This window comes from Lepus europaeus, chromosome 3, assembly GCF_033115175.1.
Source record: "Lepus europaeus isolate LE1 chromosome 3, mLepTim1.pri, whole genome shotgun sequence".
NCBI classification, from domain to species: Eukaryota; Metazoa; Chordata; class Mammalia; order Lagomorpha; family Leporidae; genus Lepus; species Lepus europaeus.
Window position 1 is genome coordinate 50108073 of NC_084829.1, and position 288358 is coordinate 50396430.

At 37.5% G+C, this 288358-nt stretch overlaps 2 pseudogenes; both read right to left on the reverse strand.

Annotated features, from left to right (window-relative positions):
• Positions 1–4277: 4277 nt before the first annotated feature.
• On the reverse strand, positions 4278–164583 carry LOC133756545 (actin-related protein 2/3 complex subunit 3-like; annotated as a pseudogene).
• Positions 164584–164614: 31 nt separating this feature from the next.
• Positions 164615–175726, reverse strand: LOC133756546 (thioredoxin reductase-like selenoprotein T; annotated as a pseudogene).
• Positions 175727–288358: the final 112632 nt, after the last annotated feature.

Below are 288358 nucleotides of genomic sequence, written 5' to 3' on the forward strand. Positions count from 1 at the left end.
TTCTGAGGAATCTCAACAAAACATGTAGAAATCCATTGTAACTTTTCTATATGTTTTTTAAAATATCTTTAAAATATTAGTTCCATGGCAGGCATTTGGCATATGGTTAAGACACTGCTTGGGATGCCCACATCTCCTATCACAGCACTTGGGTTTGAGTTCTGATTCCAATCTTGGTTCTAGCTCCCTGCTAATGAATACCCTAGGAGGCGGCAGGTAAAGGCTCAAGTTCTTGGGTCCTTTCAACCTGTGTGGAAGACCTGGGTTGAGTTACTAAATGTTGCAGGCATAGGGGAAGTGAACTAGTAGATGGGAGATCTCTCTGTCTCTCTGTCTTTCAAATGGATTAGATAAACAAAAAAATGTTTAAAATAATTAAGTAGTCCCTATGTACCTATTACATAAAGCTAGATTTTTCATATGTTGGCTTTCTTTACAAAATATTTGGTACATATCTCTTAAGTGTCAAGAGTCATGCACAAAAATGTTTTGAATTTGGAGTAAGATCTAGGATTGTCTAAACAGTTGGGTCTTCATTTCCAGACACCAGACGTTGTCCAAAGCTCTGAGGAAATTAACTTCCACCAGTGAATGTGAGTCCTCGAAGAAAGTCTATGGGACAACCATCCTTTGTATCAGATGTTGTCTAGGTCTAAATCCCAATGGTAGAACAGAGGTTGCAGTCTTTACTATGTGACTCCATATACCATAAAACACCCACAGTATGTCTGCTGTTCAGAATTTCAAAGGATAATTGCAAAATATGAATTGGAGATAAAATCTGACTAGAATGCCACTAACTCGATGCAAATTCTTTCCTTTCCACTTATCTCTTGTTCACTTTATCTGGAGTTCAGACTAAATCCCACCATTTCATGTATTAGCTTTTATGCTGTTTTAATCCATCAATTTGTCCCCTCTTTCTTCAAAATCAAACTAAGTTAAAAATCAAACTAGAATTAATAAAGATTAGAAAATGCCAATGCTATCAAATGCAGAAAGAGAGGGGAAGTTGATGAAACTTGACAATATTTATAAATAGAAAGAAGTGGCAAAGTAGCAGAGAAATGATAAAGGCAGATAAATTATAACTGTCTTGTCACATCCATTTCTCTTCCATATGTTGTATATCACCTCTAGCAATTTACCACATTCCAGCCCCAAGACAGTGGAAAGCAGAGGATTTCCTCAGAGACTGCCACACTACACTGTTTCTCGCCTCTCTTTCTCAGGCCCATATTTTAAAAAACAGAAACACTCAACAGCAACCACAGGCCTACATTGGACTGCTTGTTTCTCCTCCAGGCCTGATTTCTAGGCATATTTTTTTCCTAGCCTATGGAAATGTTTTTGCATTAATTTGATCATGGTTTCTTTCACACTCCCTTAATTAAAGTCCTAAAAAAAGGGATTTCACAGAAATTCATGGAGTGTCATCAGTGACATTTTCACAAGTGTTAAAAGAAATGAATATGATAATATATCACAGAATAAGTTCTTTGACTTACTTAGTTTACTGGGTTGTGGAGAATAATCATGGTCCAAGGATGTCAACTAAAAAAATTCTAAATCTTAACATGTAGGTGCTAAACTCAAACCATTACATTAATAACTACACCACATTTCTTTTTTTTTTTTTTTTTTGACAGGCAGAGTAGACAGTGAGAGAGAGACAGAGAAAGGTCTTCCTTTTTTCCGTTGGTTCACCCCCCAATGGCGTGCTGCAGCCGGCGCACCGCGCTGATCCGAAGCCAGGAGCCAGGTACTTCTCCTGGTCTCCCACGTGGGTGCAGGGCCCAAGGACTTGGGCCATCCTCCACTGCACTCCCTGGCCACAGCAGAGAGCTGGGCTGGAAGAGGAGCAACCAACCGGGACAGAATCCGGTGCCTCGACTGGAACTAGAACCCGGGTGCCAGCGCCTCAGGCGGAGGATTAGCCTAGTGAGCCCCGGCACCGGCCTCCACCACATTTCTCTCATATACAACATTATCCCCAAACCCAGCCCTCAAAACCTACTTAATTGTGGCTCCTTAAGTTGTTTGTATGCTTTCCATTTAATGTCTTAGAATATCATTTTTATTAATTATAATAGCATAAGTGTTCTTACCAGGATAGAAGGGGGTACTTGAAAAAGCATGTGAGGAAGTGGAATTAAAAAGTTTATTTTGAGCAAAACATTTTTAAGCCTTTTTGCTTAGTTTCATTCCTGGAAGCAAGATGGGTCATTCAGTAGCTCTCTTGGAGTAACCTGGGAAAATTCCACCAGGGTTCCCATTCTTGCCACTCTGCTCAGACTGGCACAGTCTGATTCAGGCATATGGTATCAACATGTGCTGCTAGTATTTTCATCAGTATGCAATGATATCAGCTTCCTTAATTTGGACTAAGTGATTTTCCTTGAATGGATTCTCTAAGACATGAACACTATGGGAAATCATGCTAGCTCTTTATACATAAAATAAAGAACTTCCATTTAAAAAAAATAAATCTATTTATACAAGTAGTCATGAAAAAGTTATGGAAAATGTGTATTATGAAAAATTATGCATAGATTTTTAAATTTGGGCCACCAAAATCAATATATTAATTTTTAAAATGATTTATTTATTTTGAAAGGCAGAGTTACAGAAAGAGAGACAGAGAATCTTCCATCGGCTGGTTCACTCCTCAAATGGCTGTAATAACTGGGGCTGGGCCAAGTGGAAGCAAGGAGCAAGGAGCCTCTTCTGTGTCTTCCACATGGGTGCAAGGGCCCAAAAACTTGAGCCACCTTACACTGCTTTCCAAGGTGTATTAGCTGGGAGCTGGATCAGAAGTGAAGCAGCCAGGACCTTGAACTGGCACCTATAATGTATGCTGGCATCACAGGCATCTGCTTTACACACTATTCCACAGTGTCAGTCCCAACAAATATCTCTTAATTCCATTTTTCCTTTTTATCACAAATTTTGTTTGCAAAAATTGAAATATTCATTTAAGTCCTGCACAGTTAGATCAAGTTGTTTGGTCTGACTTGTACCGCCTCCAAAAATCTATGTTCTCATTTCTGGAGAGTATGTGTGAGTGCAAATCTATCATATAATTGGTGACCCCTGGTGGTCTTCTGAGGGACTCATTCTCAGAAGGACATTTTGAATGATAAACATTGAAATTATACAAAAACACAATGAAGGGCTTAAATGTAATCAGCATTTAAAAAAATTATGATAAATTAATTCATTCAGATGGGGTTTATTTAGAAATTTGTTACTTATTCCTACTAACTACCAGCTTGATACTGCAGCAAATTGTAAATGATCCTTTTTTATTATTATTATTTTTATTATTTTTAATGTTTTTTAAACTTTTATTTAATGAATATAAATTTCCAAAGTATAGCTTATGGATTACAATGGCTTCCCCTCCCCCATAACTTCCCTCCCACCCGCAAACTTCCCCTTTCCCGCTCCCTCTCCCCTTCCATTCACATCAAGATTCATTTTCAATTCTCTTTATATACAGAAGATATATATTAGGTAAAGATTTCAACAGTTTGCCCCCACATAGCAACACAAAGTGAAAAAATACTGTTGGAGTACTAGTTATAGCATTAAATAACAGTGTACAGCACATTAAAGACAGAGATCCTACATGATATTTTTTAAAAAATTGATTAATTTTGTATGCAATTTCCAATTTAACACCAGGTTTTGTTTTTTTTTCATTTTCAATTATCTTTATATACAGAAGATCGATTCAGTATATGCTAAGTAAAGATTTCATCAGTTTGCACCCACACATAAACACAAAGTGTAAAAATACTGTTTCAGTACTAGTTATAGCATCACTTCACATTGGACAACACATTAAGGACAGATCCCACATGAGACATAAGTACAGTGACTCCTGTTATTGATTTAACAATTTGACACTCTTGTTTATGGTGTCAGTAATCACCCTAGGCTCTAGTCATGAGTTGCCGAGGCTATGGAAGCCTTTAGGGTTCGCTGACTTTGATCTTATTCCGATAGGGTCATAGTCAAAGTGGAAGTTCTCTCCTCCGTTCAGAGAAAACGGGGCCATCAAAGAAGGAGGTACTTTTCTCTGAAGGGAGCAAATGATCCTTTAACAACCTACTCTCCCCACCCCCACCCAAACTCTTGATCAAGAGCTTTTCAAGTAAAGTAAAGCTTTTTTTCTCTTCTGAGTACCTTTTGTGAAATAAAGCCAAGGGACTCTATATCTTGCTGTAAAATGCAATTCACAGCTCTGGAGATGGTGGCTGCCCAGGATTCTTTCACTGCTCAGGAACTGAAAGACTGCTGTTCATGAACTGTCTCTTCACAAAGCAAATCCATCATCTGAAGGACTTATCATTCTGAGGGTCAAAAATTTTCTCTTAAAGTCTCAGTCTAGTCTCCTACCTTAGCTAGTGCAAGTAGGCTTGAATCACTTTATCTGCCTACGTGTTTGCAAATTTGGCATAAATTTACTAAGTGGAAACCCTGGTCCTCCAGGAATGGGAAAATTCATGATTCTTTATCATCTTGACTTTTGGAATTGTACTTTTCCTTAGACACTCAGAAATGTAATGAGTTGTATATATATATCAGGGTCTTATCAGCTTCATTCTTAATTTCATAGTTTTTGAAGAAGACACTGACCTTGATGTAATAGATGACTTCATCCATGATACCTGTATATTTTGTCTCTTCAAGGGAAGGTCTTTGAACTGACGTTTGATAGGTAACAATGCCATGTTTCCAATGAGTTTGGTGGCAGGTCCATGAAAGAAGAATGGTAAGTTGAGATCTTGGCAGCATGGGGATTTCAAAATGGAGGAACAAGCTTGGGTTAGATCTTCCAGTCTGGGACTACGGCATTGCAGGCCAGGGTAAGTTCAATAATCAGTTCATGGTACCATAGCAAAATATCATAAACATGATGACTTAAGCCAGAGAAATCTTTTTTTTGGGGGGTAGGCTTTTGGCTACCAGCACTTAGGATGCCTACATCCCATATTGGAGTGCATGGGTTTCAGTCCCGGTTCTACTCCTGAATCCAGCTTCTTGCCAATGGACACCTGGGTGGCACCAGTATTTGCTAAAGTTGTTGGATCCCTGCCACTTGTGTGGGTGATGAGGATTGAGTTCCCTTTCCTGGCTTTAGACTGGCCTAGCCCCAACTATTGCAGGCATTTGGAGGAGTCAACCAGCATATATGAATGCTCTCTGTCTCTCCCTCTCTCTTCCTTTCTCCCCATCTTTCTGTCTCTCAAATACAATAAGAAAAAAATGTAAAATATTATTTACTCATAGCTCCAGGAGCTGAAATCCAAGATCACAGTGACAGCATGGTTGAAATCCGGTGAAGGTTTTCTATTATTCTTGCAGATAACCACATTTTCTCAGCATCTTCACATGGCAGAGAGAGAGGGGACAGAGAGAACTCACAAGATGTCTTGCAGCTCTTTGTGCCTCTTTTTATAAAGACACTAATCCTATGATGAGGTCCCCACCATCTCAGGACTGTTTTAAACTAATTATCTCTCAAATATCTCATCTCCAAAGGTGATCACAATGGGGTTTAGGACTTCAATATGTGAATTATGTGGGTGATACAATTCAGTTCAAGGCAACTAGATAGAATCAACTATGTGTTAGCAGTCATTATATAGTTTCCTGGTTTTGAACTAAAAGGAACCTTAAAGCCCTAGGTCTTTTCATAAATCGTTGCCTCTGAGCCTCTCCCACCTGACTTATTTGGACAGTTGGTATAGTATGAATAGTTTAGACCACTATAATAATGAACATCAAATTTTATCTTTCTGAATCAGATCCTTTAGTTCAGAATTTTCACAGCTTTGGTTAGGGTAAAGATTTCCATTTTTGTATAACTTTCACATTTAATAAACTTGCTTTTCCTATGTATATTTGAGTCAAAAATCAAGCAGTGGGGCTAGCGCCATGGCACAGTAGGTTAATTATCCGCCTGTGGTGCCGGCATCCCATATAAGCGCCAGTTCTAGCCCCGACTGCTCCTCTTTCAATCCAGCTCTCTGCTATGGCATGGGAAAGCAATAGAAGATGGCCCAAGTTCTTGGGCCGCTGCACCCATGTGTGAGACCTGGAAGAATCTCCTGGCTCCTGGCCTCAGATCGGCGCAGCTCCAGCTGTTGCAGCCATTTGGGGAGTGAACCAACGGAAGGAAGACCTTTCTCTCTGTCTCTCCCTCTCATTGTCTGTAACTCTACCTTTCAAATGAATAAATAAAATCTTTAAAAAAAATCAAGTGGCAAATAAACACAGGGAGGGGGAAAAATCCTAATGCAAATCTGTGGAAATTTCTCTATGTTATATAACCAGCTATCAATATCCTTTGGACTTCCTTATTTAATGTCATAAATCCAAAAAGTAACAACTACATGCATTTTAAGTTTTATCTTGTCCACCAGAAAATTATCAGTTATCTCATAAAATGCATTCAAAATTCCAAATATCCAATGCCTACTTTTTTTTTGACATCTCCAGTAGCCCCAAGAGAAATGTGCAATGAGATAGACTGAGACACTTTCCACATGATAAATCAATGCTGGTGTTTATAAGTATTTTTATTTCAAATTCTGTGAGTGTTTCCTAAGCAAATTGTAGTCCAAAATGGTATTGACTTTACCTTGAATTTCTACAGCATTTGGGCTCTAGTGAATGTTTCTTTTATGGAAATGTTGCTCATATTTTCTTTTTCTGGACCTATATTTAATTCATTTAACTTATTTCCAACACATGATTTTGTAGATACTATATGCATTACTTTTAACTGGACTGGGAACATGAGCAGCTCTTTATAAGTGTTTAAAAAAAGAATGAGAAAACAGCACTCCCTTATGTAGTCACTGTGCTTTCATAATAATTATGGAAGAAGCAAATTGGAGATGGGGTTTCTCGTAAGAGTTTCAGGTATTCCAAGATGCAGAGTAGAGTGAGAATGAGGGACACAGTATACAGAAACTGAAGAGTGTGTAGGGAAAAATAGGAGGGAAATTCCAAAGATAATCAGGGAAGACAGACTGTTAGTCCATGAGTATGAAAGCCTGAGTGAGAAGCACTGAAGACAAGAGACACAGATTAAATGGGTTAAAACAAGTGATCAAATAGATACTATTTTCATTTCAGAGAATGCTGGCAATTCTATGCATTTGGGGAGTGATCCGTATAGTGTTTCTCTCCCTCTCTCCTGTCCTGTGTCTCAAATAAACAAAAGGTTTTTTTTTTTTTAAGTAATATCAGAGAATAAAAAAACAAGATTCTAAAATTTAGAAGTAAAATAACTATGAACAAGACATATGTATTTCGAAGAAATCATAAATATAAGTGAAACTATTTTTGTCTGGGCTTTATCAAATGTGACTATTATAAATGCCATAAAATGCATTCATTACAGGATACACTTGTAAGAATGTGTCTGATATGTAAGATACTAGCTTTCCTTAGTGTTACTTCAAATCTGGACATTCTCTCCACTGGACCTAACTTTCCATTTAAATTGTCAGTAAGAAGGCTCACATAAAATTCATTCATTTCTTCAGTGTTGCAGGGTTTGGGCTGCTTATGTCTTTTTCTACTTCCCTTTTGGTCCTTTTTGCTGTGTCAGCTAAGTGTTTAGTTTCACTGTATGCTATTCCTCTTCTCCATTAGTTCAAATCACATGCAGCACTCTCCAGGGTGCTTTCATTTCCCCAAAGTATGTCTAACACAAAGCTAGGGATCTCTGGATCTTGTCTTACGATTTCTGGCAACAAAATATGATCATTACACTATGAAATACAACACAATCTTAAATATTGGCTGTTAGGCATCATTCTCTTGCATTCTACTAGGCATTTCTTACCATGAGTAATTTCTTACTGATCTTGACCTACTTTGAACACAACTTTCTTTTTTTTTTTATTTTTGACAGACAGAGTGGACAGTGAGAGAGAGACAGAGAGAAAGGTCTTCCTTTTGCCGTTGGTTCACCCTCCAATGGCCGCCGCAGTAGCGCACTGCGGCCGGCGTACCGCGCTGATCCGATGGCAGGAGCCAGGTGCTTCTCCTGGTCTCCCATGGGGTGCAGGACCCAAACACCTGGGCCATCCTCCACTGCACTCCCTGGCCACAGCAGAGAGCTGGCCTGGAAGAGGGGCAACCGGGACAGGATCGGTGCCCCGACCGGGACCAGAACCCGGTGTGCCGGCGCCGCAAGGCGGAGGATTAGCCTGTTGAGCCACGGCGCCGGCCTGAACACAACTTTCTATGGTCTCCTACCTATTTCAGAAAGGCTCTAACTCACTGTTATGGATAAATTCTTCGGCAGAGCAGTTCAACTCTCCATCACCTACCACAAATAATGACTAGATTCATTTTTACATACTCACAAGTTCATGAAAACCGTTTGTTGAAGAAAGGATTGTAAACTTTGAATTTCCCCCAATTAATATCAAGGCACTTAAAGATTTTTTAATTGGTTTTCATATTCTAAGAAACTCTCCCTTCTGTTGTCTCTAATAAGGCCTTATATGACCTGAGTTTTATTTTGTTTCCCATAAAACAATTTTGAATAACCAGAAATGAGCAAAACAGCCTGATATCATTGATCCCCAATCATCAAAAATCATTTTTACTAATTCAATTAATTGTTTAGTTCTAATATCAATCGGATGAAAATGTACTTAGCATTGATTTAAAATGCAACTCATATCACATTATACAAGTCACTTCCAGTCACTCTGCTGAGGTAGTGACTTATAGAACCCAGAGTTGAGCAAGAAGCAGAAGGAAAGTAGAAGAATTCATTAGCTTATGGTCAAAAGAGAAACATGGCTATCTCCTCTCTTTGTGGGCCTATGTTGTCACTTGGACTTATACTGACAATATTTCCTGGATTTCTAGAATTATCCCCAAGTCTGGAGTTGCACATTCAACCATTTACATTTCTTTAAAAGACTTTTTAGCTCTGTAGCTCTAACAACTGCTTTTGAGCAAAGGGAAATTAGGTAACTTTGAAGATCAAAGAATTGCATTTTGCGTTTCTTCATTACCATTGCTATACTATGTGTAGCTGACACAGCCTGAAGATACAGCATGGCACAACATATGCGTTTAAGGGTAGGTAACAAAATCAACCTCAAGGAACTGACAGTCATCTTCAATATTCTAATTTGTGTACAACTGTTGATTTTCTTTCTCTTTTTCTTCAAGAGCCAGAAGGTGGCATCTGACTACTTACTTGCAATGTATGAGTTAATTTTATTAAAATATATTATGCTTATAATGGGAGCATAAACTTCTTTTGATTATTAAGTATAGGGTTAAATATAAATTATCTCTCTTGCTAAAAATTATCCAAAGCAAAAAACATTAAAGGTCAAGAAAACTAATCATCTGCAGATACACAGAGTAGATTAGAACTCCCTTCAAATTACTATGATCTAAACATTTTTATTCAGATTTCTTCAATGACTTTGAACTGCATAAGTAGTAGTAAAACTATTATTATGGGAAAGTAAGGAAAACACACATTATCTCTCAAATTTCTCTGGCATGAGCTTAAATTACACAGATAACACTGGGTCTTAAATCTGGAATTAGATAGAGATGCAATGAAATGACCCCTCAAATTAGACTTCATTGTTTTCTTTCTAGTCAGTCCATGATTTCTCACATCATCATAACATTAGTAAAAATAATATTAGTGAAATTGAGGAACAACAAATAGCAATACGTAAATGAAAGGTATAGAGATGAAGTAAGTGTCACTTTGTTTTTTTTTTTTTAAAGATCTATTTATTTATTTGAAAGAGTTACACAGAGAGAGGAGAGTAGAGAGAGAGAGAGGTCTTCCATCCGATGATTCACTCCCCAACTGGCCACAACAGCCAGAGCTACTCCAATAAAAAGCCAGGAGCCAGGAGCTTCTTCCAGGTCTCCTACGTGGGTGCAGGGGCCCAAGGACTTGGGCCATCTTCTACTTCTTTTCCGGGCCATAGCAGAGAGCTGGATTGGTGCCACTTTAATTTCATTGTGGCTCTATGAGAGTAACCTTTAAAAGTTCTTGGAAAATATAATTAAAAAGATAAATTCATTTTAGTGCAAAAAATTTTGAAATGATGCACAGTTTTTTTCACATACAATTCCGATGGACTTTTTTTTTTTTATTTTTTGACAGGCAGAGTGGACAGTGAGAGAGACAGAGAGAAAGGTCTTCCTTTTTTCCGTTGGTTCACCCCCCAGTGGCATGCTGCACTGGCGCACCGCGCTGATCCGAAGCCAGGAGCCAGGTGCTTCTCCTGGTCTCCCATGCAGGTGCAGGTCCCAAGCACTTGGGCCATCCTCCACTGCACTCCCGGGCCACAGCAGAGAGCTGGGCTGGAAGAGGAGCAACCGGGACAGAATCCGGTGCCCCAACCAGGACTAGAACCTGGGGTGCTGGCACTGCAGGCAGAGGATTAGCCTATTGAGCTGTGGTGCCGGCCCCGATGGACTTTTTAAAGACTCCTTAAAGGCCCAGATTAAAAATATTATCCCCAAATATACTTATTTTCATTTTCTACGAGCTTTTAAAATGTCCTTGGATATATTCAATTATTCATTGAAAAAAAAAACGTTTTATAACTACTGTGCATCAACTCTCTGGAATAAACACATTGAATATAAACAAGAACAAGCTATGGTCCTTGTCACAACATCACTTAGGAGGCTGTCACCAAAAAAAGATAATTAAAATGCAATGCAGTAATGCTAATGCCAGACATATTCAAAAGTATTACTAACCCCTAGAGCAAAGCATCTTCTTAGATACAAAGATAGAACAAGCATGGTGGCTGGTGCTGTGGCATAGCGGGTAAAGCCACCGCCTGTAGTGCTGGCATCCCATATGGGCACTGGTTTGAGTCCCAGCTGCTCCACTTCATATCCAGCTCTCTGCTATGGCATGGGAAAGCAGTAGAAGGTGGCCCAAGTCCTTGGGCCCCTGCACCCATGTGGGAGACCTGAAAGAATCTCCTGGCTCCTGGCTTCGGATCAGTGCAGCTCTGGCTGTTGTGGCCAAATGGGGAGTGAACCAGTGGATGGAAGACACCTCTCTCTCTCTGCCTCTCTCTTTCTCTCTCTTCCTCTCCTTCTCTCTCTTTGTAACTCTGACTTTCAAGTAAAAGAAATAAATCCTTAAAAAAAAAAGAACAAGCATGAAAATTAAGAAGAGCTTCCTAAAGTATATGTCCTGAACTTAATTTCATAACATTAGCAGAAATTTAGCAAAGTGGAATGGATTAAGATGGTAGAAGTGATGTGCTAGGTAACAGATAATAATAGAAAGCATATGGAGCTGATAGAAGCTATAGACTTAATATATTGAGGAACTAGAAATTTAAGGGTCAGGAGACCCTTTATAAGCTGTATACCAGTCAGTAGCATGGTCAAATTTAAGTTTTAGAAAGATCATTCTTTGGCAAGGTTGAGAATGAATCAAGGCAGGATGAGACTGGAAGTATATACACAAGTCTGAAGCACATTGAATGAGATAAGGATTAAACCAAAGAAGTGTTATAGACAAGGAAGCAGACTCCAGAGATATTTAAGTTGCAAAATTGACAAGATTTCATAACACATATGGTATGATGTGGAAGGAAGGTGAGGTCTGCAGTGACTATCTAATTTTTGTATGGTTGCTATATGAAAGTTATTTCATCAAATAAGATAGAGAATACAGTAGAAAAGGTAGACTAGAGAACAAATGTGCTCACCTTTAGAAACTTTGGGACTGAAGTGACTGTTGGTCACCAGAGTAGAAATAATAGTTGAAAGATGAATATAAGATGTAAAGATTGGAATCAGGCCTAGAGACATTGATTTAGAAGTCTTCAGTAATGTTTAGAGGCATGAAAATGGCTAAGATCTTTCACCAAGAACATGAGCAGATAACTAAGAGCTCAAAAATAATCCACGGTGAAGTCCATTTTTAATAAACAGTCAGGGGGCCAGCGTGTGGCTTACTTGGTTAATCCTCCACCTGTGGTGCCAGCATCCCATATGGGTGCCGGTTTCTAGTCCCGGTTGCTCCTCTTCCAGTCCAGCTCTCTGCTGTAGCCCAGGAAGGCAGTGGAGGATGGCCCAAGTGCTTGGGCCCCTGCACCTGCATGGGAGACCAGGAGGAAGCACCTGGCTCTTGGCTTCGGATTGGCACCACACCAGCCATAGTGGCCGTTTTGAGGGGTGAACCAATGGAAGGAAGACCTTTCTCTGTCTCTCTCACTAACTCCATCTTTCAAATTAAAAAAAAAAAAAAAAAAAAAAAAAAAAAAAAAAAAAACAAACAAACAAAAAAAAACGGTCAGAGGAAGTTCCCAGGATGGAAATTGAAAAGCACACTTCTATTTAAAAAACACCATTGAGCAGTGTAAAGTTGGAATTACTATCTAAACTTTCCAAATGGTATTTGGCAAGCCTTTGCCTTAGGCCATTTGAGAGGGTTGGTCTTAGACCACCCCAGCTTACCTCTATCTTTGTGATGGTTCTGTGATGGCTGAGCTATAGCTGGAAGCAGTATGAACAATACCCTTTCTCACCAGTACCTTCCTTTGATCATAGCTAATGTTCTCATAGTAAAATTTTCATATTTTTACATCAGTTCAACTAATTTAACATGATAGGAACATGGCTAGGAAAACTTCCAATGATAGATTTTTGTATTTAATTTTATTGTGGTCAATAAATATTATTGAACTTGGTTGTTAAAAAGTGTTATGGGAGCTGGCACTACAGCGTAGTAGGTTAGGCAGGCCTCTGCCTGAGGTGCTGGCATCTCATATAGGTGCTGGTTTGAGTCCTGATTGTTCCACTTCCAATCCAGCTCCCTGCTAATGGCTTGGGAAAGCAGTGGAGGACAGCCCAAATACTTAGGCCCCTGACACATGTGGGAGAACTGGAAGAAACTCCTGGTTCCTGGCTTCGGAATGGCCTATCTCCAGCCATTGCGGCTACTGGGGAGTGAACCAGTGGATGGAAGACCTCACTCTCTGTCTCTCCCTCTCTAAAACTTTGCTTCTCAAATAAATAAATAAATCTTAAAAAAAAATCAGTTGTATAGACTAAAGTGCTTAAGGTGTAAACCTCAAATATTAGAACTCTCTTCTACCTGTAAATGCTTTACTGCCTAAATTTCTGTAAGTTCTAAGGAAAAACATTAATATTCTTCTTACAAATATGTTCTCTTTAAAAAATTTACACAATTTTCTGATTTGAAATACTAAAAAAAAATTTCTTGAACAGTGGCAGTGAAGAATTAGAAGATTTGAAAGAACTTTTGGCTGAAATGAAGCAAAATACAACAGGTTTATTACCAGATGTACAAAATAATGTTCAGATTGTTCTATGCTTTATTAGTCAGGAATTAGTTATATATAAGAGACCATATTGCAAAATTCTACACACAAGGTAAAAACGTTTTCCTTTTGAAAAAATCAGTTATATATTTTTAATGCTTATAATTTTTCCACAGTTAAATATCTGCTCCTATCCTTGTCATTTCACATCTGGTACTCTAATACTCATTACTCGCCACCTGTCTTAGCCTCCACTTCAATCTGTCCAGAATTTTATAGCTTAATCATTTTTAAAATCTGCATAACCATATTATTTTCCTTAATATTATTTTTCAGTGGAATCATTATTTATTAAATTAACATGTTCTGTGAGACCATGGAGACATTTTAATAATATTTTCTTAGTCTCAAATGAAATCATTGAACCAAATAAATACATTTTAAAACTTATAAGAATCATTTATTGTACTTTGCACAATTAAAATTGTAACACCTTTATGTGTATAGTTATCAAAAATTTTCAAAGACCTTTCATTTTATTACTTGCTGTCATTTATTACATATTATTCTTACTTTACGATGGAAGAAATTGAGACCCTGAGTGAGGATCTTATATAAATGCATTCTAAGTCAAAATGAATACCAGAACTCAGTTTTCTCAACTATCCATGACACTAAAGTATCCTGGTGTGCTGAACACATCTTAGTCCTCATATTCTTGCCAGAAAGAAAGTGAGCCAGTACAACTGTACACCTATACAATGGCTAGTACTAATTAAATACATTTGACACATAATTTCCCCAACCTTCTCCACAATTCATTAGCTATCTTTTTTTAAAAGATTTATTTATTTATTTGAAAGTCAGAGTTACACAGACAGAAGGAGAGGAAGAGAGAGAGATGTTCCATCTGCTGATTCACTCCCCAAATGGCCGCAACAGCCAGAGCTGCACAGGTCCAAAGCCAGGTGCTTCTTCCATGTCTTCCACGCAGGTGCAGGGCTATATCTATATCTATATCTATATCTATATCTATATCTATATCTATATCTCTCTATATCCGAGAAGGGGTAATAGTTTTTGCCAAGGTTGAACAGAAATAAAAATGCTCCCAGCAATGATCTTGAGATGCTCCTTGCTCCCAGCCCTGGAAGGAATACCCACAAATAAAACTGAAAAAATTACGGATTTTTGTTTTGGTAACAATAGGGGAGGAGTTAGAAATGGAAACACTATTTTTTAAAAAAGAATATAAAATAAAACAAACTATAATAAATGGTGATTCTTCACTAACAAATTCTCAAGGCAATCATCTCCAAATCTTATTTTGTTTTACCCTAGGATATTTCATTCTTACCATGGATAGTTTGTGTCTCTCAAGGAGATTAAAGACAAATCTTAATTCACACAAGAATTGATGGATATGAGAGGAAGACAAACCACAAAACTAAATAAATGGTGAGATATTACTTATAGCTGTCAGCAAGAATTATTCTTCAAGAAATGAACTTCAGTGTATTTGATGCTGACTATGAATATAGTCATTGATAAGGTAACTTGCACCTTATTTTATGCTTGCTTAGAAAATGCCCCTTGATTATGTCATTGAGAAGGAGACATTTCTGCACTCAGATGTGAACACTGAAATGCTTTTTTCTCAAAGAAACTTTTTATTTAAAGAATACATACTTCAGACATTTCATAATTATAACTTTAAGAACAAAGTGACTCTTTCCACCGTACATGCCCTCCCACCCCTCTTCCTTCTCCCTCTCCTATTTCCAGTCTTATTTTTTACTAAGATTTATTTTCAAGCAGAAAGCAAATTTATGTTTGTCCTAAACATCTACCAGCCATTACTTAATTGGAGTAATGAGATTATAAAACTCAAATATAATTTTCTACTGATATTGACCTTCCTGCCACTACATTATTTCTATCATTGTAAGGGACAAGAATTAGTTATCATAGTGCCCTTATTAAACTCAGTTATCAATAAACATTTTTGTTTTTGTTTGTTGTAATTTCCATGTGTTTATTAAAAGGCAGAGTTAGAGACAGACAGAAAGATAGAGATTCCATATGCTGGTTCACTTTTCAAAATGGCTGAAATAACCAGGAGCCAGGAGCTTCACCCATTTCTCCCACCTGGATGGCAGGGGTCCAAGCACTTGGGCCATCTATTGCTGGTTTCCCAGATGCATTAGCAGAAGGCTGGATTAGAAGTAAAGCCACCAGGACACAAACCGGGAGCCATAGGGAATGCCAGCATTGTGGGTGGCAGCTTAAACCACTGCACCACAGCACAGACCTCTCAATAAACATTTTTAAAGACCTCCCCGGAGTCAGGCATGTGATGGAACATTCCATCACAAATGAATAAAATTTAGGAACAACTGACATCACTGATTACAGAAACTATGTCCTATTTATTATGTTATTTTAATACACCTTAAATAGAGTCACATGTGTAGCAATTTCAGCTACCAATCATAAATTTAAGGAGTTTCATTCTTGGTTAAATTCAAAAATCCATTTGAAACATATGGGTTCATTATTTCAATCCAAATTCATCTTTTTTAAGTTTAAATTTAAATTTCAAATTTAAATGAATTAGTGTTGAAACATGAATTTAGAAAGACAAAAAGACTAATCAAAGAGACTCCTAAAGAGCCTCTCTCTCGCTCACTCTCATTCTCAAATAAAAATATATAAATAAACCCCTTTTTAAAAAAGTAGAAGCCAATGAGCTTGTTAGCTTTCTGATATGTGACATTACAGTGAGAAGACATTAGTCTGTGAAGGAAATGGGCCCTCATCAGACAACAAATCACTGGCATCTTGTTCTTGACTTTCCAACATTAGAAACTGTGAGAAGTAAATTTCTGTTGTTTTGAAGAGGCCCAATCTGTGATATTCAGTTAGAGTATCCTAAACAGACTCACAGAAATGATGATGGACAATGGACAGTGGGTTATACCACTTTCCACAGGCACAGCTAGAAAGGAATTTCTGCTGCTCTTGGCATCATTTGATTTTGATTTAACTTCCACGATGAATAGTGTGGTGATGAACCAAGATCACAAAAAAATACTACACTCACAAATGGAAGAAGACTCAACTGCCGGAAGAAATTCTTAAAGATACAGAGCAAGAAGGTGAGGTCAGACTGCACAGGACTGTACCAGTGTTGATACAGCTAGAGGAAAAGCCTAGTGGACTGCACCATTTTTTAGTCTGGGCAGGATCCCTCAGGGCAGTGGGGCAACTGTTCACCTAGAGTGTGGCAGGCAGAAGGTGGCACATCTGTCTCTCCCCTTCTCCCCCATACAACAGTGACCTACAGTCAGCTGTGAGAGGGCTGGAGCCATTTTTGGACACAAGCAGGTATCAGCAGCTCCAGCTCTTATGCACATACCCAGCAACTATTGGGGACACTCTCCACCCAGTCAGCAGGGACAGCCACATCAGTTCAAGAGCAACTGTGGAGACATTCTCCACCTCTCCAGCTGCACCCACACGGCAACAGGTGGAGAGTGGGAGCTAACCCTATGGAAAGGAAGTGCCACCTGCAGGACTCTTGTAAGCACCCAGTACAATTGTGAAGCGAGTAGGGCTGCATCCAGTAGGTATTGTGTGTGCTGGTGATCCAGAGATTTTTACTAGAGAGAAAATCCTGCATTCCCCACTGACTTTGAGTCTGGCAGGGAGGATCAGGCTAGATCCAGTGTTGTGGAACATACATGAGCAGCAGCTCTGGGAACACCTCAGTCAACCTGTGGACTGGACAAGCTAGTGGGGCAGAGTGTCTTTCTTGCACTCCTTCACCATGAGAGCTCTGGGTGCTGAGACTGACAAAACACTGTGCATGAGAGAAGGCAGGGTGCGGCTAGATTTCTGGGGAATCACTGAGTGTTGCTGCATACACTCAGAACTCCTTGGTAGCACTGAACAGCTCATAGCAAAGGGAACCATGCTCACAGGGAGAACTTCACAGATCAAATGTGTGGTTCATATGGCAGTGCAAATGAGTGTTGAACACACCGGGGGCTAACACCTGGGCATTCCTCAGCTTGGAAGAGAGGAGGTGAGGGGATGGTTGTACCAACAGAGGTTACCACACACCTCTTGGTACTCACTGAAAGTGCAGACATTCCATTAACCCTCAGAGGCCTAGCTCAAAGATAAAAGCTATCAGGTGGAAAAAACAACAATTCTACAAATGCCTAAAAATAAAAGCAGAAAATCAAGAAACAAGAATAAGGAAGATACCATGACCCCTCCTGAGGAACACAACATTTCAATATTAGAATGTGAAGATGAAGAGAAGGAGGAATTCAGGGAACAGAATTAAAAAATTTAATCATAGGATTACTCAAAAGCAATCAGAAGCAAAAAAAAATCATACATATCATTAATTTTTCTAATGAAATTGAGATTTTAAAGAGAAATCAAAATGAAATACTAGAAATGAAGAATTCAATAGATCAAATAAAAAATGCAGTGGAAAGCCTTAATGACAGACTTGGTGAGGCAGAAGAAAGAATATCTGAACTAGAAGACAAATCTACACACAGAATGAAAATGGAAGAATAGAAAAAGATATTCCATGCTAACAGAAAACAATAAAGGGCCGGTGTAGCCATCCTAATATCAGAGAAAATAGACTTTAACACAAAAACTACTCAAGAGACAGAGAAGGGCATTATTTAATGATTTTAATAAGTAAGGCATGAATCCAACAGTAAGATGTTACCATATAAATGAATATGCACCCAATTGCAAGACACCTGGCTATTTAAAAGAACTGTACATGGATCTTAAGAGATACATGGAATCTAATACAATAGTAATGGGGAACTTCAACATCCCACTTTCATCAATAGACAGATCAACCAGACAGAAAATCAACAAAGGAACAACAGAGCTAATCAATACTGTGGAAAAAATGGGCCTAACTGATATCTACAGAATTTTTGCATCCCACAATTGCAGAATACACATTCTTCTCTGCAGTGCACAGAACCTTCTCTAGGATAAACCATTGGCTATGCCAACTCAGGAATCCCTAGAGCATATGCAAACACATGAAAACTAAACAACATGCTCCTGAATGAACAGCTGGGTCATAGAAGAAATCAAAAGAGAAATAAAAAATTTTCTGGAAGCAAATGAAGATAACAACACAACATATCAAAACTGATGGAATACAGCAAAAGCAGTGTTAAGAGGCAAGTTTAAAGGAACTGGTGACTACGTCAAGAAACTGGAAAGTCACCAAATAAATGAGCTGTCAATGCATCTCAAGGACATAGAAGAAAAACAACAAACCAAACCCCAAATTAATAGGAGGAAAGAAATAATTAAAATTAAAGACAAAATAAACAAAATTAAAACAAAAAAATAAAAGATCAATGAAATGAAGAGGTGTTTAAAAAAAAAATAAGCCAAATTGACACACTATTGGCCCAACCAAAAAGAGGGAGAAGATCCATATCAATAAAATCAGATGAATAAGGAAATGTAACAAAAGATACCACAGAAATAAAAAAGAATCATGAAGAATTCCTATAAAGAGTTGTATGCCAACAAACCAGGAAACCTAGATGAATTGGATAGATTCCTGGACACATACAATTTACCAAAATTGAGTTGAAGACATAGAAAACCTAGACCAATAACCAGGAAGGAGATTGATTCCGTAATAAAGACCCTCCCAACAAAGAAAACCCAGGACCGGACAGCTTCACTGCTGAATTCAAGCAGACATTTAAAGAACTAATGCTAATTTTTCTCAAGCTATTCAAAACAAATCGGAAAGGAAGAAGTCAATCCATATTTGCTAATGACATGATTTTATATTTAGGGGACCCAAAAGACTTCATGAAGAGACTATTGGAACTCATAAAAGAGTTTGGTAAAGTAGCAGAATATAAAATCAACATACAAAAATCAATAGCCTTTGTGTACATAGACAATGAATAGCTGAAAAAGAATTTTTTTTTTTTTGGACAAGCAGAGTTAGACAGTGAGAGAGAGAAAGAGAGACAGAGAGAAAGGTCTTCCTTCCATTGGTTCACCCCCCAAATGGCCACCACAGCCGGTGTGCTGTGCTGATCCAAAGCCAGGAGCCAGGTGATTCCTCCTGGTCTCCCATGAGGGTGCAGGGCCCAAGCACCTTGGGCCATCCTCCACTGCAGTCCTGGGCGACAGCAGAGAGCTGGACTGGAAGAGGAACAACCGGGACAGAATCCGGCGCCCCAACCGGGACTAGAACCAGGGGTGCCAGCGCCGCAGGTGGAGGATTAGCCAAGTGAGCCACGGCGCTGGCCAGGAAGTGATTTTAAAGGCTATAGGTTACATGTATGGATTTATGAAATAAAATAGGAGTGGAATAATTGAGAAAACAATAGATTTACATCGCATTATCAGTACATTTCTGAGCCAAAAATGTTGAGAGCAAATGGCTTAAGCTCTAAATGATGTTAACTATTATCTTTTAACCACACAGGGAATATTTAGATGTTACACTGTCATTGGTTCTATTTCATTGAAAGAAATTATGAATTTACCAAAAAGCTGTGTATGTGTGAAATGGTCATTTTTTCCCATTCAATTATTGTTTATACATTTTTGTATATTCCCACTATACTAGGGTCTTTTTGCTTTTTACTTATTAAACTTTTTGTTTGGTGATGTATTAAGACTTTTATGGTAAAGTAAATTTAAAGTATGTTATCTCAAAAACTAAAAGAAAAAAAGGAATAAGAAGGAGAATGTGATGGAGGGACAGAGGAAGAGAGGAAGGGAATATCATTATGTTTTTAGTTTTAAATGTTTACATCATATTAAATCTGTTAAAAATTAATTAAAATTTTAAAAAGAATGAGAGGGAAAGAAATTAGATATTTTATCATAATACCAAACATTAAAATATCTTGCTCTATATCTTTTTTAAGGAATACAAACTTCATGCATTTAATATATACAAATTTGGGAACATGGCAATTCTTCTCCCCACCTCCTTCCCACCCACATTCCCACCCTTCTTCCTCCTCTGTCTCCTTTTCCCATTCTTCTTTTTTACAAAGATCTATTTTCAGTTAATTTTATACTCATAAGATTAACCCTACACTAAGTAGAGTGTCAGCTTACTTCACTAATAATAATGGTTTTCACTTGTATCCATTTTGTTACAAAGGACAGGATTTCATGTGTTTGGGATCATATTGAATCTATAAATTGCTTTTGGCAATATGGAAATTTTGATATTTATTCTTCCAATCCATGAACATAGGATATTTTTCCACTTTCATGTCTTCTTCTGTTTCTTTCTTTAATGTTTTGTAATTTTCATCATATAAATCTTTAACATCCTTGATTAAATTTATTCCAAGTTATTTACGTTTTTTGTAGCTACTGTGATTGGGATTGATCTTAAAAGTTATTTTTTTGCTGGTGCCGTGGCTCACTAGGCTAATCCTCCACCTGCGGCACCAGCACTGCGGGTTCTAGTCCCGGTTGCTCCTCTTCCAGTCCAGCTCTCTGCTGTAGCCCGGGAAGGAAGTGGAGGATGGCCCAAGTACTTGGGCCCTGCACCCGCATGTGAGACCAGGAAGAAGCACCTGGCTCCTCTCCTGGCTTCGGACTGGCACAGCATGCTGGCCAAAAAAAAAAAAAAAAAAAAAAAAAAAAATCACTTCCTTATCTCTTAGGAGTTGAACATATCTGTGTTGGATAGGGTCAAATTCATTTGTACTGAACATAAAGCCTTAAGAACAGAACTGTTTTAAACAATATCCGAAGTTTTTCTGTATTTCACAAAAGTGCCCTAGAAATAGACTGCCCAAATTGGTACAATAGCTCCACATTCATGATGAGATCAAGATTCTATCTAGCATCAAGGATACCTTGTAACCCAGGATGACTGCCACATCTGCAACTGTCACCTCTGGGTTTTAGGCAGCAAAGTGAAATTGTGGAAGAGCCACAATTTTATTTGTCTCTTCTCTTTTTAAAGCACTTTCCTAGGATTCACATACAAAAATTCTTCTTATAGTTTGTTGACTATAATTTAGTAACTTGGTTTTATTTAACTTATAGAGAATTAGAAAGTATATCTTTAACTGCAACAACAGTGGTCCAGGCTAATCACTGATATTCTGATGCTAACAAAGATGGTATCAGTGGCTAATGAGCAAAAGGGGGATATAAACCTCATTGTCTAAGTCATTTTTTTATGATTATGTCTATAATCACATGTGTAATTTTGTCTCATAAACAGAATTGATGAAAATAGATGTGTTATCTCTTTGCACACAATTCATTAAAAGTAACATTCTTTATTGCATAGTCACCATTTTTCTGCCCTCCATATGCAGAACTTAGATTGTTTTAAGGTATTTTTCTTTCATCATTTGAGTTATGGTTTGCTATGCTCTACCTTCAATCCCCACAGTTCAGTATAGTCCAACACTATAGTTATAATACTTGGATCAGTAATTGGTATCTTATTGGGAAAATTTTTATTCAGAACACCACAAGAAATTTTTTCAGAGAGGTTTCTGGGGGAAAAGTCATAAAGATAATTAATAATTATTGTATATGTATAAAGTACTATGTGTTGTTGTAGGCATGTACAGTATAGTGAAATATTGCTTCAAGTGCATACAACATCAATGATTATAGAAAATTTAAGCAGAATTGTATTTACAATTTGCTTACAAAATCATTGGAGGTGCAATAGGAGCCACAGCAAATCTCAGCCTTTAGAAATGATTCCCAAAATACCACAAAAGAACTTTTGAATAAGACAGCTGATTTCTCTACTAACTGAAAGCTGAGCAATTAGGTAGGTACTGATCCAACTGCTAGCTCTAGGGTAACAGTATTTCTTCCATTATGTGGACATCAAGAAGCTGACTCTGGTCCCCAAGATCACATTGCATCACTTACATTTCAAACCCCGTGTCCTGCTACTTGACACTCATGGATCAGATTTTGAATACTGGAAACTCTAATACCAGTAACGCAGAAAAATAAAAAAAATAAAAAAAAAAAACAAAAATCTCCAAAACTGCTCATCTGCTGAAATAACAGAAGCCACAAAGGGAGACAAACTCTTAAATCAATGGTTTTATTGGCAGACATTGCTCACCTATAAAAAAGTATAGAAATCACCTTAAATCTTAGCATCAAAACTAAAATAAAGCATATTACACAGGAATTAGTAATTTGTATTATCTATCACAAGCAATCAACAGGATAGATGCAATCCCTGTCTTCAGTGATGTCTGAATAAATGAAGAATATGATTATTCCTAAAATGTCTGCTCTCTTCCTATTGAGCAATTGAACAGATTTGCAGTATAGGACTTCTATTGCATGGTGTGGTGAGTATAGACAAGTCACTAACTTCTAGTAACCATTTAACTCCTTGAAAGAAGACAGCCTAAAGGTAAAGCTAACTAATGAAGAAAAGTCAGGAATTTGTAGAGAAATGTATAATGGGTACTCTAATATGATTATGAATCTCTAGTTGAAGCAATACTTGAATCTAATCTTCCTTGAATTTCTTTGTTATCACAACCAATAAGGTCTTTGGTTAAGCCATTTTGATTTGGATATTCCATATTTACAATCAAATCATTCTTGTTCATATAAAATTTAACATCAGAGTCAGAGTATTGAAAGAGATAGAACCTAATATATGGAATTGGTTGAGTTAAAGTATGGAGACACTAATGAGGACTCTGTTATCTCAAGCTTGGAAACTGGTAACCTTTATTATATGGCATAAAAATGCTTTGTTAAACTGATAACAGTTTTATATTTAGGCTCTGACCAAAGCCAAAGCAATTAGTAGCAAATTTTCAATACATTAGTGAGCTGAAAAACTCTTACCACTTTTGTTGCATCATTTCTTAACTATTTGTCACCAGGCATTACTATGTTTTTGTATTAGCACTTTTAAGACTCATAACTGATGACATAGATGTAACTGTCTCCATTTCACAGAAGAAAATGAGACACTCTTCTGTAAGAGTCCATACAAAAAGGAAGACAGGAAGGCAATAAGACAGGAAGGAAGGAAGGGAAAAAAAAGAACAGTCTATGCCAAAATTAACTTGCTTGAAATAAGAAAATTTTCACTTTTATGAGGGTGATACTTTTGGTTTGTACCAAGCAGTCAAAATGACTTTACATGAGACTTTACATAATCAAAATGAGATTACATGAGACCTTAGTAAAGAGAGGACTAAATTCTCAGCAACTAAAATTAGTTGCAGTAAAATGATCAAGAGATATTAGCAAGCTATAAAGTTTGGGCCTGAGAGAATTTTTATTCTCTAAGCACCTCCCAAGTCAATTTTTGTGCATTTACTAAGTGATAAATTAGATCATTCCTTCCATTTCAAATGTGCAAACATATGGACATCTATGTCCATCCCATAAATCTAATGTCTTGAATTGTTTCCAAGAAAAGATCATTAGGCTGAGCCTATGAAAGCAACATTTATTTCTGGGAAACAAAATTTTCAGGCCAGGTTAAAGACAAAAATCTATAATACAATAATATCCCTTTTATTGCCTACTATCCATTAATACTGCACAAAAGGAAATAAAGCAAAAGTAAAAGTGTTAAGAGAATAATTTGAGGGCAAAGCTCTCAATTGAGAGCAATCAGTAAAGAAATACAGATGCGGGAGCCAAGATGGCGGATAGTGAGGACGTGTGCCTTAGTTTGGGAAAATAAACTTTCATAAAAGTGGAATTACTGTAGCCTCAGGAAAAGACTCAAGAAAAAAACTGCAGAGGAAACGCTTCCGGATCTCGTGGATGAGACACAGAGGACTTACAGGGAACCCACCGCGTGGAAAACCAACCAAGAGGAGCCGAGTGGCAGTGGCGAGAGAGGAGCCAGAGCCTCAGAATCTCGCCAGCGCGGGAACGGAGGAGGAGGGTAAGACAAAGACCTGAGAAGTCCGAGACATTGGGGGGAGGGGGAACAGAGGCCTCTCCCTTCACTCACCAAGCAAAACAAAGAACACTGCGAATTTACATATGTAAAGCTCAGCCAAACTCAGTATCTTTAGCGAAACTGGAGAACACATTGAGGGCTGCATAATCTCTGTGGATGGTCCCAGGGGTAGATCAAACGAATACTCACAAAGGCCAGATTTCAACTACACTCAACCCCACTCCCAACTGAGTCAAAAAAAAAAAAAAAAAGAGAGAGAGAGAGAGCGAGCCAGCAAGGAGCAAGTGAGTGAGAAATCTGGGAGAGTTGCTCTTTACACAGCCTTAAACCTGAAGAAACAAGCATAGCTCTCTGGCCACACCCATCACAGCCCCTAAGGCTCCAACAAAGCAGACAGCTCACTTAGAGGCATAGTATAACGAGAGAAAAAAACAAAAACAAAAACACCACAAATTATCTCTAACATGCCAAGCAAGAAACATAGAAGCGGAGGTACCAAGGACAGGGAAGGCACTATGACGCCCCCAAGTGAACAAGACACGCCAATGCAAGATTATGAAGATTATGAGATAGAAGAAATGAAAGATACAGATTTCAAAAAATTTATGATAAGAACATTAAGAAGTTCTCAAAAACAAATTCTTGAACTACAGAAATCCTTAATGGACAAGATAGAAAATCTCTCCCGTGAAAATGAAATATTAAGGAGGAATCAAAATGAAATGAAAAAACTAATGGAGCAGGAATTCGCGATACTGACAAAAAACCACAATGAAATGAAGAACACAATAGATCAAATGGCAAACACATTAGAGAGCCTTAAAAACAGAATGGGTGAAGCAGAAGAGAGAATATCGGAATTAGAAGACAGAGAACAGGAAAGGAAACAGTCAAATCAAAGAAAAGAAGAAGAAATCAGAAATCTAAAAAATACTGTCAGGAACCTACAGGATACTATTAAAAAACCTAACATTCGGGTTCTAGGAGTTCCTGAAGGCATGGAAAGGGAGAAAGGATTAGAAGGCCTTTTTAGTGAGATACTAGCAGAAAATTTCCCAAGTTTGGAGAAGGACAGAGACATCCTAGTACAGGAAGCTCAGAGAACCCCTAATAAACATGATCAAAAGAGATCCTCACCACGACACGTCGTAATCAAACTCACCACAGTGAAACACAAAGAAAAGATCCTAAAATGTGCAAGAGAGAAACGCCAGATTACTCTCAGAGGATCTCCAATTAGACTTACAGCTGATTTCTCATCAGAAACCCTACAAGCCAGGAGAGAATGGCGAGATATAGCCCAGGTACTAAGAGAGAAAAACTGCCAGCCCAGAATATTATATCCTGCAAAGCTCTCATTTGTGAATGAAGGTGAAATTAAGACCTTTCACAGCAAACAGAAATTGAAAGAATTTGTCGCCACTCGTCCAGCCCTGCAAAAGATGCTTAAAGATGTGTTACATACAGAAACACAGAAACACGGTCACCAATATGAAAGAAGTTAAAGGAAGGAAACCTCACAGCAAAAGATCACAGGAATCTCAAACCAGATATTAGAAAATATCTTTGGCAAATGGCAGGGCAAAGTTACTCCTTCTCAATAGTCACATTGAATGTTAATGGCTTGAACTGTCCAGTTAAAAGACACCGATTGGCTGACTGGGTTAAGGAACAAAACCCATCCTTTTGCTGCTTACAAGAAACCCATCTATCCAACAATGATCCATACAAGCTGAGAGTGAAAGGCTGGAAAAAGATATACCACGCCAACAGAAATGAAAAGAGAGCGGGCGTAGCCATCTTAATATCGGACAACATAAACTTTACCACAAAAACTGTTAGGAGAGACAAAGAGGGGCACTATATAATGATTAAGGGATCCATTCAACAGGAAGATATAACGATTATCAACATATATGCACCTAATCATAGGGCACCAGCTTATTTAAAAGACTTGTTAAGGGACTTAAAGGGAGACTTAGACCCCAATACAATAGTACTGGGGGACTTCAATACTCCACTCTCAGAGATAGACAGATCAACAGGACAGAAGATCAACAAGGAGACAGTAGATTTAAATGACACTATAGCCCAAATGGATCTAACAGATATCTACAGAACATTTCATCCTACATCTAAGGACTTTACATTCTTCTCAGCAGTACATGGAACCCTCTCTAGGATTGACCACATACTAGGCCATAAAGCAAGTCTCAGCAAATTCAAAAGAATTAGAATCATACCATGCAGCTTCTCAGACCACAAAGGAATGAAATTGGAAATTGGCAACTCAGGAATCCCTAGAGCACGTGCAAACACATGGAGATTGAACAACATGCTCCTGAATGAACAATGGGTCATAGAAGAAATTAAAAGAGAAATCAAAAATTTTCTGGAAGTAAATGAGGATAACAGCACAACATACCAAAACCTATGGGATACAACAAAAGCAGTGTTAAGAGGAAAGTTTATATCAATAGGTGCCTACATCAAGAAATTGGAAAGGCACCAAATAGATGAGCTTTCAAGTCATCTCAAGGATCTAGAAAATCTGCAGCAAGCCAAACCCAAACCCAGTAGGAGAAGAGAAATAATTAAAATCAGAGAAGAAATCAACAGGATTGAATCCAAAAAAACATTACAAAAAATCAGCCAAACGAGGAGCTGGTTTTTTGAAAAAATAAACAAAATTGACACCCCATTGGCCCAACTAACTAAAAAAAGAAGAGAAAAGACCCAAATCAATAGGATCAGAGATGAAATGGGAAACGTAACAACAGACGCCACAGAAATAAAAAGAATCATCAGAAATTACTACAAGGACTTGTATGCCAGCAAACAGGGAAATCTATCAGAAATGGACAGATTCTTGGACACATACAACCTCCCTAAATTGAGCCAGGAAGACATAGAAAACCTAAACAGACCAATAACTGACACAGAAATTGAAACAGTAATAAAGGCCCTCCCAACAAAGAAAAGCCCAGGGCCAGATGGATTCACTGCTGAGTTCTACCAGGCATTTAGAGAAGAACTAACTCCAATTCTTCTCAAACTATTCAGAGCAATCGAAAAAGAGGGAATCCTCCCAAATTCTTTCTATGAAGCCACCATCACCTTAATTCCTAAGCCAGAAAGAGACGCAACATTGAAAGAGAATTACAGACCAATATCCCTGATGAACATAGATGCAAAAATACTCAATAAAATTCTGGCCAATAGAATGCAACAACACATCAGAAAGATCATCCACCCAGACCAAGTGGGATTCATCCCCGGTATGCAGGGATGGTTCAACATTCGCAAAACAATCAACGTAATACACTACATTAACAGACTGCAGAAGAAAAACCATATGATTCTCTCAATAGACGCAGAGAAAGCATTTGATAAAATACAACACCCTTTCATGATGAAAACTCTAAGCAAACTGGGTATGGAAGGAACATTCCTCAATACAATCAAAGCAATATATGAAAAACCCACGGCCAACATCCTATTGAATGGGGAAAAGTTGGAAGCATTTCCACTGAAATCTGGTACCAGACAGGGATGCCCTCTCTCACCACTGCTATTCAATATAGTTCTGGAAGTTTTGGCCAGAGCTATTAGGCAAGAAAAAGAAATTAAAGGGATACAAATCGGGAAGGACGAACTCAAACTATCCCTCTTTGCAGATGATATGATTCTTTATTTAGGGGACCCAAAGAACTCTACTAAGAGACTGCTGGAACTCATCGAAGAGTTTGGCAAAGTAGCAGGATATAAAATCAATCCACAAAAATCAACAGCCTTTGTATACACAGGCAATGCCACGGCTGAGGAAGAACTTCTAAAATCAATCCCATTCACAATAGCTACAAAAACAATCAAATATCTTGGAATAAACTTAACCAAAGACGTTAAAGATCTCTACGATGAAAACTACAAAACCTTAAAGAAAGAAATAGAAGAGGATACCAAAAAATGGAGAAATCTTCCATGCTCATGGATTGGAAGAATCAATATCATCAAAATGTCTATTCTCCCAAAAGCAATTTATACATTCAATGCAATACCCATTAAGATCCCGAAGACCTTCTTCTCAGACCTAGAAAAAACGATGCTGAAATTCATATGGAGACACAGAAGACCTCGAATAGCCAAAGCAATCCTGTACAACAAAAACAAAGCCGGAGGCATCACAATACCTGATTTCAGGACATACTACAGGGCAGTTGTTATCAAAACAGCATGGTACTGGTACAGAAACAGATGGATAGACCAATGGAACAGAATAGAAACACCAGAAATCAATCCAAACATCTACAGCCAACTTATATTTGACCAAAGATCCAAATCTAATCCCTGGAATAAGGACAGTCTATTCAATAAATGGTGCTGGGAAAATTGGATTTCCACGTGCAGAAGCTTGAAGCAAGACCCATACCTATCACCTTACACAAAAATCCACTCAACATGGATTAAAGACTTAAATCTACGACCCGAAACCATCAAATTATTAGAGAGCATTGGAGAAACCCTGCAAGATATAGGCACAGGCAAAGACTTCCTGGAAAATACTCCAACAGCACAGGCAGTCAAAACCAAAATTAACATTTGGGATTGCATCAAATTGAGAAGTTTCTGTACTTCAAAAGAAACAGTCAGGAAAGTGAAGAGGCAACCAACAGAATGGGAAAAAATATTCGCAAACTATACTACAGATAAAGGATTGATAACCAGAATCTACAAAGAAATCAAGAAAATCCACAACAACAAAACAAACAACCCACTAAAGAGATGGGCCAAGGACCTCAATAGACATTTTTCGAAAGAGGAAATCCAAATGGCCAACAGACACATGAAAAAATGTTCAAGATCACTAGCAATCAGAGAAATGCAAATCAAAACCACAATGAGGTTCCACCTCACCCCGGTGAGAATGGCTCACATTCAGAAATCTACCAACAACAGATGCTGGAGAGGATGTGGGGAAAAAGGGACACTAACCCACTGTTGGTGGGAATGCAAACTGGTTAAGCCACTATGGAAGTCTGTCTGGAGATTCCTCAGAAACCTGAACATAACCCTACCATACAACCCAGCCATCCCACTCCTTGGAATTTACCCAAAGGAAATTAATTTGGCTAATAAAAAAGCCATCTGCACATTAATGTTTATTGCAGCTCAATTCACAATAGCTAAGACCTGGAACCAACCCAAATGCCCATCAACAGTAGACTGGATAAAGAAATTATGGGACATGTACTCCATAGAATACTATACAGCAGTAAGAAACAACGAAACCCAGTCATTTGCAACAAGATGGAGCAATCTGGAAAACATCATGCTGAGTGAATTAAGCCAGACCCAAAGAGAAAAATATCATTTGTTTTCCCTGATCGGTGACAACTGAGTGCCAAAGGGGAAACCTGTTAAGTGAAATGGACACTATAAGCAACAATGAACTGATCAGCTCCTGTCCTGACTTTAGATGTACAATGTAATACTTTATCCATTTTAGTATTTGTTGTTATTGTTGTTGTTCTAGTACTATTGGTTGAACTCAGTAATTAACACACAATTATTCTTAGGTGTTTAAATTTTAACTGAAAAGTGATCCCTGTTAAATCTAAGAGTGGAAAAAGAGAGGGAGGAGATGAACAATTTGGAACATGCTCAATCGGACTGGCCGCAAATGGTGGAGTTAGAAACGTGCCAGGGGATTCCAACACAATTCCATCAAGATGGCATGTACCAATGCCATCGCACTAGTCCAAGTGACCAATTTCAGCTCACAATTGATAGCTCTGATAGGTCTAAGACTCAAAGAGATCACACAAACAAGACAAGTATCTGCTAATACTAACTGATAGAATCAAAAAGGGAGAGAAAGATCCAACATGGGAAGTGGGATACACAGCAGACTCATAGGATGGCAGATGTCCTAAACAACACTCTGGCCTCAGAATCAGCCCTCAAGGCATTCAGATCTGGCTGAAGAGCCCATGAGAGTATAGCAGGCATGGAAAGCCAAGATATCATGGAAAAAAAAAAAAAAAAGACCTAAATGAATGATCTCTGTGAGTGAGATCCCAGTGGAAAGAACGGGGCCATCAAAGAAGGAGGTACCCTTCTCCGAAGGGAGGAGAGAACCTCCACTTTGACTATGACCCTATCGGAATAAGATCAAAGTCAGCGAACTCTAAAGGCTTCCATAGCCCTAGCAACTCATGACTAGAGCCTAGGGAGATTACTGACGCCATGAACAGGAGTGTCAAATTGTTAAATCAGCAACAGGAGTCACTGTGTACTTACACCCCATGTGGGATCTGTCCCTAATGTGTCGTCTAAAGCCAAGTGATGCTATGACTGGTACTGAAACGGTATTTTTATACTTTGCGTTTCTGTGTGGGCGCAGACTGATGAGGTCTTTGCTAATTATATACTGAAGTGATCTTCTGTATATAAAGAGAATTGGAAATGAAAAAAAAAAAAAACAACCTGGTGTTAAAATGGAAATGGCATAGAAAATTAATTAATTTGAAAAAAAAATTATGTAGGATCTCTGTCTTTAATGTGCTGTACATTGCTATTTAATGCTATAATTAGTAATCCAATGGTAGTTTTTTCACTTGATGTTGCTATATGGGCAAAAAGTTGAAATCTTTACCTAATATATACTAAACTGATCTTCTGTATACAAAGAGAATTGAAAATGAATCTTTACATGAATGGAATGGGAAAGGGAGCGGGAAAGGGGAGGGTAGCGGGCGGGAGGGAAGTTATGGGAGGGGGGAAGCCATTGTAACCCATAAGCTATACTTTGGAAATTTATATTCATTAAATAAAAGTTTAATTAAAAAAAAAAAAAAAAAAAAAAAAGAAATACAGATGCATATGCAAGGCAATTTTGTCTTCATATGAGGATACAAAGAGAAAAAGGAGGGCTGCATGAGGCCTCAAAGGTAGATAACACAATTCCTATCTACCATGTGTTTACAAGGGATAAGGGAGACACCTCCTAAGTTGAAGTACTAGGTTTCCCAAGAACCTACTCTGCTAACAGGGCAAGAGCCATTACTCTAATTCAAGGGAAAATTATGAATACAGGCTATTGTTTAATACCAATTTTATTTATCACCAGTATATATTCATTATGTTGGAAGTTAAACTTGGCCACATCATCATACACAAGATGCTAGAGAAAGGGTGAACAAGATAATTAGAGAAAGGGTGAACAAACAACAGCATGTGTGCCAACACATGTTCCCCCTACTTGTATTTGTCAATAAAATTATAATGCAACATTGCCACATAAATTTGTTTAGACATAGTCTAAGCCTATTTTCACACTATACCCTGAGAGCTAGCAGAGTTGAAATTGCTACAGAGACAGCATGACTCACAAAACAAAGTACTTAAGATCTGGTTTGCCATCCACAGACCCAGATAAATTAGTTTTTTATCTAGATGCAGCAATATGACTGTCTCAAAACTTGCACAATTGGGGCCGGTGCTGTGGCGTAGCGGGTAAAGCTGCCGCCTACTGTGCCGGCATCCCATATGGGCACCAGTTCAAGACCCGGCGGCTCCACTTCTGATCCAGCTCTCTGCTATGGCCTGGGAAAGAAGTAGAAAATGGCCCAAGTCCTTGGGCCTCTGCACCCGCATGGGAGACCCAGAAGAGGCTCCTGGCTCCTGGCTTCAGATCGGCGTAGCTCTGGCCGTTGTGGCCAATTGGGGAGTGAACCAGAGGATGGAAGACCTCTCTCTCTCTCTCTCTCTCTCTCTCTCTCTCTCACAAGTGTCAGAAGCAGTTATACTCAGACTAATATTTATTTATTTATTTTCATTTGTTAAACTTTTATTTAATGAATATAAATTTCCAAAGTACAGCTTATGGGTTACAATGGCTTCCCCCCTCCCATAACTTCCCTCCCGTCCGCAACCCTCCCCTTTCCCGCTCCCTCTCCCCTTCCAATCACATCAAGATTCATTTTCAATTCTCTTTATATACAGAAGATCAGTTTAGTATATATTAGGTAAAGATTTCAACAGTTTGCCCCATATAGCAACACAAAGTGAAAAAACTACTGTTGGAGTACTAGTCATAGCATTAAATAACAGTGTACAGCACATTAAAGACAGAGATCCTATATAATATTTTTTTAAAATTAATTAATTTTCTATGTCATTTCCAATTTAACACCAGGTTGTTTTTTTTCATTTCCAATTATCTTTATATACAGAAGATCAATTCAGTATATAATTAGTAAAGACCTCATCAGCTTGTACCCACACAGAAACACAAAGTATAAAAATACTGTTTCAGTACTAGTTATAGCATCACTTCACATTAGACAACACATTAAGGACAGATCCCACATGAGACGTAAGTACACAGTGACTCCTGTTGCTGATTTAACAATTTGACACTCCTGTTCATGGCGTCAGTAATCTCCCTAGGCTCTAGTCATGAGTTGTCAGGGCTATGGAAGCCTTTAGGGTTCGCTGACTTTGATCTTATTCCGATAGGGTCATAGTCAAAGTGGAAGTTCTCTCCTCCCTTCGGAGAAAGGTACCTCCTTCCTGTTAAGTGAAATGGACACTATAAGAAACAATGACCTAATCAGCTCTTGTCCTGACTCTAGATGTACAATGTAATACAGACTAATATTTATTATAACAAAATGATACAATGCAGGGCCAGCAAAGGGAAAAGATGTGTCAAGTAGAATTTAATCAGGAATATACAGTCATGAACCACATCAGCACGTTTTGATCAACAATGGATGACATATTCCATAGTGATGATTTAAGACTACAATGGAACTGAAAAGTTCCTATTGCTTAATGACATCAAAGGCATTGTTAATCAAAACACAACTTAGGGGCTGGCATTGTGGCATAGCAGTTTAAGCCACCACCTGCATCGCCAGCATCCTATGTGGGTGCCAGTTCAAATCCCGCTGTTCCACTTCTGATCCAGCTCTCTGTTGCAGCCTGGGAAAGCTATTAAAAAAAAAAAAACACAACTTATTGCTCACAGGTTTGTGTTGACACTAATATAAACTAAACTACTGCACAGCCAGTCATACAAAAGTATAACAATCAAATTACATAAAATCCATAATAAAGAATTTCTGCCTTACTGGTTTATATATTTACTATACTATATTCTTTTTTAAACTTTTATTTAATAAATATAAATTTCAAAAGTACAACTTTTGAATTATAGCAGCTTTTCCCCCCCATAACCTCCCTCCCACCTGCAACCATCCCATCTCCTACACTCTTTTCCATCCCATTTTTCATCAAGATTCATTTTTAATTTTCTTTAATTTATATACAGAAGATCAACTTAGTATATACTAAGTAAAGATTTCAACAGTTTGCACCCACACAGATACACAAAGTATAAAGTACTGTTTGAGTACTAGTTTTATCATTAATTCACATAGTCCAACACATAAAGGACAGAGATCCTACAGGGGGAGTAAGTGCACAATGACTGTTGTTGTTGTTTTAACAATTAACACTCTTATTTATGACATCAGTGTAAAGAGAATGAAAAAGTACTGTTAAAAAGTAGAAGGAAAAAGTTTGACTCAAGAAGAAGAAGTAAACAAGATAAAGAGTTAAGTCTGTACAACCTTGGGTGAACACAGAGGCTGTTTAGGGAAGAGTGCCCTCTGTTCTTCCAAACAATGTTCTAATCAAATTGTGCGGGAATATGGCGCTGGCCAGGCCAGTTCACAGACAACTTTAAAAACATTTGCCTCTGGCCAATCAGTAAACATTGCTTAGGTTAAGGTCAGGTAAGGGATTACATAAGGAAAAGATATAAAAGTAAGAAGAAACACAAATGCTGGTGATACTGATTGCTTTCTGAATGCTACATGCATTGCCCATGACGCTTTATTCCAGTGCTGTGGTTTTAAGTTTCTAACGGATGGGAGAGTTTGTAAATAAATCTTATCTCTCTATTTTCATGGGTATATGGATGTTTATTCATAAATTGAGTCTCTAGTATTGAAGTCTGTGCACAGCACTTGGACATATCACTATCTGGTCAAAACAGACAGTAATCACCCGAAGCTCTTGTCATGAGCTGCCAAGGCTATGGAAGCCTCTTGAGTTCACAAACTCCAACCTTATTTAGACAAGGCCATATTCAAAGTGGAAGTTCTCTCCTCCCTTCAGAGAAAGGTACCTCCTTCTTGGATGGCCCGTTCTTTCTGCTGGGATCTCACTCACAGAGGTCTTGATCAAATTTGTGGCAAGAGAGCAAAAATTTTTAAGGCAACTTTTGGTAAGAAGGTATCCTTCTGTTCTTTGAAAATTATTCTTTTTAAATATGCTGCCTTCTCACTCTGGTTTAATATTTAATCATGTGACCTGGAAGCTTTCTGGTCAGTTTGGCAATATTTAGGATAATTTGTATGATGTCAAAGCCTAGAAGTAGAGCAGTGAAAGATGTTTAAACAAATCTGAATCGGGATTGATGTAGCTATTAACATACATCTTCAAAGCTAAAGTACCATCATTCCTGTTGAGAAAATCAAAACTCAGAAAAGTTAAATAATTTGCCTATATTCATAATAAAGGCAACTCCATGAGTCAACAGTAGTTCTCTTTCTTGTCTAAAACATGCACATTTTTCTTCTAATTCATGCAGCCACTTGATTATAAGTTTCTCATAGAGCTGATCCTACACCCTGACTAAAATCAGCTGTGCATTTGAGGCACATTAGGCATTCAGATAATATATAGAGGTGCCTGTGGCATCAAAGGTTTTGTAGCTATTCCATCCTTACTAATTGGCAAACACAGACCCTGAAACCGAAAATGGAAAAAATTCTTTTGTTATTGTAACCTCTTCCTCCTCTTTAGCCCCCTCAGACATTTTATTTCACTTTTTTCCCCAAGAACATATACAGAATGAAACAAATATCTGTTGCGTGCTGGGAAAAACTCCATATTTCAGGTTCAAAAGTTAGAGCTGGGGGCTGGCATTGTGGTAGAGCAGATAAAGCCACAGCCTGCAGAACCACCATACCAATATGGGTGCTGGTTCATGTCTCAGCTGCTCTACTTCTGATCCAGGCCCCTGCTAAGGCCAAGGGAAAGTAGCAAAAGATGGTGCAAGTGCTACCCACATGGGAGACCTGGAAGAAACTCCTAGCTCCTGGCTCCAGCCTGGCCCATCCCTGGCCATTGTGGCCAAATAGAGATTGAACCAGTGAATGGAAAATCTTTCTCACCCTCTTTGTCTCTCCCTCTCTCTCTCTGTAACTGTTTCTCAAATAAATATTTTTTAAAAAATCAGAACTGAATAAAACCAATTAGGTGGATTTATTTTCTTGTAGATACCATGTCAAATGATCTTGTGAGGTTGGTCTATAATATATTTGTCAAATATTCACACTTATGTATCATCTCAATTAGTTTATATAGGAAAAAAAACTACTACATATATCCTGAGAAAGAAAAAGGTAAAGTATAACTGTGGGGTGAAAATCTTTTCAAATATGCTCATACTGTGAGTCTACTAAAAGTGCAAAAAGATTAAAGATGTAATATAAAGATCTGTATTTAAATGACTACAAAAACTGCTTAAATGGAGCTGCCTAGGGTACATCAGTAGCCCCTAAATGATCAAAGGTTTTTGCTGCAGGCAAGGTCCAAAACCACCAGCATATATAAAGAATTTAGATGACAGCACTGATATTATTCACGTATATTGATACTTCTTGAAAAAAAGACAGATGTAAATATAAATACACACATGCACACACACACAAAACTGACAGAAGACAAGTATATTGAGAATTAAGGTTGTAACTCAGCTACCAACTCTTCCCTTTGCCTTTTGTAGAAAGGCAAATAAATTCATAGGCTGCTTTACAAATTTCCTACCCTGTCAATGTTATCCACAGGAAGAAGAAAATTCAGGTCATATTCGAAGTTAAGAGATTATTCTTTCATTTACAATGGAAAATCCCAGGCAAAACTATGAGATAAGATTGGTACATTTTTCCCTATTCACCTAAACTCTGTAATTGAGGGAAAAATGTGTAAAAGTAGTTTAGAGTATTTTACATATTTTTTACCAACAACAGAAACACGTCATAAAATAGATTTTGCAGTCCACAATTTATATGGCTACACAGATAAACTATAATTATTATTTCAATTATATATAAATTGGATACTTATATATTATATCATATTACTATATTACATATTAATTGTATATGTTATATTTATATATAATAAATCATATATTCATTATATTATATATTAATAAAACGTATGCTTTATATGTGTTTTATATAATATATAATAATTTATATTTATTTCACATGTAATTGTGATATAGTCTATATAAAATATATATTTGAAACAAAGTTATGCAAAACAATACTTACCTGTAATTTATGTAATGCATTGACTTACTTTTTTATTGTATTCTCTTCTTTTTCATATTTGCTAAATGCAGGTCACAACTTGACTTACTAAACTAATTTCAAATCTATAATGGGTTTTAATTCACAAATTAAAAAGGAAATAATTTGCACTGTGGGATAAACATCTATTTACATCTGCAGTTTGCATGACAACAAGGATAAGGACTGACTGAAAGATGCTAGAAGTAGGGGAGGGGTGCCAATATAAAGATACAGCAACAAGATGATCTCAGTCATGTGGGGCAAAATAGATAGTTAAAAAGGGGAAAAGATACACTCCAGCGATACAGCCAAGGGGAATTCACGAAGGGAAGCATGGGAGAGCAACAGACACCAGGCAGGTCCACGCCTAAAGAGCAAATAGGAAACGAAGGCAGCAGAGACTCAGACAGGGAAATTGGTGCCAGCACAGGGGACCAGGTGAGATGGGAAATCAAGGGTTCATGGAGCTGCAAATAGTAGCAGAAGGGAGAGCTTGGCAATTGCTTTATAAGTTCCACATGGGAAGAAACAGAAGATACAGAGGAACAAATAAAGAGATCAAGTACCCCTCTGCCAAACTCTTTCCTCTCCCTTGCTCCACTCAGAACTGCAGCTGCCTGGGAGAAGCCATTTTGTTTGTTTACATTTTTTAATGTAAATAGGGGACTGCTGCCTTTGCCTCCCATGCAAAAGCCCATCAATAGTGGGGCAATCTCACCACACCTCCCATCCTAAAAACAAGGACCAAAACATTCTAGAAGAATTTTTTCACCACCATGTTAGCTGTATAACAAGAAGTCCTGAATATCAAAAACTCAGGCTCACTACATCCACCATTGTGAAGTGAGCTAGGCTCCAGTAGGTGGGGCTCCACGCTTCCACTTGCAACACACAGATGCTTCGCAGCTTATAACAGAGAGAAACCTCACCACAAGAAAATCTCCCCAGATTAGAGGTACAGTTCATTAAGCAAGGCGATATACTCCTGAACACACTAGAGATTAACATCAGGGCTTCCCACAACTGTGAGGAAAAGGGTGGGTCATGCCAACAGAATTGAATTATCTCCTCTAACCAAAAAACAAGAGGAAAACTACAGAGCTTCGTGGGGGCTTTACACTGGATACCTGCTACACCGTGGAATACTTAACAGAGCAACCAGGACACATCCAGCATGCACATCCTGGAACTCACTAAAAGTATAGACATCTCACTAAATCATAATAACACAAATTAAAGAGAGATGCAACCAGAGGAAAAAGAAAAGAAAAAAAATGCACAAATGCCAGAAAACAAATGAAAAACATTAAATAAGAATAGGCAAGGCACTATGAGTGCCCAAAGGAGCACTATAACACTTCAGTAATAGAAGGTGAAGATGAAAAGATCAAGGATATGCCAGAAAAGGAATTCATAAAATTAATCACCAGATTACTTAGGAGCAATCTGAAGCAAATTCATGATCTAATTGAAAAATTCTCCAAATAAATTGAGATATTAAAGAGAAGTCAGAATGAAATGCTAGAAATAAAGAATTCAATAGATCAAATAAAAAATCCAGTGGAAAGCCACAGAATAGGTGAAACAGAAGAAAGAATATCGGAACTAGAAGACAAATTTCTGGAAATATTAAAGTCAGATCAAAAGAAAGATAAAGAATTTAGAAAATTAAAAACACTGTTGGAGATCTACAAGATACTATCAAATAATCCAACATACAGATCCTAGGAAAGCATGGAAAGAGAGAAAGGATTAGGAGGCCTTCTTAATGAAATAATAACATAAAACTTCCACAATCAGGAGAAAGGAAGAGACATCCAAGTGCAGAAAGTACACAGAGCACCCAATAGACATGACCAGAAAATATCTTCACCATGGCACATTGTAGTGAAACTCTCCACAGTAAAACATAAAGAAAAGATCTTAAAATATGCACAAAAGAAAACGCCAAATCACATTCAGAGGAAACTCAATCAGACTCACTGCAGACTTCTCATCAGAAACCCCATAGGCAAGGAGAGAATGGCAACATATATTCCCAGCCCTAAAAGAAAAAAAAAATGTCAATTCAGAATACTGTACCCTGAAAAATCTCATTTATAAATGGAGAAATAAAGATTTTACCCAAAAAATAGAAATTGAAAGAATTCATGACTACCCACACAGCCCTACAAAAGATGCTCAAGGATGTGCTACAACAGAAACATGGCAAAAGGAACATCATATTGTAAGAAGATAAATATAGAAAGTGTCCCAACAAAAGTAAAAAGGAAACCAATAGCAAAAAATTAGGAATATTGGGCCAGCGCCATGGCTCAACAGGCTAATCCTCCACCTTGTGGCACCGGCACACCGGGTTCTAGTCCCGGTCGGGGCGCCAGACTCTGTCCCGGTTGCCCCTCTTCCAGGCCAGCTCTCTGCTATGGCCAGGGAGTGCAGTGGAGGATGGCTCAAGTGCCTGGGCCCTGTACCCCATGGGAGACCAGGATAAGTGTCTGGCTCCTGGCTTCGGATCAGCACGGTGCGCCGGCCGCAGCGCACCAGCCGCGGCAGCCATTGGAGGGTGAACCAATGGCAAAGGAAGACCTTTCTCTCTTCTCTCTCTCACTGTCCACTCTGCCTGTCAAAAATGGAAAAGAAAAGAAAAAAGAAAAGAAAAAAAAAATTAGGACTATTAACGGACATATAGCAGAGCAAAGTCAGTACTTAACAATAGTCACCCTGAATGTAAATGGACTCAACTCTCCAGGACAAAGACACAGACTGGCTGAGTGGATTAAAAAAGTGAACCCAGCCTGCACTGCGGCTCACTAAGCTAACCCTCCATATGCGGCACCAGCACCCTGGGTCCTAGTTCTGGTTGGGGCGCCAGATTCTGTCCCGGTTGCTCCTCTTCCAGTCCAGCTCTCTGCTGTGGCCCGGGAAGGCAGTGGAGGATGGCCCAAATGCTTGGGCCCTGCACCCGCATGGGAGACCAGGAGGAAGCATCTGGCTCCTGGCTTTGGATCGGCACAGCGCCGGCCACAGCAGCCATTTGGGGGGTGAACCAACAGAAAAGGAAGATCTTTCTCTCTGTCTCTCTCTCTCACTGTCTAACTCTGCCTGTCAAAAAATAAAAATAAATAAATAAATAACTAAATAAGAGAACCCATTCAATTGTTGTCTACAAGAAACACACCTTACCAACAAAGATGAATGCAAACAGAATGTGAAGGGATGGAAAAAGATAATCCATGCAAACAGAAAAACAAAAAGATCTAGTGTAGGCATCCCGATATCATACAAAATAGATTTTCACATAAAAACTGTTAAAAGAGACAAAGAAGGACAATATGTAATGATTAAGGGATCAACTCAACAGGAAGATGTCACTATTATAAATGTATATGCACCTTAATTACACGGCACCTGTCTATCTAAAAGAAATGTTAGTGGATTTAAAGGGAGATATAGACTCAGATACAATAGTAATGGGGGACTTCAATACCCTACTTTCAACAATGGACAGATCAACCAGACAGAAAATCAACAAGAGAACAACAGAGTTAATCAACACTATAGACCAAATGGACCTAACAGATATCCACAGAGCCTTCCACTCTACAGCCACAAAATACACATTTTTCTCACCATTGCAAGGAACTTTTTCTAGGACTGACCACATGATAGGCCATACAGTAAGTCTCTGCAAATTAAAAAAAAAAAAATCGAAATCATACCAAGTGTCTTCTCAGGTCAAAATGCAATGAAGCTGGAAATCAACAATTCAGGAATCTCTAGAACAAAAGCAAACATATGTAGACTGAACAACATGCTCCTGAATGAACAGTGGGTTATAAAGGAAATCAAATGAAACACTGAAAAATGTCTGGAAACAAATAAAGAAGACAATACAACATATCAAATCTATACATCACAAATTGGGAAAGAGGAATTCAGACCATCCCTATTTGTAAATGACATGATTCTATATGTAAAGGATCCAAAAGCATTGTTAAGAGGAAAGTCTATAGCAGTTGGTGCTTACATCAAGAAATTGGAAAGGCACCAAAGAAATGAGCTATCAGTGCATCTCAAGGGCCTAGAAAGAAAACAGCAAACAAAACACAAAACTAGTAGGATAAAAGTAATAGTTAAAATTAGAGAAGAAACCAACAAATTGAAACAAAAAAAAATACAAAAGATCAGCAAAACAAAGAGCTGGTTTTTGAAAAAATAAACAAATTGATACACAATTGGCCAAGCTAACCAAAAAAAGGAGAGGATCCATATCAATAAAATTCAAAATGTAAAAGGAAATGTAAAAAAAGACACCACATAAATAAAAAGAATCATCAGAAATTACTACAAAAAATTTTATGTCAACAAACTGGGAAACCTAGAAGAAATGGATAGATTCCTGGACACATCTAAATTGACCCAAAAACACACAGAAAACCTAAATGGATCCATTACCAAGCCAAACTGAATCAGTAATAAGGACCCTGCCAAAAGATAAAAGCCCAGGACCAGAAGCTTCATGGTTGAATTCTATCAGACGTTTAAAAAAGAACTAACTCCAATTATTTCAAGTTATTCAAAACAATTGAAAGGGAGAGAATCCTCCAAAATTCTTTTTATGAAGCCAGCATCACCTTAATTCCTAAACCCTGAAAAGACACAATGGAGAAAGAGCACTATAGTCCAATTTCCATGATGAACATAGACACAAAATCCTCAACAAAATTCTAGCCAATTGAATCCAACAACACAAAAAAAATCAGAAAGATCATTCACCCCAGCCCACGTAGGATTTATCCCTGGGAGGCATGGATGGTTCAACATTTGCAAATCAATCAATATGATACATCACATTAACAAACTGAAGAAAAAAAAAACCATATGATTATCTCAATAGATGCAGAGAAAGCATTTGATAAAATACAACACCATCATGATGAAATCTCTATGCAAACTGGGTATAGAAGGAACATTCCTCAACACATTAAGGCAATTTAACACACCCACAACCAGTGTCCTATTGAAAGGGGGAAAGCATCCTGACTGAGATACAGAACCAGACAAGAACCCCAATTCTCACCATTGCTATTCAATACAGTCCTGGAAGATTTAGCCAGAGCCATTTAGCAAGAAAAAGAAATTAAAGGGATTAAAATTGAGAAAGAGGAATTCAGACTATCCCTATTTGCAATTGACATGATTCTATATGAAGGGGATCCAAAAGACTCCACTAAGAGACTTATTGGAACTCAAAACAGAGTTTGTTAAAGTAGCAGGTTAATAAATCAATATACATAAAACAGCAGTGTTTGTATATAAAGAAAATACCATGGCTGACAAAAACTTCTATGATCAATCCCAGTCACAATGGCTACAAAAAAATCAAATACCTTGGAATTAATTTAACAAAGTATGTCAAAGATCTCTATGATGAGAATTACAAAACATTAAAGACTGAAACAGAAGATGATACACAAAAAGTGGAAAAATCTTCCATGTTCATGGATTGGAAGAATCAATATCATCAAAATGTCAATTCTTCAAAAAGAAATTTACAGATTTAATGATATACCAATCAAAGTACCAAAGACATTCTTCTCAGATCTAGAAAAAAATGATGCTGAAATTCTTATGGAAACACAAGAAACTTTGAATAGCTAAAACAATCTTCTACAACAAAAAAACAAGCAGGAGGCAGAACAACAGCAGATTTTAAGACATACTACAAGGCAGTTATATTCAATACAGCCTGGTACTAGTACAAAAACAGATGGATAGACCAATGGAATAGAAAAAATGCCAGAAATCAACGCATGCATATGCAATGAACTTATGTTTTACCAAGAAGATAAAACCAACTCCTGGAGTACGGACAGTTTCTTCAATAAATGGTACTGGTAAAACTGTATTTCCACATGTGGAAGGATGAAGCAGGGCCCCTACACTACACCTTACACAAAAATCCATTCAAAATGGATTAAAGACCTAAATCTAATACCTGATGCCATCAAATTATTAGAGAACATTGGGAAACCCTGCAAGACATTGGCACAGGCAACGAGTTCTTGGAAAACACTTCAGAGGCACAGGCAATCAAAGACAAAATTAACAAATGGGATTATATAAAATTGAGAAGCTTCTGTGCTACAAAATAAACATTCAAGAATTCGAAGAAGCGAATGACAGAATAGGAGAAATTGTTTGCAAGCTATGCAACTAATAAAGGATTAATAACCAGAATATACAAAGAGATCAAGAAACTCCACATCAACAAAACAAACAACACAGTTAGGAAATGGGCAAACAGATATTTTTCAAAAGAAGAAATCCAAATGGCCAACAAACACATGAAAAAACTTTCAGAATCTCTAGCTGTCAAGGAAATGCAAATCAAAATAACAATGAAGTTTCACCTCACCCTGGTTAGAATGGCTTTCATACAGAAGTCAACAAACAGCAAATGCTGGAGAGGATGTGAGGGAAAAAAGGTACCCTAATTCACTGTCAGTGGGAATGTAAACTGGTAAAACAACTACAGAAGACAGTGGAGATACCTCAGATCTGAATATAGACCTGCCAAATGACCTAGCAATCCCAGTCTTGGGAATTATTCAAGGGAAATGAAATCATCCTAAAAATGTTATCTGAACCACATGTTTATTGCAGCTCAATTCACAATAGCTAAGACATGGAATCAACCTAAATTCCCATCAGTTGAAGACTGGATAAAGAAATGATAGGATAGGTACTCTATAGAATACTACATAGAGGTAAAAAATAAAATAAAATAAAATCCAGCCATTTGCAACAAAATTAATGAATCTGGAAAACGTCATACTTAGTGAAATAAGCTTCACCCAAAGCGACGATACCATATGTTCTTCCTGATCTGTGATAACTAACAGAGCACCTAAAAGGAAATCTGTAGAAGTGAAATGGATGCTTTGAGAAGCAATGACTTGAACAGTTCTTGTCTTGACTGTTGGGGAACAGTTTTGTTTTCTTTTTTATTTTACAGGTAGAGTTATAGACAGTGAGAGACAGAGAGAAAAGTCTTCCTTCCATTGGTTTACTCCCCAAATGGCCATTACAGTTGGCGCTGCGCCAATCTGAAGCCAGGATCCAGGTGCTTCTTCCTGGTCTCCCATGTGGGTGCAGGGGCCTAAGCACTTCAGCCATCCTCCACTGCCTTCCCCACACACAGCAGAGAGCCGGACTGCAAGAGGAGCAACCAGGACTAGAAACCAGTGCCCATATGGGATGCCAGCGGCACAGGTGGAGGATTAACCAAGTGAGCCATGGCACTGGCCCATTTTTCTTCTTAATACTACTTTTTGAACTCGTCACTTAACAGAGTTATTCATATGTGTATAAGGACACTTGAAAATAGAACTCAGTAAAAAATAAGGGTGGAAATAAGAGAGGGAAGAGGACGTGTGTAACTGTAAAGCTGTATAGTACTACATACATTTCTATACTTACTTCTAAGGGTACAGTTTAAAAACTTGCCATGGTACCTCAAATTTCATTAAGCTGTGTGGTAAAAATGCCATCTTAAGTATTAAATTGATAATATTAAGTATTAAAGTGATCAATTAGATAGGATTAAGTGTTAAAGGAATCACATGAATAAGACTAAGTGTTTGGTAATAATAATAGATAGAATTAAAATACAGAGAATGTCCCAACATGGGAAGAAGTCCACACAGAAAACTCATAGAATGACAATCGCACTAAATAGCACTTTGACCTCAGAATCAGCCCTTAAGGCATTCTGGTCTGGCTGAAAAACTCAGGAGAGCATCTCAGGCATGGAAAGCCAAGACACCAAGGCAAAAAAAAAAATTGTCCTGCATGAAGGATCTCTGTGAATGAGATCCCAATGGTCATCAAAGAAGGATGTACTTTTCTCTAAATGCAGGAGAGAACCTTCACCTTGGTTATGGCCTTATCTAAATACTGATGGAGAGTGTGGATTCAAAAAGGCTTCCATAGCCTTGGCAGCTCATGTCAAGAGCCTTTGGTGATCACTGATATCAGCATCATACATAAGATTGTTAACTGTTAAATTAACAAGAGGACTCACTATGCACTTACTTCCAATGCAGGATCTCTGTCTACAATGAGTTATATTATGAGAATTAACTATAAATCTTTTTCTCAAACAGTCATGTGTGTGTGTGCAAATTGTTGAAAACTTTACTTAGTATAGTTTATAGAGTTGCTCTTCTGTATATAAAGTTAATTGAAAATGAATCTTATTGGAGAATGGAACAGAGAAAGGGAGAGGGAGGAGGTGAGATGGGAGTGGGGGCAGGAGGGCAGATATAGTCGGAAGAATCACTATATTCTTAAAGTTGTACTTATGAAATTTGTACTCATTAATTAAAGGATTCTTATGAAAAAAATTTTTAAGAAAATAAAAACAAATTTAAAAAAATTTTAAAGATGATAGATAGTAAATACAGCACATTAGTAAGGACTCAGAGAATAATTATTTGAAATATTTCCTTGAATTTGGCAGATTTTTCAACTACAGTTTTTTCATCTTACAAAGCTAACAACAAGACTATTGATTTTTTACTTCCTTGCAGTTATATGTGACCTCTATGGAAATAATGTAAGCCACTTCAAAACCTGGCTTTAAATTCCTCCATGCATAATGCCTCACCTTCTACCCTGATAACTGAGGCATAATGACATAGCAGGCTTAAAAGTTAAGCATTGACAACAGAAAATTCCATAAGATGGAACAAATCTGAATATCTTAACTACTGCTCTAAGAGTTTTGGATTTTACATTAGAGAAAGAAGCCCTCATGTGTCAAGACCCAAAGTCTTGAAGTTTTGTTTATTATAGAAGCTAGCATTAATTTCAAAAATATGTATTCTTTTTTTAAAAGATTTATTTATTTATTTGAATGTCAGAGTTACACAGAATTACACAGTTAATGGAGAAGCAGAGAGAAATAGAGAGAGAGAAGTCTTCCATCCGCTGGTTCATTCCCCAATTGGCTGCAACGGCCAGAGCTACGCCCATCTGAAGCCAGGAGCCAGGAGCTTCTTCTGGGTCTCCCACATGGGCGCAGGAGCCCAAGGACTTGGACCATCTTCTACTGCTTTCACAGGCAATAGCAGAGAGCTGGATGGGAAGAGGAGCAGCCGGGGCTAGAACTGGCACCCATATGAGATGCCGGCTCTTTAGGCCATGGCGGTAACCTGCTGTGCCACAGTGCAGGCCCCCCCAAAAAATGTATTCTATCATTTCAGAAAGTACTAATAATGCACTTCTCTAAGGAGACAATAGCAGGTCTTGCTGGTCATGGAAAAATTGCCTTATGAAGAACTGCTCACAAGGAAGAAGCAGCAACCTTACCTTGGTCAGAAATAATTCATTTCATTTCTAGATTCTTTTATGTCAACCTTCTTCATCTGATTTTCAGATTTTTTTGTTCACAGTTTCATTTTTCACAATTTTATTTTACATTCCTATATGAGTATAAACACTTCAACAGTCCATGCCCAGGCCTTTTTCCATGTTTCAAATCTTAACAAACTCCTTTTATCCTTTGGCCATAACAAACACATTAGCCATAAATGAGATGATGATACAAGTAAAAGGAGAAGGAGAAGAATGAATCCAGGATAGTCCATTTCTATCACTGTGTCTCTCCCTTTGTCTCTGTCTTTGTGATTCTCTTTCTCCAGATATAACTTTGTATACACATTAACAGATTTAACTTTGTATACACATTAAATAAGAAGAGGTAAGTTAATTGTGAGAAAATACATGCTACAGCATCATTATCAATATGAATAATTTGTCTAATGAAGAAAGATATTAATACAATCTTTTCAAAGTTTTATTTGCAGAAGTGTAATGTGACTTGGTTCAAATCTTTGCTCCAAATTATATTAATTTTAGAACACTGATAACTGAAAATTTTTGATTCTTAGTTTTTACACTGTTGAAGACAGACATTACCTAGAGTGTTTAAAATGTGTATATTTTCTAGCAAATAGTAAGACCTCAATAAATCATATTAAAGACATGAGACCACTGTCAAATAAGAAAGAATAAATATGAATAGAGCATTTAAACTTATAGAAAAGAATATATTGTTCTTCTGTAAACATGATATTGCATTTCATAGAAATTTAAATTGGTAGAACTGAATGTATTGTATGAGATAGCTGCTGATAAATATCAAATTCTGTATTTTCACAGATAATTTTACAAAAGCTTAAATCTTCAAGCTTAAATCTCACTTCTAGAGATTACCTTTTAGGTGCTCTTTAGTTACCACAGATCAGGGAAAACATATACTATTTATGTTTTGGGAACTGCATTTTCAGCAAGTAAAATGATTTCCAGTTGCATCCATTTTGTTGCAAATGACAGCTTTTCATTTTTTTACTTCTATGTAGTATTACATGGTGTACATATTCCATTATTTCTTTATCCAGTCTTAAATTGATGGACATTTGGGTTGATTCCATATCTTAGCTGTTGTGAATTCAGTTGCAATAAACATGAAGGCACAGATAACTCTGTCATATGATGATTTTATTTCATTTGGGTAAAGTCCTAGAAATGGATGGCTGGGTCATATGGTAGGACTATATTCAGACTTCTGAGGTATCGCCATATCTTCTTTGACAGTGGCTGCACCAGTTTGCATTCCCTCCAACAGTGGATTAGGGAATCTTTTTCACCACATCCTCACCAACATTTGTTGTTTGTTGATTTCTGTATGACAGTCATTCTTTCAGGGGTGATATGAAACCTCATTGTGGTTTTGAATTGCATTTTGCTGATGGCTAGTGATCCTCAGCATTTTTTCTTATGTCTATTGGCAATTGGGATTTCCTTTTTTTGAAAAATGCCAGTTCAAGTCCTTTGCCCATTTTTTAGCTGTGTTGTTTGTTTTGCTGTTGTTGAGTTTTTGAGTTCTTTATATATTCTGGATATTAATATTTATCAGTTGCATATGTTGCAAATAATTTCAGCCATTCTGCCAGTTGCCTCTTCACTTTGCTGAGTGTTTCTTTGGCAGTACAGAAGCTTCTCAATTTGATTTAATTCCATTTGTCAATTTTGGCTTTTATTGCCTATGCTTCTGGGTCTTTTCCAAGAGCTCTTTGCTTAAGCCAATGTCTTACAGGGTTCCACAATATTCTCTAATAATTTGATGGTATCAGGTCATCAATTTATGTCTTTGATTGACTTTGAGTGTATTTTTGTGCAAGGTGTAAGGTAGGGGTCTTGCTTCATATTTCTGCATGTGGAGATTCAGTTTTCCCAAAACCATTTGTTGAAGAGACTATCCTTGCACTAAGGAATGATTTTAGCTCCTTTGTCAAAGACAAATTGGTTCTAGATGCATGGATTGGTTACTGAAGATTCCATTCTGTTTCGTTAGTCTATTCATGTTTTTGTGCCAGGACCTGACTGTGGAAACTTAGAGCTTTCTGCATGCTGGGGACAGATCTTACAAGGGCTCAAAGGACACACTATGAAGTTGATCAGTATTCTTTATGTTGTGTGTTCCTGGGTGGGTGGAGTGGAACGGTACTGTGAGCTCACTCTAAGCCATGAATTTGCTTGTTCATTTTGGCACAGAGAAGGGCTGGGATTATGAACACAAAAGCTAGCTCCCACATCCTCTTCCTTTACTGATCATAGCCAGAGAAGCTAGGCAATGCCAAAGTTGGGTATCACTCTGGACTCCTGACTCACTTAAAATGATGGCCAGAGCTCCCTAGCCCATCCAGAACATACCCCTAGAACTCTAATGGAAGCCTCAGGCATAGCACCAAGGCACATTTCCATGAAAAAGATTTCAACTAAATAAAAAAAAAACAAACTCAGAGGAAATAACAGGTTATCCCCAAGATGCATAAAAACCAACATAGAAACAAAAGAAGGAAAGCAATATGGGTTCCCAAAAGGAAACCAATAGTACATTAATACTGAACTATGAAGAATGGGAGATTGATGAAATTAATGAAATGGTAATCAAATGAATTATTGTAAGGTCGGTCAAGAACACAGATAAACAGATGCATGAAAAAAAGAAATCTGTACATCACATGGGCAAGAAATTCTGCAAAGAGATGGAGATATTAATGAAAACTCAGACAGAAATATTAGAAAATAAAATATAGTGCAAAACTTTAACAACTCAGTAAGGCAAAAGAAAGAATATCTGATGTAGACAACAGGTGTTTTGAAATATCTTAATCAATTACAAAAAGAAAAGAAAAATTAGAACAACTGATAATAGTGTTTGGGATGTAGGGGTGCCATCAAGTGAACAAATATTGTCTTAAGACTTCCTGAAGGCATGGCAAAAAAAGAATGGCTAAGAAAACTCACTCAGTCAGTGAAATAACAGGGTTGTTTCTCCAATTTAGAGAAAGATATGCACATCCAAATACAGGAAGCACATAAAACCCCAAATAGGCATGATCAGAAGTGATCCACACCATGGCACATAATAATCAAACTTTCAAAAACAAAACATAAATAGAATAGCCTGAAATATGCAAGACAGAAACACCAAATCATCGTTAAAACATATAGCATCAGACTAACTGCAGATTTCTCAACAGAAACTCTACAGGCCAGGTTACTAAAGAGAAAGAGGCCAAATCCTAAAAGAAAAACTGGAAACCCAGAATAATTTACCAAGTTAAGTGTTCATTCATAAATTAATGTGATAAAGACCTTCCAAGAAAATAAAAAATTGGAAGAATTTGTCACCACCCAGCTGCCTTACAAATGATACTTAAGGATGGAATAAACCTAGAAATAGAGAGACATCCACTATCATGAAAGAATGTGAAGGCAGAAAATCTCCTAGTAAAAAAAAAAAAAAAGATAAAAAAAAATAGGAATATTCTTGGAAAATGGCAGGACCAAGTCATTACTGATATACTCTGAATGTAAATGCACTGTTCTCCAATTAAAATTTACATTGTGACACAGCAGGTAAAACCACCATCTATGATGCCAGCATCACACTTGGTGCCAGTTCGAGTCCCAGCTGCTTCACTTCTAATCCAGCTCCCTACTAATAGCCTGGGAAAACAGCAGAAGATGATGCAAGTGCTAGGGCCCCAGCTACCAACATGGGAGACCCGAAAGAATTTCCTGACTCCTGTCTTTGGCATGGCCCGGTCCTAGCTATTGCAGTCATCTAAGGAGTGAACCAGTAAGCAAAAGGCTTCTCTCTCCAATTGCATCCATTTTGTTGTGAAAGATGGAATATCATTCTTTTTTATGGCTGAGTTGTATTTTGTTGTGTACATATACCACAATTTCATTATCCAGTCATCAGTTGATGGACATCTGGATTGATTCTATTTTAGCTATTTTGAGTTGGAATGAAGCTGGACATTAACAACAAAATAAACCCTAGAAAATTTACAAACACATGGAAACTGAACAACATGCTCCTGAATGAACAGTGAGTCATAGAAGAAATCAAAAGTTCCCTGAAACGAATGAAAATTAATCCCCAACATATAAAAACTTATATTATACAGCAATATCAGTGTTAAGAGGAAAACCTAAAGCAGTTACTGTCTACATCAAAAACTGGAATGGTATCCAATAAATGATCTAGCAATGCATCTCAAGGACCTAGAAAACTCAGGACAAACCCAAAATTAGTAGAAGGAAAAATCCATAAATATTACAGAAGAAATAAATAAAATAGAAATTTTAAAATTATCTAAGTTTGGTAAAATGAAGGCTTGTCTTTTGAAAAAAAGCTACAACCAAGAAATCTTTAATGTTGTTTAATTTATGTGACAGGGAGAGTTACAGACAGTGAGAGAGAGAGAGAGACAGAGAGAAAGGTCCTTCTTGTGTTGGGTCACCCCCCAAATGGCCGCCACGGCTGGTGCTGCACTGATCCGAAGCCAGAAGCCAGGTGCTTCTTCCTGGTCTCCCATGTGGGTGCAGGGGCCCAAGCACTTGGGCCATCCTCCACTGCCCTCCCAGGCCACAGCAGAGAGCTGGACTGGAAGAGAAGCAACTGGGACCAGAACCCGGAGCCCGTATGGGATGCAGGCACCGCAGGCGGTGGATTAACCAAGTGAGCCATGGCGCCAGCCCCACAAATCTTTGACAAATGAGCTAAAATCACTCCCATAAAAACGACCAGTCTCTCTAGTAAATGGCGTTGGGAAAATTGGATCTCTGTATGTAAAAATGTGAAACAAAACCCCTACCTAACACTCTATACAAAAATCAACTTACAATGGATCAGGGATCTAAACTTAAGATTTGAAACCATCAAATTACTATGGGAAAACATAAGAGAAAAACTATAAGACACTGGCATAGGCTAAGACTTCTTTTTTTTTTTAAGACTTATTTATTTATTTGAAAGAGAGAGTTACAGAGAGGCAGAAGCAGAGACAGAGAAATAAGGATCTTCCATTGCTGGTTCACCCCCTAAATGGCCATAACAGCCAAAGCTGGGCCAATCCAAAGCTAGTAGCTGGGAATTTTTTCTGGATCTCCCATGCAGTTGCAGAGGCCCAATGGCTAGGGCCATTTTCTGCTTTCCCAGACCATAGCAGAGAGCTGGATTGGAAGTGGAGCAGCTGGTACTCAAACTGGCACCTATATGGGATTCCAGCACTGTGGTGGCATCTTTACTCACTGTGCCATAGCACAGTGCTTTCAAAAACTTATTGGATAAGACTCTAGAAGCATAGACAATAAAGACAAAAATAGACAAATGAGATCACATCAAGTTAAGAAGCTTCTACACACCAAAGGAAATGCTCAATAAAGATGCAACTGAGAGAATGGGAGAAAATATTTGCAAAACATTCTTCTGATAAAAGATTAATATCCAGAATACGTAAGGAGATCAAGAAATTCAACAACAAACAAGCAATCCAATTAAGAAACATGCAAAGAATATGAACAGGCATTTCTTAAAGGATGAAATTCAAATAGCCAATAGATACGTGGAAAAATCCTCAAGATAACTAGCCATAAGAGAAATGCAAATAAAAAACCACAATGAGGTTTCACCTCACCCTAGTTAAAATGGCTATCAAAAATAACAAATCATGAAATAACAAATCCTGGTAAAGATGTGCAGAAACAGATACCCTAATAAACTGTTGGTGGCAAATAAATTAATACAACCATTATGGAAGACAGTACAGAGATTCCTCAGAAATCTCAAAATAGATCTACCATTTGACTCAGCCATTACAATCCTGGGAATTTATCCAAATAAAATGAAATCAGCATATGAGAGAGTTATCTGTACTCCCATGTTCATTGTAGCTCAACTCAAAATAGCTAAAATAGAATCAATCCAGATGTCCATCAACTGATAACTGGATAATGAAATTGTGGTATATGTACACAACAAAATACAACTCAGCCATAAAAGAGAATGATATTCCATCTTTCACAACAAAATGGATGCAATTGGAGACCATAATTCTCAAATAAAATATTTTTTAAAAAAATAGCATATGTGCTTTCACGTATGAATACTGCAGTTCAATAAAAAATATCTTCCTCCCTAAAACAATAAAAATAAAATAAGCAAAATTGATAAACCACTGACCCAATGACAAAAAAATGAGGGGCATGACCCTAATTAGAAAAATCAGACATGAAAAAGATATGTAACAGTTAATACCACAGACATACAACTAATAATTAGCAATTATTACAAACAGCTATATGCCAACAAATCGGAAAATCTAGTAGAAATGGATATATTCCTGAGTGCATACTGTACTTACACATATAGTTTTCCAGAACTGAGGCATGAAGGCATAGAAAATCTGAATGGACCAGTAATCAAGATGTAAATTGAATAAATAATAAAGAGTTTCCCCCCCCCAAAAAAAGTTTAGGACTGAATGGATTCATTCTTCAATTCTACCAAGTATTAAGGAAGAATTAACCCCAATACTTCTTAAACCATTCAAAAAACTGAAAGAGAAGGAACTCTTCCAAACTCATTCTATGAGGCCAGCATTATCTTAATTCCAAAACTGGAGAAATACAAAACAAGAAAGAGAACTTCAGAGAAACATCTCTGATGAACACAGATGCAAAAATCCTCAACAAAATACTAGCTCTTCAAATCACAAATGTCAAATAGATTACCTGTCTAAACCAAATGGGATTTATAATAGGGATGCAAGATGGTCCACCAAATGCAAATTAAAAAATGCGACACATCACATAAACAAATGAAAGATAAAAACTCTATGATTATCTCAAATAATGCAGAGTAAGTATTCGTTATCCTGTCATAATAAAAACAAAACTTAAAAAAATTGGGTATAGAAGGAACATCCCTCAACACAATCAAGGTAATATACAGCAAACCCATGGATAGCACTATGTTGAAAGGAGAAAAGCTGGAAACATTTCCACTAAGATCTATATCCAGACAAGAATGTCCACTTTCATGATTATTATTCCATATACTTCTAGAAGCTTTAGCCACAGCCATTAGGCAAGTAAAAGAAATCAAAGCTATAAAAATTAGAATTGAGGAAGTAAAATTATGCTTGATTGCAGATGACCTGATCCTTTATATCAGGGAACCAAAACTCTCTAATGAGAAACCATTGGAACTCATCAGACAACTAAGCAATTTCAGGATACAAAATCAACCCACAAAAATCAATAGCATCTCAGACATTCTGTCTGAGAAAGAGCTTGTAAGATCAGTCTCTATCACAGCCCTGAAAAATATTTTAAATAACTTCAGATAAATTTAACAAAGGATGTGAAAGACCTCTACAATGAAAATTAAAAACATTAATGAAAGAAATAGAACACACAAAAAAGGACAAATTTTTTATGCTGTGGGTTGGAAGAATTAATATCATCAAGATGACCACACTACCCCAAGCAATTTATAAATTCAATGATATGCCAATCAAAGTAGTAAGAACATTCTTCATAGAACTGGAAAAATAATTCTAATAATTCTAATATTCATATGGAAAATAGAATTCTGATAATTCTAATATTCATATGAAAACACCAAAGATTTTGAATAGCAAAAGTAATCTTACACATTAAAAACAAAGCTAGAGGCATCACAATATAAGATTTGAAGACATACTGCAGCAGTGCTATAATTAAAACAGTCTGGTACTGGCACAATGTAGACATGTAGACCAATGGAACAGAATAGAAAGCCCACACATTAGTTCACACATCTGCAACCTACTAACATTTGATAAGTGAGCTAAAATCACTCCCTGTAGAAAGGACATTCTCTTTGACAGATGTCTTCAGGAAAACTGAATTTTCACATGCAAAAGTTTGAAACAAGACCCCTACGTTATAACCTGTACAATAATCGATTTGTAGTGGATCAAAAATATAAACCCAGGCTTGAAAGCATAAACTTACTAGAAAAACATAAGAGAAATGCTATAAGTCATGGGCCTAGGTAAATACTTTTTGGATAAGACCCCAGAAGCATAGGCAATAAAAACAAAAATGGACAAATAGGATTACATCAAGCTGAGATGCTTCTGAATACTAATGGAAACAATTAACAAAGTGAAGAAGCCACCAACAAAATGAGATAAAATAATTACAAACTATGTATCTGATACAGGATTAATATCCAGAATACACAAGGAGCTCAAGAAACTCAATAAAAACAAAACAGCCAAGTTAGAAAATGCTCAAAGGACATAAACAGGTATTTTATGAAGGAAGAAGTACACGTCTGTCTGCTCTAGCCCGGGAGGGCAGTGGAGGATGGCCCAAGTGCTTGGGCCCCTAAACCCACATGGGAGACCAGGAAGAAGCACCTGGCTTCTGGCTTCGGATCGGTGCAGCATGCAAGCCATGGCAGCCATTTGAGGGGTGAACCAACAGAAGGAAGACTTTTCTCTCTGTCTCTCTCTCTCAGTCTATAACTCTACCTGTCAAATAAAAAAAAAAAGTATCCCTAATGCACTGTTGGTGGGAATGAAAGTTTATACAAAATGGAAGATAGTAAGCAGATTTTCCAGAAAACTGTAAAGAGATCTACCATATGACCCAGCTATCCCATTCCTCCCAGGAATATATTTCCAATAAAGCCCAAGGAAATTAAAGCATCATATGAAAGTGTTACTTGCATTCTCATGTTTATAGCAGCTCAATTCACAATAGGTAAGATATGGAACCAACCTAGATGTTCATTAACTGATGACTTGATAAAGAAAATGTGACATACATGCATGAACAAATATTATCTACCTATGAAAATAAATGAAATCCTGACAGTTTCAACAAAATGAACACAACTAGAGATCATTATGCTAAGTGAAATGAGCCAGATTCAAAAAGAAAATTATCACATTTTCTCTTATTTGTGGTAATAAATATAGAGTATAAAAATTGTGTGGAAAACAGATCATTTGTTATATAATTACAAATATTGCTTCAGTGAATCATACCATGTGATGACAACATACTCTTATTTCACACAATAATAAGAATAAATGGGGAAATACTGAGGACTCTTGGAGTAGTAATAATGCTTTGTGCTTTATTTGAGTGTTGGTTATGAGTATGATCAGATGACAAAAATAATTATTCATGCCGGCCTTGTGGCACAGTGGGTAAAAGCCACTGCCTGTGGCCGGCGCCATGGCTTAACAGGCTAATCCTCTGCCTTGTGGCGCCGGCACACAGGATTCTAGTCCAAGTTGGGGCACCGGATTCTATCCCGGTTGCCCCTCTTCCAGGCCAGCTCTCTGCTATGGCCCGGGAAGGCAGTGGAGGATGGCCCAAGTCCTTGGGCCCTGCACCTGCACGGGAGACCAGGAGAAGCACCTGGCTCCTGGCTTTGGATCAGCGAGATGCGCCGGCCGTAGCGGCCATTGGAGTGTGAACCAGTGGCAAAAAGGAAGACCTTTCTCTCTGTCTCTCTCTCTCTCTCACTATCCACTCTGTTTGTCAAAAAAAAAAAGCCACTGCCTGTAATGCCAGCATCCTATATGGGCATCAGTTTGTGTCCCTGTTGCTCCATTTCTGTTGCAGCTGACTGCCAAATGCTTGGGAAAAGCAATTAAAGATGGTCCCAGTGTTTGGGATATCTGAATGAAGCCCATTGGTGACCACTGTGGCCAACTGGGCAGGACACAAACAGTTGAAAGATCTCTCTCTTTCTCTCTCTCTCTCTTTCTCTGTAACTCTGACTTTCAAGTAAATAAATCTTTAAAAAAAAAAAAAACTTTATTGTCTTTAAAAGAAAAAAAAAAAAAGAAACTGCCAAATATCACTGAGAATATTGAACAATGGAAACTCGCAATCTTCTGGTGGGAACATTAAAGAAAAAAACACTTCAAAAATGGAGAGTGGTTTATTTCAAAATAATTATAAATTCCCATAATGACTTAAAATTCTGTTCTTAACTATTTATTCAAAAGAAAGGAAAAATATTTACCAAAAGATCGCTACAAAAATGCTCCTTTTAGCTTATTTCTATTAGCAAATGTAAACAGCCAAAATATCCACCAATAAGAGAATGCATAGAAAAGCTAGGTTATAATCAAACAATAAAATATTATATTGGAAAAAAATGAGTAAACAGCTAATATGCACAATAACGTCCAAGAATCTCAAAAGTATTATGTAATGAGAGAATACAAACACAGAAGAGTTTGTGTGAGTCATGTGAAGGTCACATCAGATGAAAGTTAATCATGGTGATAGAAAGCAGAACAGCAGGCCGGCACCGTGGCTCAACAGGCTAATCCTCCGCCTTGCGGCGCCGGCACACCGGGTTCTAGTCCCGGTCGGGGCACCGATCCTGTCCCGGTTGCCCCTCTTCCAGGCCAGCTCTCTGCTGTGGCCAGGGAGTGCAGTGGAGGATGGCCCAAGTGTTTGGGCTCTGCACCCCATGGGAGACCAGGAGAAGCACCTGGCTCCTGCCATCGGAACAGCGCGGTGCGCCGGCCGCAGCGCGCTACCGCGGCGGCCATTAGAGGGTGAACCAACGGCAAAGGAAGACCTTTCTCTCTGTCTCTCTCTCTCTCTCACTGTCCACTCTGCCCGTCAAAAATAAAAAAAAAAAGTAAAAAAAAAAAGAAAGCAGAACAGCAGTTGCCTCATATGCGAGTGCAGCAGGTCGTTGGATGGAACAGGGTATTAGTGACATCACCAGAGTGATGGAAATATTCTATACCTTGACTGGAAAGTTGGTTGAATCAGCACATACATTTGACAAATACATTAAATTGTGCACTTAAAATATAGCTTGTGAAATTTTGGCTGAGTTTGGAAAAATAATAAATCTATAGGTAATCATGAACTAAGGACAGATATGTTAAATTCTTAACAAACAAAAATGTATTATTCTAAAATAGTTTTCTAGATTCCCACCTTGGCTAGAGTACCAGGCTGAAAGATCTCTGAGAGATTCAAACATCACATTAAGATTCTGTACTGATTCTTGTAACTTATAAAAAAACATTATAAAATTTTTCTTATTTTATAAATAGTAAAGAATGAACCCTAAAATACATAACTGCACCACCTTTTCATTCTTGCAAATGAAGGCCATTTTAAATAAAGTGCTTGCATTGCTAATGCTGCAGGCTTCAGCTTTGTAGATGAAAGCAAGATATTTCTGGCTGGCGCCGTGGCTTAACAGGCTAATCCTCCGCCTTGCAGCGCCGGCACCGCGGGTTCTAGTCCCGGTTGGGGCACTGGATTCTATCCCGGTTGCTCCTCTTCCAGGCCAGCTCTCTGCTATGGCCCGGGAAGGCAGTGGAGGATGGCCCAAGTCCTTGGGCCCTGCACCTGCACGGGAGACCAGGAGAAGCACCTGGCTCCTGGCTTTGGATCAGCGAGATGCGCCGGCCGTAGCGGCCATTGGAGAGTGAACCAGAGGCAAAAAGGAAGACCTTTCTCTCTGTCTCTCTCTCTCACTGTCCACTCTGCCTGTCAAAAAATAAATAAATAAAATAAAATAAAGATATTTCTCACCATCAACTATAAAAATTATGGAAGGTGAACTAAACGGCAATTCTGTTGCTGATGTGTAAGGCAGAACCAAACACAGCTTTCCATCTGTAGCTATGGAGTTTCTCTACTGCCATCAGGAAGAAGGGTGAAGGCTTTGTCCATAAATTCAGTGAATTTGACATGGATATTTAAAGCACACAGGGAGTAGAGATTTAGAGCATGCAACTACTTTTACACCAAACTACTTATTCCCAAAAAGTCAATGGCATATTTGTTGCTGGTGTTCAACTATTTCACCATCAGAAACTACTGAGGCATCTTTGAGAGCCTTTGTGAGTGCCATATACTAGAAGGAACGGTGGATACAAAAACGATCAAGATAAATATAGGAACAAGCAAGTTATTAGACTAGGCAATATGGTGTGGGCCTGAGTTTAGTCAGAGATTTAGAAAATATTTTTCCAACTTTGTCAACGATGCAAAGGAAAATTTTCTCTCTTGCTTTCATCAGATTCATTTTTTACATTATCTCTGCAAATAAATCAAAAGGAAATAGAGAATGTGAAAATAACAGGCCACACCACTCTTCTCTCCCTTAATAATAGGGTTCAGTAGTCTGTGTCCATCTCTAAGTCGGGGAAGCAAAATGAGCAGAGTAACATCATTGCCTTTTCTCCTTGGGATTAGGTTATCTCACTTATTTAGTTCCCATTACTACCTTAATTTTGGTCACTTTTAAATCTCACTTGAAAATGCTTCTTAACTTGTCTTTCTGTAACCAATTTTGTGCCTTCCATTACATGCCCTATTCAGCACTCAGGAGTACCTCAATAAGGCATTTGGGCTTCTTTTTTTTTTTTTTGACAGGCAGAGTGGACAGTGAGAGAGAGACAGAGAGAAAGGTCTTCCTTTTGCCGTTGGTTCACCCTCTAATGGCAGCCGCGGTAGCGCGCTGCGGCCGGCGCACCGCGCTGATCCGATGGCAGGAGCCAGGTGCTTATCCTGGTCTCCCATGGGGTGCAGGGCCCAAGGACTTGGGCCATCCTCCACTGCACTCCTTGGCCACAGTAGAGAGCTGGCCTGGAAGAGGGACAACCGGGACAGGATCGGTGCCCCAACCAGGACTAGAACCCGGTGTGCCGGCGCCGCAAGGCGGAGGATTAGCCTAGTGAGCCGCAGCGCCGGCCATTCCCGGCATTTGGGCTTCTAATTGCTCCAGGCTTCTTTGTTAGACCATCAGACTTTAGCAGATACTATTCAGCCTTTTGTTTTTACAAAAAACAATACTAGCATGTGGCATTGAGTTCTGAGAAATACTATCTCCCTTGAATTGGAGAATAAAGAAGGGGGAGAAAATAAGAGGAGGAGGTAGAAGTGAAGGAGAAGTAGAAAGAGGAGGAAGAAGGAAAGGAAAATAATAGGGAAGGGAATAGAAAGGAGAAGGAAAGAGGAAGAAAAAGAAAATAATCAAATAGCAAATAAAATTCTTTCCCTATTTCTATTCCTTATTTCTTATATTTGAAATACATGGTGTAACTATGTCATACATGGATAAACTTATGTTGCCATAAGGTGGAAGGAACTGCAGAAATATATTTTCACTGCTCTGACATTTTTGAGATGCTGGGGGAAAAATGCTGCATGATTCTGATTCTCCATCTCTCCATCACTTTTCATTGACTCTAGAATCATAAGACATCTTTCACTTTCATGAATATGCAAACTTCTTTCCACCTCAGAACCTTTGCCAGGCTGCAACATAAAACTGTGCAAGGCATACATTGAATGTATACACAGATTAACTCACATTTGGATTCTTTACATATTCATATATTTATGACAGTAACACTCCAGCAGTATCTTGTGGAAGAGATATCATTTTCTACATCACACAAAACAACTTTTGACTTTGTAGTTGCTGTTCCCTCTGATGGAAACACTCTGAAGTATATTCAGAGTGTATTCAACTCACCCTTATCCTTCAGCCTTTAACTGAAATAACATTTCGTCAGTAACGCAAACTGAAAACTCTATGTAAAAAGATGCTTTATTTTATCACATAACTTGCTATTAACTTTCCTAGTAATTTTTGTAAGTATTTTTGTATTGAATAGCTCCTTTCTACTCATCATTGTGACAACTATAAGCAAAAATAATTATCCATTTCTCTCAGTCATAAGTCATCAGCAACTAATCCAATGTCTGAATTGGTACTCAGTGTTTATTGAAAGCACAGATGGAAGACTAAAGTAACACAGCCAGACAGGAAAGCAAAAAATGGAGGAGAACAGAGAGAGAGAGGAAGAGGGAAAGAAAGGGGTTTGTTGATGCAAACTACATACTTTGTAATAACCAAATCCAAATTAAAATTTTCAGAGAATGAAAAGCTATAATGGTTACTATTAATATAAAATACATACATTTGCTTTTTCTGTAGCTAACAATAAGAATGTGTCTTGCAAAATATATTTGTATTTCTTTTCGGATTGTGTTGGATTATCTCTGTATACAATGGTGTCATCCACATGTGCTATTTGCTGCCTAAAACTTGAATCCTATACAAAATAAATGCATACTGCTTCTACACTTTTAAAAGTGTGTAATGGAAGAAAAGTGATTCCATATCCAAATATGGAGGACCATAGAAATTTGAGAATTTACTAACTCAATTAAATAAGATTAAAACAAAAACCATTGTGAGACATAAACTTAGAAATTCTAACTATTCAGGTTAACGAGTATTCCAGATCTAACTAGGAAAGTCTAGCCTTCAGTACATTATTGGGGAGAGGTAATTTCAGCAAGGGCTGAGAACACTGAAGAGTGAGTGGCTCAAGAGTGAGCCAGTGGAGTTGTATGTTGTTTAAATTTAACAAGAAAAGAGAAAAGAAGAACAATGGAAAATTGAAAGGGCAGCAGTTTCTCAGAGTTGCATTCACAAGATAAATAAATTGTATACAATGGTTAAATACCAACATTTAGAAGTTATTTCTTGCCCAATGGTGTTAATTGGTATCTTTATCTTTCTAACCTTTCCTGTGAACCTGAACTCATATTTTCTTCCCATCTGTCCTAATTTTGACTTTAGCATTCTTGATGTGGTTTGGCAATTCTACCAAGTGCAGTTGTCTTGACTTTGACATCTGGCAAATTTGTTTTGTGCCTTGATGGTTATGAGAAAAGATTTGATGAAATCTGTATCCCTGAGCTCTAGTTCTGGTTTGACAATCACTGAACTGTGAATGCATGATGAGCCACCTTCTTGTTTTTTTTTTTTTTTCATTTGTAAAATATATGCATGAAAATATTCTCTGTATTCATTTCTAATCTTTCTAACACTAAGTATGTCATGTTTGGTGGGCAGTAATTTTAAGCAATTAACAGATTCATTTCTCCTAATGGCATTAAAGAGCCCTTAGTGATGAATTCCAGGTCCTGATTTGTGTATGCAACCTTGGAAATGTTTTCCTTCAAAATTTTCATTTTAATTGCCTATGAAATGGGCATTATAAATCTTTACATGGACTGATTTAGTGGTGGATAGTTCTTCTTTTAAAAAATAGTTTTTTACAGCTGGCGCCACCGCTCACTAGGCTAATCCTCCGCCTGAGGCGCCGGCACCCCCGGTTCTAGTCCCGGTTGGGGCGCCGGATTCTGTCCCTGTTGCTCCTCTTCCAGTCCAGCTCTCTGCTGTGGCCCAGGAAGGCAGTGTAGGATGGCCCACGTCCTTAGGCCCTGCACCTGTATGGGAGACCAGGAGAAGCACCTGGCTCCTGGCTTCGGATCGGTGCAGTGCGCCAGCCGCAGTGTGCCACCGGAGCAGCCATTGCGGGGCGAACCAACGGAAAAGGAAGACCTTTCTCTCTGTCTCTCTCTCACTGTCCATTCTGCCTGTCAAAAAAAAATCATTTTTTAAAAGTACAGAGACGGTTCAGTGTAATACTGTCTACTCTTCATTAGTAAATTTGTTTAATAAAACTTGGTATTTTCCTCCTTTCCTCCACAACCAATCTAATAACTCATTACGTTTATTGTGTGCACAAAGTACATATTCAGTTGCCATTGTCACTAATCCCTCCTATATTGGCCATTAGCTACTGGTGGGTGCACGGCCACTGCTCCCCTACTACTTTCCCTGATCCACTCTTTGCTATAGCTCCTTTATTCTCCAAAAAGTAGAAAAGTGAAGATGCACATGATGTCATCCTGCCATGCAAAACATTTCAAAACTCCCCATAGCCTTAGAAAAGAAATAAAAGGTGTAAATGAACAAGAAGCAACCTCTTCCTGTACCTCTTCACCGATTTAGTGATCCTTGTTCAGTTCTAAGAAGGAAAGGCTTCCAGTCCTGTTTGGAAAAGCACAGGACTCACAGCTTTGTCCGAGGAAGTCATCTTTCAAAAGTGTCTGCCCTTGTTTCCAATGATCTCATTCATTTTTTCACTCTCCACCTTTATGAGAAATTTAAGATTCACTGAAGATGTTAGACCACTCACATGTGGTTTTTCTCAAAACTTCCTTTTATACAACATGCATCACTTCACTGTCTAATGTAAAACTTCCACTTTAGCATCTTATTAGTAAGCTTCCCTCTAAATCAGCTTCATCATTTGGCAAATGTGAATAATAGTGTTTCCCTGTAGGATTATCATTGGGCTTAAAAGTGTGAGTGTGTGTGTATGTGATATTATATATATATATATATATATATATATATATATATGCACACATGCACACACACACACAAGTATAGTGCCAAACATGGTAAGCACTCAATGAGAATGGATATGAACCTAAGAATATAGTAACGCCATATTGCCCTTGTTATACTTCTAAAATTACTGTCTGAGCTACAATAATTTCACAGTAATTTTATAATATTACAGTGTTTCATTGTATCAGAGGGAAAGGAAAGGGAATAGATTAAAGACGAGAAAACTGATACAGATATTTCAATTTCCTTATTTCATATGAATTAATTAATTTTGTCCTCACAAAATTTTATAATTTTATAATTATAATTATTGTTATTATTATAAATATAATTATAATTATTATAATATGATTATAATAATTTATAATTTTATAATTAAAGCAAAAGCAGAAACAAGTAAAATTTTATAAAAGCATAAGTGAATCCTGTTCTCAGGGCTTTTCTATAATAAAATAGATGCTAGCATTCATGCCATAATTAATTATAACTGTGTCTATCAATCCATTTCTTTTGGTATTTAACCTTATGTTCTATGCTTAAATATGCATCATGTAATAATCACCCTCTTAAAAGAAACAAAAATTTCATTACCATTAATAAAACATTGTTCAATTTCTGGGTAGATCATTATTAATAAAGTAAAATTTTCCAGATCGTCTACCTAGTTCGTAAAGGTCAGAATATAACACACATATATTCCTGTCTTAGAGGACGGTTCACTTTCATAGTCTTGAAAATAATATTATCTTAAATATATTTATCATTTTGAAAATTCCTTGATGACATAATGAGATATCAATTACAACTTTTATAATGTTTTCTTCCCCTACTCTGTTACTTAAATAATTCCCTTGAATTACAATATGAATAATCTCACCTTCCCTTTCTCACCTTCCACCCTTATTGTAAATCATGAAAAGACAAGGATTTTTGCCTTCAAACTTTAACATCACTCTTCACAGCTTCTTAAATTATGCCTTCAATTTAGGAGATTATAAATAATTTTATTAAATTGTAATTTATACAAGCCATCTATTTTTCTACCCAGCAACAAAGCAGTATGTTTTCATAAAATCATTCATGAAAATAATCTTGTACTCAAATAAACAGAAATATTTTTGTTAAATCTAATATCCATTTGATAATTCAAGAAAATAATATACAGTACTAGCCACTATATACAACTTTTCAGCCATCACTCATGCTCCCGTTTCTTTAAAGTGGCATCTTTGTCTACCACATACTTTTGACAAGAGATTATGGGAGACAACAGCAAGTATCCATTGTCAATACCTTAAACTCCAAAAACCACCTATTGTGTTTGACTGGCATGACATATACCTTTAACAAAAGCTGTCTTACACGAACTACAGGAAAGAGACAGGCAGATAGATTTCAGACAGCAACTTAAAATCACTGGCATTCTTTTGACAGTTTCATTTGACTTTAGCTCAAGTCAACTTATCTTCCTACCACATTGTTTTCTAATTTAAAAGTGACTAGTATCTTAGGAAAAGGAGAAAGGAAGGGAAGAGAAAGGGAAAGAGAAAAAGGAAGGCTGAACTAAAGGGAAGGGCAAAATAGTGGGGTTTAGAAAAGCAGAGTAATGGAGTTCAGTGCTTCAGATTTCTCTGAACACAATACTTGCATTTTAATTTTGCTTCTATATAAGAATAGTGGAGTGTTTCAATTCCATGAGAGACTGATTTTCTTAATTTTTCCTAAGGTTCTTCTTCTCCTTTTTATAATAGTATTTTAATTTTCCTTTGATAATGACAGTCCAGAATGAATCAGCCCAAGACTACTCATACAACACACACCCTTAGTCTGGATACAAGCACATGACTGCAATTTAGCTTATCAGTTCATTCCATTGTCTATCAGTAAGGGAGCAAACAAGATGAATAATAATTTAATAACACCTTCCAAGTGGTTTCAGTAAATCCATAATTTCATTTGTTGAGTAAGTGTCCATAATATTGAGGCTAACAAGCCTTTCCCTCATAGTCAATTGCACATACAAGAAAGCAACTGGGGGAAGAGGGGATAACAGAAGATATGTGTAGGGTGTAATGAGAAAGATAATTTTCTTACCTATATCACCTTTCATTAGGGAAGAAATCTTACCCAGAAATCTCTCAGAAAACATTGTATACATCTCAATAATTAGCAGTGGGTCACATGACTGGTCTTATTTGTAATAAGGAATAGAAAGTCAACTATCTGGCTTACTGTGTTTCTAATAATGGAGGAAAGTGAATAAATTAAAGGAATAAGAGAGGGAGGAGATATACAGTTCGGCACATGCTCAATCGGATGTACCCTAATGGTAGAGTTAGAAATATGCCAGGGGATTCCAATTCAACCCCATCAAGGTGGCATGTACCAATGCATCTCACTAGTCAAAGTGATCAGTTTCAGTTCATAATTGATCATAATGATAGGACTAAGAGTCAAAGGGATCACATAGCAAGACTAGTGTCTGCTAATACTAACTGACAGAATTAAAAAGGAGAGAACAATCCAACATGGGAAGCAGGATACACAGCAGACTCATAGAATGGCAGATGTCCTAAACAGCACTTTGGCCTCAGAATCAGCCCTTAAGGCATTTGGATCTGGCTAAAAAGCCTATGAGAGTATTTCAGGCATGGAAAGTCAAGACACTGTGGTCAAGAAAGTCAAGACATTGTGAGATCCCAATGGAAAGAACGGGCCATCAAAGAAGGAGGTACCTTTCTGTGAAGGGAGGAGAGAAATTCCACTTTAACTATGGCCCTGTCTAAATAAGATCAGAGTTGGGAACTCAAGAGGCTTCCATAGCCTTGGCAGCTCATGACAAGAGCCTCGGGTGATTACTGACATCATAAATAAGAGTGTCAACTGTTAAATCAACAACAGGAGTCACTGTGCACTTACTCCTCTGTACGATCTCTGTCTTTAATATGTTGTACTATGTGAATTAACAACATAACTAGTACTCAAATAGTACTTTAAACTTTGTGTTTCTGTGTAGGTGCAAACTGTTGAAATCTTTACTTAGTATATACTAAATTGATCTTCTGTATATAAAGATAATTGAAAATGAATCTTGATGTGAATGGGATGGGAGAGGGAGTGGGAGATGGGATGGTTGCGGGTGGGAGGGTGGTTATGTGGGGGAAAACCGCTATAATCCAAAAGTTGTACTTTGGAAATTTATATTTATTAAACAAAAGTTAAAAAATAAATAATTAAATAAATACTATTAAAATTACTACTAGGGAACAAATATTATCTACATTATATCCCTTTGGCCATGGTAATTATGTCAAATACAGATATATGTGCCAGGCTAGGCCAGTGGAATCCAGTTCAGGAATGTTTTTTGAGGCTATGGTATTAGTTAACTTTCTGATTTAATTCTTCATGCATTTTATTAAACAAATGATGGATATCTATTCCCAGTGAATATGGTTCTCAAATGTATTACATTCAAAAAATCATATTAAATATTATGAACCGTTAAGGGAAATAAAGGAATGCATACTTCATGAAAAATGGAATGCCTTGGAAGGACTACTTGAAGAATCCTATTAGATGTAAGTGAGACACTAAAAGTATGAAAAAAGAGATTATAAAAAATCTGTAACCGCCGGCGCCGCGGCTCACTAGGCTAATCCTCCGCCTTGCGGCGCCGGCACACCGGGTTCTAGTCCCGGTTGGGGCACCGATCCTGTCCCGGTTGCCCCTCTTCCAGGCCAGCTCTCTGCTGTGGCCAGGGAGTGCAGTGGAGGATGACCCAAGTCCTTGGGCCCTGCACCCCATGGGAGACCAGGAGAAGCACCTGGCTCCTGCCATCGGATCAGCGCAGTGCGCCGGCCGCAGCGCGCTACCGCGGCGGCCATTGGAGGGTGAACCAACGGCAAAAAGGAAGACCTTTCTCTCTGTCTCTCTCTCACTGTCCACTCTGCCTGTCAAAAATTAAAAAAAAATAAAAAAAAATAAAAAAAATCTGTAACCTTCTTTGATTGAGCTGCTTCATAAATTTATGATTCACTTAAATACACTTAAATTGCAATTATAGATGTTTCACTCTAAGATTTATACAAGAAAGAAAATATGGTGGCCGGCGTTGTGGCTCACTTGGTTAATCCTCCGCCTGCGGCACCAGCATCCCATATGAGTGCCAGGTTCTAGTCCCAGTTGCTCCTCTTCCAGTCCAGCTCTCTGCTCTGGCACAGGAGGGTAGTGAAGGATGTCTCAAGTCCTTGGGCCCTGGCACCCACATGGGAGACCCAGAAGAAGCATCTGGCTCCTGGCTTCAGTGCAGCACCGGCCATAGCAGCCATTTGAGGAGCGAACCAATGGAAGGAAGACCTTTCTTTCTGTCTCTCTCTCTTGCTCTCTCTCACTGTCTATAACTCTACCTGTCAAAAAAATTTTTTTAATTAAAAAAAGAAAATATGGAGCTCCTACTAGGAACTCAAAGGAAAAAAGTGTCACCAGAACCAAAATAGGCAAATAAATACTTTGTATTAGGTTGTTATTTTTCTGTAACAAATTGCCACAATTTAGTAATTTAAAACAAAGCAAATTTATTCCTTCACACTTGCAGAGATAAATCTAAAATCACGAACTACGCTCCTTTGGAGCCTTCAGGGGAGAATCTGCTTCCTTATCATTTTCAGTTTCTAAGGGTCATCTGCATTACTTGTGGCCCATTCCTCATGGAACCCAATTTCTTGCTATCATGATCACATATTCTATTTCCAATGTTCACCTTCAGTCTTCCCTCTTATAAGGACCATTGTGATTATACTGGACCCACCTTGAAAATCTGGGATAATCACTCCATATCAAAGTCATTAGCTTAATCACATTTACAAAGTCTCTTTTACCACATAAGTTTACATATTCATAGGTTCTAGGAATTATGTAATTGACATCTTTGAGGCAGCCATTATTCAAACTACAATATTATCATCTCTGTTTAAAACAGTTTGAATTAGCTCTCTATCTCTTCCTATTAAGAGATTTTTGAAGAATATAACATATGGATTTAAACAGATGAATCTGAAGGCATCTGAATAAGGATTACTGAAAATGTCATAAAAACAAGGGAAAGAAGACAAAAAGTACATAAGGAATGAATAATATGAGGTAAGGCATAATATGCTTTTAAATTATATGAGCACAGAATAAAATATAGAAGGAAAAATGCCAGTGGATATGATAACATCCCTATCAGGAAGGCAGAATACATTAAAGCAGAAAGAAACAGAAAAGAACTCCAGAAAGCATTAACAAAAAGAAACAAATGACTCTAAAAAGAAACTGACTGCATCAAAGTCGACAAAGTTATTTTTTTGTGTGTTTGGTTGCTTTGTGATTTTGGGGGAGAAGCGTAAATTTTAAAAATCCTTTTTTTCATCAATTATCAGAGTATCTTTTGTTTCTTAAATAAACAAGGTTTCTAAATTAGATTTAAGTAGATAACATACGGGATTTTGATTCATACACATCTAGAAAATACTTTTAATGTTGTTGTGTTTTATTATTATTTAAGAAGTAGAACAAAGGAGAGAGTGCTCCCATCAACAGGTTCACACCCAAAATGCCTGCAATGACCAGGGCCAAAGCTAGGATCTGGGAACTCAATCCAAGTCTTCTGTGTAGGGATTAGGGATCCAAATACTTGAGGCATCACTGCTGCCTCTCAGAGTCTGCTTTAACTGGCAGCTTGAGTCAGGAACCAGAGCCAACAATCAAACTCAGGGACTCCAGTGTGGAAAGTGGTATCTTAACCAGTGTCTTAACCGCTAAATTAAATGCCTGCCCCTAAGACCCTACTTTGAAAACTCAAAATGGATCTTTGGAATATCTTTCTAAGGTTAAATCATAATCACATGCAATCTTAGTAAAAATGGGACCTATCAAAATCAAATTGATCCTTCCATACATAAACTGCATCATTTTTTCCTTTTTTCTGTATTGAAGAAAGGGTTTTACATAACTCAAGAAATTTCAGAGGTTATGGAGGGGTCTTCAGTTGGCAAAAATATCCTCAAAAAAGAATCAAAACCTATATGAGATAGGTTCCAACTTCATTGATGTGCATAAATTATCTATATTATGAAGACGAAGTAGGGAGGAATGCTACTTTCTACCTCTCAAGAGTTCATTATAATCCTAGACATAAAGTGATATATATCCATACATAAGAGTTTCATTCCTCTGTCCCAGAGCACATAATGCATAAACATATGCCATTTGAACATAACATGTATGTTATGTTAACAAGCCTTCTTCCATACCATCAACCTCCATTGTACAGAAGTTCAGAGTTGTTTCAAGTCAAAAGGTGATGAGGGGGCATGATCTCAATATGAAGACATAATTTGACATAATCCAGTTTATTTTTTGAATTTTATTTGTTTGAAAGGCAGAGTTACAGGGTGGGTACAGGGAAGAAAAAATCATCCATCCACTGTTTCACTCTCCAAATTGCCTCAACAGCTGGTGCTGGGCCAGGCCAAAGCCAGGAGAACTGAACTCCATCTGGATCTCTCACATGGGTTCATGGGCCCCAGGATTTGGGCTATCATCCACTGCTTCCACTGGGCACATCAGCAGGGAGCTAGATTGGAAGTGGAGCAGTTGGGACTCAAATTGCCAGAATTTCAGACAGTGGTTTAATCTGCTGCACCACAACACTAGTCCCCATAAAAGGATTTTAGAGTATTAATATTCCTCATCAATTGACAATTTAAATCAGTAAGCAAAATAAACTCTAGCAATGGTTATCATGTCCTGATAAGTCAACTCAAGGTCACCTAGGCCTCACTGCAAAATCAAAAATGGTGACCTTTTAAAATCCTTTCCTGGTCAATCAGTATCGAGTTTGGACTATACCCATGAAAAAATAACAAAGCACCAAGCCTTTTTCTCCTAAGTAAATCCTATCTATATAATCCTTTGTGGGACATACAAATTTCACACAATTGGGAAGTGTGGCTTCATGATTATCTACTTAGAGTTTCTTCCTGCTGATCCTTATATCACTCAGAAATCCAAAAATAATGAATATAAAGTAAAGACCAATCTGAGGGAAGAGAGAAAATTACATTTAAATTGTCTTGTTGGTGAGATTGTTAGGATTCAAATCAATAACAAAAGCAGGACATGAGTTAATTTTTACAGACCTATAAATAAAACCTACTGTTATTCATTCAATGACACTATGTCCGAGACACTACAGTAGATGTAGGATACAATGAAACAAGAAAACTAGGCATTCTGCTCTCAGGAGCTTGTGGTCTAGTATGAGAAATAGATAACAAATGTAAAAATGACAATAACAACACACTGTTCAACACCTTGACCTCAACTTCCAGGGTAAGCATGATTGCCAGATTTACATCCATTTTCTCTATGTTTCACTTTCATATACATAGCATTGTTGATTTCGAGTGTTTGCTGAATAACTACATCTGTATATTCATGCTCTGATCATATCATAGATGCCCAAAACTAATTCAATCATTTCTCTAGGCAAACTGAGCTCTCTTTTAAGTCTGCCTATTCGTTTGTTTATAGGTATTTAACTCTATTTTAGGCTCTTTTTTCATCTGGGACTACTCTGAAGAACAATTGTTTCATTATGTACTATTTGTCTTGAGGAAGATAGATCAAGACTAAACACAAGTAGGTAATTGCAAGTCCATTCTCAGTTCTTCTTTGCACATGGTGGACAACAAATTAAATGTTACCTTTCATGTGTCTTTCCTGTTAGAACATTCCACACCACTTATTAAGCAATCATCCTTTTAAGAGAATGCTTAACACACAATCACATACACATAAACTACATTTTCCTTTAGCATTGAATATCATCTTTTTATGGTATCATATATGAAAAGTGCAATCTCATATTTTAATTTGGGAGAACTTAAATGCACAATAAATGAACATAAAATCAGGTGGCTGGTTGGTATATGTTTTGCTTATTTTTGTTGATTTTTTGTTTTGTTTTGTTCTCTTTTGGACAGGAAGGAAGAGACAGAGAGTTCCCATCTATTGTTTCTTTCCCCATATGCCCACAATGATTGGGACTGGGTCAGGGACAATACTGAAAATAGAAACTGAATCCTGGTCTCCCAGGTGGCTAGCAGGGACCTAAATAGTTAAGCCTTCACCACTGCCTTCCAGGTTCTGAACTAGGTAGAACATAGAGTCAGGAGCCAGAGCCAGGGGCCAAACCCAGATACTCCCAAGATTCAGGCTTTTTAATCATTAAGCTAAATGCTCACCCCAGCATATGTGTTTTAATCCACTTAGTTAATGCTTCTTAAAAATTTTCCAATCTATAATCTTGAGTTTAACATGAATATAGTTATCAGGCAAAGAAGGCATATCTTTTATTCTGGTTCAGATGTTAGTTTGCAATAATTTTCAGAAGTCCACAGGGGATGATTTGCAGAGAAACAGTGAGATAATCAGAAACAAACAAACAAACAAACAAAAACCTCATGTTTAGTTCCATTACAGTGTAGCAGAGACTCCTGGGGGACATGTAGAAGCCCTATAGGCTAATTCATTTTAACAGGGTTGAAAAAAGAAGAGAACAACTATCAGAGGAAATAGCACACTGGAAATTTTTGAATAAGCTCAAACATGTGTTTCCTAATTTCTGTGATCTGTTTACTTTTTGAGAATTTGTCTATTTAAGTTCTTCTTCCTCTTATCACATTTACTTTTATATTCCATGTTTACAAGTATCTAGGCATTTCTTTAATTTACTATGTGTACTAAGGTGTGGACATTAGTCTGGAAGAGAGATATTCAAAGAATGCAAGTGAAAACAGATTCAAGTTAAGTTCCTTATTTATTCCTGTTTCTTTCTAGAGATTAATGAATGAATGTATATACTAGGTCTTGCTTTTGGAACATTACAAGCCAGAAAGTTGCCATAGCAACCTTGGCCACTGATACCCTCCAGGAGAAATGAATTCCCAAGGGTGTGGAGTCCTTGGCAGTTTACACAGTATTCTCAAGTTATAATGTGCTAGTTACTTATTACAATCATGTGATTAAGCAGGGATGTTAATATTATCCTTATTTTCAGCTGATAAAATTTCAGTTTAAAGAGATTAAAAGCTTTGACCATGGTTGCGTTAACAGTTAAGTGGCAGGCTCAGAATTAAGAACCATGTCTTTTGATCATGAAATATATCTTCTACTGTCAGACTAATGATTGAAAATAACAATATTTGAGTTATATGGAAACTGCATTAGTTCACAACTTTTGTTTTGAAAATTTAAAACTATTCTGAAGTAAAAATTTAAAAACTGTATCTGAGTATTTACAGTAAATAATTTTTGAGTGTGGGACTTACACAGAGTTATCTGATTAAGTTCTATCACTATTTTAAGGCAAACCTATGGTCTATTTGTGTATTTGGAGGCACAAAGAACCATCTTGACAGCTTTAATAGAAGCTAATGGAATAGTGACCACATTAAAAGATAACCTTTAATATCTGGTGATTTAACTTACTTATACCTTCTTAAATTTGTAACCAAATCTCTGAATTGGGATTTTCAATAAAGAGAACAAAATATAGGCTTTCCATCAAAATGAAAGCATAAAAAAAGAAAATATTAAAAGTGGGATGAATATGTGAGAGCAGATAAATATTCCACATATAGGCCGGTGCCACGGCTCACTTGGCTAGTCCTCCCCCTTGTGCACCAGCACCCTGGGTTCTAGTCCCGGTTGGAGCGCTGGATACTGTTCCGGTTGCCCCTCTTCCAGTCCAGCTCTCTGCTGTGGCCCAGGAAGGCAGTGGAGGATGGCCTAAGTGCTTGGGCCCTGCACCCGCCTGGGAGACCAGGAGGAAGCACCTGGCTTCTGGCTTCGGATCGGTGCAGCACCCCGGACATTGCGGCCATTTGGGGGATGAACCAATGGAAGGAAGACCTTTCTCTCTGTCTCTCCCACTGTCTAAATCTACCTGTCAAAAAAAATGCCACATATAAATTAAGAATTATCATCCATATAGTCGCACATGAACATGTGAAAGCAGATGAATATTCCACATATGAATTAAGAATTATCATCCATACAATCAATCAAGTAAGCAATACTTATGTATCAGTGGTTCTCAGTCAATGGCTGTTCTGGATACATTTTTGGTTGTCACCACTGGGGAGGTATTACTGGCTTCAGATGGATAGAGGTTAGGGTTGCTATTAAAAATTCCAGAATATGGGCCGGCGCCGCGGCTCAGTAGGCTAATCCTCCACCTAGCGGCGCCGGCACACTGGGTTCTAGTCCCGGTCGGGGCACCGATCCTGTCCCGGTTGCCCCTCTTCCAGGCCAGCTCTCTGCTGTGGCCAGGGAGTGCAGTGGAGGATGGCCCAAGTTCTTGAGCCCTGCACCCCACGGGAGACCAGGAGAAGCACCTGGCTCCTGCCATCGGAACAGCGCGGTGCGCCGGCCGCAGCGCGCTACCGCGGCGGCCATTGGAGGGTGAACCAACGGCAAAAAGGAAGACCTTTCTCTCTGTCTCTCTCTCACTGTCCACTCTGCCTGTCAAAAATTAAAAAAAAAAAATTCCAGAATATGGGGTGAGCGTTTGCAATAGCAGTTATGATTCCAATTGAGAAGCCTGCATCCCATATCAGAGTGCCTGATTTTGAGTCATTGCTCTTCTCTCAATTCCAGCTTTATATTAATGCAAACATTAATAGGCAGTCATCAGAAAAATTGTTTGAGTAGTTGGGTCCCTGCCACCCATGTGGGAGATCCAGACTGAATGTCTTGCAGTTTGGTCCTGTCCTGAATGTTGAGTGTATTTGGAGAGTGCACCATCAGGTGGGAGTACTCTCCCTCCCTCACCTCCTTTCAAATAAACTAAATAAATAAGCATTTTAAAATAATCCCATAATACACAAGATATCCCCAGAACAAAATTAGTTGACCCAAAATATATATAGTGAACTTTCTTAAGAAATAGATTATAAATAATGCAAGCAATTTTTATTTCCATGGATTACTCATCCTATAAGAATTATTTTGAAATTGATATGTCTATAGTTCTTTATAAAGACATTCTTAAATGAACTATTAAACATTTAATGACCATCATAAAGAATTAGAATATATAAATAAACATAAAGGAAAAATGTTCCCTTAAATCTCATAACCTACTGATATACAAATTAAATTTCTGGCAGCTATTTTTTTTCCTATCCTTCATCTCACACAGATACTCACATTTGTTCTGACAATTTGAGACAAAAATGCAGTTATATATATTTTCCTATACCTTGCCAACATATCATGAATAATCTACTATCTCAGTTAATCAAGATTTACCTCATTATTTTAATGATTTACTATTATTTCACTTATGCACATAACAGATTATATCAATAAATCTCATTATTATTCATATTTACTCCAGTTTTTTCTGTTATTATGAGCAATATTGCCATGAATATCCTTATGCATATACTTTTGGTGCAAAATCTGATTATTTTTGGCATATCTTATAAATAAATTTCAGGTCAAGAGATATATGTGATTTTGACATATTTTGCTAAATTTTACAATATAAAAGTTACTCTAACTAACTTAGAAGTGTTTATTATAAGCACATTTAATAGATTTTATGTCATATTGAAAGTTTTTCCTTTTATCTGTGAAAAAAAAAAGTTTGGTGATGGTTAAATGAACTAGAGATAAATGGTCTAAATGTACAGTCTCAGGGAGGATCATAACTCCCAATTTGTGGAGATAAAAAAAGAGTTCACTAAATTGCTGGAATCCCTACTGGTGATATTTCAAGTCAATAAATAAAAAAGGGTTGACATGCAAATACAAATTAAAGCAGGGACATGAGAAATCAGAAATTGAGTAGAAGCAGAAATTGAAGAAACATAATATAATCCTCTAAAATTTCCTCAAAATATTAGGAATTGTGCTGATTTTCCTATTGCTTTTGGATGGTGTTATGAGACATTTTTTCCCACATTTTAAAAGTAAAATGTGTCCCTATAAAACTGGAAGATTTGGGAATACCCAGAACACTAACATCTGGGTTACACATATTAAAAAAAAAAAAAAAGAATTCAAGGAAAATGTCAAGGCTTGTTGTCATGTTTTGTTTTCCAAAGCCAGAGGGAATATGCCACTATAACATAAGCAAAAATATTTTGTACTTACCTCCCCATTTGATGCCTTTTTGTTGGATATTAAAAAGATACTTATGACATATAATTTAATGTATTTGCTAAACAAATAACACAAACATGGACTTTCAGCTAATTAACCTACTCTTTTAAAAGGTGGGGGGAGTAGAGAAATGCTTGTTAATGTTTAATCTATAAGATACACAAAAATTCAGGCAATATCTCATTGTGACACCCAGGAGACCCATGTGTGACACAATATAGAGTATGTGTATCTCACTCTCCACAGGAACTAATTTTGAAGCACCAGAATGCTGTGAATTGGCTGTAAAACAATGTTGAAGAAACTCAACATAGAACAGAAGGCACACTTTCCTTAGGAAGAATGCTGATAAAATTTTAATGAACTAACATGTTGTCATGGGGATTTGTTGCTATTCATTAATTCATTGTGCTGTTCCTCTATAGTTTTGCTGAAGTTGAGTGACAAATTGTCAAGTAGCTGTTCTGGTGGTTTACATTACCTCATTGATACCTTAAGTTTAGGGGGTAAATTCTTTTTGAGATTTTTACCCCACTGCATGTGGGGTAGCACATTTTCAGCACCATGTGCACTCAATTGTATTTCAAATGAAACTCCATCTCTAGGGTAGGCCTTTGACTCTGTAAAAGAGTGGAAATAATCACAGAATGATTGACAGCTCTGGTCACAGATGGGGACTACCATAGAAGCCAGGGCTGGGGAAGGCTCCACTACACAAACTAGTCAACTGGCCGCCTATGAATTAAAATAAAATTCTCAGTGGAAAAGAATAATTCAATCATAAAATCATAGCATGCCAGAGCTTGGAGGGACCTCTAAATAAGTCTAGCTCTTTCATTTTGCAAATAAGAAAACAGATGAGGCACAGAAGAATAAGAGTTATAAAGGACGTGAATGACATAGAAAATATTAGAAACTAAGTATTTTCACTTAAGCCAAATTTCTTACCATAACTACTTTCCTGGATTTCTTCTTTTGTTCTTTTCACTTACAATAGGCTTCATTTTTCTCTCCTGACATTAGCCTTAATATCAGAATAATATGAGAAACAATATCTCTGGCATACAGAAAGATAGCCAGAGGTGGCCTCTTATAAGTTCACATATAGTTTTTTTTTTAAATGCACACAAATTTTACACTATAAGTGACTGCAACTCTTTCTGCATAAGGATTGCCACAGGAAGACTTGGCAAACTTGTCTTATACTTTATATATCCCCAGGCACTGTTGCATACCCATATTATAATAAGCAGATGAGGATCATTGGGAAAAAGCAGAATCAGAGCAAGAATTCTGCTGTGAAGAATGCAGCCTTATCATGATCCTCATTGAACAACATTGCAGGGGACTCAATTCCTAATTCTGTGCTATGGTGGTGGTCAGCTGAAAGGAAAAGCACCAAGGGTTCTGTCCTGTGGTGACGATGGTACTGAGAAGCATCCAGAGTGAAAAGCTCAAAGTCATATTCCTCTCATATTTGCACAAACAGCCAGAAATCAGTAGATGAACAGATTTGTTTGCTTGTTGCCTCTGTTTTCAATCCTAACCCCTCTCACTTGCAAATTGTTTGAGGATGTTAGTTTCATATAAGTTTGTTGACATTCCATTTCTGTAGAACACTAGGAAGACTCAAATTCATAATGCAAATACCCTAAAGGCTCAAAGCAAAGTACTAAACAGAGACAGGTTTAAAAAAAAAAAAAGCAATTCACTATTAAACTCCAATATCTGCATTTTATATTCTAAATCTTTGCTATTCAAAATTGTAGTCATTGGATCATGAGTATCACCTTGAATCTGACAGAAAGGTGGAATCTCAGAACCCAGTTTAGTCTTAACAAGTCAGAATCTGCTTTTTAATAAGATCCCCAGATGATACATATGCACATTAATGTTTGAGAAGCTCTGGTCTCCATCAGATAATACTAACTAGTACCCTCACATCTATAGATAATAACACACATAACAAAACCCAAACAGAGAAAGTTACTACTACTTTACTTTTTTGTTGTTCTGAGCATGTGAGAATAATCACCTCTGTATTGCACCGGACTTTTATAAAAGGTTTCTGTTGCTATATCTAAAAGGTTGCTTAACTGTGTACATAATGAAAATAATTTCAGTTCTTGACTTACTTTCTCACAAGAAATGCAAAGCTTGTAAAATCCTAGCACATTTTTACTCACTAGTGGTATATTTGATTGATGAATAGCTCACACTCACCTGGAGCTCTGTATATGCCAAGCATAGTACTATATAGATCATGAACTTGACCTAACTGAATCTTCTCCACAGCCCAAAGATGACGAAAATACATCACCAACATCATCATTTTACAAAAAGGGAAATTAAAGCACTGAGATTCTGTAATATCTCAGAGAACGCATAGCATGAAGTAAAAGAGGTATCATAACCCACAAATTGGAACCTGACTTCCACCATATTAGTTTTGGACTAACTTGCCAGTACTGACAAACAAGGCCTAGAATGAAACACAAACATTTCTTATTCCAGGATTAGTTTCAGTTGGGATATGTTTTTTATTTTTAAAAAAATCTATGACTGGTAATTACATGCCTTCTGCAACTGTAATTGCCTAACGGGGAAAAAAGCAATTAGCTATATATTAATAAATTAAGTAAATCTCTACTGTCAAGTATTAACTTTAAATATAATTTGAAGTTTCCTAGGTGATCAAAATAATTGATACTCTTTGACCTAATAATTGACTTAAAGAATTCATCCTAAATGGAAAATCAGAAAGTTTTTAAATGAAAAAAAGTTGGGTACAAAGTGATCTATACACTATGCATACTGATAGAAATAAAGAGAGAATGTGAACATGCATCATAATATATATATTGAATAAAATATACCACAATCTAAAAGCAATTATCTGTGAATGTTAGTGTTCTATTTAAATTTTTCTATCTTCTTTATATTTTAGGATATTGCTCCAATAAATATGCATCACTATAGGAGTTAACTTTATAATTTTTCAAACCAGAAAAAAGTATTCCATATTCATTAAATGTCAACAGCCATTTTATTTACTGGAATTTCACAAGATGCATTTAAATTTCAAACTTTTTGCACTTTATAAAGAATGAGAACTTAGTCTTTTTTAACAGTTTTTTGAGTAAACCCATGCAAGTAATTTTTTTTTCATTTTACTGTAGCCAAGAAGTGCTTATTTGATGATCTTGGTTTAATTTGTTATTTATTGGCTACCATTTAATTTATACATATATAGTTGGAACACAAAGATTATGAACTAGAGCAAAATGAAAGCCTATGTAGATTTTAGCTGAGCCCTATTTGAAAGTAGCTGCAGATTTAAACACTCATTATCACTTTCTTATTTTAAGACGCATAGCATTCTCATTAAAAAGTCCCTTTTATTTCTTCCCTTAAACTGTTAATGATCAAATTTCTTTAATATAATGATTTCAAAAATATTATTTTGTCTTCTATTTGACATAATTCTATCCCTCCATATTTATGCTAATCAGCATCTACATGAACCTCCTGGTAGCTTTAAAAATTATTCCATGAGCATTAACAGTCCTACAGGTATATTTTTCCCCAACTACATAACAGTACACAGAGGCATGTGAAAAAAAGCACTAATACTCAAACTAAGTTTAGTTCATCTAGTTATTTTCAGCCCTCATTTATGTTCCATAATCCTAAGTTAGTAAAGCTTACAATCAGTCAAATCTTTGCTTTTTAAATTTAGATGCAAAAGTATGTTCCAAACAGTGCATGACATTTCATGATGTGATTCCCAATAATTAATATGTTATGAGCCCACATAAATAAAATAAATGCTGAATGAAATATAGACTTCTGTTATCGAAAGCATTCCCACCTCTCACTGCTGTCTCTCTGACTCCTGACATTATTTCTTGGTTATTGGTTGACGGTTCAATGCCTTGAGTGTTGCTCTAGCTGTAGGGTTAGCAGGATAATTGACAAACCACAGGGATCAGATCCCTAGATTAGGATGACCAGACTGTCAAAACAACCATGACAAACTCTCACATCAACTTCAACTGCAAGTCAAGACTGTGAAGGGAAAATTTACCTTGGCAGGACCAGATGGGAAGTCTTTAGTTTAAAATATTTTCCACTGCAAGTATACTTCAGCAAGGAACAGAAATAGTACAATATAGTTTTAAAATGTAATCCATTTAAAAACAGCTCACCATGGTAGCAGTTGGCCTAAGTATTTATTGAATATAGTCATCAAAGAGTCATATTTCATTTACCTATTGTGCCTTTTGAATTCTATAGTGTATTTATATTTTAAGGTTGCCATATATTTATGATAATTCTATATGAATTGATAGACTGCATTTAGGAAATATTATGTATGTACATATTGTATACACACACAGAGAAGTAATGTAAATCCAGTTTTATAAATTATGTATAATTTTATTTTAAAATGTCCTGTAAACTTAAAATCAATTTGATGCATTATGTAATTCATGTTAATATGTAGCATGCTACAAATTGTGATTACCAATTAAGGGGCTATATACATTTCCATTTTCAGGAACACAGTTAAAAATGTTTCAAAAACTAACTAAATTTGCCACTTTAAACATTGTCTCCAGACTTTCAGATTTCTATCATAGTTCTTTGAAATGACAGCTCAAGTGACATCTATTTATAATGCAGGCAAATTCTCTGTATGAAAACATAGATTGCAAACCGTTAAAGGAAAATTAAAATGCAAATACAAAAAAGAGTTATTTACTTAGTTCTGCGCCAGCTAACACATGGGATATGGACACCTAGGATTAGAAAGATCCAATTATTTTTAAAATATAAAACTTAAAGAACTTATTCATGCACCACTTGGGTCTTGGAATATGATCAAAATAGTTTTGGAATAGTTAATCAGTATTTTTCCATCAGAGTCAAATTTCTCAAAACATTAAAAAGAAAGAGCAAAAAGCATGAGTGAATATTATTTACTGATAGACACTTCAGCTTAACAAGTACTGAAATGTTCAAAAACAAGGATTGGAATAAGATGGCATTAAACTATCAATTTTTATCTTAGAAAACTGACATTTTATGAAAGTTGTATCCAAATTTGTGAAGGAGAAAAACACAAAATTTTGTTAGTCTCAACTAACACAAATTTTATTTTTCTAGTACTATGTGTCAAAATATCATTCTGGAACACACTGTCAATACTCTCCTATTTTTAATGCATGGTTTGCTCATTTTAAACAAAAGACCTTGGTCTAGAGTTGGAAGGAATAAGATAAGTAGAGCATTCCAATGGACACAGGACATTTTCAAAAGCTCGTAACTATGTGATGATAAATGAGCAACCCGTAGACTCATATTTCAGAGTAATCTTGTCTGATGTTATTTAAAAGGAAAATGACTGAATGTAAATTAATTTAATCTTAATGGTGTCACTATGAATTAGGCAGGGCAGGCAATAATGGCCACTGCAACTAGATAATGATATTAAGAGGTTAAATAATATGTCTATGTCACAGACCAAGAAATTGAACCCAATTTGATTGATATATTCAGCTTGCTTTCCTAGAAAATAATCAGAAAGTGTGCCAACGAGTAAAAGGGGAAGTAAAGTTCTTTCACACTGCCATTTTTCACATGCAGTCATGGCTTTTTTTCCATAGATAAGCCATCAGCAGGAACAGTAATTTGCAATAAATTATCCAAATTCACTCTCTTCTACTTGAAAGAGAGGCATAAAACATATTAGTTGGGCCGGCGCCGTGGCTCAACAGGCTAATCCTCCACCTAGCGGCGCTGGCACACCGGGTTCTAGTCCCGGTTGGGGCACCGGATTCTGTCCCGGTTGCCCCTCTTCCAGGCCAGCTCTCTGCTATGGCCCGGGAGTGCAGTGGAGGATGGCCCAAATGCTTGTGCCCTGCACCCCATGGGAGACCAGGAGAAGCACCTGGCTCCTGCCTTCAGATCAGTGCGGTGCGCCGGCCCCGGCGGCCATTGGAGGGTGAACCAATGGCAAAGGAAGACCTTTCTCTCTGTCTCTCTCTTTCTCACTGTCCACTCTGCCTGTCAAAAATTTAAAAAATTAAATAAATAAATAGATTAGTTGGTGGCAATAATAGTATATTTGATAAATATCCCAAAAGTTACTTAAAGACATGGACTTTGTAATGCAATAGAGTGCAATAGGAGCTTCAAACAAGTGCAAGATCATCCCAAGTTCTTTTATTCGAATAGAAAAAAAAAAATGTCTGGCTAGTGTTGTACCACAGCAGATAAGGCCACCCCTATGAGGCTGGAAGCCCCTATGAATGCCAGTTCAACTGCTGGCTGCTTCATCTCTGATCCAGTTCCCTGAGAATTCACATGGGAAAAGAGTAGACGATGGCCCAACTGCTTGGGCCCCTGTACCCATGTGGAAGACATGAAAGGAGCTCCTGGCTCCTAGCTTTGGCCTGGTTCAGCCCTGGACACTGCAGCCACTTGGGAAGGGAAGCAGCAAAAGGAATCTCTCTCTCTCTCTCTCTCTCTCTGCCTCTCTCTCTCTCTCTCTCTCTCTCTCTCTCTCTTTCTGTCTCTGTGTCTCTTTCTCTCTGTCTCATCTCTCTCTCTCTCTCCCTCTCCCCCCCAATACGCCCCCCCATTCTTTAAAATAAATGAATATATCTTTTTTAGAAATCTTCATGAGGAGTCTTCTTTCCATTAAGTCATGAAGCATTTTCTACCATTATGTTTTTATACCCCACATTACCATTATCATATTACTAAGATGGAGGTAAACAAATCATGTTACTAAGATGGAGGTAAACATATTTATTTAAGATATTGGTCCAATAGATACTCTAAATCTTGAGTGCTCTTCACCACATATCAGGGCTACACTTTAAATATTCTACAACAATTAAGCAGTTACATTCTTCAATACTGATTTATGGTTGAAGATTACATTTGTCTACTCCTACTCATTGCGGGACACACTGTAGATGTTCAACAAACATTACTCCTCCTTCTTTACTTTTCCCAACTACATGGCTAGGAAAGTTTCTACTCCATTGTGAAGATCTTAATAAGTAGGGTTCTTAGACATAAAGATCATAAGCTACCGAGAATTTAAGTCAAGTTATAACACAATGTAAAGTCTATGACATGGCTGTTTCATTCTCTGGTTATCAAATAACTGATTCCATTGGAAAGGGACTTTCAACACTTGAGAAATGAAATGATTCACTATCTTCAATGAAATAGTATTTCCGAGGAATATAAGCAAAAGAAAATATGCAAAATTTGTAATTCATATTAATACACTGTAATTTTAATGAATACATCTTCCTTACCTTTTCACATTCTGATTTAAAAAAAAAAAACAACAGTTAATCTTGGGACTAATTAGAATGTTTCTGTTCAGTGCAACAGATAAAAAATACTTGTTTGAAAATTCTCAGGGCTGGCGTTATGGTGTAATGGGTAAAGCGACTGCCTGCAGCAATGGCATCCCTATGAGGGCCAGTTCAAGTCCCAGATGCATCACTTCCAATCCAGCTCTCTGCTATAGCCTGGAAAAACATGAGAAGATGGCCGAAGTGCTTGGGACCTTGCATCTACGTGGGATACCTGAAAGAAGCTCCTGGCTTCTGGCTTCAGACTGATGTAGGTAGCTACAGCCATTGTGGCCATTTGGGGAGTGAACCAGCGGATGGAAGATTTTTCTCTCTCTGCCTCGGCCTCTCTATAATTCTGTCTTTCAAATAAATAATAAATTTAAAGGAAGGAAGAGAGGAAAAGAGAGGGGAGATGAGGGGAGGGGAGTGAAGGGGAGGGGAAGAAATTCCCAAAACCAACCTGGATGAAAGCAGCCACTGTTTGTCTAAACAGCTCCTATCACCTGGCCAGAGACCAACATGAAACTGGACCTAACCTTTGTTTCTCTTGTTTCTGACTCACCCTTTACCTTCTTTTCTCTTTTTCAAAAAAAAGATATTGCATTTTAAAGGAAGAATGACAAAGAGAGAAGGAGAGACAAAGTGGTCATCCTTCCATTGGTTCACTCCCTAAATGGCTATGACAGTCAGGGCTGGGCATCACAGGCTGCAGCTAAACCCACTGTGCCACAACACTGCCCACCACCATCACCTTCTTTCTCCTTTTAAAAGACCTCCTGATGGCCGGCGCGGTGGCTCCATAGGCTAATCCTCCACCTTGTGGCGCCAGCACACTGGGTTCTAGTCCCAGTCTGGGTGCCAGATTCTGTCCCGTTTGCCCCTCTTCCAGGCCAGCTCTCTGCTGTGGCCAGGGGGTGCAGTGGAGGATGGCCCAAGTGCTTGGGCCATGCAGTTGCATAGGAGACCAGGAGAATATTGACCCTTGGAAGCTGCTGGGATATCCCTGAAATCCCAGCTGTGGGGTCAGCAATTGGTCATTGCCTTTCTCAGGTAGCATGAAAAGACTAAATTGCTTAGAGTGTGCACTCTTTCTCCAGACTGACTTCCAGTTGATACTGTTAAAATTAGGTAAATGCCCCTTTCTGTTGGATTTCCAAGATATCTGACCTGATATAAGGGAGCAAGCTTATTTAAGAGGACAGTTATCTTGGAGGAGAACAGATAACTTCATTTTCAAAAGTGCTTCTCTCAATTTGCAAGTTAGCAGGAGCTTTTTTTTTTTTTTTTTTTTTTTTTTGACAGACAGAGTGGACAGTGAGAGAGAGAGACAGAGAGAAAGGTCTTCCTTTGCTGTTGGTTCACTCCCCAAGTGGCTGCTACGGCCAGTGTGCTGCGGCCGGCGCACCGCGCTGATCCAAAGGCAGGAGCCATGTGCTTCTCCTGGTCTCCCATGGGGTGGGAATTATTTATGTGAGTAGCTTTAATACCAAAGGTATGTCAAAATAAAATTAGAATTTGGTCCCCTGTGTTAAAGTAACAATGTTTCCTTCAAACATTGATAGTAAGCATTTGCAAGAGATTTAGATCTTTATTTTGAAATATTTGTTACCATATTCAAGCATGTTCTGAAGTGTTGCTTCATCTTTTTTAGTTTCCATTTAATTAAGGACTCTTTACCACAACTTTGTAGTTTGCTACTGTAAGCTCTTTTCTCTTCCCTGGTTATGACTCTGTTATGACTTAACACTAAAAACATTTATCTAAGAAGCCTGGGATAACAGGATAACTTGATACATTATATTTAGCTTTTCTTGATGTATTTACATTGCTCCACATAATTACACAATTCCATGTGTTTGCATTTTCCTAAGAGATGCTCTATTCATGGTTTTCTTCTTTACTTTGCTTTATAATGTAAGTACTCATAACCTTGGGTATATACTATTCCTATGTCTAATTAAATTTGAGTGCTTTTTATCAAGGTTTGGCTTCCCCGTTAGCTGAATAAGCTTCCTATAAGTAAAATTGGACATACTATAAGAGATTTTTCTTTACCTTTTAATAATTGACCAAAGAAACAAAAATTTTGTGTTGTGTCAGGACAATCTCTTGTATTCACTGGCAAATTATTGGGTTTTTGAGTGTTTGAAAACTGAGGTTTAAGAGAAGATTTTTCATATCTTTAAAAAACATATTTGAGTGTCCACTTTATAATGTTAATTAAATCTGATCCACAACTCTGGATAAATCATTCTGATTATGAGTGATTATTATTTTTCACAGTGATCAGGGAACTTATTTTGACCACTCAGTTTTAAAACATTTGACATCTTAGACTGACTTCCTCAAAATCAAAGTTTTGGATTAAGTATTTTGACTTCGAGATTTCTAGTTGAGACTTGGAGATTCTGAAGGATGTAGCTCTCATCTTGTAGAGGTAATAGCTAATTAGGCTGCTTGGAACATATATAAAATAATGCAAACTGTACCACCATACTAAACTTAAAATTCCATTTCTATAGATATACTATTGATGCAAATATTCTAGAGGTTATATAACATGATATAAAAGTCTGATAATCCTAATGTGATGCTATCAGTCATGATTATTCTTACTAGTAAAAGACCTTGGGACTTTTTAAAAGACTGCCCCTCTCATCACAGGACCAGAGGCTGAAAGGTTATGAAATCCTGCTGGGCTTTTTAAAATTCCATATACAATGAAAAGAGAGTTAAATCTCCTTGTCAGTTGCTAAGCTGCCATTCAAATTTTCATGGTAGTGATTTTGTCTTTTGTCACCCACAGATCTTTTTCTTCTCTGGAAATATTTACAATCAGAAAAAAATTTCAACAAATAGTGGAAAATATAGGTTTTAGACAAAATATCAATGCACAAATTAAAATTTTCAAAAACTTTGATAAAAAGCCAACAGATTCATGAAGCTGCTGATGGAGATCAAATAAAACAAGATATAATTACATAGGACTCAAACAACTGGTGCAAGTTAAAGGTTTCTAGGTATTTTAGTAAAAATTGTTGGTTGCACATTTAAAAATCTTCTAATCTTAAAGAAAGTTTCCTGAAATTCCTAATGTTTCAACACATTGGGAAAGTATATTATAAACAAATATAAAACCACTTTACATTTCTTTCCTATTTGAATTCCTTTATTATTTTTTTGTGATATATTTGGATCTAGTAACAAAGGTGTTTCATTAATTATTGAAATATGACAATCAATTTAAGATACTGAGTTAAAATTCTATTCTTTTATTAAAAATATGATTCTCTAGCCTGTGGTTCCAAGATGGTGGAATAGGGAGGGAGCTCACTGATAGTACAGGAAAAGATAGTTTAATAAAAGTGGAGATAGTGAAGTCTCAGGGAAGAGTTAGGGAAAAAACTGCAGAGAGAACTCTTCCAGAATTAGAGGGACACGGTGGATCTATGTGGAGGACACGGGCGCCCATGGCTAGGGAGCCCAGCTGCCGAGAATCGTCTCCTCTGCACCAGCGCTGGAAACAGAGGTGAGGTGAAACCACAGTAGCCCAAGACACTGGTGGAAAAGAGGCAGGAAAAACCTAGAGGGAATGAGGCTTGAAGCCCCGTAGGGGAAAGTACACCAACCTAAGGAGAGGAGAGGAAAAAAAAACAAAAGGGATGGTACAGACACAATTCTTTTTCCACACACCTTACAAAGGAGAATGAGACAATAGAGCAGGCACCATTTTGGACACACGTAACAGCTGTGCCAGCTCAGGGCTGTGCCTGCCCTCAACCAAACAGAAAAACTTGACTCTGGTTGGGAGTAATAACTGGAGACTAAGACCTATTGAATGTGTGGAGCTTATGAACCAGGACTGTGGAAAAAAAAAAAAACTTAGCATGTTTGGGAGAACTCACAGTGTGGCTGAGACATGAGTAATCTCAGTGGGAGACGCCACAAATTTCGGCAGCCTTGGCAACCTGGTGAGAGACATTGTACATTGTAGGGGAATCTGAGCTTACATGGAGGTCTGCACAGATCCTTTGTGTGGTCCTTGGGACAGGGCACACAAATGTTGTACCCACTGGAGCTAGCGCTCAGCACTGATTGCCATCAAGGAGAAGAGTGTAGCTGAGCAGAATTACTTCCCTTATGAGAAAAAAAAAAAAAAGGCGGGAGAAAAGATTCACCATGCAAAACCTGGGTGTGTCACCTTTGGCACACCATTAACCCTGAATAACTGAATAGAGCGATCTGATCTGGCCACACCCATCACAATCCTATAAAGATTCACCAAAAGAAGAGAGTCCACTAAATCTAGAGTCATAGTATAATGAGAAAAGCCACCACAGCAAGAAAAAAAAAGGAAAAGAAAAAGAAGAATTCTAAGAATATCTCCACAATGCCAAACAACAAACTCAAAAACAGAGGAAACAAGAACAAGACATCATGATGCTCCCAGATGAACACGACACTCCAATACAAGATTATAAAGATGATAAGATAGAAGAAATGCAAGATACAGATTTCTAAAGCTTTATGATAAAAACATTTAGAAGTTATCAAAAACAAATGCATGAACTACAGAAATCCATACAGGACAGGAAAAAAAATCTCTCTCCTGAAAATGAAATCTTAAGGAGGAAACAAAATGAAATGAGGCATTTAGTAGAACATGAAATTGAGATATTGAAGAGAAACCAAAATTAAATGAAGAATTCAATAGAACAAATGAAAAACACATTTGAGAGCCTTAAAAACAGAAGCAGTGAGGTAGAAGAGAGAATATCGGACTTAGAAGACAGAGAACAGGAAAGTATACAGTCAAACCAAAGAAAAGAAGAGGAAATTAGAAATCTAAAAAATATTGTCAGGAATCTACAGGATACTGTTAAAAATCCAATATTTGGAATCTAGGAGTTCGTGAAGGCATGGAACAAAAGAAAGGATTAGAAGTCCTTTTTAGTGAGATACTAGCAGAAAAATTCCCAGTTTTGAAGAAGGAAAGAGACATCCAAGTACAGGAAGTACATAGAACCCCCAATAAACATGACCAAAAGAGATCCTCACCATGACACATTGTAATCAAACTCACCACAGTGAAACATAAAGAAAATATTCTAAAATGTGCAAAAAAGAAATGCCAGATTACTCTCTGAGGATCTCCAATTAGACTCACAGCTGAATTCTCATCAGAAACCCTACAGGCTAGGAGGGAATGGCGAGATATGGCCCAAGTACAAAGAGAAAAAAAACTGCCAGCCCAGAATATTATATCCTGCAAATCTCTCATTTGTGAATGAAGGTGAAATAAAGACCTTTCACAGCAAACAGAATTAGAAAGAATTTGTCGCCACTTGTCCAGCCCTGCAAAAGATGCTTAAAGATGTGTTACACACAGAAACTCAGAAAGATGGCCATCTATATGAAAACAGGTGAAGGAAGAAAATCTCCCAGTAAAAGATCACAGGAAGTTCAAAGCATATATTAGAAATATCTTTGGGAAAATGGCAGGGCAAAGTTACTACTTATCAATAGTCACATTAAATATTAATGGCCTCAACTCTCCAGTTAAAAGGCACAGATTGGCTGAATGGATTAAAGAACAAAACCCATCTATTTGCTGCTTACAAGAAACACATCTTTCCAACAAACATGCATGCAGACTGAAAGTGAAAGGTTGGAAAAAGAAATTCTATGCCAACAGAAACCAAAAAAGAGCTGGTGTAGCCATCTTAATATCAGACAAAATAAACTTTAACACAAAAACTGTTAAGAGAGAGAAAGAGGGGTACTATATAATGATTAAAGGAGCAATTCCACAGGAAGATGTAACTATTATAAATATATACGCACCTAATTACAGGGCACTGGTTTATTTAAAAGATATGTTAAGGGACTTAAAGGGAGAATTGGACTAAAATACACTAATATTGGGAGACTTCATTACTCTACTTCCTTCAATAGACAGATATACCAGACAGAAGATCAACAAGAAAACAGCAGATTTAATCAACACTACTATAGTCCAAATGGATCTAACAGTTATCTACAGAACTTTTCATCCTACACATAAAAAATTTACATTCTTCTCAGCAGTACATGGAACCTACTCTAGGATCGACCACAACTAGGCCATAAAACAAGTCTCAGCAAATTTAAAAGAAGCAAAATCATTCCATGCATCTACACAGACCACAGTGGAACGAAGCTGGAAATCAGCAACTCAGCAATCCCTAGAGCATATGAAAACACATGGAGACTGAACAACATGCTCCCGAATGAACATTGTGTCATAGAAGAAATCAAAAGAGAAATCAAAAACTTTCTGGGAGTAAATTAGGACAACAACACAACATATCAAAACTTATGGGATACAGCAAAAGCAGTGTTAAGAGGAAAATTCATAGAAATAGGTGCCTACATCAAGAAATTGGAAAGGCACCAAACAAATGAGCTATCAATTCATCTCAAGTGTGTAGAAAAACTGCAGAAAACCAGACCCAAAACTAATAGTAGAAGATAAATAATTAAAATTAGAGAAGAAATCAACAGGATTGAATCCAAAAAAATTACAAAAGATTAGCAAAATGAAGAGTTGGTTCTTTGAAAAAATAAACAAAATTGACACTCCAATGGCCCAACTAACTAAAAAAAGAAGAGAAAAGACCCAAAACAATAAAATCACAGACCAAAAAGGGAATGTAACAACAGACACCACAAAAATAAAAAGAGTCATCAGAAATTACTACAAGGAGTTGTATGCCAGCAAAGAGGGAAATTTTTCAGAAATGGATAGATTCTCAGACACATACAACCGACCTAAATTGAGCCAGGAAAACATAGAAAACCCAACTAGACCTATAACTGACACAGAAATTGAATCAGTAGTAAATGCCCTCCCAACAAAGAAAAGCTCGGGATCGGATGGATTCACTGCTGAATTCTACCAGACATTTAAAGAAGAACTAACTCCAATTCTTCTCAAACTATTCAGAACAATCGAAAAAGAGGGAATCCTCCCAAATTCTTTCTATGAAGCCAGTATCACCTTAATTCCTAAACCCGAAAAAGATGCAGCATTGAAAGATAATTACAGACCAATTTCCCTGATGAACATAGACACAAAAATCCTCAATAAAATTCTGGCCAATAGAATGCAACAATACATCAGAAAGATCATTCACCCAGACCAAGTGGGATTTATCCCTGATATGGAGGTATGGTTCAACGTTCACAAATCAATCAACGTGATATACCACATTAACAGACTGCAGAAGAAAAACCATATGATTCTCTCAATAGATGCAGAGAAAGCATTTGATAAAATACAACACCCTTTCATGATGAAAACTCTAAGCAAACTGGGTATATAAGAAACATTCCTCAATACAATCAAAGCAATGTATGAAAAACCCACGGCCAGCATCCCATTGAATGGGGGAAAGCTGGAAGCATTTCCACTGAGATTTGGTACCAGACATGGATGCCCACTCTCACCACTACTCTTCAATATAGTACTGGAAGTGTTAGCCAGAGCCATTAGGCAAGAAAAAGAAATTAAAGGGATACAAATTGGGAAGGAAGAAATCAAACTATCCCTCTTTGCAGATTATAGGATTCTTTATTTAGGGGATCCAAAGAACTCTACTAAGAGACTATTGGAACTCATAGAAGAGTTTGGCAAAGTAGCAGGATATAAAATCAGTGCGCAAAAATCAACAACCTTTGTATACATGGGCAATGCCATGGTTGAGAAAAACGGCTAAGATGACTCCCATTCACAATAGCCACAAAAACCATCAAATATCTTGGAATAGACTTAACCAAAGACGTCAAAGGTCTCTACAATGAGAATTATAAAATCTTAAAGAAAGAAATAGAAGAGGATACCAAAAAATGGAAAAATCTTCCATGCTCATGGATTGGAAGAATCAATATCATCAAAATGTCCATTCTCCCAAAAGCAATTTATAGATTCAATGTGATACCAATCAAAATACCAAATTCATTCTTCTCAGATCTGGAAAAAAATGATGCTGAAATTCATATGGCGATACAGGAGACCTCGAATAGCTAAAGCAATCTTGTATAAGATTACTGACACCATGAATAAGAGTGTCAATAGTTAAATTAAATCAACAACAGGGGTCACTGTGCACTTATTCCCCATGTAGGATCTCTGTCTTTAATATGTTATACTCTGTGAATTAACGGTTTAACTAGCACTCAAACAGTACTTTATACTTTGTGTTTCTGTGTGGGTGCAAACTATTGAAATCTTTACTTAGTATATACTAAATTGATCTTCTGTATATAAAGATAGGTGAAAATGAATCTTGATGAGGAATGGGATGGGAGAGGGAGTGGGAGATGGGATGGTTGCAGGTGGGAGGGTGGTTATGTGGGGAAAAACTGCTATAATCCAAAAGTTGTACTTTGGAAATTTATATTTATTAAATAAAAGTTTTTAAAAAATGCTTCTCTTAGATTCTTAAACAATTATTTCAAAATGTTAACTAAATTATTTTAAAATGTCAATGTGATGATTTGCACAAACTAGTGAATAATCTGTTTTCTTTATAACAGAATGCAAATTTGAAATCTTGGCATATCAAAAATTATATACAGAACATCTGACTTTGAGGCCAGAGCTGTGGCACTGACAAGCTGGCACCTCATATGCTCACTATTCAAGTCCAGGCTTCTCCACTTCAGTCCCAGTTCCTTGTTAAATCACCTAGGAAAGAAGCAGATGTCCCAAGTTCTTGGGCCGCTTCACCTACACAGGAGACCCAGAAAAAGCTCCTGACTCCTGGCTTCTGGCTTCAGACTGGTCAGCTCTGGCTGTTACAGCATTTGGGGAGTGAACCAGCAGATGAAAGGTCTCTCTGTCTCTCTCTTCAACTCTGCCTTTCAAATAAATAAAATAAATTAATCTTTAAAAATCTTTAATAAAAAGAATGCCTGACTTCAAGGGTTCCCAGCCTTGCAGTAAGTAAATAAAATTTTCACTCCTTTGTAGTTTTTTAAATTTCAAAATATTAGTTACTATAGTTTTAAATCTAAGTGTGCCTTGGTCAGCTTTGCTGAATTTTAGAATTTTCCAAATATGAGATTACTATATGGAAAATCAACTTTTTCCTCTGTACTTATGGAAATATTCAATTATATTATTCCTGTTATTAGAGTGTAACTCTATTTATTGTTTTTAAGTTACAGACTTACTTTGTTGGTCTCTTGTTGGTTTTGAGCATTATGCTTATTGTCTGTCAGAATTCTACAGAAGTACAACTCCAACCAAGATAATATTGGCCTGGAAATTTGAGATAACGGCTCTCACCCACAGAAGTGATAAAATTTAACAATGGACTGTAGCCTAAGAATCTCCTTATAAAACATTTTGTTGCTCAAATATGGGTTAAAAGTGTTTATGATGCTGATTCTCAATTGCCAATGATCCTCCTACCTCCCATAATGTGGAACCAGATCAGCCCAACAGCCAAGACAAGTTCCACACAGTACAAACAGAAACTAGCGACAGGATGGCTGATCAGCAGTGTTTCTGAAAGAAAAGATGGCAAGTGAGGAATTCAAATGTTAAGATGGACTCAGCCGGCACCGCGGCTCAGTAGGCTAATCCTCTGCCTAGCAGCGCCGGCACAGGTGTGCCGGTTGGGGTGCTGGATTCTGTCCTGGTTGCCCCTCTTCCAGGCCAGCTCTCTGCTGTGGCCAGGGAGTGCAGTGGAGGATGGCCCAAGTGCTTGGGCCCTGCACCCCATGGGAGACCAGGATAAGCACCTGGCTCCTGCCATCGGATCAGCGCGGTGCGCCGGCTGCAGTGCACTGGCCGCAGTGCGCCAGCCGCGGCGGCCATTGGAGGGTGAACCATCAGCAAAAGGAAGACCTTTCTCTCTGTCTCTCTCTCGCTCACTGTTCACTCTACCTGTCAAAAAAAAAAAAAAAAAAAAGATGGACTCACTGATGTCAGCCATATAAAGAGGTTATGAAGAAAGTCTTCTTTGCCATGAGTGTCTGATAGTAACCATCATAAAAGACTTAACCAGTGCTACAACCTCCACAAAGGGCCACCATTAAAAAAAAAAAATACCAGCTTGGTATGTGTTTCATACTCACACCTGATGCTAGAATCCATTTGCAACACTTACACTGAGAGACTAAAAGAGCCCTCTAACCTCTTTGTACACAACAGTCAAGGAGGAGAACTGGAAATATTGACTCAGAATTTGGGGAAAAAATGAACTGCTAATTCACAAATTTATAAAAATTTGATTTTATCAAAGTTAGGTAATTGGAACCTTAAACTATATCCTATCAGGACAGGGTAGACAATTTCTTCTGCTTTGCTTATGTGAACACTTCAAGCACGTAGAAATGATTATTGATAAAATTAGTAGACAAGATACCAGGTTCTAACAGACTTTGGATCATCAAATCATCCTCCTCTAAGAAGTTGGAAGCTAGTTATCAAATTTATTCTCCTGGAAACCATCTGGAATCAGGTCCATCTCCAGAGGAATTTCAAAGTTGGTATTAATACTCCTGATAATTGTATCAGGATTTTACTTAGGGTTTACAGTCATTATGTTGTATACATAAAAAATTTGTAAAGCAACATATAAACTAAAGCTAAACAAATGTCTTTAATTTGTTCCCCATGAAAAAGGAAAACTAAAGATGTATTTCACCATGTCAACAGCTTTCATTTCAGAAATCCCTCACTATACCTTCATTCAGCAGGAAGTACCCAGATGGAATCTACCTCCCAATCCATAGATACACAGAATGAAAGATTAACAGTGGGGAATATATAGCCATAATAAATATATCTTCCTTTACTTTTCACATTCTGATTAACAAAAACTAAGGACTGATTTTTTAACTAATTAAAGTGACTGTTCAATTCAACAGATAAATAATTGTTGCTTAAAAATTCCAGAAACTGGCCTTGAGACAGTCAGCTAAAGTCCCACAGGTATCTGGCCTACCCCCTGGCATCATGACTAACCATTGGGTTTATGACTGCAAGATGAAAGTAATCACTGAGATACAACCAACCCCTGAATGCCTGACCAGAGGCCAACACACAGCTGGCCCTATCCTCTGTTCTCCTTATTACCCTGTTCCTGCCACCATTTTTACCTCCCTTTTCTCCTTTTAAAATAAGTCTTCCTGCTAACTCACAACTTGGAAAAAGCACTTTTGTGACAGAAGATATCTATTTTCCCCAAAGTTCATTGGCCTCTTGAATAAGCTTGTTCCCTTACATCAACTCTTGTCTCTGGTGAGTGGCTATCTAGTAGCAAGTACCCCAGGCCTAATTCTAAAAGAATCAACATCATGAATTTGGCACCAAAAAAGAAAAAAAAAAAAAGAACTCTAAATGCCTTAGAGTTATGCCTTAGATATCCAAAAACACACTGTTTCCCTGTTATTGAAATTTTGTGGGTTTTTTTTTAACCTAATACAATCTTGATCCTGATTTTTAATAGCAATTCTTATAGAGAGATGAAAGGTTGGAGGAGGGAAGAAGCCTGAAATAAAAAATGACAGAGAAGTAGTGGTAGAAATATCTCCATAAAAACTGAAAAAAAATGAAAATCATAGATTTAAACCTAGAAATGAACCTACAGTAAAGATACTATCTGATTTTAAATTTGAAGTAACAAAATTACAAAGATAGTGACTGATTTCAGAATTTGAAACCACTGAGGGGCAGGCATTTGGAGTGATAGTTAAGATGTCACTTGGAACACTTGCATCCCATACCAGAATGCCTGATTTCAAGTTCCAACTGCACTTCCAATTCCATCTTTCTGTTCATATCCACCATGGGAGGCAGCAGGTGATGGCTCAAGTACCTGGGTCCCTACCACCCACATGGGCACATGGAAAAATCTGGATTGAGTTCCAGTCACCAGCGTTAGCCTGGCCCAGCCATGGCCATTGCAGGCATTTGGGAGTGAACCTGCAAGTGAAGATATCTCTCCCCGCTCTCCTTCTTTACATATAAATCAATAATGTTTTGTTTTGCTTTTTTGTTTTCACAAAAAGACTTATAACAACTGGTATTGAACTAGTGGGATACAGGTATCTGAATTTGTTTCCCAGTGCCTCTTGGAGAAGTGTAGAAAGAAACAGTAAGGAAACACAATCTCAGCATGGTAGAAAACACAATTACTCAAGAAAGACTTGTGAAACAGGCTAACTTCATCTCCCCTCCCCTTTTCTTCTTCATTACCTCCACATGTTCCTTCCACTTCCTCCAGTGCAATGCTACAGAAGTAGAAGAAATAGAAGTGGAAGGAGAGGGGACAGGTAAGAATGGATTCTGGATACAACAGGTCACTAAGAATTACTGACTTCATGTAGTCCTTGCCAGAACATGCAAACTATACATTTATTCACATGTAGCCTTAAACATACTCACTTGTGTATATACAAATATATATGGATACACACATATTTGTACATATGCACTTACAGATAGCCCTTTTGATTAGAAGAAATACTTTATTCAAATATCACTGTCATCATGTATTACTATTATCACTTATATTTCCTTGGTTATAGAATAAATATGCAAGCAAAGCAGGTGTACACACTAAATCATTTCAAAAATTCATATAAATATAATTTTTAAAAAGTTTATTTTGGTACAAAATATTTTGAAATACATGGCTACAAGAGGTCTTTAATGAGTTCACACAAATATATTATTAAAATACTATTCATGAATTTCAAAAGTGGCTTGCTCAAAAATTAACTTACCTTTTAATTCCATTCTTCCACAGATTCTTTGATGCATCCTCCTACAACATATTAGAATTTCTCAAGTTGATTTTTTTGTATTTACTAAAGAATATGAGGCAACAATTCAAATAAGCTTTAACTTTTACAGCCTGGGAGCCAATATAGAAGCAGAAAGTTACTCTAAGATGCCTGAGGGGGCAAACAGTTGTTTAATGAGAACAAATGGAATAAAATTAAAATGCAGCCTAATAAAATAACTTTTAAATGTAATGTTAGCTCAGTCATGTGGCTCAAATAATATTTTTGCTCAAAGCTACAAAGATGTAATCTTAGCAAAATAAAAATATAAAATAAAAGAAGAAAAACAACCAAGAATCCCTAACCATACCACACAAAAATAAGGAGAGGGTAGAAAAACATAATTAGGATTATACTAATAAGATTTTTATTGCTATGGCTCCCCACCCCTCAATAAAAAATTCTATATTAAAAAAAGACTTATTTTATTGATTTGAAAAACAAAGTGACAAAAAGAAGGAGACACAGACGGAAAGATATCCCATCTTCTGGTTCACAAACCAAATGCAGCCAGGGCTGGCTCAGGTCAAAGCCAAAAGCCTTGAACTTCACCTGTGTCTCCCATATGGGTGTCAGGAGACTAAGAACTTCAGCCACCTTCTGCTGCTTTACCTGGAGCATTAGCATGGAGCTGGATCAAAAGCAGAACAGTTGAGACTTTAACCAGTGCTCTGATGTGGGAAGTCAGTGTTCCAAGTGGCAGCTTAACATGAGGTGCCACATCAGTCTCCCAATAAAGATTTCTACTGAAATGTTTATGATATAGAAGAGGTCTGGGTCTAAAATTCAGGAGAAATGCTCATGTAACTCCTTTGCTAAGAGGACTTTAGTACAGAATTTATAAAAATGCTTCATTAGCTTCAAGGCTTATTAGAATTCTAAAGACTAAGTTTCTACAATTATTATTTGACTTTAGTTAGTTAAAATATGCAGCAGAAGCAGCCATTATGTAAGACAGTATGGAGATCTTATTCCGATAGGGTCATAGTCAAAGTGGAAGTTCTCTCCTCCCTTCAGAGAAAGGTACCTCCTTCTTTGATGGCCCCGTTCTTTCCACTGGGATCTCACTTACAGAGATCTTTCACTTAGGTCTTCTTCTTTTTCTTCTTTTCCATGGTATCTTGGCTTTCCATGCCTACAATACTCTCATGGGCTCTTCAGCCAGATCCGAATGCCTTAAGGGCTGATTCTGAGGCCAGAGTGCTGTTTAGGACATCTGCCATTCTATTAGTCTGCTGTGTATCCCGCTTCCCATGTTGGATCCTTCTCTCCCTTTTTGATTCTATCAGTTAGTATTAGCAGACACTTGTCTTGTTTGTGTGATCCCTTTGACTCTTAGACCTATCAGAGCCATCAATTGTGAACTGAAATTGATCATTTGGACTAGTGAGATGGCATTGGTACATGCCACATTGATGGGATTGTATTGGAATCCCTCAGAAATCAGAAAATAGATCTAGCATATGACCCAGCAATCCCACTCCTGGGAATTTACCCAAACAAAATGAGATAAGCAGATAAGAGTTATCTGTACTTCCAAGTTTATTTCAGCTTAATTCACAATATGTAAGACATGAAATCAACCCAAATGTCCATCAACTGATGACTGGATAAAGAAAATGTGGTATATATACACTACGGAATACTACTCAGCAGTAAAGAAAAAATGAAATTCTATGGTTTGCAAGAAAACGGATATAACTGGAAACCATTAAACTTAGTGAAATAAGCCAGTTCCAAAAAGGCAGATACTATATGTTTTCCCTGACTGTAGTAACTAATAGAGTGCCTGAAATGTAATGTATTGTAGTGAAACTGACATTTTAAGATTTGATGATTGTTTACAGCCCTTGTCTTTACTAATGATAAGCAGTGCTTTTTTTCTTCATACTATTTGTTGAACACTTTACTTAGTGTAGGGTTAATCTTATGAGTATAAAGTAAAAGAAAAGAGATCTTGGCAAAAATTAGAAGTGGGAGTAGGAGAGAGAGGAAGAAGAATGGTGGCACAGTAAGCAGGAGAGAGAATAGGGTGGAAAGTACCACTGTGTTCCTAAATATATATATATATATATATATATTCCTAAATATATATAAATATATATAATATATAAATATATATATTCCTAAATATATATAAATATATATAATATATAAATATATATATTCCTAAATATATATAAATATATAATATATAAATATATATTCCTAAATATATATAAATATATATATATAAATAAAACTTTAAAAAAAAAACAGTAGAGATTCTATAAAGGGACAAAGGAAGAGATGGGCTTTAATGATACTGATTGATGGAAAACCATTTGAAGCTTCTGGCTCTTGGCTTCAGCCTGGCCTGCCAGCTTATTGAAGGTTCTCTCTCTCTCTCCCTGTCTCTCCCTCTCTCTTTGTAACTCTGCCTTTTAAATAAAGAAATAAATCTTCAAAAAAAGATATATTGGCAGAATAGACCAAAAAACATGAAACTACTTTGTGCTGTATACATTTAATACAATGATAATGGTAGGTTGAAAGTAAAAAAGATAGAAAATGTTATGAAGGAGCTTCAAAAAGTTAGTGGAAAATGGAAAAATAACAGTATTTTAAAGCAAAAAAATTAAATTCATGCATAGCTTTTTGTAATATTTATTTTCCATTTTTTGAAGTACTCAAGTATATCATACAAACAATCAAAATAAATACAAATGATTTACACACAACAGAGGATGAACAGACCTATGATTTTGATAAAAATAACACGTAGAAATCTGAGAAAACTTACGAAATTTTAACATGGACTTCACTCTGTCATTGTTAAATTCCCTGAATTTGATAATTTCCTGTGACTTCGTAAAAGAATGTCCTTCTTTCTGAGAAATACATGCAATAGCCTTTAGGAGGAAAGGACTATGTTTCAACTCACCTCACCCACAAAAGGTTTAGAAGAAACTGATACATATATATGTAGAGAGAAGAGTGGAAGATAAAGGAATGGGAAATAACAACAATGAACCTAAGAGAACACAGAATTTAAAAATTATTCTTGTAATCTGATATTATGTCAAAGTAAAAAGTTAAATGAGAAAAAATAAGAACAATTATACCAATATCAGAAAAAGAAGAATTCACCACACAGTAAATTATCATAGATAGAGAGGAGCACTGGATAATGATTAAAAAGGGTCAATTCACAAAGAAGACATAGCTATCCTAGTATGTATGCACCAAACAATAAGGTTGTGACAAATGTGAAGCAATAACAGATACAACCAAAATAAGAAACAGGAAAAATCTACAATTTTACTTAGAGATTTTAAACAATACTCTCTGAAGAGCTGCTACATCAGCCAAACAGAAAACCATCCCACATATAGGGCTCTGCAGCATCATCCACAAACAGGTTCTAATAAACATTTATGGAACAATCCACCCAACAGCAGCTGAGTACACATTCTTTTCTAATTTCTATTGATCATGTACTATAATAATCATACCCAAAAAATGAATCTCATAAAATTTTAAAGAATTAAAATCTTACAGAGCGTGCTTTCTGATCATGGAAAAAATCAAATTAAGAATCAACACAAACCACGCAACTGATAAAGGATTAACTTCTAGAATCTATAGAGCTCAAGAAACTCAACAACTATAAAACAAACAACCTAGTTAAGAAATGGGCAAAGGACCTGAACAGACATTTTTCAAGCAAAGAAATTCAAATGGCCAACAAACACATGAAAAAGTGCTCAGGATCGCTATCAGGAAAATGAAAATCAAAACCACAATGAGGCTTCACGTCACTCCCATTAGAATGGTTCTCATACAAAAATCAACAAACAACAAATGCTGGCATGCATGTGGAGAGAAGGATGTTGGTGGGAATATAAACTGTTGCAGCCATATGGAAGACAGTATGGAGATCTCTCAGCAAGGTAAATATAGACCTACCATATGACCCAGCCATCCCACTCGTGCAAATTTTTCCAAAGGAAAAGAAATCAGCATATGAAAGAGTGATCTGTACCTCCAAGTTCATTTCAGCTGAATTTACAATAGCTAAAAAATGGAATCAACTGCAATGTTCACCAACTGAAGATTGGATAAAGAAATCATGATATATATATACACTATGGAATACTATACAACAGTAAAAAATGAAGTCCTGTCATCTGCAACAAAATTAATGCAACTTGAAACCATTATACTTAATGAAATGAGCCAGTCACAAAAATAAAAATATCATATGAATTTGTACATTTGTACATATGTATACATATGTACAAATACATATGTATTCTCTGATCTGTGGTAACTAATAGAGTACCTAAAAGGTAATGTACAAGAGTGACACTGACACCTTGAGATACAATGATTTTGAACAGCTCTTGTCTTGACTGTTCAGGAACAATATTTTTCTTGCTTGTTGGTTTCCGTTCTTTTTTTTTTCTTCTTTTTTCTTCATACTATTTGGTGAACTCTCTACTTAGTGCAGAGTTAATCTTATGAGTATAAAATTAACTGAAAACTGACTTTGTAAAAATAAGAATGTGAAAGGCAGAGGGAGGAGGAAGAAGAATGGGAGCATGAGTGAGAGGAAGGTAAGGGGGGAAGATCACCATGTTCCCAAATTTTTTTTAAACTTTTATTTAATGAATATAAATTTACAAAGTACAGCTTATGGATTACAATGGCTTTTCCCCTCCCATAACTTCCCTCCCACCTGCAACCCTCCCCTTTCCCGCTCCCTCTCCCCTTCCATTCACATCAAGATTCATTTTCAATTCTCTTCATATACAGAAGATCAGTTTAAGTAAAGATTTCAATGTTCCCAAATTTGTATATATCAAATGCATGAAGTGTGTATTCCTTAAATAATTTTTTATAAAGCACTACACCATCTGGCTAATTTAACTCCTCTGAAGATCTCTAAGTACTGCTATATATACTGTCATTCTTGCAGCTGTTTATTACACATGCTAGTGTCTATAGCCAATGATTCACAAAACTTGCACTCTGAGACATTGGCTCTTTAAAAGAGTACACTTTCAGATTGGCTTCTTTTTCATTATTTTTGTTTGTTCAGCAATGTTACATTTCTGCTTAAGCTTCAGACATCCTAAAAGTGTTTTCTGCCCATCTTGGTGATGATTATTTCCTTCACTTCACCTCGGAATCTGGCCCGTGTATATTTAACTATCTTTTCAACTATGCATCCATATGAGTAAATGTACACAATCTTTGAAAACTGAAAAAAAAAAACAGCATCGACATAAGTGGCTGGCACTGTGGCATATGGGTAAAGCCGCCAAGTGCAGTGTAAGCATCCCATATGGGTGATGGCTTGAGTCCCAGCTGCTCCACTTCCAATCCAGTTCTCTGTTATGGCCTGGGAAATCAGTAGAATTTGGCTCAAGTCCTTGGTTTCCTGAACTCATGTGGACACCCAGAAGAAACTTCTGGCTCCTGGCTTTGAATCAGCCCAGCTCCAGCCATTGCAGCCATCTAGGGAGTAGACCAGAAGATGAAGACTTTTCTGTTTCTCTCTGCCTCTGCTTCTCTATAACTCTGCCTTTCAGATAAATAAATAAATCTTTTGAAAAATACAGAATCAATGTGAAAGGGCCGGTGTTGTGGCACCACTGTTTAAGCCACTGCCTGAAATACCAGCATCCCATATTTCCAATCCAGCTTCCTAATAACGCACCTCAGAAGACAGTGGAGGATGACCCAAGTGCTAGGTCCCCAGCCACCCATGTGGGAGACCATCCTGGCTTTGGCCTGGCCCAGACCTGGCTGTTGTGGCAGTTTGGAGAGTAGCTATTTGGAGGCAGAGAGAAGATCCACTCCATCTCTCTCTCTCTCTCTCTCTCTCTCTCTCTCTCTCTGTATGTGAGTGTGTGCATGTGCGTGTGTGCATGTATGTCCCCCAATAACATCATTCTGTATTTAAAATAGATAAATAAATATTCAAAACAAAAATCTCCAAGTACTGGAACACTAAATCATACAATTCTAAATACCTGTGAGTCAAAAACAAAACCTAACATTAAATCAAAAACTACAGAAAACTGAATGAAAATAAGAATATAGCATATCAGAATAAATGAGAAACAGTGCTGACAGGGAATTTTACAACACTAAATACTCATACACAAGAAGAGGAAAAAGTCTCCAATTAATAATCAAAGTGCTAATCTTAATGACCCTGAAAAGAAAAAGAAAACCTGAAAGAAACTGGATGGGAGGAAATAGTAAGAGCAGGAAAAAGAAAAAAGAAACAGAGAAAGGCAATGATGTGGACAAATTTCTTTGGAAAGGTCGGTAAAATTAGCAAATGTCAGAAGGACAAAGGAAGAAAACAGAGAGCACAAAAATTACCACTATCAGGAAGAAAACAGTTCTTGCAGACATCAAAAGAATAAGAAGAAAACAAACAAAAAACCCAACTCTACACAGATTAATTTGACAGTTTATAAAAAAGGGACCAATTCTTTAAAAAGCAGAAACCACCATCACTAATATTGTATGAATTAAAAAATTTGATAGCCTAGTAACCATTAAGAAAATTCGATTCAGAATTCTAAAACTCTCTCAATACAGATCGGTGGGCACAAATGATTTCACTGGGGATTCCTATCAATCATTCTATCAAAAATTAACCCTAATTATTGTAAACCCTATCATAGAACAGAAGAGGAGAGAACACTTCCCAATTTGACTATGAACCTAGTATTATTCTGATCTGAAAATCAATCAAAAACAAAGAAGTGAAAAAAAGAATACGAATAGAGGGAGAGGAAGAAGGGGAGAGAAGACCAGATGTAAGAGGGAGAAGAATTACAGACCAATGTTGCTCACAAACATTGAAGTAAAAATATTTAACAGAGTATTACCAAATAGAATTCAAAAATATATTTTTAAATCATACATTATGAGAAAATTCATTTTATGGGAAAGATCAAAGTCTTGCCTGTTCAACATTCAAAAATAAATCAGTGTAATCAACCATATAGACAAGAAGAAAAATCACATGATTGTATCAATCGAACCAAAAATAGTATTTTACTGGCTCACATCCAGAAATCTACCAACAACAGATGCTGGAGAGGATGTGGGGAAAAAGGGACACTACCCCACTGTTGGTGGGAATGCAAACTGGTTAAGCCACTATGGAAGTCAGTCTGGAGATTCCTCAGAAACCTGAACATAACCCTACCATTCAACCCAGCCATCCCACTCCTTGGAATTTACCCAAAGGAAATTAATTTGGCTAATAAAAAAGCCATCTGCACATTAATGTTTATTGCAGCTCAATTCACAATAGCTAAGACCTGGAACCAACCCAAATGCCCATCAACAGTAGACTGGATAAAGAAATTATGGGACATGTACTCCATAGAATACTATACAGCAGTAAGGAACAATGAAACCCAGTCATTTGCAACAAGATGGAAGGATCTGGAAAGCATCATGCTGAGTGAATTAAGCCAGTCCCAAAGAGACAAATATCATTTGTTTTCCCTGATCGGCGACAACTGAACACCAAAGGGGAAACCTGTTGAAGTGAAATGGACACTATAAGAAACAATGACCTGATCAGCTTTTGTCCTGACTCTAGATGTACAATGTAATACTTTTTCCTTTTTAGTATTTGTTGTTGTTGTTGTTGTTCTAGTACTAGCAGTTGAACTCTGTAATTAACACACAATTATTCTTAGGTGTTTAAATTTTAACTGAAAAGTGATCCCTGTTAAATTTCAGAGTGGAAAAAGAGAGGGAGGAGATGCACAATTTGGGACATGCACAATCAGTCTTGCCCCAAATGATGGAGTTAGAAATGTGCCAGGGGATTCCAATACAATCCCATCAAGGTGGCATGTACCAATGCCATCTCACTAGTCCAAGTGATCAATTTCAGTTCACATTCGATGGCCTGGATAGGTCTAAGAAACAAAGGGATCACACAAACAATACAAGTGTCTGCTAATACTAACTGATAGAATCAAAAAGGGAGAGAAAGATCCAACATGGGAAGTGGGATACACAGCAGACTCATAGAATGGCAGATGTCCTAAACAACACTCTGGCCTCAGAATCAGCCCTTAAGGCATTCGGATCTGGCTGAAGAGCCCATGAGAGTATTGTAGGCATGGAAAGCCAAGATACCATGGAAAAGAAAAAAAAGAAGAAGACCTAAATGAAAGATCTCTATGAGTGAGATCCCAGTGGAAAGAACGGGGCCATCAAAGAAGGAGGTACCTTTCTCTGAAGGGAGGAGAGAACTTCCACTTTGACTGTGACCCTATCGGAATAAGATCAAAGTCAGCGAACCCTAAAGGCTTCCATAGCCCTGGCAACTCATGACTAGAGCCTAGGGAGATTACTGACGCCATGAACAGGAGTGTCAAATTGTTAAGTCAGCAACAGCAGTCACTGTGTACTTACATCCCATGTGGGATCTGTCCTTAATGTGTTGTCTAATGTGCAGTGATGCTATAACTAGTACTGAAACAGTATTTTTACACTTTGTGTTTCTGCGTGGGTACAAACTGATGAGATCTTTACTAATTATATACTGAATCGATCTTCTGTATATAAAGATAATTGGAAATGAAAAAAGGAAAAACCTGAGGTTAAATTGGAAGTGGCATAGAAAATTAATTAATTTTTAAAAAATATTATGTAGGATCTCTGCCTTTAATGGGCTGTACACTCTTATTTAATGCTATAACTAGTATTCCAACAGTATTTTTTTTTTCACTTTGTGTTGCTATATGGGGGCAAACTGTTGAAATCGTTACCTAATATATACTAAACTGATCTTCTGTATTTAAAGAGAATTGAAAATGAATCATGATGTGATTGGAAGGGGAGAGGGAGCGGGAAAGGGGAGGGTTGTGGGTGGGAGGGAAGTTTTGGGAGGGGGAAGCCATTGTAACCCATAAGCTGTACTTTGGAAATTTATATTCATTAAATAAAAGTTTAATAAAAAAAATAGTATTTTACAAGATTCTACCCCCATTTATTATTTTCTTAAAAATTTATCAGGCTATGACCTGGGAAAACAGTAGAAGATGACTCAATTCTTTGAGCCCTTGTACTCACATGGGAGACGCAGAGGAAGCCCCTGGCTCCTGGCTTCGCCATTGTGGCCATCTAGGGAGTGAACTAGTGGATGGAAGACCTCTCTTTCTCTCTCTCTCTCTCTCTCTCTCTCGCTCTCTCGCTCTCTCTCTCTTTCTCTCTCTCTCTCTGCCTCTGCCTCTCTATAACTCTGCCTTTCAAATAAACTTCCCCATATAGTAGCAAATGAATATGTGGATATCAGACTACAAATGCAATGCTATTTAAAATCACTCAAAACTTAGTCGGTTACCACTCTAACAAAACATGTAGACTTGTATGCAAACTACAAAAATCCAATGAAACAGACAAAAAGATCTAAATACAGTGTGTTCATGTATTAAGATATTCAACAAAGTAAGCTATCAATTGTACCTAAGTTGATATAAAAATTTAACACAATTACTATTGAGCCCCCAGCAAATTTTCTGTGCCTACATACAAAATTATTCATATATATATATTATATTATAAACTATATATATAATAAATGTATTATATTATAAACTATAGGAATCTTAGTAGTTAATGAATGCTGCAAAAGAGTAAGTTGGTAGGAGTTAAACTAACTAGATTCAAGGTTTAATTTGTAATCAAGACTATGATATTAGTGAAGGAACAGATACATAGATAAGTGCAACAAAATAAAAAACACAAATTAGAACCACACAAATATACCCAACTATTGTGTGATGCAGGTGCAAAAGCAATTCAACAAAAAATAGCTTCTTCAACAATTTATGCTAGAACAGACATTCATAAGTCAATAGAAAAGGAACTTCAACTTCAACTTTCAAGTTTAGTTTAAAACTGAAATTACATGATTTAAAGTCCAGTAGAAGGGGCTGGCGCCGTGGCTCACTTGGCTAATCCTCCGCCTGAGGCGCCGGCATCCCATATGGACACTGGGTTCTATTCCCGGCTGCTCCTCTTCTAGTCCAGCTCTCTGTTGTGGCCCAGGAGGGCAGTGGAGGATGGCCCAAGTGCTTGGGCACCTACACCCGCATAGGAGACCAGGAGGAAGCACCTGGCTCCTGGCTTTGGATCAGCATAGTTCCGGCCGTAGAGGCAATTTGGGGGGTGAACCACAACAGAAGGAAGACCTTTCTCTCTGTTTCTCTCTCACTGTCTGTAACTCTACCTCTCAAATAAATAAATAAAAATCTAAAAAAAAATTTTAAAAAGTCCAATAGAAGCAAGTGTTGTTACACAGCAATAAAGTTGCCACTTGGGATGCCCATGTACCTTATTGGAGTGCATGGGTTTGAGTCCTGGTTTCACTTACAATCTAAAGCACACTATGGAGGGCAGCAGAACACGGCTAAGTGCCTGAGTCCATTCTACTCCTGTGTGAGATTTTAAACTGATTTACATGGCATACATTCATAGTTAAATGTATATGAAGTGAAAGGAGGGGATAGCATGATTTGTGTCACCATGCCTTCTTGGACTCTATTCAGTGAAAAATCTATGGTAAATGAAGTTTAAATATAATAATTCTGGAAAGCATTTCTGGTTAGAATGGTAGACAAGTGTTTAAACAGAATCACATTATGAAAGAATATGGTTAGGTAAAACAATAAGAACATAATTATTAAGTTAAGTGTGGTATATCTGTGGAAGTATTTTACTCTGCTAGCAAACCTAATCCAGGAGAACTTAGACAGCTTTTTTTTTTTTTTTGACAAGCAAAGTGGACAGTGAAAGAGACAGAGAGACAGAGAGAAAGGTCTTCCTTTGCCGTTGGTTCACCCCCAAATGGCCACAGCGGCCAGCGCGCTGCGGCCAGCACACTGCGCTGATCCGAAGCCAGGAGCCAGGTGCTTCTCCTGGTCTCCTATGCGGGTGCAGGGCCCAAGCACTTGGGTCATCCTCCACTGCACTCCCTGGCCACAGCAGAGAGCTGGACTGGAAGAGGAGCAACCGGGACAGAATCCGGCGCCCCGACCGGGACTAGAACCCAGTGTGCTGGCGCCACAGGTAGAGGATTAGCCTAGTGAGCCGCTGCGCCGGCCTAGACAGCTTTCAAAAGCAAAAGTGGAGGATGGCCCAAGTGCTTGGGCCCTGCATCTGCATGGGAGACCAGGAGGAAGCACCTGGCTCCTGGCTTCAGATCAGCACAGCGCCGGCCGTAGCAGCCATTTGGGGAGTGAACCAACGGAAGGAAGACCTTTCTCTCTGTCTCTCTCTCTCTCTCTCACTTTCTAATTCTGCCTGTCAAAAAAATATATATATATTCACATACATATAAGTCATCTTCAAGTCATCTGCCAGTAATTCATAGTACACTAGTAAATAATATACTATTGATAGTATCCATATTATTATATAATCATATATTATATATTATATTATATAGTCATATATCATATTATTATAGTATTCATAGTATACTAGCAACTAAGGAATAAATACTTGTCATCAGCAGATGTAACATGCAACATTATGAAGTACTGTATTCAGATCTTTCTCCTGCCCTCTGATTTCTCTTCCATCACAATTCTCCTTGTAGCTGGTAGAACAGACACAAAAGGACTTTTGGAATCTAGCTGAGAAAAAGTTAAGTGGGAAATAACTTTTTTAAAAATAATTTTTTACAGCACTTGGAGAATGTTTTACTGTATCAATAAAACAAATGAAAAGAAAAAAACTGAAATTATAAAAAGTTCAAAATTAATAATCAACTTAAAGGTAAACATAAAACTATAAACTTTTAGGGAAACAAACATAATCTTCATAATTTAAGAATAGGTAAATATTTCTTAAACTTTACACCAAAGTATTATCAATATAATAGAGACTGATAAATTTGACATTATCAAAATTAAAAAGCTATGTTCTGTTAAACAAACAAAAGCTTTGACAATCACATATCCAATAAAATATCAGTATATAAGTTATATAAAGATGTCTCTGTACATTAGTTACCACAAATCAGGGAAAATATATGATATTTGTCTTTTTGGTACTAGATTATTTCATTAAGCATAATGATCTCCAATTGCATCCATTTTGTTTTGAAGGACAGGAAATACATGAAATTTGTTCCCTTTATATATATAATATATATTATATATATTATATTTATATTTTATAAAAATATATTTATATTTTATTTTATAAAAAAATTTTAAAAGAAAAATCTAAGAGCCTTAACTGTGAAAAACCTGTAAATCAATAAAATATTCATGTTCATAGCATAAAATAACTACATAATATGGACAAAATATACAAATTGATTTTCGCCAAAGAAGACACAAAGCCATTTCATTTCATTAACTATTAGGGAAATGTAAATTAAAAACACAGTGGAATAACATTATACATCCATCAGAATGAATAAAACATTAAAAATATTGACACCAGCACATTCTGGTAAGGATGCAAAAAAACAAGACCATTCATAGAGTACTAATGACACAGTAACTTGTCAAAGTGTTTGACAGTTTCTTCAAAATAAAAACAAAGGGGCCAACACTGTGTCCCAACAAGTTAAGCCACTGCTTTCAATATCCTTATCAGAGTGCCTGTTGCAGTTCTGGCTCCTCAGAGTCTATCCAGGTTCCTGCTGATGCGCTTAGGAAAGCAACAGAAGGTGGTTCAGCTTCTTGAGCCTCTGCCACCTATGTTGCAGCCTCTGGCTTCAGCCTGAGCCAGACCTGGCTATTGTGGCCACTGGGGGAGTGAACCAGTAGATAAAAGATCTCTCTCTCTCTCTCCCTCCCTCTCCACTTCTGTTTTCCCCCTTTCTGTCACTCTGTCTTTAAAATAACTAATAAATCTTTAATATATAAACAAATAAAATTAAAACAAAGTTGAACTAAAATTAAAACTACCACACAGCTAATTGCATTCCTGGGCTTTTTTTACTCAAGAAAAATTAAAACTTAGGTGCACATAAAATGATATACACAATTGTTCATAGTAGCTTTATTCCTATAGCTAAAAAAATGAAAACAAAACAAGTGTCCTTCTATGTTTGGTTGAATGGTAAAAACAACCTTTAGCACATCTATACCATGGAACACCACTCTGAAATAAAAAAGAACAACCTATTGAAACATACAACAACTTTAGTGAATATCTATAGAATTAGGCTGAATGTGAAGTCAGCATCCCATATGGGTGCCAGTATGAGTCCTGGTTACTCCACTTCTGATCTAGCTCCATGCTAATGTCCCTGGAAAGATGAATTCACATGGGAGACCTAGAAGAAGCTCCTAACCTCTGGCTTTGACCTGGCCCAGCCCTGACCATTGGGACTATTTGGGGAGTGAACCAGTGGATGAAAGATCTGTCTCTTCCTGTAACTTTGCCTTTCAAATAAATAAAATAAACCTTTAAAATTATGTGGAATTAAAAAAAGTCAATCCCAAATTCTTGCATATTTATATGATTCCATTTATGATAAAATATTAAAATTATAGACAAGGAAGAGATAAATTCACAGTTGCCAGAGGTAAAGGATGAGGAAAGAGTGATTGAAAAGAAAGTAAGTGTGTTGTAAAGGGGAAAATGAGGAATGCTGTGATGATGGAAATATTCTGTATCCTGACTATATCAAAATTATTACTTTAGTTACTATACCACACTATAGTTTTGTAAAATATATGTGGAATATTTTTATGTCTTACAACTGCATGTGACTCTACAATTATCTCAAAATAGTATTTTTTAAAGATTTATTTTATTTATTTCAAAGACAGAGTTACAGAGAGAGGCAGAGACAGAAAGAGAAGTCTTCCATCCGCTGGTTCACTCCCCAAATGGTACAACAACTGGAGCTGCATTTATTCAAAGCAGGAGCCAGGAGCTGCTTCTGGGTCTCCCACATCAGTGCAGGGGCCCAAGGACTTGGGTCATCCTCTGCTGCTTTCCCAGGCAATAGCAGAGAGCTGGATCGGAAGAGGAGCAGCCAGGACTAGAACTGGCGCCCATATGGGATGCTGGCGCTTCAAGCCAGGGCTTTAACACGCTGTGCCACAGCGCTGATACCTCAAAATAGTATTAAAACATATAAAGTAAATAATGAGATAATTTGACATAATGTTTTTTCCATTTGGATCACTTTGTAATTATTTTCATAGAGATTTCATGAAATTCATAGAAATATACTTTCACTTGTGGAATACACCTTTACTTTCTTTCCAACAGTTTCTTAATTTTTTAAAGTTTTTAACAGGCTCAATATAGTTCATAAAGTTCTGAAAATATAACGATCTTCTCTTTCTCCCACCCTCCCTCCCTCCCCATCTCTCCCCTTCTCCCTCTACACTTCCCCCTTCTCTTCTTCACATTTGAGATAACATATCTGTAATTTACATTGCACTCAATGGTTTAATGCTCCAGAAATAAAAGGTTCAAAAAGTAAAAGCAGAAAGTCATTAGTTTAGCAGAAATATAGACAAGAACTCTAAACAATAATCAAATGGAAGAATGACTATTTTACTGATTTACAGTAAAATTCAAGGTAATCACATCATTAAAACTATAGTAGCATAATATTTTTAACCATTAGTTTGACAGAGGTATAAAACAAAGTTTGACAAAACTATATTTGCATCAATATTGACACACAAAGGAATTTGTTTTCTTTTTTTTGTTTTTTTGTTTCTTTCTTTTTTTAATGTTAGTTTCCACATATAAGAACAGGCGGTGTTCGTCTTTGTGTACAGCTAATTTCACTCAACATGATTTCCTCCATCTGCATACATTTTGCTGCACAGAATTTCACTGTTCTCTATAGCTGAATAATATTTGGTTTTATATATATGCCACATTTTCTTTATCCCCTCATCTGATGATTGACATCTTGGTTGACACATATTTTGGTTATTGCGAACAATGCTGCTATATGTGGTGGACAGGTATGTGTCTGATACAGTGCAATCCTATCTTTTGGATATATACCCAGAAGTGGGATTGCAGGATCATACGGCAAATTAATTTCTGGTTTTTTAAAATGTCTTTAAACTATTTTCCAGTGGCTGCAATAATTTATATTCAAAACAACAGTGTATAAGTTTTCCTCTTTATCCACACCCTTACCGGCACTGTTATCCTCTGCCTTCTCAATTTTATCCATTCTGACAGGATGCAGTGATAACTTACTGTGCTTTTAATTTGCATCAGCTTTTGATATTGATAAGTTTACTTATATTAGTTGGCTTTTTGTATCTATTCTTTTAAGAAATCTCTGTTGAGGTCCTTTGCCCATTTCTGGATTTTTTGTTGTTGTTTCTGTTGAGGTTTTGAAAATTGCTCTTATGCAGTAAAAAACAATGAAATCCGGTTATTTGCAACAAAATGGAGGGATCTGGAAAACATCATGCTGAGTGAAATAAGCCAGTCCCAAAGGGACAAATATCATATGTTCTCCCTGATTGGCGACAACTTACTGAGCACCAAAGGGGAAACCTGTTGAAGTGAAATGGACACTATGAGAAACAATGACTTGAGCAGCCCTTCTCCTGACTGTTGATGAACAACTTAATACTTTATCGCTTTTAGTATTTTTGTTCTATTTAATACTATTGGTTGAACTCTGTAATCTACACACAATTATTCTTAGGTGTTTAAATTTTACTGAAAAGTGATCTCTGTTAAATGTGAGAGTGGGAATAAGAGAGGGAGGAGATATACAATTTGGGACATGCTCAAGCTGACTTGCCCCAAATGGAAGAGTTAGAAATGTGCCAGGGGATTCCTATTCAATCCCATCAAGGTGGCATGTACCAATGCATCTCACTAGTCAAAGTGATCAATTTCAGTTCACAATTGATCACAATGATAGGTCTAAGAGTCAAAGGGATCACACAAACAAGACTAATGTCTGCTAATACTAACTAATAGAATTAAAAAGGAGAGAACGATCCAACATGGGAAGCAGGATACACAGCAGACTCATAGAATGGCAGATGTCCTAAACAGCCCTTAAGGCATTTGGATCTGGCTGAAGAGCCCATGAGAGTATCTTAGGCATGGAAAGCCAAGACACTGTGGCAAACAAACAAACAAACAAACCAAAAAACACCTAAATGAAAGATCTCTGTGAGTGAGATCCCAGTGGAAAGAATGGGGCCATCCAAGAAGGAGGTACCTTTCTCTGAAGGGAGGAGAGAACTTCCACTTCGACTATGACCTTGTCTAAATAAGATCAGAGTTGGCAAACTCAAAAGGCTTCCATGGCTTTGGCAACTCATGACAAGAGCCTAGAGTGATTACTGATGCCATAAACAAGAGTGTCAATTTGTTAAGTCAACAACAGGAGTCACTGTGCACTTACTCCTCATGTAGAATCTCTGTCCTTAATGTGTTGTCCAATGTGAATTAATGCTATAACTAGTACTCAAACAGTACTTTACACTTTGTGTTTCTGTGTGGGTACAAACTGTTGAAATATTTACTTTATATATACTAAATTGATCTTCTGTATATAAAGAGAATTGAAAATGAATCTTGATGTGAATGGAATGGGAGAGAAAGCGGGAAATGGGAGGGTTGTGGGTGGGAGGGAAGTTATGGGGGGGGGGGAGCCACTGTAATCCATAAGGTGTACTTTGGAAATTTATATTTGTTAAATGAAAGTTAAAAAAAATATTTTATCATGAAAATAAAAAAAGAAAATTGCTCTTATGTTCTGAATATAATCTCCCTTGTCAGATAGGTAGCTCATAAACATTTTCCCATTCTGTTGGATGTCTCTTCACTCTGCTGATCATTTCCTCTGCTGTATAAAAGCATCTAAGTTTGTTAATACAATTTCATTTGTTTAGTTTTGCTTTTGTTGCCTTGCTATAGGATTCTTAGCCAAGAAATCATCCCCTATATCAAGGTCTTGGAGTGTTTCTTCTACATTGTCTTCCAATAACTTGATAGTCTCAGGTCTTCAGATTAGGTATTTGATCCACCTTGAGTTGATTTTTGTATATGGTGAGAAATATGGATCTAATTTGATCGTTCTGCATCTATATATCCACTTTTGCCACTCTTCGACCATTTGTTGAAGAGATTATCCTTACTCCAGTGTATGGTCTGAGCACTTTTGTCAAGGATCAGTTTTCACCAAAGAAGTGCAAGATCTCTACAGTGAAAATTATAATTATGAAAGAAATCATCAAGGACACACACATACAAAGGAAAAATATCCCATGTTCATGGATTGGAAAAATCAGTGTAATTAAAATGTTTATATTACATAAAGCCACCTACAGATTCAATGCAATCCCTATGAAAATACCAATGAAACTATTCTCAGAATTGGAAAATACAATCCTAAAATTCATATGGAATCACAAAAGAACCAGAATTAAAGTATATTAAAGTAAATATATATATAGTAAATATATATATCAGCAAATATAGTTTAACAAATATACTTAACAAACATAGTTCCTGTCATAAAGGAGCTTGTAATAGGTTTCATGCAACACCTGTATTTTACTAAAAGATCTGGTAGGACAATCAAAAAATGTGCAAGTCTTTGCTTGGCACCCTCTAACGATGAACAATACTAAATGCGGCTAACACCATGACATAAGTGAGAAGAGAGGCTCAGTCTCTTTTTCCCTGTAAAGTTTTACAGATGGCAGAACTGGCTTGACAATTTGTTGTAGATATATATGAGGATACTCTAAAGGTTCACAAAAACCTGGAGTTAGATAATGCACATTTTCCATGACTTTTTTAGATATTTATTTGAAAGGCAGAACTTGAGAGAGAGAGAGAGAGAGAGAGAGAGAGAATGAATCTTCTATCTATCCACTAGTTGACCCCAAATCCCCAAATAGCCACAACAGCCAGGTCTAGGCCAGGCTGAAGCCAGGAGCCAGAACTCCATCCTGAGTTCCCACATGGGTGGCAGAGGACCAAGTACTTGGGACTTCATCTAGTGACTTCCCAGGCACATTAGCATTAAGCTGGATCAGAAGCAGAGTAGCCAGGACTTGAACTAGCATTCCAATATGGGATGCTAGTGTCACAATGGTGCCTTAGCGTACTATGCAACAATGCCAGCCCCATCCATGAATTTTTTAAAGTACCCCAGTAGATGCCAAATATCACAAGATGTAAATATAACTTTTTTAATCACAAATACTGTGTCCAACAGATAATTTTGGCCCATCCTTCAACTTCAACTACCCTCTTATCCCCCAATAATTCTAAAATACTTATGAACTTTTCCAAATTCCCTTCTGAGATGTAGTTATCTCCTTATTTGTTATAACCACTCAGAAATTCACAAGTATCTCAGATTTAATATGTTCAAAACTGAATTATTTTATCCTTCCTGAGAATTTTCCTCTCCAGTGGTCTCTATCTCTGAACAGCAACCACCCATGTGCTAACACCAATAAACAATAAATATCTCACATCTTGGTCTCCTCACATCTTCACATCATTATCAAGTTATGTAAACTCATTCTCAAAACAGAACTTAAATATTTTCTGTATCACTTCTACTAATACCATCCTGTTCTAATCTACTATACCAGGTGCATAATCTGGTTTCTTAATACCCATAATAGCCTCCCAATCCATTCTCTGTACTACTAAAATAACCTTTTCATAACACTACCACTCTTGTACTCAAACTGCTAAATGGATTCTCATTGACCTTGGATGGGATCTCTGTGACTTACTTTTGCCCTCAAAAGATTTTACAATCCTGCCCTACCTACCTCCTCCCTTTGTTTTGTTCCTCACTCTCATTTTGCTCAGCCATGTTGGATGTCCTCATGTCCATCAGTAGTCCAGCAGTGTTCACTTCTCAAGGACTCTTCTCCCACTCTTTACTTAATTCTTAATTAGCTACTACAACACCGTTTAAACACCCCTTTCTTCCCTGGCCCTGCATTCTAAACTAAGTTACCCATTATACTTTCTTAATACCTTAATTTTTCTCTATAACAAGTGTTCCTCATTGCACAATTAATTGTGTGATTATCTGTTTCTCCCACTAGCTTTAAATTTTATAAGAGTAGGAGCACTTTTTGCTTGTTTTAAGATTTTATTTATTTATTTATTTATTTATTTGAGAGGTAGTTACAGACACTGAGAGGGAGAGACAGAGACAAAGGTTCTCCATCTGCTGCTTCACTCCCCAAATGGCCACAACAGCCGGACCTGAGCCGATCTGAAGCCAAGAGCCAGGAGCCAGGAGCTTTTTCTGTTTCTCCCACATGGGTGCAGGGGCCCAAACTCTTAGACCATTTTCTACTGCCTTCCCAGGCCATAGCAGAGAGCTGGTTCTGAAGAGGAGCAGCCAGGACTAGAATTGGCACCCATATGGAATGCTGGCACTGCAGGTGCAAGATTAATCTACTGTGCCACAGTGCCAGCCCCAGGAGCACTGTTTTTATACACTACTTCAATTCTGGAATATGGCACGAAGAAGTTTCTCAATATATGTTTAATTAATAAATGAGTGAATAACAATAAGACAATGAAGTATTTGCTACATGAGATGGGCAATAGCAACAATTTAAAAGGATAAAGAAATAAATAGGTCATAAAATTATACTTTGCTACTGTGGAATTTGGGACACCAATACAAATACCCAGTTACTGTAAGACCTGGGTAAACACAAACAGTGATCACCTAATGAATGAATAAATGATAAATGACTCACTCAGAAGATGTTAAAAGCATAAAACTCATTCAAGTTAATAACCCATATTAACATTCTAGTGGTAAAATATATGACCCTTCTGAGTATATATTTGGTTTTGTTACAGTTTTAAAATATACATATAACAGGGACTGGTGCTGAGGCATAGTGGGTAAAGCTGCCACCTGCAGTGCCGGCATCCCATATGGGTGCCAGTTCTAGTCCCAGCTGCCTCTCTTCCGATCCAGCTCTCTGCTGTGGCCTGGAAAGGAGTAGAAGATGGCCCATCATCAAAGAAGGATGTACTTTTCTCCAAAGGGAGGAGAGAACTTCTGCTTTGCTATGGCCCTGTATAAATACTGACCAGAGTTTGTGGACTCAGAAGTCTTCCATAGCCTTGGCATCTCGTGACAATAGTCTCGGGTGATCACTGATGTCGTAAATAAGAGAGTCAATTGTTAAACCAACAACAGGAGTCACTGTGCACTTGCTCCAAGTGTTGGACTTCTGTCCTTAATGAGTTGTACTATGATAATTAATGGTAAAATTCATCTTCAAACAGTACTTAATACTTTGTGTGTTTGTGTGGGTGCAAACTGTTAAAATCTTTACTTAATATAGTTTGATCTTCTGTATATAAAGATAATTAAAAATGAATCTTAATGAAGAATGGGATGGGCTCCTATTCCTTCTGGAATAGGAGGTGGGACAGTTTGGGGGTGGGAGGGCAGGTATTGGGGGGAAGAACCGACATATTCCAAAAGTATACCTATTAAATTTATATTTGTTAAATAAAGACTTTCTTTTAAAAAAAGAAGAAGAAGAAGAAGATGGCACAAATCCTTGGGCCCCTGCACCCATGTGAGAGATCCAAAGGTCCTGGCTCCTGATTTCAGATGAGCTCAGCTCCAGCCTTAGCGACCATCTGAGGAAGAACCAGCAGATGGAAGACCTCTGTGTGTGTGTGTGTGTCTCTCTACCTCTCTCTCTAACTATCAAATAAATAAAACTAAACCTTTAAAAAATGTAACCAATAAATTTCACTTCAACCTTTTGTGTAGCCCAGATAAGGATTGCATAGAATAAAAAATGAAATCTATGCTCAAGTACACCAAAATATTTCTCCAAAGGACAACTAATTCTAATATAAATATCCTCGCATGAATTACAAGCAATACTCGATTGGAGAGAAGAGTTAAAACATTGGTGAGAATAATAAAATCTTAGTTCATCACTGTTGCTAGTACTGTTATTAAAACTGTACTAAGATAAAATAATTTTTAAATCTGAATCAGTTTAATTTAATAAGTTTTTATTTAGAGAATCCCTTCCTTAGTAAAGGAATCAACATTTCAGTGCACAAAATGATGATAATTTTGCCTTAATCCCACTATTTAGCCAATTTAAATCTCCTCTGATTAAAGATAATTCCAGCATTTTAAAGATCAAAGCTTCTGTACTGGTTGATTAGTTGCTTGGTCCTAATTTTACCTGCTTAGTCAAACCATAGAGTCTTTAAAAAATCAAAATTTAAAATAAAACAAGAACATTATCACTTCCAAAAGAGATAGATTAATAATTTTCCTTACATAAAATCATGTTTTCAGTAATTAGTAAATGCTAGTAAAATTACATATTAATTAATCCACTCCAGGCCCTATAGCTGAAACTCCCTCCTTCCTTAATTTTCCAAGAACCCACACATTGCTGTCATATTGGTCACCAAGCTGTGAAACTGCTACTGTTTCCACAAAAGATTCTGCAAACTCCAGAATATTTCTGAAATACCTCCTCTTCTCCTACCTCACGTTAATCACAGCACAGGAGGGATTCTTTCAAAACAGCCTTTGAAATTCATAATTCCACAAATGAGAAAACAGATTACTTCCTTTGAATCATACAATAACTTTTTCTTTAATCCAAACAGATACAGAAACACAATCATGATTAGTAAAACACTCAGGACCATTCCAGCCAAAATTCTTTTTGACTCTAAAATGTATATTCCTTATTTTTCTCTGTTGCCAGATACCTCCTGAAAAGTTTCTTCACCTTTCTTAGGTCTAAGGAGCCTACTGCTACTTTTCCACATGGAACTTGTACATTTTCTTTAATTGATGCAATTTCTCCTTTGCTATATCTTTTTCAACTCTCTCATAAAATTCTAAAAGTATGTAGTTAGCACCAAGATGTACATTGTCTGTTGATATAGTGGCATGTGTTCATAAAGGGCACAATCCATGTTACTAACCTTGCACAGCATCTAGAATGAGAAGTTGAAACTCACTAAACACTTTTTTGATGTGATTGACGATTCTAAGGCCTCCTAGAAGATTTAAGAAAGACTCAGCATTTGGCATTTCCACATATTCTGACATATGAGGGGAACCGCAACTTTCAAACCCATTCTGAAACTCCATGATATCAATTCAATTTCTCACAATGTGAATATTCTCAAGTTTCTTTCTTTTTTCTTTGCAGTGAAAGTTTTAGGAAGTTTATATGAATTAATAAAAATCCTGGGCTCTATGAAGCCAATCTAGCTTTGAACATGCTTTTATTGATCTTTCAGGTAAATCTACTGTGAATGTTATGAGCCAAGCCCAGATCACCAACTTCAAACAGAATTGGAGGTACCTGTAGAGAGTTACGCTGGCAGACAGGCTTTTACTAAAGCCAGCAGAGCAAAGGTGAGGATAAAAAAAAAAGTTACTTAATTAACATTTTAGATGTGTTATAGGTTGAGTGATTTAAGGCAGCTTATTAAACTCTCCCCGTTGCATCCTGAAGGGTACCATTTTTTTCTTCTTTACTATGTTGTAGATGTAATCAATTTGTTTCTAATATCTGAACAAATTAGTAAATGGAAGATTTTTAATATGCTGGAGTTGTTTTTATATTCATTCTTATGAGTCAGTTTTCTTGTTTAAAGATACCAATGTTACTATAGCCAATGAAATTCGAAAACATTTTCTTTAGTTCTCACTGTTCATAAACAGAGAGCATTTCTCAACCAGGAAAGAATTTTCTATTCTTATTTTGCATATGGATGCAGAGAACAATAACATGACTACTCACTCATTCCACCACCAAAATTCAAAATCATACCCATTTGAATAGTTGTGAGCATTTTTATATAATTCCATGTACCAAAGCAGGTTCACCTAACAAGTTGTGGGGAGCTACAGGCATAAACCTTTAACATCACTGCCACATACCTTGTTTCTTGGCCTAGGAAAATTTTGAATACATACCATCCTAAAAATTCATAGAACTACTTGTAAGTTCCATATATTAAAAAAAAAATTTGCTAATTGTTCTAGGCCAAAACATCCCAGTAAAAAAATCTCAGTTTAGTGATTATACATCTCTGGGGTTAAGCACAGGTGATTTTGATCCAAAACTTGTTTCAACCCATAGACCAGTGTCTGTTCACTTTATCTTTCCCTGCCTGAATTTCTCATCTGTTTTTTGTAAACATTACATATAGCATTTTCTGTAGCTATTATCCCAAATGGCTGGAAAGATTTTGCTTACTCATTTCAAGCTACACTTTAACGGCTTAACATAAAAGTAGACAAATTAGCAATAAAATTTATATTTTTAAAAAGAAAACTTTGCCATAACCTATATTTAAACACTGTCAACTCTTGCCAAGTTTTGTTTTATCTGCATTTTCATCCCATTCCATCTTATCGTATCCTAGATATGATTATCATTATGTCACTTTGTGGATATTTTGGCATATATATTTTAGCATCTATGATAAAGTATCTCCTTAAAAATAAAAGCCATATTTCTGCTGGAGGATAGTGGAGAAGATGGCAAAAGAGGCTCTCTAGTGATTTGAACAACTATTCATACACAAAAATGCCTTCATAAGAGATAATGAAACATAATGAAAGATTGTAGCACCTGGATATAACACAGTAATGAGAAAAACACATTGAATAGGGAAGGAGGGAAACTTTAGATTTCCCAAGTCACTTTTTCCCCAAATCTGAGGCAGCACAGCAGAGAGATGTCTTCCACTTGGGACAAAGAGACAAAAGTAAGCACAGGACTTTTCAATGGACCTCAATTCTAGGACTGCCATAGTAAAACTCAGCATCAAACTGACCTCCACAGCTAAAAGGCTATATTGCATTTATTTTTTTTTTATTTTTTTTTATTTTTTTTTATTTTTTTTATTTTTTGACAGGCAGAGTGGACAGTGAGAGAGAGAGACAGAGAGAAAGGTCTTCCTTTTGCCGTTGGTTCACCCTCCAATGGCCGCCGCGGTAGCGCGCTGCGGCCGGCGCACCACGCTGTTCCGATGGCAGGAGCCAGGTGCTTCTCCTGGTCTCCCATGGGGTGCAGAGCCCAAGCACTTGGGCCATCCTCCACTGCACTCCCTGGCCACAGCAGAGAGCTGGCCTGGAAGAGGGGCAACCGGGACAGGATCGGTGCCCCGACCGGGACTAGAACCCGGTGTGCCGGCGCCGCAAGGCGGAGGATTAGCCTGTTGAGCCACGGCGCCGGCCGCTATATAGCATTTAACCTGAAGATTGCATCTCCAGACCTGCCCCTGTGCCAGACAGGAATTCATAGCCCCCGAGAAATAAACTAATTCTTCATTTCCCATAACAACCAGTCAACTACCATGGCCTTGTTCTCTAGACAGCTGTCAGTAACAGATAAACCTCAATGGCCATGAGCTTTGAGCACCACCTCAGCACTAGGCCTGCTTCAGCAACCACAGTATTCCTGCCCAGGTCCATATGGGCCATGATAGCCTGCCCTTGTGCTGCTGTACTCATAGTCTCAGGTTTAGGGATCATGTCAGATGGCATGACCACAATCTCTAGACAAGTTTATTGCTGAAAGCAATTCCCAGATTAAGCCAATCTATGAAGACTGGAGTAGTATCTACTCCAAATGTGAGATATTAGTATGAGTGCAAGAAGCAATAATAACCAGGGAAATATGGAATCACCTCACAGGCAAAATCAAGTGCCAGTTCCTGATTCTGAAGAAATGAAGATGCATGAATTGCTTGACAAAGAATACAAAACAACTGTTTTAAGGAAGCTCAATAAACTTGAAGAAAATGCAAAAGAAAAAAATCAAAGAAATTAAAAATATAAGAGATCAGAGTGAGAAATTCACCAGAGAGAAACTAAAACAAACAAACAAACAAAAAAAACACCAGAAATCCTGCAACTGAAAAAACACAACGAATAAAACACAAAATGCTGTAGAGAGCACCAATTGCAGAATTGATCAGGAAGAGAGAATCTGTGAACTTGAAGACAGATTATTTAAAAATATACAATCAGAGAAAAAAGTAGTGAAGAAAACATACAGAATCCATAAGACAGCACCAAAAAGATTAAATTAATGAACATTGGTATCAAGAAGGTGTAAAGGGGCCAGTGCTGTGGCACAGTGGGTTAGTGCCCTGAAAGTTGACAAGTGAAACATCTGAGCATATCAAAAAAACTGTTGCCATTACATTTGCTGTTTTTTGGTTTTTTTTAGAAAACATTATTAAATATAAAATTCGAAAGTACAACTTTTGGATTATAGCGGTTTTTCCCCCCATAACCACCTTCCCACCCGCAAACCATTCCATTTCCTACTCCCTCTCCCATCGCATTTTTCATTAAGGTTCATTTTTGATTTTCTTTAGATACAGAAGATCAACTTAATATATACTAAGATTTCAACAGTTCGCACCCACACAGACACACAAAGTATAAAGTACTGTTTGAAGACTGTTTTTACCATTATTTCTCATAGTACAACACATTAAGGACAGAGATTCTACATGGCGAGTAAGTGCACAATGACTCCTGTTGTTGATTTAACAATTGACACTCTTATGACGTCATTTTCTGTTAATTGGTCCTCTTCTTTGACTGGACCATTTCCACCACTTGGTAACAATTGCTTCAGGGCTGGGTCTGCACAGCGGGTGAAAGCCCTGGTGTAAAGCGCCAGCATCCCATATGGGCACCGGTTCTAGTCCTGATTGCTCCTCTTCCGAACCAGCTCTCTGCTATGGCTGGGAAGGCAGTGGAAGATGGCACAAGTCCTTGGGCCCCTGCACCCACATGGGAGACCCGGAAGAAGTTTCTGGCTCTTTGCTTTGGGTCGGCGCAGCTCCGGCCGTTGTGGCCATCTGGGGAGTGAACCAGCGGATTAGAAGACCTCTCTGTCTCTGCCTCTCGCTGTAATTCTTTCAAATAAATAAAATAAATCTTAAAAAAAAAAAAACAATTGCTTCAATTGTGCTTTGTCTTCAGGAGTATACTGCTAAAACCATGTATCACCACTTTTATAATGTTTCAAAGAAAGCATTCAAGAGCTTATCTCACTTGTTTAAAGTTTCCATTGAAAGTTCTACTTTTGTCTGCAATTGTTCTGTGTGCAATAATTTTGGTATTCATTGAGTAGAAAGTTTGCATTCCCTTAATTTCAATCAGAATTGTGTAAACTGAAACAATTGAGATTGTTGATGGTATTGGTTTTTGTTTCTGCTGTTAATCATCAATCCTCTTCAATTACAGCACATAGCATATTAATTTTTTCTCAAAATTTTAAGTAGATTTCTGCTGCTGTCGACTTCATCTTCAAAGTAGTCTCATCCTTTCTTTTTTTTTTTTTAATTAAACTTTTATTTAATGAATATAAATTTCCAAAGTACAGCTTATGGGTTACAATGGCTTCCCCCTCCCAAAACTTCCCTCCCACCCACAACCCTCCCCTTTCCCGCTCCCTCTCCCCTTCCAATCACATCATGATTCATTTTCAATTCTCTTTATATACAGAAGATCAGTTTAGTATATATTAGGTAACGATTTCAACAGTTTGCCCCCATATAGTAACACAAAGTGAAAAAAAATACTGTTGGAGTACTAGTTATAGCATTAAATAAGAGTGTACAGTACATTAAAGACAGAGATCTTACATAATATATTTTTTTAAATTAATTAATTTTCTATGCCACTTCCAATTTAACACCAGGTTTTTCCTTTTTTCATTTCCAATTATCTTTATATACAGAAGATCGATTCAGTATATAATTAGTAAAGATCTCATCAGTTTGTACCCACGCAGAAACACAAAGTGTAAAAATACTGTTTCAGTACTAGTTATAGCATCACTGCACATTAGACAACACATTAAGGACAGATCCCACATGGGATGTAAGTACACAGTGACTTTTGTTGCTGACTTAACAATTTGACACTCCTGTTCGTGGCGTCAGTAATCTCCCTAGGCTCTAGTCATGAGTTGCCAGGGCTATGGAAGCCTTTAGGGTTCTCTGACTTTGATCTTATTCCGATAGGGTCATAGTCAAAGTGGAAGTTCTCTCCTCCCTTCAGAGAAAGGTACCTCCTTCTTTGATGGCCCTGTTCTTTCCACTGGGATCTCACTCCCAGAGATCTTTCCTTTAGGTCTTCTTCTTTTTTTCTTTTCCATGGTATCTTGGCTTTCCATGCAGTAAGTCTCATCCTTTCTTAAAATGAGTTACCCACTTGTAAGTTACTGATTTTATTTGGATAATTGTCCCCATAAATTCTTATAAAGCATCAATGATTCCACCATTCTTCAATTCAAGCTTAACCACAGATTTTATGTTTGTTCTTGTTTCAATTTTAGCAGAATTCATGCTGCTGTGATAGGGGATCTTCTCAAATGAAAATATTACCCTTCTCAGTGCTCCATGTTAGATCCTGTTCAGGCATGTTATAACTAGTTATTGTGGGTTTATATTGGTACAAAAAATTTGAAATGCATACATTGTTTTTAATATTATGCTTCCATGGAGTCTTTGAAGACTTTTGTAAAAGTTTAATATTAATCTTTCAAAATCAATTTTCAGAATCCTCCATCCTTCAGCAATGATCATTTTTTCTTTCCCTCTCCCAATGCTTATCTCTGTGTGTATACACAAATAACTGCACCATTTAAAAAGTTGTAATATTATGACACTTTAAATATTTCTGTACACATGTTCTAAAAATAAAAACCAAATTCCTGGTAACATTATCATCTAAAATTATTAATAATTATTCTATAATCATACTTAATATTTACTCCATATTCAGTTTTATTCAATTATCCCTAGCTGATCTTTTAAAACTTTTATTTTGATCAAAATCAAATCTAAGGTTGCACATTGTATTTGGTTATGTCTGTATAGTCTCTTATAGTCTAGAACAGTCTTACTTTTTGTTCATACTATTTAACTCTCTCAAGACCCTATGATTGTTGTTCTGTTGAATGTTCCACCTCTGGGATTTTTGGATTGTTTCATCATGATATTTCATTTCTTTCAAATATTGACTCTAAAAAAAATTCTCCTTCTGGGTTATTGAGGTTAGCCATATATCATCTAAAACCTTTCCTGGAGCTATATTGATTTTCTCTGTGAAGAAAGTACATCTGAATTACAGAAATATTATAGTTTACTGACATAGTATTATTTGTTTTCTTTATGAGGTGCAGAATGTTCTAAAATCCATAACCCCCAATGTATATATAATGACTTAAGGAATGTCAGGAAAAGAGAGTATATTCTACTGGACCATTTATGCAAAAGTTTAACCCTGTAAATGTCCACTTATAAAATACCCCTTATCTAGATATGATGAAGTGTCAAAGTTATTGATAGATATTAAGTAGAAGGAGGTACAAAAGAAGTTATAATGCTACCTACAAGGTCCCCGTCTAATATCAAACCATCTCTAATATTTCAACTATTTTAAATATATAGTGATTACTTTTAGTTAAATGTCCCTTCCTCTCCTCCAGACTAACAAAATGTTTTCCCTAGTTAGTTTCCTGAGCTTCCTTTCTGTCTTATGTTATGACAAAGAGAAAAAACTCCAATTTGGTATCTTCTAAGCTACACAGAACACAAGTTTGCATTTTGGGCAATATCTATTAAAACACTTTTTTTTTTCCTAACCAGTCCTATAAAAATTATCTGAGAATCTTATTAAAATCAGATTTTTAGTACCTACTCCAAGGAAGGGACTTGGGATGTGGTACTTTGAGGGACTTTCCTAGACAATGCTATTACAGTCAAGTCTGAGAAATATTGCCCTAGCATCAAGTTCATAAAGACAAAAAGTGCTCTGCTATGAAATAGCAGGATTCTAAATCACACTGCCTGGCTTCCCATTTCAGCTCTATTCCTTACCAACACAGACATCAAGTGTGAGTTGGAATTTGTGAGCTTCTGTCTCTCCTCTGTGCAGTGATAATACACACACAGTCCCTGTCTCACTGCTGAGGATCACGCAAGATACACATATTAAGTACTTGGAATAATCTCAGGAAATGTTAGCCATTAATTATGAATACGATTGCACTACAGGGCTACAGGTTTCTTTTTTTTTTTTTTTTTTTTTTTGACAGGCAGAGTGGACAGTGAGAGAGAGAGACAGAGAGAAAGGTCTTCCTTTTTCCGTTGGTTCACCCCACAATGGATGCGCTGAGGCTGGCGCACCGCGCTGATCCGAAGACAGGAGCCAGGTGCTTCCTCCTGGTCTCCCATGCAGATGCAGGGCCCAAGCACTTGGGCCATCCTCCACTGCACTCCCGGGCCACAGCAGAGAGCTGGACTGGAAGAGGAGCAATGGGGACAGAATCCGGCGCCCTGACTGGGACTAGAACCCAGTGTGCCAGCGCCACAGGCGGAGGATTAGCCTATTGAGCCGTGGCGCCAGCCAGGGCTATAGGTTTCTAAAGTTTAAAATATCAATGCATAAGCTTTCCATGTTTTCATGGTATATGTCTAAAATTTTCAGATAAAAAAATAACAACAAAAATATTTCTCCTATCTAGGATTTCAAAATAAACTATTACAGGAAAACACTCACTGAAAAATTTTGGAAGGACTTCTCTGGACTCAGTAACCAGATTTTCTTTCAATAAGAAAACCCAAATTATATTTTTGTTTTGACTTTGCATTTGAAATATGGGTTATGATTTGTCTCAAGAGCTGTTTGCTTCCTCCTAAAGGTCACATTGTTTGCTAAGGTAACTACTCCCATTTTGTAGGCATTTTATACCTCTAAAAATATACTACATTGTAGACTAATTAACTCTAAAGATATGAATATAAGTAAATCTGCCATAGAAACAATGAAGACTTTATACTAAATAAAAAGGGATGTACTCTGACAGACCACTTCTCCCGAGGTAGAGAAATTTCAAAGACAACACAAAAGTACATGATGACTAGAGTAATGTTTAACAGAACATGGTAATATCAAATCATGATTTGATTCGTAGGATCAGAGAGAAAAAAGTATGTTCTAGTTCATCCTCCCCATCTTAAATTTTAAAAGAGAATCTTTAGAAGCGAAAAATGCAGTAGAAATGGAAAACCAGCATTCATGCATTTGTAGAATGAAGTTCTAGTGTAGTTTTATATGCTATTGAGAATGACCCTGAAAAATGGAAGATATTAATTGTGCAGAAGAGAAAGCAACCTGGGTATGCCAAATTCTTAATATAGGTGAAATCAGAACAACATATGAGAAGATTTCTTATTGTAAAGAGAGAATGAAGAAATGGGATGCAGTGAGGTTTCTGGAATTCCATGGTATGAAATAACTGAGTTACTATCTACTGACTTCTTTTTGTCCCATTGAAGCATGACATGAAGTCTTCAGATAGAAGGGATGTATAATGACAAAGGTGACTAGAGAAAGGCTAAAACTATGTTCAGGGAATGGGAAGTACAACTTTCAAGATAAACAGCTAGACTACAGGAAATTATGGAATGCTTATGGATGAGATTTCTAGAAATTAATGAAGATATAATGAAAATTAACAGTACAAAGACATGATGTTCTCCAGAAATGTTCAGTTTTCTTAAGTACAGACACAAAGAATGTGAATGTCTGGTTCAATTCAGAGTGGATTCTTACAAAGGAGCACAATGAGATGGGGAAACTAAAATACTTTTCAGGGTAGTGGTTTGAGTGAGAAAATGGCAATTAAGCTAGGCAAAGAGAAAAGGGGAAATAACCAAACTGTTGATGTAATAGTGGAGGAGTCTGAGGAATTCAAGAATCTATGAAGTCAAATTATTTTAACTATACAGGGTTGTAAATCAACAGAATTAGAAGATAATGAATAGCAGAAAGTATAGTGATACTATTCGGCCAGGTGGAAAGGACAGTCTGACGTAGTTAGGGAAAAACACTCTCCCCATGGCAGGAAAAGAAGAATCTCCTGAGGGAGGACAGGTGTTAGTTAAGGTGAGGTATGAGAATATTAGTGATGGAGGTGAACTTTTTTGTATCCTAGGAGATACCAAATATTGAATATAAAAGATTATATAAAAAATTAGTAGGGAAGAGTGAAAGATTCATTCTATTTGGGAGCTCTATATGACATAGAAACCTTGGATCTTTGGCAGGTAAATTATGGTATGAGCCAAGATACACAGTTCTGATGTGTCTCAGAAGGGGATGGACTCTGCCATTATTAGGTAGTAATAGCAAAGCAGCAACCTTCCTTCTAGTGTATACCAGGGGCACAAAATATTATGGAAGTCCTTGAGAAGCAATTGCTGCAAAGGCTGCTACAAATCAAAAGTCATTTCTAGTCTGGGATACTTTCAGAGATACCAAACAGACCATATGTCAGCCTTGATGAGGTAAAATCCATTACTATGGAACTGTAGAGAATGAGGGAAGGGATTTTATAACTTGAGTGGATAGCAATGGGAAGTCATTCAAGGTTTTTGATTAGAGTAATAACATACTAAATACTGCATTTTAAAGATCCCTCTCTAGGAGAAATCGAAAGGTACCTTAATTTGTATGGTGTGTGTACATTGCCAGAGTCCAGCAGTACTGGTTCTTGGGATAGAGAAAGATCATTGAATGTAAAAACAATGACAGAAATCACAATGGAAAAGATCAATCACTGTTATTACTTAACTTTTTCAAATTTCTATATGTTAAAAAGTACAAAAAAAGTTAAATCCATTCTGGAAAACATATTACCACAAATATGAATAAGTGGTAATTTCCTGAATGTGTGAAGATCACTCATAAATTATTGTCATGGAGAAAGTGGACAAAATATGAAGTAAAATCTCATGGACAAAAATAAACCAATCCATAACTAGATGTAAAAGTTAAAGCTCAATCAATACTCAAAGAAAAAAACATACCATTTATACCACTTATTATTTGAAAGTATTCGAATTCTCATGTAAATCACAGTGCTTGATGCTGCTGACACTAAGGTAGGATGAAGACAGTCACACACTGTTGCAATCTCATATAGAAGTGGAAATGCTAAAAAAAAAGTCATCTAACAACATAAAAGGCTATAATAAGTATCAATATTTTGACCAGTAATTTGACTTCTTGGTAAATTTACCAAAGTAAACAACTTTAAATGAGGACTAAGATTTATTTTATGTGTTAACGTTTATTATAGAAATGCAGAGGAATCTCCCATATGCTGGTTCACTTCTTAAATGACATCAGTGACCAAGGCTGGACCAAGAGGAAGCCAGGAGTCTAAAACTCCATCCAGGTCTCTCACATGGGTGGCAGGGGTCCAAGCACGTGAAACATCATTTTCCACACTCCTAGGAGTATTATTCTAAGTGGAGAAGCCAGGATTTGAATCAGCACTCAGATATGGGTTGTATCATTCACAAGCAGTGGCTTAACCATTGCACCCCAATGCCAATTCCTGAGAAGTTTCTCAATTATAACTTATTCCACACAAAATTGTTTTCAACCTATACAATTGTATATTTAAAGAATACAATCACTAGAAAATGTTCACTTATTATATTAAGGAACAAACCAAATAAAATAATAGTACAATTTTGGGCATGTACTTACACAGAAAAGATATTAAAAGTGTATCAAATATTAACTGTATTTATCTCTGGGAAATGTATGATTTTTTTCTCCTTATATCTTTTTTATTCTAAAACTTTATATACTATATATATATATTAAATATATGCTATATATATCAATTATTATGACTAAAAAATGCAATATAAGAGGAATAAAGTCTCACATTGCCTCACTACAGGCTTCTTTACTTTTGCCTGTAAAGCCACACACAGGGATTAAATCTCTAATTCCATGCTCTCTTCAACGACTAGCACATTTTGGAATTTAACTAAATTAACATTTCACACACACACACACACACAATTTGGCTATTCCTTAACTGTGATTTCTTTACTTTGCTATGCACCAAGTAACAAATCTTCTGTAACTGTGTATATACCTAAGGTAAGTAAACAGAAATAAACGTCCATTCAATATCAGTGTTCCACTGCAACAGAAATTTGATGTAAGAAGATGGTATTTAGGTGATCTGATCTGGTGGCGGCAAGATGGTGGAATAGGCAGGGAGCACACTATTAGTCCAGGGGGAGAGAAAGTTTAATATAAGTGGAGATACTGCAGGGTCAAGGAAGAGTACGGGATGAAACAGCAGAGGAAACTCTTCTGGAACTAGTGATTCACAGTGGACCTGCGTGGAGAGCGTGGGAGCCCAGGTTCGGGACACCAGCGGCACCCTCAACGCACCAGCGCTGGAACGCGAGGTGAGCCGAGCCGCAGTGCCCGAGATACCAGCGGGCAAGCGGAAAGAGGAGGCTAGAGGGAACGAGGCTTGAAACTCCATGGGGAAAAGTTCACCAGGCTAACTAGAAGAGAGAGAGGAAAAAAATAAAAAAAGTGACTGATACGGACACAAGTTTCTCTCTCTCCACTCACCTATCAAAGGCGAGCAGGACAGAGCAGGCGCCATTTTGGACATACATCATAAGCAGGGCGACCTCAGGTCTGCACCGGCCCTGAGCCTAGCAGAAAAACCTGACTCTGGGGGGAGGGGTGAAATAACAGGAGATTAGCATCTAACTTGGCAACCCAGTGGGAGACTGCAGGAGAATTGGAGCCCACACTGAGGGCAGCAGAGATTCCCTGTGTGGTGCTTGGGAAAGAGCTTCCGATCTCTGGCTCCTGTGGGTATATCATTTGCCTGCTAACTACCTCCAATTACGTTCAGCTGTGCGGAATTACTTCCCTTTTAAATCAAAAAAAGAAAGAGAGATTGACCACACCTAACCTGGGAGTGTCATCTTTGACACACCCTCAACCCTGAGGAACCAAACACAGCTCTCAGTCCACACTCATCTCAAGCCTCTAAGGCTCCAGTGAAAGCAGACAGTCCACTTAATATAGAGCCATAGTGTAACAAGAAAAAACACCACAGTGAAGAAACCAAATATCTCCAACATGCCAAACAACAAACGCAAAAACCAAGCTAACAAGAACAAGGAAGACACTATGACGCCCCCAAATGAAAAAGACACCCCAATTCAAGATTATGAAGATGATGAGATTGAAGAAATGCAAGAAGCAGATCTCAAAAAATTGATAAGAACATTAAGAAGTTCTCAAAAACAAATTCTTGAACTACAGAAATCCTTAATGGACAAGATAGAAAATCTCTCTCGTGAAAGTGAAATATTAAGGAGGAATCAAAACGAAATGAAACAACTAGTGGAACAAGAAACTCTGATAGTGACGAGAAATCATAATGAAATGAAGAATTCAATAGATCAAATGACAAACACATTAGAGAGCCTTAAAAACAGAATGGGCGAAGCAGAAGAGAGAATATCAGACTTAGAAGACAGAGAACAGGAAAGGAAACAGGCTAACCAAAGAAAAGAAGAAGAAATTAGAAATCTAAAAAAATATTGTTGGGAATCTACAGGATACTATTAAAAAACCCAACATTCCGGTTCTAGGAGTTCCTGAAGGCATGGAGAGGGAGAAAGGATTAGAAGGCATTTTCAGTAAGATACTAGCAGAAAATTTCCCAGGTTTGGAGAAGGACAGAGGCATCTTAGTACAGGAAGCTTATAGAACCCCTAATAAACATGACCAAAAGAGATCCTCACCAATACATGTTGTAATCAAACTCACCACAGTGAAACATAAAGAAAAGATCCTAAAATGTAATGTCAGATTACTCTTAGAGGATCTCCAATTAGACTCACAGCAGACTTCTCATCAGAAACCCTACAAGCTAGAAGGGAATGGCGAGACATAGCCCAGGTACTAAGAGAGAAAAACTGCCAGCCCAGAATATTATATCCTGCAAAGCTCTCATTTGTGAATGAAGGTGAAATTAAGACTTTTCATAGCAAACAGAAACTGAAAGAATTTGTTGCCACTCGTCCTGCCCTGCAAAAGATGCTTAAAGATGTGTTACACACAGAACCACAGAAACATGGTCACCAATATGAAAGAAGGTAAAGGAAGGAAACCTCACAGCAAAAGATCACAGGAAGCCCAATTTCTCTTTGACATAGAATTAAACTCTGATGCTCTGTTAAAGCAATGTGTTAAAGTAATCTATTATGTTCTCTTGATGTCTGTTCAATTCTAATTGTTCAAAAACAGCTGAATTTTTATTAAGAGCTATGGGTTATTTAAATATGTGCTTATTTTCAAAAATTTGAATAATCACCTTGTAACAATGATCAAATTTGGTCTATGTTATGTCATGATTTTAAGAAATCTTATTTCAACCAGATATTTTGGATTTTGAGCCTTCTTGGCATTCTTGACAGGCATTCAAAAAATCAAAGTTTCAAACAATCTGGTCTCTAAAATGTCCAGTAAATCCTGGACTTTGGTTTTTCCAGTTTGGGCCCAACTGAAAAAATCGAAGGACCTATGGCTCTCATCTTATAGAGACACCAACTAATCAGTCTATTTGGAGTATATTAGAAGGACTGTCAAGATGTGATGTGGTACCAGACTTTAAGTTTCTATAATGGAAAATCCTATTAATACAAATGTTTGAGAATTAAAAAGTCTAATGATCTTGTGTTACTAGACATGATAGTTATCTTAATGAGAAAGCCCCAGAGGCCTAAAGGGTTAAATACTTGTAAAATCCTACAGGTGCTTTCAAAAATACTGTGAAGTAAGCAAGTGCCTCTTGTTGGTTGATGAGTTTATAATTTTAAACATGGCGACTTAAAGTCTTTTGTCATCCACAGTTATATATGATGTGCTGCTCATAAAACTAAAGTGTTGTTGGTCCTGTGTTTAGCTGTCCTCCTACAGGTTCCTATGGACTTTTTCCAGCCACTTTTATTGTATTCAGTACTTTGGGATGGCTCTGTAAACAGATGAAGCCAATAATGTATTAACAGTACCAACTGAGAGAAAGTATGGTTAACTGAGGTTACTAAAAACAAAAAGCAATTCAAATCAATTGGCAATCGACAAAAAGAGTTAAAGATTTTAAAAGCTATTATTAAAATTGCTATATTGGTCTACTATGCTATGTTATATGTGTGTACATATTGTATGTCCACATGGGGAAATTTTATTAAGAGTTTTATTTTAAATGGCTTATAGATAAGATTGTCCATAAATTTAAGCTGCTAAAATCAATCAAAGATACATTTTAATTTGAGTGATCTGAATCTGTGTATCATATGTTTTAAACGTGTTGGTAGAAAGAAACTAAAAACATTTTAGATGGTTGTGCTTAAGTTTACTGGCTAAACAAACTATACCATGTTAGATATTTAAGAGGTGTTTTCAAATACATGATTCTTAAAATTTATAGAAGGCATTGGACCTTCTGGTAAATGTTTTCTTAAGTTGTTATCTAATGGTTGAAACGGTTTGCTAAGTATTCATGTGATATTGCTATTGTCAGCAAGCGATCTAGGACTTGCTCCCTCATTTCTCTATTCTAAGCCCAACTTGTTCTTTCATTTCTCTATTCTCTACAAAGTAGGAAACTAATTCTATTATGAAGGAATCTGTAGGATGCACAATTTAATCTTTAGACCTTATAAAAGAGATGGCTAACATTTTTCTGTAATAGCATAGCCAAAATAAGAACTTAAATAATAATCTCATAGCTAGATTCACTTCGCCATCAGCGAAGTATACAGTAAGCAGAAAAAACCTCCCTTTCAGACCAAAGGGAAAGAAAGTTTTAAAATGAGAATATAATTTTCCTCATGGGCATTGTCTACCTTAGAAAAACTACTACAGAACATGTCTGTGACTATAGACTTGTAGTTCAGGCCACTGAAGATTAGAGATGGGACTTGGGCACTTCCTTGACTTGCATCCTCTGGTCTGCTTTAACACAAACCAGGAGGAAAAGAAAGCTAGGCATCAGAAGCAATGGGTGGCAGGCCTATTAATGGCTGATCTGTACAGTGATCTGCCCTCAAGGAGACTCAACAGGCCAGTCCACTGCAGTGGCTTTCAATGTGGTAAGCCTGGGCTTCAGCAGAAGTCAGCTTATAAAGAGCCCCTGGCAGCTCTGCCAAAAGTTGGATCACTGGAAATGGACCTGCCCTGGAGTCGAAGGATGCCCAGGTCAGAGCCACAGATCTTATTGGCTCTAAGCTGAAAAGCCCTTCACTCAGCCCAACTTCCAAAGTGACCACTGCAGCTGAGGGGATGGTCAAGTAGGGTCAGCAACATTGCAGGCAGAACTGTAAATTTCTTGTTAGAGATGCCCCCTGCCTTTACCTGGCCAGCTCTCCTCCCAGGCCAGCTAAGTAATGAAAGTCAACAGAGTGCCTTCCCCTAGGAGGTTCACACCTCCCTTAGGATATACCCCATGTGAAGAGATAGATAGGCCTGGGCCTCTAAATTTACAAGGCCTAAAGCCCACCAGATTATTATCAAGCCCCTTCTATCAGGTTCTATTTGCCTCTCAATCAGAAAAATTACTTGTAGCTTAGACAGCACCTTTCTTAGCTCCTCTAATAATGACTCTGTCCTTTGTTCTAGGCCCTGTCTAGTGCACTTGGGCCTCATTCCTTCGTAATCATAACCTCTACTCTACCACCAATGGCTCTACTCCCAACCTGTGTGTACTGATGGTCCTCTTCCCCACTTAATGCTGTATAATTGTTCAAACCTGGTAAATGCCACTCTTAGGATCATTGGTTACTATCCTCACTCTGTCTTTTATGACCTTGTCTAAATATGATCAGAGTCGGCAAACTTGGAAGGCTTCCATAGCCTTGGTAACTCATGACGACAGCCTAGGATGGTTACTGGCGCCATAAACTAGAGTGTCAATTTGTTGGGTCAACAACAGGAGCCACTGTGCACTTGCTCCTCATGTGGGATCTCTGTCCTTAATGTGCTGTACATTGTGATTTAATGCTATAACTAGTACTCAAACAGTATGTTTCACTTTGTGTTGCTATGTGGGTGCAAACTGTTGAAATCTTTATACTAAATTGATCTTCTGTATATAAAGAGAATTGAAAATGAATCTTGATGCAAATGGAAGGGGAGAGGGAGTGGGAGAGGGGAGGGTTGCGGGTGGGAGGGAAGTTATGGGAGGGGGAAGCCATTGTAATCCATAAGCTGTACACTGGAAATTTATATTCATTAAATAAAAGTTAAAAAAAAAGAAGATGGTATTTATAATTTTTATTATTTATTTAGTTAGAATGAAACTGATTTTCCAGCATCCAATTTTAAACAAGAAAACATGAGACAATAAGAGATAAAGTGATTTGTCTAATTTCAAATGACTCTCTGGCAATTCTAGTCCTTTTGAAATACCCAATGGAAATCACATTTTTTAAATAAAATAATTTGTGAAATGTACTAAGGGACAAACCAATACACAAGATACCCTCGGGCTTAACATCAAATTTAAAGACTGTTATTGCCTGCATAATGCTAAGTTATTTTTTACTAGAATTCTAGTAAAGTTAGTTAATCAAATGTGATAAATTAATACAAATACTTCTATACATAGAAAGACTCAGAACAGGCATTTTCCATTCATCATTTCTTAAGAAGATAAACCTTGGGAGAAATGAGGATACCACAAAAGCAAATAATCTTTAAAAAATAGGTAGCTATAAATTTAACAAAAAAGTACCTGAGGAAAGAGAAAATGTATTTATAGCTCACTATATACTTTTGTGGTTATAAGATATACTTGTTTACTATAAGAACAAACAAGGTGTTAGATTGTCAAATCAGACTCTCAAGGAGAAGAGATCTTACCTAGTATCAAACTTTAGTAATAACCAAAGGCTATCTATAATATCTGTGAGACCCAGAGAGCAAAGGCAAGTCCAAGACCACCAAAAACACTTCCTAATTCCTTTCCTGAAACATTAGGATGTAGATGGCCCAGTCTTAACAGAAGATGTTTCAAAATAATGCATGAGGCCATCGCTTATCCAAAGGGAGCCAGCCCTCCAAGTCATGAAATATCCCCTTTTTATACTTTGATAAATAAGTATAAAATGACATCTTACAAAAGGCCACTCCTAAGAAATTTATAAACTCCAAGTTTTGCATCCAGAGGAGCTTTTTTCTCTCTGTTCCTCCTCCCTCCTTTTTTCTCTATCTTCCCTTGTAGAATGGACAGGATACAAACTAGCTGATAACCAATCTCCTCAGCATTAGTCAAAACAATGAAATAACACTTTATTGATTTTTTTTCACTTTTGAAACAACTTATAACAAATTACAAGATACTTAGTTGTAGTTAATGAACATAATGCAATGTTAGTAAGTTTGACATGTAAGAATAAAGAGGACAAAAGTTTGGGCTAGAATGTAAGATAAAAGCTGAAGGAAATGTTAGAAGTGCTAATACCCTCACCTTCAAAGTAGAGAATCAAGAAACACTATACTATCGACCCAATAGGAAATGAATATGTAAGTATATTATTTAAATTTACAGAGACAATGAGTAAAGGGATGCTAATTTTAATGTAATATTGTGTGAGATGTGTCATCGTTGGTCAGTGGTCTAAGACTCAATAGATAATGACTAAAATAAATAACCCAAAGCAAATACAACATATAAATACGGTGTTTCAAGATATAATTGTCAGAAACACAAGAAAGGAATTAAAAACATGTCCCGTTTTCAGAATGGCAATGTGGTGCAGGGGAGTTATGTTCTTCCAAGTAAGTCTACCTATATTCTATGATATTTTTAGCTATATGTAGGAATTATCTTTTGATTAATTTATTTAGTCAATAAAATAGAGACACAAATGTTTCTTTCAATCTACTCAAATCTGGGTCCACATTGCAGGCAGGGAACTAAACAGTAAACATAACTGACTGGTGTCAGTTCCAAAACTATTTAAAGAGCAAGTGATCATAGATCTTGAAAGCTAAGGTTGTATAGTTCCAGGGTTCTTCCCAACCCTTTGACACCTCCTGGGTCAGACATTGTTTTTGTCTCCAAAAATGCATTTTCCATTCCTTTCTGAATAGCTTTCTTGAGTTTTATAAGGCAGACAGCACTCAGGCACAGATAATACTTCATAGAGCTCCTTGAGTTTTATAAGGCAGACAGCACTCAGGCACAGATAATACTTCATAGAGCTCCTTAAGACTGGGTGTGGTGTGTGACTTTTACTGAGATGATGTGGACATAACTGATGGTTGTCACTTTCAAGTTTGCCCTTAAAAGAAGTGACAATGAATTTCCTTTGCCCTTTCTGTTTTACTGTTGCAAGAATTGGATTCAGGGTTGAAAGTATATTTTCTAGATGTTTTCTAGCAGCTCAGACTGTATTCTACCTAATAAGTTTCCCATAATTTCCAGCCTTTCAGATTTAGGTTTGTTTTATCTATCTATCTATCTATCTATCTATCTATCTACCTACCTACCTATCGATTGATTGATTGATTGATTGATTTTAAGATTCATTTTATTTATTTGAAAGTCAGAGTTATGGAGAGAAGGAAGGCAAGATCTTCCATCTACTGTTTGACTCCCCAAATGAGTGAAAAACCCAGAGCTGGGCCAGGCCAAAGAGGAAAGAGTTTCATCCAGGTCTCACACATGCGTGAAGGGGCCCAAGGACTTGGGCCATACACTGCTGCTTTACCATCTGCATTAGCAGGGAGCTAAATTGGAAGTGGAGCATCCAAACTTGAACCAGCACCCATTTGTGATGCCAGCATTACAGGCAGCAGCTTGATCTGTAATACCACAATACAGGCCCCTTGACTTATTTTTTTAAGACATTTAGTAGTTGGATCACCTAACAATGGATGATTGACTTGCAATACATGTATCTGCTGATTTTCCTCCCTCAAAAATCTGTAGAGTGGCCAGTGCTGTGGTGCAGTGGGTTAAAGCCCCAGCCTGCAGCGCTGGCATCCCATATGGTCACCAGTTCAAGTCCTGGCTGCTCACTTGGTTAATCCTCTACCTGAGGAGCCTGCATACCATATGGGCACCAAGTTCTAGTTCTGGTTGCTCCTCTTCCAGTTCAGCTCTCTGCTATGGCCTGGAAAAGCAATGGAGGATGGTCCAAGTACTTGGGCACCTGCACCCGCATGGGAGACCTGGAAGAAGCTCCTGGCTTTGGATAAGCTCAGCTCTGGCCACTGCAGTCATTTGGGGAGTGAACCAGCGGAATGGAAGACCTCTCTCTTCTGGCTCTACCTCTCTCTCTAACTCTTTCTTTCAAACAAATAAAATAGTTCATTAAAAAAAAGTCTGTAGAAATATCTTTGTGTCATTTCATGAATTCAAATAATCACTAATCCATTCCTGTACAAATTCAGGTTTACAATGTACACTGCATTGAGCTAGGAATTTGTGAGGTAGAGAAAGGATATTTTAAAAACATAGAAGCATTTTCTTTACCATCTCAAAAGAGCAAGCATTGGTGAAGTACCATGGTTAAGAAAAAGGCTTGTAGTCAGGCTGTCTAGATTCATAATCTGGGTCTACTATTTACAAACTGTGATTTCAGGCAAGCTAATGAACCTCACTGTAACTTACATACTTCATATTTTAAATGGGAATAATATTATTAGACTCGTCATTAATTGGTTGTGAAAATTAAATGAATAAAAAAAGCATTTAGAATAATTCCTGGGGCATAGTAAGCAATAAAAAAAAGTTACATATTATTCTATCTGGAAGGATATGACATATACACATTTTAAGAAAAAGTAATTTTTATTGTTTTTATTTTAAGAACAGTTTATTATAATTTAAGGAATTTATTAATACATTAGATTCTCAGGGTCACAGCAAAAGCATGATGATTATTACAACAAAATTCCCATCAATTCTCATGTCAATGTCTACAAAATATATGGAATAGGAGGGCCAGCACTATGGCATAGCAAGTGAAGCCGCTGCCTGCAGTGTCAGCATCCCATGCAGGCACCAGTTCATGTCCTGGCTGCTCCATTTCCCATCCATCTCTCCGCTATGGCTTGGAAAAGCAGTATAAGATGGCCCAAGTGCTTGGGCCCTTGAATCTATGTGGGAGACCCAGTTCCAGCCATTGTAGCCAGCTGGGGAGTGAACCAGCGGATAGAAGACCTCTCTCTCTCTCTGCCTTTCCTTCTTTCTGTGTAACTCTGACTTTCAAATAAATTTTTTAAAAAATTTATATGGAATATATATAATGCTAAAAATATAATACTTCCCCTCCTCCTTCCCTCTCTTTCTCTTTCTTTTTCCTTCTTTCTTTCCTCTTTTCTTGCTAAGAAATTAAGTTTTGAAAAGATGCTGGGCAGCAAACATTATTAGCCATCAAATGGTGTTTATAGTAAATTTTCATACATGAGAAATGGAAAGAAATATTCTTAGTTTTGTTGTCTCAATCATATACTCAGGCATTGATTTAAAATCTGGATCATCAACACACATATTTATTTTTAGTTTTGTGTCACTTCATGTATTATCTTGTACTGTTTGCTTTGTCTAGATTTCCTTTCCTGGATTACTTGAATTATCCTATCTAGTGTAAAGTTTTGCTTATCTACTGACAGAGTCACATATAATTCTGTCAAGAGCCACAGATTTACTGTATTTTCAAATATAAAAATTTGTATGTAGGTGGGGCCGGCACTGTGGCACAGCGGCTTATAAAGCCCTGGCCTGAAGCACCGACATCCCATATGGGCGCCGGTTCTAGTCCCGACCACTCCTCTTCCAATCCAGCTATTTGCTATGGCCTTAGAAATCGGTAGAAATGGCCCAAGCCATTAGGGCCCTGCAACCATGTGGGAGACCAGGAAAAAGTTCCTGGATCCTGGCTTCGGATCGGTGCAGCTCCAGCCATTGTGGCCATCTGGGGAGTGAACCAGCAAATGGAAGACATCTCTGTCTCTACCTCTCTCTGTAACTCTTTCAAATAAATAAAATAAAACTTAAAAAAAAAGTAAAAAAAATTGGTATGTAGGTTCCAAGTTCTGTTACCATCAAGCACTTTTCCAATTTCTCATTTCACTTTAAAAACACTATGCCTTGAGAAATAATGATTTTTTGAGAATGAATGCACTTTATACTTGTGCCAGCCAAAAAACTTCAAATTTAAACATTTTTCAAATTAAATTATATTGAATTCATTTCCTAGTGGATTTCATTTGAGATTTTTCACTAATTGTCTAGCTTGCCAATTTCCCTTGGTCTTTAATAGTAAGAAATTATGGCTTTTCTAAAAACAAGTGTTTGCAACATTTCATGTATTCATTATTATTATTTAAATTTGATTATTTTAGGCTTCCCACTTTTATTAGCTATGAAAAGTTTAGCCTTTGGTTGAAGAACACTCAGCTGTCAGTGGAGTATTTTATCTTAGTTCATCTAATTTTATTATTGACGTGTAAATAAAACTAGATGATTGCCAAATCATGAGTCTCAGTACCCCCATGTTTACGGCAGCTCAATTCACAATTGCTAAGATACAGAATCAACCCAGATATCTATCAAGTGAAGACTGGATGAAGAAATTATGGTATAGGGGCTGGCGCCATGGTTTAACAGTCTAATCCTCCGCTTTGCGGCACCGGCACACTGGGTTCTAGTCCCAGTTAGGGTGCCGGATTCTATCCCGGTTGCCCCTCTTCCAGGCCAGCTCTCTGCTATGGCCCGGGAAGGCAGTGGAGGATGGCCCAAGTCCTTGGGCCCTGCACCCGCATGGGAGACCAGGAGAAGCACCTGGCTCCTGCCTTCGGAGCAGCGTGATGCACTGGCCGCAGCGGCCACTGGAGGGTGAACCAACGGCAAAAAGGAAGACCTTTCTCTCCGTCTCTCTCCCTCTCACTATCCACTCTGCCTGTCTAAAAAAAAAAAAATTATGGTATAGGTACACTATGGGATACTACAGAGCAGTTAAAAAAAAAATGAAGTACTATCATTTGCAAAAAATGTATGCAACTGGAAACCATTATACTTAGTGAAATAAACCAGTCCCAAAAAAAGATAAATACTGTAGATCCTCCCTGATCCATGGCAACTAATAGAGTACCTAAAAAGGTACTCTATAGAAGTGAAATTGACACTTTGAGGTGTGATGATTTTGAACAGCCCTTGTCATAACTTTTGAGGAATAATGTTTTTGTTGGGTTTTTTTTTTTCATACTATTTGTTGAACTCTTTACTTTGTGTAGGGTTAATCTTAGGAGTACAAAGTTAACTGAAAATAGATCTTTGTAAAAAAAATAAGAATGGGAATAGGGGGGCAGAGCCAAGATGGCGGAATAGAGAGGGTGCGCACCAATAGTCTGGGAAAAGATAGTTTAATAAAAGTGGAGTTACTATAGCCTCAGGAAAAGACTCAGAAAAAAAACTGCAGAGGAAACTCTTCTGGATCTACTGGATGTGACACAGAGGACCTACGGGGAGAGCAAGGTCGCCCAACACGTGGAAGCCGTCCCACGGGAGTGGAACCGCGGGAGCCCAGTCCCAGAAGCCCAGCCGCAGAATCAGCGCACCAGCACTGGAAGGGGAGATGAGACAAAAACCTCTCGGTAACCCAAGACATTGGCGGGGAAAGGCAGAAGGAGGCCTGAAGCCCCACTGGGGAAAGTGCACCAGGCTGACTGGAAGAGAGAAAAAAAACGAATAAATAAGGGGAATCAGCACGGACAGTAGCCTTTCTCTTCACTCACCTTACAAAGCAGAGCAGGAAAAAGAGCAGGCACCGATTTACATATGTAAAACTGCGCTCACCATTAGTAGGTTAAATCTAGTGAAAGTGGGTGGAGCTAATGAACTGACACTGTGAAAATCTGAGGGGGGGCCAGAGAACTCACCAAGTACACAAACTCGGTAATCTTGGCAACCCGGTGAGAGACTGCGGAGAAATGCCAAACAAACGTAGAAACCGAGGTAACAAGAGCAAGGAAGACACTATGATGCCCCCAAATGAACAAGACACCCCAATTCAAGATTATGAAGATGATGAGATAGAAGAAATGCAAGAAGCAGATCTCAAGAAATTGATAAGAACATTAAGAAGTTCTCAAAAAAAATTCCTGAACTACAGAAATCTTTAAAGGACAAGATAGAAAATCTCTCTTGTGAAAATGAAATATTAAGGAGGAATCAAAATGAAATGAAACAACTAGTAGAACATGAAATTGTGATAGTGACGAGAAACCATAATGAAATGAAGAATTCAATAGATCAAATAACAAACACATTAGAGAGCCATAAAAACAGAATGGGTGAAGCAGAAGAGAGAATATCGGACTTAGAAGACAGAGAACAGGAAAGGAAACAGTCAAACCAAAGAAAAGAAGAGGAAATTAGAAATCTAAAAAATATTGTCAGGAATCTACAGGATACTATTAAAAAAAAAACAACATTCGGGTTCTAGGAGTTCCTGAAGGCATGGAGAGGGAGAAAGGATTAGAAGGCCTTTTTAGTGAGATACTAGCAGAAAATTTCCCAGGTTTGGAGAAGGACAGAGACATCCTAGTACAGGAAGCTCATAGAACCCCTAGTAAACAAGACCAAAAGAGATCCTCACCATGACACATTGTAATTAAATTCACCACAGTGAAACATAAAGAAAATATCTTAAAATGTGCAAGAGACAAATGTCAGAGTATTCTCAGAGGATCTCCAATTAGCTGACTTCTCATCAGAAACCCTACAAGCTAGAAGGGAATGGTGAGATATAGCCCAAGTACAAAGAGAAAAAAACTGCCAGCCCAGAATATTATATCCTGCAAAGCTCTCATTTGTGAATGAAGGTGAAATAAAGACCTTTCATAGCAAACAGAAACTGAAAGAATTTGTCGCCACTCGTCCAGCCCTGCAAAAGATGCTTAAAGATGTCTTACACGCAGAAACACAGAAACATGGTCATCAACATGAAAGAAGGTAAAGGAAGGAAAACTCACAGCAAAAGATCACAGGAAACTCAAAGCATATATTAGAAAATATCTTTGGCAAATGGTAGGGCAAAGTTACTACTTATCGATAGTCACATTGAATGTTAATGGCCTGAACTGTCTGGTAAAAAGATACCGAATGGCTGACTGGGTTAAGGAACAAAACCCATCTATTGCTTCTTACAAGAAACATATCTTTCTAACAAAGATGCATACAGACTGAAAGTGAAAGGCTGGAAAAAGAAATTCTATGCCAACAGAAACCAAAAAAAGCTGGCGTAGACATCCTAATATCAGATAACATAAATTTTACCACAAAAACTATTAGGAGAGACAAAGAGGGGCACTATTTAATGATTAAGGGATCCATTCAACAGGAAGATATAACAATTATCAATGTATATGCACCTAATCACAGGGCACCAGCTTAGTTAAAAGACTTGTTAAGGGACTTAAAGGGAGACTTAGACCCCAATACAATAGTACTGGGGGACTTCAATACTCCACTCTCAGAGATACACAGATCAACAGGACAGAAGATCAACAAGGAGACAGTAGATTTAAATGACACTATAGCCCAAATGGATCTCACAGATATCTACAGAACATTTCATCCTACATCTAAGGACTTTACATTCTTCTCAGCAGTACATGGAACCTTCTCTAGGATTGACCACATTCTAGGCCATAAAGCAAGTCTCAGCAAATTCAAAAGAATTAGAATCCTACCATGCAGCTATTTAGATCATAAAGGAATAAAGCTGGAAATTAGCTACTCAGCAATCCCTAGAGCATATGCAAACACATGGAGACTGAACAACATGCTCCTGAATGAACAATGGGTCATAGAAGAAATTAAAAGAGAAATCAAAAATTTCCTGGAAGTAAATGAGGATAAAAGCACATCATACCAAAACCTATGGGATACAACAAAAGCAGTGTTAAGAGGAAAGTTTATATTAATAGGTGCCTACATCAAGAAATTGGAGAGGCACCAAATAGATGAGCTTTCGGTTATTCTCAAGGATCTAGAAAATCGGCAGCAAGCCAGACCCAAAGATAGTAGGAGAAGAGAAATAATTAAAATCAGAGAAGAAATCAACAGGATTGAATCCAAAAAACATTACAAAAAATCAGCCAAATGAGGAGCTGGTTTTTGAAAAAATAAACAAAATTGACACTCCAATGGCCCAACTAACTAAAAAAAGAAGAGAAAAGACCCAAAACAATAAAATCACAGACAAAAAAGGGAATGTAACAACAGACACCACAAAAATAAAAAGAGTCATCAGAAATTACTACAAGGAGTTGTATACTACAAAACACGGAAATCTATCAGAAGTGGATAGATTCCTGGACACATGCAACCTACCTAAATTGAGCCAGGAAGACATAGAAAACCTAAACAGACCCATTACTGAGTCAGAAATTGAAACAGTAATAAATGCCCTCCCAACAAAGAATAGCCCAGGACCAGATGGATTCACTGCTGAATTCTACCAGACATTTAGAGAAGAACTAACTCCAATTCTTCTCAAACTATTCAGAACAATCGAAAAAGAGGGAATCCTCCCAAATTCTTTCTATGAAGCCAGCATCACCTTAATTCCTAAGCCAGAAAAAGATGCAACATTGAAAGAGAATTACAGACCAATAACCCTGATGAACATAGATGCAAAAATACTCAATAAAATTCTGGCCAATAGAATGCAACAACACATCAGAAAGATCATCCACCCAGACCAAGTGGGATTTATCCCTGGTATGCAGGGATGGTTCAATGTTCGCAAAACAATCAACGTGATACACCACATTAACAGACTGCAGAAGAAAAACCATATGATTCTCTCAATAGACGCAGAGAAAGCATTTGATAAAATACAACACCCTTTCATGATGAAAACCCTAAGCACACTGAGTATAGAAGGAACATGCCTCAATACAATCAAAGCAATTTATGAAAAACCCAAGACCATTATCTTATTGAATGGGGAAAAGTTGGAAGCATTTCCACTGAGATCTGGCACCAGACAGGGATGCCCACCCTCACCACTACTCTTCAATATAGTTCTGGCAGTCTTAGCCAGAGCTATTAGGCAAGAAAAAGAAATTAAAGGGATACAAATTGGGAAGGAAGAACTCAAACTATCCCTCCTTGCAGATGATATGATTCTTTATTTAGGGGATCTCAAGAATTCTACTAAGAGACTATTGGAACACATCAAAGAGTTTGGCAAAATAGCAGGATATAAAATCAATGCACAAAAATCAACAGCCTTTGTATACACAGGCAATGCCACGGCTGATAAAGAACTGCTAAGACCAATCCCATTCACAATAGCTACAAAAACAATCAAATACCTTGGAATAAACTTAATTAAGGGCATTAAAGATCTCTACAATGAAAATTACAAAACTTTAAAGAAAGCAATAGAAGAAGATATCAAAAAATGCAAAAATCTTCCATGCTCATGGATTGGAAGAATCAATATCCTCAAAATGCCCATTCTCCCAAAAGCAATTTACAGATTCAAAGCAATATCAATCAAAATACCAAAGACATTCGCTCCCTCAGGGAGAGTCTGACTCCAGTAGCAGGGTCCATCTCTGAAACAAGCAGCGAGCCCATCGCTGTTCTGGGGAGCCGCTCCTGAGCCCTCGCCAGGGGCGAGTCCCGCGGACGCAGACCAGAAAGGAAATCGGCCCAGTCTCTGGCTCCAGAGGCGGCTGCAGCTCTCCAAGTTCTCTGCGTGGGGAAAATGCCAACAGGTGGAAACTACCCTGGCCATGTTCCCCACTCTCAGAACAACTGACCAAAGTCTGTGAAGTGCGGTGGAGACAAGATCTTTAAGTACCGGAAGTGACAGGGACCCGGGCTGCAGCCTCAGGAAAAGACTCAAGAAAAAAACTGCAGAGGAAATGCTTCCGGATCTAGTGGATGTGACACAGAGGACTTACAGGGAGCCCACCGTGTGGAAAACCAACCGAGACGAGCCGAGCGGCGGGAGACGAGCCAGAGCCACAGAATCTCGCCAGCGCAGGAACCCGAGGAGGGTAAGACAAAGACCTCAGAAACCCAAGACATTGTGGGGGGGGAGGGAACAGAGGCCTCTCCCTTCACTCACCAAGCAAAACAAAGAGCACCGCGATTTTACATATGTAAAGCGCAGCCAAACTCAGTAACTTTAGCGAAACTCGAGAACACATTGAGGGCTGCATAAACTCTTTGTGTGGTCCCAGGGGTAGATCAAACAAATACTCACAGAGGCCAGATTTCAACTACCCTCAACTCCACTCCCAACTGAGTCAAAAAAAAAAAAAGAGAGAGAGAGAGAGAGAGAGACCGAGCCAGCAAGGAGCAAGTGAGTGAGCAATCTGGGAGAGTCACTTTTTACACAGCCTTAAACCTGAAAAATCAAGCATAGCTCTCTGGCCACACCCATCACAGCCCCTAAGGATTCAACAAAGCAGACAGCTCACTTAGAGGCATAGTATAACGAGAAAAAAAAACACCACAGCAAAAAAAAAACCAAAACAAAACAACAACAACAAAAAAAAAAACACCATAAATTATCTCCAACATGCCAAACAACAAACATAGAAGCCGAGGTAACAAGAGCAAGGAAGACACTATGACGCCCCCAAGTGAACAAGACAACCCAATTCAAGATTATGAAGATGAAGAGATAGAGGAAATGCAAGAAGCAGATCTCAAAAAAATGATAAGAACATTAAGAAGTTCTCAAAAACAAATTCTTGAACTACAGAAATCCTTAATGGACAAGATATAAAATCTCTCCCGTGAAAATGAAATATTAAGGAGGAATCAAAATGAAATGAAACAACTCGTAGAACAGGAAACTGAGATAGTGACCAAAAACCACAATGAAATGAAGAACTCAATAGATCAAATGACAAACACATTAGAGAGCCTTAAAAACAGAATGGGTGAAGCAGAAGAGAGAATATCGGAATTAGAAGACAGAGAACAGGAAAGGAAACAGGCAAATCAAAGAAAAGAAGAAGAAATCAGAAATCTAAAAAATACTGTCAGGAATCTACAGGATACTATTAAAAAAACCCAACATTCGGGTTCTAGGAGTTCCTGAAGGCATGGAGAGGGAGAAAGGATTAGAAGGCCTTTTTAGTGAGATACTAGCAGAAAATTTCCCAGAGTTGGAGAAGGACAGAGACATCCTAGTACAGGAAGCTCATAGAACCCCTAATAAACATGATCAAAAGAGATCCTCACCACGACACGTCGTAATCAAACTCACCACAGTGAAACACAAAGAAAAGATCCTAAAATGTGCAAGAGAGAAACGCCAGATTACTCTCAGAGGATCTCCAATTAGACTCACAGCAGACTTCTCATCAGAAACCCTACAAGCCAGGAGAGAATGGCGAGATATAGCCCAGGTACTAAGAGAGAAAAACTGCCAGCCCAGAATATTATATCCTGCAAAGCTCTCATTTGTGAATGAAGGTGAAATAAAGACCTTTCACAGCAAACAGAAATTGAAAGAATTTGTCGCCACTCTTCCAGCCCTGCAAAAGATGCTTAAAGATGTCTTACATACAGAAACACAGAAACACGGTAACCAATATGAAAGAAGGTGAAGGAAGGAAAACTCACAGCAAAAGATCACAAGAATCTCAAACCAGATATTAGAAAATATCTTTGGCAAATGGCAGGGCAAAGTTACTCCTTCACAATAGTCACATTGAATGTTAATGGCTTGAACTGTCCAGTTAAAAGACACCAATTGGCTGATTGGGTTAAGGAACAAAACCCAACTTTTTGCTGCTTACAAGAAACTCATCTTTCCAACAATGATCCATACAGACTGAAAGTGAAAGGCTGGAAAAAGATATACCATGCCAACAGAAATGAAAAAAGAGCAGGCGTAGCCATCTTAATATCGGACAACATAAACTTTACCACAAAAACTGTCAGGAGAGACAAAGAGGGGCACTGTTTAACGATTAAGGGATCCATTCAACAGGAAGATATAACAATTATCAATGTATATGCACCTAATCACAGGGCACCAGCTTAGTTAAAAGACTTGTTAAGGGACTTAAAGGGAGACTTAGACCCCAATACAATAGTACTGGGGGACTTCAATACTCCACTCTCAGAGATACACAGATCAACAGGACAGAAGATCAACAAGGAGACAGCAGATTTAAATGACACTATAGCCCAAATGGATCTCACAGATATCTACAGAACATTTCATCCTAGATCTAAGGACTTTACATTCTTCTCAGCAGTATATGGAACCTTCTCTAGGATTGACCACATACTAGGCCATAAAGCAAGTCTCAGCAAATTCAAAAGAATTAGAATCATACCATGCAGCTTCTCAGACCACAAAGGAATGAAATTGGAAATTAGCAACTCGGGAATCCCCAGAGCACGTGCAAACACATGGAGATTGAACAACATGCTCCTGAATGAACAATGGGTCATAGAAGAAATTAAAAGAGAAATCAAAAACTTTCTGGAAGTAAATGAGGATAACAGCACAACATACCAAAACCTATGGGATACAACAAAAGCAGTGTTAAGAGGAAAATTTATATCAATAGGGGCCTACATCAAGAAATTGGAGAGGCACCAAATAGATGAGCTTGCAAGTCATCTCAAGGATCTAGAAAATCTGCAGCAAACCAAACCCAAACCCAGTAGAAGAAGGGAAATAATTAAAATCAAAGAAGAAATCAACAGGATCGAATCCAAAAAAACATTACAAAAAATCAGCCAAACGAGGAGCTGGTTTTTTGAAAAAATAAACAAAATCGACACCCCATTGGCCCAACTAACTAAATAAAGAAAAGACCCAAATCAATAGGATCAGAGATGAAAAAGGAAACATAACAACAGACACCACAGAAATAAAAAGAATCATCAGAGATTACTACAAGGACATGTATGCCAGCAAACAGGGAAATCTATCAGAAATGGACAGATTTTGGACACATACAACCTACCTAAATTGAGCCAGGAAGACATAGAAAACCTAAACAGACCCATAACTGACACAGAAATTGAAACAGTAATAAAGGCCCTCCCAACAAAGAATAGCCCAGGACCAGATGGATTCACTGCTGAATTCTACCAGACATTTAGAGAAGAACTAACTCCAATTCTTCTCAAACTATTCAGAGCAATCGAAAAAGAGGGAATCCTCCAAAATTCTTTTTATGAAGCCAGCATCACCTTAATTCCTAAGCCGGAAAAAGATGCAACATTGAAAGAGAATTGCAGACCAATATCCCTGATGAACATAGATGCAAAAATACTCAATAAAATTCTGGCCAATAGAATGCAACAACACATCAGAAAGATCATCCACCCAGACCAAGTGGGATTTATCCCTGGTATGCAAGGATGGTTCAACGTCCACAAAACAATCAACGTAATAAACTACATTAACAGGCTGCAGAAGAAAAACCATATGATTCTCTCAATAGACGCAGAGAAAGCATTTGATAAAATACAACACCCTTTCATGATGAAAACTCTAAGCAAACTGGGTATGGAAGGAACATTCCTCAATACAATCAAAGCAATTTATGAAAAACCCACGGCCAACATCCTATTGAATGGGGAAAAGTTGGAAGCATTTCCGCTGAGATCTGGCACCAGACAGGGATGCCCACCCTCACCACTACTCTTCAATATAGTTCTGGAAGTTTTAGCCAGAGCTATTAGGCAAGAAAAAGAAATTAAAGGAATACAAATCGGGAAGGAAGAACTCAAACTATCCCTCCTTGCAGATGATATGATTCTTTATTTAGGGTACCCAAAGAACTCTACTAAGAGACTACTGGAACTCATCGAAGAGTTTGGCAAAGTAGCAGGATATAAAATCAATCCACAAAAATCAACAGCCTTTGTATACACAGGCAATGCCACGGCTGAGGAAGAACTTCTAAGATCAATCCCATTCACAATAGCTACAAAAACAATCAAATACCTTGGAATAAACTTAACCAAGGACGTTAAAGATCTCTACGATGAAAATTACAAAACCTTAAAGAAAGAAATAGAAGAGCATACCAAAAAATGGAGAAATCTTCCATGCTCATGGATTGGAAGAATCAATATCATCAAAATGTCTATTCTCCCAAAAGCAATTTATACATTCAATGCAATACCAATCAAGATACCGAAGACATTCTTCTCAGATCTGGAAAAAATAATGCTGAAATTCATATGGAGACCCAGAAGACCTCGAATAGCCAAAGCAATCTTGTACAACAAAAACAAAGCTGGAGGCATCACAATACCAGATTTCAGGGCATACTACAGGGCAGTTTTTATCAAAACAGCATGGTACTGGTTCAGAAACAGATGGATAGACCAATGGAACAGAATAGAAACACCAGAAATCAATCCAAACATCTACAGCCAACTTATATTTGATCAAAGATCCAAAACTAATCCCTGGAATAAGGACAGCCTATTCAATAAATGGTGCTGGGAAAATTGGATTTCCATGTGCAGAAGCTTGAAGCAAGACCCATACCTTTCACCTTACACAAAAATTCACTCAACGTGGATTAAAGACTTAAATCTACGACCCAAAACCATCAAATTATTAGAGAGCATTGGAGAAACTCTGCAAGATATAGGTACAGGCAAAGACTTCTTGGAAAAGACCCCAGGAGCACAGGCAGTCAAAACCAAAATTAACATTTGGGATAGCATCAAATTGAGAAGTTTCTGTACTGCAAACGAAACAGTCAGGAAAGTGAAGAGGCAACCGACAGAATGGGAAAAAATATTTGCAAACTATGCAACAGATAAAGGGTTGATAACCAGAATCTACAAAGAAATCAAGAATCTCCACAACATCAAAACAAACAACCCATTTAAGAGATGGCCAAGGACCAGATAACCAGTAGCAATCAGGGAAATGCAAATCAAAACCACAGTGAAGTTTCACCTCACCCCTGTGAGAATGGCTCACATCCAGGAAGCTACCAACAATAGATGCTGGAGAGGATGTGGGGAAAAAGGAACACTAACCCACTGTTGGTGGGAATGCAAACTGGTAAAGCCACTATGGAAGTCAGTCTGGAGATTCCTCAGAAACCTGAACATAACCCTACCATACAACCCAGCCATCCCAGTCCTTGGATTTATCCAAAGGAAATTAATTTGGCTAATAAAAAAGCCATCCGCACATTAATGTGTATTGCAGCTCAATTCACAATAGCTAAGACCTGGAACCAACCCATATGCCCATCAACAGTAGACTGGATAATGAAATTATGGGACATGTACTCCATAGAATACTATACAGCAGTAAGGAACAATGAAACCCAGTCATTTGCAACAAGATGGAAGGATCTGGAAAGCATCATGCTGAGTGAATTAAGCCAGTCCCAAAGAGACAAATATCATTTGTTTTCCCTGATCAGCGACAACTGAACACCAAAGGGGAAACCCATTGAAGTGAAATGGACACTATAAGAAACAATGACCTGATCAGCTTTTGTCCTGACTCTAGATGTACAATGTAATACTCTGTAATTAACACACAATTATTCTTAGGTGTTTAAACTTTAACTGAAAAGTGATCCCTGTTAAATTTCAGAGTGGAAAAAGAGAGGGAGGAGATGCACAATTTGGGACATGCACAATCAGTCTTGCCCCAAATGATAGATTTAGAAACGTGCCAGGGGATTCCAATTCAATCACGTCAAGGTGGCATGTACCAATGCCATCTCACTAGTCAAAGTGATACATTTCAATTCACAATTGATCATAATCATAGGATTAAGAGTCAAAGGGATCACATAAACAAGACTAGTGTCTGCTAATACTAACTGATAGAATTAAAAAGGAGAGAATGATCCAACATGGGAAGTGGGATACACAGTAGACTCATAGAATGGCAGATGTTCTAAACAGAACTCTGGCCTCAGAATCAGCCCTTAAGGCATTTGGACCTGGCTGAAGAGCCCATGAGAGTATTGTAGGCATGGAAAGCCAAGATACCATGGAAAAGAAAAAAAGAAGAAGACCTAAATGAAAGATCTCTGTGAGTGAGATCCCAGTGGAAAGAACGGGGCCATCAAAGAAGGAGGTACCTTTCTCTGAAGGGAGGAGAGAACTTCCACTTTGACTGTGACCCTATCGGAATAAGATCAAAGCGAACCCTAAAGGCTTCCATAGCCCTGGCAACTCATGACTAGAGCCTAGGGAGATTACTGACGCCATGAACAGGAGTGTCAAATTGTTAAGTCAGCAACAGCAGTCACTGTGTACTTACATCCCATGTGGGATCTGTCCTTAATGTGTTGTCTAATGTGCAGTGATGCTATAACTAGTACTGAAACAGTATTTTTACACTTTGTGTTTCTGCGTGGGTACAAACTGATGAGATCTTTACTAATTATATACTGAATCGATCTTCTGTATATAAAGATAATTGGAAATGAAAAAAGGAAAAACCTGAGGTTAAATTGGAAGTGGCATAGAAAATTAATTAATTTTTAAAAAATATTATGTAGGATCTCTGCCTTTAATGGGCTGTACACTCTTATTTAATGCTATAACTAGTATTCCAACAGTATTTTTTTTTCACTTTGTGTTGCTATATGGGGGCAAACTGTTGAAATCGTTACCTAATATATACTAAACTGATCTTTTGTATATAAAGAGAATTGAAAATGAATCATGATGTGATTGGAAGGGGAGAGGGAGCGGGAAAGGGGAGGGTTGTGGGTGGGAGGGAAGTTTTGGGAGGGGGAAGCCATTGTAACCCATAAGCTGTACTTTGGAAATTTATATTCATTAAATAAAAGTTTAATAAAAAAAATACCAAAGACATTCTTCTCAGATCTGGAAAAAATGATGCTGAAATTCATATGGAGACACAGGAGATCTCAAATAGCTAAAGCAATCTTGTACAACAAAAACAAAGCTGGAGGCATCACAATACCAGATTTCAGGACATACTACAGGGCAGTTGTTATCAAAACAGCATGGTGCTGGTTCAGAAACAGATGGATAGACCAATGGAACAGAATAGAAACACCAGAAATCAATCCAAACATCTACAGCCAACTTATATTTGATCAAGAATCCAAAACCAATCCCTGGAATAAGGACAGTCTATTCAATTAATGGTGCTGGGAAAACTGGATTTCCACATGCAGAATCATAAGCAAGATCCCTACCTTTCACCTTACACAAAAATTCACTCAACATGGATTAAAGACTTAAATCTATGACCCAACACTATCAAATTATTAGAGAGCATTGGAGAAACTCTGCAAGATATAGGTACTGGCAAAGACTTCTTGAAAAATGCCCCAGAAGCACAGGCACTAAAAGCCAAAATTAACATTTGGGATAGCACCAAATTGAGAAGTTTCTGTACTGCAAACGAAACAGTCAGGAAAGTGAAGAGGCAACCGACAGAATGGGAAAAAATATTTGCAAACTATGCAACAGATAAAGGGTTGATAACCAGAATCTACAAAGAAATCAAGAATCTCCACAACATCAAAACAAACAACCCATTTAAGAGATGGCCAAGGACCTCAATAGACATTTTTCCAAAGACGAAATCCAAAAGGCCAACAGACACATGAAAAAATGCTCAAGATCAGTAGCAATCAGAGAAAGGAAAATCAAAACCACAATGAGGTTTCACCTCACCCCAGTTAGAATGGCTCACATTCAGAAATCTACCAACAACAGTTGCTGGAGAGGATGTGGGGAGAAAGGGACACTAACCCACTGTTGGTGGGAATGCAAACTGGTTAAGCCACTATGGAAGTCAGTCTGGAGATTCCTCAGAAACCTGAACATAACCCTACCATTCAACCCAGCCATCCCACTCCTAGGATTTACCCAAAGGAAATTAAATTGGCAAACAAAAAAGCCATCTGCACATTAATGTTTATTGCAGCTCAATTCATAATAGCTAAGACCTGGAACCAACCCAAATGCCCATCAACAGTAGACTGGATAAAGAAATTATGGGACATGTACTCCATAGAATACTATACAACAGACAAAAACAATGAAACCCGGTCATTTGCAACAAGATGGAGGAATCTGGAAAACAACATGCTGAGTGAATTAAGCCAGTCCCAAAGAGACAAATATCATTTGTTTTCCCTGATCAGCGACAACTGAGCACCAAAGGGGAAACCTGTTGAGGTGAAATGGACATGATGAGAAACAGTGACTTGATCAGCTCTTGTCTTGACTGTTGATGTACAATGTAAATCTTTATTAATTTTAGTATTTTTTTTGTTCTAGTACTGGTGGCAGGAGCCAGGTCTCCCATAGTGTGCAGGGCCCAAGCACTTGGGCCATCCTCCGCTGCACTCCCGGGCCACAGCAGAGAGCTGGCCTGGAAGAGGGGCAACCAGGACAGAATCCGGCGCCCTGACCAGGACTAGAACCCGCTGTGCTGGTGCTGCAAGGCGGAGGATTAGCCTATTGACCCGCATGCCGGCCAACCAGGTCCTTCTAAACCCTCTGCTCTGCCATCCTCAAAAAGTTGATGTTGTCTCATGGCTGCAATGTAATAGTTTCAAGTATTACATCTTCACACAAAATGTGGAAAATTAGTAAATGAAGACAGTGTCTTCCATTCATATACCCTTATCCTTTTATCAAGAAGGAATGTTCTTCTAGAAGAGCACAGAATAATTCCTCTCATGTGTTACTAGCCAGTTCTAGTCACATGATCCTCATTAGCTGGAAGGGGGTGAGGAAAACAAATATCTGGCATTATCAGCTCATCTTCTGGATGATATTTTGGCCAATAGAAGAAGATAGAGAAAAATGACTTTTGGCTCTCTAAACAACAATGTCAGACACAGTAAAGCAGTAACCATTGGAGGAAGGAGACTCAGGAGAGTTTAAAATAGTAGGTTATTTTGTATAAACCACTTTTCAATTTCTGTCTCAAGACGTTAACTATATGAAATAGAGAAATGAATATTTTCCCCTAACAAAAATTGCAAACTAAAAGAGATAGTTTCTTGTTTATTCGGCATAAATAATTGATGAAAAAAATCTATTAAGTAATCTGAAACCATGATCTTTATAATACTTTATTATGGCTTCCACATGAAAAAAAAGGGAATGAATAATTATTTGGCAGATTTAAATAAATCACAGTGTTATATAACTGTACCTTTTTTTTCCTTCCCTTCTATCACATTTTAAGTTGAAGTAAATAGTGTGCTTTGTTTTCAGCTATTGGTTTACTGAATCAAAAAAGGAAACATTGGGTAAATGAGAAAACATATTGTTCAATATGTCTGCAAATACCAACTTGGAAGAGTACTGATTTCCAAAACTCCATTATATTTACCTGAAATAGTACTGACTTCGTAGTTAGAACAGATATCAAATAAAGGGAAAGTGACACATAAAAGAAAAATTAAAAAGGAAGATCTTGCAAGTAAAATGTTATGCCCATTGTCTGGAAATTAATACTCTGCAGTAAAGCTGTCATCAGGTTCAAGTGTTACCAGATTTCAAGATGACCATAATGTTTGAGGACAGAGGTGTAGTCACCGGAACAGGAATGACTGTTTTTGAGAATGGCATGTCCACAAACAAGAACACCAACAAAACTTCATCCCAATAGCAGCTGGCAAGCAGCAGGGTTTGAATTCCTAGTAGACACAAAAAAGCTATGATCCTTGTAGAAAATGCCAAGAAGCATCCTAATTCAATTCGTGGAGCTTAAATTTTAAGTATTTTTCCTCCTCTGAGCAGCAGGAACAGATGAACTCTCAGGAAATAAAGATCTCATTTTCATGGAAATCATCTCCCAAGAACAAGGGAGGAAAAAAAGTAAGAAAATGTATGAGGTAGACTTGGGATTGCTGTAAAAGACAACAGGTGTCAGAGTTTTCTATGAAGACTTAACTATTCCTTGAGGTCTATTTTAATGACTTTCTAGGAGTTAACACAGTTTATTTTCCCTCTGGAGTAAATGGAATTCTAATAACCAGGTGCAGTATAATCAGCTCTGGAAAACAAAGTTAAGCTACAAAACAACATAAATGCAATATCACTCCATATCTAAGATTAACATATCATGATATACAGAGCACTGGGCAAGGACAATGATATAATTGATTGTTGTTCAAAGGATTGGACTCACTTTCTAAATACTGATGTAACACACCTATATTTCTGATCAAATAGTGAATATTTATTTAATCTTCAGAGACTCCCAAAATATGGCACTTCAAAAGTACCATGGAGTTCTTTAAAATGTGTACACCAAGAACCGACGCTCCGCATTACGGCTGCATAGGTCTGTGTGTAGCCATTGTCAACTATATTTAAACTACTTTAAGGTGATTGTACGGGTGCCAAAGGTTACAAATCATGGAAACATCCACTGACTTAAAATGAATGTACCAATGTTTACATAGAAAGCTGGACACATATGTGTGCTCTTTTTGTTACCCTTTCAGCCCCCAAAGTCACTAATAGAAGATCTCCATAAAACCTGAAACTGTGTCATGGTCATCTTTGTATACCCAAAGCATAGTTGCTGGTACACAGTAAGCACTGAAGCATTATTCAAATGTTTATTAAAGGTACAAAAAATGGATTCTGAATGCATGGAATTCCCACATATTAATTTTGGAATTTTCAAGGAAATAAGATAAATTTAGGGTGTCAAAATTTCATTCCTATATTTTATTGACAAGGCCAGAAAGGAAACACAACTCTGAAACAAAAATGTTTTCACTGTTTATGATCATAGATTTGGGAGCAGTTTAATGATGTTTCTGTAGAGGAAATTTCCAATCCAGGAAGTCCTGGACAGAACTGTCCACCACGTAAATATGTTAAATATATTCAACTATAATCTGTTAGTTTGGAGCATTTGCTGCATTGAAGGGTAGATACATTCAAAGCACAGCTTTGGAGGTTACTGAAAGCTTCTGGACCTGTTATTCTCACATTTTGTCTAGTTATGCACTATATACAAACTTCATAGTCTTCTCAAAAGTTTTAGAGTCTATTCTAACTTGAATAGACTGGTCAACAAATTAGAGTTATACATCAGTTATGTTAATTGTCTTAAGAATCTACTAAATGCCATGGGCTCTGAAATGAGGGAAAATGAACATTAAAAAAAATGCTATTCAAATTCAGGAGGTTCACAGACATCCTGAAGTCCATTCCCAATAGGGTTTTTAAAACCTAGGCTGAGAATCCATGCAGATAAGTAACTAAGTAAAATCTTGAAGCCCACCTATATCAAAGGCTACACTAACAAACACAGATGTATTAAAATCACATACACAAATCACCACCATGTTAAATCATCACTGCACGAGCCCATCACAAAATGCTGGGTTAATTTCCACCATTCAACTTCATATTCTCCTCATGCTTTCCTTCTAGCTTCCTTCCTTCCTACATGAATGAAAACAAGGAGAAACATGGCACCCTATTTTCCATGTTTCCAATCCATATGCATTCATTTGCTTATGTATCCAACATGACCATTAGAAGACCATATAGTGATGAAATGAATCAGGACCACTCTCCGAGTAGAATTATGTATAGCAACATGAAAATTGTCCTGGTATTCACTTGTAGGCAGTTCTGTGTTATTCATTGCAAAGAAAAAATTAGAAAAAGGAGCACTTGGTATTGAATGTTCATCATCTGTAATCAATATGTGTGCTTAAATGATTAAAAATAATTTACATTTTAACACTAGCAAGATAAATATTAAAATATTTAGGGATGCCTCAGCTTCTCCACCTGTTCTTTTCTGCTACAGTGAATTGCAGCAGTCAGGCACATACTGGATCAAGCCACTAAAAGTTGGAAGCCATACCTCCAACATGACAGAATTGGGCCCTAAAGAAGCAAACATAATATTTAAGCTCAGTGTGAGCCCATTAAACTCATCCAGTTTATGAGGTTTGTTCCTGTAATGATTAAAAAATGAAATATTCATTTTCAAGAGGATAATAAACTTTTTCAAGTTCCCAGGGCAACATTTATTGTACCAGAACAGTTATTTTACAAAATGGTACTTTAATGACCCAAAAAGTTTCACACATAGGACAAATTTTCATATATGGTATTTAAAAATAAAATATCATATCCATGAACACCGCTAGATAAGTTCCAATGTCTTTCTGTAAATATGACTAAAGGTTAGGGCTATATTACAGATGGCTTTATGAGGCAATTCAGTGGCCATCACTAACTCTCCATAATACACACTAACATCATACAAATACATGCACACATTCATATTCTTGAACATTTATAAATTATACCATTAAATTCTGAGTGAATAAATTTAAATAAAATCCCATTTTAAACATTATCTATTTGTGCATTTAATTCTAAAGTGAACTAGTTCATTTTAGACCATATAGTGCACCTTTATTTTTAATGACTTTATAGTACCTCATAATATGGTGTAGTATAACATATTTAACCAGCTTTCTCCTACTGATTGAAAGACCATTAAATGGATTATTTCTAGCATTTTGCTACCACAATCAATGTCACATCAAATTTTCTTGATTAGTTTTGCACATGCACATTCATACACAGGTATAAGTATATTCAATAAGATAAATTCCTAGACAAGGAATTGTTAGGTCAAAGCACATGAGATTGCAATTTTGATTTGGAGGACTATTCCGAAATTTCCTTTGAGACAAGATGCAGCAATAATGCATGAGAGTTTCTATTTCTTCACCAGTTTATATTTGCCATATTATCATCGATTTTTTTGTGTGCTTGTCAGTCTTTCAGGCGAAAAAATAATATTTTGTCAGAGATTTAATTATCCTTCCTTTCACTAAATAAGAGGTTGATTATCTTTCACATTCTTTTTTTAATTGCTTTGGGGAACTTTTATATATTAAAGAAATTGACTCTTGACTTTCAAATATGTTGCAATTTTTTCCTACTTTACAATGAGTATTTTGACTTGTTTTATTTTTTAAGCCAAATGCCAGTCATGATTTCTGTACTTGAATTTAAAATCTTTTCTTATAAGGCCTCTGGGTCTGTAGTCTTATTTAGAGAAAGTTTCACTTAAGATCTATCCTAAAACCAAAACAAAAAATGTAAGGCTTCTTCTGAAAGGCAAGGATGTCTTTAATGTCTTTACTCAAAAATGCTCAATTTACTTTAATTATTAGTATGCTGTGAGTACTCTGTATAGAGGTAGTTGAGCTTCACAAAATTAAGAAATAACTTTTTGTGTCGTTTTTCACAAGACTAAGCAACTCTAAATTAACATTTCACAATGAAACAACAAACTGATTATCCCAGGCCCCACTGACAAATAATATACTCATTTCCAGTTCATAATAAAAAGTCTTCAGAGGCATTCTGATGAAGAACTATAGCTAAGAGTTCAAGTTTTATATCTTTATCTGTGGAAATGCATATTTTTAAATTTTTAATGACAAACTTTCCTCTAATCTCAAATTGAATAATAAAAGTATATTTGGGTATCTGAATTATCTTATTCAACAATGTTTTATTGAGCAATTACTATGTGCCAAGACTCGTTCTAGGCACTTGGGATACAAATAAATAAAAGATCAAGGTTTTTGTTTTTATTGCATCAGAGATAAGGGTATAGCTGAAAATTTCTGATTACCCAAAGAAATACAAGGGTCACCTCTCTGAAGAAAAGCAAGCACAAGTTATATTTTGTGTGTAAACAAAGAATTCCTCTCTCAGAGGAGAATTTTTTATATTTTTAAAATTGTATTTGCCATAGGTTTCCTTAGTGGATGCACCTATGATTACTCTTAGCGAGTGTCCACAGATTTAAAGTATGAAATATATGTTGAAAAGTGTAAGTTTTTTTAGATCTTTCCCAATTCAACATTACAAGAGCTGAACTGTCCAACTGAAACCTGGAAATTAGCATTTACTCCTATCTTTAAAACAACTTGAATGTAACATGGAAATAAATCTGTAGTACTGCACTCAACACAGTGCTAGACACATAGAGCTACTCTATCCACAGAGACCCCACAGAGCAGCACAGGAAAGTGAGCCATATTTCCCATTCAATCTTGAAACAGAATTCTTTTATCAAGTGACCCACATCTCCAGAGAACAGCTCTTACAGCCCTATTTAGGTCCTGGTGTGGATTTGCAAATTAAATGAAAAGACCATTAGAAAACATTTTTGTTTAAAGTGCTAAATGGGCTGCAACTTTCAAAACTAAGCGGTCTGCCAAATTGTGATTTAAAATGAAATTGGCATGAGCAGACATTTCCACATCAGCCTGTAGCACATCTGGTCCAGACCAAACAAACAGAAGATTTATTCTGTCAGGGAGATCATTTAGCATTCCTTTTCATGCTTCAGAAGGAGCCTGTACCTGTCACTCACCAAAGCGCTCGGCTTTTGGTGGCTAGGCTCTGTTGCTCTCCCTGACTAGCCTTGATCTAACACTTCTAAGGAGGCTCATGTGCACCGCTCCACCTGGGAGCCCAGTACCCATGCCAAGTTCATTTCCATAGTCTTATAGAAACCTCCTGGAGGATTTCAAACATCTGCTCATAAGTAAAGAAACATTGTCTTGAGCTCTAACAATAATATAAAGGGCAACTGAACCTTCTTTTGCAAATAAAGCAGAGCTGATAAATGATCTTATTTCATAGGACTGGGGGCAAGTTTCTTTGTGTCTTTCTGAATTCAAATCCTTAAAATGAATTTTGTCTATTAATCATGAGAAAGATCGAAGGTATCTGAAGTTTTGCCATTCAAGTGATTTACAGTAAGGATTATAAAATAGGGTTTTTTAAAAAGCCATTTTGTTGAAACTAAATGAGCATATTTACAAAAACTATGTCATTATTCCTAAAATTTATTGTTATTATGTCTCTTTCACCCCACACCCCACCCCTCTCTCATTCTGTCTCTCTCAGATAGGGCTAAGTATAGCCCTCTTGCTGCATGAGCCAAACAGCCACTTCTTTTCTCTGGAATATTAATCTGCTAATGTTGGAGTTAACAACCCTTGGAGAATGATTTACTGGTTTGGCTCATCCAGATACACTATTCCTGTCTCCTACCTCTAGAGTACTGCAAATACCCAGAAGAAGGTAGACATACTACCATTGAGATTCCATGCATTTCCTTATGGTGCTGCCTTGTATGGGTAGGAAACATTCTGCTTCAATCTAAACAAAAACTGGAAAAGGAAGGGGTGGATTTTCTGTTGGTTGATATACACGTTCTTTTGAATTTCTAGCTTAAAATCAGGCAAAATATTGCCCAATGCTCATCCAGTTGTAACTTAATTATTGTGAATTTCCTATTGCTCTTTTCTCCTTTAGGAATTTAATAAATTCGTAAACACTGTTGATTTTCTTTCACAGAGATTTGTGAGTCTAGGTACAAACACAGGGAGTAAATCAAATAAAGAAATGGTGTTTCACTTACTTATAATAATGCATTTTTTTTAAAAAATCTGACGAATTCCAAGGCAGGTTTACAGTACACATCAGAAAAGACACACGCTTTGTACAAATATTTTCATCCTGCTTGTTTGTTATAGTATCAGAATAGTAAGAAGAGTGAATTACATCCACACTTGTTTCATGCCTGTCCCTCCTATTGAGTCATTAATAAACATGACACCATGAGTACTGCATTGTTAATACTCAGCTTGTTCTGCAGAGCTCAGAAAATGCACTTATCACATTTATATAGACTATTCTTAAATTGATTATATTCCAAGTACTGTATTCACCAATGAAAAATTTATATCTATACTAAAATCCAGCTTCTTCTGAAAGAAACAACAAAATCAGCCTTCCATAATAATAAAACTAGTTTCAAGTTATGTTGAAATTTAGCCTAATATGGCATACTGGTAATATGGTTATACAAATATATTTGAACATTTTATCTACTAAGAAAACATTAAGTGGGAAGTATATATGTTATAAAATTCAGCACCTATATTATTCACTTATGGTTAGATTTAGTTGTATTCTCATTTGAGGATATAAAATAAACATTGAAAATTGTGTTTATATTTCTACCAAGATAAATTAGAGTAACATACAGGAAAACAATGTTTTCATCCTTCCTTAGTGAACCTAGAGAACTTCAAAATAGAGTTAACATTTCTGATTAGAAAGCGCTATTGTCATAAGTAATATGCATCCAAAGGAGCTCAACTTACAAATAAAAAAAAACTAGAAAGTTATTTTATTTTTGTAGTTTATATTTCAATAAAGTTTACATTTCAAGTCAAAGAGATGCTCAAAGTAGAAAAGAGATAACTCTGTTTTAATAGGACATTACTTTGGTTAGTGAATTGACAAGATTAAAAAAAAGTCTATTTATAAAAAATAGGTTCAATTTATATAAAAATTATGTGAAGCTTATAAACTGTATCTCAGCGTAATCATGCTAACATCTTTAAACCTTAGGATTCTCTAATCAGAAATTACCAGTCAATTACATCAAAAGCCAAGAAACAAAGAACTAAGGAAAAGTAATCAGTCTTGCCATCAAAATAATAGGAAATAAACACAGAAGGAAAAAAGCAGTAATAAAATATCATCAGAATTCATAAGAAGGCATACTTGAAGGAAAACTTTCTGAATAATCCTTGTAGATTTTGTATTATTTTAAGGTTTAGGTTTCTAAATTTTAAAAACACAGCACATGCATCTAATTATCTAGACATTGATAGTTTGTCATCACATTTTGTAAATTCTGTATTTATGAGTTCACCAACTTGCTAACATTTATTTGTACCCTCCAAATCAATCAATACTCAATGCTGCTTTCATAGCCACTTACAAACAAACTGGGGAAAAAAACTGAATCTCAACTCAATACCTCCAGCTCATATTAAATAAAATTATATTCTGTATTCTCATTTCATTTCTCATATTATAATCATCTTGTGACTATTTAGTACCACATTTCTCACAATTTTGTGGTTTTTGTTAGATATTTCAGTGTTTAAAATGGCCTATAACCATAGTGTTAAAGATATGTCTGGTGTTTCTAAGTGTAAAAAGTCTAAAAGTGCCTCATGGAAAAGATATATGTATATTAGATAAGCTTTGTTTGGTCATAATTTATATGGGACTGTAAATTCAACGTTGATGAACAAACAATGTATTGAATAATGTGTCTTTAAATGTAGGTCATACAATGCAGTTGGTCATAAAATCATTGCTAATGAATGAACAATATATAAAATAAAGTGTCTTCAAACATAAACCCATGAAACAAGGTTATGTGTTGATTTGTTGATAAAAATGTACAAATTATAACCAGGGGCTTATAGGAACGTAATCAAGCACTTCCCCTAGGAGCAAAGGTCCAGTATTGGATAATTCAGTATTCACTACGACTTTATACAGCATAACTACCTTTTATAATGAGAATTGATTGTATATGTGTGTCTGGGTATGTACACGGACGTGTGTGTGTGTTGCGTATACATATACATTTATGGGTTCTTCCTAAAAGTAAAGCAAAATCTAAAGTTATCAACTTGAAAATCTTTGAAAATGTCTACTATCTTGGAAAATATTGTGGGAGGAAAGCAAAAATAACACTGGATTTTGATTGTGTGTAATATTTTTAGCCATTGAAATTTCCATAAGGAGTTTTAGCACATGCAGTTAATTTGCATGAGAGGCAGCTGGAGCATATTGGCTCTTTCAAAGCCACTATGATTTATCAGCTCAATAATGCATGAGCTTAGACAAAGTTATACAACTGTCTGTATTTTAAACAAGGTAATGAAGTAAGAAATTTGATAAAGCAGCCATTTCAAACCCAGGTGACTAAAAGGAGGTTAGATTATTTACAATAATGGGAACACATTTTAAAGGCCTGTTTTATTTTCAGTCTCATATTCTCTTTCTTGAAAATAATATTTTGTTTGGAAAAAGTGCCAGTCTGACAGACAGTCTGGGACACAGAAGTAGTATATTTCAATATGCTATCAGAACAAGATAGAGAATGTCTATTAAAAATCCTAACCAAAATCACCACTGGAGTTAGATTTAACTTGCAAAAGCAGCTTCTGAGGAAGAGTAGCATGGTTCCTTTTCTGTTTTTCCAATAAAATCCCATCTCATTTATTTATTAATTCCTAAATATCATTTGTAAAAATGGGTCATAGAGTATGTCTCCTTTTTTTAAGGCAAATCCTTTATAGTCTTTTACTAGGATTTGAAGTGAATATAAGCAGACACTACCAAAAACTATTGTTACAGTAATGATATAGGTTAAAAAATTCCATATGTACTCTTTGAAGATAAGGGCAACAACACAGAGAATATAGAGGAAATAAGGAACTTAAACATTGTGAATTAAAAAGATAATTGTTAGAACAAAACAATCAATGACCACTGGAGAACAAAAGAGAGAGAAGAATTCTTTGAAGGCTTAAAGGTTTTGTGCATAGGTGACTAGAGGAATAACTATAACTGTTTTAAAGCTGACATAAAAATTTGAATTTAGCCATCAGGGCTCATTTTAGGCATTCATGTCTATAGGTTATAAACCTCAATAACTGAAATGTTAACTCTACAGGCTATCAAAAGCCTATCTTATTCCATACACTTCTACCACACTCCAACTAAGAAATAGGAAGGACAAAAAAAGATAAATTCCATAAGAATCATTTCATCCCAGTTATCTTTCTTTCCAGAATGTCTTGGATTGGCAGTGTGAGGTCAGGAATTTGTGCCATAGAGTCATACAACAGATGTGCTGATGTGGGGGAACAGCTATAGGGAGTCTCCCATTCCACAGTGCCACTGAAGTGTTAGAATAAATCATTCAATTGACATCTTGGGATTTGATTATTGTTTTTCTATATTCCTATGGAACAATGGTCTTTCTACTTTTTTTTCACATCAGCATTATAAAAGTTTATTTTCACAATTCTAAAGAGGTAAATCCCCATACTTTATAATTCCTCACATATTTCTCCCAAAACAGATTAAAAAGATAAATAAATAAAAAGCATCAGAATATCAAACCATGTTTAAAAATCCTGTGAGCTAATTTTAAAATCCAAATTATTTTAAATTATGACAATGATGGAATGTCTGCCAGTTAATCAAGGTTCCAAACTAACATTCAAAATAAGAAAGAATTATCACTGGGATCCTGTTACATTTTAAATCACTATAAAGGCTGATCAATTTTTATCATTAATAATGCTATTGCCATAGGCAAATAATGCTATTTATATTCCAAAAGTATATTTGTCTTGCACACCTTACACATTGAGGTATAAAGCCATGCTTTACTTGCATTTTTTATTTACATAACGAATAATTTCTTCCATAATGGCAATTATAGTAAAAAGTCAAATAACATCAGCCAACTTGCTGGCATTTTCTATGGTCTTCTAATTATTATACTAGTGCACAGACATGTATAAACCATATAGCCATACTAATTTATAAGCAACAAATTCAAATTATTAGGAATATAAATTCAAATATTATATCAATTTATAAGCAATAAATTTAAAATGTTAGGAATATAATAAAACTACATTATAAATAGTTTACTTTCCATATTTCCCTAACATTATTTTTTATTCATGTCTCCCACTAAATTTTCTTCAATAAACTCTATTAAACTCTAGATTTAAATATGGCTAAACATACGAGAGATGGGTGTCAACAAAACAGCTGAGTCTTGTCAGTGTCTAAGTCACTTAAAGCTATTCTTCAAAAGACACATTACTCAATTGAAGGCAAACGTGGAAAAAGTTGTATTTGAATCTTAGGTTCTTCACAGTTTGACCTGTCAGGGCCATGGGACATCAAAAGCCCAAGTTGTAGACGTTTACATACCATAAAGTTAACTGTGTCACTAGTGGAATGTCTGTTAGCTAAAGAAAGACCTCTGGAAACATTCAACAGGACATTTCAGCTTGCAGAAGATGCGCAGTTTGGAGTGGTACACAATCAAATTAACAAAGTTTTAAACCTTCTCAAATATAAAGTGATATTATACCCAAATAACAATCTCTAATGAAATTTCAGTTTAAATTGTAATACTTCTTATCATTATATGAAGAAGTCAACATTTTTAATAAATGGTATATGTGGTTAATATAAAGGATAATCCTTAGTCAATTTTGTGTAGTCAGTTATTAGACTAACTTCTTATCATTTGGAGGTTCTAGTATGTTCCAACTTCAGGCTGTCACAATCAGGAACATTAAGTGATATGCCCTCAACAAATATTCAGTGACAAAGTATAACATTAGGTGTTATAACATGTAAGTAAGTACAAGAATATTTCAAAAGTTCATGGAAAATGAATTAAAGACATTCATATTGGTACAAAAAAATTCATATCTCTACATATGTTTTTCATAATATGCATTTTCATGAATTTCTGGAGACCTTTCATGGATAAGTATTTCAATTTTGGCATCAAAATAAACAGCTTTTTAGTTCCACTTTCCTTGAACCTTTTTAAAGTATCCTCACCTAAGGTCTTAAAAACACCTACATTGCAAGTAATGTCTACATAAAAAATATTAACTGGGTGAATTTGGGAGGGGGAAGAAAACTATACAGTATTATTGCACTCCATGAAATGTGCAGAATTCCAAAATGTGCTAGCACTGAAATACCATCTTGCATTGAGGTTTTCCAAGAGGTACAACGAGCCTGCCAAAGAAGCATCTGGTCTGTACTAACAGCTTGTTGTCTTCAGTACAGGCCTTCATAATGTCAGTCACACTGCTCCTGCAAAATCCCTTAATGTAAAAGAGTTTTCAGTGCTGATAGGTGGGGACCTAGGTGGGGAGTTTTCAGTGCTGACCGATGGTATGGGATTGAATCCATATGCACACTGAGTTTCAGTTCATTGTCAAGAATTTGAACAAGTTGTTGCATGGATGGAAGGTGACCAGATTACAGTTTAGATCACACAGGTACATCATTTAAAGTTATCTCAAATGCACCTGTTGACATACACTGGTTCTCAATCATGTTGCTCAAGAAGAAAACCATCATATATGCATAGACCTTATTTTCCTGGCCCCACTGACAGATGCTAGGAGCTTGCATGCCAAAAAAGCAAAAGGATCTTTGCCAACAATTATTAAGCCTATTAATAGAGGAAAGATGCTATGTGTCTATATTTTGGTTGAGAGAGGTAATTCTCTCCTTCAATTCGGATGTCTGGGTACCACTGGCTAATAACCTACATGTACTCCTTAAACACCTGCCTATACTATCAGGAAGCACAGATCTGGAACTTAAGCAGCGGCCCCATAGCGTACTGCATCTTTAATCTCTTGCTGGGCACGTCACCCAGATTGGCCGAGGCCTCGCTCCGGGCCACCACCAACGCCGCCACCAGGAGAAGCAGCAGAAGCCTCACCTTAATAGAGCCAGCCGCTCCAGACACCCTCAGACTGCAGCCAGCTCAAAGCCCAGCCGCGTGCCACTCCTCCCTTTCTACTTTTTAATTGTTGAACTTTCCATTTAGTGGAGCATTAAGCCTATGACTATAAGTGAAATTAAGAAGAAAGCTTTACGAAAAGAATAAATCACTCATCAATTTGGAAGTTTACCCTGTTCCAGTTAAGTTAATCTTACTCCAAATACCCAGCTGGATGAGTAGCAGGGAAACCAGAAATCATGTACTAAATGCCAACCAGAAGGGTAACTTGAGAAAACTTCTTCTTGACAGTAATGTTTGAGGAGGCAGACATATCACCAAAGTTTAAAGTTAGTAAACATATTAACTGCCTCAGTCCACTCTTATGGTGCTATAACAAAATGCCTGAGACTAGGCACTTCGTAAGGAAAAGATGCTTGTTTAGCTCACAGTTCTAGAAGCCAAAAGGTATGGAGCCAATGTTTTGGCAGGGCCTCCCAGACTGTAACACAACAGAGTATGGACTCGGAAAAAGAAACAGCCAAATGCCAAAGAAATCAGATGAGACAGGAAGCAAGAGAGACAGCCAAGACATCTGCATTCTCATAACAACTTAATCGGTTCCTTGAGAATTTCATTAATCCCTTCCAATAGTGATGCTCCCATAACCAAATTACCTGCTACTAGCCCCACCTCATAAAGGTTCCACTACCTCAACACTGTCACACTGTAGCCAAGCATCCAGCACCTGAAACTTTGGAGGACACATTCAAACCATATACAAGCCATGGTATTAAATATAACCTCATTCAGCCAACATAGTAGGCTAAACCTTGGCCTGTGGAGCTAGAATCCGATATGGGAGCCAATTCATGTCCCCGCTGCTCCTCTTCTAATCCAGCTTTCTGCTATAGCCTGGGACAGCAGTGGAAGTTGGCCCAAGTTCTTAGGCCTCTGCACCCAAGTGGGAGACCTGGAAGAAGTTCTTGGCTCCTGGCTTCGGATCAGCTCAGCTCTGGCCATTGTGACCATTTGAGGAGTGAACCAGTGGATGGAAGTCCTTTCTCTCTGTCTGCAACATTCTCTCTCAAATAAATAAACAAAATCTTTAAATATATATATATATATATACATGTATATATATTTATACATCATTTTATAGATGAATAAACTGAGGCTCAATGTTGCACAATTATTCCAAGCAGGGATGAAAATATGAATCAAGTCCTCTAACTCACACAGTCTGTAAGTTTGATGATTTCTTTGAAAGCTCAACCACTCTGTAGTTTTCAATTTTTCCTTGGTATCAGAATTACCTAAACAGCATCTTATGAATACAGAATACTATGGAACACCACCAGACTCTCTTTCCATGGGTCTGAGTGGGGTGGGACCAGAGAATTTGAAAGTTTACAGTTTTTGTGGTGATACTGATACTATTAGTCTGGAGAGTACACTCCTGAGAACCACTGCTCTGGACTTTCTGGTCTAATACTCATTCCACAAAGACATACTGCTTGCTCAGGGAAAAAATGGACTCCATCCTGAAATGCCTTGGCACAATACTCCAAAAAAAATGTGACTTGAGATGCTTTAACAGTAAGAGTCTAAGATCACAAAGATAGAGAAATGCTTCTACCTACTCAGAGACTAAAGTATATTTCAGTAGGCACATGTTTCAGGGCTAAGAGCTCCCATCTAACCCAGCCTGACCCTGCTCAGTTGCAAGATCAGAGGATATTGAAGCTCATTTGCTTTTCTAACCCCTCTATGAAAACTTGTATTTAGAAGAAAGTCTGTCAACAGGATTTCTGTGAATCCAAATAAAGGTGAGATTATTTAGCTATCTTTTTCTTCAAAAATGAAAAAAATATGTAATAATTATACAGTAGCAACACTGATTATCAAAAGTCTAGCTATGCAATTAAGAAAATAAGGATACAGGGCTGGCACCGTGGCTCACTAGGCTAATCCTCCGCCTGAGGCGCCAGCACCCCAGGTTCTAGTCCCAGTCGGGGCGCCGGATTCCGTCTCGGTTGCTCCTATTCCAGTCCAGCTCTATGCTGTAGCCCGGGAGTGCAGTGGAGGATGGTCCAGGTCCTTGGGCTCTGCACCCACATGGGAGACCAGGAGGAAGTACCTGGCTCCTGTCTTCGGATCGGCTCAGTGTGCCAGCCGCAACGCGCCAGCCATGGCGTCCACTTGGGGGGTGAAGCAATGGAAAAGGAAGACCTTCCTCTCTGTCTCTCTCTCTCTCACACTGTCTAACTCTGCCTGTCAAAAAAATAAAAAATAAATTAAAAAAATAAGGATACAGTAACACAAAAATTCATCAAAAAATAGAAATATGGAATCAAAAGGAGCAACTGAGTTCCACTGGAATAGAATATTCAAGTACAGAAAGAGCTTACTGTATTACTGCTCTTACTATAGGTAGTATGTAACTTTAATGTACAAATTACTGGATGTGGTACAGGGAAAATCATGGTGATACCAAGAAAGACCTAGCCCCACCCTCAAGAAGCTTGAAGTAAATGACCTGTATGACTTTTTAGTAGATACTCATTATATTATGTATATTATATTTGTGTGTTTCTACATACATATTACATTAGGAAACTTACATAAATATCTAAGAATAAACATTGTAAGGGTCTCTAAGAAATACAACATTCTGAGAAAAAACAGTGGTATATATGGCATTCTGTAGAGTCATCATAATGTATTTTAATTGAAGATATCATGTAGTAGGCAAGGGAAGATAAATATCTCTGAGTAAAAAAAAAAACAAGAAAAATAGATTCAAAACTTTTTAATCATTCTAGAAGTTTTTCTCAATTTGCATATTTACATCATTGGAAGTGATATTTGGCCATTAATATTTTGAACTATACCATTGACCGTGTATGAAAAATTTTGCAGGAAAAATCAAATCTAAGTCATCAACACTTATATTTTACTTTAAAATATATTGATGGGATTTCTAAAATGTGTCCAGAATCCAAGTTTAAATCAACTTTAGCAATCAATTAAATATACTATGACCCAATAGAGTAAAGTGACATCAAAGAATATCACATCATATGTCCCTCATTTAATAGAACTGCACTGGGAATGCAAAGGTGTCTCCTGGCATACATACATGAATCTCTTGATAGTACTATAGAGACAGACATAATTTCTTCCCGAGGTTGAAATCTGCCAAGGCCTTCTCTGTCTGTCATGTGGAAGAACTGTGATGTTGAATATATTTGAGAGAATAAGAAAGCAATTCAGCATATACAGGAAAAAAAAAATTGCAAGCCAACTGTCAGTAGGAAAAATGTGCCTTACCCACCAGTCACAAAAGGACCTATCAATATAACAAAACAGTATAATCTATGAATGACAACAGTTTTAAATGTAAGATAAAATGAAACTTTGTGCAAATGGCCTACAAAAAATTGAGTGCTTAAAAACAAGTAAATTGAAAGGAAAAAGAGGGTTTTCTTTAGGACAGTTGCTTTTCCAATACAGATCATGATGAAAAAGTCAACATTCACTTCTTTAGAAATAAATCTGTAATCTACAAGTCTACACTGTCTTCCTTCCAAGACTAATTTGTATCCTTAAGTGCCTTCCTGGATATCTACTAAAATTAGCCTCATTAGCCTCAAGCTCAGAATGAAATTATTTTTAAGCTTCTCTTACCAAAACAGCCCCTGACTTTGATTCTGTCACTGATACCACAATCACGAGTAAGCCCAGTCAGAATGGCAGATGGATGATAATGAGCAACAGTTACCATGTATTATTTATTCTCTTTTCAAATGGTTTCAGTGGGCCCTGATCACTGTGAAACACAATCTGAATCTTCTACATGGCTTTTAAGTTCTTTTCCAACAATCTAATGCCAACATACTTTCCTTTTTCCTTCCTCCTGTTACTCTTTCTATTACATATTTTTGAAAGTTCACCATTATCCCCCTTCCCAAAATCTACTCACTGTATATAGAACATCCTTAAGCTCCATGATACTCTCCATCATATATGCCATATTCCCTTGTTTATAGTGTCCATTTCCACTCTTTGCTGAGGCTTCCATCATTTAACAATAAATGCTGCTGCTAATAAAACAAATGAAATAAGATGAAAGAAACCTAATGGATTTAGCCTTGAAAGTTTACTGCTGGCCTTTGCCAGACCCATTTTAGCAGCATTTCATGGGTAAAAACTAGATGGCAAAGGCTGCAGAATGTGATCACATGACCAGAAACTAAAGATATCAAGTGCAGTTCAAGAACCACATAATGGACAGAAGGGAGGAAAAACTGGTGGAAAGCTAAAAGGACATAGTTAGTAAGGAAGGATATTTTTACATTTCTTTTGTTTTTCGAACATATGTGCATATGTGAAGTATGGTTCAGATGAGTCAATGAAGAAAGTAATGGAAATATAGGAATGAATTTTTGGATGAACCAAACACCTGAGAATTTGGAAATGGATTGGAACTAGAACACTGGAACTAAAACATTGGAAGTACAACTATCTTTTTCCATTCTTTCAGAAAAGCAAGAGAAGGTATGAGTAGATACAGGTAAATATAAATTCCTGGAGTGGGAATAAGTTAGGAAACACCCAACCTAGTTCTTTTGGTTTTTAGGATTAGGACAGGGATATTTTGAGAGGAGCGTTCTTAGTTTGTTTCCCTTTTAGAGATCAGGGAAGATGTCAAAATTTAAATGTAGAGAATTGGTAATACAATGCTTACAAGAACCTACAGGAAACTTCTTGGTCAACACAAAGAACCAAACTAATATTGGAAACTATAGATTTATTTATGTGTGGTGACTGTTCTCTAACACTACTCAAAAAACTGACACCTCAGATGCAGAAGCTAAAAAGACAGTCAGTATTGGACATCTAGGACTGGATTTTGCTAAGATGAAAGATAATAGAGAAAATAAGTTGAAAAATTTGGTGACAGTGTTAGGAGCAATGAATCCTAAGCCAAAAAGAAAAATATGTAGGACTTCATGGGGCTATAATGCAAGAAGAAAAATGCATATATATTAACCACAGAAAATAAGTATCATGGGACTAAAGCACTGAGACAACTGAAAATAAAAGACATGTAGTCAAAGCCCTGGAAGTCTGGATTAAATTTTCAAAAAAAAAAAAAAAAAGAGTTCTAAATACTAAGGTCCATTATTGACTTAGCCTATTTTCTTCCTAACTTTTTAAACAAACACTCAGTAATTGTTCTTTAACTTCTCTGCTACACCATCTGGACCCTCATGGAGTATAGAATAAGATAAATATTTACCACATTGTGTCCACTCTTGCATCTTAATAAAAATCTGGATGATTCCTCAGAACTCTGAAAACTTCATTCTCTCCCAATGCATGGATCTCAACAAGACAGGAGATTGGTTATCAGTTTCTACTCTTACACCCAATTATTTTTCTTCTAATGTATCAAAATCTGTTTTCTTGTGGTTCTCATTATTCAGCACTAGCATCTTCATTGTCTCTTTAATTCCAGTCACCCCACTATCTAATTTCCTTAATAACTCAGCTTCTAATTTTCTAAGTAATAAAATCTAATATTTAGACATTGTCTTGAAAATGTTTAGTATAAACGTGCGTGCTTCAACCTACATACTCGAAATTTCCATTCCCCAAAATGACCACAAAATCGTCTTGGTCAAGCAGAGCTAATTTTTTGGACTTGCTACAGCACAGAGGAACACAACCTGGATAATGTCCCAATAGCATCCCAAAAGAAGAAATAAATCGAATGGCGTTTGTACCATTTGGAGATTTAAAATCAAGTAATTGAATGTGGGTCACTGAACGGGTCACTAGTTAGGGCTAGACAAAGTGTGGTAAGTAATTGTTTTTATTGGTGTACATGAGGAGAATACGGTCTTGAGGCAAGGCTTAAGAGGCTAATTGTTGACCTGATAAATAAGTTTTTACTTCAGTTGGGCAAGCTATTGCCTGTTTAAATGATTATTGGCCCAGATAACCACAGTGCTTGTCTGGATGGAGTACAAGAATTTCCTGCAGTAAATAGTGTAGTTATTTATTAGTTTTCAGTCTTATCTTCCCCTTCCCTGAGTAAGAATTTTTCAGAGCAAATGGTTAAGTTATGTTGACACAGACAGTCTCAGTTTTCACAGGAATGACCAAAAGGAGAAATGATATTTCTTGAATGATTTCCCCAGGACAAAAATCAAGCTTTGTAGGGAATAAGAAATTGTAGCATCAAGTCTAACATATTATTTAGTTCTTGAACATGAGGCAAATGGTTTCTATTACCTTGTAATTTCATCTCACAACCCAAATCAGTTTTCTAGAAATAAAAGGAAAACAGACTTGATAACAGTTCTTCTCTATGGCTAAGAACCTTAGCTGTTAGTTATTCTTATAGACAGACTTCTCCCAATGGAAGAAAAGCATTTCCAAGGCGAAGTTCTCATTAGATTTCTCCCGTCCATCACAACTCCCTGCACTACTTTGACTCTACAGCTCTAAATCAAGTAGTCTTCTCAGCAAACCTGTCATTCCTCTTTCCTTCTTTGATTCAATTTCTTTGATATCTGGCATGAGTCAGCTTTCTCTCTAACTCACGCTTTCCCTTGGAGCCACTTGTCTTACTGTCTCTCTTCCCCTTCACTGATATACAGGCGATGTTTTCTCCCTCCATTGCCCTCCATAGCCACTTTTCTAAAAGTATTTCATCCTCTTGGCTTTCATAATGGAAATGTTAAGTTTTCCACAGAGGATGTGCCCTGGAGGAAAGTTTTGCTCACACCCTAGAATGGATGTCAGTTAATATTTAGACACAATTAATTAATGGTAAACCCTAAGGCAAATTTTGCTGTTAGGAAAATCAGACTATAAACCTGATTAAATGAAGGGCTACTTCCCTGACCAAGTCAGCAGATGTTCTATTATCAGCAAAGATTGACATCACATGCTTACAAGATGGAGACGTGGATTAATTAGTAGTAGTTAAAATGTATGGCTGAAACAGCAACAGTCTTTATCAAGTTGCCAAAGTTTCCATGCCTCCTGAATTTTTCTATTTACCACACTCCAGATTTTATTTACAGGTGCTATAAATGTTTCGATTTTTCTAAAAGCTCTTTGAACCACAGAGTGATTTTCTTGGACCTTCCTCCATCAATTTAGCAAACAATGGCTTGAAAAAATTATTACTAACATATTCACTGAGAACTTTTTGAAGATATTCACACTTATGCTTTTACCTAAACAAAAACAAGTATTAAAGACTATAAATATAGGAGTAAGATGAATAATAGAAGAATGGAATTATAGAATAAGCATAGATGGCTAGACAAATTTGATTCTAATAACTTCAGGTTTTGTTGTGGCATTGCAAATATCATGAAAATGTTTGCCAAATAGACCATACAATTATGAGATAGCAAATAATGTGTTTTATTCAGCCCAAAAATGTTTCACTGTTTCTTTTTTCTTAAATGAATTCACTTGAAATGAATTTACTTCCTAATAAATTTAACCAATAAATGTTTAGTAAGTGCTTGGTGCGTTTTAACTACTCTAAAGAATTAAAAAGTAAATTCAGAAGAAAACCCCTGTTAGAGAAATAATTGCCATTTATTGGGAGGACAACATACCTCCTCATCCAGATGTGGAGTGAGTCCTACATATGGTCTAACTCTATGCTTCTCATTCATTAACAACCAGCTTAAAATAACAAATTCAGCATGATAGCATACCCCTTTTCTTATCCTTTATCTTAGGACCCAGCTACACTACCTTCTAATTTCAGGGTTTGCTGGAATTTCGTTATCATGTTGCTCCACCCCTAGAAAAGTTGGCCCACAGTGCTTTTATGGGAAAGAAGCTGTCTAATCCAGGAATTCTATATTAGTTACCCCATTTGCTCATAGTATCAGTTTACTAAAATGACCAGAATATTTTATATCCCATTCACTTTATTGCTTTATCTCAATTGGCTTAAAACACAGGTCGAGAGAAGGATACTATTCGTTGATCAATATTCTAAGTCCACCAGAGTGGAGATATAATGTTTAAGAATTCATAGAACTATAGAAATAACAATTATTTACAATTGGGTATCAAGTAGGTGCAAAGAGAGAAAATCAAGCAAGATCTTTTTTAGACTGTAAGCTCAGGGGGATAGGAATCTTATCTGGGCTCATATTCCTATCATACAACTACAATGACAGAAATAATGAGAACAGTTAAGGCATGAATGAAGAGCAAGATTAAAAGTGGAAGACAATGAGGAAGGGCAGGATTTTAGACAAATGAGGAAAAAATGATTACTGTGCCAGGGTGAAAATATGACTTCTAAGAACTTAATAGAGAAAAAATTTTTGATTAATCAAGCTTGTTACCTAAAAATGAAAACATAAAATCAATTTAATGCAGAGAATATGGTTACCTTGTTATAATGTTTTTCCTCATAATATCTTTGTACATCTCTATTACTTACATATTAAAATGAAGCAATTATTGTCATGAATAAGCCTGTACACATATTGTAGAATAAGAAGCAAGAATTCACTTATTCTGATTTCTTTTTTAACACTTATTTTATTTTATGTGAAAGGCAGAGTTACAGAGAGGGAGAGAGAGAGTCTTCTATCTACTGGGTAACTCCCCAGATGGCCACAACAGCTGTAGCTGTGCCAAAGTGAAGCCAGGAATCAAGAGTTTCTTCTGGGTCTCCCACACAGGTGCAACAGTCCAAGGACTTGGGCCATATTCCACTGCTTTCCCAGGCCTAGCAGAGAGTTGGATGGAAGTGGAGCAGCCATGTCTCAGATCAGTGCCCATATGGGATACTAGCATTGTAGGTTGTGGCTTTACCCACTACCCCACAACACAGGCCCCTACTCTGATTTCTTATTACACTTTAAGTGGCACATCTCTAACCAGTATCTCTTGCCTTCAAGAAATTGTTCTGATAAACTATAAACTGCTAGTTTATAATAGTTATATTGATATCACTAAGAGGTACCAGAGAATAAGAAAATTTGATTCCAAAATTTAGAGTTATAAAACTGCAACTTGTTAAGTATCAAATTCACATTCCTTCTAGATATGTTTCCTCATGTAGCTTCATTTCAAAATTTGGTGGCCAACAATTCTCCTACCCCAGTCTTCCTAAATTCATAGTCAGCAAAGAGCTCAGCATAGAAACTTCTGCCCACTGAGAACCCTACCAAGTCAAGGTGTATAAGGACACTTACTGAAATAACAGCAGGCTCTGTTTTATTCTGCAGAGCTGTAAGCAACAAGCCTCTGAAACCATGATCAACAAAAACTTTTTTATTTGTTTGTTGCCCTTTAAAAAAATAGCAGTATTTTTGAAAGAATAAGAAATGAACCCTCCGAAGAACAAAGGAACCAGCAGCTCTAGATATATTTAAAGCCTAAGGAAAGTTAGAAGCCAGAAGAGAATATGAGTGGCAGGACACATACAGTCGACCTTTAAAGGTTTGATTTCTGTTTTAAGTTCTGCAAATGCCCCCGGCTTTCCCCCACATAAAATAAAAAAACCTGACTTATGTTCAAATGTGGCCTTCGCCCTTCACCCTAACACCAAACACCATGAGGAAAAAAAATTAGGGGTGGGAAGGCGACATGTCTATAAAGATATGAATATCCATCCCACTGTACCAACGGAATCAAAGACGAAGCTCTGAGATTTGAGCTTGGTGGAGAATCACGATGTAGTGTGATGATTCTGAAGCATGGGGGTCAGACTCAGACAGCATTCCATCGCAGAGCTGGTGAAGACGCTGCCACTCCCACCTCCTCCCGGAACATTCTTCATGAAGGCCTACCAAGATCCTGCACTTGACCCTGCATGTGAGTCCCTGTAAAGCAAAATCACTTTGATCTCTGATATTTGTTTCATCTAAGGTGAGGTCTTTAGATCATTAATACCCTGGGCTGTGTCCATGCTAGCATTATTAGGCAAAGCAGAATTGAAAATGCTCTGTGGCAGATAAAAAAATAAGTACATGAGATAAATCTATTTTAGTGTAAAATACTTGGGAAAATGGCCTCCTTATTAGCTGAGAGGTATAGATAATATTATTTTCTATTGTGCTTTTGGATGAACTTTTATTCTCTGCTCAGGTACAGAGTTTAGTTCAATAACTTTAAAGACCATCAAAAGTGTGGTTCAGACCAATTTCTGTCATGTTAAATATTATATTTTTGCTAGTGGCTTTCTGTTGCAGTGAGGAAAAAAAATAAGCAGGAATTAGTGTTGATTCTGACTCAAAGTCCTAGTATAGTAAAGTTGAAATCTACAAAAATTTTCCAATTCATATAGTCCAGGATGTTTGTATGTTTAATAAAATTATTTTGAATCAATGACAAATAGACAATTCTAATAGAAAAAATGCAAAGTCTGAATATACAACTCACAAATTAAGTACAGTAACTCTCCTCTCACCTTCCCCCACCATTGACCATTTTGCTTGCTACAGTTTCATTTATCTGTGGTAAACTGGAGTCTAAAAATGTTATGTGGAAAAAGTGCAGAAATAAGCAATATATATGTTTGAATTTGTATGCAGTTCTGCATAGCATGTCGAAATCTTGCACCATCCTGCACCATCCCACATGAGACATGAATGATTCCTTTGTCCTGTATATCCACATTGTGTAGCTAACTGTCCATTAGTCACTTAAGAACTTTCTCTATAACTGTTATCGTATAGCACTGTTTGTGCTTAAATAACCTTTATTTTATTTAATAATGGCCCAAAGGGTAAGAGTTGTAATGAAGAAAAAGTAAAAGATCTTTACTTAAGGAAAGGAAAAAAGTCATTACCTGAGGATGTTAAGTTCTACAATAAGTTATTGTTAAACTTTTACTGTGGCTATTTTATAAAATATACTTTATCTTTGTCCTGTACGTATAAAAAGAAACAATATATATTCACTCCTATCCATGGTTTCAGGTATCCACCATGAGCCTTGGAATATATTCCCTGTGAATAATGGATGACTACTGTAATACAAACTGCCAATAAACATACATTTAAACTCTCTAGTAAAATTTGAAATATCAAATTAAAATAGGATACAATAGTTCATTTATCAAATTGAAAAGAAGAAAAATAGGCCGGCGCCGCGGCTCACTAGGCTAATCCTCCGCCTTGCGGCGCCAGCACACCAGGTTCTAGTCCCGGTCGGGGCACCGATCCTGTCCCGGTTGCCCCTCTTCCAGGCCAGCTCTCTGCTGTGGCCAGGGAGTGCAGTGGAGGGTGGCCCAAGTCCTTGGGCCCTGCACCCCATGGGAGACCAGCAGAAGCACCTGGCTCCTGCCATCGGATCAGCGCGGTGCGCCGGCCGCAGCGCGCTACCGCGGCGGCCATTGGAGGGTGAACCAACGGCAAAAAGGAAGACCTTTCTCTCTGTCTCTCTCTCACTGTCCACTCTGCCTGTCAAAAAAAAAAAAAGAAGAAAAATAAAGGAAAAAGAAAAAAGATAACATCACATGATTGAAAGACTTTACAGATTTCCATACACAGGTGTTTGGACTGAGAAACTCTTTTGGAAGGCTATCAAGCAAGCTACAGCTGAAGTTTTAACACTGTGTACATTCTTTGGCCCAGCAATAGCATTTGTGGAGTTAATTCCAAATAAGTTGCTATAAATGGATGCAAAAATTTATCTTCAAGAATGTGATATCATTTCTTTACAGTACTTAAAAATTTGGAAACAAATGGATTAACCAAAAATAGGAATTCGTTAAGTAAATCGTGCTAAGCTCATGCAAAAGAACGCACTACAGCTATGAAAAATGATCTAGCTGTATGTTTTACATAAAAATAAATTGTGGTGTAGCAGGTTAAGCCATCGCCTGTGACACTGGCATCCAAATGGGCACAGTTTGAGTCCCAGCTACTACACCCTCAAGGGAGACCAGGATGAAATTCCTGGCTCCTGGCTTTGGCCTGGACCACATCTGGCCATTGCAGCCATTTGTGGAGTGAACCAATGGATGGAAGATTTCTCTCTGTGTGTGTTTCTTTCTCTCTGTGACTCTTCCCTTCAAATAAAAAAATGAAATTTAGTTTTTAATTTTAATTTTTGTTCATAAAATGGGAACCATGTATTTTATATACAGTTTTAAGAGCAAAATTATACTTCCCACCCTATATTTCACCCTTTCCTCACTCCCATCCTCCCTTCTTATTTTTTGTTTAATTTTTACAGTGACATAATTTTCTTTGTAGTTACAAGCTAAATACAAAATTTGGCCGGTGCCGTGGCTCACTTGGCTAATCCTCTGCCTGTGGCACCAGCACCCCGGGGTTCTAGTCCCGGTTGAGGCGCCGGGTACTAGTCCTGGTTGCTCCTCTTCCAGTCCAGCTCTCTGCTGTGGCCAGGGAGGGCAGTGGAGGATGGCCCAAGTGCATGGGTCCCTGCACCCACATGGGAGACCAGGAGGAAGTACAAGTCTCCTGGCTTCGGGTCAGTGGAGCACAAGCCGTAGTGGCCATTAGGGGAGTGAACCAATGGAAGGAAGACCTTTCTCTCTGTCTCTCTCTCACTGTCTATAACTCTCTGTCTCTCTCTCTCTCTCACTGTCTAACTCTGCCTGGCAAATAGATAGATAGATAGATAGATAGATAGATAGATAGATAGATACAAAATTCAACAAGTGGTAAAGTAGAAAAACCACTGTTCCTCAAGAATGTAGACAAGAGCTATAAACAATAATTAAGGGGCCAGCACTGTGGCTCACTTGGTTAATCCTCTGCCTGCGGCACCAGCATCCCATATGGGCTCTAGGTTCTACTCCCGGCTGCTCCTCTTCCAGTCCAGCTCTCTGCTGTGGCCCGGGAGGGCAGTAGAGGATGTACCAAGTCCTTGGGAACCTGCACCCACATGGGAGACCAAGAAGCACCTGGCTCCTGGCTTCGGATCGACTCAGCGCCAGCCGTGCCAGCCATTTGGGGAGTGAACCAACAGAAGAAATAGCTTTCTCTCTGTCTCTCTCTCTCTGTCTAAAACTCTACCTGTCAAATAAAAAAAATTAAATCTCAAAATGTCAATTTCACTCAGATTATAGCATATGAAAAATAAAGACATTTCCTAAAGGAGTACATATAAATATTATTTTCCGTGTTTTTTCAAGGGTATATATCACCAAAATGTTAACAGAGAATAATCTGAATAGTAGAATTTTACATACTTAGGATTTTTGACAACTAAAACACACATAATTTTTAAAATTTACTTTGAAGATTTCAAAAGTGAAGATATCCAGATAAGCTAAGAAAAGAGAAGTAAAACTGTGATCCCTTTAAAATTAAGTCCCCCAAGATATTTTTTTAAAATATAGGAACGTAACTCTAAATAAATTCATGAAAACACAAAATAAAAGCATTCTCTATTGGTTATATATTTTATTCTTCAATATGAATTCTAGAAAATTTTGCATTTTTTATTGAAATACTATAGTAAACCTGTGACTGACATGGAGTTGACTCCAATCATTTAGAAATAAGAGTTCAAGATCCTTTACATGCATACTGGATTTTAATGCTAGCCTACATTGCATAGTTCTTTCAGTAATAGTTTATAAGCATTAATGGAATTCTATTCAATTTCCTAGGTCAAAGATGTCATATGAAATCTTAAAAATGATAATGACATGTTTTATAAAAAGAAAACACATATTTATTTGTAATTCTCTTTCCCAGTGGCACTTTTTGTACCCTAAACAGAAGTGGAGGTTTTGCCTGAATTATCAAGATATTGCTACCTTCTAGGCTTTGCTTTACTAGTAAATATCTGACATATGGGGCTTGCCCAAGGTTGTTTAAAAATGAAGGAAATGCCATGAGGGGAATACAGACATTCTGACTAATTCAAATGTACCTCTTATTATTTATTCATTCATCCATCCATCCATGCCAATGCAGTTGAGTTAGTAAGATCCATTTGGCCCCTAATGGGATGCCCTCTTCTTCCTCTGGAATCTGCTTGCCTGTCACAGACATGCTTCAAAGTATTTACCTGTCACCCTCTCTCTTACCTACAGTTGAAAATCTTTCATTTTATAGTATCTTTAGTCCTATAACGATAATTAATTTCACATCACATATTAACTTCATTTAATTGGCAGTGGTCACACAAACTGTTGTTTTAAGAAGCACCTAAAGAAAGTTAAAAAAATAAAATAAATTAAAATATTCTAACTCTACTTTCTAATCCATCTGAAAAAGTTTTCATAATTAATGAGAAATATTTGTTATTTGTAAAATTGTAGGCTGGATGGAGATAGAAACAATAAAATTTGATTTTCAGGGTGGACATTTCTAGTTTGATCTTTCATTCTCCTCCTATATAAATAATTTTTAGTCTTTCATTCAAATCTGTTGCAAAGCCCACCTTGTCATCTCCCATACAACATGCATTACTCCTCTCAGAACAACCCCTTCCTAAAATGCTCCCATATTTCAGTTCTCTCCTGAAGTCCAGATCCATTTCTTCCATTTTATTTGGAGCATTATCTAAGTGTCAAGTATGGAGCTGAGACCTCAAAAAAAAATCATTAGGACCTGAATGCAGTGAGAAGCTTGAGCCCACCATACTCAATGTCACTCATGGGGAGACTTCACATTGGATTTACACACACACACACTCACAGCGAGAGACAGCGATGCTTTTCAGGCTAATTATATCTCTGGTTTACATTTAGGAAAAAGGTTTTCTAAACATTCAATGCATAATGAATGACAATATCTACTATATGATTTTCTGTTCCTTTTCTTTTTTCTGTTTTTCCCTCTATATTTGAAATGAAACCTAAACAATAATATCATGCAGAAAATCACCCCAGGAAGCTTGCAAAACTGTAGTCTTGAAGTACTTGAATACAAATGAACACAAAACAGGAGTTAAATGCCACTGAAGATTGTTAACCATCTGAACTGAGTATGATTTTAAGCAACTGTATAATATTGCCTCCAGCAATAAACTTTACCTAATCATATGAGTCCACACCACTTCAGTGAAAATATAAACACTGAGAGAAAAACCCACACTCAGCCTTGAACCAGAGGCGTAAGATGCATGCAGAAAAATACTCCTCTAATGTACAATGAAGGCACTAAAAGCACTAAATTTTATGAGAAAACTACGCAGACCTCTCTAGGTAAAAAAAAAAAAAAAATGAAACAGGGCTAATATACTACAATTAATTATATTTCCCATGAAAGGAAAAATCTATTTTACTATTAGGGATAAATTGCAAGTGTTGATTCAATTTTAAATATTGGTATGTTATGTAAGACATTTAGAACAATGTCTTGTATATGGTGATTTGGCTGTTATTATTATCATCACTATTATTAATTCAGAAATTCCTGTGATTATTCTATTGATGCAAACTTTTTTAGCTCTGAAAAGCTGTATGGTAGAAAGGGAATTAGACTGGGATGATTCAAGAATCTCAAATTCTAGCCTATGTTTACATCTGTTTTGCTCTAACACAGTTTTTCTCTGAACATTTTAAAAAATCTTAAAGAAAAAAAAAGGAGAGGGACTGAGTCCTGGACAACACCAACCACTTCAACCAATATCAACTTCAGATGCTGTTTCTGCCCCTACTGCACTGCCACCTACCCCTTACATACATACCCAGCTAGGCCCCCTCTAGAATCTCATCTCCCAATAAGCAGATCTTTTTTTTTTTTTTTTTTTGACAGGTAGAGTTAGACAGTGAGAGAGAGAGACAGAGAGAAAGGTCTTCCTTTTGCCATTGGTTCACCCTCCAATAGCCGCCATGGCCGTCGGCGTACCACGCTGATCCGAAGCCAGGAGCCAGGTGCTTATCCTGGTCTCCCATGGGGTGCAGGGCCCAAGCATTTGGGCCATCATCCACTGCACTCCCTGGCCACAGCAGAAAGCTGGCCTGGAAGAGGGGCAACCGGGACAGAATCCAGCACCCCGAATCACGGCCATCAAGGGCATTTGTTTGTGGTTTTCTTTCTGTGTCGTGTTTTCAAGATTTATTTGTTTAAATGAAAAGCAGATCAACAGAGAGAGGGGGGAGAGAGAGAGATATATATATCTTCCATCTACTGGTTCATTAGATTATTTAATTGAGATCTTTTTTGGGGGTAAGCACTTATTGCTATAAAGTCCTTTCTTAATACTGCTTTGCCATATCCAACAGATTTTGACATGTTGTATTTGAATTTTCACTAGTTCATTCATTAGCATACTGTTCAGTCTCCATGTGTCTGTAAATGTTGTATTCTTCTTCTTGTTGTTGTTTTCTAGTTTTGTTCCTTTGAGGTCTGAGAAGATATATCATATGATTTCAATGTTTTAAAAATTACTGAGACTTCATTTGTGAGCTATCATATTTTGTCTATTCTGGAGAATGTTCCATATGCTAATGGAAGAATGAGTATTCTGTAACTCTTTAGTGAAATGTTCTGTCAATGTTTGTTAGGTCCATTTGCTGTATATTATGGTGCAACTCTGATGTATCATTGTTGATTTTCTGTCTTATCTGTCCGTTCATGACAGTAGGGTGTTGAAGAACCCTCACTATTATTATAGTGAAGTCTATGTCTTCCTCTTGATATAGCCAGGACTGGAACCATCACATCATTATGGGTTGCTGGTGATGCTGTGCCACAATGCCATCCCCAGGGATTTTGCTTATTTTTTCCATTTTGACAACATATTTCTCCGACTGGGGAATTTGAACCTTTCACATTCAAGGTTAATATTAATAGATAAGAATAACTCCTGTCAGCCTTATTGATTAGTTACTGAATCTATCTGCTCTGTTAGTGAATTAGATACTGTTTGTGTTATCACGAAGTTTATTTCTAATGCAGTACTCCCTTCAGGATTTCTTATAAGAAATCAGCACTTGTTTAGTGCTGATGAATTCTCAGTTTCTGTTTGTCTCAAGAATAGTTTATTTCTTCACTTCTAATGGACAGCTTCACTGGATATAATATTCTTAGTTGGAAGTCTTTCAGTTTCAAGACTTTTAATGTATCATCTCACCCTCCTCTGGCCTGTAGAGTTTCTGTGAGAAGTCTGCATAGTAGCAGTTTTGGTTCCTACCATAATTCCTCATTGGAAGCATGTGTTAAAGGAAAGAAAGTGGATGATGAGATTTTCATTCTCTTTCCTCAGCAAAGAAGTAATCACACAATCTGCAACCTACCTCCCCAACTTCATTTTGGATGACTTACTCCCTTACAAGTAGGAGAAATCATAAATATATATACAAATGAGGCAATTACAATTAGAGATCAGAAAAATTAATCCAAGGCCCTTTCAACTCTACCTGGACTATGAAGTCACATGACGACAAAAAATCAGAAGTGAACCTGGTACATGTTTATAACACAGACTTGGTGAAAGGGCTTACATGCACAGCAGCATATCACCAGGAAGACAGAGCAACTGAAAAGCAACACTTCCTCCCACACAGTTCCATGCTTTCTTAGTCCCTTATAAACTTTTACTTCCAGTATAGGAAAGATGTATTCACCTGCTTTGTCACAGTGATTGTTGATTTAAATCTCAGTGAACTGCTTAAATTAGCAAGAGGAAATTTCTATAATGAGCCAAGAGTCAGAGTACTGTGGCTACTAAATTCTGTAAATATTTTGGTGTAGTTACTCATATTCAGATTCAAGTTTCTACAATCATTGATATATGCTTTCATCATTTTGGGACAGGAAAGGCATTGTCCAAAATGTGAGGTACTAAAATTATTTAAAATCCAAGTGCCTCTTTTATGCAAATCTATTTTTATAGCTACATACTGAAATTTCTCTCAATAGAATTAATATGAAGGGATGAACTAATAAACCCTAGAAAATACCTGGATAAGGAATATTAAAGAAAATCCACATTTATTGGGTATATGCTATCTCCTGTGTCCAAAGAGTTAAATATTTTGCCTTTATCTTGTTAATACTCACAAGAGTCTAGCAAGATAATCTTCTATTTCACAAATAAAGAAACTGAGCTCCAGAGAGTAAATTGTCCAACAATCCACAAATAGTGGATGATAAATCTGGGACTCAAAAGTGGGCCTATTAAATCAAAAGCCTGCGCTTTGCTGCTGCCTTAGATGCTTAGATCTTTGGGGCTCATAAAGCAGTTCTGCAGAGTGATAACCCTAAGGGACAAAAGCTCACATTTCTACCCAGGACTATCTTAGGTTAATATTTGGAAATCTGTCAGCATTCTGTTTCTCTTATTTACAAAGGGAGATAATAATTATGATAAAGCTTTGACAATTTGTGAAGATTTTATAAATACAAGGATCTCTTTCTCCTATTAAAGTGAGGATGGTACAATTAGACATGATTGCAGTCTATTTAATCCCAGGTCTGCATCTTATTTTATACTTAAAGCTTCTAAGGGACCTAGTAGAGCAAGAGGGTCCTATTACCTACCATGTGTAACAGAGAGTCCTGTCTGCTTTATTTTGTTGTCATTTCAGCTACCCATACATCAAATGTCACAGGCTTGCCAATAATCTCAATATCAAATGGATCCAAAGAAAATTCCTATTTTATCATTAAAACAAATGTAATGATAAAAGAGGAGTGGGGGAAGAAACTGAAAAAATTTGAACAGTATCATTTAACAACAAGGTAAAATAACAAAAGTAGAAAAATTCTGGTTTGGAGGGCAAGTGCTTGCACAGAAAATGCCTCCCTTCCCAAAAATAACTAACAGTCTCACTCAAAGATCCCACTAAGTCTTTCTTGCACTGAGAACACAGTGAGTTTTAATTCTTTATATTCCTACCAAAAATCATGATCTGAATCTAATCGTTAGCAAATATTAAACAAACTCCAATTGAAGGATTGTTTTCTTCTAAAATATTGAGCAATGGACTATACTCTGAAATATTAATGCTGTTGAAGATAAACTAGATTTGCTTTTTGTTATGAAAAACACAGGAAAGGACTCCGAAAGAACATGACCACAAAATGTCATGTCTGACACCCTGTTGGCTCCTGGACCTGAATATTTATCTTTTGGTATAAAGAAATTGAGGTGAAAATTGAATGCACTTTATAGATGAAATAATAATGTTAGTGCAGATCTCCTGATTTGATCATTATGCTGTGGTATCTAAGAAGACATTCTTCTTTCAAGGAAAAAAAAAAAACTATTTTGAAGTGAAAGAAATGTGACCCTTCAAATGCTTCAGCAAAATATATATATATATATATATATATATATATATATATGTATGTGTATATATATATATATATAATCACATTTGAGCATACATGTATAGAGATAGAAAGGGACAGAGAGGGAGAAAGAATAAGAAAAAGAGAGGGGCCAGCACTGTAGCATAGCTGATAAAGCTGCCGTCTGCAGTGCCAGCAACCCATATGGGCACCAGTTCGAATCCCAGCTGCTCCATTTCTGATCCAGCTCTCTGCTATGGCCTGGGAAAGCAGTAGAAGATGGCCCAAGTTCTTGGGCCCCTGCACCCACGTGGGATACCCAGAAGAAGCTCCTGGTTCCTGGCTTTGGATTGGCTCAGCTCTGGCCTTTGCAGACATTTGAGGAGTGAACCAGCGAATGGAAGATTCTCTCTCTCTTTCTTTCTATCTCTTTCAAATAAAATAAATAAATCTTTAAAAAAAAAAGACAAAGAGAATAAAAAATAAAATACTTTAAAATATTAACTATATTTAGGGAAACCTAATGAACAATATGTAGGAAATATTTGTGCAACTTCTACAAAATTATATCAAAATAGTTAAAGTAAGGAAGTTAAAATAAAGTTCTCATATGAGAGACCCCTGTTTCCCAAACAAGATTAAAACATCTTTTCCTCTCTGTGCAGTACCTCACCCCCTATTAGAAACATGTAGTGTTCTTAACTGACTGGGAGAGAGATGATCTAAGTACATAAAATTCAACTGAGAATTGACGTTAATGCATCATATCCAACTCGTAAGTATGTTTTATTGTCCCTCTCTATGTGATGATATTTCTAGATGATACATAGTATCTGGAGATTTCACTTTGTAATTCAGATTTGGATTTCTCTTTACAAATCAGAAAATCTGGAGATACTGGGCTACTTGATGGGGTAACAGCAGCCTTCCTTAGATCATGTGGTTACCAATTCTCTACATGTGTCACATTAGTTCTTTTCTCCCAAACTGAGATCTAGTGTTAATGGCTCTTGCATAATTATTTGACTACATATAGAAAAGGATATCTGCAGTCATATCTTTAGCTAAAATGAGTAATAAAAGAGAGGCTGATGACAGTTCTTACTACAACTGGCTTCACTCTTTCAGGTTGCCTTCACAGGTATGAGTTTGAGACCCTTGACTTAACCCATTGTGAAGATGTGGACTTATTTCTAAGTTCAGTAAGATACCTTGGCTCAAACTGAGCCTCCTCTCATCGCTAAGAATTAAAGTTAAGTCCCTGTTTGAACAAGCTGGAGGGAACCTTCAATACATCAATATCTACTAGGGATGGAGCAGATGCTGACGAGGAAAACACTATAGGAAAGAATCATTAGATAGATTTCTTTTTTTCTTATTTTCTCTGACAGAAGCTAGATGTCAAATAATAAGATAATGGGAAAGAAGACGGCAGGAAATGGAAAGGCAGAATAGGTTGATCATCTCTCCTTTGGTCCTGAAATCCATACAGAATGTTGTTTGTAACAGTTTATTTAAATAGCTCCTTTCCTTGTGAGTGAAAATGAGAGAAACGAGTTTCAGAACAATCTCATTTCTCCAACAACAGCAAACATTTGTGTAGCAGTTAACTAAATGCCAAACGCTTTTCATTAGATTGTACATGTACTAATGTGTTAGGTCTTTACAACCACCCTGTGAGGTAAGTTATTATCATTATCCTATTTTGTAAATAAGGAAACAGAGGCAGATAACATTAATGAATCTTTCCCTAGTCATACAAGAAGCTTTGAAGTCAGGATTCTAGGCCAGAAACTAATCCCTTAGTCACTATATATTTTCTGCTAAAATAGCTCTAACTATTTACATTTAGCCTGGAGTGATTCTGTGAAGGTTCTGAAATTAAAATATTATCACATCCTCTACTACTAATGCTTTTAATCAACTTTAATATTGAAACGTGGGAGCAGAAAACAGTTGTTCCTCCCTGTTAAGAACCATGGCCTAAACATATGGCAATTTGTTTTAAGTAACTGTGAGTCAAGGAGATGCTTAACTGACCACTGAGGCTCCTTGGAGAATGGCTAAGGATTTCATGTCCCTACTTTGGCCTGGGGCCCTTCATATGGTTCTCTGAGGCCCAGTCTTCATGAAAGTAGCCCTCCGGCCATATTTCTGCAGGTGATAACTAGGTCTTTCAATCTAAATCTGCTTTCAGAAATGATAAAGAGTTGACTACGTATGCTTTGTGGAATTAGAATCAATGACCTAGCTAGCTAGCACCAGGACACACAGGTACTGTTTCAGAAATTTAACAATCTTCACTCCAATAGATACCCATGTAAGGCTCACCATATACTATTTGCTTTGCAGGAAGAAGCTATACAGCAAAAAATATATATAGTCCTACTTCCTACGGAATCTCTCTCCCTTCCAAGGTCACTATTCACAGAGCACAAGGTCAGGAAATTAAAAGATTGCTCTGCGTCTCAGAAGTTTAATCTGTTTCACTGGTCCCTCAACTCTCTCAAACTCAACCTATGAATTTCTAAGGTCTATTTAATTTTGTGACTTCTTACAATTTTTCTGATTTTCCTCAATGTATTGGCCTGACTTCATGGTCACCAGGTGTCCTCTGTCCTCCCATCAACTGACACTTAATGAGCAGATGGTGCAAATGGACTGGCAGTAATGTGATGCCTGAATGGGTAGGCTGGGAAAGGGGAAGGCAAGCAGCTTCAAGGAAGTGGACAAATTGGTTAGTGTTTCTATTACACAGAATCAGCAACTGCAGAAAGAGGTTAGGAGCAACAATTTTTTAATATGAAAATAAGATTATTTTGTTTAAAAGGAGGAAATGTATATAAGAACACAGGACACTCATACCTCTATGTGGGAGAGTAAACTGACCCTACAATGACTTACAATAAAGGTTTTCTGAGATTTCAAGCCTTATTAATCAAGACGACTTGTCTTTGAAGTCAGGCTGAGTGAGAACTTTTATGTTTATTTATTCCATAATTTACTATATGCCACTCTACTGTGGCTTGTAGGACAGTCTCTGTGATCAAAACGATAGAGCATTACAGCTAGAAGAAATCAAAGTCCTCAAATCTAGGGCTCCTTGAACTACAAATGTGCATAGGAATCACCTGAGATATTTTTCAAATGCCTGTTCTGATCCTTTAGGTCTGAGGTAAGGTCTGAGACTCTTCGAACAAGTCTCCAAGTTATGCCAGGACTCCTGGTCCATGACCACTCTTAGAGTAGAATATAACCAGCTCTGCTCTATTACAGCTGAATAAATGAAGCTTCAAATATTCAGAGATGTGTGTAGGGTCACAAAGCCAGTTAATGGCAAAGTCAAGCTTGCAATCCTCGGCTGGAAATCATTCCACAATGACACATTGCTTTAGCATGAAAACGAATTATAATAACTCTTCTCACCATCTGTCATCAGGGTTAGTGAGATAAAATCATTTAGGCTATTCAAACAAAAGATTATCTTTACCAATTATCTTTTGTAGTCTGACTCCAAACCATGGAAATCATAACAATCTTTCCTATTGCCAGATGCTTAATCTATCTGCAAATTTTCATTGAAGCACAACTTGTTTGCAAAATGTAAAATTAGAAGTGACAGACAAATCTATTTTTATATTTCTTTGCCTGTCTATTTTGAGTCTCTGAATTTTAAAGAAGAATTGAGGGCAGCTGTTGAACTTGACTGAAATGTTTAATGATGCTACTCTGTTTACTCTAATTTATAAGATACAGTGTGCCCCCCTCCCAATGTGAATAATATGTGGTTTGATGTAGGATACCAGTGGGAACATTTCAGAGTCCTGTAAGGGACATATTTTAGCATAGTGTTTGTTGACTGTTAGGCTAAGAAAGTAGTTATACTTGAGTAATTCAAGATTACCTAAAAATACAAGTCCTAGCTTAAAGTCACTTATTATGTGCATTGTGTAGCCTTAAGTTTATTCATATGTTGAATAGAAATGAAATCGATTATTTACTTGACCACTCAAATGTTAAATTTGAATATCATGTAGTTTAAAAATAATTCTTTAGGGGCCAGCACTGTGGCATAGTAGGTTAAGCATCTGCTGTGCTGCCAGCATCCCATATGGGCACAGGTTTGTGTCCTAGATGCTCCACTTCTGATCCAGCTTCCTGCTAATATGCCTGGGAAAGCAGTGGAGGATGGCCCAAATGTTTGGGCCTCTGCACATATGTGAAAGACCCAGAAGAAGCTCCTAGCTTCTGATGGACCCAGTTCTAGCCATTGTGGCACTTGGGGAGTGAACCAACAGAGGAAGATCTCTCTCTCTCTGTCTCTTCCTCTCTCTGTAATTCTGCCTCTCAAGTAAATAAGTAAATCTTTAAAAAAAATTATTTGTACTATAACAGAAATAGCCATTACAACAGGTTAGCCTGATAACAGAACTCTTAACTATATATGGAACTTCTAGTATCGCAGGACCAATCCATCAAGCAACAAGTACTCACTAAACTGCTCCTAAATGCAAGATAATATAATCAAGTATAGTACTTAACATTCCATGGGACTCAGACTCTTAAGTAAAACAAGAAAATTCCATATCATTCCTATTCACTACCACACAACTTCTTCATTAGCTAATTATGAAAACTTAGGTGGGGATTCAAGAAAACCAGGTAACTTATAATGTCATCGGACAAAATTTCCAAAGAAATTCAACAAGAAAAAGTGCACAGTGAGAGTGGAAGCTCTCATTCCTACCATACCGAGCTTATTAACAGAATTAGAGAGCACTCAGAGTCTCCTCCCAGCTGTTTTAACATGACCAGGAACCTAACATTCCACCCCTAAAGCTAAAAGGTTTTAATGTTGCAGAATGGCTTTGCTTTTGTTTCCCTTTTTTAAACTACATTAATTAATTGCTTCAAAATATCTCTTTCTCATCATTTAATGCTATAGCCAATGTATATCCCTCCAACAGAAACTCACTTTATCTCCTATCCCAAATCTTCCTAACCTATTACCTTAAACCTCAAAAGATATGTAAAATTTATCTTTGTTGGAAACTTCAGAGCACAAATTCTAGTTTTATTCTGGCATTCTGTGTTCAAAACATGTGCCAGAACTGAAAGGAGTCTAGAAAAAGTACTTAAAATGTGCACATCCATTAGAAACTTTTTTTTAAAATTTTATTTAATGAATATAAATTTCCAAAGTACAGCTTATGGATTACAATGGCTTCCCCCCCCCAATAACTTCCCTCCCACCCGCAAACCTCCCCTTTCCCACTCCCTCTCCCCTTCCATTCACATCAAGATTCATTTTCAATTATCTTTATATACAGAAGATCAGTTTAGTATATATTAAGTAAAGATTTCAACAGTTTGCACCCACATAGCAACACAAAGTGAAAAATACTGTTGGAGTACTAGTTATAACATTAAATCACAATGTACAGCACATTAAGGACAGAGATCCTACATGATATTTTTAAAAAATTGATTAATTTTCTATGCAATTTCCAATTTAAAACCAAGGGTTTTTTTTTTCATTTTCAAGTATCTTTATATACAGAAGATCGATTCAGTATATACTAAGTAAGGATTTCATCAGTTTGCACCCACACAGAAACACAAAGTGTAAAATACTGTTTCAGTACTAGTTATTGCATTACTTCAATTGGACAACACATTAAGGACAGATCCCACATGAGACGAAAGTACACAGTGACTCCTGTTGTTGATTTAACAATTTGACACTCTTGTTTATGGCGTCAGTAATCTCCCTAGGCTCTAGTCATGAGTTGCCAAGGCTATGGAAGCCTTCCAAGTTCGCTGACTTTGATCTTATTCCGATAGGGTCATAGTCAAAGTGGAAGTTCTCTCCTCCCTTCAGAGAAAGGTACCTCCTACCTTGATGGCCCCGTTCTTTCCACTGGGATCTCACTCGCAGAGATCTTTCATTTAGGTCTTCTTTTTTTTTTTTTTCCTCCAGAGTGTCTTGGCTTTCCATGCCTAAAATACTCTCATGGACTCTTCAGCAAGATCCGAATGCCTTAAGGACTGATTCTGAGGCCAGATTGCTATTTAGGACATCTGCCATTCTATGAGTTTGCTGTGTATCCCGCTTCCCATGTTGGATCGTTCTCTCCCTTTTTGATTCTATTACTTAGTATTCGCAGACACTAGACTTGTTTGTGTGATCCCTTTGACTCTTAGACCTATCAGTGTGATCAATTGTGAACTGAAATTGATCACTTGGACTAGTGAGATGGCACTGGTACATGCCACCTTGATGGGATTGTATTGGCATCCCCTGGCACGTTTCTAACTACACCATTTGGGGCAAGTCTGATTGAGCATGCAACCCAGCCATATCACTTCTTGGAATTTACCCAAAGGAAATTAATTTGGCAAACAAAAAAGCCGTCTGCACCTTAATGTTTATTGCAGCTCAATTCACAATAGCTAAGACCTGGAACCAACCCAAATGCCCATCAACAGTAGACTGGATAAAGAAATTCTGGGACATGTACTCTATAGAATACTACACAGCAGTCAAAAACAATGAAACCCGGTCATTTGCAACAAGATGGAGGAATCTGGAAAACATCATGCTGAGTGAAATAAGCCAGTCCCAGAGGGACAAATATCATATGTCCTCCCTGATCGGCGACAACTAACTGAGCACCAAAGGGGAAACCTGTTGAAGTGACATGGACACTATGAGAAACAGTGACTTGATCAGTTCTTGTCCTGACTGTTGATGTACAATGCAATATTTTATCCATTATAGTACTTTTTTTTTTGTTCTAGTACTAGTGGTTGAACTCTGTAATTAACACACAATTATTCTTAGGTGTTTAAATTTTAACTGAAAAGTGATCCCTGTTAAATATAAGAGTGGGAAAAAGAGAGGGAGAAGATGTACAATATGAAACTTTTAAAATGTGTCCAGGGGCCGGCGCTGTGGCATAGTGGGCTAGGTATTTGCCTGCAGGACCGGCATCCCATATGGGTGCCAGTTCTAGTGCCAGATGCTCCTCTTCCAATCCAACTCTCTGCTATGGCTTGGGAAAGCAGTGGAAGATGGTCCAGGTTCTTGGGCCCCTGCATCCATGTGGGATACCCAAAAGAATCTCTTGACTCCTAGCTTCAGATTGGCCCAGCTCAGGCCACTGTGGCCATTTGGGGAGTGAACCAGCAGATAAAAGACCTTTTTCTCTATCTCTTCCTCTCTCTGTGTATAACTCTACCTCTCAAATAAATAAAATCTCTAAAATAAATAAATAAAATGTGTCCAAAGAGCAAATATGGCATATTAATTGACTGCTAGCATAACCCATATTAAAGGCAATCGTTATTCTTCCCTTTCTAGTGGCACTGTAACACAAGGTTACAATTAGCCTGAGATATCTTAGTTTGAACTCAGTATTTCTGACTTCAAGTTTGCTAATCTTTATGTTACATCATGTTTACTCTGGCTCTGAGTCCCTCTTTTACCTCTTCCAGCATTCTTCCTTATTCTCTCTCCCTTCTTTCACTCTTCTCTCTCCTCCTCATCTTCCTAAGCATAAGAACAGAATTTTTGCTTTACCTTATCATTTTTCCTCCCAGATCTCAGCCCCAAGGTTTATACAAGGCTAAGATTCTTTTCAGATCGAGCATCACTTCTTCCTGAATCCTTGAGACTAGAGAGTTAATTTGAAGACATTTTAGACTTGGACATATCTTCTGGATAAAGGTGGTCAGAGAGATAAGGATAAATAACTATTTTTTCTAACATCAAATCCTATTCAAAATTCTTTACCTTATTTAGATACATTAACCACTAGTCCCTTTCCCTAATCTTCTCTTGTCCATGCACACAGAAAAAAAAAAAACTACACATTCTAGCAGTTCTCATTCTAAAGATATTTTATTAAAGCATAAGATTTACTGAAGTTTCCAGATAATTCATACAAAATGGTCACAAGCTCTTTTGAAGGAGGAATTTATACTTCACAGCAAAGTCACAATGTTACTAGTGAGGGCTGTGATGTTTGTTTACTGTTCCAATTTTAGTTCAAAAAGTCAAGCTTGTTCTTCTGTAGCATCTAAATTCAGTTAGACTTGCCTACAAAATATATTTTAAAGAGCTGGTTAGCTGGTTTTAACCAATGCAATTAGATCAACATAAAAGGGAGAAATCACCTATAAAATTAAAATAAAACTTACCTCCCCCCTCAAAAAAATGAAAGAAAATAAAGAAAAAAAACTGCATCTAGGCTGCTAACACTGACAACTATCTTCATTTTAGGTTTAAACCATGATGGGGGAAATAAATAAAAGCAGTGGGGCAAGTGCTTTTAAATGTTGCTCAACAACCCAAATGGTATTTTTAGCCTCTGCTCATGCTTTATAAAAATGAATTAGGACAAGACATAAATTTGCTAATATGCATTTAATCACCAAAAGACTGAAGATATCTGGGATTTTATTCTGTAATGTTTCAAAGATTTTGTCCACTAAGTGCAAACAAAAAAGGAAGAAGTCTTAACAGAATCAATAGCAGAATTACGGGGAGCTACAGTGCAGGGGACCCCTTGTTTTTCAGGATATATTCACATATTCTTCCCAACTTATATTCATTAGGATGATAAATTTTAATCTTGAAATGTATTTTAGGGGCTTCCATTGGGCATTCTTCTGGAAGGAATAGTTCAAGTTTAAAATTCCCTCCCTCAAAAAGGGAATGCTGAGGGCCAGCAATGACCACATGTACTGGATGGTCCAGCCATCTTGTCAGACCTTGAATTCAGCTTCTGGTTCATCTCTGGCTCTACTTGCTTCATACATAAGTCTGTTCTGTAGTTTTCTAAGTTTCTGTATTGATAAAAAATTACAAGCTGCATTTAGTGAAGATATGAATGACCTTACTCATCTTCCTCATACAACACAGAAAAGTGTCCTGGTTATAATGTGATCAATTAATGTTGTTTAAAGAATGGGTGATTCCATGACCCTAAAGTTGTAATTGTGACATGTATGAAGTTTGTAACTGTAAAGCAGTATGGTTCTGCATACATTCTCATGGACTTACTTCTAAGGCTACTGTTAAAAACTTGCCGTGGGACCCCAAATCCCCGTAAGCTGGATGGTAAAAATGGCATTCTAAGTGTTATAGAGTTCATATAGGTAGGATTAAGTATTAAAGTGATCATATAGATAGGATAAAGTATTAAAGTGATCATATAAATAGGACTAAGTGTTTGGTAATAATAACAGAATTAAAAAGGAGTGACTGCTCCAACGTGAGAAGAAGTCCATACAGCAGACTCAAAATGACAATTGCCTGAAGTAGCACTCTGACCTCAGAATCAACCCCTAAGGCATTCTGGTTTGGCTGAAAAGCCCAGGGGAGCATTTCAGGCATGGAAAGTCAAGACACTGTGGCAAAAAAATATTCTACATGAAGGACCTCTGTGGGTGAGATCCCAGTGGATAGAAGCAGTCACCAAAGAAGGATGTACTTTCCTCTGAAGGGAGGAGAGAGCTTCCACTTTGCCTATGGCCTTGTCAAAATACTGAAGGAGTCTGTGGATCCAAAAGGCTTCCATAGCCTAGGCAGCTTTTGTCAAAAGCCAAGGGTGATCACTGACATCATACATAAAAGTGTTAATTATTAAATAAACAACAAGAGTCATGGTGTCTGTACGCTAACTTCACATGCAGGATCTCTGTCCTTGAAGAGTTGTATTATAAGACTTAATAGGAAAATTTGTTCTCAGAGAATTACATTGTTTTAGTATATTAAGTGAGGATATTTTTATGTCACCTAAATTATAGTTATGTATAAGTGCTCACAAAAGATTATCATTCTTGGGTTCCTCTTTAAAGATAACTAAGTTTCTAAAAAAAAAAAATTGGGATTACCATCGAGATGCAATGACTTTGAGCAGCCCTTGTCTGGACTGTTGAGGAACAGCTTTTAATCTTTTTTTTATGTTTTCTGTTTTTAGTTTCTTTTTTTGATTGTTTGTTGGATTTTTCTATTTTTCTTTTTCTTCCCCATACAAAGTGCTGAACTCTCTACCTAGAATAAAGTTAATCTTCTGTGTCTAAAGATAAATGAAAATAGATCTTAGTAAAAAACAAAACTGAAAAGAGGAGAGGGAAGAGGAAGAGGGGTAAGAGTGTGGGTGAGAGGGTGCATATGGTGGGAAGAACTATTATATTCCTAAAGCTGTATTTATGAAATACATGCAAATAGATAAAAAATAAAGAAATAATGGATGATTATGGTACAACACACAGAGGGAAGATTAAATTAGATCTTACTTGTGAAATAGCATTTCTAATTCTATACCAATTTTATCCAGTTGGATGTAAAGCAGTGGTTCTTCACTGCGGGTAATTTTGTACACATTTGGCCATGTCTAGAGATGTTTTAAGTCTTCAAAGTTGGGGGATGGTTGCAATTGCCATGTGATAAGTAAAGAACAGAGATGCTTCTAAACATCCTGAGAATAGCTCCACTAAACATATGTACAGCAAAGATAATCCAATGTAAAATCAACAGTATTGCTATACAACAGTACTGTAATAAAATAAATATCCTACACGAAGGATCTCTTTGAGACCTCAATGGAAAGAAGGGGCAATCAAAAAAGGATCTACTTTTCTCTGAAGGGAGGAGAGAACATTCACTTTGCTTATGGCCAAGTCCAAATATTGATGGAGTCTATGGTCACAAAAGGCTTCCATAGCCTTGGCAGCCCATAGCAAGAGCCTCAGGTGATCACTGACATCATAAATAAGAGTGCAATATTAAAGGAACAACAGAAGTCACTGTGCACTTACTCCCTATGTAGGACCTCCATCCTTAATGAGTTGTACCATGAGAATTAACTGCAAATCTTATTCTCAAACTGTACTCTACATGTTGGGGGAGGGGGGTTGCAAAGTGTTGAAATCAGTGCTTAACATGGAGTTGGTTCTCTGTATATAAAATCAAGCCAAAAATGAATCATAATGAAGAAGGGGATGGGAGAGGGAGAGGGAGGTGGGATGGGAGTTGGGGTAGGAAGGGTGGGTATGGGGGAAAGAACCAGTATATTCCTAAAGTTGTACCTATGAAAAATGCATTCATTAAATAAAAACTTTTAAAAAATCAATCAAATAAAAAATAAAAGGATCCTATTAAGATTTCAGTTGTCTTGACTCATTCATGAAATTGCATGCTCTATGTTCTGTCCTCAGGAATAATGCATCTAGCCCCACAGTTACTGGATTACTCTCCCCAAAGAAACATCAGCATCCTCTAACACCCCAATCATCTCAAAATCAGATTTTGTTAGAAGCCCATGGGATAAGGTGGCTGCCATGCCTGCCGTATCTGCAGAGGTAGTATAGTATATTAGAAGAAAGTACTGCATGACAGAGCAGAGTTGGAACCCCAGTGCTGCCACTTGTTCTTCTGTGAAGCCCTGAGTAAATCAAAGTCTCTGAGCTACAATTTCCACAAACTGGGGATGACAACCCCATGGCTTGAAGTTTACTTATGAAGGTAAAAAAAAAAAAAAAAAACAACTATAAAGTGTCTGGCATAGATAGCAGCTAATATCTTCTTTAATTCTCATATTAAAACACACTTTTCTTGACAAACTGATACCTGCATTTGCATCACACCAAGGACTGGCTCTCTAAAATCTTAAATTTGGTCTAAGTTATGGTTGTTGATTTTACTTTTTTCCAAGTATTCACTGTTCCTCCTCAAAGGATTATAGATCTACCTATTTGGTTTTATGGCATATCAAGTGGCATATGAGTAGAAGAGATGAAGATCATTCTCAAATCCTGTCATGTTGCCTCCTGTGTCAGAAGGTGGGCAATACCCTAGGTGGGATTCTTACTTCAACCAAAGACCTGTAAAGAAGTCAATATGAAGCCTTTAGCCAACCCACAAAAGACATGCACTCTCAGTGGTAAATAAACCTTTGTTGTAAACATCTGTATTTTAGGAGTTATCTTTACTATAACATTAGATTGGCTAAGACGACTGATACTGCCTCCAATGCTAAACTAGAAATATAAATCTGCCTTCTAGGCTAGGAAATTTGGCACTAAGCAGGTGATAGTTTGTTGGGACCCTAAATGCCAAATGCTAAAAAGAATTGGGTGTAAAGTCTTTTTAGAGCCTAGAATGAATTTTAAACTCCATAAATTGGAATAGAAAGAATACCTTGGCACTGAAAATTTAATAACTAAAGCCAGAATCTTAATTTGGCAAATAGCCTTGCTTCTCATTTGTTTGCTCAGGAATTTGGTTATTCACCTTCTCCAAAATTAGCCTTTATTTCAGTAGTTTCTCATTGGTCTTAATCAACTTTGTATAGAACAATTCAAAAAGGTGCCAATGACCAAAGCCAATGTATTATACAAAACCACACATGTGCAATGAGTCTACTTCCAAATATCTTTAAGTACTTAATTTTATAAACAACCTGAATTTTATTAGATTTTCCTCCAAATTTTAAGTTCTTAAAAAGTTGTAATTTGTTAACATATTCTAAGCAACTCATGATTGCCTCACAGAAAATGTCATTGTTTCTTCTATATATTTCACTCCCCAACGTCCATAAAATGATGAGAAAAAGATAAGTTTTGTAGATGCCCTTTTCCCTACTCTACTGCAAAAAAAAAAAAATCATTTTCCACTCTGCCAACTGATTATGCAGCCACGTTGTTTGAAAGCTTGCATAATTTACATTAGCATGCTTAAGATCTCAGGTGACTATGCCTTTGAGGCCAGCATGCTAACCCCAGTGGGCCGATTTGATATTCTTCCCAATATCTGACCCTTTTTTCCTTGTTAATTACAGGCAGACTTCCATGGTCTGGCCCTGGATCTGCACCTGTTTCCCATCTTTGAGCAGCTGCTAATTAGGTTGAAAATGGTGGGGCTGGGCAGTGCAGGCCACACATGCCTCATCAGGCTATTGATCAGACTGGCATACCACACGGGCAGTAATGGCTATCTGCACAACACAATTCCAAAATAAAAGCCATTCCTGGAATTGCATGTTGAATATAAGCATACCCAGACTCTACACCAAATATTAGAAAAAGAGTTTTAAAATAAATTTTTTTGCAATACTAAGTATGATCCCAAATACCTTCCATTTCTCGTTTGTTTAATTCAGAATAGAAATAAAAATCTTCTTTCAGAAAAAAATGCATATATATAAAAGTAATCTTAAAAGTGAATTGTGTGAGTACAAATTGTGCATTTCTAAATTATCCAAGATCAATTCCTATTCTGAACTCCCATTTGTCCTTGTGCATAACATAGTTACACAGTTTTAACTACATTGTGATTTATGTTCTGGGTAATGATGAACATCTGAAACACTGATCATAGAGGTCATTACAATTATCCATGGGTAGTAATAAAATCAGTAGGGATGTTTGGGGCTTGCCAAAATTATTAAGTTGTACTACTAGCAGTGGGAAGGTACAATGTGTTCATACAACAAAAAAATTTCCAGCAGCTGCTACAGATCACAAATAATGAAACAGGTTATGATAATTTTATAAATCCCTGTATCTAGAACTCAACTCCTTTTATATAAACACATAAAATATTTTTGCAACTTTCACACACTAAAATTGAATAAATTAAAATTTCCAAGAATGCAAATCCAGAAGAAATTAGACTTTATTTGATTTGAAATGATTTAAGAATTATTCACTGTTTTGAAGATCACATCACCAATGACAACACTGCCCTAACACTTGAGTCATGAATAAATCACATCATTATATTTTTTTAGGATTTATATGATTTATTCGAAAGAGGAGAAACAGAGGCCACAGTGGCCAGGCTGAAGCCAGGAGCTTCATCTGGGTCTCCCACATGAATGTAGGGGCCCGAGCACTTGGGCCATCCTCTGCTATTTCCCAGGCACATTAGCAGAAAGCTGGATTGGAAGTAAAGCAGTCGGGACTCAAATCAGTGCCCACTTAACCCACTATGCCACAACAATGGCCCCTTTCTCTATTTCTAGCCTCTGCATCCAAGATTCTATGTATAGCTGTAGTATATGTCTTAGTCCATTTTGTGCTGCTACAGTAGAGTGTCTGAGACTTGATGACTTATTAAAAAAGAAGAGACTTATTTCTAATAGTTCTGGAAGTGGGGAGGTCAAAGATCAATGGGCCTACATATGGTAAGAACCTTCTTGCTCTGTTATCCTATGGGAAATGGTCAAGGGCAAGAGAGCAAAAACAAAAGAAAGTAAAGAATAGAGCTGAATTCATCCTTTTATCAGAAACCTATTTTCACAATAGTTTAACCCACACTTGAATTTTTATTTATTTATTTATTTGACAGATAGAGTTAGAGAGAGAGACAGAGAGAAAGGTCTTCCTTCCGTTGGTTCACCCTTCAAATGGCCACCACGGCCGGAGCTACACCTATCTGAAGCCAGGAGCCAGGTGCTTCTTCTTGGTCTCCCATGCGGGTACAGGAGCCCAAGCACTTGGACCATCCTCCACCTCCCTCCCGGGCTAAAGCAGAGAGCTGGCCTGGAAGAGGAGCAATCGGGACTAGAACTCAGCACCCATATGGGATGCAGGGCCACAGGCAGAGGATTAACCAAGTGAGCCACAGCGCCGGCCCTTAACCCACACTTGAAATAATGGTATTAATGAAGTCAGAGCCCTCATGACCTAAACATGTCTTAAAGTTTCCCCCTTCTCAATATTGTTGTACTCAAGAGAGTTTATAATAAATGAAATTTGGCTACATATTCAAACCACAGTAGCATCTAACTATTCTATATTATTTAGTATAGATGAGCCTGAGCCTTTAAATAGAGGAATATTTGAGGATACTTCAAGAAGTTAAGGAAAATGGTACTAAAAATAAGCTTTTCAAAAAATTTTGAAATCCATGCATATTCTTTTCATAATACACATTTTCATGGGCTTTTTAAAGATCAAGTAGATTGATGATAGATTTGCAAGTAGATATAAAATTTATTGTGGATATTACCATTAGATTTATTTATTTGTTTGTTTCTGAAAGGCAGAGCAACAGAAAGAGACAGGGAGAGAGAGAGATCTTCCATCTAATGGTTCACCCAACAAAATACCTACATCAGCCTGGATTGGACCAGGCTGAATCCTGGAGCCAAGATCTCCACCCAGGTCTCTTATATGGGTGGTAGGGACTCGAGTATTTATTTGAGACATACTCTACCTTTCTTTTTTTTTTTTTTTAATTTTTGACAGGCAGAGTGGACAGTAGAGGGAGACAGAGAGAAAGGTCTTCCTTTTGCCGTTGGTTCATCCTCCAATGGCCGCCGCGGTAGGCGTGCTGCGGCCGGCGCACTGCGCTGTTCTGATGGCAGGAGCCAGGTGCTTCTCCTGGTCTCCCATGGGGTGCAGGGCCCAAGCACTTGGGCCATCCTCCACTGCACTCCCTGGCCACAGCAGAGAGCTGGCCTGGAAGAGGGGCAACCGGGACAGGATCGGTGCCCCGACCGGGACTAGAACCCGGTGTGCCGGCGCCGCAAGGCGGAGGATTAGCCTGTTAAGCCACGGCGCCGGCCAGAGACATACTCTACCTTTCAATGTGTACATTAGCAGGAGGCTGGATTGGAGGCTGAGACTTGAACCAAGGAATTCCGATATGGTATATGGGTGTCTAAAGTGGTAGTTTAACCTGTTGTACCTTTAACCCACCACCATGTTTTCACTGCATGCATAATTATCTATTACTTCAATTTAAGGCTATTAAAAGATAGATTATTATGAAAAGGAGAGGTTGATTCTGATAAAGTGGGAATCACTGTTCTAGGGTGACAATCTGGGTACGATTCTTATTTGTATGGGTTTGGCATTTACTTTGTACCTCTGATGCCTGGTGTGAAATATATTATCAATGGTTTGATTCTTCAAGCTCTATGCCTAATAGCCAGATAGCGCAGAGCTATCTCAACATGAATACCCAATGTCTAAATAAACAGAAGTCTATGATATTCCAGAAATGAGTTGTGGTAGCTTTCTAACATGGGGCAAATGCTATGGTCATTTAAATAAACATTGCCAGAGCCAAAATAATGCAATACTCTATTTAAAATGGTAAGAAGACCTACACTTGACCTTTTCTCTGTTCTGTGATAAGTTCTAGATGAGTAGTCCTTCACTTTATTCTTTCAAACAAAAGACAAGCCTCATAAAAAGTCATGACTTTCACTTTTATTGCTTCAATTCCTGTATCTTATTAATTGGATATGAACAAGCATTTTTTGAAAGATGAAATACGAATGGCCAACAAACACACGAAAAAATGCTGAAGATCACTAGCCATCAGGGAAATGCAGATAAAAATCACAATGAGGTATCACCTCATCCCAGTTAGAATAGCTATCATCCAAAAATCAAGAAATAAAAAAACACTAGCAAAGATGTGGATAAGAAAGGGTAACCTAAAATTTTGTTGGTGTGAATGCAAATTGGTACAACCATTATGGAAAACAGTATAGATATTCCTCAGAAAAAAATATTAGACCTACCATATGACCCAGCTATCTCACTTCTGGGAATACACTCAAAGGAAATGAGATCAGCATATGAAAGAGATACCTACAGTCCCATGTTTCTAGCAGCTCAATTCACAATAGCAAAGATATAGAATCAACCTGGAAGTCCATCAACTGATGAATGGATAAAGAATATATGATATAGATACATAACGGAATATTACTGTTATAAAAAAAAGAAATTTTGACATTCAAAACAAATGGTTGCAACCAGACCCAGAAATACAAATATGACATGTTTTCTATTATTTGTGGACATTAATATGAGAGAGCATAAAAATTGTATAGATGTTGCATCATTTGGTATTTAATTATAAATATTGCTTCTATTGGAAAATTGTAAATAAAGGTATTTAATCTTTTGAAATTTTCTAACGCAGATTACCCCAGCTTTCAATGCTCTTTGGCTGATTATGTACTCAAATACACATGTTGCTTTCACTCTTTTGGTAAACTGATCAAAACTTAACTGTATTACATTTTATATAAAAGCAACCCCATTGTTTACCTTTATTATAATATTAAAATGACTTCTCTAATAATTCTCCTTTCCTATTCAGCATCTGGAATCATCAGCAATAACAGAGATTTGTTAGTATTAGTAGGTTAAGTTCCTCAAGTTATTAAAGATCAAACCATACTGTTGCCCCATGATACTCCTAAATATTTATAGAAAGATAACTTCTCAACTAAAGTATTTGTCTTCTTGCCACAGGTTCTACGTAAAGGTGGTCAAGAACCACTCAGCTCTCCACACTATCAAAGCAAAATGGATGTGCCAATTCAAGTCCTCATTTCTTCCTACTACACCACTACCCTAAAGAAGAGTTAGAGCTGCTTCATTTAGCATCATTAAGAGAAAGAAGAGCACCTTCATTCTAATAAACTTCATCTACCTCTTCTGTGTTGTATAGCCAAACTTAAACTGATCATTTTCATCAGCACTGGTTGCATCATTCCAATTGGGATGCATTCCTAGAGCTCGATGTGAACTATATCTTTTAATCTTAATGCTTAGAGTAGGAGGAACAGTCATTTTCAAAGGAAATTTTTGCTAGACAAGGTTGTATGAATGCTCACTAGCAAAACCAACAGATGTCCATTGCAACAAGTTTCCTCTAAATAGATTGATGATGGTTGTTGTTTCATGTTTTAATAAAACCTAGAAAAAATCAAGAAAGTATGCACTCTCCAAAAATACATTTCCACATTTCAAATAAAAAATCAAGCTTTCATTCTTCTTGCAATTTAAATACATAGCAAGTCAAACCATTTACCCACATTGAAATTTTTAGCATGAGATAATAATGATTCACAAGATTATTTTCTTCATATACATTAGCATGAATTACTTTTGTGTATAATGTTACATATTTTTCGTATTTTTGAAATTTCTCAATGAAATAGTCATATAGGATATTTTCTAGAATCTCTCTTCTTTAGAATTTGCATGAAAAGTCTCGTTGGGGGGGGCGGAGCCAAGATGGCGGATAGTGAAGACTTGCACCTTAGCTTGGGAAAATAAAATTTCATAAAAGTGGAATTACTGTAGCCTCAGGAAAAGACTCAAGAAAAAAACTGAAGAGGAAACGCTTCCGGATCTAGTGGATGTGAAACAGAGGACTTACAGGGAGCCCACCGTGTGGAAAACCAACCGAGAAAAGCAGAGCGGTGGGAGACGAGCCAGAGCCACAGAATCTCACCAGCGCGAGGAGGGTAAGACAAAGACCTCAGAAACCCAAGACATTGGGGGGGGGAACAGAGGCCTCTCCCTTCACTCACCAAGCAAAACAAAGAGCACCGCGATTTTACATATATAAAGCTCAGCCAAACTCAGTAACTTTAGCGAAACTCGAGAACACATTGAGGGCTGCATAAACTCTTTGTGTGGTCCCAGGGGTAGATCAAACAAATACTCACAGAGGCCAGATTTCAACTACCCTCAACTCCACTCCCAACTGAGTCAAAAAAAAAAAAAAAGAGAGAGAGAGCGAGCCAGCTAGGAGCAAGTGAGTGAGCAATCTGGGAGAGTCACTCTTTACACAGCCTTAAACCCGAAAAATCAAGCATAGCTCTCTGGCCACACCCATCACAGCCCCTAAGGATTCAACAAAGCAGACAGCTCACTTAGAGGAATAGTATAATGAGAAAAAAAAACACCACAGGAAAAAAAAAAAAAACACCATAAATTATCTCCAACATGCCAAACAACAAACGCAAAAACCGAGGTAACAAGAACAAGGAAGACTCTATGACGCCCCCAAGTGAACAAGACACGCCAATGCAAGATTATGAAGATGAAGAGATAGAGGAAATGCAAGAAGCAGATCTCAAAAAAATGATAAGAACATTAAGAAGTTCTCAAAAACAAATTCTTGAACTACAGAAATCCTTAATGGACAAGATAGAAAATCTCTCCCGTGAAAATGAAATATTAAGGAGGAATCAAAATGAAATGAAACAACTAGTAGAACAGGAAACTGAGATAGTGACCAAAAACCACAATGAAATGAAGAACTCAATAGATCAAATGACAAACACATTAGAGAGCCTTAAAAACAGAATGGGTGAAGCAGAAGAGAGAATGTCGGAATTAGAAGACAGAGAACAGGAAAGGAAACAGTCAAATCAAAGAAAAGAAGAAGAAATCAGAAATCTAAAAAATACTGTCGGGAATCTACAGGATACTATTAAAAAACCCAACATTTGGGTTCTAGGAGTTCCTGAAGGCATGGAAAGGGAGAAAGGATTAGAGGCCTTTTTAGTGAGATACTAGCAGAAAATTTCCCAGGTTTGGAGAAGGACAGAGACATCCTAGTACAGGAAGCTCATAGAACCCCTAATAAACATGATCAAAAGAGATCCTCACCACAACACGTCGTAATCAAACTCACCACAGTGAAACACAAAGAAAAGATCCTAAAATGTGCAAGAGAGAAACGCCAGATTACTCTCAGAGGATCTCCAATTAGACTCACAGCAGACTTCTCATCAGAAACCCTACAAGCCAGGAGAGAATGGCGAGATATAGCCCAGGTACTAAGAGAGAAAAACTGCCAGCCCAGAATATTATATCCTGCAAAGCTCTCATTTGTGAATGAAGGTGAAATAAAGACCTTTCACAGCAAACAGAAATTGAAAGAATTTGTCGCCACTCTTCCAGCCCTGCAAAAGATGCTTAAAGATGTCTTACATACAGAAACACAGAAACACGGTAACCAATATGAAAGAAGGTAAAGGAAGGAAACCTCACAGCAAAAGATCACAAGAATCTCAAACCAGATATTAGAAAATATCTTTGGCAAATGGCAGGGCAAAGTTACTCCTTCACAATAGTCACATTGAATGTTAATGGCTTGAACTGTCCAGTTAAAAGACACCGATTGGCTGATTGGGTTAAGGAACAAAACCCAACTTTTTGCTGCTTACAAGAAACTCATCTTTCCAACAATGATCCATACAGACTGAAAGTGAAAGGCTGGGAAAAGATATACCACGCCAACAGAAATGAAAAGAGAGCAAGCGTAGCCATCTTAATATCGGACAACATAAACTTTACCACAAAAACTGTCAGGAGAGACAAAGAGGGGCACTATTTAACGATTAAGGGATCCATTCAACAGGAAGATATAACAATTATCAATGTATATGCACCTAATCACAGGGCACCAGCTTAGTTAAAAGACTTGTTAAGGGACTTAAAGGGAGACTTAGACCCCAATACAATAGTACTGGGGGACTTCAATACTCCACTCTCAGAGATAGACAGATCAACAGGACAGAAGATCAACAAGGAGACAGCAGATTTAAATGACACTATAGCCCAAATGGATCTCACAGATATCTACAGAACATTGCATCCTAGATCTAAGGACTTTACATTCTTCTCAGCAGTATATGGAACCTTCTCTAGGATTGACCACATACTAGGCCATAAAGCAAGTCTCAGCAAATTCAAAAGAATTAGAATCATACCATGCAGCTTCTCAGACCACAAAGGAATGAAATTGGAAATTAGCAACTCGGGAATCCCCAGAGCACGTGCAAACACATGGAGATTGAACAACATGCTCCTGAATGAACAATGGGTCATAGAAGAAATTAAAAGAGAAATCAAAAATTTTCTGGAAGTAAATGAGGATAACAGCACAACATACCAAAACCTATGGGATACAACAAAAGCAGAGTTAAGAGGAAAATTTATATCAATAGGTGCCTACATCAAGAAATTGGAGAGGCACCAAATAGATGAGCTTGCAAGTCATCTCAAGGATCTAGAAAATCTGCAGCAAACCAAACCCAAACCCAGTAGAAGAAGGGAAATAATTAAAATCAAAGAAGGAATCAACAGGATCGAATCCAAAAAAACATTACAAAAAATCAGCCAAACGAGGAGCTGGTTTTTTGAAAAAATAAACAAAATCGACACCCCATTGGCCCAACTAACTAAATAAAGAAAAGACCCAAATCAATAGGATCAGAGATGAAAAAGGAAACATAACAACAGACACCACAGAAATAAAAAGAATCATCAGAGATTACTACAAGGACTTGTATGCCAACAAACAGGAAATCTATCAGAAATGGACAGATTCTTGGACACATACAACCTACCTAAATTGAGCCAGGAAGACATAGAAAACCTAAACAGACCCATAACTGACACAGAAATTGAAACAGTAATAAAGGCCCTCCCAACAAAGAATAGCCCAGGACCAGATGGATTCACTGCTGAGTTCTACCAGACATTTAGAGAAGAACTAACTCCAATTCTTCTCAAACTATTCAGAACAATCGAAAAAGAGGGAATCCTCCCAAATTCTTTCTATGAAGCCAGCATCACCTTAATTCCTAAGCCAGAAAAAGATGCAGCATTGAAAGAGAATTGCAGACCAATATCCCTGATGAACATAGACGCACAAATCCTCAATAAAATTCTGGCCAATAGAATGCAACAACACATCAGAAAGATCATCCACCCAGACCAAGTGGGATTTATCCCTGGTATGCAAGGATGGTTCAACGTCCGCAAAACAATCAACGTAATACACGACATTAACAGGCTGCAGAAGAAAAACCATATGATTCTCTCAATAGATGCAGAGAAAGCATTTGATAAAATACAACACCCTTTCATGATGAAAACTCTAAGCAAACTGGATATGAAAGGAACATTCCTCAATACAATCAAAGCAATATATGAAAAACCCACAGCCAACATCCTATTGAATGGGGAAAAGTTGGAAGCATTTCCGCTGAGATCTGGTACCAGACAGGGATGCCCACTCTCACCACTGCTATTCAATATAGTTCTGGAAGTTTTAGCCAGAGCTATTAGGCAAGAAAAAGAAATTAAAGGGATACAAATCAGGAAGGAAGAACTCAAACTATCCCTCTTTGCAGATGATATGATTCTTTATTTAGGGGACCCAAAGAACTCTACTAAGAGACTACTGGAACTCATCGAAGAGTTTGGCAAAGTAGCAGGATATAAAATCAATCCACAAAAATCAACAGCCTTTGTATACACAGGCAATGCCACGGCTGAGGAAGAACTTCTAAGATCAATCCCATTCACAATAGCTACAAAAACAATCAAATACCTTGGAATAAACTTAACCAAGGACGTTAAAGATCTCTACGATGAAAATTACAAAACCTTAAAGAAAGAAACAGAAGAGGATACCAAAAAATGGAGAAATCTTCCATGCTCATGGATTGGAAGAATCAATATCATCAAAATGTCTATTCTCCCAAAAGCAATTTATACATTCAATGCAATACCAATCAAGATACTGAAGACATTCTTCTCAGATCTGGAAAAAATAATGCTGAAATTCATATGGAGACCCAGAAGACCTCGAATAGCCAAAGCAATCTTGTACAACAAAAACAAAGCCGGAGGCATAACAATACCAGATTTCAGGGCATACTACAGGGCAGTTGTTATCAAAACAGCATGGTACTGGTACAGAAACAGATGGATAGACCAATGGAACAGAATAGAAACACCAGAAATCAATCCAAACATCTACAGCCAACTTATATTTGATCAAAGATCCAAAACTAATCCCTGGAATAAGGACAGTCTATTCAATAAATGGTGCTGGGAAAATTGGATTTCCATGTGCAGAAGCTTGAAGCAAGACCCATACCTTTCACCTTACACAAAAATTCACTCAACGTGGATTAAAGACTTTAATCTATGACCCGAAACCATCAAATTATTAGAGAGCATTGGAGAAACTCTGCAAGATATAGGTACAGGCAAAGACTTCTTGGAAAAGACCCCAGGAGCACAGGCAGTCAAAACCAAAATTAACATTTGGGATTGCATCAAATTGAGAAGTTTCTGTACTTCAAAAGAAACAGTCAGGAAAGTGAAGAGGCAACCGACAGAAGGGGAAAAAATATTTGCAAACTATACTACAGATAAAGGGTTGATAACCAGAATCTACAAAGAAATCAAGAAAATCCACAACAACAGAACAAACAACCCACTGAAGAGATGGGCCAAGGACCTCAATAGACATTTTTCGAAAGAGGAAATCCAAATGGCCAACAGACACATGAAAAAATGTTCAAGATCACTAGCAATCAGGGAAATGCAAATCAAAACCACAGTGAGGTTTCACCTCACCCCTGTGAGAATGGCTCACATCCAGAAATCTACCAAGAATAGATGCTGGAGAGGATGTGGGGGAAAAGGGATACTAACCCACTGTTGGTGGGAATGCAAACTGGTAAAGCCACTATGGAAGTCAGTCTGGAGATTCCTCAGAAACCTGAACATAACCCTACCATACAACCCAGCCATCCCACTCCTTGGAATTTACCCAAAGGAAATTAATTTGGCTAATAAAAAAGCCATCTGCACATTAATGTTTATTGCAGCTCAATTCACAATAGCTAAGACCTGGAACCAACCCAAATGCCCATCAACAGTAGACTGGATAAAGAAATTATGGGACATCTGCTTTAACACAAACCAGGAGGAAAAGAAAGCTAGGCATCAGAAGCAATGGGTGGCAGGCCTATTAATGGCTGATCTGTACAGTGATCTGCCCTCAAGGAGACCCAACAGGCCAGTCCACTGCAGTGGCTTTCAATGTGGTAAGCCTGGGCTTCAGCAGAAGTCAGCTTGTGAAGAGCCCTGGCAGCTCTGCCAAGAGTTGGATCACTGGAAATGGACCTGCCCTGGAGTCGAAGGATGCCCAGGTCAGAGCCACAGATCTTATTGGCTCTAAGCTGAAAAGCCCTTCACTCAGCCCAACTTCCAAAGTGACCACTGCAGCTGAGGGGATGGTCAAGTAGGGTCAGCAACATTGCAGGCAGAACTGTAAATTTCTTGTTAGAGATGCCCCCTGCCTTTACCTGGCCAGCTCTCCTCCCTGGCCAGCCAAGTAATGAAAGTCAACAGAGTGCCTTCCCCTAGGAGGTTCACACCTCCCTTAGGATATACCCCATGTGAAGAGATAGATAGGTCTGGGCCTCTGAATTTACAAGGCCTAAAGCCCACCAGATTATTATCAAGCCCCTTCTATCAGGTTCTATTTGCCTCTCAATCAGAAAACTTAATTGTAGCTTAGACAGCACCTTTCTTAGCTCCTCTAATAATGACTCTGTCCTTTGTTCTAGGCCCTGTCTAGTGCACTTGGGCCTCATTCCTTTGTAATCATAACCTCTACTCTACCACCAATGGCTCTGCTCCCAACATGTGTGTACTGATGGTCCTCTTCCCCACTTAATGCTGTATAATTGTTCAAACCTGGTAAATGCCACTCTTAGGATCATTGGTTACTATCCTCACTCTGTCTTTTATGACCTTGTCTAAATATGAGCAGAGTCGGCAAACTTGGAAGGCTTCCATAGCCTTGGCAACTCATGACGACAGCCTAGGGTGGTTACTGGCGCCATAAACTAGAGTGTCAATTTGTTGGGTCAACAACAAGAGCCACTGTGCACTTGCTCCTCATGTGGGATCTCTGTCCTTAATGTGCTGTACATTGTGATTTAATGCTATAACTAGTACTCCAACAGTATGTTTCACTTTGTGTTTCTATGTGGGTGCAAACTGTTGAAATCTTTATACTAAATTGATCTTCTGTATATAAAGAGAATTGAAAATGAATCTTGATGCAAATGGAAGGGGAGAGGGAGCGGGAGAGGGGAGGGTTGCGGGTGGGAGGGAAGTTATGGGGGGGGGGGAAGCCATTGTAATCCATAAGCTGTACACTGGAAATTTATATTCATTAAATAAAAGTTTTTAAAAAATGACATTTAAAAAAAAAAAAGAAATTATGGGACATGTACTCCATAGAATACTATACAGCAGTAAGGAACAATGAAACCCAGTCATTTGCAACAAGATCGAAGGATCTGGAAAGCATCATGCTGAGTGAATTAAGCCAGTCCCAAAGAGACAAATATCATTTGTTTTCCCTGATCGGCGACAACTGAACACCAAAGGGGAAACCTGTTGAAGTGAAATGGACACTATAAGAAACAATGACCTGATCAGCTCTTGTCCTGACTCTAGATGTACAATGTAATACTTTTTCCTTTTTAGTATTTGTTGTTGTTGTTGTTGTAGTACTAGCAGTTGAACTCTGTAATTAACACACAATTATTCTTAGGTGTTTAAATTTTAACTGAAAAGTGATCCCTGTTAAATTTCAGAGTGGAAAAAGAGAGGGAGGAGATGCACAATTTGGGACATGCACAATCAGTCTTGCCCCAAATGATGGAGTTAGAAATGTGCCAGGGGATTCCAATACAATCCCATCAAGGTGGCATGTACCAATGCCATCTCACTAGTCCAAGTGATCAATTTCAGTTCACATTCGATGGCCTGGATAGGTCTAAGAAACAAAGGGATCACACAAACAAGACAAGTGTCTGCTAATACTAACTGATAGAATCAAAAAGGGAGAGAAAGATCCAGCATGGGAAGTGGGATACACAGCAGACTCATAGAATGGCAGATGTCCTAAACAGAACTCTGGCCTCAGAATCAGCCCTTAAGGCTTTCGGATCTGGCTGAAGAGCCCATGAGAGTATTGTAGGCATGGAAAGCCAAGATACCATGGAAAAGAAAAGAAGAAGAAGACCTAAATGAAAGATCTCTGTTAGTGAGATCCCAGTGGAAAGAACGGGGCCATCAAAGAAGGAGGTACCTTTCTCTGAAGGGAGGAGAGAACTTCCACTTTGACTGTGACCCTATCGGAATAAGATCAAAGTCAGCGAACCCTAAAGGCTTCCATAGCCCTGGCAACTCATGACTAGAGCCTAGGGAGATTACTGACGCCATGAACAGGAGTGTCAAATTGTTAAGTCAGCAACAGGAGTCACTGTGTACTTACATCCCATGTGGGATCTGTCCTTAATGTGTTGTCTAATGTGCAGTGATGCTATAACTAGTACTGAAACAGTATTTTTACACTTTGTGTTTCTGCGTGGGTACAAACTGATGAGATCTTTACTAATTATATACTGAATCGATCTTCTGTATATATGAAGATAATTGGAAATGAAAAAAAAAACCTGGTGTTAAATTGGAAACGGCATAGAAAATTAATTAATTTTTAAAAAATATTATGTAGGATCTCTGCCTTTAATGTGCTGTACACTCTTATTTAATGCTATAACTAGTATTCCAACAGTATTTTTTTTCACTTTGTGTTGCTATATGGGGGCAAACTGTTGAAATCGTTACCTAATATATACTAAACTGATCTTTTGTATATAAAGAGAATTGAAAATGAATCATGATGTGATTGGAAGAGGAGAGGGAGCGGGAAAGGGGAGGGTTGTGGGTGGGAGGGAAGTTTTGGGAGGGGGAAGCCATTGTAACCCATAAGCTGTACTTTGGAAATTTATATTCATTAAATAAAAGTTTAATAAAAAAAATTAAAAAAAAGAAAAGTCTCGTTGAAACATTATTTTACATTTGCAAATTTTCAGCATTTTTTACAAAATGGAATAGTAAAAATTTGTGTACTTTTAACTATCAACAAATACTTTGGAAAATCCATATATGTAAAATGCATAAAGACTGATTGCTTGTCTATTTCTATAGGAAAAACTGAGTTTTCAAAATCTGTGGCTGAATCTCATCTCACTGTTGCTTTTCTGGTTAATCTTGAGCTTATAATAGATTCAGAAGATATAATCACTAACACTGGCCATTTCTTTCATTGTCCTAACTTCATGCCATCTCCCCCACTGTCTGTAGTTTCTTATGCTTCATTTGGGAAACATTGTCCTAGATCTTGTCCCTTTGTCCAAGAATATCCTCAGTATGTATCAATTTACACCAAACATTCTTGTTAAAAAGTTTTCTATAATTCTATAGCTTAGGAGTACCTGATCCAATCTAGCAAAATCACGTTAGATGACCTAATGGTGACTCTATTTACCCAGTAACCTAAGAAAGACAGAAGCTACATTCATTTTACTGTATGCCCTATGCTTCTTGACTTTAATTCCTGTTTCTTATGTCTCTTAAATCTCCAATTCTGCTACCACATTTTGGTACAATACCCTTTGAACTGGTTCTGCAGCCAGGCTTGATCTTAGCTTTGTCACTGCAAGCTATCTTTCACATATTCTCTAGAGTCAAATCTACAAACACAAGTTAAAGCATAATGATCCACCATAAGAATCCCTTCAACAGCCTACCAAGCTAGAGGGAAAAGCTCAAACGTTCTTGTTTATTTCCATCAGCCAGAATCGCTACTCCTCTTTCCCCATCCTGGAGAGTAGGAAGGTCACAATAAATTCACCAACTGATGAGGGCCTGATCTCTGCTTCAACGATGCACTTTGAATGCTGAGTCCTCTGTAGGGCAGGAACACTGTGTCCTCATATATCAAAAGGCAGGACTCCTTTCATCAAACCCTTTACAAGGGCTCCTAATCTGATCCTAGAGGAAGAAGCCCTCATGGCCTATTCACCTCTTAAGGGCCTCACTTCCTAATACCATCACATTGGCAACACCTGAATTTGGGATGGACCTATTCACACTAGTGAAGACTTTTTGACTCCTAGAGACAGATTCTAGATTCTCTTCTTTATGTTATATCAGTTATGAGATTATGTTGTATTTCTTATTTTGCTTATGTCTTCTCCTCCATGATGAGAGTATTAAGTATGTTTTGTTCTATCTCTTTAAAAATGTGTCTTCAGAACATAGCACAGTAACTGCAATGCAAATGAGTAACAAGTCATTGAGCTGGATGGATAGATAGTTGATAAAGTACAAATTCTATCTAGCTTGAAATTATTCCATAGTGTTCAATTTAGCCACCCAGTCTTGTTTTCTCCATTTCCCTATCATACAACATGTTCAGTTGAGAAATCATAAGTTATAGCTCATGATTTATGTTTTCATCTTTTGATTTATGATGATCTTCTAGCTCATTTATGTAACTATCTCCCAGAATTAAAATAATAACTGTATCCAAGTCCCAGTCAATGTGCTACTGATTATCATAAAATCATCCTTAAACAAAAAACTTCATGTAATAATTTTTTTATAGAAGTGACCATTCCAGGCATAATAAATTAATGGCATCAACAATTAAGTTATTCAAGTAAAAGATCTATTAAGTCAGGATTTTCTTACTCCTCCTTGATAAAGATTAATTTATTCTAACAACATTGTGTTTCTTTTCTAATACCATATGACTCATTATGTGGCTCTATTGCACATATCCATAGCATTGTAATAATCATTTTATGTGTCTTTTCATTTCCCTTCTTGTACTAATCATAAATTTGAAGCCCTATGAAATCAGACCTTCTTTTCATATTTTCAGAGTTCTACAAAGTACTTAATATATAGTCAATGCTTAATAAATTGTTTTTTAAAAAGCATAAATACATTTACCATTGTATATAAAATTATAACCTCCAGTAACAGAAATTTTTTAAAGTTAGTTTTCCCTGTTACCTCTAATATTTGCCCTACACCCAACCATATAGTCAATTTAAATAATTAATGAATGAATGTAGTAAATATGCATAATAAGAGGTAATTAATCACAATTGTTTCTGTATGTCCTTGTGGTTGCAGTATCTACCAGATACCATCAAAAGTACAAAATTAAATTAATACAAATATTAGTATTCTATATGCATCTACGAAATGGTAGTGCACAACATTGTTGGCTTGGACAGAAATATCCTAGTAAAGTAACAGTGACTGATCACACACACCCTTTACTATTACAAATTCAACTTCACATGCTTTACAAGAGAGGAAGAGATCACAACTTCCTAAGAGCAGTGACTCCAACTGCCATTTCAGAGGAAATAGACCCTTCTTTGATTTCAATATTCATACACCTGTCCTATGATAATGTTTTGCACTGGTATATATCTTTACAATCTTTAAAAGTTATTTACTCTTTATATAACATAGGCTTAAGAGAAAGCTACTATTCATATGGGCATGAATAGTGATTGGTTTCAATACTAGAAAAAAAGTACTTAAAGTTACTGAAATGTATATGTTCCTCTACAATGTGACACCTTAGGAAATTTTTGTGGACAACTCTAATCCTCAGTTTTTGCCACAATCAATTTTTGCCTGAATACTACAGAGTATGTTACTGTGAGAAACACAGTACTCCAAGCACAAAATTGTGAAATGCTGAAATGCACTGGAAAAGAGAAACCATCTGTGACTAAGAAAAATAACCACAGAACTATAAGGATAATCAACAAACATCAGTGTCATATAAGCCCAAAAGGTATAAATTTTCTTAAAATCGTAAAATTCAAACATACCAAAGGGATCCAGTGAATATATTAAGATTACCAAATTTTATTCAAAGCAAAACTCTGGTTAACCTTGACAGTGGTAGTATAACTACAGAGTACTTTATTTTCTTTTTTCTTCATTTTGAGAACATGAGATTAATATATACATATATTTATATACATATATATACATACATATATACATATATATACATATAAAAGAAACAGTAGTTCCTAAAATGTCCTACTGTGACAGTTAATGAAAATAGCATACATTGTGTCTTGGGAGTAAAAAAGAACATATTCTGGATTTTTCAAGCTAGGAGTCCGATCAAACCAAAGCACCACAGAGCAGTTTCAGGGTTAAATAGAGGGAAAGAACTGGACATGAAACCAGTTGAGAATTGGAAAATGAAATTGTAATAACAGACTACACTTTCCCCTGGACCTAATGTGGCATAGAGAAAATATTTCTAAAATTCATGGTAAGGAGAGAACCTAGAATTTATGGGGGTTGTAAGTAAAAATGTGTTTTAAAAAATTGTATGTAGCCATCCCTGAACCAAAGAATGCATTGGAATTGCTGAAGAGTTAGTCCATGGTCAGACCAGGAGGCAATATTCTTGTATAAAGTGCCCAGTCATTTGAAGTTACTCTCTCTTTAATACACCAGTCTCACAGGAACAAAGGAAACAAGGAAAAAAAGCAACAGATAAAGTTGGACTCATGCAGCACTGCTTTCTTTTCTTAGTCTTGAGGAAATTGGTGTCTAAATTGAGAGTGCCCTGAAGGCGGCTTTAACTTACCTGACCGCACCTTACACAAGGGATTGCCTCAGGTTCTGCTGACCTAGGCAACTACTTGAGGGTCAAGCTTTCACCTAACGCAAGTGTTCTTGTGGAAACCCTCCTGTGTATTCAAAGGGGACAGCATCATTTTCCTCCCTCTCTGACTTTTTCTCACGGTTGTTTTTAATGACTATGTCTTCTCCTGCTGCTGGCAAAGGTAGCTCCTCCAGAGAGTGAATTAGGGCAGAAATGTGGTATTCAGTACTTCACTCCCAGGGGGAAAGAAGAGCTGTCTCTCTGTCCAAGTTCTCAGTGGTACTCTGCCAAAACACAGCTTCATAACGTCAAATTGACTTTGGCCATCAAAAGTTGAACTCCTGTTAATAACAGTTTTTACTACAGTCCATACTATAAGGATGTGGAGGTAAGCTTTTTGTTTGTTTTTCAGGAACTATGATGTAAAGGGTATGAGAGGGGAAACAAAGAGGGACAGGAGAAGATACACAAGAGTTTATTTTAAAAATCTTGTTCCCTAAATATGAAGAATGATCCCTTTGCACTGTTCTTATAAATCTAAGCACTCAAATGTGAATTATTTTTGAGTATACATTTTTGGGAGGCTGCATGTACGTGTTTAACACTGTAATAGTCATTCTTGGGGTTGGGAGGTAAATGTAGTAAGAGAAATGAAATGCAGTAAACTTAAGTGCTTTAAAGCATAGACACTGAAGAAAATGTAAATTCCATGATGCAATACACTTCAGCCTAATTGTAAAAACCACACAAACCACTGAAAAAGCTAAGATTTTTTTTCCTGTGTGCATCAGCTATTTTGGCTCATTCTGAGGGAGACCCAATATTTAGCTTAATCCAACATGTATGCATATTCATGTATCCTGGTTATAGCAGAGGTAAAGAAAAATCCATCACCTCTGCTGGAAGAAACAAGTAAAATAACTCCAAATGAGTGCGCCTATGGTGAGGTCTGGAAAATAGTTCGGCTTACTCTTGCTATTTCGGTATGATTATTGGTAGATTCATTTTCACTCTCAAAAGTATAATAGTGTGTATAACAAATTATAAGTTCATATTATAAAATTTTATGATAAAAATACTGTAGATGTCAAAATTTCCAAAATAAAAGATGTATAATTTTAGTTCACTTTTTGTGAATATCTTAAAATCCTATAAGACTCAACTCCAACTTCTGCCAATATAAGTCCTTGTGAAGTTTTTGTAGACATAAATTGTATTCATTTCACTTTTTTAAAATGGAATGATTTTTATTTTTAAATTGACACATAAAAATTATACATATTTATGTGGTACTACATGATGCTTCAATACATATATACAGTATCTAACGTTTAAATCAGGGTACGAATTTTCTGTACCCTCAAACATTTAACATTTCTTTGTTGTGAAAAAATATCCAAATCCTTTGATCTAGCTTTTTTACATATATGGTATACATAGCCATTGTACTGTGTAATGAACATCTGAACTTATTCCTATCTAAGTGCATATTGGTATCTATTATCGAATCATCTTCTATCCTCTCTTCCTTGACCCTTTCGTAGCCTCTAGTGACCACTATTAAACTCGTCTTCAATGAGATCAACTTTTTTAGCTTCTAGATATGAGTGAGAATGTGTAGTATTTTTCTATTTAAGTCTAGTTTATTTAAGTCAACCTAATAAGCTCCAGATCCATTTATGCTGCTGCATATGACAGAATGTCATTCTTTTTTATGTCTGAATAATATTCTGTTATGTATATATACCACATTTTCTTTATCCATTCACCTGTTGATGGACATGAGTAGTGTTGCAACAATCATGGGTGTATAGGTATCTCTTTTGTTGCTTTTGGGTGTATACCCAACAGTGGTACTGTGGGATCATACAGTAGTTCTATTTTAATTATTTGATGATCCTCCATATTATTCCCATGAAGACTATTCTACTATACATTCCCACCAACAATATATTACAATTCCCTTTTCTTCAGAACCTTGCCAGCACTTGTTACTTTTTGTCATTTTGTTAACAGGTATTGCATTTTAATGTGGACTTCCTTGATATCAAGTGATACTAAGTACCATTTCACTCATAAAGAAACAGAAGATTTAATCAATGTAAAAAAATCAGGACTCTTGAACATTGTTGGGACTCAAAAATGATTAACATACTTTGGAAAATAGTCTAGCAGTTCCTCACAGAGTTGCAATATGACTCAGCTGTTTCACTCCTAGACTAGTGATATGAAAATGTATATACACAAAAACTGTTTATAGCAATATTTTTCATAATACTCAAAAGGCTAAAACAACCCAAGTATTCATCAGTTGATGAATGGATAACAAAATGTGATATATGTTTATAACAGAATATTAATCAGCTGTAAAAGTAATGAAGTGCTGAAGCAGGTATGCATCTTTAGAACATGCTAAATGAAAGACCTCAGTCTCAAAAGCCATATTCTGTGATTCCATTTATATGAAATATCCATAATAAATGAATCTTTAGGAGTAGAAAGAAGATTATTAAATAGTTAAAGGGTACAGGATTTCTTTTTGAGATGATGAAAATATTCTTTAAGTGACTTTGGTAATGGCTGTACTTACTTTTGAACATGCTAAATAACACTGAATTTTCACTTTAAATGGTGAACTATCTGGAATGGTAATAATGTATCAATAAGAACGTTTTTAAAAAGAAAGAGTGATATTTGGTCTAGTAGCCTAGTGATTAAGATGCCAGTTGGGATGCCCATGTCTCACATTGGAATACCAAGTCTTAAGTGCCACCTCTGCGTCTAATTCCTGCTACTACATACCCTGGAAGACATCAGATGATGGATAGGTATGTACTATCCATGTGGAAGACATGGATTGACTTCTTGCCTCTCAGCTTCAGCACCAAGCACCATGGATATCTGGGGGAAGTAAACCAATAAACTGTCTCTCTCTGTCTCTTCCCCCTCCTCTTCTGTTTCACTCTCTTTCTAAAATAATTATTTTTTAAAAAATTCAAAAAACAAAAAGGCTCTACTACTCAGAATAACAACAAATCACTCCTTCTTTTTTTTAAACTTTTATTTAATGAATATAAATTTCCAATGTACAGCTTATGGATTACAATGGCTCCCCCCCCAACTTCCCTCCCACCCGAACCCTCCCCTTTCCCACTCCCTCTCCCCTTCCATTCACATCAAGATTCATTTTCAATTCTCTTTATATATAGAAGATCAGTTTAGTACATATTAAGTAAAGATTTCAATAGTTTGCACCCACATAGCAACACAAAGTGAAAAATACTGTTGGAGTACTAGTTATAACATTAAATCACAATGTACAGCACATTAAGGACAGAGATCCTACATGATATTTTTAAAAAATTGATTAATTTTCTATGCAATTTCCAATTTAAAACCAAGGGTTTTTTTTTTTCATTTTCAAGTATTCAAGTATCTTTATATACAGAAGATCGATTCAGTATATACTAAGTAAGGATTTCATCAGTTTGCACCCACACAGAAACACAAAGTGTAAAAATACTGTTTTAGTACTAGTTATAGCATTACTTCACTTTGGACAACACATTAAGGACAGAGCCCACATGAGACGAAAGTACACAGTGACTCCTGTTGTTGATTTAACAATTTGACACTCTTGTTTATGGCGTCAGTAATCTCCCTAGGCTCTAGTCATGAGTTGCCAAGGCTATGGAAGCCTTCCAAGTTCGCCGACTTCGATCTTATTCCGACAGGGTCATAGTCAAAGTGGAAGTTCTCTCCTCCCTTTGGGCTCTTCAGCAAGCCTGAATCTGCAAGAATCAGCAAGACTGATTCTGAGGCCAGAGTGCTATTTAGGACATCTGCTCTTCTATGGGTCTGCTGTGTCTCCCGCTTCCCATGTTGGATCGTTCTCTCCTTTTTGATTCTATCAGTATTAGCAGACACTAGATTTGTTTGTGTGATCCCTTTGACTCTTAGACCTATCAGTGTGATCAATTGTGAACTGAAGATGATCACTTGGACTAGTGAGATGGCATTGGTACATGCCACCTTGATGGGATTGTATTGGAATCCCCTGACACGTTTCTAACTCCATCATTTGAGGCAAGTCCGATTGAGCATGTCCCAAATTGTACATCTCTGTCCTCTCTTTTTCCCACTCATATTTAACAGGGATCACTTTTCAGTTAAATTTAAACACCTAAGAATAATTGTGTGTTAGTTAAAGAGTTCAAACAACAGTACTAGAACAAAAAATATACTATATTGGATAAAGTATTGCATTGTACATCAACAGTCAAGACAAGAGCTGATCAAGTCACTGTTTCTCATAGTGTCCTTGTCACTTCAACAGGTTTCCCCTTTGGTGCTCAGTTAGTTGTCGCCGATCAGGGAGAACATATGATATTTGTCCCTCTGGGACTGGCTTATTTCACTCAGCATGATGTTTTCCAGATTCCTCCATCTTGTTGAAAATGACCGGCTTTCATTATTTTTGATTGCTGTATAGTATTCTATGGAGTACATGTCCCATAATTTCTTTATCCAGTCTACTGCTGATGGGCATTTGGGTTGGTTCCAGGTCTTAGCTATTGTGAATTGAGCTGCAATAAACATTAAGGTGCAGACCGCTTTTCTGTTTGCCTATTTAATTTCCTTTGGGTAAATTCCAAGAAGTGGTATGGCTGGGCTATATGGTAGGGTTATATTCAGGTTTCTGAGGAATCTCCAGACTGACTTCCATAGTGGCTTAACCAGTTTGCATTCCCACCAACAGTGGGTTAGTGTCCCTTTCTCCCCACATCCTCTCCAGCATCTATTCTTGGTAAATTTCTGAATGTGAGCCATTCTAACTGGGGTGAAGTGAAACCTCACTGTGGTTTTGATTTGCATTTCCCTGATTGCTAGTGATCTTGAACATTTTTTCATGTGTCTGTTGGTTATTTGGATTTCCTCTTTTGAAAAATGTCTACTGAGGCTGGCGCCGTGGTTCAACAGGCTAATCCTCCACCTATCGGCACTGGCACACCAGGTTCTAGTCCTGGTTGGGGCACCAGATTCTGTCCCGGTTGCCTCTCTTCCAGGCCAGCTCTCTGCTATGGCCAGGGAGTGCAGTGGAGGATGGTCCAAGTGCTTGGGCCCTGCACCCCATGGGAGATCAGGAGAAGCACCTGGCCACTGCCTTCGGATCAGCGCGGTGCGCCAGTTGCAGCGCACCAGCCGTGGTGGCCATTGGAGTGGGAACCAACGGCAAAGGAAGACCTTTCTCTCTGTCCCTCTCTCTCACTGTCCAATCTGCTGTCAAAAATAAAAAAAAAGAAAGAAAAATGTCTATTGAGGTCTTGGCCCATTTCTTAAGTGGGTTGTTTGTTTTGATGTTGTGGAGTTTCTTGAATTCTTTGTAGATTCTGGTTATCAAGCCTTTATCTGTTGCATAGTTTGCAAATATTTTTTCCATTCATTGGTTGCCTCTTCACTTTCCTGTTTCTTTTTTTTTTTTTTTTTACTAATAGAAATAAAATAGTAAGTTGTTCCTCAACAGTCTAGACAAGGGATGGTAATGTCATTGTCTCTCATAGCATCCATTTCACTTAGCAACAACAACAACAAAAATACTAAAAGGAATAAAATAGTAAGTTGTTCCTCAACAGTCAAGACAAGGGCTGATCATGTCATTGTCTCTCATAGTGTCCATTTCACTTCATTGGGTATCATTTTAGATGCTCATTTAGTTGCCATCGATCAGGGAGAACATATGATATTTGTCCCTTTTGGACTGGCTTATTTCACTCAGCATGATGTTTTCCAGCTTCCATTTTGTTGTAAATGCCCGCATTTCATTGTTTTTTACTGCTGTATAGTGTTCCATAGAGTACATATCCCATAGTTTCTTTATCCAGTCATCCGTTGATGGACATTTAAGTTGATTCCATGTCTTAGCTATTGTGAATTGAGCTGCAACAAATATTGAGGTGCAAATGGCTCTTTTTTTCTCCCCTTTAATTCCAGTTGGGTAAATTCCAAGGAGTGGGATGGCTGGGTCCTGAGTAGTGCTATATTCAGGTTTCTGAGGACTCTCCAAACTGTCTTCCATAGTGGCTTTACCAGTTTGCATTCCCACCAACAGTGGATTAGTGTCCCTTTTTCCCCACATCCTCGCCAGCATCTGTTGTTGGTTGATTTCTGTATGTAAGCCAATCTAACTGGGGTGAGGTGAAACCTCATTGTGGTTTTGATCTGCATTTCCCTGATGGCTAGGGATCCTGAGCATTTTTCATGTGTCTGTTGGCCATTTGGATTTCCTCTTTTGAAAAATGTCTGTTAAGGTCCTTGGCCCATTTTTTTTATCAAGTTGTTTGTTTTGATTTTGTGGTGTTTTTTGATCATTTTGTAGATTCTAGTTGTTAATCCTTTATCTGTTGTGTAATTTGCGAATAACATCTCCCATTCTGTTGGTTGCCTCTTCACTTTCCTGACTGTTTCCTTTGCTGTAAAGAAACTCTTCAATTTGAGGTAATCCCATTTGTTTATTTTATCTCTGATTACCTGTGCCTCTGGGGTCTTCTCCAGGAATTCTTCGCCTGTTCCAATATCTTGAAGGGTTTCTCCTATGCTCTCAATTAGTTTCATGGTTGTTGTGGCGCATCTCTAGTTCTTTGATCCATGTTGAGTGGATTTTTGTATAAGGTGTAAGATAGGGGTCTTGCTTCATACTTTGACATGTGGACATCCAGTTTTCCCAGCACCATTTGTTGAAGAGGCTGTCCTTGTTCCAGGGGTTGGTTTTAGGTCCTTTGTCGAATATGAGTTGGTTATAGATGTTTTGATTGATCTCCAGTGTTTCTATTCTGTTCCACTGGTCTATCCATCTGTTTTTGTACCAGTACCAGGCTGTTTTGATTATAACTGCCCTGTAGTATGTCTTGAAGTCTGGAATTGTGATGCCTCCAGCCTTGTTTTTATTGTAAAGAATTGATTTCGCTATTATCGGTCTCCTGTTTCTCCATATGAATTTCAGCATCGTTTTTTCTAGGTCTTTGAAGAATGACTTTGGTATTTTGATTATTATTGCGTTGAACTTGTAAATTGCTTTTGGGAGAATGGACATTTTGATGATATTGATTCTTCCAATCCATGAGCATGGCAGGTTTTTCCATTTTTTTGTGTCATCTTCTATTTCTTTCTTTAGTGTTTTGTAATTTTCATCATAGAGGTCTTTGACATCCTTGGTTAATTTATTCCAAGGTATTTTATTGTTTTTGTGGCTATTGTGAATGGGATTGATCTTAGAAGTTCTTCCTCGGCCCTGGCATTGTCTGTGTATACAAAGGCCGTTGATTTCTGAGTGTTGACTTTGTATCCTGCTACTTTACCAAACTCTGCTATGAGTTCCAATAGTCTCTTATAGGAGTTTATTGGGTCCCCTATATATAGTATCATGTCATCTGCAAATAGGGATAATTTAACTTCCTCCTTTCCCATTTGTATCCCTTTAATTTTTTTTTTCTTGCCTGACGGCCCTGGCTAACACTTCTAGGACCATATTGAATAGCAATGGTGAGAGTGGGTATCCCTGCCCGACTGTTTCTTTTGAAGAACAGAAACTTCTCAATTTGATGCAATCCCAAATGTTAATTTTGGCTTTGACTGCCTGTGCTTCTGGGGTCTTTTCCAATAAGTCATTACCAGTACCTATATCTTGCAGGGTTTCTCCAATGCTCTCTAATAATTTGATGGTGTCAGGTCATAGATTTAAGTCTTTAATCCATGTTGAGTGGATTTTTGTGTAAGGTGTAAGGTAGGGGTCTTGCTTCTGGCTTCTGTATGTGGAAATCCAATTTTCCCAGCACCATTTATTGAACAGACTGTCCTTACTCCAGTGATTGGTTTTAGATCCTTGATCAAATATAAGTTGGCTGTAGATGTTCGGATTGATTTCTGGTGTTTTTATTCTGTTCCATTGGTCTAACAAATCACTCCTAATAATAACAACCAGCACTGATAGAGAATGTGCCCCCTAGAAGATGCTGTTTCTACTGCACTACATATCTTAAGGAACCCTCAGACAAAAATCCTATGGCATTTGTTCTGGAATTATAGCTATAATGCAAAATGCTAAGGTGGCGCTGTGGCTCAATAGGCTAATCCACCACCTTCTGGCGCCAGCACACTGGGTTCTAGTCCCGGTCGGGGCGCCGGATTCTGTCCCGGTTGCCCCTCTTCCAGGCCAGCTCTCTGTTGTGGCCCGGGAGTGCAGTGGAGGATGGCCCAAGTTCTTGGGCCCTGTACCCCATGGGAAACCAGGAGGAAACACCTGGCTCCTGCCTTCAGATCAGCGTGGTGCACTGGCCGCAGCACGCCGGCCATGGTGGCCATTGGAGGGTGAACCAACGGCAAAAGGAAGACCTTTCTCTCTGTCTCTCTCTCTCTCTCACTTTCCACTCTGCCTATCAAAAAAAAAAAGAATATTCACATTAGGGAATATTTAGAATATCTATTTGTAACATAAAAATGAGTCAATCCTTTGGTCAATTTTAATGAAAACTAATAACAAAGCAAAAGATGAAATAAGAAAAACATACAATAGGTAGGAGTGTTCCCTATATGACTTGCAAGAAATTTAATTAAACCACTTAGATTTACATAGTCTTGAAAGCTCATTACTTGCTATTTTAGCAACAGTATATATGCATGTGATAAAAAAACAAAATCAAATAAGAATAGGAAAGATCATTGTTAAACAGTTAAAATATCACTGGTAAGTCATAATGTGTGCACAGATATCTAAGAGGAGCAATTTCATCTTACTCTGCATATCTCAATGAAGACTTCAAACCCTTAGGAATTATTCTGCAAATGGAAACTCAGTAAATGTTCACATACAATGGGAAACTAACAGATAATGTTCTACCAGAAAAAATCCACTAGGCGGCACATACCTGGTTTTCACTCTCTGTGAAGAATATATAAATATGTGAGTATATATGAGCAAAACAGAAAATAAAGATAATATTCTGACTTACTTTTGAAATACTTTTCTGCTTGCAAGTCATAAGAGTCTTTAAGTTATAGATATATTAGTGCTATTTAGCTGAGAAAATGGTGCTTGCTCCCCATGGAAAACTGTTTCAGTAGTTCCTTAAAATTTTTTTCATCAGTGCATGGAACACTGTCTAGGACAGACCATACACTAGGCAATAAAGATTGCAATTAAAAAAAAAAATTGAAATCATACCATGCATCCTTTCTGAACACAATGGGATGAAGTTGAAAATTAACTCAAGAATCTCTAGAAAATATGCAAACACAAAGAAACTGAAGGATATGCTCCTGAATAAACAGTGAGTCACAGAAGAAATCAAAAGAGAAAAAAAATTTCTGAAAATGAATGAAGATGACAATACAACCTATCCAAATTTATGGGATACAGCAAAAGCAGTGTTAAGAGGGAAATTTATAGCAACTGTTATCTACAACAAGAAATTGGAAAGGTATCAAATAAATGAGATATCAAAGCATCTCGAAGACTTAGAAAAACAACAACAAACCAAACTCAAATTAGTAGGAAAAGAGAAATAACTAAAATTAGAGAAAAAATAAACAAAATTGAAACAAAAAAATACAAAAGCTTAGTGAAATAAAGAGCTGGTTTTTGGAAAAAAATAAACAAAATTGATAGTACATTAGCTCAACTAACCAAAAACAAAAAAAGAAAGAGAGAAAGAGCACAGACCAATAATAAAGATGGTGATTGAAACAGTAATGAAGACCCTTTTTTAAAGATTTTATTTATTTATTTATTTATTTGAGAGGGAGAGACAGAAAGAAAGGTCTTCCCCAAAATGGCCACAATGGCCAGAGCTGGGCCAATCCAAAGACAGAAGCCTTACTGGAGTCTCCCATGTGGGCACAAGAGCCCAAGTGCCTGGGCCATCCTCTACTGCTTTCCCAGGCCATAGCAAAGAGCTAGATCAGAAGAGAAGCAACTGGGACTAGAATTGGCACTCATAATGGGATGCCAGCACCACACACCAAGGATTAACCTATTGTGCCATAGCACTGGCCCCACAGTGACCCTTTCAACAAAGAAAAGCCCAGGACCTGAAGGCTTCACTGCTGAATTCTACCACACTTTTAAAGAAGGACTAATCCCAATTTTTCTCAAGCTGTTCAAAACAATTGAAAGAGAAGGAACCTTAACAAACTCCTCCTATGAGGCCAGCATTACCTTAATTCCTAAACCAGAAAAAGATACAACAGAGAAAAAGAACTACAGACCAATCCCTGATGAACATAGATACAAAACTCTTCAACAAAATATTAGCTAATCTAATCCAACAACATGTCAGAAAGATCATTCACCCAGAACAAGTAGTATTTATCCCTGGTATGCAGGGATGGCTCAACACTCACAAATCAATAAATATGATACATCATATTACCAAACTGAAGAATAAAAATTTTGAGTATTTCAATAGATGCAGAGAAAGCATTTAACAAGACACAACATAATTTCATGATGAAAACCTTAAGCAAACTGGGTACAGAAGGAACATTCCTCAATACAATCAGGGCAAATTATGACAAATGCACAGCCAAAAGCATCCCCACCAAGATATGAAATCAGATAAGAATGTCTACTGTCACCACTGCTGTTCAATATAATCCTGGAAGTTTTAGCCAGAGCCATTAGGAAAAAAAAAAGTCAATGGGATAAAAATGGGGAAGAAGGAAGTCAAACTAACCCTATTTGCAGATGACATGATTCTTCAATGTATAGGAGATCCTAAAGAATCCACTGAGAGACTATTAGAACTCATAAAAGAGTTTGGTAAAGAAGCAGGATATAAAATTAATACATAAAATCAATAGCCTTTCTATACAAATGCCAAAAAAAAGAAAAATAGTCATGAGCCAAAAGAATAACAAATCAGTGTTGGATGGGCCACCCAGCTGTGGGGAGAGGGGCTGGGAGCCCTGGGCCTTTGGAGGGAGGGTACTGGCATAGAGGTGTCTGCATCAATTTTTTTCTCAGGAGGGAGCATGGTGGATTTTGAAGGTAAAACTTTCTTTTTTTTTTTCCTTTTTGACAAGCAGAGTGCATAGTGAGAGAGAGAGACAGAGAGAAAGGTCTTCCTTTTTGCCGTTGGTTCACCCTCCAATGGCCGCTGCAGCCGGCACATCTCGCTGATCCGAAGCCAGGAGCCAGGTGCTTCTCCTGGTCTCCCATGCGGGTGCAGGGCCCAAGCACTTGGGCCATCCTCCACTGCCTGCCTGGGCCATAGCAGAGAGCTGGCCTGGAAGAGGGGCAACCGGGATAGAATCCAGCGCCCCAACCAGGACTAGAACCCGGTGTGCCAGCGCCGCAAGGTGGAGGATTAGCCTGTTAAGCCACGGCGCAGGCCTGAAGGTAAAACTTTCTAAGTTTATCATGTTTTAATTTGAGGGACAGGGAGTGATAAATCATCACCAATTGCCCCCTTATCTAACTCCGAGGAAGCAGGAGTCTCAAAGGATCCCCTCCTAGGGAGCTGGGGCTGCCTTGACTGATTCTACACAGGCCTGTTTGTGGCACCAGCTCCACCTCACCCTCAGGTGCCAGCCTCCTTACCATCACTGTTCCTGTGGGGTATATCCAGGATTTTCCTATCAAGTGTCAGCTTTCCCTCTTAACCTCTGCATCTTGTTCTGGGTAGACAGGGAATCTGAAACTGGAGATGACTGGTTGCTATATTATGGGTTTGAGTCGCTTTTGGATATAAAGCAATCTTGTTTTGAAAAGCATGTGGAGAGGAGGAAAGAGGGCCTCATCATTTTTTTTACTGAGACATACCATTTGATCTCTGATCTGTTTAAGGATTCTGTTGGTTACTTGCCTGAAGAGGGAGGGGGGTTGGCCTTCAAACTGTACCAACTTTGTTAACCAACTGTTGCAGGCTCTGAAAATAAAAATGATCTTGAATCCATTAAAAAAAATCATTCAAAAGGACAACCATACAGGTCTCTCTCATGTTTCCTGCAAAAGTTGTTTTTTTTAAACCACTGCATCTCTAATGATAAGAAAAATCAAACCATTTTGTTTATCAGCCTACTGCCATTTGGCTTCCTATTAATTTAATCGAGCCAGGTGCACAAACTCCCACATTACATATTCTTCATTCAGTTATCCAAGCAGTTATTAGAGCTAAACACATGTTAAGGTTAGTTATTGGCGTCATTATGACTATAATGGGAATTTACCTCTGGTGTTGCTCTTGTTTAAGAAATAGAAATGCATACCTTTGTTAATAACATGGTGGTAAATTCTTTACAGCTGTGACAAACTCAACATCATCTAGATGTTATTTTCAGGGATGAATTAGATGTCTTAAAGGTGTCATTTTCTGATTAGAACAAGATTTGGATGCTATACGTACTCAGATGGAATTGCCATGTCATTTTAATATTGCTACATATTGTATTACTCCTTTCAGATATAATTCACCTGAACATAACTGGAATCAGGTAAAAGCACATATTTTAGATGCTTGGAGATGGCATAATGCTACTTTAGATAAAATTTCCTTAAAAAGGGATATTGATCATTCCCATATTCTTTATTTAGATACTACTGAAGATGACATAATTTCTAGTATTAATAAAGGTTCACAAACTTTCAATGGAGCTACTTGGTTCCAAAGAAACTACATTTTTATGATCACAATTCTGCTTATTACTTTTCTTTTCTGTTTTCTCTTTTGCATAGTCTGCCGAAGCACAACCTGCACAAGAAACAAAATGAAGATAATCCTGCCTCAACTATGACTGTTCTTCTTCAAAAAACTAATAAAAAAGCGGGAGATGTCATGGACCACCACATGGCCTGAATTCTGCTAAAGGCATGCTTGGCCAGATTGCAAAGTCACTGGTCAAGTTATGTTAACAATGGCTAAGGTCATTTGACATGATCTTCCAAAGCAGCTAAGGAAATGCTGTGGACTCTGGTAAACAACAAGTGAGACATTCATCCCAGTCAATAATTAGTCTCCCTTAAGGTTCCTACACATTGTGATCTTTTTTTATTCCAAGCTTCCAAGCAAACACATCTTTCTTGTAAACACCAGAACTCTCCATTGTTCCGTTTCACTATGTTTAAACTCCGTCATCATAAAATCCTGTTTTCACAAAACTGCACATTTTTTATAATTAATCAATCACGTCACTGACAATAAATATTTGGAGTAACCAGGCAGCTGGGCCTCTGCTTCTGCCTCCACCTTTGGCAGTAGACAAAATGTCCCCTGGTTTCCCCAAATTAAAATCTATAATCTGAGTCTGCTTCCTTAACCTATGGACTAAATCCTCTTTTGGTTTAACCTGACACGTTGCTTTGCTAGACACAGCAGTAAATGATAAAATTCAGTATCTAAAGAGATTTGAAAACTTTTCTCCCTATGAACCAGGTTCCAAACAACTGAAACCATAGTGTATTAATGAATACATAGTGGATTGTACTGTGATACCAGGTAACCCCCAAAACTTAGTAGCCTAACATAAAGTAAGTTCATTTACCATACTAAATGGTCAACAGGTGTCATCAGATATTGGGAAAACAAAGAACTAACTATAATACTCAAAAGGCAAGTCTGAGCCCACATTTTGGAATCGGGAAAAGTGCTATAACAAACATGGTGGTGCAAGTATTTCTTTGATACAAGTGTTCAGGTCTTATGGGTTTATACCCAAGGACATAATGTTGAGTGAAATAAGCTAGACACAGAAAGATAAACACTACATGGTCTCCCTTATATTTTGGAGTTAAAATTAAACATATATGTATACCAAAAATAAACAAAAAAGAGTGCTTGTGTGTAACAGTATTCTTGCAAATATGGTTTTGTCAAACTTTCATGTCTTTGTCAAATTGTTAAGGATGACATACTTCCATAGTTTTAAAGACCTGTAATTATCTTAAAATTTACTCTGGGCCAGCGCCATGGCTCGCTTGGCTAATCCTCCGCCTGTGGCGCAGGCACCCCAGGTCTAGTCCTGGTTGCTCCTCTTCCAGTCCAGCTCTCTGCTGTGGCCCAGGAGGACAGTGGAGGATGGCCCAAGTGCTTGGGTCCCTGCACCCGCATGGGAAACCGGGAGGAAGTACCCGGCTCCTGGTTTCGGATCGGTGCAGCGCCAGCCGTGGCGGCCATTAGGGGAGTGAACCAGCGGAAGGAAGACCTTTCTCTCTGTGTGTCCCTCTCTGACTGTCTAACGCTGCCTAGGAAAGAAAGAAAGGAAGAAAGGAAGAAAATTTACTGCATATGAGAGAAATTGACATCTTTTCATTTGATTAGGTTTTAGCCCTTGACTATATTCCTACTAAATTTGGTCTTTTTAATTTTTATTTGGGGGCTGGCACTGTGGTGTAGTGGGTAAGGCCACCACCTGCAGTGCTGGCATCCCATATGGGCGCTGGTTCTAGTCCCAACTGCTCCGCTTCCAATCCAGCTCTCTGCTATGGCTTAGGAAAGCAGTAGAAGATGGCCCAAGTCCTTGGGCCCCTGTGCCCACATAGGAGACCCAGAAGAAGCACTTGGCTTCGGATCGGTGCAGCTCCATCCGTTTACAGCCAATTGGGGAGTGAACCAACAGATGGAAGACCTCTCTTTCTCTCTCTGCCTCTCCTTCTCTCTGTGTAAATAAATAAATCTTAAAAAAAAAAAAAGGTTTTTTTCACTTGTTGAATTCTTTATGTAGAGGGATATTAAGCCTTTGACCATAATGTGAATTAAAAATGTTATCTCAAAAAGAAAACGCAAGCAAGCAAACAAAATGCAGATTTGATAGAAAATGCATCCTAGTGTGTGTTTCCAAGGTTTTCAAAGAAGGAAAAGGGAACATGGAAAATTATGCCCTCACCCTTACAGCCACCTTGTGGAAATGAAACAATCTCTTTTGCTCACATCTCACTGGGCAGAGGCAGGCACAGGACCACAGCTAATTTCACAATGCACTGGGAAAATGCAATAGAGGCATAAATTGCTACCATATACACTGAAGGAGGGGAAAGAAAATGTTTGCAACAAACAACCACTAAAACTTTTAAAATGTGACTAGAAATCATTCTATTTCATCAGATATACCTTAACAGAGTACAAGACAGCCAAGAACTCACTAACAAAGAATATGATAGATTATGAAAAGTAGATATATGATGAGTTGAGGGGACAAAGGATCAGAATTTATATTTAACAAGTTGATATTTTAAAGGCAAATCGGAAAACCTGGTTAGGCCCTAGATATTAAAGATTTAAAGCAACATTTTAAGATAGATGTACATCATAGGACTTAAAAGTTATGCTTCAGTAGTTGTTAAGACTTTAATGGAAAAAAATTTCTACAATATTAATGGGAAGGATGCTTCCAGAGTAAGTAGCGTGCTGTTGCCTAGGCTGAGGCCTAGTCAGATAAAAAAAAATTAGAGCTGCTGTCTGTCTCTATTTCCCTCTCTGTGTGTCTCTCTGCTTTTCAAATAAAATTAAAATAAATAATATATTAAAATTTTTAAATATATATTTAGCAAAATAAATGGAGCAGGCATGGTTAACATGCCACTTGGGATTCCCACATCCATATCAGAGTGCCTTGGTTCAAGTCCCAGCTCTGTTCCTAATTCCAGCTTCCTTCTGAAGTGCACCCTGGGGGACAACAGGTGTACCTCACATTCTTGGGTACCTGCCACACATACGGGAGACACAAACTGAGATTTGGGCTCCTGGCTTCATTCCAGCCCAGTACAAGCTGTTGTGGGCATTGGAGAATAAACCAGCAGATGAAAGAGACAGACAGAAATTTAGAGGAAAATTGTCCCCATTCCCTAGAGATGATCACAATTCATATTTGGTCTTTGATCTCTTACAATCATTTTTCTATAAATATACAAATATACAAAAGTATACACAGCCACAAACACACACACTACATTTGACTAACAGTATGACCAGGCTGAATCTACTCTGAAGCCACTTGCTCCTCTGGTTCATTTTTTTTCTAAAGCCAAGTTAGCCACTTAACAAGGGTGATCTAACTTCCCCAGTTGCTACCTGTTAAATTAATAAATGCATAAATAAATAAATAAATCTGTGTTTGTTTAAGGATTCAGGGGAGAAAAATATAAATTTAAAAGACAAAGAAATTTAACAATATAAGACAGAAAATTTTAAAAGCCATTTTTCCTGTAACATTGATGAATAGTGGTTAGAATATATGGATAAACTTTCAAAAATCATATATAAAATACAAATGAATATAGAGTACAATGTGGCATTGATCTGTTATATTTTTGGAAGTTGGTTTCCAATACTTCACTGTAATCACTCATGTCAAGCAATACTTTAGGCATGAAGTGATATTTTGACAATTATCAGTCAGATTATCATAGATGCCTCCAGAATCCTTGTTACTTTTTCTGGCTGCATGATGGTTTGATAGCTTTTAATTTGGTTTCATGTATCTGCTTTCAAAATTAAGCTATATATATAACTGTTGTGCCTTTACCATAGAGTTCGTTTAAGGTCCCAGGTAAACCCTAAAAATTATTCTTACACATTTAAATTAGAGTATATTTAAGAAAAAAAAGAACAAGACAATACAATTTTGAAGTCATTTGGCAAACTGATTCTGTCAAGAAAGCTTAGTTTCATTCTGTTTGCTGCAACAGCTTTTTTTTCATAACTTCACTCTTCTTGTTCTTGTAATACATTTGGGAGGCCTGTCAAGGCCTATCCACTCTCTAAATAGCTTTGCAGATTAAATTTTTAACTCTCTTCTCTTCATGCAGATGTATATTTCTGACAAAGAATTGCCCTGAGATGTCAGCTTCCATTTTTCTCACTGAAAAGAAGGCTTACAGGTGCAAGTGTGGATTCTCAAATTTTAACCTCACCAGGAAAAACACAAAGACACATATATATTCCTCTCAAAGACTATGCATCTGTGTTTGTGTGATTGATTTTTGCATCTCCTACCACTGCTTTTTCTTCCTCTTCTTCCTTCAATGAGAATTGAAGCAAGCAGTGTAATGAATAAAATTAAGAAAATGAATATAATTTAATTTTTAAAATTGCCTTCTGAATAATGAAGACACATCACAGTGCTACAGAGGCATCAAATAATATCGCATAGTCAAATGATAAAATTTGGAACTGGTGTCCTTTTACAGAGAATATCTGAGATGAACAATAAGTTCATTCCAAGCAAAGAGAACAACAGAATAAAAGCCATATATTTGTACAAACAGCATGATCTGTATAATTATTCTCAAAAATGAAATTAATACTAAGTTCTAAAGAACGATTTTGGAAATGGGCATTTTCTGCAATGTCCTACAGTGTTGAGTTGCATTTAGTCCTTGAAAATGAGGTGATAGACTCCTAGCCATTGGTAGGACCCGCTTTAGACCATGTGTCATTTTCATTCCTCTTAGGGTCTCTGTTCTATAGCTTAGATTCCGGCTCGTATAAATAGTCTGGTTGATACCAGGGCAATTTTTTAAAGGCACCTAAATTACTTATACTGAGAAGTGGGTGGTGAATTTTATTGTATTCAGTCTGACTTTTATTTAAAATTAACCCAACACAAAGAAGGAGAGTAGTAGTACAATGAGCATTTAATTAATTAGAAGACACATTTTATTCTAAACTTAGTCAATAACTGCTCACAATACATTGAGAAATCCTTTTTAATCTCTTTGCATTTCAGTTTCCTTATTTGTAAAATAACAGAGTTAAATTACATGATTTTCCAAAGTTTTCATGTTCTAAAGCCTCATGGCACTGTACAGAGAATAACCATTTAACACTGTAGCAGGAAAGGACATCAGGGTAAAAATAAATGGAATATATGAAAGTAACAAAAGAAACCAGAAATCCCAAATCAACAAATTCGTGTAAGTGATTACATCTAAAAACATAATGCTAATGATATGGTGTTTATATATTTTAAGAGTTCTTTTATTTAGGAATGTATATCAAAGACTGATATATATTGTAAATATATATATTTACAATAATCCAACAGCATTAGGAGATGAGTGTTACTAAATAGAAGACAATAAAACAACAGTAGCCAGTAATTGGTGATTATTGTTGTAGACTGGCCCTTAAGAAGTTCATTACTCTGCACATTGGGATATATTTTAACTTTACATAATAATGCTTTAAAATTGTTTTCTGTGTTTGCAATAGAAAAACATCAAGGCATAGAACAGTAGCCTCATGTTTAAAGGGAAAGGGCATAGCAAAGTACTTATACTTCTTTAATTTCCATAAAGAAATACTGTAAACAAATAAAAAGTTACCCATGATTTTGAAAACAGAAAGAACGGACACAATGTAGGAACACATTGTAGGAACACAATGTAGGAACATATGACATTTAATATAATTTTGACTTTTAAATCACTTGAATATATTATTATTTTTAAAAGCCAAAATTGTGCTACTAACATTTAATGAACAGAATGAGCTTCTCTGCAAATGATTCATTGTTAGCTAAACATCTATATGGGAGAACAAATTAATGTTAATCCCTGCCTCACACCATGCACAAAAATCAATTCTAATTTGACTATAAATCTAAATTTTAAGGTTAAAACAATGAACCTTTTAAGAGAAAATAGAGGGGTTTATGCTCATAATTTGGGGAAAGGCAATAACTTCTCAAATAGGATGTGTGAGTACCAAATCATAAAATAATAACGTGATAACATGGAATTAACATTTTAAAATATCTTTAAGATTCATTTATGTATTTTTTGAAAGTCATTGTTACAGAGAGGGAGAGACAGAGTGACAGAGACAGATCCTTCATTGCCAGTTCACTCCCCAAAAGAACACAAAGATCAGGGATGGGCCACACAAAAGTCAGGAGCTTGGAACTGTATTTGGGTCTCCTAAATTGGCACAGGGTCCCAAAGACTTGGACTATCTTCTGCCACTTTCCCAGGCACATCAGCAGGGAGACAGATGAGAAGTAGAGCAGCCAGGACCAGAACTTGTGCCCATGTGGGATGCCAGCCTTGCAGATAGCGGCTTAACCCTCTGTGCTATAATCTCTGCCCAAAATTTTTTTTAAATCTTAAAAAAATAATTAAATATGAAAAGATTCATAGTGTTCTATTTGTAATACATATATTAAATCCAGAAATGATGTTTGTGACACACACACATATATATATATATACACACATACACACACACTTGCACACATATATATTTACTTAAATTATATATCCATAAAAAATGGCAGACAGAGGCTGGCACTGTGGCACAATAGGTCAATCCTCAGCCTGCAGCACCAGCATCCCCTACAGGCACGGATTCTAGTCCCAGCTGCTCCTCTTCTGATTCAGCTCTCTGCTATGGCCTGGGAAAGCAGTACAAGATGGCCCAAATGCTTTGGCACCTGCACCCGCATGGTAGACCCAGAAGAAGCTCCTGATTCCTGGCTTTGGATCAGCTCAGCTCCAGCGGTTGTAGCCATTTGGGGAGTGAACCAGCAGACAGAAGACCTTTCTCTTTGTCTTTCCCTCTCACTGTCTGTAGCTCTCTCTCTCTCAAATAAATAAATAAAATCTTTAAAAAGAAATGGCAGACAAAGCAATTTAACATGTAAGTTTAACTCTCTATTCTTTAAGTGTAATTGCTTGTGACAACTCCCTATCAGTGAATATGGAAATGGAGGAAAAGAGAGTAACTTTACAATAGAGAAATTTGACAAACTCTACATCAGCCAGGGGATCAATGTCGACATCAACTGTGATGACTCATGTTGATAATATGTACTCTTGATATGATGCGATGAAAATGACACATTATCTCCGTAGTCTTTCTCTGCCAAATGCACAACCCCTAAATAAATCAAAAAGGAGCAGGAGGGGCAGCATGATGGCATTGTGGTACAGCAGGTTAATCCACTGCCTGTAATGTTGTCATCCCATATGACAGCTACTCCACTTTCAATCCAGCTCCCTGCTAATGTGACATGAAAAGCAGCAAAAGATATCCCAAATGCTTGGGCCCCTATACCCTCATGAGAGACCCGAATTGAGCTCCAAGCTCCTCATTTTGGTCTGGACCAGCCCTGTCTATTAGACATTTGGGGAGTGAACTGGAGGGTGGAAGTCAGTCAGTCTCTCTCTCTCTCTCTCTCTCTCTCTCTCTCTCTCCTCTCTCTCTCTCTCTCTCTCTCTCTCGCTTTCTCTCTCCCTCTCCACCCCTCTCTCCTAAACTCTACCTTTCAAATGTATAAATAAACATTTTTTAAAAGATTTATTTATTTATTTGAAAGTCAGAATTACACAGAGAGAGAGAGAATGAGAAGCAGAGAGAGAGAGAGAGAGAGAGAGAGGTTTTCCATCACTGGTTCACTCCCCAGTTGGCCGCAATAGCCAGAGATGCACCAATTTGAAGCCAGGAGCCTCTTCCAGGTCTCCCATGCAGGTTCAAGGGCCCATGGAATTGGGCCATCTTCTAACACTTTCCCAGGCCATACCAAAGAACTGGATAGGAAGTAGAGCAGCCAGGACTCGAACCAACACCCATATGGTATGCCAGCACTGCAGGCTGTAGCCTTACCCACTACACCACAGCGCTGTCCCCAATAAATATTTTTTAAAAATTCACAACTTGAGGCTAATCATGAGAAAAGCATCAGACAAATAACAAAGAGGGACATTCTAAAAAATATGTTACTAGTACTTTTCAAAAACAAAGAGGAGCTGGCGCTGTGGCATAATGGGCTAAGCCTCTGCCTGCAGTGCCAGGATCCCATATAGGCACCAGTTCCAGTCCCAGCCACTCCTCTTCTGATCCAGCTTACTGCTATAGCCTGGGAAAGCAGTAGATGATGGCCCAAGTACTTGGGCCCCTGTAACTCCATGGGAAACCGGCAAGAAGCTCCTGGCCCTTGGGTTCTGATCGGCCCAGCTCTGGCCGTTGCAGCCATTTGGGGAGTGAACCAGCTAATGGAAGACCTCTCTCTGTGTCTCTATCTCTCTCTGTAACTCTTTCAAATAAATAAAACAAATCTTAAAGAGAGAGAGAGAGAGAGAGAGAGATTGATTGATTCAGATCTGGCTAAAAAGCCCGTTAGAGTTTCTCAGGCATGGAAAGGCAAGACACTGTGGCAAAAAAAAAAAAAAAAAAAAAAAAAAACTAAATGAAAGATCTCTGTGAGTGAGATCCCAGGAGAAAGAACGGGCCATCAAAGAAGGAGGTACCTTTCTCTGAAGGCAGGAGAGAACTTCCATTTTGACTATGGCCTTGACAAAATAAGATCGGAGTTTTTGAACTCAAGAGGCTTCCATAGCCTTGGCTGCTCATGACAAGAGCCTCGGGTGATTACTGACGTCATAAATAAGAGTGTCAATTGTTAAATCAACAACGAAAGTCACTGTGCACCTACTCCTCATGTAGGATCTCTGTCCTTAATGTATTGTACTATGCGAATTAACGGTCAAACTACTACTCAAACAGTACTTAATACTTTGTGTATCTGTGTGGGTGCAAACTGTTGAAATCTTTACTTAGTATATACTAAGTTGATCTTCTGTATATAAAGATAATTGAAAATGAATCTGGATGAAGAATGGGGTGGGAGAGGAAGTGGGAGATGGGAGGGTTGTGGGTGGGAAGGAAGTTATTGGGGGGAAAAGCCACTATAATTCAAAAATTGTACTTTGGAAATTTATATTTATTAAATACAAGTTGAAAAAAAGAGAGAGAGAATCTAAGAAACTCTCATAGCCCAAAAAAGCTTAAGGAAACATGATAAACTAAATATAAAAATCTGGTTGGGAACCTGTAACAGAAAAAAATAATAATAACCAGGAAATATGAATAAACTATGGGCAATAGTTAACAATAATACATCAAGTCCAGCACTGTGGAATAGTGGGTAAAGCTACTGCCTGAAGTGCCAGCATCCCACACAGATACAGGTTCAAGTCCCAGCTGTTCAACTCCAATCCAGATCCCAGCTAATGCACCTGTGAAAAGCAGCAAAAGATGTTCTCCTACCACCACATGGGAGACCCAGAAGAAGCTCCTGGTTCCTGGCTTCAGACTGGTTCAGCCCTGGCAGTTGTGGCCATTTGGGAGTAAACTAGTGAATAGAAGATCTCTTTCTCTCTCTCTCTCTCTCTCTTTCTCTCTCTCTCTTTCTTTCTCTCTCTCCCTCTCCTTCTCCCTCCCTTCCTCTCACTCCCCAAAGAGATACAACAGCCAGAGATGGGCCAAGCCGAAGCCAGGAGCCAAAAACTTCCCCTGGTCTCCCACATGGGGGCAGAGGCCATCTTCTGCTGTTTTTCGAGGAGCATTAACAGGGAGCTGGATCAGAAGTGGAGAAGCCAGGACTCAAACCATATATATAGGATACCAGAATTTGCAGGTGGTGGCTTATGCCATTATGGCACAACACTGGCTCCTAAAAAATGTTTTAAAAAACCCATTATAAAGACCAACTAAATGACCAATAATATAAAAACTAATATAAATTATTGTCCTGGATGTAAATAAACTAAATTTTCATAAAAGTATAAATTGATACAGTCCCATCAGAAAAACTTTAGTAGTATATATTAAACATGAATATTGATATACTCTATGATTTATCATTTCTACTTATAGGAATTTAACTGAGAGAACTGAATGCATATTATATATACATATATATCAAATATATATATATATACAAACATATATATATACAATATTTATAGCCAAAATCTGGAGACAAATGAATAAATACACATAAATATCCATAAACATACTATGAAATACTCATAGGGTAGAGTATTTAACATGAATTAAAAAGGAATATGCTACCACTACACACAATAATATCAATGAATCTCTCAAATTTAAGGCTAAGTAAAAGAAGTGAGAACAAATGTACAGTGTGTGATTTCAATTAAATGACATTCAAAAACAGGCAAAACAAATTTAGGGTGGTAAATATGAGATTGGTGGCAAAATTTAGAGGGTCTTGTTTGGAAGTGGGCAAAAGGCAGCTCTCTGGAGATGAGAAATATTTTGATGTTGAGCTGAGTACTTTCCTGTAGGACTGTTTGACCTCAGAGAAGAAAAAAAAAAATTTTTTTTTGGACAGGCAGCGTGGATAGTGAGAGAGACAGAAAGAAAGGTCTTCCTTTTCCGTTGGTTCACCCTCCAATGGCCACTGCAGCCAGCGCGCTGCGGTTGGTGCACCGCACTGATCTGAAGTCAGGAGCCAAAAGCTTCTCTAGGTCTCCATGAGGGTGCAGGGCCCAAGCACTTGTGCCATCCTCCACTGCCTTCCCGGGCCATAGCAGAGAGCTGGCCTGGAAGAGGAGCAACCGGGACAGAACTGGTGCCCTGACCAGGACTAGAACCCGGGGTGCCGGCACCGCAAGTGGAAGATTAGCCTATTGAGCCGCAACGCCAGCCGAAAAGAAAATATTTTAAATGAACTTCAACTAAATGAAATCGGGTCTAAAAACAGCAATAAGAAAAAACTTGCCTACAATAAGTATGACAAATCAAGGACAATTATCTTTTTTTATTTAATAAATATAAATTTCCAAAGAACAGTATTTGGATAACAGTGGCTTTTTCCCCCCCATAACTTCCTTCCCACCCACAACCCTCCCATCTCCCGCTCCCTCTCCCATCCCATTCTTCATCAAGATTCATTTTCAATTATCTTTATACACAGAAGATCAATTTAGTATATATTAGGTAAAGATTTTAACAGTTTGCACCCACACAGATACACAAAGTGTAAAGTACTGTTTGAGTACTAGTTATTCCGTTAATTCACATAGTACAACACATTAAGGATAGAGATCCTACATGGGGAGTAAGTGCACAGTGACTCCTGTTGTTCATTTAACAATTGACACTCTTGTTTATGGCTCTTGTCATGAGTTGCCAAGTCTGTGGAAGCCTTTTGAGTTCGCCAGCTCTGATCTTATTTAGACAAGGTCAAAGGTCATAGTCAAAACGGAAGTTCTCGCCTCTCTTCAGAGAAAGGTACCTCATTCTTTGATGGCCTGTTCTTTCTGTTGGGATCTCACTCACAGAGATCTTTCATTTAGGTTTTTTTTTGTTTGTTTGTTTTTGGTTTTGGTTTTTGGGGTTTTGCTTGTTTGTTTGTTTTTTGCCAGAGTGTCTTGGTTTTCCATGCCTGAAATACTTCATAGGCTTTTCATGTGGATCCAGTGCCTTAAGGGCTGATTCTGAGGCCAGAGTGCTGTTTAGGACATCTGCCATTCTATGAGTCTGCTGTGTATCCTGCTTCCCATGTTGGATCATTCTCTCCTTTTTAATTCTTTCAGTTAGTATTAGCAGACACTAGTCTTGTTTATGTGACCCCTTCGACTCTTAATCCTATCATTATGATCAATTGTGAACTGAAACTGATCACTTGGACTGGTGAGATGCATTGGTACATGCCATCTTGATGGGATTGAATTTGAATCCCCTGGCATGTTTCTGGCTCTACCGTCTGGGGCAAGTCAGCTTGAGCATGTGCCAAACTGTACATCTCCTCCCTCTCTTATTCCCACTCTCATATTTAACAGGGATCACTTTTCAGTTAAATTTAAACACCTAAGAGTAATTGTGTGTTGATTAAAGAGTTCAACCAATAGTATTAAGTAGAACAAAAAATACTAAAAGGGATAAAGTAGTAAGTTGTTCATCAACAGTCAGGACAAAGGCTGATCAAGTCATTGTTTCTCATAGTGTCCATTTCACTTCAACAGGTTTCCTTTTTGGTGCTCGGTTAGTTGTCACTGATCAGGGAGAACATATGATATTTTCCCTTTGGGACTAGCTTATTTCACTCAGCATGATGTTTTCCAGATTCCTCCATTTTGTTGCAAATGACCGGATTTCATTGCTTTTGACTGCTATGTAGTATTCTGTAGAGCACATTTCCCATAATTCCTTTATCCAGTCTACTATTGATGGGCATTTAGGTTGATTCCAGGTCTTAGCTATTGTGAATTTAGCTGCAATAAACATTAAGGTGCAGATAGCTTTCTTACTTGCCAATTTAATTTACTCTGGGTAAATTTCAAGGAGTGGGATGGCTGGGTTGTATGGTAGGGTTATATTCAGGTTTCTGAGGAATCTCCAAACTGCCTTCCATAGTGGCTTTACCAGTTTGCATTCCCACCAACAGTGAGTTAGTGAAGGACAATTATCTTAATATTCATATAGAACAGGTATATAAACAATGTTGAGATCCAAATTTAGCAAGCTAGGAGGTAGTAAAAGATGTTAAAGAACAACACTGAGACTATATTGGAATACATTTATATATGTATATATGTATACATACACATTATACATATGTATTTGTAAAGTGTCCACATTTTACAATAAAATATTATTTTAGCAGGATCAAAGTTGAAGATCAATCAGGGAAATCAGACAAAAGAATTCCCTTGACATTATAAGAGAAACACAGCAGGAATACAATGTTCAGGGAACTTTAACTCTCAGCAAATGTTCAGCTTCACCAAGTGAAAGCCGAGGTATAAGCCTGATTTTAAGTATGCCAGGATTTCTGTGGAGTAAATTAAACCCACATCTGAGGTTCACACCCTACAGACCAGGCTAATGGGATGTGGCTATTTAAAGGTGGAACTGGGGTGAAAGCAGGTTTCTATGGTGGTGATTGGAAAACACATTGGACATTCTATCTCTTTCTGTCTTCTCCTCCTTCTGCCTCTGGGTCCAAAGACACTGTGTGAGAAGCCCAATCATTTTGAAGCCATCATAACGGAGGGAATACACTGAGGAGACATCAAGGGATTCCAGACATTTCAGCCTCCAAATCTTTCAGAATTTTCATGCTATGCATAAAAAATTGTGTCACAAAACCTCTGATAAGAATTTCATGTTGTCTCTAACCACTACAACCTTGTGAGACACTTGGAGCTACAAACACCTAGCTAAGCCCTTCCTGAATTCTTTACCTACAGTAACCATAATAAGTAACTGTTATTGTTTTAAGAATTACGTTTTGGGGTGATGGTTAATGGAGAGACAGTGGCTGAAATGAATTTCCAGAGAAGAAAGGAGGTAGTTTCAGAGAATGGAAGCTAGTAGGAGCAGTGTGTTAGGACCAAGTTGACACTGTGTCCTCTCAACCTTCGAACCACGACCACATCTGGGATGCTTGGAAACTTTAATAAAGAGGACTGGCATGTAAAGCAATGTACTGAGTCCCAATAGAGCTAATCAATACAGCGGATGCAGCTTTTCTGCTTCCAGAGAGAAGAGGAGCACGAGGCTTACCAGGTCATACAGAGCTGGCAACAGCTCAGACAGGAAAAAAAAAAGAATATTCGGTTAACAGAGAGGAGCTGGCACTGAGGTATAGCAATCTAAGCCTCCACCTACCACGCCAGCATCTCATATGGGCACTGGTTCATGTCCCAGCTGTTCCTCTTCCAATCCAGCTCTCTGCAATGGCCTAGGAAAGCAGTAGAGATGGCCCAAGAGCTTTGGCCCCTGCATCCATGTGGGAGACCTGGAAGAAGCTCCTGGCTCCTGGCTTCAGATCAGATCAGCTCAGCTCTGGCTGTAGCAGCCATTTGGGAAGTAAAGCAGCGGATGGAAGATCTCTCTTTCTCTCTGTCTCTCCCTCTCTCCATCTCTGACTCTACTTCTCAAATAAATATCTCCCTTTCTCTGTCTCTGATTCTGTCTCAAATAAATAAACAAAATCTTAAAAAAAAAAAAAAAACAGGGAGACAGAGAAAGAGAGACAGACAGACAGATGATGCCAGAACATATGCTAAAACCTAGTACAAGAATATATCTGCAGTTTGCACCTCTATTCGCCTACTGGAACCCTCATCTCTCCCCTAAATCCTGAGCTCCCATCCCACATTCAGCTGAATGAAGAAATCTAGGCAAGTTGCTTATCCTCTGTGTGCCTCAGTTATCTCATGTGAAGTGGTACCTATAAGTTAGGATTTTCAGAGTTAAATGAGTATTTACATATGAAGTACAAACTAAAGCTTTTAGTATTATAGTTACCAGGACTTGGAGGCATAAAATTAGGAAGGTAAGTCCTAAGACTAAATTACCTGCCAACCAAATGAGTACATTGTGTTTGAAGTATTTCTGGAAATGAAACCCTTTTGTAACATGTAGTCATGAAGCTTCAGTGACACAAGAATGCATATTTGAAGATCAGTAAGGCATTTTTTTTCTTATCTGTCAAACTGATAATGATTTGTTAAAATATACAACTCTCCATGCTGGTAAAAGTACAACAAAGTTGGTATCCACATGTCACTAGCTGATATTTAAAGCATAATATTCTTTTAGAACCAATTTAATGTGCATAAAATACCATAATTATGTCCCTTCCCTTTATATAGTAAAATACATATCAATATAATCTAAGTAAACAAGTAGAATTTAGGAAAATATTTAAATGCTAAAATGATATTTGTAATAGAAAAAAAAGTTAAGCAAACAAAATACACTTCTAACAATGAAAGCCCATACAACAGACTACTACAAATGCATTAAATATGACATTAGTAAGAACTCCTAATGATAAGCAGAAATTTTGTCTACATAAGACCTCGGGTACTGTTGAAACCTCCTGAACAAAATTACTAATACTGCACAACATTAGATTTATTTAGATTGCTGCCACAAGGATGAATACACTGAAAAAAAATTTAGGAACATCTCAACAATGGGAAGTTTTGAGGGGCTGTCTATAGAGTTCGAACTGTATTGGGTGATTTTAAAGAAAAATGTCAGGAGCAAGAGCCAGTTCTTGATTGGATGTTATCATGGAGCACAATTTGGTGGAATTAGTAACTCTTATCCCTCTTCCCTCTCTCCCTCTCTCCCTCTTCCTCCCCCTCTCTCTCTGCCTCCCTTCCTCCCTCCTTCTCCCATTCTTTCAAATAGATAAGTAAATAAATAATTTTTAAGGTAAAAACTGCATCTTGTATCTGATAAAGCCATCACTGGGTGGATTCTTGTAGTTCCTGACCCTGGGAAGATTATTGTAGTTTCTGACCCTAGGCCTGTGCCTGTGCATGGAATATCTAGACCTGCTCCCAGTCCCAAATGGAGACACTTGACCCCAGTCTATTGGGCTTATTTTCTGGTCAGCAATCAGCTGTGGCTGGTTGCCGAAGCCTTGGGCTGCAAATTCACCCAGCAGCAGATAGCCTATAGAAAGTAAAACCTTGGGGCAGGAACTGTAGTGTAGTGGCTAAAGCTGCCACCTGCAGTGCCAGCATCCCATACGGGCACCGTTTGTAGTCCTGGCTGCTCCATTTCTCTGCTATGGCCTGGGAAAGCAGTACAAGATGGTCTAATTCCTTGGGCCCCTGCACCTGTGTGGGAGACCCAGAAGGATCTCCTGACTCCTGGCTTCAGATCAGCACAGCTCTAGCTGTTGCAGCCAATTAGGGAGTGAACCAGCAGATAGAAGACCTCTCTTTCTCTCTCTCTCTCTCTCTCTCTCTCTCTCTCTCTCTCTCTGCCTCTCCTCTCTCTGTGTAACTCTTTCAAATAAATAAATAACTCTTTAAAAAACAAAAAAAAGTAAGTAAGCCGTGGTCCTACCCCTGCTGCCATGGTCTTGGCAGGCTGTAGGCTCTGGTTGTGATCCAGCTTTGCTGCATAGGTGGCCACAGGACTGCTGATTCTATTTTTCCCTCAACCAGAGGCAGCATGAGAATAACACAGAATAATTTTCTGCTTGGGGAAATAAAAGGTATGCAAGTACCAAGTTATTGCATAGAAATAGAGGCTGGCACTACAGAGATGGGAGTCCCTGCCAGACTGAGCCAATGCTACTGTAATCAATGCAAGCACCTAAATGACACCTCAAGGTCTCTGAGCCAGTTTTCCACAACCCCAGCCACAGTACACTGAGGTCTGGCACACCAGTGACCACAAGCCTTACTTACCCTACAGGCTGTTATGGACACTAATTGGAGCACCCTATGCACTGACTGCTGCTAACATCAGTTGCAGTGAAAGAAGACACAGGGAAACTAGACTACAGTATCCAATCAGAAATAAAACCAAAATAGCCTACTAAACTGACACCTGAAGACACATTTTCAAAAAAAATTTTTTATTAAGAAAACCGCTCATCAAATGTGATCGAAAGAACTAATCCAGCATATGTGCAAATAAAACCATAAGAACACAGGAAGTACAAAAAAGCAAAGCAATATGATACCCTTAAAAAAACCAATACTTTAGTAACAGATTCCAAAAGACAAAAGGAGATGGATGACATACCTAATAAAGAATTTAAAAGAATATTTAGTAAGAAGCTCAAAGATATATAAAACAATACAGGCAGTTGAATGAAATGAGGAAAACAATGCATGATATAAATGAGAAATTCACTAAAAAGAGAGTTTGAAAGAAACCAAACAGAAATCATGGAAATGAAGATGTGAGTCAAATAAAAAATACAGTTGAAAACTTCAATAACAGACTGATCAAGCAGAAGAAAAGCATTTGAACTTGAGGATATATTCCAGTCAGCCTCCCCCTTCCAAAAAAAAAAGATAAGAAAATAAAAAGAATGAAAGAAATCCCCAAGACCTTTGGGATACCATTAAACGAACAAATACTCAAAATGTGGGACCTTCTGAGGGCAGAGAGAGGAGTAAAGGCTTAGAAAACCTATTCAATGACAAAAGAGCTTAAAAGCTACCCAATCTAGAGAAATTTATGGAAATCCAAGTACAAGAGGCCCGTAAGACCCCAAACAGACATGACGGGAAAAGATCTTCACCATGGTACATTATAGTCAAACTCTCATAGAGAATTGTAAAATAACCCCCCCAAAAAAAGAGCATCAGGTCAATTTTAAGGTAATTTCCATTAGATTAGCCACAGATTTTTCAAAAGAAATCTTACAGACCCAGAGAAACTGAAATGATATATCCCAAGTTCTGAAAGAAAATAACTGCCAGCGAAGAATATTTTACCTAGCAAATTTATCTTTCATAGGGAACAAAGACTTCCCCAGACAAGCAAAAGCTGTAGGAATTCATCATCACAAAACCAGCTTTACACTTGCAAGCATAGTGGGCTTTTTAAAAAGATAAATAAGACTGATATAAAGTTTTAATTAACTAATTAAGAATAAAAGTTATGATTTAAATAAATAATGTCAGAAATTAAAAAGGAGATGTCACAATTGATAACACATAGATACAAAATTTCTTGAAGACTTGTTTAAAGATAAATTTGTCTCTCTTTTTTTTTTTTCATTTTATTTTCCAAGAACTTTATAAAGAATCCTCACATTATGGCACCCTGGATAGTTATTTATTCCTGTATTTTTCTGTTTATGAGATACAGAGAGACAGACTTAGAGCAAACTCCTATCCACTGGTTCACTCTTCAAATGCCCACAGCGACCAGAACTGGGTTGGGACAACAGATGACAGCCAGGAATGTAATTCAGGTCTCCTACATATGTGTAGGAACACAACTATTTGAGCCATTACTGCTACCACCAAGGGTCTGCATTAGAAGAAACTGAATTTAGTATATGAAGCCAGGCATCAAACCCAGGAACCCAGGTGCTATCACTAGCCTAAATGCCCAGTCCCTTCAGGAATTATTAACAACTATATATCAACAAATTGGAAAAAGAAGAAATGGATAAATTCCTGGAAACATTTACCAAAACCAGGAACCAGCACTGTGACGTAGCAGGTAAAGCCACTGTCTGCAGTGTCAGCATCCCATATATGGGCGCCATTTCGAGTCCCAGCAGCTCCACTGCTGATTCAGCTCTCTGCTATGGCCTGGGAAAGCAGCAGAAGATGGCCCAAGTCCTTGAGCCCCTGCACCCATGTGGGAGACTGGAAGAAGCTCCTGGCTCCTGGCTTAGGATCCGCACAGCTTGCAGCCATCTGGGGAGTGAACCAGAGGATAGAAGACCTCTCTCTCTCTCTCTCTCTGCCTCTCCTTCTCACTCTGTGTAACTCTGACTTTCAAGTAAAATAAATAAATCTTTAAAAAAAAAAACTGAACTGAAGATACAGAAAATCTGAACAGAACAATAATGAGTAAGGAAATTAAATCAGTAATCAAAAGTCTCCCAACAAAGAAAACTGAAGGACCAGATTGCTTCACCAACAAATTCTACCAAATTTTTAAAGAACTTGTACCAATCCTCAAACTATTCCAGAAACTTGAAAGAGAGATAACTCTTCCAAATTCATTCTGCCATGCCAGCATTACCTTGATTCCAAAATCAGGAAAGGACACAGCATAAAAAGAACACTACAGGGGGGCAGTGCTCTGGCTTAGGTGTAAAGCCACCACCTGCAGTGCCAATATCCCATATGGGTGCTGGTTCCAGTCCCTGCTGCTCCACTTCTGATCCAGCTCTCTGCTATGGCCTGGGAAAGCAGTACAAGATGGTCTAAGTCCTTGGGCCCCTGCACCTGTGTGGGAGACCCAGAAAATCTCCTGGCTCCTGGCTTTGAATCAGTGCAGCTCCAGCTGTTGCAGCCAATTAGGGAGTGAACCATCGGATGGAAGACTCTCTCTCTCTCTCTCTGCCTCTCCTTCTCTCTCTGTGTAACTCTCACTTTCAAATAAATAAATAAATCTTAAAAAAAAAAAAACACAGACCAACATGCTTAATGAACATAAATGCAAAATCTCTCAAAAAATACTAGCAAAAAAAAAAAATCTAAGAACATATCAAAAAGATCAAACACTCTGACCAGGGATTCAGGAATAGTTCAACACATACAAATCGATGAATGTAATACATCACATTAACAGAAAGCAGGATAAAAATCATATGCTCATCCCAATAGGTCCGTAATAACTATTCAATAAGATTCAATATCCATTCATGATTAAAAACCTTGAACAAACAAATATACGGCCGGCACCGCGGCTCAACAGGCTAATCCTCTGCCTGCGGCGCCGGCACACGGGATTCTGTCCCGGTTGCCCCTCTTCCAGTCCAGCTCTCTGCTGTGGCCCGGGAGTGCAGTGGAGGATGGCCCAAGTACTTGGGCCCTGCACCCGCATGAGAAACCAGGAAAAGCACCTGGCTCCTGGTTTCAGATCAGTGCGGTGTGACAGTCGCAGTGCGCCAGCTGCAGCGGCCATTGGAGGGTGAACCAACAGTAAAGGAAGACCTTTCTCTCTCTCTCTCTCACTGTCCACTCGGCCTGTCAAAAATTTAAAAAAAGGAATATACCTCAACATCATAAATATTATATGTGACAAATACATAGTCAATCTCATATTGAATGGGGAAAAGCTAAAAATATTTCCTCTAAGATCTGAAACCATGCAAGGATGTCCACTCTCAAAGTTCTTAAGAAACACATCACTGGAAGCTTTAGTCAGAGCCATTAGACAAGAGAAAGAAATATTGGGCAGGCATTATGGAGCAGTGGGTTGTCACTTCTAATGCCATTATTTCATATCAAAGGGCCTGGGATTAAATCTCAACTCTGTTTCCAACCCAGCTTTCTTCAAATGTGTATAGCAGGCTGTGGATGATGGCCCAAGTACTTGGCTTCCTGTCACCCACGTTGGAGATTGGAATGCAGTTTCTGCTTTAAGTCTGGCCCAGCACCAGTTGTTATAGGCATTTGGTTCTCTCTCTGTCTCTCTCTCTTTCTTTCTTTCTCTCTCTATTTCTCTCTCTCTCTCCGTGTGTGTGTGTGTGTGTGTGTATCTCCCTCTCTGTCACTCTGCATTTCAAATAAATCTTTTTTAAAAATAAATAAGTGAAGGCCGACGCCGCAGCTCACTAGGCTAATCCTCCGCCTTGCGGCGCCGGCACACCGGGTTCTAGTCCCAGTCAGGGCACCGATCCTGTCCCAGTTGCCCCTCTTCCAAGCCAGCTCTCTGCTGTGGCCAGGGAGTGCAGTGGAGGATGGCCCAAGTGCTTGGGCCCTGCACCCCATGGGAGACCAGGAGAAGCACCTGGCTCCTGCCATCGGATCAGCGCAGTGCGCTGGCCGCAGCGTGCTACCGCAGCTGCCATTGGAGGGTAAACCAACGGCAAAAGGAAGACCTTTCTCTCTGTCTCTCTCACTGTCCACTCTGCTTGTCAAAAAAATAAATAAATAAAAAATAAAATAAAATAAATAAATAAGTGAAATTATATCAGGTATAGCAAAAGAAACCAGCAACAGAATGAAGAAAAAACTGATAGGAAAAAATATTTGTGAACTATTCATCTGAAAAAAAGATTAATATCCACAATATATAAGGAGCTCAAAAAGCTAACAATAGGGGCCAGTGCCGTGGCATACTGGGTAAAGCCAGGGCCTGCAATGTCAGCATTCCCTTTGGGCACCGGTTCAAGTCCTGACTGCTCCACTTACGATCCAGCTCCCTGGTAATGCACCTGGGAAAACAGAGGAAGATGGCCTAACTCCTTGACCCACTGCTGCCACCTGGGTGACATGGAAGAAGTTCCTGGCTCTTGGCTTTGGATTGGCCTGGAATGGCCCAGATCTGGCCATTGCAGCCATCTGGGGAACGATGGAAGATGGATCTCTCTTTCTCTCTCTTTCTCTTTCTCTCTCTCTGCCTCTGTCTCTCTGTAATTCTGTATTTCAAATAAATACATCTTTTTTAAAAGCTTAACAATATTTGTCTAAAAATCCAGTTAAGAAATGGGTACAGGATTTGACTAGACATTTCTCAAAAGAAAAAATACAGAGCCAACAAAAACATGAAAAAATGTTAAATATCACTAACCATCAGGCCAAGGGAAATCAAAACCACAATGTGGCGTCATATTCACTCCACTCAGAATGGCTGTCAAAGAGACAAAAAAGGGCACTGTGTCCTGCTCCCCGGCGGGCGGGGACGCCACGCCGACGCTGGTGAAGGGGCGCCACATGGACTCCGACCTAGGTGATCTCAGCTTTTACGGTTTGGGGAAACCGAGGCTCGAGTCTCTGTCCTCCACCTCTGCTGCACTTGCTCCAATTCCTAAGGAAGGTGCGGGCGTCATCAGAGGTGGCGGGAAATGGCGGCCCTTCCTCTCAGCAAAGAGAGCACCCGGTGCAGGCTTAGGAATGAACCATCGTGAATCAGAAACAAGGCCCAGAAAACCATGACAGAAAACGGCTGCGACTGACCGGCGAACGAAACTCACGGACCCGAAGGCCCATCACGGCTTACCTCAGGCGGAGACAAACGTAGCAACATGGCCGACAGCCTGGTCAGGCCGACGCTGGTCGGGGCGGCTGGCCGCTGCGTCTCCCTGTGTAGGGCGCCCAGAGGTTTTCCTCTGATCTTTCCGCCGCAGCGCGAGCAGGGCAGGAAGACGAGGCCGTGCCTGACAGGGGTGTCTCCCCTGTGCAGGGTAACGCAGGAGCAGAGTGCCTGGGATTGCTGAAAATGTGTTTTTTAAGAGTTATAACCCGGAGGCGCTGTGACCGAGGCTCCTGAATCAGTTCCGGGTCGTGCTGCCCCCTCTGACCCCTCTGCCGCCGGCTCTGTCACGTCCTTAGCCACAGAAGGCACAAGAGTGAACCTGCATTGCTAATGGCCTTCTTCGAGGAGGGGGATGTCAGGAGCCTGTGGGGTTAAGGCGAACACTCCTGGCAGCACACGGTGATGACGAGCAGCGGCTGGGGTGAGAGTGAGGGCAGATTGAGGTCTGCATGCACAGGAACCCGATTGTGTGGAATTTCAGTAAACCATGCCCACCTTCAGTACAGTGCTCCGGACACTGCCAGCTCCTAGCCTCTAAGCAAGAAAGCTCCTTGGGGTGCCGCCCGCCCTATCCTCTGAACACTGGGAGGTGGGGCGGCTGGCTGGTCAAGAAAGTAGGCTGTGAGGCTGGGGGCCAGCAGGGAAGGCAAGCTCCGCCTTCTTTTGTGCCCTGCTCTGGGGTCCCTGCAGCAGCTCTCTGTATACCTTTCACTCCCCACTCTCCTTTCTTTTCCACCACTCACACTCACCATCTGCTCCTTTCTTCACTCTCTCCAGAGCCTTCCAGCCATCCATGCCTATGTTCTTCAGCAAGGTTAATAACAGGAAATCATCGAACTAAAACATTTAAGCAAATTATTTCCTTGGATTAAATCTTGTTTATTAAAACCAAAAAGAAAAACCTGATCGTTTATCATTTATTTTATCCTGAAATAAAATTTCATGTGGAGTTGCTTGCATTTCTTACTGCTTGGTGGTTCAACCTAATGAGCCACAACTCCCACCCCACTGTCTCTGTTTTCTAATGTGTTAAAAAAAAAAAATGTGACTGTCTTCTAAGCAGTCGACCATCTCTTGGCGGATTACTACAACACAGAGATGCTTCACTTGCTCTCTCACATCTTCCAGGTCTTTGATCAAACCTGCCCCCTCCCTGGGTGTCCTTCTCTATATACCCAACATCAAATCATGGTCCCATTTCCAGTCACACCTATGTCCATTCCAGGGTACCTCTCTTGAGGGTTCGCCAGCCTGGGCTGTGTCCACGTAGGTGCCTCCCCATCAGCATATGCCATGCAATTTCTGATGGCTTCTAGGGGCTTCTGCCTGGAAGTGGCACACCTCCTGCCACTCACACATCACTGGTCACAGAAACTCTCAGGCCCAGCCTACTCCAAAGAGGGCAGGGAAATAAAAGACTCTGATCTGGGGCTGGCGCTGTGGTGTAGCGGGTAAAGCTGCCACCTACAGTGCCTGCATCCCATATAGGCGCCGGTTCGAGTCCTGGCTGCTCCACTTCCAATCCAGCTCTCTGCCATGGCCTGGGAAAGTTGTGGAGGATGATCCAAGTCCTTGGGCCTCTGCACCCACGTGGGAGACCCTGTAAAGGCTCCTGGTTTTGGATAGGTGCAACTCCAGCCATTGCTGCCAGTTGGGGAGTGAACCAGAGGATGGAAGACCTCTTCCCTTCTCTCTGCCTCTCCTTCTCTCTCTGTGTAACTCTTTCAAATAAATAAATAAATCTAAAAAAAAGACTCTGGCTGCATTATTAATCTCAGTCACAGTAGTTTTCCTATGTATGAGTGTGCATAGATTGACGTGCACATAAATTAATACATATATATACATATACATACATACACACACATAGACAAATTCATATTTATATGCCTACTGTGTAAACCTCAGAATACTAGGCTCAGGTGAAATGTTATGTGGAAACCTAAATAAAAATAAATAAAAAAGATACAAAAAACAATAAATGCTCACAAGGATTTGGGGATAGTGTAACCTTTATACACTGTTGGTGGAAATGTAAATTAGTAAGCCATTAAGGAGAATGGTATAGAAATTCCACCAAAAACTGAAACTATATCTACTATTTGATCCAGCTAGTCCACTTCTGGATATATATCTGAAGGAGGTGAGGTCAACATATGAAAGAGATACCTGCATTCACAAGTTCCTTCCAGCACTAGACACAGAGGCAGGTTATAGAATCAACCTATGTATCCACTGATGGATGAATAGATAAATAAAATGTGTTATTTATACACAATGAAATATCATTCAGCCATTAAAAAAAAGAATGGAATGTTGACATTTGCAGCCAGATGGATGGAACTGGAAATCATTATCTTAAGTGAAATAAACTAGACACACAAAAAAAGTATATTTTCTGTTTCATATGTGGATATTTAAAAACATAGACAATCTGAACTTAGACTAGTGATTAACAAAGGCCAAAAAGGGTGGGAGGGAGGATTTAAGAAGGGTAGATAGAGGGTACCAAAACACAGTCTAACCTGAAGTAACAAGTTCTAGCATTTTATGGCACAGGTTAGTGACTATAACTAATATTAATTTACTAGTTACTCTACAAGTAGCTAGAAGAGAGGAGTTAGCAAACTGCAGACAAAAGAAAAGAGAAAAAGGAAAGACTACTTGCCTGATTTGTTGGTTTATGCAATGTGTGTTGAAATATTGTACTGTACCCCATAAAAAGTTACAACTATTGCATGTTAATCAAACATTTTTAAAACTAAGAAAATGAATAAATAAAACTTCTTTCTAGAAAAGATGACTCTTAAGAATAATTTTTCATATTCCCAGAGGAAATGACCATGGAATCTGGTGTTAATCAATAAATAAGAAATAGGAAATTGATAGGAATGTGACAATTGGAAGGAGGAAACAGAAAGTACAACGTATAAAAGTGATGGCAATACATTTCTTCTATTTTGTCATAGTGTTCCTTTAAGCCTGCAGGTGGTTAGATTAGATCTAACCTGATAAGGTTCTCCTGCTCTGGAGAAGGTGAGATAAGAAAGAAGCTTGTGCCACAGGACCTGGGCAAGTAGGAATCCAGCAGTCTAGTCCTGAAGTATCAGCTTCCCAGCTTTACATTTAAGTAGTAAAAATTGTCCACTTATTTTATACCTGTTTACATATACTCCGCTGTCAGTTATAACCTTACATTTCTCTGGGAAACAGGAACAATGACTCATCTGACTACTTCATGCTATTAAGAGATGAAGTTGGGTTTTTTCAGGATTATAGAAAAGAAAGTTGTCAAGAAACTTTCTAGTCCCAGCTGCAGCTGGGGAGATTCTCTGCATCATGATAGCATTTGGGCCAGCCAGTCTCTTCACAGCTTTATCTTGAAGATGTGTCACCATTCCACAGCAGCAATAAAGGCAACAGCATCCTAGTATTTCTACACCTGTAACAAAAGCCACAGAAATTGGTAAATTTTTTTACCAGAAAATTTTCAGTCTTCAACCAAGGAGTAGAACCATTGACGAAGACTTAGTGGGTCAGACATAGAATTAATCTGGGTGTGTGACACTGTCATTTTGAGACACATTGTCAGTATATTAATGAGCAGAATCACATTATCCAACCCTATTACTAGAATAAAGGTAGATAATAAGTGATCATACAAATGGAAGATACATCAGTCTATGAATCAAGTTTGAGAAACTGGCAGACTTCTATTAATTTCTTTCCATCTTCCTTGAACCCAAGGAAGGCCCAAAGTACATCTTCTCTCTATATCCCTTGGGAAACCGTGGTCACAAATATTTTTCTTACTTACAGACCTTGTGTTTATTTTCCTACCTCCTGTAAGGCATAAGGCATGGGTGAGGGCTTTGAGTTCAGTCTTCCGGGCTAAGATATCTGGTAGTAATGCTATTGTTTCCAAAGTTTCCTGGAGAATTACTACTGTACTTCAAACTCTTGATTTCCTCTGGCCTCTGATGGCTATTTCCATCCCTGAAAATATCAGATCTGAAGTCTCAACATTGGTCATATTCAGCCTGCTACAGCACACTTGTTCAGTAACCTATAATCAGTCATGTATAGCTTCTCCAGAAAGGTCTGGAAGCAAGGTGGCTTGATAAAAAGATGGTACAGTTTTAGAGTAACATACTAGTTATCAAACAATATGGTTAGTAACTCCTAAATAGCCAGAGGTGAACTTGTAATGTTCCAGAAGTGGCAACACACACTGAGATATAGGTACTATGGTAGGCTGCCTAAAAGTGAAATACTCTGTCTCCTGTAGTCCATCACAAATAACTATTATTCTCAGGCACATCAGCCAGTCTTAGGTGGCAATGTCCAAATTTTACAGCTATTTTATTTTTATTTTGTTTTTCCCAAATTTCAGGTCATTATTCCCAGTCCTAATCCTTGCTTCTCAAGTACAAACAGGTTAAAGAGCCTCTTCAGCCCCTCACTGTAGGTACTATATATAGATCCTAGCATTAAATGTGACAATACTAAATATCATAGCTAATTAACATCCCTGTTTTGAAATGGAGGTCCTCTTTGGAGGGTGTAGTTCCAGCAGAGCCTCCTGTGACAGTTACTATCAGCAATAATGCTTAAGAACCTTTCTTTATGACGTCTTGGCTTTATCTATTTTGGTTTCGGGTTGACACTAGTTACTGCTCTTGATTTTATTCTCTTCTTATTGATCAAGATCTTTGAACATATGGCAGATGAATCATCCTGCTGCCAAGTTTCCATTTGTCCCTCATTGCCAGATCAGATTTGACCTCATTGTAGATCAGGCCCTATAATCCATTGTTAAACTGAACTTTATTCTGCAGATATAAGTCATCATCCCAAGCGTCAGATAGCATAATTTTGCTAGGAATTGTACGTATAAAGAATTTTGATAGGCAATAAGCACAAAGCTCTGGCACCAGGAAGAGGAGATCTCCTAGGATGCCTTCCTTGTGGGAAGATTGTGAAAGTTTGATTATCCCATGATATCAGACAGAATAGCCCATTCAGTGATACTGAGCAGAAAGGCTTCTCCTGTGGTGTCTTCTATAGCTCTTCCTTTCTCTCTTCATTACCTTCTCTTCCTCTCTAAAGTTAAAAATCTTCCTTTTTATTTTGTCAGCAGAAAAGGAAAAAGAGAGAAAGTAAAGATGAAAATATCATGCTTATACATCACTTAGGAATTTGAAAAATGAAAAGAGAGACAAGTTTCATTTCAAATTCCATTTCCATGCTGTCTGGGTGTGTTTAATTTCAAGCATCTATGAATTAGTTTTTGTATCTATGCAATGAGTCCCACCTCACTTGAACAAATTTATGTTTCTGGTCCTTACATACAAAAAGCCTTGATAGACACTCATCTCAAGCCTCTAAGGCTCCACTTAATATAGAGCCACAGTGTAACAAGGAAAAACACCACAGTGAAGAAACCAAATATCTCCAACATGCCAAACAACAAACGCAAAAACCGAGGTAACAAGAACAAGGAAGACACTATGACACCCCCAAATGAAAAAGACACCCCAATTCAAGATTATGAAGATGATGAGATCGAAGAAATGCAAGAAGCGGATCTCAAAAAATTGATAAGAACATTAAGAAGTTCTCAAAAACAAATTCTTGAACTACAGAAATCCTTAATGGACAAGATAGAGAATCTCTCTCGTGAAAGTGAAATATTAAGGAGGAATCAAAATGAAATGAAACAACTAGTGGAACAAGAAACTGTGATGGTGACGAGAAATCATAATGAAATGAAGAATTCAATAGATCAAATGACAAACACATTAGAGAGCCTTAAAAACAGAATGGGCGAAGCAGAAGAGAGAATATCAGACTTAGAAGACAGAGAACAGGAAAGGAAACAGGCAAACCAAAGAAAAGAAGAAGAAATTAGAAATCTAAAAAATATTGTCGGGAATCTACAGGATACTATTAAAAAAAACCCAACATTCGGGTTCTAGGAGTTCCTGAAGGCATGGAGAGGGAGAAAGGATTAGAAGGCATTTTCAGGGAGATACTAGCAGAAAATTTCCCAGGTTTGGAGAAGGACAGAGGCATCTTAGTACAGGAAGCTTATAGAACCCCTAATAAACATGACCAAAAGAGGTCCTCACCAGGACATGTTGTAATCAAACTCACCACAGTGAAACATAAAGAAAAGATCCTAAAATGTGCAAGAGAGAAACGTCAGATCACTCTTAGAGGATCTCCAATTAGACTCACAGCTGACTTCTCATCAGAAACCCTACAAGCTAGAAGGGAATGGCAAGACATAGCCCAGGTACTAAGAGAGAAAAACTGCCAGCCCAGAATATTATATCCTGCAAAGCTCTCATTTGTGAATGAAGGTGAAATTAAGACTTTTCATAGCAAACAGAAACTGAAAGAATTTGTTGCCACTCATCCTGCCCTGCAAAAGATGCTTAAAGATGTGTTACACACAGAAACACAGAAACATGGTCACCAATATGAAAGAAGGTAAAGGATGGAAACCTCACAGCAAAAGATCACAGGAAGCTCAATTTCTCTTTGACATAGAATTAAACTCTGATGCTCTGTTAAAGCAATGTGTTAAAGTAATCTATTATGTTCTCTTGATGTCTGTTAAATCCTAATTGTTCAAAAACAGCTGAATTTTTATTAAGAGCTATGGGTTATTTAAATATGTGCTTATTTTCAAAGATTTGAATAATCACCTTGTAACAATGATCAAATTTGGTCTATGTTATGTCATGATTTTAAGGAATCTTATTTCATCCAGATATTTTGGATTTTGAGCCTTCTTGGCATTCTTGACAGGCATTCAAAAAATCAAAGTTTCAAACAATCTGGTCTCTAAAATTTCCAGTAAATCCTGGACTTTGGGTTTTCCAGTTTGGGCCCAACTGAAAAAATAGAAGGACCTATGTCTCTCATCTTATAGAGACACCAACTAATCAGGCTATTTGGATTATATTAGAAGTACTGTCAAGATGTGATGTGGTACCAGACTTTAAGTTTCTATAATGGAAAATGCTATTAATACAAATGTTTGAGAATTAAAAAGTCTAATGATCTTGTGTTACTAGACATGATAGTTATCTTAATGAGAAAGCCCCAGAGGCCTAAAGGGTTAAATACTTGTAAAATCCTACAGGTGCTTTCAAAAATACTGTGAAGTAAGCAAGTGCCTCTTGTTGGTTGATGAGTTTATAATTTTAAACATGGCAACTTAAAGTCTTTTGTCATCCACAGTTATATATGATGTGCTGCTCATAAAACTAAAGCGTTGTTGGTTCTGTGTTTAGCTGTCCTCCTATAGGTTCCTATGGACTTTTTCCAGCCACTTCTATTGTATTCAGTACTTTGGGATGGCTCTGTAAACAGATGAAGCCAATAATGTATTCACAGTACCAACTGAGAGAAAGTATGGTTAACTGAGGTTACTAAAAACAAAAAGCAATTCAAATCAATTGGCAATCGACAAAAAGAGTTAAAGATTTTAAAAGCTATTATTAAAATTGCTATATTGGTCTATTATGCTATGTTATATGTGTGTACATATTGTATGTCCACATGGGGAAATTTTATTAAGAGTTTTATTTTAAATGGCTTATAGATAAGATTGTCCATAAATTTAAGCTGCTAAAATCAATCAAAGATACATTTTAATTTGTGTGACCTGAATCTGTGTATCATATGTTTTAAACTTGTTGGTAGAAAGAAACTAAAAACATTTTAGATGGTTGTGCTTAAGTTTACTGGTTAAACAAACTACACCATGTTAGATATTTCAGAGGTGTTTTCAAATACATGATGCTTAAAATTTATAGAAGGCATTGGACCTTCTGGTAAATGTTTTCTTAAGTTGTTACATAATGGTTGAAACTGTTTGCTAAGTATTCATGTGATATTGCTATTGTCAGCAAGCGATCTAGGACTTGCTCCCTCATTTCTCTATTCTAAGCCCAACTTGTTCTTTCATTTCTCTATTCTCTTCAAGGTAGGAAACTAATTCTATTATGAAGGAATCTGTTTAATCTTTAGACCTTATAAAAGAGAAGGCTAACATTTTTCTGTAATAGCATAGCCAAAATAAGAACTTAAATAATAATCTCATAGCTAGATTCACTTCGCCATCAGCGAAGTATACAGTAAGTAGAAAAAACCTCCCTTTCAGACCAAAGGGAAAGAAAGTTTTAAAGTGAGAATATAATTTTCCTCATGGGCATTGTCTACCTTAGAAAAACTACTACAGAACATGCCTGTGACTATAGACTTGTAGTTCAGGCCACCGAAGATTAGAGATGGAACACGGGCACTCCCTTGACTTGCATCCTCTGGTCTGCTTTAACACAAACCAGGAGGAAAAGAAAGCTAGGCATCAGAAGCAATGGGTGGCAGGCCTATTAATGGCTGATCTGTACAGTGATCTGCCCTCAAGGAGACCCAACAGGCCAGTCCACTGCAGTGGCTTTCAATGTGGTAAGCCTGGGCTTCAGCAGAAGTCAGCTTGTGAAGAGCCCTGGCAGCTCTGCCACGAGTTGGATCACTGGAAATGGACCTGCCCTGGAGTCGAAGGATGCCCAGGTCAGAGCCACAGATCTTAGTGGCTCTAAGCTGAAAAGCCCTTCACTCAGCCCAACTTCCAAAGTGACCACTGCAGCTGAGGGTATGGTCAAGTAGGGTCAGCAACATTACAGGCAGAACTGTAAATTTCTTGTTAGAGATGCCACCTGCCTTTACCTGGCCAGCTCTCCTCCCAGGCCAGCCAAGTAGTGAAAGTCAACAGAGTGCCTTCCCCTAGGAGGTTCACACCTCCCTTAGGATATACCCCATGTGAAGAGATAGATAGGTCTGGGCCTCTTAACTTACAAGGCCTAAAGCCCACCAGATTATTATCAAGCCCCTTCTATCAGGTTCTATTTGCCTCTCAATCAGAAAACTTAATGGTAGCTTAGAGAGCACCTTTCTTAGCTCCTCTAATAATGACTCTGTCCTTTGTTCTAGACCCTGTCTAGCGCACTTGGGCCTCATTCCTTGGTAATCATAACCTCTACTCTACCACCAATGGCTCTACTCCCAACCTGTGTGTACTGATGGTCCTCTTCCCCACTTAATGCTGTATAATTGTTCAAACCTGGTAAATGCCACTCTTAGGATCATTGGTTACTATCCTCACTCTGTCTTTTATGACCTTGTCTAAATATGATCAGAGTCGGCAAACTTGGAAGGCTTCCATAGCCTTGGCAACTCATGACGAGAGCCTAGGATGGTTACTGGCACCATAAACTAGAGTGTCAATTTGTTGGGTCAACAACAGGAGCCACTGTGCACTTGCTCCTCATGTGGGATCTCTGTCCTTAATGTGCTGTACATTTTGATTTAATGCTATAACTAGTACTCAAACAGTATGTTTCACTTTGTGTTTCTATGTGGGTGCAAACTGTTGAAATCTTTATGCTAAGTTGATCTTCTGTATATAAAGAGAATTGAAAAGGAATCTTGATGTGAATGGAAGGGGAGAGGGAGTGGGAGAGGGGAGGTTTGCGGGTGGGAGGGAAGTTATGGGAGGGGGAAGCCATTGTAATCCATAAGCTGTACACTGGAAATTTATATTCATTAAACAAAAGTTAAAAAAAAAGCCTTGATAAAAAGAACTAGTTCCATATCAACAAGATAAAAGCAATGGTCAGATAGAAATTCTTAGTCTTTGAGGGACTCACCCTTAATGTGGAAATCCATTATAATTATCAAGATCAAAATAAAAATAGAGGATTGATGATTTATGTTGGATTATCTCCTAAACAGGAACTGGCTGATTCATGAAAGTCCTCTTGGAATAAATAACAGCCAAATTTACTTTTGGAGAATGGCTTAAACAAAGGAACTAAAGATTTACTCACAGAGCACCAAGAAAAGAATGTGTGAATAAACAAGGGGTCTGAAAGAGTTGGGCATGTGGAAGGTCTAAAAATTCAATAGAGCTAAAAAAAAAAAATGGTGTTGTTGAAGAAGAAAAGCTTACCATGAAATCAGGCCTGCTAAGGGGTTTGGATATTATGATTAAGAAAATGTGGGAGCTACTGAAGGATATTAATTTGATAGTTATTTCAGACACAAATCATCCTTCATTCCCTTTGAAGATACTGACTTTCTTTGAAGGTGACTGAGTCCTGGACAGCCCTATCCCCACTGGGAACATATCAGTCACTTGTCCTGGAGTGCTTCATGATCAGTTCCAGCACTTTTTTTCCACTTCTGAACTTGTCTTGTTTGATGAGAGAGATGAACAAATTAAGGATGGATAGGTAAACGAGGATAATTTAGCTAGATAGATGCTAATTTATTTAGACCCACTTAAATACAGTCAACTGCTCTTTGAGAAACAAGCAAAGCAACACAATGACAGATGACAGAAAAGTAATCTTTCAACAAGGGTGCCAGAACAACTGGGTGCTCACCTGTTAAAAAAATTGGGGGGCTGGTGCTGTGGCATAATGGACTAAGCCTCTGCCTGCAGCACTGGCATCCCACATGGGTGCTGGTTCGAGTCCCGGCTGTTCCTCTTCTGATCCAGCTCTCTGCTATGGCCTGGGAAGCAGTGGAAGACAGCCTGAATGATTGGACCCCTGCACCTACATGGGAGATCCCGAAGAGGCTCCTGGCTCCTTGCTTTGGATGGGCCCAGCTCCGGCTATTGTGGCCATTTGGGGAATGAACCAGCGAATGAAAGACTTCTCTCTCTGTCTGTAACTCTATCTAATAAATAAGTATAAAATCTTAAAAAAAGAATCTATACACAGACATTATACCTTTCATACAAAGTATCTCAAAATGGATCACAGACCTAAATTTAGAATGTGAAACTGTAAAACTCCTAGCAAGCAACATAGTAAGAAATCTGTATGATCTTGGATTTAATAGTGACTTTTTAGACATAACATAAAAAGCACGATCCATGAAATGAAGAACTGATAAGTTGGACTTCATTAAAATGAAAATGGTTTGCTCTGGTAAAGATACTGTCCAGGGGCCAGCAATGTAGCACAGCAGATTAAGCCAACACCTGCGACACCAGTGTCCCATATGGGCATTGATTCAAGTCCCCAATGGTCCACTTCCCATCCAGTTCCCTGCTAATATACCTGGGAAAGCAGCAGAAGATGGCCCTTGCAACCATGTGGGAGACCAGATGGAGCTCCTGGCTCCTGGCTTTGGCCTGGTCCAGCCCTGGCCATTGTAGTCATTTGGGGAGTGAACCAGCAGATAAAAGATATCTCTCGGTGTCTCTCCTTCTCTCTCTGTAACTGTGTCTTTCAAATAAATAAATAACTCAAAAAAAAAAAAGACATTGTCTAGATAATAAAAGATAAGCTACAAAGAGAAAATATTTTTGAAAGATATAACTGATAAAAAGTTACCAAAAATATGCAAAAACTACTTAAAATTAAACAATAAGAAAACAAACAAATATCTGATTAAAAATGAGACAATGGGAGCCACCACCATGACGTAGTAGGTTAAGCCTCTACCTGTAGTGCCAGCATCCCATATGGCTCCTGGTTGCTCCATTTCTTAACCAGCTCCCTGCTAATGCCTGGGAACACAGTGAAAGATGCCCCAAGTGCTTGGAGCCTTGTACTCATGTGGAACATCTAGAAGAAGCTCCTGGCTCCTGGCTTTGGATCAGCACAGCTCCAGCCATTTGGGGAATGAAACAATGGATGGAAAATCAATCAATCAATCGCTCTATCTCCCCCCCACACCCTTCTTCTCTGCTTCTTAAATAAATAAATCTTTTTAAAATAATGGAGAAGGATCTTAGTAGGCATCTCACCAAAGAATATATATACATGGCAAGTAAACCCATGAAAAGATGCTCCCTATCATATGTCATCAGGGAAAAATCAAAAAAATAATTTGATGTTAGTACACATTTATTGAAAAGGCCTAAATCTAGGGTACTTATAACACAAAACATTGATGAGAATGTGGAGCAACACATCGATGACAATGCAAAATGGTACAGTCACTTTGGAATACTATTTGGTGGTTTCATACAAAACTTACAATCCAGCAATCATACTTATTCATATTTACCAAAAGAAGTTAAAATGCACACAAATACCTGCACATAGATGTTTACAGAATTTTATTCATAATTGTCAAAACTTGGGAGAAATCAATTTGTCCTTCAGTAAGTCAATGGATAAACTGGGTACATCTAAACAAGAAATAGAAGCCGGCGTTGTGGCATGCAAGGTTAAGCCTCTGCCTGCAGAGCCGGCATCCCAGCTACTCCACTTCCAATCCAGGTCCCTGCTGCCATTAGCCTGGGAAAGCAACAGAGGAAGGCCAAACGACTTGGGCCCCTGCAGCCATGTGGAAGACCTGGAAGAATGTCTGCTCCTGGCTTCTACCAGGCCCAGCCCTGGCCATTGTGGCCTTTGGCAAGTGACTCAGCAGATGGAAGATTCTCTCTCTCTCTCTCTCTGCACCCCCCCCCCCCGCTTCCTTTCTCTCTCTCTGTTTAAAACAAACGGAATATTAGTCAACACTGAAAAGAACTAGGGGGCAAGCGTTTAGCCTAGTGTTTAAGATACACGAATCCCATATCAGAGTAGATGGTTTCCATTCCCAGCTCTGGTGCCTGACTCCATTTTCCTGCTAACATGGACCCTGAGATGCAGTGGACCCACTGACAGCTCAAGTAGCTGGGTTGTGGGAGACCTGAATTGAATCCTCACATCCAGGCTTCAGCCCCTGGCCATTGTGGGTATTTAAGGAGTGAACCAGCAGATGGAACCTGCTCTTCTTTCCAAATAAATAAAGGAAGAAAAAAATTAAACTGCTCAGTATGAAATTCTTTTTTCTAAGGCGCTCATTTTCCCTGTAGGAAAATACCTTCATTCTCCTGTCTGTACTATTCAGGGATTAGAGAAAACATCTGACTGTATTATCCGTGAAAAAGGGACAGTGAGTCAGCTTCCCCATACACAAATGTTCAGCAAGTCCTCCTGATCTTAACCTACACTTCTCACCCTGCACTCTGGCTTCTCGTAGATCTAAGCTTCTGTAAGATTATAAGAGGCAAATGGACTCCCTTGTCCATATTCTCCTTTATGAATATCAAAGCTGTGTCTTTCTTTGCCCTGCTACATGAATTACTGCTTCCGTCTGTTTTTTATCATCCAGAATTGTTAAAACCTCTTCATGCCTCATGTACACTCTGTTGTTCTTCAACTTTTATCTACTATTATCTATGTTTTTGAATGTGCATGTGCTTGTACCTTTTATAGAATTTCAGAAAGGTCTGAAGAAGAAGAAATAAACATAAGCTCTATCTCCCATTTTCAATTGGAAGCCTCAGATTTTCCTTTCTAATCTTACAGGTTACAGATAATTTCTGTATCATTGTTAGTCAAAAATCACCTGGATGACTAACACGGTTTCTCATGCATTACTCAAGAAAATTAGCTGCCAGTTAAAAAATAATAAATATTTAAAATGTATGGTTTGGAATAAGTTTATCAGTTTTTAAGCAAGCATCCACATTTATTCCAATAAAGTGATCACTGACTACATCAAGAAACAGAATCCTGGATAAACTGAAAATTTCCAAGTGATTGTTTAGAATAATTGGGTGAACAGAGGTAGGGTCTTCCAAATAGTTGGAAGAGTTAAAATTATTTCCAAAGTTGATTTTTGTGAGTATATATTCTTTTGTTTCATACTGATAATTGTGATTTTTCACATTTTTGCTTTAATCAAATTTTTCTTTATGGCCTTCCAGATGGTCATTAAAAAAATAACTTCATGACCAAGTAAAAATGTTTTATTCTCTTCAGGATAAAGAATTTTTTAAAATATGTATTTATTTATTTGGGTCTTGAGAATATCTCAAGTGAAATTTCTTTAAAAGGTAAAATTAAATGAAAATATTCCAATTTTTTCCTGGTGAATTCTTTGAAATGCAAGCATCTTTGTTTGGTAAAGGTTTAGTACATACATCACCAAATTCATTCAAAGGGAATTTGCTTTCTGCCATGACAAATGACAACCAAATTGCCTATAGATTAAAAGTTCCCATATATCATAAACCCTCAAGAATAAAACAAAAATGGCATGCCAAATAAAATAAGCAGCTAAATGTTTTGACCAAGGGAATATTTCTTCATGTTTACAATTAGTAGTAGAAAGTCAGTGTTACGTCATCTATGTTGGCTTGTAGAACTTCAGAGATGTACAAGATTGCTGCGACCTAAAATCTGCTGAGGATTTCATTAAGAACAAAAATCAGACACTTATGGGAAGTTAACCAACAACCCTAAATGATACAGGATAAACACCAAGTAAGTAGTCTAGAAGATGCAGTGTCAAAGAACTTATCATCTTTTATACCCTCACTCATTGAAAATGTGAAATATAATTATACCCATATACATCAATCCACATTCTGCTAATGATTTCATAACTTAATCAATGCTTTAGAGGTTGTGGGTATATTTTACTATTTTGCATTTTACCTATGTAACTGCTGAATTAATTTATGCCACCTCTGTGGTTGCCTAGATCAGTTTTTAAAATAGCTACATAAAAACATATGTGCCCTTCATTGTGCCTGGTAGCTTTACAATTTATATCCCTTGTAAAGTAAGCATCCAAATGATATCTTGACATGCTTTATAATAATGAACCAAAAGACAGTTACAATTGACATTTTCCCTAGATTAATTTGTTCGTTCCATGATCTATACCTCACTCTTATCTGTTCCATGTCAGAACCCTTTGTTCTACAAGCTTTCTTTTCTTGCAGTATTGATCCTTATTGATCTTAACCTGGTACAATAGTGAATAATTAAATATTTTCTCAAAGAAACAAGTATTTCCTTCTTTTCAAAATGACCTTCACCTGATGTTCAAACATTTCCAGCATTAGCGAGGAATCTTTTTGGTGCAAACTTGACCTCTGTTGTCCTACTTTGAAAATGCACTTGATTTCTAACAAGAGCTGTTAGAAATGTAGCAGAGCTGATTTGTTAGATAATGAAATCCAAATTGTTCTAGAAAAAGGTGCAATTATACAGCATGTAATACACAAATAAATTGACTTAATGTTACATTATAATGAAAACTGTGCAAAATCCTCTACACAAGCACAATAAAATAATAAAAAGTAATAGAACAGGTAATAGATGTAAAATAAATGCTAAAAAAGTAGTTCAAATCATTTTCATACCAGTCAAAAGATACTGAGGAGGGCGCATCCAATCACAATAAAACACCAGAATGAAACACTTCTAAATAGTAATATAAATTTTTGTGGACACTTCATGTCCCATGATGTGGAATTGACATATAGTTTGATTTTCTTTTTCCTAATGTAAGCCACAGTTTTACAGTCCTAGTGAAAACATTTTATTGCTGGGGATGTATTAGACATGGTTCATTTCCCTTCTCAGTATGGCTTTAATTTTCCACATCCATGGCTTGACACAGACCCAAACACCAGAAGATGGTTGTCTGCTATAAACTGTTTGGTTTTCTTTGATTGCTTTACAATTTAATCTATAGTTCATTCCATTAACCCTTTCCATTTTAATGCTGCCAAGTCTTCCAGCTCCTTAATATAAAGATAAACTTCACCAAACGTTTATGTTTACTTTGGTTTCTCATGCCCAGAGAATTACGTGCTGTGGCGGGAGGGAGGAAAGGAAATGTTTCTTTGCTAGTTAACTTTCTCAAAGCCCTGGGTAATTGCAAAATAATTGACATTTTACAACGAAAGGGGTTTTCCCTTTTGCTTCATAATAATTCATCATTATTCATTCATTGGGTTCGGTTATATTCATACCGATCTGCTGAGCCAAGAAAGTGCCACTCTCACTCTAACTTCCTTCTCAAATCCCTGATCTTTCGGAAGGTGTGGGGTGGACAGCAGGGAGGGGGAATCCTTTCCCGGCTGCAGTGTTGTCACATCCGATATCCTGTTCCTTCCGGCAGAGAAAGTGTATCTGGGAGGGTCACCGGATCAGCCTGTGCCTCGGGGCGGCTCGCCTCAAGTACAAAAGACTCGACTCAACTCACGTTAGTCTTCTAGGTGGCCTATCGGCGGTGACGGACTGCCAGCTTGGGCTGTGGGCGAGCAGTGATGACTGCCTTGAAATGCTAAGTGCTTAATTAAGGACCTTTCATATCTGTTATTGAGGCCTCCATCTCCCATAGCCCTGGGCATTGTACTTTACCAAGGGCTCCCTGGAGCCAGAGCCAACTTCATTGCAGTGACAAGTAGAGGAAGAGAGCGAGAGAAACAAGTGGTTTCAATCCTCTCACCGCATCCACCAAATCTAAATACAATCCGACAGCTGACTAGTCATAGTTGGCCGACTCCTAAAAATACACTTTTTTCGCGTTAGTGGAAATACAGCAAACTTGCATCTCACTCACCGGGATGGGCCGCGGAATCCTCCTCTGAGAAGAACAATCTCATTGTCAGCAGCCACAGAGCAAAGGCCTGGCAAGGCTGTGCCTTCCCTTCGCTCACCATTGTAGCTGCACCCTACGGAGGTCATATGCTTAAAAGATGCACATTTTTATTTTCTGATACCTTCTCCTTCTCCCCATCTTCAGTAGTAACAATATTGTTTTAAAAGTCTATCTTTGGTGAATTTGGTGTACAATGGTGAACAATTCAGTCTATGGATCATAAGTATTTTGCTCTTTTAGAGTGGTTCCTTTAAGTTACGCCCTGAAAGGATTTCCATGTACCCCCATTGCCAAATATATTAAAAATTACTAAGAAAAAGTTACAATTGTTGATGGTATCTGTTATATTACTATCAAAATAATTGATTACAGACAGGTAAATACTATTAATTTTTTCCTGTTTTACTGAGGTATGATTGATAGAAATTAAATATATTATGGTGTACCATGTGATGTTTTGACATACATATGCATTGTGAAACGATGTTCACAATCAAACATATCCACCACCTCATATTACTATCTTACATATATGTGTTGAGAATACTTACATGCCTGCTCTCTTGACAAATTTCACTTATACAATACATTATCCTTAACTATAGTCACCATGCTGTACATTAGGTATCCAGAACTTTTTAATCTTTTAACTGAAATTTTCTACTCTGTGATACTCATCTCCCCACTTCTTCAACCTCCCAGTCCCTGCCAGCCACTGTTCTACTCTCTGATTCTATGAGTTCAGCTTTTTTAGATTTCATATTAAGACCATGCAGTATTTTTCTTTCTGTGTCCGTACTTGTGTAGCTTAGACTAATGACCTCCAAGTTCATCTGTATTGTTGCAAGTGCAGAATTTCCTTCTTTCTGTGACTGAATAACATTTCTCTCTGTGTGTGTGCATTTTCTTTATCCATTCTGCTGATAGACACTTAAGATTGTTTCTGTCTGGGTTTTTGTACATGCATACATACATACATATATAAATATATGTATATATATATAATTAAAATAAAAAGATCATCAGTAAATGATTTTAACTGTGATTTGAACAGAGCCAGGCTAAAGAGTAACTACAAAACAATATTTAGAGGCTGGTGCTGTGCCTCTAAATATTGGATATTAACCGAGAGTTAAGCTAATGTCTGCAGATGAGCTTCTCATATGGGCTCTGCTTAAGTCCAGGCTGCTTCACCTCCATTCAGCCCCCTGTTAATAAACCTGGGAAAGCAGCGGAGGATGGCCCAAGTGTTCCCTGCAGCCATGTGGGAGACCAGAATGAAGCTCCTGGCTCCTGGCCATTGCAGCCATTTGTGGAGGGAACCAACAGATGAAAGACCTCTCTCTCCCTGCCTCTGCATCTCCCTGTTTGTAACTCCACCTTTCAAATAGATACATAAATCATTTTTTCTAAAAATGTAATATTTGACCTTACATTTCAGGGTTGATGTATCATAGCCAAAACCAGAAGTACATCTAAAATGTTTGGAATTGACTTACTCTGTGGAAAGACTTTGAGTAGTGTCAGAAGGTTTCCAAAGCAAATGTTTCCACAATTACCTCTTCATAATATATTTTGGACGTATTCCCTACTTATCTTCTAATTGATGTTTTTGTGTAGTTATAAATGCAATTATACTTTTGTACATTTTAATATGTAGAAAGTAATCACAGGTTTTTGTTATATTTTGTTTTCAAACAAATTAAGAGGCTTGTGAGAAACAGTTCATGAAATTCAGCCTCTGGGAGACAGATGGGATTTCAGGGTTGACACTGTCTGTTGGTTCTATATGATCAGGTTAATAGAAGGATTGGGATTGAAGGTCATAACATTATCTCTTTCTTTCTGGGATGAGCAGGCAGGGGCACTTCGCTGATTTACCATCTATGAATCAGAAGTGGGTTTTAACTCTTTAAGATGTCAGTCTTCAGCTTTATGCACACTCATCAAATTTCAATATTTCTATCTTGAGATTACTGACAAAAACTATCCACTTCAGAAGTGACTTTTATCTAAACTTATGCCTCAGCACTAAACCTCAGTCTCTGCTTCTCTGAATATCTCAAAGTCATGGGGATTAGTCATGACATTTTGGGTTACAGAAATGTGAAAGAGCAACACCTTCTTCCAAACTGAATATTCACCCCACCCCACATCTTTCTATACTAGAATTCCAGAGAATGAAATTTCTGAAAAAAGTGCCTTAAATCTTAGTTCATATAAATATCTGTAGATTAATAACTACCGAAAAGGATAGGTAAGGAAAGAAATGTGCAAAATAGAATACATTGGATTACAACAATTTCCTTTCATAGTAAAATCATATAATGACATAGAATCTAGGTCTTTTGGTTTTTTTTTTTTTGTTGTTGTTGTTTTGTTTTGTTTTTCCAATCACTCCAGTCCACAGATAAAATTGTCCTGCTGGTAACCATGCTCTGTCAATAATCATGAGAAGCCCTGAATTTGCTATATATTGTCTAATTTAATACTGTCAGGCAACATAAATTATATTAGAGGGCTACTGACAGGTTCAAAGAAAATAAAATGTGAAAATCCCTAAGACACACAGTCAACTAATAGTACATTCCTTTCATTTCTAAAAATATATTTTAAGTATATTTTAAATAATCTAAGTTCTCTTGAGTTTGATTTCTTACATTAAGAGGTGAGTAGTTATGTCAAGAAATTTAAATAGCATATTTTAATTATATAGACATTTTAGAGTTCGAAAATCCATTTTCTCTACTCTTATTAGAATTCAGCAGTCAATGGTTCAATTCTCTTCATCTCTTTGGTTAAGTTTAAGGATGTGGATATGTAGGGATGAATATTGAATAGTAGCTGATTTAGCCATGACTTAGTTTTATCGCAAAAATTGGCTGGATTTGAGCCTAGCTATGTAGTTATTGCATATGTTTATTAAATACCTTCCTTTTGCCAGATGGATTCAAATTGTTTTCTGGGTTTGGGGGTGGAGGAGAGGTGGTACCATTAGACAGATGTAGGCAAGATTTTATTACAGATACTAAGAAACTGGGTTGAAGTGGAATAGTGAGGAAACAATTGAATATTCCAGTGAATGAGTAGATTTTTTTATCATTTCAAACTAGTTTGAAGAATTCAGTCTTCTTTTTTTAATGCTGACTTTTGACATCTGTGTTTGCATGATTCTTCGATGCATTCAACATCTTCACTTATCTATCCATAAGGGAAAGTTCACTTTGACATTATAATTTACATAGAACTGAAGAGTAATTATAGTAAACATCATATGAATAATTTAGTTTTTATCTCAAAGGGCACAAATAAGTCAGAAATATTTAGATGATTTTAAAACACTGAGTTATTAAATTGAGAATGAACACAAAATTAAGAAAATAAAATAATTCACAAAATCCAAATAATTTTTATTTTTTCATCTTCAATTCCCTTAAACCTCAATTTATAAAATGTCAATTTTTTTTCACATAAAAATATACAAATACAAATTATGGCTATTCTTATTTTATTACACATTATTTTATTTTACTATTAAATATTTACTTTCAAGTAAAATTATTGCATAGAATTTAACCTGACTCCCTCAAATAATCTATATCTAGTTGGAAGAAAACACAATGCTTTTAATCATTCATTTGTATTTAATGAGCTTTGTAATCACTTAAAGAGAAATACGAAAACCTTAAATACTTTTAATTCTGCTCATAAAACTTAATTCACCTAATAATTTTCTGAGATGTTGCAATACACAGAAGTCAAGCAGTTTGAGTTGTTTCTGTTAATTTGTTTGTAAAGAAATGTTCCAAGTGTTAAACAGAATAGAAAACAAATGGAGTAGTACTTATGAATCAAATCAAATTCTGGTGCACAAACCCAATTCAGAGATATGATTGAATTCCAGAGGAAAGAAGGCAAGAGAGAAAAGAGAGGGAGAGAGATCACTGCAAAGATTATCGATAATTCAAAAACCCAGCTTCTGCACTCACTTTGCAGTGTGATGCTGACAATTATTAACTACAAAACTGTGGTCACAGCGTAAGGGTAAATAAGCTATCACCATGGAGCTGAGTGGTGGGGTGGCGTTCCACAGGAATGTATTTTCCTGCAGCAGACTCTACCTGATGACAGCTACAATCAAGAGTGGCTGCAGGCAGCTGCTTTGCTCCAGGCCACATTCAATTATGTCGGACTGCATTAGTCCCTGGCGAAGCTGTCACCTTCTAGCCTGTGAAGTGATAGCGTGAAGGGGCTCCTGAAGTCTCTCCAGTCCCTTGCTTCAGGTTTCAGAAGGGAGGAAGGGAAACAATGTGGGGGGAAGAAAAGACCATTAGTACTCTGACTGCTTGCAGCATTCATTTTGCTCTCAGAGTAGAAAAAAAAAATAGCTTAGGTGAGCTGGATTCAAGAAGTTGTCTGGTGTTAGATAATTGCAGGGTTATTTTTTTCCCCCTACAACAAGTAGCTCTTTTTCAGGAGAGAGCCCAAGACATTGTCCTATTTTCAGTATTTAAGAGTCACTGTGCTCACCCTTCTCAGGAGATAGCATGCATTGGAATACATTTTCTAGTATATGATATCCCCAAGGATCTGCTAGCAGTATGATCTGTAGGTGTGGAATATTTTACTTCTTTCCTAGGCTTTCCAGAACTTTTAGGTTTGGTAGATTTTGAGATTTCTTTCCTAAGGGACTACTTGGTATTTGGAGCCAGAGAGGTTATTTTGGGAAGTTATTTGGGGACATCATGTATTTTTGATTTTCAACCCTCCCCCAAAGTTTGCAACCTTTTCCACACTGCAGCAAATGTCTGAAGGATGGTTGAAATAAGAGATTCTCAAAGTTAGCATTTCCACTTCAACATAGGGTATATAAATTTTCAGATGACATTGAATGGAGTTATGATAACTCATTGTATTTACTAAAATGTCTAACCAACTTTAACTATTATAACTACCCAATGGAATGAGCAAGGGTGTAGAAGTTGTTCATGGAAGGCACTTTAAAAACTTCAGGCACCTGATATTAAGATGTAATGAATACTCTCAAGGTATCATTTAGTTGGAGGGAAAAACATAACATGTGCAATACTGAAGATAAATTCTAAAACATATAGAAAATTTTCCTATGATTAATACCATGTATAATACTGGACAAGTAATAATCCCGTGTGTAATACTGGACAAAATTTAACCTCTCTCTGGGTTTTTATGTTAGAAAAACAGACCTGAGGATATCCCCAGATGGAGATTACAAGAAAATAGAACTGATCTGCTGCAAGGAAATTCTGAATAAATTCTTCCAAAAGTACAGAAATCCTTAACTTTTCAGAGTATTTTATCAGTTTGAACTAAAACACTCTTTTCTGTACATCTGAAAAGCTTTCTTTTATTTTAAATTTTCTTACTTAATGGTAACTGGGCATTCTGTGGCATCTTCATTATAGCAAGTCATTATGTAGTTATCATTTACCAAATCAGCAGCATGTCATGGTCACAAGTGGGCAATTCTCTTAATATTGATATTTATAAACTGGTATTCTTTAAAGTAAGGATATATTGTGTTGCTTAAATTACACTTGGCAGAAGAGCCAGCTTAACTTTTTAAGGCTGCAAACATTGCATGTCTTAGTGACTCAAATAAATGAATAAATAAATAACTATAAGTAACAAAGTATCTTTGACTGGGTTGTCATTCTCTGCCTGGCACACTGTGAGGCCTGGGCAAAACCCTCACCTCTCCAGTAATTGAAAGTCTGGCTTAATGAGTTCCTTTCCTGTTTCTAGAACTCCACATTTGGAAGGAATCCATCATATATTCTTCGACAGGGAAGAACTCCCTGTAACTCCTTTTCTTCAAGTATTATGAGAAACTTCATTCAATACCTGGAAGTTATTCAGTGACTTTCAAAACCCAGCTCCCAGCTAAGATCAAAAGAAAGAAAGCCCTTTTTATGGGTGTCATACATAGATGCTTGGAAGATTTTTCTCAAGTTGCGTATTTCTTGTATCCACCCCTGTGTGCCTACTTGCCTTCGTCTATGACCCTCGTATAGTTCTGTGCAGAGATACACTGATTATCCAAATTGGAAAAAAAAAGAAAAGAAAAGAAAAGCATATAGGCCAGCCCTTCTATGAAAAGAATGGTGTGTGAACCTGAGGCATTAAGAACACACACTCAGGCTGACCCATTTTTTACAGAAACTAAGCTGATTACCCACACTTCCAGATATAGATAAGCCTCACAGGAATCGAATTCCTTTGCCTTGCTCCCAAAGTGGACTTTCATGAGCTAACTTATCCTAATGAATCAAGCCTAGAATGTGGCTTCACCATTTATTGTCCTAAGGGTTTTTTTTTTTAAGATTTTATTTATTTATTTGAAAGGTAGAGTTACAGACAGTGAGAAGGAGAGACAGAGAGAAAGGTCTTCCGTCCACTGGTTCACTCCCCAAATGGCCTCAAAGGCTGGAGCTGCGCCGATCTGAAGCCAGGAGCCAGGAGCTTCTTCCCGGTCTTCCACATGGGTGCAAGGGCCCAAGGACTTGGGCCATCCTCTACTGCTTTCCCAGGCCATAGCAGAGAGCTGGTTTGGAAGAGGAGCAGCCAGGACTCGAACGGCACCCATATGGGATGCCAGTGCCGCAGGAAGAGGCTTAACCTACTGCGCCATGGTGCTGGACCCTGTCCTAAGGATATTAATACCAAAAGTATGACCCTGGAGCAGAGTACCTCAATGCACACAGGAGAAAATTCACTAAGGACTCCAACCATTATCATTCCTCCTGTAATCATAGCCAGACTGGAAATTCTGGAGGGAATTTCATCCTGGAAATAGGATGTCTGTTTTGTTTTGATGGTATCATGCTATAATTTGTCAGATGCTGAAAAGGGGTTAGTATTGTCTTACACCTCAGGAAAAAAAGTCATCACAATTAGAATGAGACGCCAAAGTAACAAATATCCAACAATATGCTGTTCTAGTGCAGGAAAAATAAACATGGTTGAAATAAAATTATATTGATTTTCTTAATTCTTTCTCTCTTACAGAGTGAAACAATGAAAAACTGTAAAAATATTAAATAAATTTTAAAATAAATTCCCATTATTTAAATACAAAGAATTTTGCTTTGTTTCTCGTATCTCGGTAATAGTGATAAATCATGACCCTCAGATACAGGCCCTTAAAGCTGAGTCTAGCCAACATTTATCTGTGTACACTGAGGCGCAAGTAGCTGAGGTTAACCAAAGCACTTCCTGGGGACTGGAAGACAGAAGAGAGTACATGGAGATGGGGGTGTATGAAGTGGTACATTAAGGTAAAGGGAGGCAGGGACAACAGACCAGGGAACAGGCTGATCTGTAAAATAATCTTTGAACAGGGAGGCTAAACCTGGGTATATTACAAAGGGTGCTGGGGAGGGAAGAGGCAAAATGAGACTTCCAGGTGGTTAGCAGAAAACTCTGACCCTCCTATGGCGTACTACCTTGTTTTCTCTCTTACTTTGTCCATTTTTTATTTTGTATATTTAGAATTATCTGTCTTTGACCAAACGTACATCAAGAGGCATTTTGAAAATAAAAACAAAATGAATAGATATAACTTGTAAAACATACTGGATAATAAATTTCTTAAATTGCATGGATATATAAATATATAATATATGCATACATGTATATACACATATGTATTTACTTCTTAACATATTATATACACCTATAAACATACTGTGCATGTTTATATGCACATATATACATACAAACATATATATACACATGTATTGCTATTTATTTACTACACATCACACAGAAAGATCATTTATTTTCATGTTAATAAAGACAGAAGAGAAATTCATATTAACATTTTGATTTGGAGAGTGAAATACATTTGTAACACTTAAGATCATTCAGTGCATATTAATTAGAGAATATATTAAAATATCCAAAGGAAGTAGACCCTTAAGCATAAGTAGTATGCAGAACTTTAATGATTAGCAAAGGCACACTTTTAAATATAAAATATAGTTTGAAAAGTTGTCATTGCACATGCCCTGGTATTTCACATGTGTAAATATGTTGTATTCATTGAATGGCCAGAAGTTAAGGACAGTGATTTTTAGGATCATGAAAATTCTTGTCCCCTAGGTTTCCTCCAACATGTAAAGGGAGATATAGATTGAGTATTGATATATATCTGTAGTGAAGAATTAAGCTCAGCAGAGCACACAGAGATCAAACTCCCCTTGTTTGCCCAGATGAGCAGCAGTCAAATGTTTTCATCATTGGATTTTGTGAAGAGGCCCTATTAATCATGTGAAGGTTCCTACAGCCTTAGTGAATGGCTGAAGCAATAAGCCAGGATGATCAGAGCAATGTACACTTCCCAGGGAATTTCAAAAGATTTGCTTAATAGAAACTCCTTGAATTAAAAGAAAAGATTTCAATAACAATTTTTACCTTTGGACAACAGAATTTTTAAATAAAGCGGCAATCAAAGTTGCTTATGATGTTTCATCTTTTAAAATGTTTCATGAGAATATTTACTGCAGGTTATTCATCTAATTTTCAACTTGGTTGGAATAGTGCTATACTTCAAAAGGATTTCACTTAGTGTATAAGCAAGACACTAAGCTCCATTATTTTCTATTTCTCAATGACCAATCCACATCTACTTTTCTCAATGTGATTTGCTCCCTTTGGATTCCTAATGAGAACTATAATCATTTTAGAAATAGAATCCAAAGACAAGTACAAAATCCATATCTCAAACATTAGGGGAAGTTTCATTTCCTAATTCAGAAACTGGCAAAATTTAAAATGTCATATATTGTATACTATATAAAATGCTCAGTGGGTCCTGGAGCTGGATCGTAATTAAAAATGTTTCTATATTAAAATATGAACATTCATAATAAGAGCAATGAAGACTGTAGATAGCCCCCTGTCAGTTCAGGTCGATTTTGATATCAAATTAATATATATATTTTTTAATTTAGGACTCTCAGGGTTTTTTAGATTTGGGGATTGAATGTGAGGAAATATGAGTGTATACATCATGTGATTTTTTCCTTTAGGAGTTAATTCTTGGCCGGCGCCGTGGCTCAGTAGGCTAATCCTCCGCCTTGTGGCGCCCGCACACCGGGTTCTAGTCCCGGTCGGGGCACCGATCCTGTCCCGGTTGCCCCTCTTCCAGGCCAGCTCTCTGCTGTGGCCAGGGAGTGCAGTGGAGGATGGCCCAAGTGCTTGGGCCCTGCACCCCATGGGAGACCAAGAGAAGCACCTGGCTCCTGCCATCGGAACAGCGCGGTGCCCCGGCCGCAGCGCGCCTACCTCGGCGGCCATTGGAGGGTGAACCAGCGGCAAAAAGGAAGACCTTTCTCTCTGTCTCCCTCTACTGTCCGTCCACTCTGCCTGTCCAAAAAAAAAAAGAGTTAATTCTTACAAAAATGAAGAGAATTCTAAAATTCTAGAAGCTATTCATAGTAAAATCTTATTTAATGTTCATTGCAATATTGTCTATAAGATTTACCATTTGATCTTCACTATACCATATCTCCAATGAGATTCTACATTAAAATAATTATTTTCTATATCTTTGTAAAATTATTTTAGAATTCACAAACAACACAAAACTTCAGATAAATTGTTAAATATTTTCCAACAATAAAATGTAGAGGCCAAATGATACATGCACAGACACTGAAAATGCACAATGAAATTGAGTTCTAGAAACATTATTTTATTAATTCATCCTGTGTTATACAAGGCTTTAATTTTCTTAAGATAGCAATTTTTTATTCTTAATAGAATTTCCCCAAAATTGGGCCTTACCTCTTAGTTTTAGAAAATCCATTACTATAGGACTACATATTACTTTGGGATGAAGTAGAAAAACATGGTTTTTTGGATTTAATTTAAGTCATAGATTTAGTATCATAATCCATGATTTAACATATACCCTGATAATTATGTGAGTCCCAAATAATTCATTCTGGAATTCATTCTGAATTGAGGAGACAGAGAGAGAAGAAAAATAAAGAATGAGAAACAAATGGAGGAAGAAAAGATAATGAGAGGGGAAAGAAGAAATAAAGGAAAGAAGAAAAAGAAGAAAGCCAAATTTCCTTCTGAAATGCTGATGCTTTCACATCTTACATGTAATTCTTCAAGAGTCAAAATGAAGAAGGCGGGGAGGCAGATTGTGGTACAGGGGATATGCCTGGGATCAAGTCTCACCTCCACTTCTGATTCAGCTTTCTGCTAATGCTCTCTGGGAACTATCTTGGAGGTTGTAGATGATGCTTTAAGTACTTGGTACTGGGGTCTGGCGCTGTGGTACAGTAGGTTAATCCTCCAACTGTGGCACCTGCATCCCATATGGGCACCGGTTCTAGTCCTGGCTGCTCCTCTTCCAATCCACCTCTCTACTATGTCCTGGGAAAGCAGTAGAAGATGGCTCAAGTTCTTGGGCCCCTGCACCAGTGTGGGAGACCCGGAAGAAGCTCCTGGCTCCTGGCTTCAGATCAGTGAAGCTCTAGCCATTGCAGCCATTTGGGGAGTGGACCAAGTGGAAGGAAGACCTTTCTCTCTGTCTCTTCTCCTTCTCGCTGTCTGTACCTCTACTTCTCAAATAAATAAAATAAAATAAAATAAAATAAAATAAAATAAAATAAAATAAAGTACTTGGTTCCCTGTCACTGTGTGGAGATGCAGATGAAGTTCCTGGCTCCTGCTTTTGTCCTGGCCCAGCCCTAGTTATTGTGGGCATTTGGGGAGTGAAGAAGGAAATGGGAAAATGTCCCTCTCTCCTTTTTTCTCTCTCTCTGATTCTTTCTCTCTCTCTACCTTTGAAATAAATTTTTACATAAATAAATCAACTTTTCAAAAATGAAGATGAGAACTTCCCTTACAGACTTAATGTTTTGTGAAAACAGGAAATATTCAGGATGAGCCTTAAGGAATTAGAGTTAAAATGATTCCCAGATAGAAAAAGTGAAATAGTACCCGGAGCAGACGTTTAAAAACAAAACCATGTGGTAAAAAGCTCTTGTAGGTTTTATAAAAATGCCATCTTTGGGTCTCTAGCCTACCACTCTCTGTCCTGTGCACAACTGTAGAAATGAAGAGGAGAGTTAAAAAACAATGAAGGAATTAAGAAAGAAAGTAGAAAGGAAGAGAAATGCATGCAAGATCTGTCACAAAATTTTCTCACACAAACCCTGTCAATTTCTGTGTTTGCTCTGACTCCTGTAATCAGGGTCTTTAAAACACAAAATAATAATAGTAATAGCTATAGAACTGTTTATTCACAGTCACAGAGTTAATCAATTCCTATGATGCATGAGTGTGATGGGCTGTGGACTGAGGACATTTTTCATCGGATGTTTTCATTTTTTGCCTTTGGCAAAAATTCCACCAGTGGTAATAAATAATTCCATACCCCTAAGTGGATATTATTATTATTTTCAAGTGTAAGCCACAGCTGGCTCCTAGACTGTCAGCTCTCCCAAAGTCCCAGATGCTGTGTGCATACCTGTTGACAATTCTGAGAGTGTAAACAGCTCACGGCTCCCACTTCCACACTTCCGTTATTTCATCCTAACAGTGTCTCCTGAAAAGCATTCCAGAGAGGAAAGGACAGACCGAGACAGAGGTGCAAACAGACTATGTGGGTTTTGCCTTTTGGGTTAGAATATGCACCTGTTTCTCAGATATTTTATTTTGCAGCCAATTCACCTCTTATACTTGCAAACTGAAACAAAATACAAGCCTGCTACTATTTTGGAGGGCTACTATAATGTTTTATAAATAGTAGATACTAAAAGTGGCTGAATAAATAGAAAAGTGAACGAGAGCTAAGGTTTATTTTGTTTTGTTTTTAATCTGTGCACCTCTACTTCTCTGTTTTACTGTCTTCCTAATCCCTTTTGACAAACACATTTCCCCCATCCCCTGGTGCCAACTACCTTTGCAATGCCCCCTGGCTGGCCCCAATGCAACATTATACTTGCCCTTCATTATTATTTTCAACCTCTTACCTTTTTCCCTTTATCAAAATGTGCTCTTCCAGACAATTACTCAAGGTCCTGTGACAAGGACTCCTAATTACTTAATTAGAAAAGCAAATTTTTCATGTGTATTACTTTACAATTGGGTTACCCCTTGTCTATGTTCTTATCCTAAACTCAGCTAAGGAAACAGTAGAAATCCCCAAAGTAAACTGACTAGAGATTAGTGGAACAAGACAGTTTCTGGAAGCACTAATAAAATTTCATTATACAAACTGCTCTTCCTAGTTGTATAAGGCTTGCCATCTTTATTAGGCTCAAAATGTTGAACACACATTTTTTTTTAAAGATATGTTTATTTATTTGAAAGTTAGAGTTACAGAAAGAGAGAGACAGAGAGAGATTATTCCAAATGTTGGTTCACACACCCCCCCCCCCATGACTGTAACAGTCAGAGCTGGGTCAGACTGAAGCCAAGAACCAGGAGCTTCTTCCAGGTCTCCCACGTGGGTAGCAGGGGCCGAACCACTTGGGCCAACCTCCACTGCTTTTCACAGGCCATAAGCTGGATGAATTGGTATCCAAATGGAAAGTCTACATTGCAGGTTATGGCTTAACCTGCTACACCACAATGCTAGTCCCAAACATTATTCTTTTTTTTTTTTTTTTTTGACAGGCAGAGTTAGTGAGAGAGAGAGACAGAGAAAAAGGTCATCCTTCTGCTGGTTCACCCCCCAAAATGGCCACTACAGCCGTCACGCTGCACCAATCTGAAGCCAGGAGCCAGCAGTTTCCTCCTGGTCTCCCATGTGGGTGCAGGGCCCAAACACCTGGGGCATCCTCCACTGCCTTCCTGGGCCACAGTAGAGAGCTGGACTGGAAGAGGAGCAACCGGGACAGAATCTGGCACCCCAACAGGGACTAGAACCCAGGGTGCCGGTGCTGCAGGTGGAGGATTAGCCAAATGAGCTGTGGTGCTGGCCCCAAACACTATTCTTAAGTAAAATAATCTCTAGTAATTAAAAACTATAAAATAATAAAAGAAGATAAAAGTGAAGAAAATTGGGATTACAATATACTTTATGAAATGCATTTTATTTATAATAGGAAAAAATGTTACTATTATTCACAAATGAATCATTCCCCTCAACCCCCAAAATAAGAACACTTTGGACAATCTTGTTACTTTCAATTAGGTGTTTTACCTGAACAAACTCCAGAAAGAAAAAGCTATTTCCAATTTCATTTTAAAAACTAAACATATCAAGTCAAAAATTCCAAAGCAAATTATTGGTTTAGTTGTGACAATTTATTCAATGGTTTTAGGCGAAGCTTCATAACAAATAGAAACACTGGACTTTGCTTAATGAAAACAGTTTTTTCCCACTTCTTCCACTAACTAGTTATACAACTCTTGAAATACAGTAGAATATTTTTAAGCTATTATATTTAGTGAATGCATAGAAAAGGGATTGAATGGCCCTGGGTTAGTCATTTTAATCACCATGAATCTATGAAAACAGGGGAGTTAAACATGAATGCTCTATAATTTCTTCTAAAACACTGAAATTCCATAATTCACCAAACTTGCCCCAAGACAGTCAATAGGTATGTTCTGAAATAGAGATGGAGAAAAGCAGTTGGCCTTAAAGAATTAGAGATCAAAGTGGTGTCTTTGCCCTTCCTCCTTCCCTCCCTTCTTTAGGCTGGAGGGAAAGGATCAAAGCAGAAGGGACTCATGACAGTTCTCCATGTTGGTGGCACTGCCCCAGGCACCGAACGCCATCACAACTCTTCATGTCCATTACAAACCCAAGGGTCACAGAACAGCAAAACAAGAGGAAAAAAGAAAGAAAAAAAGAAAAAGAAAAAAAAACAACCCTGTAATTCTCACCAATGAGCTGAGTGCCCTAAACAACTGTTTAAAGGAAATATGGGCACTCATATAATTTAATGGTTTGCATCATAGGGGTGTCAGCTCTTATTTTAATATTGAAGTCAATGAAAACAGAATGAATAAGCTGCTCAATGATTCAAGAAAAGTTTTGCAGTACAAATGGACATAAAAAGTTCCATCATGTAAGAAGGAAGCATTAAAGGTCACCGTACTTCGAAATAGTCTTCAGAAACTCTAAAGTGCTATGCCAATAGCATTGCATCATCTTCTGTCAACACATAAACTTTTTTTTTATTTTTCGTATCAAGCAAAATGATAGATTTTACAATGTGAGCTTAAACACTGAAGAGAGGAATACAGAAACAGAGACACAAGTTTCAATTATGGCTCAGCTCCTAACCAGTTGTGGGACCTTGTGCAGTCATTCATCCAACTCTTCTACACTTCAGGTTCCAACTGTCTGAGGCATTTTTGCTAAAACATTTCTAAGAGCCTATTTCAGACAGAGTGCTCTAAGCACTTCGGTTGTTACAGCACACGATGGTTATACTGCTAAAAGCTGTTTTTAAGTGACAATGCAATCTGGATGGCTAGAGAATGCAAGCATTAATTTTCTAAAACACTCTTCTGACATTTATTGGAAATACTGGCAGTTCACCAAAAAAAAAAAAAAAAAAAGCATAAGAAATACCAATCCATAACGTTTCACTGTGTCAAAGTAGACAATATCTTCAAGCAAGTAGTAGCTGGATTCCTCCAGAAAAGCTGTGTTAACTAACATCAGAAAAAGATTCAGTAGAAACACTGAGGAAGATAGCACAATATGAAAATCCAAGCTTTAAGTGATGAACTGTTTAAATGAATGATAACAACAATTAAAAAAATTTGCTGACATTTCCTAAGCATACATCCTGCCAGTCATTATGATAAGGATTTAGGAGAGAAGCTTTTATTTAATGTGACACAACACAGCATTTTACAACTTTTGACAATTAACTTTTTGTCAATGTTCTAAAATTGAAAGTATGGAAGTTTAGGAGGAGAGTAGTTTGAACTCTCACATGGATTGAGAGAAAGGGACAGAGCCTTGCTTCTCAAAGCAGGACAAAATGTTACCCCGTCATGTTAGCCACGGTCGGTGGTAACTTAGTTCCTTGAAGATGTTTCATAAGTGAATATGACTTAAACATAAGTGAATAACAACTTAAATAACAACAAAATGCAGCATCAACTGAATGGTTATATTAGAGTTTATAAGGCTTGGCTAATTTGGGCTTTTGGCACTTAATAAAAATTAATTCCAAACAGATGATACATTGTCCTTTTGATTTAGTATTTTTATGTGTTTATGTGTGATTCAAATCATAAAGCTAAGACCATGCCTACATCTCAGATAAATTCAAATGACCACTGAAGAATAATTCTCATCACTTAGTCTTTATGTAATGACTCAAATCATTAAAGAAAAGTCACATGGGTGAAATAGCTCTTCAAGATTTCAACTTTCAGCAGAGCAGTTGTAACGCAAACATATATAATGGTCCACATTTAACAGAGAATTTTTGCTTTTTGGCTGATACTAACTCCAGCACATTAACATTACATTTTTGAACAATGAAAGTTCACTGCACTGCCTCCCGAAACCGTCTCAAAATATCCGTGGAAGGTAAAAGGAAAGGTTGAGGCATTTTCACCTTTAAGAGAAAAGAACAAGTATAAAATCCTGCTTCTTGTTTTACTAGTGCTCCCTCTAGTGGAATTTTCACAGTTGTGCAGACAAAAAAGATGATAGGGAATTTGACACCAAGCACATATTTTGTTTGCTTTTTTAACATTTTCTTTTTAGAAACATTCTAAACAAAATGATGTGAAATAAACAAACATAATAGTGCATAATAGATGTACAATAGTTTCACCAGCAATTGTAATTAAACAGGAGAGTGATAAAAATCTGTGCTATATTCAGAATGGAAAATGTTTTCAGAAGCAATGTGGCAGACAGACATGAAAAACATATTTTACCACAATTCACTGTCATTCATTTTGTGATTTGATTTTTTTCCCCTGTATCAGCTTGTTTGGTCATTAACCTAAAACTTTGCTACTGGTCTCTTGCTTGTCATTAACTTCAAAACTTACCTTTTCCTCCTCTACTGTTTACTATTGTTCCATCATTAGGTGGATGATACCTTTAGCTCTAACTTTTGTAATTCTTTTTTTCTGGCTGTAACTACAATGGTGCCTCAGAACCATGACATATAAACTAATTCTGTTTATAATTACAAGACAATCTTTTTCTGATTATTTTCTAGCATCATTATTTCTCTCCCATACAGTGCTTGTTAGTGGCAGTAGGAAAAAAAAAAATTGAGGAAAACTACCCCCGGTCAAATGAACATTCTCAACACTGCTTCATAGATTTCTTTCTGGAGAAGTCTTGAGCTTGGTAGATGCATCTTGTTCTACAGGGATCTCTGTCAGCATCTCTTTTTATGCATTTAATGTGCTTCCCTGGTGATAGCCTAAGGGTGCTTTCACTAAACAATTAATGTAAGGCATCTCTTGGGAACCTAATGGGTATTTAGCAATAAGTTCACTTCCAGTGACTTGTATAATGTGATATTTTGACAATACATTTAAAGAAGTTGAACAAAGGTGAACTTTTCTCCAAAAAGGTAATAAACAATCCAACTAAATTTACCATGCTTTAGTTATTGTTTGGGGATGAAGCAGAACCAAGCAGTCTGTAATTTAGAGGATTGTTGTATGTACCTCCTTTTGCCATTTTGGCATTAAACCACACCACTGTTCACTTTTACTAATGTAATATACAAGTCTCAGTCTATTAGTGAAAGTAAAATATGCTGTGACATTTTGATTCCAAAGCCGCAAGCAATAAACGAGGTAGCACTGTACTGGATATTTGTATTATGTTAATAAAAAGTGATATCACCATATGATACTAATACTAAGGACATAACACTGATTAATGTTTTCCAGACCAAAGTTACAACCCAATTTTAGAATGGATGAATATCAGAGTTTTAGGCTTAATCACCAAATCATCTTCACAAATATTTTTAATATGTTGCTTTTATCATCTGTTTTTTGTTCGTTAAAAGCAACTAAAACTATTCAGATGGATACTAGAATTTTGTCGTCCTTAGTGCTTCCTAATAAAGAAGGTGGTTTATATTTAAAGAGGGTTATAGTCAAGTAGTACATTTTCTTAACTTAGAATTTGTTCTCTAGTGTAAAATTGTAAGCAGAAATAAACTACAGCTATAGCATATTTTTAAACAAATGGTTGATATTGATTCAGTATATAGTAAAGTGAGAATTATAGATCATTTTAACTTTGAAGTATATTTCAAACATTTCTTGGCAATTTTTCACCTTGCTTACTAAAGTGTTCATATAATATGTATAATTATGATCATATATGTGTGTATATTTATTCACACATACATTCATATAGATGCTCAACTATTTATAATTTTAATAAATTTAGCATTGTTCAGTGTTATTATACAGCAGTCCCCATTTCCAAATTCCTATAATTTAAATCCACATAACAGACTGCCTCCTTAATTGTCTTTTCTCCTCTAATGAAGTTCACATTTCTATTTCTTATCAGTATTTTTTTATTTTTCTTGTCAGAAAAATATTAGATTAAAAAACCCTCTGATATGGTACAGAGCATACAAATAAAAAATACCCCCCTAAGCAAAGCAAAATGTTCATTGCATGACCCTTGCTGTGATTACTCCTGTATTTTCACGTCCATAATAATTCATGAATACTTCCGTGACATCTTTAAGAAAATGAATTCAAACTCTGCAAATACCTTCTCCATCAGAATCTGAAAAATTTTAGTGACTATCCTCAAAAATTGTTATTTCCCAGTGAGTCTAGATGTGGGCAGTAACAATTACAAATCAATTACCATAAAAATATTTTATAATTTTTGTGTTTCTCTTCCATTTCCTTGGGACTATAGGCAGCTATTTTCCTACACAAGACAGGCTCCATGTCCCTGCCTGTAAAGCTTAGTAAGCGGGTGTGCCTGTCTGAATTATTATTGAACTTGTGTAGCAAACTCACATGTTGGGAAAAGAACTGTATAAACAGCTGCATCAATCTATTAAGCATAGCAATTGCATTATGAGGTCAATAAAAGAGTGTAGGCAAGATATCTGTAAAGTAATTACTTCTCTTTAATGAATATATAGCCTAGTAATTCCTGAGTGCTGTAGGCATAACACTGCTATATGTTTTATAGTTTATAAATAAATAGTTATTACCTTACACATAGAGTAGAAATATATTCTTTGAAAAAAGTTAATTTGTTGTAAAGAGGCACATTTTGCTTAAACTACTTCCATATAATGGATTATCAAGTAATTCCAATATGCTGTAATTGAGAATTACCTCTCTCAACGTGGAGTATTCAATTGTATTTTGTACATCTGGGAGAAAACTACATTTTCACCTCAGCTATTGTGCTCTACATTAAAAGCATGATTTATAGCATATATTTTATGTAGGGAATAATGGCAATACAAAGTCAACCTTATGCTGTGAATAATTTAGAATTATTTCTTTAGTTTAAATGTATTTGCATGTAAATTGCAAGATATAATTATTCTCACACGGCAGTCTGGCTTGCCTTATTTTTTTTCTAGAAACCCATTTCTCAAGCTGCAACCTCTGCATTTAATGTCTGCTACAATTTAAATATGCACACTTTGTGGGCTCTCTTTTTCCCACCTAAGCAGTATTAAAATTAGAATGTCATTTAATAAATGATATTACAAGAGATGGCCTCATCTAATTGTTAATTTACCATTTTATCAATTAAAACCATAACAAACTCCTCTGAATATTTTGATAGAAAAACTAATTTAAGGAGTCTGATGCAGACTTTAAAAGGATAGAGCACACTCCACTGCCTTCCTAATCCTTGAAATGTTGGGTAAGGTTCACAGAACAGAGTCTGTCTTTCTTTCTTTCTTTCTCTCTCTTTTTTTTTTTTTTTTTTTTTTTGACAGGCAGAGTTAGACAGTGAGAGACAGAGACAGAGACAAAGGTCTTCCTTCCGTTGGTTCACTCCCCAAATGGCCACTATGGCCAGCGCGCTGCACCGATCCAAAGCCAGGAGCCAGGTGCCTCTTCCCAGTCTCCCATGCGGGTGCAGGGCCCAAGCACTTGAGTCATCCTTCACTGCCCTCCCGGGCCACAGCAGAGAGCTGGACTGGAAGAGGAGCAACCGGGACAGAATCCGGCTCCCCACCTGGGACTATGGGACTAGAACCCCGGGTACTGGTGCTGCAGGCGGAGGATTAGCCAAGTGAGCCACGGCGCCAGCCAGAAAGTGTTTTTTCAGCAATTATTTTTCAGAAACTGTAGTAAAGAAGCAGAAATTTTTAATACTCTATTGTTAGTGCTACCTGTACATTTTAAAGAAGTTCTAGTCTCTTTAAGGATTCTAAATGCTAACTTAGAAATCACTACTATTTAGCATTTAGAATTAAGTTCCTTGGAACATTTGCACACCAAAAAGACTCACTTTTCAATTTATCACTGAATGTTTTCTTATTTCTAAATAGAAACAAAATAGAAATTTCTCATCTGTGCTTAAAGGGGGCATCAAACAAATAATTCTGTATTTCACCTAATTCACAGAAGTGGGAATTTCTTAGGCCACAAAGCAGATAACTAATGTATATTTCAAACAATATTATTGGGGCATTGATCTCTGCTACAAAGCTAGCTAACAATACCAGAGCACTAGTACTAGGTATCCTAATGCTGTGAGTTGCTACACTCCACAGAATAAGGAGGAAAGCGGACAGGACACTCCAGCCCTCACCATCCTACCTACCAGTCAATCTCACAATGTCTGCAAGAGATTTAGCTTCTAATTCCATTTCTGCTAACCTAAGGAACTGTATACAATGTCTCTGATCTTTAGTTTCTCCAACACTAAAGTTTGCTTTAGAAGAGCCATGAACCTTTTATCCCTAATTTTCTATTGTACTATTTTATAGAAGAAAGCAACAACACAAGAGAGGAATGTGATGGCAGAAAATGAAAGTGGAGGCCGGCCCTGTGGTGTAGCAGGTTAAGCCACCGCCTGCAGCACCGGCATATGGATTGGAGTCCTGGCTGCTCTACTTATGATCCAGCTACCTGCTGATGTTCCTGGGAAAACAGCGAAGATGCCTCAAGTGCGTGGGCCCCTGCACCTCTATGGGAGATCTGGAAGAAGCTCCTGGCTCCTGACTTCAGCCAGGCCCGGCCCTAGCAACTGTGGCCATTTGGAGAATGAACCAGCGGATGGAAGATTTCTCTCTCTCTCTCTGACTCTTTCAAATAAATAAGAAAATAAATTTAAAAAAAAAAAGAAAAAAGTGGACAATTTGCAAATACCTGGGATTTTTTGGTTCTGTTTTGAGGATTTCAAATTGTTACCTAATGGATTCCTGTAACAAAGCTAGAGGAAATACATAATATGGGGGAAAAAAGCTATTCATAGATTTCCAAATTTTTTCACCAAAATAAACTTACACTTTAATTCTATTTCTCCACAAACTTTTAAAAGTTTTCTCATATTAGGCAGATGGTAATATTATCCACATTTTATCTTTGAAGAAATTCAGGCACAATGAGATAAAATGCACAGAACCAGAAAAAGAAAACTACATTTGCTTACAATGGATACTTGCCTGTCTATCTCTGTAGAAGTGGTAATGGAGAAATGCCACCGAGGGAGATTAGAGGATGCCAGGAAAAGAAACCTTAGCAAAATGAGTGATTGGCCCGCATCTGGCAAGAAAAAAGTTTGAGGACTTATTAAAGAACAATATAAACAATTGGTCACTTGCTTTCATCATGTGCTTTCCCCTTTAATACCATTGATGTCTGATACAATCTCATTAAAAAATATTGAACGACAGTGACACAAATTGGCATGATTTATTTTTCTTAAAATAGACACTATTTAACCAGACAATGAACTATTCATGCTGGCACTTAATACAAAGTACATTGCCATTAGGCATCAAAAAAAAAAGGGGGGGGGAAGGGAGGGTACGGAAGGGAAGGGAGGGGAAGGTAGGGGAGAGGAGGGAAGGGGGAGGAAGGGAAGAGAAGGAGAAGAAGGAAAAAAATGAAAGCTACCTGAGCAGCTAAAGTAAACAGAGGAATACTCTTGGAGTTTAGAGTTATAAATTCTACTCCTGGGTCCAGGAGTGGAAATTGCTCAATATCCAACAAGCTTTGAAAGCTTGGCATAGTCTCAACAATGTAGGTCTAAGTTCGCTCATCTGTAAAATGAAGGGTTTATTCCAGTTTCTAATCCAGCTCTGTGTTTCATCAGTGTTTTCTTAGCTTCGTAATCATCATAATAGAGTAAGACTGTTGAGCCAAACCCAAGAGCATTTAATCATTTAATCTCCCTAAATACTCCATTTAGTCTGGATCATTTGGCTGTCTGGGGTATAATCTCTCAAATTTAGCTTACTATTCATGGCTAAAATATTTATTGAGCTCCTACTTTGTATACAAATAAATAATCTATGACTCCCATTCTAGAACAGTTCTCATTTTATTATAACTTGATATGTTAAATTAAATATGTTCATTACAAAAGTATTACCTTTTCTTAGAAGTACACTACACTGATGATTCCATTATGTACAAAAATTTTATTTTTCACAAAAGCACTATAAGAGGAAGCTTGTTTAAAAACATACAGATTCTGACTCAGGCCTCAGAACTCAAATACTTCTGGTGGTTCTGAAGTAAATGTTTTAAGTTTGAGAAGTACTAATCTAGATCCCTGTCTAAAGTATGTGTAATGAACTCATATGCACAAATAGGAGTCATCCTCTCAACATTATTCCAAGTTTAATAAAATACAATATGCATCCACAACAGCTCTACTTTACAAGCTTAGAAATTAACAGTATGTTAATGCCAAGTCCAGTTCATTTGGAATGAACAACAAAATCAAGCTTTCTTCAGTCAGGGTAGGCAAATTAAAAGATAGAAGAACATTAAGCATAGAAAGTCACAAGTTCAAAGAAAAATACTAAAGAAGCTAAGTGGACCTAAAGTTTGAAAGATGATAAATCAACAATGAAAAAGAGTTTCATCGAGTTTCAACAAGTCAGAGATGGAACAAGAAGTCATGTTTTAATGACATTCCCAAATTCCAAAAACTGGTGAATTGCACAATCTTTGTGGACAATTTTAAAGTTTGGAAGAGATTTCCATTAACATTTAGTTGATTGACAGATTATTATTATGTGAAATAGGGGTTTTCAGGAATATAAATTTATTCTAATTTGGTTTTCAGGAATAGAAATATTTTCTCTGGGGCCGGCGCCGCGGCTCAGTAGGCTAATCCTCCGCCTTGTGGCGCCCGCACACCGGGTTCTAGTCCCGGTCGGGGCACCGATCCTGTCCTGGTTGCCCCTCTTCCAGGCCAGCTCTCTGCTGAGGCCAGGGAGTGCAGTGGAGGATGGCCCAAGTGCTTGGGCCCTGCACCCCATGGGAGACCAGGATAAGCACCTGGCTCCTGCCATCGGATCAGCGCGGTGCGCCGGCTGCAGCGCGCCTACCGCGGCGGCCATTGGAGGGTGAACCAAAGGCAAAAGGAAGACCTTTCTCACTGTCTCTCTCTCACTGTCCACTCTGCCTGTCAAAAATAAAAAAATAAAAATAAAAATAAAAATAAAAAAATAAAAAAATAAAAAAAAGAAATATTTTCTCTGGCAAATGCAAAACTTTAGTCAAGCCAAAAACATACAAAAATTAAAGGACCTTAGAGAATTTCATGGTATTAGCTTACTAAAATAAACAAACAAGGAAATGTGGTATATTCCAGATATATCTATAGATATATTTTTTAAAGATTTATTTATTTGGAAGTCAGAGTCGCACAGAGAGAGGAGAGGCAGAGAGAGAGAGAGAGAGGTCTTCAATCTGCTGGTTTACTCCACAGTTGGCGGTAATGGCCAAAGCTTCACTGATCTGAAGCCAGGAGCCAGGAGCCACGAGCTTCTTACAGGTCTCCCATGTCGTCGGTGCAGAGGCCCAAGG